Here is a 288,358-nt window from a genome sequence, read left to right as displayed (position 1 = left end):
GTTTAAATAACTCATCTAGGAAATAACTGGACAGGAAGATTTTCATAAGGTAGCTTAAATTTCACCCAAGGGGCAGCTTGGGCACCTGCAACTCAGCTTGTGACCATACTGTGGGCGCAGGTCTCCTCCACTCCCAAAGAGGGGGGCAAAGAATGGCCCCACCGCCACCCACCACGGGTCTCTCTCTTCCCCAGCTAACATTTTTAGGAAGGAAGAGCTCCCAAGTTCTAGTCTTTGCTTGAAAATACTCAAGTAAGTTTCTTGCCCACTGGTTTCTCCCATAAATATAAAACAAGGGGGGAAAAAAGGAAAACAGGCAAAATATTACAGAAGGGATACAATAATGATGCCAGCCCACCTTTCTAGGGAAACGCTTCAGGTGACCATCTGTGAGGAGAGTACCGTCGTTACCCCACGGAGCCTGTGGGAAGGAACCTGCCAAAAGTTGCCCCACTTAGGCTGTATCCAAGTTGGAATTTCAATGCAGACACTGGGAGCCAGAGCCCAAAGGTTTGCCCACCCATCTCCAACTCCCTTCCAGCATAAGGAAGGCACACGCACCTGGGGAATTTTGCTGACACTGTCTCACAGGAATGCCCGGAATTCTGGAGCAAAGTAAGCTATGGACTGTCTGCATTTGGCACTGCAGATCCTTGTCTTCCAGGGTCAAGTGAGGAGCTGGTATACAGCAGATGCTCAATGCATGCAGGAATTAAGGAACGATCTAAGATACTCTAGGTTTTTGATGGGAAATAAAGAGAATGAACCCTGAAATTAGAACGAGACCAAATTCCCTGATTCATTCCCCAGCTGCTCATGCACACAGGCCATGGGGTATGATGGCTGCACGGATGGATCCCAGACGACTTGGCCTTGCCAGGCTCTGTGTGGATTCACCACTGGCTATGCCCAGGGACTTCCCAACAAGAGTTGTATGATGTTGCTGGTGATGCTGGCAAACAGAGCCAGACCACCTGTGACCATATCCTGATTCCACTGCCTACTATCTGTGCCTACTATTGGCTACATCACTTGACCTCTTTATGCCCCAGTTTCCTCATCTATAAAATGGGGATAATAGTAATACCCACCTCAAAGGGTTTGTGAGGATTAAATGAGTTAACACATATAGAGCACTTAGAGCAGTGCTGGTGGTTTAAGTGTTAGCTATTGTCACCTTCCTTCTTCCTCTAAGGATCCCAGTGCTCTTTTTTTACTCTGTTTCTCTGCCACGTACTGCCTCAGAATCTTATCTTGAGAGCTAGATGCCCAAGTACAGGACCATCTCTTTTCCATGTCCCTTCAAGGCCTGTGTCAAGGACACAGGGCAGGTTTAAATTGAGGAGCAACTGCCTTTTGATCAGCATCCTGGGGGTGGGGGGAGATCCCTGGAAGGTTCTGGGAAGAGAGGGAGACAAATGACAAAGTGGTGGGCTCACGAAAGGGGCCCTTGACAAATGACTGGAAGGACTGGGTGGACAGATGGGGAAGAGCAAAGGCCCCTGTCCTTTTATTGGAGAACTCCTTGTGGCTCCCTGAACAAGACAGTGGCTCCCCAGGGGCTGGGCTGAGGGTTGGTCTCCCTGGTTCTCTCTGTTGGGATGAGTAATATGGACCAGGGCAGAGGGTCTATATCAATCTAGCCCAGCAGAAAAATGAATGAAAATTGAATTCCCCAAGGAGAATCGGGGAGCTGTTATCCAGACAGAGATAAATCAAAGGATGCCACGGAGAAGGGGGAGAGCAGGTTTCCAATAGCAGGGGAATAATTAAGGAAACAGTTTCAAAATGCAAATGATGAAAGAGGGTTTGAGAGGCTGGAGGACAAGGAGGAGGTGACTGGCGATGGGGTGATGGGGAGCCGGGGTGGTGAGCGGAGAAAGGGGTGAGGTTCAGAACTCCTGGCCTCAGAGGGTGAAGTCGCCTACTCCGGGAAGCTCCTAAAATGGAAGGGTTAGAAGACACAGGAGTCTGTGTGCAGAGTGGAAAGAGCGCCAGAGCCGGAGTCAAAGGCTGGATTTCATCTCCAGTTGGCTCTGCAACTTATTAGCAGTGTGACCTTAGGCAAACCACTTAACCTCTCCGTTTCCTGATAATCATACCCAAACCCAGCACGATTATGAAGATCAAATGAGATAAAATATGTAGAGGAAGTTTGTAAATTGTAAAGTGCTAGACAAATGCAAGCTATAATCATTTTCCTAAATTGGGTTTCTGAAGACCGTTCCCTCAGAACCGGATCCGCTGACGTGTTGGGGTTGGTTCCTGGACACTCTTATTGACTGACTGCCCTGACAGAACTTAGACCTGGGCAAAGCCACATCACCGATGGCCCATCCTCTGGTGCCCACCCTTCAACTGAGTTGTAGCCTAAAGCCACAGGTCTGAGGTCTGCTCTAAGGACTATTGCTCCTGGGGGATCACCAGCTAGCCCTGGGGGGCCTTCACTGAGAACACCCCTGCTGAGTCAGCTCAGAGTTTAGGTCCACACATATCCTCCAGGAAGTCTTCCTGTGGGATTCAGTGACTCCCCGCATTCTCTGGGGGGGAGAGACGACCTTAGCCCCTGTTAGCCTCAGCTTTTTCATCCTCCAAATAGGTATAACAATACCATTTATTGAATTGGAATGAGGAATAGATGGAATTATGCAGGTAGAAGCACTTACCTGAGCGCCTGGCACAGTTTCAAACTGTCAATAAATGTTAGTTGTTATTATTACCACTGTGTGCTGTTATATTGTTGTTATTGCTATCAGCAGCAGTAGGCACTAAAAATTCTATTCAAGGAAAGCTTTTCATTGGGGTTTCATCATTTACAGATGGGAAAGCTGAGGCCCCAGGAAGGAAGTGAAATGCCTTGTCAGATGTATGGTGTTAATGGAAGATGTTGAAAATGGGACCCAGCTCATATTTCTAGAAAAATCTCAAAGGTGGAAAGGGCATATATTGGCTGAGCTGCCTTGTTTGTATGAGCGGGGAGGCTTTGGGGTGCAGGGGAGCGGCTGCCCACAAGTTGAAGAACTGAGAACCAGCTGGACCTCCCAGGGCTCTTCTGCCGCTGGATAAAGGTGAGAATGGCATCTGCTGAATCAGCACTGGGCCAGGAGAGTCCCCACCACAGTAATGCTGTCCCTCAGCCAGTGACAGGCTAGTGACATGCAATGAAAAGAGGGCAGGACCTGGGCAGGCTCATACCAGGGCAGCAGAGCTGCAGAAAGCATTTTATTTCATTTTATTTTATTTTATTTGCATGTTTAAAACATAATTTTTAATTATAAAAGTGCCACATATGCTATCTCTATAAATATAAATTTATATAAATATTTTAAATATAACACAATCAGTATAAATATAATATAAATGTAATTTATTTTATAATAATTATAATTATAGATATCATACGTAAAACAAATATATATTTATATATTATTAAATTATATGTAAATATTATATTAAATATATGATATATTAAATATAATATAAATATTTAACATAAATATAATATAAATATTTTATCCTTTACTAATATTACTGAAAAAATATAAACACTTTACAGAAAATCTGGAAAAGAGAAAAAAGAAAAAACTTCCATAATACATCTCCCTAACACACTTTTCTCCCACTATATTATTGAACAACATTTTGACATATTTCCTTCCAGTGTTTTCTCAATGCTTTAGAAAATAATTTTCTTAGCTTTTTCTGCTTTATAAAATAATTGAGGAAACTTAGAAAAACTAAAAAAATACAAATATCCACTGTACAGATAAGCACTTTTATATTTTAACATAGACTTTCTATCTATGCTGCTAAAAAAAATCCCCTGAACTTCATATTGCTTCATATTTACTTTTTTTCTAATAAATCTCACTTTTCTACATTGTTAAATATTTTCTGTTGTATTTTCCAACAACAGTATAACATTCCATTTTATTTACTCTATTTAATAATCCCCTATTGTTGGATATATAGTTTATTCTCTTTTCAAAATATTATAAACATCCTTGTAATTAACTCTTTACAAACATTCTTGATTACTTTCTGTGGCTAAATTTCTATATGGATTGGGTCAAATCCATCACATTTTTAGGCTATAAAATATATTGCCAAAGTGCCCTCAGAAGACATTGGTGCTCAGTGCGCCCCCACCAGAAAACTGTTTTCTAATTTCCCCACCCTCTAGCCAACGATGTGTATTATCACCACTTTTATCTCTGACTAACATTTTGGAAGACTTCTAATAGTGCATCATTCTTTTTAAACATTTAGTATGTCACAAGCATTCCCATGTTGCTAGATTTCATAATTAGTTTCAATAATTGTATAACATATTACCAAGCAAATTTAATCTACTTCACTAAACCATTTTTTCTTTTGTTGGATAGCAGAGGTTTTTTTTTTTTTTCCTCCAAACCATAATGTTGTAATAAGCGTATTCATGTATGAAACCTTCCGCTTCACATTTTAGATTATTTCCATGGAGTAAACACTCACAAGTGGAATTCTATGAGCAACAGCGTGTGAAAAAAACTAGGGGGGTTGATGCTACTGCCGAATTGCTTTCCTAACGGATTTAAGAGTTTATTAGCACCCAGCAGTATTTGTGAGAATACCAGCTTCGAAGCACTTTCACCAGCACCCAAATTCTAGGATTCCTCCCACCCCAGCTGGTCGTTTAACACACAAAACTGAAGAATGTACTATGATATTTTGATTTGCATGTCTTTGATGGCTAACGAGGCTGGCATTTTCTCGTGTTTACTAGTTACATGTTGGTAAAAAAAATTTTTTTCGTAAGCACTTAAAATGTCACCGGTTTTTTTGCTTTTTTCTTGCACATTGACTCCAGTGTGCAAGAGGAGTCACCTCGCAGGTCAACAGGGCAAGAGATGATGCCAACCCAGTACCAGGACACATGAAAGTCACTGAGACTTCACTGAAGACAAATTCTAAGCGCAGATGGCCATGCCCTCCTCCCCCACCTTCTTGTTCGTCCCTCACCAACCCTGGGGTCCCTTGTTTAGGGACAACGCCCGGAGAAAAAGCAGGGGACGCTCTGAAGGTTTGGAGAGGGCACCCGGTCCCTTTTCCCACCCTAGCCGGACTTGACTAGGCTGAGAGGGCACATCTGTCTACACCTCTGGAACGAAATTCAGGATGGGAGTGTCGCGAGGGTGGGATCCGTAGGGCCTCGGAGTCCCGTGGCAAGGGAGGTGGGCTTCCCACGCATGCAGCCAAGTGGCGTCGAGCATGTGGTGAAGCACCAGAGAACCTCAGCGGCCACCTGCCCCAGTGGTGGGCCTTCTGTTTTACTTCCACCAGGAACGTGCGTTGAGAATTTTAAGTGTGCTTGTACGCCTTGTAAAAACGACAAGCCACACATGCTCCCTCGCTGGTTAGCCCGGGTGTCCGTGTGCGCGTCGCCGCCCTGCACGCACGAGGTCGAGAATTGTTCAAATCGCCCGCGGTTGCAGCCGGCGAGACAGAGCGGTCTCTGGGGACCGAGAACAGGACCCAGCTGAGCCGGCGTGGCCAGAGCGACGCCCGAAGCCAGGCAGCCAGAAAGGTGCGGGGACCCGACGGGGCCGAGAAGGAGAGCGGACTCCCCGCGGCAGGCCGCGGTGAGCGGGGGCGCGCATCGGAGGTCCGCGCCCGGCCACCTCCGCGCACAGCCCCCGGCCGCCTTCCCCCGCCCGCCGCTGCCCGCTGCGTGACTCGAGCCTTCCTGGCCAAGTACGGGCTGTCCCTGGCCCAACCTCAGCCAGACGCGGGGGAGAGAGAGCAAGGGCTGGGAAGCGCCGGCGGGAAAGGAATTGGCCAGAGGAAAAGAGGAGGAGGAGGAGGATAGAGTCCCGGGCGGAGAGAAACCCCGGACCGATGGCGCGCGAGCGGAAGACTGCGTGCGGCCCGGGCCTTCGGAGGGTCTGCCCCGCCTTTCCCCATCCTTTAGTCCGAATGGAGGGGCAGTGGGGACACAAGCCTCAGGCCGGGTCCGGTTCCCCGCAAGATCCGCGGAAACCCACAAGCCCTGGGCGCAGCCGTCCAGGACCACCTGCTGCCGCGGCCGAACCCGCCGCAGTATTTATACCCAGGGAGCGAGCCCGCACTGCCAGGCGCGGGGGGGGGGGGGGGGGGGGGGGGAGAAGGGCCCGCGAGGCTCCGCCCCGTTCTATGCGGCCCCGCCCCCTGCCCTGCCCTCCACACTCGGGGCGCCGGGACCCCCACTCCGGCCCGGGTCCGCGGCCCGCTGCCGGGTGTGGGGATTGGCTGAAGGGCGGGCCTCCCTGCGGAAAGCGACGTCACGGCCGTTCCTGCAGTGTGAATGAATCAAAATGCCTGGGTGACCGCGGCCTCCCGGGCGGCCGGCACGCGAAGGGTGGAGGGGGAGGGGGAGAGCAGCGGGCGGGGGAAGGAGGAGGGGAAAAAAGCCAGAGCTGCAGCAACAGCGTCTCCTCAACCCGGGATGTGCACCTACCCCGGAGAGCGAGATCAAAGGGATTTGAAACAGACTGAGGACTGGCGGGGGGAGGGGGCCAGCCAGCCTGTGGAATCCTCCCGGAGAGGCGGAGGGTCTGGCTTCCACCGTGACTTCGGCGGCCTGGTTGGGTTTTGTATTATTATTTTCAAATTTCTGAATCCAGCTTAAGCGAGAGAGATCTCCGTAGACTGCGACTCCCTGGCTCTCGCTCCAAGATGATGCAGAGCGCAGCTGTCCCCGCGGAGGGGGCTGTCAAGGGGCTCCCGGAGATGCTTGGTGTGCCGATGCAACGTAAGACACCCCCCTTTCTCGCGGATTTAATTTGATAACAAGACAGCCAGCAGGCTTGGCCGGTACGGGGCGGGTTGGACGCTGCGTGTAGCCTGGACTGGAGGGGCCGGGCGGGGCGAGGGGCCGCCGGCCCCGGTGCAGAGGCGGTCACAGGGCAGGGGCACTGGCCAGAGTGCGTTTAAAGGGCCTGGCTCTTGGCTTTTGGGGCCGAAAGTGAAAGCCCCCCGATAGTGCTCGAGGTCAGCCGTGGGTACCGAATCTCGCATCTCCAGCCCATTGCTTTTCTAGGAGCGCTGGGAGAGTGCTGTTTGGGGACTCCATGGGAAGGAGCTGAAGGCCAGGCCTGAGGGCTGGGGTGGTCTCTGTAAATCATCCTCCTTCCCGGGGTGACGGTCAAAGCTCGAAGTACCGCCTGTACAACTTCACCCCAGCTGGCGGGAAGTTGGAGAGCGCGTCCCCCGCCCCCGGGGCTGGCGGCGCAGAAGCCCAGGCCACACGCTCTGTCCCCGCGCGCTGGGCGTGCGCGCCTGGTGCGTCCTCAGCCGCTGCTGCCGGCGGCGCCTGCAGCCTGCGCCGCCGGGGATTGCCTGCTCCCAGTGAAGTCGACTCGCCATGTTCCAGCTAGCCGAGGAATGCAGGGGAGGGAGAAGCACCGGGACGAAGTTGTGAACTCGTCTTTGCGCACAGCCTTTGAGCACACGAGGACACAATCTCAGGATGGCTTAGACTCGGAAGGGGAGAGACTAGGTGTTTGGGCGCTTTGCTCGCCCACCCACTTTCTTTCCCGCGCCCGAAACTAGCAAGACGGAGGGAGCTCGGGGCGTGTTTATCCCCAGGTCTCTCTGTGTGTGTTTGGGTTTGCGCGCTCAGGCATTTTCCCGGAGGGAAGCTATCTATGTCCCTCACTCCCAAACGGAGTCTTCGATGGAGAATATATGCAGAGGTCGGAGCAGTTCCCGGGGCATCGCGCGCGCACGCGGGCTCCTAGCGAGTCCTGCTCTGCAGGCTGGAGGGCTCTGCGTAACACCCCTGGGCACCGTGGAGAGGGAAAGGTTCCTTCACTCCGTTTGCCAAGGGGCTTTGCTTCCGCCCGCGATTTCTTTAGTGGAGCGGTAGCTACGTTCTCGAGGTTTATTTTAAGTAAAGAAAATAATGGTGTCTACCTACGAACTAGGGCGCACGGCTGCGCCCTCCTGCGCCCTAGCTCTCCACCGCAGGGATTCTGCTTGGACCATATCTCAAAGGGCAGGGTGGCGAGCGTACGTCCTGGGCTTCCCTGGGAAGTTTTTGAGAAGGAACTAGAAGGGGATAGCTTCGCCCAAACCGATTTAGGTTGTTTTTTGGCTATATCCTGCAGTTATCCATTGTCTTTTCCTGTCAACTGTTGGCAAACAGTTCCACGTCGGCACCGCGTCTTGGGAAGTTTACTGCTGACCTAGATGTATCTGTAGAAGGCATTGGGGGTTCGCTGCTGCCCTTGCTGCCCCCACCCCACCACGCGCAAGGAGTGGGTTCTCAGCCCCTGCACAAACAGAACCACAGAAGCTGGCAAAGGAGCTCCAAGTCCTTAAGCCGATTGTAGCTCTGCCTGAGTGAGGGGAGTGTGTGAGTGGGCAGAAGGCGTGTGTGTGACTCATGTCCTTGTTACCTGGTAAGTCTGTGCTTTAATAGTTGTGGTCCTTAGGTGGACTGTCAGGACCGCAAAGAAGGAAGGGTGGGGGGAGACTGCTCTGACAGTCTTTTTCCAGGATGCTTCGCGCACACTCTTAGATTGTCTCACTTTTTGTTTCTCTTACTCAGAGACAACTTTGATTTCCACCTCAAAAACTCAATTTCCTAAAATGCCTAGAGCTTGCTTTCAGAGCTACAGTTCACCAGGGCTCGAGTTGGGGTTCCAACCATAGAAAACTCTGTGAGGCAGAACAGGACTCTGGTCCCCTGCGCCCAGCAGAGGCAATGCCCAACCAGGAGAGGTTGGTCTGCCCTTCCTTTTGTCTTGTCCTGGTTCTGTGGTCTGGGTTGCAGGGGGCAATGGTCAAAAATGAGGGGCCCAATCCAGGAAGATTTAGGAGTCCAGCTTTTTTTTTTTTTTCCTTTGGGGATGTGCATGGAACATACCCGCTTCCAGCAGATGCGGCTTCTGGCCATTAAGCTGTTGGTGCTGGGAACTGGGCATAGGTGGGGCGTGGTCCCCTCACACACATAGACACCGCCATTCTCTTTTATGGGGCAGGAGGCCCACTGGCCTAAGAACTCCGGGTGGGGTGGGGGTTGGGGGCATGCCCTTGGGCCTCAGGGGAGAAGGGTCATCCCAGGTCTGTGAGTGTTTAAACCTTGGGGGAGAGGAGAGAACAGAAAGGCTCTCCCGCAAGGGTTCTTCCAACCCCACAACTGGAAGGTTTGGGTTGTCCCCCCACCCCCAGCTGGACATACACAGACACATATTCATTTCTTCACTCTGAGCCACCACAGATGGAGCACTTCAGAGCACAGATGTGGGGATCCCCCATCCTGGGTCCTTCTGGTACCCTGGCCTCATAGGGGCGTGTTAGGGATTTGAATCCAGTTTGCTTCACCTGCAGTCGGAATATTCTTTTGGGCTTGGCTGAGTTACACTCCCTTATGGAAAACATTACCAAGTAGTGTAAGAAATTCTCTCTTGGCCTTCTTGCTTGCTCTTTGCCCAACCCCCCCACCCCCCACCCCCCCCATCCTGGGCGGACTTGTTAGTGTGGTTGACCCCCTCCTGCTTCCCTGAGCTGGGGTTACAGGGCTGGTAAGAGCATCGCCAATTTGACAGCTACGGGCAGCCCAATGGGGCCCACACCAGGCTCAGACTTTTCGAGAGGTGCTTGAGGATCTTCATCTGATTGAGGGGCATCAGCGTGGGGCAAGAAAGCTCGGGAAGAATGGAGCGAGAGGAGTCAGGGAGTGATCCTGGAGCGACCTGGGGTAGAGAAGTGGAGCCCCACCACCTTAAATCTTCCCCGGGTTGCCGTGCATCCCGGCTTCTGCCTCTGGGGTCAGTGTTTTCTAAGGAACTCAATCCCCCCTCTCCTTACTCTGGGTGGCAGCTGGGCTGTTAGTAGGAGGCTGCACCCTCGAGGTCACATCCAGCACGGCCCAGGTCACATCCAGCATTGTCCGGAGGGCCCTTTTGAAAAATTTGAGTGTTCTCCCCCCCTCCCCCAGCCAGGTGGATAGGTTCAGAAAGGGACCCTGTTCTAAGCTAGTGGATCCCAGCTACTTGGCCCACACTTAGGGTCGCGGGTCTCTCAGGAATTCTGGGCACAAACTGCTAATGCCAAGGTCTTCCCCCTCCCTCCGGGCTGTAGAACGCCAAGGTCTGAATTCTCACAGCTCCCGACCCAGGGCGTGGGTGGGGGGGCAGCATTGGATGCGGTGACCGCCTCCCGGTCTTCCTCCGAACCTGTCTGCTCCCTGAAATCATCGGTTTCCACACGCATCCGGGCCCTGCTGGCCCCTCTTGCACGCCAAGACGCCGCGGAACAGTAAGGGACGTACAGGGAGGTGGCGTTTTATCCACCCCTTGCCTTCGGTTTGGGCCTGTTTCCCACACAGTCTCCCAGGGCACCGAGCGAAAGGACAACGGCCCCCGACGGCCCCCGGATTGCTGACTGGAGAGCTGGCCCACCCGGGCGGGAGGAAGGGGAAATCCTCCCGGTCCAGGCGCGGAGTGATAGATGGGTAACATGTCTGGGACATCTCCCGTCCCACCCTTGTCTCCTAAAATATCTACTTCTTGCAGCTCTTGCGAACCCTGAAGCTGTGCGAAAAGGGTATTTGATTTTGTATTTGGTAGGATCTGGGTGACGAACTTCTCTAGGACGCCCCACCACCCTTTCTTCCCTTCCAGGGCACGTGGGGGAAATCTTGCAGCACCGATCGAGTCAGAATCCCCGCCCCCGAACCTCTCTTCTTTGCAGTCCATTTCTTAAGGGAAGGAATGGACTCCTTTCCCCGGGGCCAGGAGTTCTTTCAAACTCTGGAGCAGCGATTCGAGCTTCTTTCCAGTCCTGCCTTCCCTGGTGGTGCCGGAAAGAAAAACAAGAAAAAAATTTATTATATGATATATATCTCCATGTATTATATATATGGAGAGACAGAGAGATATTGATTGATTCAGATTCCGATACAGAAATTCAGACAGCAGCCCCGGGCACCACAAATCTTCCCCGCCTCAGAAAAATATTGTCAGGCGTGAGCCAACTTTTAAAGGTCAGACGGGTGGCTGTCCCCGCCGGCAGATTCGGGCCTTTACGGGTTGGGGATTCAGATTCCCTAACCCCGGGGATCCCACCCCAGCCTCGGGCCAGAGCTTCGCACCGCCCAGAAGGGAATTTGGAGAAAGCCGGGTGACCACGGCGGCGCCTCGTTTTCGGAGGCGGGTGGCCGAGGACATCCGAGGGGCGAGCGGGCTCTGGCCTCCCGCGTTCCACCGTCTGGATCAGAGAGGACAGTGAAGGCGGAGGGGAGCCCTCCTTGGCAGCGCGCGACCCCAGTGCGCTCAGGGATCGGAATTAACGATTTCACCCGGACAAGGAGCGGGCAGCCGGGGCGGGTGAGGGGCGAAGGTCTGCAATGAGCGGTCCCCAGTGTCCGGGGAAGATGGGAAGTCGGGACTGAGAAGAGGCAGCAGGACCTAACTCGAGTTGTTTCCTCGCTTGGCCGCAGTGCGGGCTCGTGGAAAACCAGCGCCAGGCGGGGCTGGGCGGGAGCGGCGTCCTCGGGTCTGGGAGCGCGACCTGCGTGACCCCGGCGCGACCAGGGCAGAGCTCCTCCGCCCCGCGGGTAGGCGCAAGCCTGGGTGGCCCAGGAAACTGGCGATACATTCCTTCAACAGGCGTTTGCCGCGCACCTGCGGGTGCTGTGCGCTCACCCGACGCTTGCCCTGGATGTTGGAGGGCTTGCTAGTGGAAGCCAGTGCGGACAGGATGGCCTTTCTGGGGGAGCCGGCTTTGCGCGCGCCACGTCCCGCAGCCCGAGACAGAGGCCGTGGCTGCGAAGGGGGCAAGGGGCGGACGACCTCTGTCTCCACTGCGCGCCCCATTCGGCATTCCCGCGCCTTGGCCCTTTCACTATCCAACCTCGCCGGGTCCGTTTCCCGGTTGACTATCCTGAGCGGGCCGGAGCGAGCCGGGACTGGCCAAGCCCGCGACCCGGTTCCCGCTCCCCTTTGGAGCGGTGGCAGGACTGCCCGCGGGGAAAGGCGCGGTAGGCGGGAGCGTCGACTGCGTGCCCAGCCGAGGGACCCCCGAAACCTCTCTTTCTCCCCATACTCATTTCTCAGCAAGCATTTGGGAAGACAAAACTAAACTCCAACTCCAGCGGCTCAAGCCTTTCCAGGACTTTAATCCTTGGAAAGGATTTTTTTTTTTTTTTTTCCTATTTGGGGAGCGGCTCCTCCAGCACGGATCCTGGAGGCAGCCAGCGGGTCCGCGAGGTCCGGGCACCCAGAGCGCCGTGCCCGCCTTCGAGCCTCGGCTCCGGGCCCTGTTCCCAGCACTTAGCGGACCTCGACGAGCCCTCGAAACGTGGCGGGCTCAAGGGAGATGAGGCCTCTACCTGGGCAGCTGATGAAGTAAATTAAATTGGACCTGGAGGTGTAGTTGGTGCCACAGTGTGTCGGGAAAGGCGCAAGGGCGCCGGCCGCAGGCTACACCTGCCTTTCGGAGGAAGCCGCGGCGGGCGGGAGCCCAGCGCCGGGCGGGAGCCCAGCGCCGGCTTCAGTCTGGGGCCCTCAGAGGTTGGCTTCATCCAGGACGGGACTTTTTTTTTGTTTTTTTAGACGGCAGAGTGAATATCCTTTCAAGGGATCTGAAGGGTGAAACTAATCAGGAAGGAGAGGAATTATTAGCCAAGCCGGGACGGGATAAAACCGGGAACTACAGGAAGTTGAAGGAAGACCAAATGCTAGGTGTACCTTCCTGTAGACACGCCAGAAACAAAGCGGGGGGGTTAAGGCAAGAATGTTGTCTGAGTGCTCTGGGGATTAGACCAACGCGAGTCCTCAAGCCGGCTTGGAGACCGCCTACAGCCCTGAAAATACCACGGTCCGTTTTTTAAAAATCGAGTCCTCCTGGAGGTGAGGTGGGGGTCGAGGGAAGCAGGGAGCCGGCAAAACAATTTCTTTCCAGTGAGTAGACAAAACACGGCCCACGGGGGGCGTCTTCGGTTCTGAACACTGACCTGCTGACCCCCGCTGACCAGGTGTAGACAGCCTCAAGTCCTAATATTCCCATTGTCCTAACTTCCCATTTGCCTCGGATTTCATGCCCGTTCACTGTGTGCTACAGTCAATTAGTGAGTACTTAGCACCGCATTAGCAGGCAGAACCCAGAGGGACACCCTTGCTGAGGAGGCAGCTCTGGAGGAAGGGGAGGAGGGTTGCACCTGCAATTCTCCAGGGATGGAAAATTAGTTAACAGGGACTAACCTTTCCCTCCGTTTGTTAAAAAGACTGCTTTGAGCCTCTTGTTTTGGTCAGCAAGGATGGATATTTGGTGGATTTCTCTGGCTGGGAAACTAGTCTCCTCCAAATTGAAGAGTTGTGGTTGGGGAGGGTTGGTGGCCTTCGATGGAGGGTCCTTGTATCATTGCTTTCATTTAGGGAAATTTATCTATCAGGATTAGAGCCGAGAAGCTTCGGAATGCATAGAAACTCGGAGCCAGTTTAGCTGTTGACAGGGTGAAAGGAATAATACCACCTACTTGGGGAAGCAAGGTTGGAAGCGGACTGGACCAGCAGTTTGCGGTGGTAGAACCAGACACTGGGGTTGGAAATGGTGGGGGCGGGAGGGGGAAGGGTTCAAGTTTACTTTTGTAATGATTTTCTGCCTTTTTTCCCCTCTTAGAATGAGTGTTACCAAGGCCCACGGCACAGATGTGAGCAAACAAACAGGGTCTACTGCTTTTAGTAAAATCCCATCGTGGCTTACATGTCTGCCTTCATTCTCATTCTCTTTCTCTTCCTCCTTTCTTCCCTTCCCCAGTTCTTCCTTCCTTCTTTTGTGAGGTCTCTGGTACGCGCATGAATTCACAGCACAGGGGGTTTATTGGGGGTTGACTCTCTGACCGGCTGCAGGGTGGTGGGATCCCTTACCTTCTTTTTCGTAGTGTTTGGAGGCAGGGTAGTTTCTGGGTCCAGAGCCAAAGCCTCCTTGCAGCTGGGCTATTGTTGTTTGTGGTAGGGAAAAGTCACCTGAAACAGAGGCTGCTGTGAGATGAGATTTTACCTTTTTTCAGGTCCTAAGCTCTATAGGAGCCCTGATCAAAATGGAGCACAAATCAACCATTGTGAGGCACTACTGTTGGAAGTAGGTGGACAGGTTGGGTTTAATTGGCAAAATTAGAATTGATTCTCCCTTGGAAAATGTACTTCGGGTGAACTGTATGAACGGCGGATTGGAAAATCATCTTGGGAGGCAAATCTAAATCCTGTTGTTATTTTGGTGGATTTCTTTTCTCAGATTTCCTCCCCCTCCCCCCTGCCCTCCCTCCGACAGTCTGGGGCTAGCCACAGATGTTTTACTGTGGTATCTCACCCCCAAATGCCTTTAAAGTATAATTTACTTTAATTATAATGTTAGAGGGTTAAGGGATTGGTTCTGGGAATGGCTTAACAGAGACAAAACTTGCAGCCAAATTAATTGAAAGTTTCTTGTTATGAGGGAGAGATTGCCAAACATATGGAATACCGCTCCGGAATGAGACATCAGAAAAATACATTGTGGAGATTTAGCAATGACTAAATGTGAAGATGGAGTGGAAATAGAGATGTGCCTACAGCGTTTCCGTAGACTGCCAGTCATGGTTTAATGGGCTTTTTCTGTTTTATTTGCAATTACTGAGAATACCCAATATCCTACTGAAGAATATTATTTCTGTGTCAATATCTAATTTAGAACATAATCCCACACCTGCAGATACATATCTACATTATGTATTTTATTTACTACAGGACTGCTTCTATTAAAATGTGATCCACATTCAGCCTTAAAATGCTAACATCGAGATTGTCTCCAGGATACTTCTTGAATCTGATGTTTATATATTGAAGAGGTTACTGTTTTCTGAGCTGCCTGAGCAGAAAAAGAACAAAAGAGGTAGTTAAAGGGACCCCAAACCACCAAAGGAAACAAATAGGACCTGGGTGGGGGAAGGATTTTGAAGGAGTGGAGGGAAAAATTAGGTATGATCATTTCTGATATGAGAAGGCTTTTCTGACTTTTTTCTAGTTGTTAGTCATTTGTCCACACACACACACACACACACACACACACACATGGAAAAACTAGAAATGAGATGAACCATTTGAAGGTTGATGTATTTTTTAAGTATATAAGCAAATATAATTATAATACAGAATATGATTTACCTTAAATGCAATACCAGGTTTTTTTTTTAATTAAGGTTTTCTCAGGATTGTTGTGGCTCTAAGTTCACTGCCATCACAAAATACTACAATGTCCAATGCACCTTTGCTTCTTAAGTTTTGAAGAATTAATATTGGAATTTTATGCTTCAGTTGTGTGGTTTATGAGATAATTCTTACTAAGTTATGAAGAAATGTATAAAATATTCGGGAAATTTATGTTATGGTCTCTTTAACATGCATGGGTTCAGAATAGGGGAAAATATGAAAAAAAAAAAAGGAAGCTATAAATTGTTCAGTAAAAACAAATTGTCCTTAATAGGAGGATGGGAAATAAAGAGCCAGGACAGTGGGGGGGGGGGGCGGGGGAGGGGAGCCCAGACACACAGAGTCATGATTTGTCATATAAAACTGCATCCTGGACCTCCTGTTCGTGGATTGCATAGATGAATTAATCCTCGGTTCCTTCCACCACAATTGTCAGGTGATTTAAAAGGGGAGTTGGGACCAGAAAACAGGATTCTCCTGTCAGTGGTGGTGGTGGCAACTTTGAATTGAAAAGCTTTATTTTTGAAATGTGTGTCCAGTACTAGAACTTTTAATTAATTTAATTTTAACTCTACCACTGTTAGAATTCTTAGAGTTGGAGATTCCAGAAGCTGGCCTTGAGTTTTGGCAGGCATGGTCCCATGCCTGGTATGTCCTGTGGTCATATGTCGATACACTTTAGAATTAGTCACTCCCAGACTCAATCAATAAGCCCCCACAGAGCGGACTTTCTCTAACCTGCCTTTTTAAAACCATCTTCCTTCTTACTCTGGGAACCTTAGATAATGGGCAGCAATGCTTACCATTCATTGACTGTTGTTTTCTCCCCCTTATATGTGGGGAAGGAATGGAGAATTCTAAGAAAAACAGCATTTTTGCACAGTATTTCACTTGTATGTGTGTTTTCTTTAAGTCCCATTTGGCTTCTTTTTTTCAGTTTTAAGTCAGTAAAGAAACTTAACAAATATAAACAAAATCATGTATTTTTGGAAACATATATCGGCCAAATGTTATTTAAGATGAGCTCAAAACCACTCACTTCTGGAGTTTGGAGCAAAAGGGTTTGGAGCGAAAGCCACTGGCTTTTGTGTTAGAAGCCTTGGTCTTCAGTCAGCTCCAGAACCTGTCCCAGACGAAAAGAAGCCTCTAGCCCCAGCTTTGTGTCCCCACAGTTTTTGTCCCCAGCTGTGTCCCTTTAGGGAAGCTCTTTCAAGTGTAGATGCTCACTTTTACTGGGTTTCTGGGAAGAGTAAATGCGCAAGCAGATCTGCAAGTACTTGACAAAGTTCAGAGCTGGGGCAGTCTTAAAGACCAGGATGTTCCCAACTGGCAGATGGTGCTGCCCTCACTGGCTGGAGTGCTCCTGGGTGTCCCAAGAAGGGCCGAGCCTACTGGGAGTGTCCCGGGATCTGCGGACCGGGAGCCCCAGAAGCGTCTCCCACAGACGCTGGCCCCCTATCCTGAAAGAAGCCGGGGACACCTTGGCATGAGCATGAGGGTGTTAAGTCAGATTGTGAAACAAAAAGAGGGACTCTGTCCAAAGGGCAGTCAAAAAGTCTCGTGGGACTCCAAGGTGGAACATCAAAGTCCAAATTTTAAGAAATATTAATCTGATCTGGGGGCATGGTTAAATGAACAACATTATTCCTAATAGCACACAATAAATTAGTTTTAAAATATTAAGATATTCATCAGCATTATGGTTCCAATAGAACTATCTGAAATTCCAATTCATTTTCCCGGAAAGATGCACTTTCTTCAATACATTTTAGAAGTTATTGTCAAGTGTGGTTTTCTAGCCTTAGTCTCTTTGGTGGAAAAAATGGTTTTCCTCGCCTTGTTGTTCTTTCGTGATGAGAGATAGAAAACACCATTTTTCAAAGAATTAAAATCGATCAAACAAACACACGCAAACCGTCTCCAAAATGTTTCAGGGTGGCCCCTGGTTCCTTGAGAGCAGTTTCTTGGAAATGAAGAAACGTGAGTGGGGAATAAAAATGCACAATACTTTTTATATGTCATGGGGAGGGGGAGTTGTAGGGGGGCAATTTGGTCCACCACAGACCACATCAGGCCTTTAGACTGACCTCCCCTACTTCCCAGTTTTCTAAAACTTCACTAATGGAGGAATTTGGGGATTTAAAATGGAACCTATCTTCGGATGGGCCACTCTGAAAAATAAGCCCGTCATGCCCATGCCACAGGACTTTAGGTGATTTGCGGGCTGGGCATCATGTTATGGGTTTTATAAGCTGCCTTCATGAAGAAGTAGATTAAGGTTATGGGCAAATAAAAGGTTTTTAGCCATTTCTTATCAAATAAGAAATAGTCACTTTTCCATTGGGCATTTAGATATCTCCAAGAAAAACACTCGAATCCTCAGTTGTTAATTTGAACTCAATCCACTCTTACCTGCATACATTACAGCAGAAGTGGAGTGAGCTCAGCTGGTTGGGGGTCCTAGCCTCCCTGTTCTCACCATTGACATATGGGGAGGGCACCAAGGTCTGGCAAATTTGCCCTCGTTTTATGGAGAAGAGAGTCTGCCAGATTTCTTTATGCCAAATAGACTTAACCTTGTAATATTGCATTATCTGCTATTTATACTCTGAGATTATGTTGATTAGAAAGGGGTATACATCTTCCAGATGCTTTAGAACTAAGGGGATGGAGGAGAGTTTTGAGTGTTTTGTGTGTGGGGAGGGTATTGATGGAGGGGGAGATTATATTGAGAAATAATGAAACATGAAATAATTTTAATGTACTTTAAGTATATAAATTCATCTTGTTGGCAACTGGCCATGGGAGAATGGAAAAGGGAGCTGCCATTGAGCTTGGACAATGGTATTATGGGGCCAGGTGTTTTATACTCATTCTCTGATGTGATCACACAGCAACCCTGAGAGACTGTGTTATCATCTCTGTTTTCCAGGTCAGGAAACTGGGGCTCAAAGACTGTAAACAGTTTGTCCAAGATCATATATATGGTAGACTCCGATCTGAACCCAGGTCTAGCAGACTGTGATCTGGGATTTATTATAAACAGTTTGGCAGACCCAAAGATTTGAAGATCTAAACTCCAAGCAGAACTGAAAACTTTCAAATTCTCCCAAGAGTTTTCTAAAAGAATAGTTGAACAAAACGTTTCCACTTCGCCCTAGCTTCCTGTATCACTCAATGCCCGCTTTCCTCACGGCCTCGAGGTTGGACAGCTCCCTTATTCAGAGATGGCTTCCTTTCCATAGACAGAGCTTGACTTCGGAAGAATTGGCTTTTTTCCAGAACGGCGATGCCTCAGCCTGTGTGTGAGGAAGCGTGTGTGTGCAGGTTTATGTGTATGTGTGACTCTGTGTAAGTACTGTGGTGTATGTGTGCTTGTGTACCCGCGAGTGTGTATGTTAAAAGTGTGTGTCTAAGTATATGCAACGATGTGTATGTCTGTGCGTCTATGTGAATGTGGTATGTGTGAGTGCCTTTGTGTATGTCTCAGGGTGTATCTTTGTTCATTTGTGGTTGTGTGTGTTTCTCTATGTGTGTTAGGACGCATATGTGTGTTTGTGTCATGTGTGTCTGTGCGTATACTGTTAAGTAGGTGCGAATATGTGTGTATATCTGACTATGTGCATATGTGTTTATGTGAGTGTGGGTGCAGGTGTCTGCATGGCGAGCAAGTGTGTCAAGGCAAGCCTGCTTGTCTATACAGCTGCTCTGCCTGTGTTTAGGTCTGTGCTTTGAGCCATGTCACTCTGTAGGACTGAGAGAAGATTCTGGGCCTCGCCGGTGGGGAGTGTATTGTACTGTGTGATCCAGCATCTCCCCGGATTCCTTGGCTGTTCCACGGGCTTTGCTGTCCTTTCGTGACCAAGCTTCCTCTCCGCAGAGTCCCAGCAGAGAGCATCACCAAAGAACACTTGTGTGTGGATAAGATAAAAATTTTCATTTAAAATGAGATGACTCTTCATAATCAGGAACTGAGTTTATAGATTAAATTTTGTCTTAGTGACTCCAAGGGCCTGCTTAAATACCACTTTTGAAGGTGGAATTTTGTGATGTCAAACACTGCATAAAAAGTACGTCGAATTTACTGGGGATTTGGAAATCTTCTGGCTCCTTGGAAATTTTGGTTACAACTTAATTTCTGGTACGAGACCTACATAATCTCTGTCCTGTTCAGGCTCTCTGAATTTAAAAATAATAATTTATTGTAGGTTTTTAAAAAGGCTCGTGTTGTTGCTCCTGGAAAAATTTCTAGATAGCTTACATTTCACACTAATCAAAATAATTACATGGAGTGCTGTCACCTGAAGTGTGGGATCTGAGTTCACAAGTCTCCGCCCCCTCACAGGCAGGGATGAATCTGAACTTGACAGATGCCATCAACAAGCTGGCACCTTGCAGCTGGGTGGAGGGGATCAGCAGGACAGGGGCTCCTACTTCCCACCCTCGGGGCATTCGGTGTCCGTCCCATACAACACATGCATCCTCTGTCCAAAGGATCTAAATCTATGTCTCAAACATTTCCATCTGCCCAATTGTTAAGAAGCAACAGAGGCCGGCGGCTCATCTACTCCCTTGTCACTGGACACAGAGCAGCTTTGAGACTACCTCTCTGCCTCCATTTCCCCTCCATAAAATGACAGGGTAGAGCCAGCCAGGTGAGGCATGTCCAGATCCCTCCCGCTCTCAGGTTGGGTTTAGCCAACCTTAAGCATAGGCTCCTGGTTCAAATCCCCGTTACCCCATTGTGGGACTTGGGGCACTTTGCTTCACCTCTCCAAGGCTCAGTTTTGTCATCTGTGAAATGGGGTAACAACACCTTCCTCACCAATTTGTACAGATTATTGACGTAATATACACCCAGGACCTGGCAGAGTTCACAACAGGCTCTTGATGTCTGGTTTTACCATTACTGGTATATTATGGATCTCTTAAATCATTTCTAGGTTACTTTTGTTTTTAAAAATGCCACTCCCCTCTCAAAATCTACATTGGAATACAGCGTGAGACGTTTTTTTTTTTTTGTTTTTTTTTTAATTTTTTTTTTCAACGTTTATTTATTTTTGGGACAGAGAGAGACAGAGCATGAACAGGGGAGGGGCAGAGAGAGAGGGAGACACAGAATTGGAAACAGGCTCCAGGCTCCGAGCCGTCAGCCCAGAGCCCGACGCGGGGCTCGAACTCACGGACCGCGAGATCGTGACCTGGCTGAAGTCGGACGCTTAACCGACTGCGCCACCCAGGCGCCCCAGCGTGAGACGTTTTTTTGGTTTGTGTTTTTGTTTTGTTTTTTAACTTAAAAATCACCTTGGTTTGGCCCTCACATTTTTGCCAAACTCGAGGACCCCAGTTTGGCCCCAAGGCCGCTGAGAACCCCCAGTTTGGGCAGCACAGATGGACTCAGCAGGGAGCATCCCTGCAAGCCAGAGGCTGAGATGGCTTGTCTGTCTGCTTTTAGTGTTGTTCCTAAACGTGATGTTGTCTCCGTTTCCAAGCCTCTAAAACTCCCCTGCCCGCCCTTCCCTGCATACATTAGCCTTAATGTATTCTCTCTTGAATACTCATCATATTAAGGCTCCCGGTAGATACCTAGCTCGAAATAAATTTTATGAGCACACATCCTCGCCCTCATCCCCATGCATTTGCGGCCGGCAGGAGAAATACAGCCGTATCTTTCCTGGAGGCAAGGCCAGACAACAATTAGGTGGGAATCGACGCCCTCTGGCCGCGGAGCCGGGCGGGGTGCGGGAGGGAGCCGGCGGGCGCACTCCCCGCGCCCAGAGGACGGTTCTCCGTCCGGGTTCTCCTAGGGTTCATTCGCGGGCACCGGCGGGGTACCCGGCCCTCGGACTCAGCCGTTCGCTCACACAAAGATGCCCCTAGCGGGCCGTGTCCCCGCGTCCCCGATGGCCCCGGGCGGCGGTGCTCAGCGGGCAGACGGTTGCACACGGTCTGGGACCTGGGACGGGCTGGTGGGCACGGGTTCCTGCCGATCTGCGAGCCACTTCCGTGCGCGAGGGCCTCGGTCTTCTCTCCCCTCGCGTGCAAAATGGTGCCAGAGCAGTGCTCCTCCACACACAACGCCGTCCTCCAGCCCCTGGCTTGGCGGCTGCAGCGGCTCCGAACGCCAACGCGCGGGCAGGAGAAACCGCGCCCGCGCGCTGCGTGAGCGCCTTTGCACGAGTCGTCCCCCCTCCCCCACCCCTCGCAGGCTGGCCTTGTCACACGGCGGGAGCCCCTGGTCATGCACCCCTCGCTCCTCAGTCTCCTCTCTGCTTATCCAGATGTCTCCACTGCTAAGGCCCCCGGCTCCTGGACTTCTTCCTGTTGCTCCAGGGACGCCAGTCCTGATGGTCCCGGAGAGAGGCAGGGGTGTCCTTGTAGTGGGAGGAGCACCTCCCTGTCTTGTGGACGCAATCTGAGCCTCCACAGGAGCGTGGGGACATCTGTGCAGCGATTCTCCATCAATGAGATCAAGCGCATGAACGTGGGTCCCTAACTTTCCTTCCCCTCAGCCACAGCAGCACCACACACAACACACACTTACTGCAATTATCTCCTAGTAACAGCAAACCTTTATTGAGCACCAACTGGATACTGGCCCTGTCCTACAGTATTGATTCACTTACTCTTCATAACAATCCTCCCAGGGACTTCTGTCATCATCACCCCCATCCCTCCTTGTTACAGATGAGAGAACCGGGCAGAGAGAGGCCAAGTAATTTGTGGAAGGTTAAAAAGCAGAGCCAGGGTTCAAACTCAGGCAGGCTGGCTCCAGAATCCATGGTCCCACCCTGGGTCCTACCCATCCCCCCTTATTTGATGGAGATTCCTGTTGCTGTCCTGTGTGCTTAGTACCTTGCTGGGGACATCAGAACTGTTTGGTAAGTAACTTGGTAGCTGGTTGGTTGAACGTTTTCTTTGTCAAAGAGGAAAACTTCAGAGATAGAAAAAAATGCCATATGCCCTGGGACAGGTAGCAAATGTCCAGACCCATGCATCTGTGTCTCATTGTGGTTCCTGTAGTTTCCGTGGGGCATTTTGGTGTGAGAATGGGGTCAAAGGGCAAGGCATCTAGTGGGTCTGACTTTCAGGCAAATGTTGGTAGCTGCTGAGGCCAGAAAGGGGAACAGACTGGGTTTGGGGGTTACTGTGCCCAACACTGACATTTGTGTCTCTGACACGGTGATGTCATTTAGTGAATGTCCCCATAGCCTGTCTACAGGTTTGAGACACAAATGATTTAGAACTTGAGAGAGCTTTCTTTCTACATAGATGTGTTCAAACTTTGTCCCCTGTGCTTTGAGGCCAGTTCCCTTACATTAATACTTTTAAATTATATCACACCGACAAAGATGATATGAATCAAGAATGTAGGATTCCGGAGAGATTTGGTTTGTTGATATTTTGGAGTGCACGGGAGAAGCAGGTGAACTGTTTCGAAGTGAGCTTCTTAGAGAGGATTTGATCCAATATTTATGTAGTGATACATATCTGTGGAGCTACTCGTGTGTACCAGGCACTGTGCTAGGCGGCTGGGATACATAGCTGCAAAAGAAACATTATTCTGGCCCCGGGAGGATCTCCCCTCCTAATAGGAAACACTGGGTGCATTGGATTTCAGTTCCCACGTGCCTCGTTGACCAGTGACCTTTGTGCAGTGCACAGCCTGCACAATTATACGTGGCAGCCCTAAGGGTCTGGGTTCTGTCTTTTCCCTCCAGTGGGACATGAATCATGAAGAACAGGAAGGCATCCACACAGGGTCTGGTCCGGTTAGCCGTGCTGTGTGGAAGGCTCACTCTGCCTTTCTCTCCTCTCCCCACAGAGATCCCTCAGTGTGCCGGCTGCAATCAGCATATCCTGGACAAGTTCATCCTGAAGGTCCTGGACAGACACTGGCACAGCTCTTGCCTCAAGTGTGCAGACTGCCAGATGCAGCTGGCAGACAGGTGCTTCTCCAGGGCCGGGAGCGTCTACTGCAAGGAAGACTTCTTCAAGTAAGCCAGAACCCAGGGTGCAGCCTCCCTCCCATGCCCTGGTCTGTATCTGCCTCTCCCCGCTGGGGGTGGGGGAGACAGCTGGCAGAGGGCTGGAGCCAAACTTCTGCAGGGGGGCCGACAAAGGATTCCGGCGAATCCTGAAGGGAATGCTCCTTCTTGGTGTTGGTTTCTTGGGCCACGTGGCTCTATCATTCCTGCCACTTTCAGGGTGGCTGCTTTGAGTTTTGCACCTCGAATCTAGAGGAGTCTTCGTGGCTGCTTCAGGGCCCCAGAGGCTTGGAAGAGTTGCTCCTGGTCGGGGTCAAGCCAGGCTCTGTTAGTGTCATCGCTTTCAATGAAAACATGAAGAGGCAGTTTGATGTGACAGTTAAGAGCCCAGACCCTTGACTGGGTTTGAATCTCTTATTAGCTGTGTGCTCTGGGGCAACTTACCTAACTTCTCTCTGCCTCTGGTTGCTTATCTATAAAATGCGGCTGCTAATCATAGTTCCTACCTCACTGCATTGTTATTAGCTTTGAATGGATCAATATATGTAAAGTCCGTAGGACAGTACCTGACACCTGAGTGTTAGCTTTTAAGACTGTCCTCAATTCCTTCTGGGGTTGGATCCATCAGAAAAAGTCCTGCTGGTCATGGAGAGGGGACCTTCTAGAATTTATCTTCTGTGGCATTTCGTCTGGGGCTTCTCTCCCGGAACCCGTTTCCCGGGGCACTCAGGCTGGTGCCTCAGCTCACCTGGACCAGCTGGTGACAGCAAGACCAACAACAAGAGAAGGGATGTGTCCATCGGTGACGCGGAGCCCAGGGTGGGTGGCCCACGGGGGTGCGCTGAGGGGGACGGGGCTTCTGGGGAGGCTCGCCAAAGCCTGGAAACACTTGGCACAAATGAGCCAGCCTCAGAGGGGCAGCATGCCTCCTTCAGAGGTCATGTATTCTGCACAAAGGGAGGGGACATGGGGACAAATGCCAGTCCTGGATCCAGGACATGTTTCTCCCAAATCCTGCCAAGGTTGAACTTCAGAGAACAGGTGATTTGAATTTCTGAGGATTCTCAAATTTCATTAGCCCAATACGAGTTGAAAAGCACATTAAAGGTGATCTTGGTTTCCACTGGGGCTTCCTCCAAGGCTCGTGCTCAGAAGGCAACACTCATTGTCGCCGTCACACTTGGGTCAAAAATGCACCGCTCTCTCCCTTGGTGTGCATGTGAGCATGCGCACTCACACGTGCCTGTGTGTTCATGCCTGTGCCCGTATGCTGCCTGAGGGCAGGGGCAGTAGGCGCGCAGGCACATCCAACAGATTCCTGATGGCTCCGACTCAGGGCCGGGCCTCTGGCTCTCCCTCTAGGTCTTTTCCGTGCTCTCCGTCCTCCCAGTCTTCCTTTTGCTCTCTCATCTCTGAACCTTGCCTTGCTTCCTTCATTCTGGCATTTACACAGTTCTGCTCTCTCCTCCTACATCCTTCCCCGTGGGCAACCAGAGTCATTCGTTATTCATTTTTCAGTGACATCCGGGCCAAGCCCCACGGCAGCTCTTGTAGGCCCCGCACGGAGTGAATCTCATCACGTGTGTGTTCGTGTGCGTGAACGTTGTGTGCCTGTGTGCACCTGTGAAGGTGAATGTGTGAGCAAGGAGGGGCAAGAGGACACAGTAGGCGGGGCCTGGCCTTGGGGTCAGGTCAGCTGTCCCTGCTTCCAAGTTCTGTGCACCATCTTCCTGGTTGTCCATGTACCTTTGGGAAGCCTCAGTGAGCTACCGGGGCATGGCCTTTTTTTAAAAATGTTTATTTAACTTTGAGAGAGACAGTGTGAGGGGAGGAGGGGCAGAGAGAGAGGGAGACACAGAATCCGAAGCAGGCTCTAAGCTGTCAGCACAGAGCCTGACGCGGGGCTCGAACTCACAAACCGCGAGTTCATGACCTGAGCCGAAGTCCGACGCTTAACCGACTGAGCCACCCAGGCGCCCCAGGGGCATGGCCTTCTTGCCCAGGGTAGGTGCTGAGATGTCCCCGAGTTAGACCACTGGCTGGGGTGCAGGCAAAACCCATTAGGATCATGTCACAGGACTCTGTCACCAGAGAAGCTCCTTTGAGCTCCTGTCTGGGGTTTGGAACTTGACCTTGACTGGCTGGCTCTGAGTGTTTGGGAAAGGGAAGTGGTCGCAGCTCAGGTGTAGGTTCGGGCTTGGGAGAAGTAGTGATAAGGAAAGATGGTCCCTTCAGAAGGGACCTGGGGTGCAGGCTGGGGGAGGAGTAGCATAGGCCTATGAGTCATAAGCCCAAGACCAGAAATAACAATGACAATTACTTGCTCAGGCCAGGGCACTGACCTCTTGCCTCTGTGGCCTCCCCATGCCATGACCCTCATTTGGATCCTTCCAGGGCATTGTTCAGCAATAACCTCATAACTCACCTCCCACTTCCTTGAGGCTACATGTCCCCCCACCACACCGGCATCCAACTTCACCACTGACCCCGGCCCCCAGCTCCTTCAGCAAGGCCCCCTCTGCCTACAGAACATTCCAGATGCATTGTGCTATCAGAGCCTTCCACCTTGCCTCTCTTCTAGTCCTACCTCATTGCTTTCTTGGGTTCCCAATGCCCCCCAGCAGGGTGCCCCCTTTCCCAGGCAGGCCTTGACCCTGGCTATTGTATCCTCCAGGGATGATGTCTGTCCTCTGAAGGTCTCCCCCATTCTTCCATGGCCGTGAGTCCAGCTCTTCAGCGGATGGGCATCCTGAGTTGCCTTGTTTTTGCTCACTCCTCCTGCGCCTGTTTGATCTTTCTTGTTGGCATGAGGAAAGACTTATTAGGTATTATTTTTCTGTCCCTGGCATATGCACCTGGCCTTGTCTACAGACCATCACTGGGTTTGATCACATAGTGAATTTACAGCATGCTTGGTGACCAGTTTCTTCTGTCCCTCACATGACGTCCTGTGAATCCTGGAGGCCCAGGCTGCCTGGGAAATGCAGAGGCCCATGATTCAGTCCCAGTTACTTTCTTGGTTCCATAGGACTGCCCTGCTTCATAAAATGACCCACCCTCAGGGCTGGATCCTCTTGCGAAGTAGGGGAACAGGCCACAGATTCAGTGCTGAATCCAGGTCGTTAATTCTGAGATGAAGTGCTGTGTGGAGAGAAATTTATTTTTGTTTTTAAGTTTTATTTATTCGGGGTGCCTGGGTGGCTCAGTCAGTTAAGCATCCAACTTCGGCTCAGGTCGTGATCTCACAGTTGGTGAGTTCAGGCCCCGCGTCGGGCTCTGTGCTGACAGCTTGGAGTCTGGAGCCTGCTTTGGATTCTGTGTCTCCCTCTCGCTCTTCCCCCTCCCCTGCTGACACAATGTCTCTCTCTTTCTCAAAAATAAATAAACATTAAAAAAATTTTTTTTAAGTTTTATTTATTTATTTTGAGAAAGAGAGCGCACGTGAGTGGGGGAGGTGTAGAGAGAGAGAGGGAGAGCAAGAGAATCCCAAGCAGGCTCCATGCTGTCAGTGCAGAGCCCCACACAGGGCTCAATCCTACCAACTGTGAGATCATGACCTGGGCTGAAATCAAGAGTCAGATGCTTAACCAACTGAGCCACCCAGGCCCCCTGTGCGGAGAGAAGTTAAAAGCTGAGGTGATTCTCCCCGCTGATAATGGAGATTGAAGATTGGGCCACTCTGAAGCTGCCCAGGGAAGACACTTGGATTCACGGGCAGTCAGGCCCCACACGGCTCTTGGGGACTGTGGCTGTTCGGTGCAGGAAGACACAGCCGCAGGTGCAATTTGGTATAGCAAGTCACAGTGCGAGGCGAGGACACTGAGGGAGTCAGTCCTCCAGGGTCAGACTGGCTTCACCCCTCTCCCACCCCCCCTGCCGGGGTCTTGGGATCCACTGCCAACTTGGGGCTCAGGCTGTAACCTGGCTGCAGAGCCCGTGGTCCCCTCCTCATTATGGTTCATTAAACATCACCAGGCACCTGCTTTCAGATGGCGCACAGGATACCTGTGAGCAGAGAGAGAATACGAGGCAGGGCGGGAGGGGCAGAGCAGTTCCCGGAGCCCCAAGCCCCTTCCTGTCCCACAGGAGGCTGCCAGAGTCACTTCCGGCAGCCTGGTGAGAGGGAAGGTCGGCGCCATGAGCTTGAATTCACCTGTCAGACCTCAGGATGCTCTCAGCTGCGGGATTTGGAAGAGGCCTGGTGGGAGCCAGGGAGACTCTCTGCTCTACGCTCCTTGAAGAAAAAGAAAAAGGACAGAAAAATCACTGCCCTTTTCAGATACCTGCCCCATAGCCCTGCTCAGAGGGGCACTGACCTCACTGATCAGCATTGTGGTTCTAATTTTCAGGATCAATATTTTAAATCTCTTTGCCCATAACAAGGGAAGGGCCACTGCTTTGCGTAACTCCAAGGGGTATCCTTTATCCTGCGTGAAGGTTTCGAATCAAGACTGTCATGTGAAGAGTACCCTGCCGCAGGCATGTGATACCTCAGAAGTGGGGTGAGGTCAGCCTTCCATCAGCCTTCAGCCCACGAGCTGTGATAATACTGGTGGCTGACAGCAGAGGGCGATGTTGATGTGTGTACAGACCAAGAAAGAAGTATTGTTGGAAGGTTGTACTCTGTGGTTGTTGCATTTTTCTCTTGGAGCTGTTGAATTCTGTCTTGCTCTGTAACATTGGCTGATCTTTGCTGTTGTTTGTTGTTTTTGCCTCCTGGGTCCTTGGCTGCCTTTCTCCACAGGAAATAAAAGTCTGAGACCGAGAGGAGAGCCACGGAGTTGACTAAACGCAGTGGTTCCGAGGCTATTGCAAATGAATCACAAGCTGAGGAGCCAACGGCTCTTTCTGTTGTATTTGCTAAGCAAGTCCTTTCTGGACTGCGTGTCCCGTACGTCCCGGGTCCCCATCTCCTTGCAAAGAGACCAGGGCCTGGGGAGGGCAGGAGTCTGGGAGTAGAGCTTCTGGGTCCCCTCCTCATCACTGACTGGGTCCTGGGAGGGGCTTGGCAGCTCTCTTACTCTGAAGTGCAGTGAATAGCACAGGTTCTCTGCTCCAGGAACTGGGTGCCCTTGGGCAGGTTCCTTAACATCTCTGAACTCCACTGTCCTCTTCAGAAAAAAATGGGAATGTTAATGGTGCATGCTTTAGAAGACCTGGCACACAGGAGCATTTCATAAAGGGGAGTTATTTTATGAACAGAGGGGTTTAGTGAACCCAGACGGTGCTCGGTTGGATTCCTGTCCTGTCTCGTGCTAGCTGTTTGTCAGAAAACAAGTGACCGGGCCTTTCTGAACCTCACTGCCTTACTGTTGGAAGGCGCTCATTGTGGAGCGCAGAGTCGTGAGATGGGAAGGAAATAGCATGGAAACCATGTCTAGCAGGATGCTGGCTGCTTTACCAGTGTCTCTGGGTTTCTGGCCCGGACGTGTGGCCACTTGACCTGCCGTCCTGGAGGGCCAGGCTGTCAGAGCCCTCCCTCGGGGCTAGGCCTGGGCTGGCTTCTCCTGTCCTCCCTCCTCCCCGCCCCCAGCCCTCAGCTTTGAGACCTTCCTGTTGAGGTGACATTTAACGTCCTGCGGTGATGAGGGTAGCCTGGCAGAGCTCGGAGGGCACACTGCATTGTGCTGGGAATAAACCACAGGCTGAAGATGCCGTGGGGATTTACATGAAGATTTGGGAAACAAACCAGCAATTACGACAGTGTGAAAACAAACAGGGCTAGGGAATCAAAGAGAGAGCAGCACAGCTTTCGAGAACATTCCAGGCTTGTGTCCCTGACCACCGGGGCTTTGTGCTCATACCCGCAGCAGGGAGCCTGGGGGAAGAGTTGGAGGCATTCTGAGAGTGACTGCCACTCCAGGGGGTTCCTGTCTAAACTTCTTGTGTCTCTGGGGGTGTCTGTCTGTCCCCGAGGCCTTCACCTGCCTGGCGGGCAGAGATGGTCACTTGTGGGGACCCAGTGGGATAGAAGGCCGCTTCACGACTTGTCAGTGGGGAGCTGTGTGGGCCGCTGCCCCGCTTGGCCAGGCGCTTCGGTTCCTCGCAGTGCCCCCTCCCCCAGCCAGTCAATCTCCAGGCAGGCTGCCGGCCAAGGGCAGGTAAGCAGCGTCCTTGGGAGCCCGGGAGATGCTGATTTATCCCTGCAGTTCAGAACAGCCTGTTTCAGCTCCAGCATGCCCTGCGTTTGGCCGGGACGCAGGGTGGTTTTGCTGGCTCCAGCCTGGTCTTCACTAGTGACCTTGGCCCAATCACTCTGGTGACCAGGGCCCCCGCCCCTAGGCAGGGCAGATGCCCGCAGGAAATACAGGCAAAGTCCCGCTCAGCCTCTCTGCGAGGTGGACTTCACAGAGTGGCCCGCTTTGGGTTTGAATGCAGACTCTATGTGACCTGGGGGCATTTGATCTCTGAGCCTCACCATCCCGCCTCGAAAGAGGGATGGGAACACACATCTCCACTTTTCTGGATTACCCTGAGGATGAAGTAAGATTTAGGAAGTGCTTTGTAGTCGTCATTAGGGGTTATTCTTATTGAAGTCATGATGGTGAATGTGTATGGAAGGAGGAGAAAGAAAGAGAGAAGGAGGTTCGTAGGGGCCGAGGCTACAAAAGGCTGCAGACAAGACAGGGGTTCCGGGGTGGGACTTGTGTCCACCTGCCTGTGTCCAGTGGCAGGTCAGGTGATTGGAACAACGGTCTGCCTGGTGGTGTGGGGGCAGGTGAGAGCTACCACAAGCCCTCCCCAGGGGACGCCATCCTTCCCCATGTGGTCCAGAGCTCTGTGGGTGTGACTGCAGCCTTCAGCCTTTTCTTCCCAGAGTGGGGTTCCCGGCTCGGGCCGGGGGAGACCAGCCTGTGTGCTTGTGTGGCCATCTCCAGTCAGCTTTTACTTTGTAGCCCCAGGAAGAGGCCACTTCAGTTCTGGGGTTGATTGCTGGTCCAGTCTGGGTCCAGGTCCTTGTGAGCCAGTGTTATTTCTGGTAACTACACACCTGCTAGCCTCCCCCCTCCACGAGCATGGCCATGTGCATGCATTCACACACACACACACACACACACACACACACATATTCTAGCAAAATGTGCTTAAGGAACCCACAGGGGGAGGGTCTCTTTGACGTGTGACTTTCCATAATTTCTGAATAGTTTATAGTCTAATTCCCTCGCTAAGCAAATTAAACCTTTTAAGGTAACGATCAGATGGTCCAGATAGTGTCTGTGCATGTGGACATTTGTAAGATTCAAACACACTGGTGGGACCAGGCCCACAGTCATTTGCGAAGGCCTGTAATCAAGGCAGAAGCAATTACTTAGCGGAGCAGCTCCCCCTGGGACCCGAGGCCGTATATCAGGCGGTGATGAGTCCGCGGATTGTCTCCCCGCCCCAGAGGCCCCGGTTCAGCTGCGCCTGCCCAGCCTGGGGCGAAGGCCTCCTGACATCTGTGGGGCCTGCAGCCCAGAGACTTTTCGGCCTTGGGGAATCTGTTTGGAGCCAAGTGGTTGCAAATCAACCTGGGAGTGAGATGGCATCTGAGCTGTGGAAACGGGTCCCCAAGCAGAGAGGGGTCTGGGTTCCTCGGGGGTGGGACGTGTGGAGGAGCCTCTTCATCCCAGGAAAACACACCAGCCAGTGGTGGGGGGGGGTGGCCCCCATCTCCTCCTTGGTGAAGGTTCAACCACCTGCCCTCTCCTTCATCTCCACCCCAGGCATTCGGTCACGGGCTCCCAGCTTTTTCTATTCCCACCGCCTCTGCCCCCTCTCAGCCCCTGTCAGCTCCCCTCTGTGCAGCTGGAAGCTTCTTCCTGCCAGGCCTCCCCAAATGCCCTGCCCAGCACTTGGCCGCTGTGATCCGGCTCCACCTCATTTCCTGCTGGTTCTCTGGCCCAGGTCACGCAGGAGGGTCCCACGAGAGCCAGTGTCTGGCTTGTGGCTCTGACTCTGTGGCCCTGGGAGCCCCACTTGAGGAGAAGCCACAGGCGAATGAGAGCTGGGCTCTGTGGCCCGAGCGACGTGTCAGCGCGGCAGGTCAGTCTGGTGTGAGGAGTCAGATGGGACCTCCGTCCCTGAATGTCCCTGCCACACCACCACTGAGAATGGGTCCTTAGGTCTTGGGGGACTCAAGAATCAACAAGCAACCTGCAGATGCCACAGGGGTGCTAAGACATCTGTGACACAGGGCTTCTGTGGTCTGCATGGGGGCCTTGCTAACTGTGGACGCTGGGCCCGGGGTCAGGAGTCGGGGTGGCTCTTCCAGTTGTAAGCAGACATCCCAGGTGGTTCCTCTGCACAGGGCAACTTGGTGACAGCTGCGTGAACACCTGGGCAGAGAGGAATTAGCCTGGAGTGAGCAGAGTAGGTGCCAGGAGGTAGGAGTGGGAAGGAGGGGGAGTGTAGTTGAGCCGGAAACAGCTCCCAGCCTGTCCCCATCCGGGAATGGAAATACCTACCTGGGAGGGCCATTGTGCAGTTTAAGTGAGGTAGCTCACATGAAATTGCCTGCGTACTATGTGCTTGATGCGTGTTTGCCGAAACTAAGGGAGGTGGGCTGGACTCTTGCAGAAGAGGGTCGGATCCGGATCCGATGTCCCATTACCTCTTGGGAAGCAAATCTATCCCCAGCTGGGAATGGGGGGAGGGTGGAGCATGACTGAGGGAAAGGGGGATTTGGGCTCCCTAGCCCCTTCTCTGCCACTAACTGAGCTGTGTGATCTTGGACAAGTTACTACCCCTCTCTGGGCCCCAGTTTTGTTCTGTGTTAAATGAGGGGGTTGGACTGGGTCACTGGTTCTAAAACTTTTCAATAGCATCCACCTCAGGATAATATTGAATGTTTATCAAGAAGAAAAGCATATTTAAAAAAAAAAAACAGCACCTGGGTGGCTCTGTCAGTTAAGTGTCCAGCCTTGGCTCAGGTCACGATCTTGAGGTTTGTGAGTTCAAGCCCTGCATCCGGCTTCACGCTGACAGCATGGGACCTGCTTGGGATTTTTTCTCTCTCCCTCTCTCTCTGCTCTCCCCCACTGTCTCTCTCAAAATAAATACACCTAAAAAATAAAGAAAGAACCCTCCCCAGCAAAAGGCAGGGTGCTGTGGGGGCAGTTCCAATGGGTCTGGGAGCGTGTGTCGTGGGGGGCTGTGTTTCTACTCCTGAAGCTTCTGATATTACCTGGTGTCAGGCCTTCTCCAAATATGGCCCCTGTCTATGTCTGGAGAAGGCTGGCCGTTCTGGGGCAGAACTTTATGCGCCCGTGACATGGCTGGGGTGGTGATATATGTTGGAAATACTGGTACATACAGTAACAGTAAATATCAGCAACTTACCTGTCAAGTGTGGTGATAGATAAAAGAAATACGTGTAGGGAAGTGTCAGCCGGGAAAAAAATATACAGCCCGCAGTAAATCACCACCAAGCAATTAAAGCATAAAATTAAGTTATGCAGTATTTTGTTTCCTCAGGACAGTGCACTGTGCCGCGTCAGCCCCCACACGCAGTCGCTGGCGTGGGCCTGGGCTCACACCCCCCAGCTGCCTCCTGATGGCCGAGTAACGAAGAACATCGGGTTCAAATCCCAGCTCCACTGTTTCCGGCTGTGTGGTCTCTCGCACGTCATCGACCCTCTCTGAACTTATTTCCTCATGCGCAAATGGGGGACGAGAATTAATGCGTACCACAGGCATAGGCGGTCCTTGTTTATTCACCAGCTCTTCACAGAACACGTGTCCTGGTCCGGTACTGCTGGAGGTACTGGACTTGGCGGTGAACAAATCAGATACGGTGCCTGCTGGGCATGGAGAGATCGGGTAGACAAACAAGAACGGTGAGGTGCATCCAGGGGAGATGCGGAAGGAAGTGCTGGATGGAGCATGGGGGTGGTCAAGGAATGCCCCTGGAGAAGGTGACGTTTGCGGGGTAACCTGCAGGAAATGCAGACGTGAGCCATGTAGGTAACTGGGGAAAGAGCACCCCGAGCTGAGGAAGCCCGAGGAGCCAGTGTGGCCGGGCGAGTGAGCAGGCAGAGTGGTAGGAGAGGAGGCTAGGTGGTCTTGGAAGGTCTCGGAGGCCAGTAAAGGGACATCAGCTTTTACCCTGAGCCAGGGGGGAGCCACCGGAAGGTGTGGAGCAGGGGAGTGAGGTGGGATCACTGTGGCCATTGTGGGGGGAAGGGCTGAAGCCAGGAGAGCCGTTAGTGGTGGGCAAGGCGTGATGGGGCCCTGAACTAGGGAGGCAGAGGTACAGATGGTCAGAAGTGGTCCAATTCTTGACCGAATTTTGGGTAGAACCGACAGGGTTTGCTGACATATTGGGTGGACGTGTGCAAGGCTTTCAGCCTTAGTCACTGGAAGAATGAAATCACCATTCTCTGACGTGGGCGGGGCGGGAGTGGTGCAGATTCTGGGGAGGATCAGGAGTTTGGTGTCAGACATCCAAGCAGAGAGGCTGAAGAGACAGTGGGATATACCAGTCTGAGCTAGGCGAGAGGTCTGGGTGAGAGGTGGAAGTGAAGTCCCCAGCGAGTGGGGTAGATGGAGGAGAGGCTGCTGGGGGGTGGGGGGTGGGGGAGAAGGGACAGAGCCAGGAGAGCTGGTCCTGTAGCCAAGTGAGCACAATGTTCTAAGGAGGAGGGAGAGAGCCAATGCCATCGAAAAGTCAGGGGAGACAAGACCTGATCACTGGGCCAGCAACGCTGGGGTCATGGGTGACCTTGGCAAGTGCAGTTTGGGTTGATTGGTGGGTGACACCTGACTGGAGTGTGTATCAGTCAGGGTTCTCCAGAGAATGGAACCAGCAGGCTGTGTGTGTGTGTGTGTGTGTGTGTGTGTGGTGTGTGTGTGTGTGTGTGTGTGTGTGTGTGTGTAATATAAAGAGATTTATTATAAGGATTGGCTCATGTGGTTTTGGAGTCAGAGAAGCCCTGAGATCTGCAGTCAGCAAGCTGGAGGCCCAGGAGGGCTGATAGTGTGTAAATTCTGGTCCAGAAACCAGCAGCATTGAGGTCTAAGAAGAGCTGATTTTTTAGTTCAAGTTTAAAGGCAGGAAAAAGCCAATGTGACCTCTCAAGGAAGTCAGGCAGGAGGAATTTCCTCTCGCTCTTGGGATAGTCAGCCTTTCTGTTCTATTCAAGCCTTCAGCTGATTGGATGAGGCCCAGCCACAATGGGGAGGGCAATCTGCTTTACTCAACCTACTGATTCATATGTTAATCTCATCCCCAAACACCCTCAAAGACACACTCAGAATAATGTTTGACCAAATATCTGGGCACCCCATGGCCCAGTCAAGTTGACACATAAAATTAACTAACCATCAGAGTGGATTCAAGAAAAGAGTGGTGGGGCGGGGGAGGTGGTGCCTGGGTGGCTTAGTTGGTTAAGCTTCTGGCTCTGGGTTTCAGCTCAGGTCATGGTCTCGCGATTCATGGGTTTGAGCCCCCGGTGGGTCTCCACCGCTGGAGCCTGTCTGGGATTCTCTCTCCCTGCTCCCCTGCTTACATTGTCTCTCTCAAGATAGATAAATAAGCTAAAAAAAAAAAAGACAGAAGAGTGGGAACAGGGACATTAGAGACCTTGCATGTAGACCCTTCTTTTGGGGAATTTTGCTCTACAGGGAGTAGAGAAGTTGGGTGGTAGATGGAGGGAGATGCGGGGCCAAGAGAGGGTTTTTGAAGTGGCAGAAATAATAGCCTGCTGGGTAGGATCTAGTTGAGAGGGGAAATTAATCACGTGGGGGCAAAAGGAACAGTTGCTGGAGGAATGATCTTATTAGGCAGGAAGAAAGGGACTCCGTGCCTAAGTGGGCAGCTGGCCTTGAACAGGGGCACAGGTGGTTCTGGGGTAGGAAGCAGAGGGAAGGCAGGACAAATGGGTGGCCGGACAGGACAGCTGAGTGCCCCTTTTCCCTGGGAAATGGGAAGCCACTGGCTGAGGGGTTGGGGGCGGGGAGCTGGAGAGAGGAGGTGTTTGGGAGCACAGGAGAGTGAATGCACTAGGGAGTATACCTCCCTGTGGCTCCCGGGCCCTGTTGAGACACGGGTCACAGATTTGAACTGAGCCTCATCGGTGAGGTGCTGTGTCTACTCCCTGTCTGGTGGAGAAGGCAGAGGGTGGCGAGCGGGGTGGTGAGTTGAGGCTGTGTGCAAGGGAGGGGTTAGTAAGCAGAGGCCTTGCTGGGTGAGGAGGAAGCCGGGCCAGGAGGGGAGCGAGGACCCGTGCACAGCACAGTGGGAGCACTAGCTGGACCCTGCGTCAGCAGAGCTGTGGGGCTTGGTGCCTTGGGGAGGGAACTAGAAGGTCCAGAAGACGGCGTGATGGCTGGAAAGTACCGCTGGAGGCACCGCAGTTCCTGCCAACAGAAGGTCTGAGTGGACTAGGGGATGAGTGGCTGAGGAAGGGTAGTGGCCATGACCTTCAGAGGAAGAGGTCAGAGAATTGAGGGAGCAGGGGCAGGAAGGACTGTTGCGTGGATATCGAAGTCACCAAGCATTATGGCAGGAAGGACAGGACCAAATTCACGGCGGGGGGGGCTGCGGGGGTGGAGGAGGTGAGGGGGAGGTGCTGGGATGACCGCCATGAGGTAGCAGGGAGCGGTCTGTGGATTAAGCACAGGTGTGCACACACAGGGGTGCACGGTAGGGGCTTAGTACTTGGGAACTGCTTTCGTTAGTAGCATTTCAGTGTCCAGCGTAGGGAACCTGGGATCATAGGACAGAACTTAAAATCAGAATGTGCCAGAACATTCAAGGTATAGGATTTACATGCACCAGTTTCTAGAAGGTGTGCAGGGCCTGCCTGTTGCCCACTTTCTGCAGGATCCAGACACCCTCAGGATAGTCCCCCCCCCCCCCCCGACCAGGCTTGTCGACAGCAGCAGGGGTGGACAAGTAAATGGGCAGATGGGAGCTCAGGCTGAGCACTGGACCCAAGGGTGAGACTGAGGACACGGGCCTGGCCCCTGTTGGCTGACATCTGGTGCATTTCCTTAGCCAGTGGCCTAGGCCCCTGAGGCCTGCCCTCGGAGGGGGCAGAAGTGTGGAAGGTGCAGGCAGGGTCAGTCGCTGTGTTGGGGGTCACCCCGGGGGTGAAGGGTCCCAGAGCAGCCCCTGCATTGCAGGTCTGGGGGCCGCATACTCTGGGGCTCAGAGCAGCTCAGAGCTCCTCTCCCCAAGTTCCCTTCTGGGGTAGGGACAGCACGGCTGGCTTCCCAGTGGAGGTTTGCTGTGATGCCTGCCATGTGCCAGCAGAGCTCTCAGAAGCCCGAGTTCAAGCCCGATTCTCTCTCTCGTTGCCTTTGTGAGCCGCGGCCGGCACCTCACCATCTGAGCCTCAGTTTCTCATCTGTCAGCAGGTATCGTAATACCTGCCTCTACGTTGGACACGCAGATGACATCTGTCGAATGCGCATGATGATGGCACAAAGCGGGATGCAAAGTTGTATTTTCGTCCACTGCAGCCTCACTGCAACCCGGGTTTGAGTCCTTTCTCGGAAAAGCTTTTGACAGGAGTTCTTGTGTTCTGTGTCCTTCCCCGATGGTTCAGACACACTTTTGTTTTTTTGTTTTTGTTGTTTTGTTTTACTTTTTTTGTTTAAGTTAATTTATTTGAGAGAGAGAGAGAATACGAGCAGGGGAGGGGCAGAGAGAGAGAGAGAGAAAGAGAGAATCCCAAGCAGGCTCCACACTGCCAGCATGGAACCTGATGCAGGGCTCAAACTCACGAACCTTGAGATCGTGGCCTGAGGTGAAACCAAGAGTCAGTCGCTTAATCTACTGAGCCACCCAGTTGCCCCCAAACACACTTTTTAAGGAGTTCATGTGTTTATTCCTTTGCTCGTTCAGTGGGTCTTTGTTGCCTGTCTACTACAAGCTGGGCAGGGATAAGAGAATTTCCAGTGATGTTGGTCTGAGTAGGAAAGGAACTTGGGCCATTAGTAAGTCCTTCCTCGCATTTTCTTTGTCATTTGGATCACCTGTAGCTGCTTTCCCTGGGGAGACCGGGTGTCCCTGGAGGCCTGGCCAGAGAGATGGTCCTTCTGGTGAGCAGGGCACGGCAGGTTGCAGCAAGAAGGCAGGGCCCTGCACATAGGAGGTGCTTGGGGACAGGAGGAAGGGGGTACTGCCTGGGAAATCTCTCAGAAGCCTTTTCTTGGGGCACCTGGGTGGCTCAGTCGCTTAAGCGTCTGACTTCAGCTCAGGTCGTGATCTCATGGTTCGCGGGTTCGAGCCCCGCATCAGGCTCTGTGCTGACAGCTCAGAGCCTGGAGCCTGCTTTGGATTCTGTGTCTCCCTCTCTCTCTGCCCCTCCCTGGCTCACACTGTGTCTCTCTCTCTCTCAAAAATAAGTAAAACATTAAAAAAAAAGAAAAGAAAAAAGGAAGCCTCTTCCTTGGCTGGCATCCAGCTCCCCCCCCACTCCAGTGTCCTTCAAATGTGGTCAGGTTGGTTAGACATTGCCTGTCTCAGCAGCCAAGCTCACAGTTTTACCTTATTTTGGACCAGGGGATTTAAACTATGGCCGTCTCGTTATTGCCTGTCACGGAAGGAGTCATCCAGTTTATCCAGGCACGGCTGTCTCCTCTGTGACCCCGGCTGGTCTAAGCTCTGGGAGCTCGGGGACAGTGTCCTCACTACCCTCCCTCTCCAACAAGGCAGCACCTTTTTCTGGGGCCACGGGCTCTGACCAGCAGGTGGCGGGGGTGCCCCTTGGCGCTCTGGGAGCCCTGCAGGTTAAGGGGGTGCCCAGAGTCCCCTCATCAAGGATCCTGCTGGCTGTGCTCCAGGGGAGGAAGGTAATAAGGAGCAACTTCCACTTACCATCGGTATAAATCCCACAATCAGGAAAATTGCTTCAATTGCTAAAAAACGCTGGTGGGAAAGTCCATTTATTTTTCATTTTTCTTGTGCACTTGCCACCCTTATGCATGAATCACTGTCGGTATGTAGATTAAATTTATACCCCCGTTATCTTTCATGTCTCTGGGGCTCTGGTTACTGAAAGCCACGGTCTGCTTCTTAGTGGTGAGAGAGATGTGGTCCTCTCCCAGGGCACTGCCACTGGGGGTCTTCACTGTGTTCTGGAGCCTCCCCTTAGCGCTCCTCGCCTCATCAAGATCAGACTTGGTGTCTGGAGAACTCTCTGGAGCTGCTGTGGCTCCAGCATCAGCAGCAAAGGATTTGGACACTGGACTCTTAGTGTTTTATGTGGGAGGGCTTCCAGGGAGTGTGAATTGGCCGGGACAAGATACACAAACTGCAGGCATTTTGAAAACACACTCTAGTAACACATATACACACACACACACAAGCACACGCACACGCACGTTGTCCCTCCAACACACACACACACACACACACACGCACACGCACACAAGCACGTACTCACACAGGATACAACCGGGTGCCTGCCTACCTGCCCCTTTAACACAAATGACCTGGTTAGACAGCAGTCGTTGAAGAAGCCTGGTTTCGCAGGTGTTCTGGGAGGTGTAGAACTTTCTAGACGCGACAGTATACTTTGTTCTCCATCCTCAGATTTAGCATCTCCGTGTACATCCTCTAAAAGCATGGGTCTCTATTTGCTGATTTATTCATTCAACAAATGTTAACTCTCCTTTCCTGGATCCTGTGCCCCTTTGAGAATCTGATGAAACCCCTCATGATGCACAAATCTGAATGACTCCGGGGTGGTTTGCAGAGCCCGTCCTGAGCCTCGGGCTAAGAACCTCTGCTCTGGAGGTCTGCTCCTGAGCCACCCGCAGGCCCCCCTCCACCTCCTCCTCGCCACACCAAGAGACTTTCCAGGAGTTCAGGGGTCTGGGGTCCTTCCAAGCCAGATGCCCCAGCCCCTCACACCCCAACACCCTTCTCAGACCTCATCTCAGAAAAGCAGTCCCCTGGGCCACACTTCTAGACTTAGAGACCCCCCCACTTCTCTCTCTGTGACACTGTTCCCGGGAGGGGAGCTTCTGAAGCCGCAGCTGGCCACGCCTGCTCCAGGCCCCTGCAGCCCCCCAGCAGGTATCATTACTGCATAAGAGACCCATCATTCTGCATTAATCTGGGATTCATCATGATAGCCATGACCATAATTAATTTATTTGGTATTAATGTGGATGAAATATGTACTGTCCTTTCAGGGGAAATCAGGCTGCCTATAAGCATTAGTTAAAAGGACCATTAAAATCAAACCTTCCCCAGATCCATTAGGCGAAGTCTTTCATCCTGAAGAAGATAAAGTTCTGCTGTGTGAAATGTCATGAATAATTAGGTTGATTGCTGTTTTAAACTCTGCCCCTGCCTCTCCAACCCCTCCCGCCTCCCTCCTGAAGGAGGGAAGACTCACCTGTAGTGGAGCACCCCCTTCATCACCCATGTCTACACTGGCCCCAGATTCCCCTCTGGCCTCCATGATCACCGGCGAGGCTCCATGTCTGTGGGCAGCGTGGGAAGGAGGCTTAAATGACCCCACTGGACGATATTTTCAATGTGTCTGCTTCTCCTGCCCTCCCGCCCTTGGCCCAGGGTGGCGACAGGCGCCTTCCTCTCGCCTCAGTGCTGGTCCAGAAAGGTGTAGACCAGGGAGAGGGCCACAGCAGCACTGTGCAAACAGAGGTCTGTAGACTCCTTGTCCTGAACGGCATAGGGGTGTGAACATGCAGATTCCTGGGACCACCTCAGACCGGCGCATTTCAGGGGCTGTACATGGGTAGGGGATGGCGGTTGGCATGGAGAGCTTTGGCGTGTGCCAGACAGAGGGGAGAGGCAGGACAGAGAAGCCTTCGGGAGATCGCTGCTCCTGCTGCCAAAGTCAAGTTTCTCCAGAACTCCAGCACGGACGCTGGCACGTGCTGTCTCCTGGCTCCTCTTGCGGGAGCATAAAGAGGTGCTAGCTGGATGCTTTTTGCACACCAGCCCGTGGACACACACAGTGGCCCCGTGGCGCTGGTCCTCTAGGCCTCACCATACAGTCAAAGACCAGGATGTGGAGGGTGAAACAGCCTGCTCAGAGGGGACCCAGAGGGCTATTAACCGGGCATGCGGGAGCCCCTGGCTTGTCAGCCCGGAAGAGGCACGGGAGACTGGCTCTGATCCGGCCTCTTCATTTTGTGGGGAAAGAGCCCGGGGCACAGAGCCATGAGGCTAGCCAGAGACAGAGGGGACCGGATGGTAAGCACCGGGTGGCCCAGGCTTTGACGCCCATGGACACCGCACAGCGGTGGGCAGGAGAGGGGCTGATATGATAGGAAGTGGGGGGCAGCCAGACACCCCCCCCCAAACACACACACTGAGCTCCAGTCCCTTCCTGCTGCCTTGACAGGCGCTTCGGCACAAAATGCACGGCCTGCCAGCAGGGCATCCCCCCGACCCAGGTGGTGCGCAAGGCGCAGGACTTCGTCTACCACCTGCACTGCTTCGCCTGCATCATCTGCAACCGGCAGCTGGCCACGGGGGACGAGTTCTACCTCATGGAGGACGGGCGGCTGGTGTGCAAGGAGGACTACGAGACAGCCAAGCAGAACGGTGAGCTTCCCCCCACCCCTGCCCCGCCCCGACCTCTGCCCCGGGGCCGCCCGCTGCCCGCTCCTCCCCGGTCCTGGCGGCCAATCCCTTGGAGGAGCCCTGCTCGCTGGCGCCCTGCCTCCTCGGAGAAGCATCCCCAGATCTCTGCAGGACGGTTCATTCTCCTTTTGCACCCTTTTGCACCCGCTGGCTTCACCGATCGGGTTCCGGTCAGCGAGAGCGTGCTGTCCCCTCCACTGCTTGGTGGGCTTAAGAACAGCCAGGGGCCTCGTGCTTTTCGTGTCGGTGGCTCCTTGCCTGGGGTGGGCCTGGGAGGGGGCGCTGTCTCCCAGTGGACACTGGGGTTGCTCATCTGCCTCGGGTATTGGGGTTCACGTGTTCCTCCGCACTCCCACGCCTCCAAGGCCTCACTGAGTGAGAGCACTAGTGTTGGCCCAAGTCAGCTTCTATTTCAGTCAACTGTCTTGTTTCCCCTGTCAGACCTCAGGCTTGTTGAGGGCAGGGTCTCCCCCTTCCTTGCGTCTCCCGAAGTCCCTGATGCAGGATCAAGCGCTCGGCGAGTCTGCGCCTTGGGAGGCTCCAATCTGCCATATAACTTCCCGTCCACCTCCCCTTCCCCCAGCCCCCTCAGGGCCATCGTCCAGGGTCTTCGGCAGAGACCCCTGCAAGGCTGAGGCTGATGTCAGGCCCCACCCAGCACGTGGTCGCCACACCTGGAAAACCTGCCCTCACGTGGTCAGCGAAGGCAGCGGCTGCTCTGGGCCTGGACAGCTCTGAACCCCCAGAAAGGCCAAGCCTGACTCCCTGTCTCCTGTAGCCCCACCTCAGGCTCCTCACTCACAGCTGGGCCCCCAGGTGGTGTGTGCCCTTTGCCCTGGCTCCAGATCTGGCATTTGGCCAAACGCAGCCTGGGGGATCTCAGATGCACAAAATTCACAAAACATCAAGGCCATTTGCCTTTGACTAGAATCTTTATCAACTCAGGGTGTGACTGCAGAAAGCAGCTCTGGACAGCTCTGGGCTTGATGAAAACAAAAACCCAAAAAACAAAAAGCAAAGCAACAACAAATTTCATGCATCTCCTTCTAGATCTTTCCTGGCACGTGTGTTATATAGATCTGATCCATACATGGAGAAACTGATTTTTCTGCCCAGTAACCACGGTTTCAAGTGAGGGTTTTGTGGTGGTGAGGAGGCAGAGGTACAGAGGCCCTTTTGGTGAGGCAGCCAGCTTTGGTGGGCGGCGGGCAGGAAGGCACCGCAGGGGTGCCGGAGTCAGGGGCGTCCTCTCTCTTCTCCTAGAGCTTTGGAATCGATTCTGATGTCATAGAAGATTAGGGCATCTTGTCGGGGATAAACCATCAAGGCAGATGGATTCAGAGATCCCAGCTGCCTTTGGACCTCTGATGCCCTTCCCCAGAGACACTAAGAATTGCATGAGCTCCCTCCAGGCGGGAGGCTGCTTCTCCTCATCAGAGGCCTTGTTTAGACCCTGAGCATCCACGGCCTGGCATCCACCGCTGCTGGGGATGGTTCCAGAGGAGGGGGAGACTTAGCTGGGGAGGCAAGAATGACAGTCAGGTGCACACTTTTCATCAAGGATCATTTGTGCCATAGCAGACCTCTGGAGGACTCTGGATTTGGCATCAGAGGCTGGTGGGCATTGCTGCTCAGTCACTAACGTGGGGGTCCCCTGGCCAGTCGTGTAACTGGTTGAGTCTTGTCTTCTCAGCTCAGTAGGGTCAGTAGGAGACGGGGAACAGCACCTGCCACATGGAGCTGTTTCCTGAGGGTTAAATAGGATGAGGCTTGTGGAACGGGATGCTGAAGGAGGGTGAGACCAGCGAGGAAGACGAACAAGCAGGGAGGTGAGATCTGCTGTAGGTTTTCAAGTAGCAGAAGGTTACACAGCATTCCTGATGTGTTCCTCCTGCCTCTGGCTGTTGGTGGGCAGGGCCCAGCCCATCCTGTGAAATCTGAGTGATCCTTAGTGCAGCAGGGGACCTTTATCTGCTTTGGGATATTTGGCTTTTTTTTTTTTTTTTATGTTTTAATTCTTCCTTGCTAATCTAAACCCTCTTTCAGGCTTATAGTTCCCTTCCTGGTGCTACACAAAGGACCTAATATCAGCTATTTGTACCTTAGTGTGAATGATTTTGTTCATTTGTTACATCTCCCTGGATATTTGCATTTTCAATATAATGAGGTTGCATTTTATGCCGGGGACAAGTGCTAGGAGACCCTGCATAATTCAAAACTAACATATTTTAAGACTAATTTTCCCATAGGAATTAATGTAAAAAGTAGGAGGGGGGGATGTATTCTGGAAGCACATAAATCCATAACCGGTGAAGTGTATCTTTGCCTTAATGCTACTTTTTATTTTCTCAGCACTATCTCTAATACCTTGCAGAATGCTCTCTCCTAAATTAACAGCCTAGGATATCATGGTCTCGCTTGGCCTTCCTCATAGCGTTTTATCACATTTAACTTCCGTACCAAAGTTATTGATTTTTGGGTACATTTTTCAGCATGAGCACTGCCACCACTACTTAATGAATACTTGGATGACATTGTTATAGGATATAAAAAAGATTTTAAATTATAATAACAGTGAATGTTAAAATAACAGCATAATAGTTCCCATAATCGCAAGAAGGAAGTCCTATGGACGTAGACAGCAGTTCTGAACAGAGGGGCCACCGGCCCAGGATGACGGGTATATCCCAGTGCACCACCAGCCCAGGATGACGGGTATATCCCAGTGGCACTGCCATCTAGCCATGGTGACAACAATTTCTAAATCACGAGGCCAGCTTATTTAAAAATTAGGCAATTCTTGATGAATTAAAATTTTCTGATGGTTTTATGATTTCAAATTTTATATCTAAAGCCTATGCAGGTATTTTTAAAGTGCACTATTTCATACTGGCATCAAACGCTGGCATGCTGTTATCTCTGTAAATATGGGCAGAAGGGATTGATTCCTTATAACAACTCTCTTATAATAGAGAGTTTTGGAGGCTTTCCTCAGTTTCTCCCACGATGGCTCTAAAAGCCTTTCTCTTTGGATCCAGGGCTTCAAGGGAGGGATGGGGTGGCAGGGGGTTGCGGACGATAATAGCTCTGCTAGAGGAGAAAACAGCCCAAGGAGAAGAGAGGACAAGGGACTTCGTCCTCCCTCTGCTGTGTGCATGACTGCAGTGTGGACTCGGGATGTACAACACGCTGCCCAACTTAGGGCAGACGGCATTGCCCCAGGCTTCAGAGTGGGGAGGTAACTCGCCCACATCACTCACTCAACTCAACAAGAAGGTTGAGCCCAAGTCTTTGGGCTGCAAGAAAACCTTTTCAGAACTGTCGTGAGCACTGAATGCACACAGTTCTCAGATCACACTAGGCACATAGTAAGTGCTTAGCAAACATTGGCTTATTGTTGTTCCTAAGAGAGGGTTTTCTTGAATGGGAAAGAAGGAAGAGAGAAACAGGGTGGGAATGTAGTAGAGACATCTTATAGGACACACAGGGGAGGAAGCACAGAAAACCCAGAGAGCCAGGGACACGGTGGCTGACCTACTCTTTGCTGACTCGGGGATGCCATGCAGAGAGGATGGGTGTAAGTCTAGTGCCGGGAGAGGAGATGAGCCGTCTGCACTTGGCTGTGTGCTGCTGACTGCACCCGGGTGCCTCTGTGCCTGACTGAACAAACCAGCCTCTGACAGTATTCTTCTCAGAATCCACTGAAGGCTGATCCGCAAGTATGTTGTCCTGAGCACTCTTTAGACCGGTGGTTTTCTAAAAATTTTGGCTGTGACCCAGAGTAAGGAACTCATTTTACCTTTCAGCTCACCACACCTATTCAAACAGTGAGCACTAAGCAAGTCCCGGAAGCGATGCTTGCCCTCATCTGTCCCGTCTCATCCCATCCGTCCTACTTCCTCAAAAGGTTCTCGGTTGACATTACAACCCGCTCACGCGTTCTGACCCATAATTGATGAACACCGCTTAGAGGTCACCCCCGCTGAGCCCAGGGAGGCCACCGGGAAGGGGCCTGCGGGCAGGAGGGGCAGGGGCATCTGGGGCGTCCCAGAACGCACTTCACCCACCCTGGCTCATTCGCCTTCACAGCCCAGCTACCGATCCACAGGGACGTCCAATCAGAGTGTTTGCCAGGACAGGGAAGCGCATGGAATTGCACACCTTGGGTCTGGTGGGAGCCCCGGGGGACTGAGAAGGGTGGGGAGCTGAGGGAGGGACTGTTGTCCTCATGTTCCTGTGAGTCGGGAGGGCCCGTGGTGAGGAGAGGGCTCCGTGGGGGTGGGGACCGTGCCACTCTGTCGTTCACCGTTCTGGCCCGCGGCTCTGCCCACGGCGGGCAGGGCTGCTTGAGGAGAGGAGGAAGGGGGACGAGCCCCAGCCGCTTCGGGCAGGCAGAGCCCTGTAAGGAGTGGTCTTCACCGCAGATGACTCTGAGGCCGGAGCGAAGCGGCCCCGGACCACCATCACAGCCAAGCAGCTGGAGACGTTAAAGAACGCCTACAAGAACTCCCCCAAGCCTGCCCGGCACGTGAGGGAGCAGCTGTCCTCGGAGACCGGCCTGGACATGAGGGTCGTACAGGTGAGACGCCCTGGCCTCCTCTGCTTTCTCGGGGCCCCAGGCCTGCGCCCTCCTGCTGGGCCTGGGACAGGGCCCCGGTGTCCTGTGCCCTCTACACGCTACAGGGGCGAGGCTCAGGGTGCGCCCGGGTTGCTGGGCTTCGGGCCGTGACCCTGGGAAGCTTGTGGAAACAGGGACAGAGTCCTGAGGCCCAGGCAGAGGGAGTCGTGGACACATCACCCTCCTGGCCCTGAACTCCACGGAGGCTTCAGGGCCTGGCTCCAGCTGCCTGTCTTGGGGACCCTGGGGGCTCTGGGTTTGTGGCGGACACCCCCCGAGTGTGTCCCTTCTGCTTGTGCGGCAGGTTTGGTTTCAGAACAGAAGGGCCAAGGAGAAGCGCCTGAAGAAGGACGCGGGGCGGCATCGCTGGGGGCAGTTCTATAAGAGCGTCAAGAGGAGCCGGGGAGGCAGCAAGCAGGAGAAGGAGAGTTCTGCCGAGGACTGTGGGGTTAGTGACAGTGAGCTGAGCTTCCGAGGTGAGCAGGGCTGGAGGGGCGAGGCCGAGGCCTTAGGAAAGGCCCCTGGGAAACAGTAATTCCTGATGCTCAGGAGGGATCTTTCTTGAGGCCTTGACGGCTGCCTCCAGCACATAGGCTCTTCCCTGCGACTCGCAGCAAAGGAGGGGGGCGGTGGTGGGGATGGGGAGGCCGCGTCAGTGGGACAAGGAGTAGGGAACAAGAGAGCTCTGCTGCTGAAATGTGGAAGCCGGGTTCCCTAGGCCCGTGGGCCCCAAGGCCTCCCCTCCTTTCCTGCTGACTGGGGCTCTCTCTCACCAGCCCGGGGGAAGCCGTAAACAGACTGCTGTGTCTCAGCCCTGCATTTCCCTCCTCTGCAGGGGCACGGGCCTCCCTCCCGGGATCCCCTAGAGTGACCCCTCTCTCCTTTCCTGGTGGTGGTTGGGGAGGACATGCTCTATAGGCCCCACGCCCTGGGAAGTCAATACTGTGAGTGCCTGTGAGAAGGGGGCAGGCCTCGCTTCTGAAATCCCTTCCCCCACTGCTCACTTCATCCTGTCCCCTGCACATAAGCTTCGCAGCATGCGCTACATTCAGATTTGTGCATCAGCAAAATTGCAAATTCCTGCATGTTTCGGATCCGGAGGTTGTTTGCAAAAAGCCGTAACTGTTCTCATGTACTGAGTCCTCAGCTGTGGAAGGTCTTCTGTCGTGGGTGGATAGAAAGAGTAGGGAGCTGGGGGTCGGAAGTCTGGTTGCTGATTGTGGCTCTCTCAAGCCGATTCACTTTTCTTGAGCCTCAGTTTCCCCCTCTGTAAATGGGGATGAACTGCGTCCTTGCCCACCTCACAGTGGTGTTGTGGGGTTCAGTGAACACAGCTGACCGTGCATGTGTCTGGGGGAAGCTCAGCACAGTTTTATAGTCGGAGACATGACTGTCCCCACAGCGAGCCTGTGGCCCCCACAGAGGGCCCTGCCGTATCGGATGACAGGTATGGGCAAAAGGCCAAGTAATGGCTGTTTTCCAGTGGAGCTGAGCCTTCGTCTCTCTGCTTCCTTTTAAAGGGCATGAGTTCTCCTCGCCCCTTCGCATTTTCAGGTTGGAGCAGGGGGCAGGCCTAGGGCAGGCCCTCAGAAGGAATGCGTGTTGAAGTCCAGTCTGGGGAGGCTTGATGGGAATTGGTGCACAGGCCTGGGGTGGGAACAGAAGAGGAGGTTGGGGGGCAGAGGACAGAACAAGCTGCCTACCAGGGCGCGATGCCCCGAAAGGACTGTGGCTCACTCTAGAGGCCTGCCCTGTGGGGCCCTGGGAAGGGCTCAAGGGCCTATGCTCACCCTCCAGTCCTGTTGGTGGGGTTAGGAAAGCCATTTAATCTCATCTGAGCTGCAAAATCAACGTCTGGAGCAGGCAGGATTGTTAAGTCTTGCTTTGTAGCTCTTTTCTGTTGGGTGCAGCTGGGTCCCCAGGTTGACAGGTCAGGGGTCTCTTTGGGTAATTATAGAACTCTTCATTTCTTAAGACTAAAAGTGCTCGCCTCTGTTGGAGACGTGAATTCTTCTAGGTAGCACAGATTCCATTAGAAACCCTTAATGAAATTCATCAAAAAACAAGAAGGACCATTTGCCTTCCTCACGTCAACACTTTGTCCCCAGTGAAGAGCTTATTCGATAGAGAAACCAAGTCCTTTGCCGTTGAACCTCTTTTCCAGGTGGAACAGAGATGGATTTTCGTACACATGCCTAAGAGTGGTCCTCAGCTATCCTTACCACATGGGCCTGCTTCTTTCCCAACCAACCAAACCAACCCTTTTCTCAGCTTGAAAGCTTTCATATTAAATCCTGTCAGCACGTAGTTTCCATTGGTAAGGTTGATAACATATGACCCACAAACCTCAGGCATTCCTATTCTTTGCTGTAGCCATCTTAGTACATGAGCACCATGGGACCAACAAACTCCCCAAACATTTGTCCAGTCTTCTGGGATCTGCATTTAGTCTCTGCAGGTGTTTCTTATTTTCCCCCCTGATGCGGGTCAGTCTGTGGGTGACACGTTGGTGTCTGACTCATGCACGGCAGCGAGGCAGCTGCCGTCCTTGGGCTTCTTTCTTGGTCATGTGTATTCCTAGGTTGTGAAGAACAGGGACCACTGGAGTCCTGGCGGCTGACAATAAATCTCCGTTCTTTTGTCCACAGAGGATCAAATTCTCTCAGAACTTGGCCACACCAATAGGATTTATGGCAACGTGGGGGACGTTACAGGCGGACAGTTAATGAATGGGAGCTTCTCCATGGACGGGACAGGACAATCCTATCAGGACTTGAGGGATGGGAGCCCCTATGGAATCCCCCAGTCTCCATCCTCCATATCGTCCCTGCCATCCCACGCTCCTTTGCTCAATGGGCTGGATTACACGGTGGACAGTAATTTGGGCGTCATTGCGCACGCAGGGCAGGGAGTAAGCCAGACGCTGAGAGCCATGGCTGGGGGACCCACCTCTGACATCTCCACAGGAAGCAGTGTAGGCTACCCCGACTTTCCAACTAGCCCAGCCTCTTGGCTCGATGAAATGGATCATCCTCCTTTTTAAACATCTCTCCTCCCCACCTTACCCGTCCTGGCTTGAGAGAATATCTTCAAGGATCGAAAGAGACTTGCCTTTTAAGGATCAAAAGTGCACCAATGTGAATTTCCATTATTTTCAATGGAAGTCCTCCGCTGATCCCTAGGCGGTCGAGAGACCACACTAGGGCACTGTTATCCTGGGGAAGTGGTGGGAACACTGCCTCCTCTCAGAACACGGCACAGGGGCGCACAGCCTAGAGCGCTAGGGTGCTGCTTGGTGGCTTCCTCCCCTGCCCCCTGCCCTGCTTACAGGCTTTGGCTGCTCAGTGCTTGGGAGCACGAGGTGACTGTCAGGCCACCTTGGCCTTTGGGAACTCTGCTCCGACTGGTGTGTCTCGTGAGATGTTTCCCGAACCACTGCTCTCACCAGAACTGAGATTCCTGAGGCAGAGGCATCACGGCCCTTGAGTATAATAAAAGTGATTTCTGGACCACCCTATTGAACTCTAATTTTGAAAATAAAAAGTCACTTATTAAAGGTCAGTGAAAACTTTGATGGCCACCGTTTGATATTGAATACATGTCCCCTTCTTCTTCTTCTTCTTTTTTTTGCTGTGAGAAATGTGACTTCTTCCCTGCCCAGAAGTCCAAGGCGGACAACACTTCTCAGTTTTGGTTTTAAAGAAACCCCATCCCTGTCACTGAATCCCTGATGGCAAGAAGTGGTTTTCCTTGCAGGTGACTCAGGCCGGAGCTGAGTGGCCCTGGACCATCACAGTGACTGCCCGACGAGTCCCCTCGGTGCACAGTGTGCCTTTTTAATTTGCTCGTTATCATTTATTCCACAAGACAGGCTGAGGGGCACAAAGTGATCAAAGCTAAAATGCGGAGAGAACAGAACGACAATCAGTGAGAGCGTGCGGTCCGCTTAGCCGGGTCAGCTGGCCGCCTCCCAGCGCTCCCCATCCTGTAGGCTGAAATGACACGGAGTCCGTTTGCGGGAGTCGCTGTAGATGAGGTTGCAAGCCCATCCCAGCTGCAGCCAACCCTTCCCAGCCCTTTAAAAAGGAGAGATTTCGCCACCGTGGTAGCCAGCTCGGTTGGATGGTTTTGGTATCTTGCAAGAACTAGTAATGCCTTTCGGCCTCTCTTGGTTGGGAGGGATCACTAGGGAGCAGCCCTAAGATCGTCCAGAGGGTTCCAAGTGGTCCTCGGGCCGCCGGTTTCTGGGCTGCTGGTGCTCCAGGCCTGTGCTCAGAGAGGCAGAGCTCTCCAGCCGGTGGCTGTGTGGACTCTCAGCCTGCAGGTTTGTTCTAGCCCATCACCCAGAGGGCGAGGCCGACCCCTGCTTCAGCTGCACCCCTGCGGCAGCCCGCACTTCTGTGGGAAGTGCCTGGTGTTACGCACCTCACCTCCACCTCTGTCCATCAGGAAGTTGTCCATGTGCACGCTGGAATTTAGCTAGGCAGGATTTCTCCCAGTACCCTTGGGAAATGCTGGTTTGCTTCTTCCGGCTTCCGGCCTCCATTTTCTTTATCAAGATCAGAGAGCAGGAGAGGGTGACATGGCATTGCCTTTCTTCCACTGAAGGGATGGGGCCAGAGATCCGAAGGGCCCCTCCTCCTGTGGACAGTTCTTCACCTTTTGAGGACCACAGGGTTTAGGCACGTGGTAGGCGGGCTAATGGTAGACAAAAGCCACTTCCTCTTTGGCTGCTGCATCTATTGTAAATTCCTTTCCAGGAACGAAACTGAGGTCCGTCCAGCTTCTTTAAAATACATAGTCAGTAAATTCCTGGGATCAGCCTTCATGCCACGTTTTCTCTGCTCCATTTGGATTTTGTACCCTTATTTTGTGGGGTGCTGCAATTGCTGTGAGTTTTGCTTGGAGGCTCTACAAATGTAGACGTCCGGAGGCTCCAGGTGTAGGGATGCTGGTGTATTACGCCTAGCCAATTCCGCTGCTGGGAATCCCCGAGTAGTGTGAGCCCTGGCAGTGGGGGCAGGGGCACACATGCAAGCTGATAAGCCACGTGAAGGAAAGGAAGACACAACTGTCTCTTTGGAGGACGGCTGCTTAAACACACGATTCTTAGCCGGCTGCTCACCATACAGAGGAGACGGTGCTGGGCGACGAACCAGTGACACACCGTCCCACCCAGACCACTATCTCGGCTGGACTGTTTGGCCTAGTATCTCACACGATCTCAGAGGCACTTCGTATTTTTGGTGAGCACAGTGCAGGGAGGGCGGACTCTCTAGAGACATGCCCCCCTCTGTATGACATTGGGCTTTTAAGATCACCTGAAGTTGACCCATTTTTGTTTTTGTACGTGAGTTCATCATGCTCACTCCTGATCTGCTGGTGGAAGAATGGACGCTGTCCTCATTCCTACTAATAACAGAAGTCTCCTGCAGCCCTCAGTGAGCAGTGCAGCCGGTGGTAGTAGCCTCCTTGGTTTTGGTGGGTTGGCTGGCTTGAAGAACCCTTGAGGGAGCACTCCCAGAAAGCCAGGAGAGCTTGAATGAAGTGCCCTAGAGCCACCTCCCCAGATAGCAGTGAACATTAGTGCCTCATTTAGAAGTACAGCCACAATAACAGGCCTCGGCTTTTAAGTGTATCTCCTTGCAAGTGATGTTAGCATACGGATGGGCCGGTGCCATCAGTGAGCCGCAGCAGGCGAACACTATTCCTTGGCTCTTCTGTGGCTCAGAGAGGGAGAAGAATAGAACATCACCCTGAGATTCTCTGAAGGGCACTCCTCCATTGCTCCTGAGGGCGATAGTTTAATATTATAGTAATAGTCCATTACTGAGGTATAAGGTGCTACATGGGGGTTGTTTCCTCCTGGCTAAAATGATAGGAATTTTTAAAGTGAAACGAGAACTTCTAAAGGCATTTAGGATATTCGGATCTGTCTTTGGCTCTAAGAGAGCAACTAACTAGCAACCATTATCTGCGGCGCTTGGCTGATAGACCCCAGGGGTAGGCGGCTTCTGAATCCAGGAGCAAATTAAAGACACAAAGAAAAACAAACCAACAAACCCTCCCCCCCAAGTTTCCAGGGGTAACTGGTATGAGCAAAAATGGGACCTGAGAAGCTATGGAAGAATCTACATTTGCTGAGAAGTAAGAGAAGCATAGAGGAAACACCAAATCCAAGGGTGAAGCTGGCCCTCTGGGTAAATCACGTCGCTGGGAAGCCTGGGTCCTTTCAGGGACTTGCTGGGCGACTCAGGCAAACTCGGCTCAGTCTTCGAGTTTTCTCTTTCTTGCCCCGTCTGGTAGTTACGGATATAATGTAAAATGAAAACTACATACTGGTTAACTAACATGATTCCTGCAGCCTAGCGCAGTAAAACATCAGGGGAAGAGAACAACATTAAGACATAAGAAAAGCATTCGAGAGTGTCTCTAAAACTTTGTGTTTTTTGTTTTGTTTTGTTTTGTTTTTGTTTCCTTGCCAGAGTAAAACATGAAACCTAGTAAGATAACTGGGGCCATCAGATCTTCATAGTTAAGTTCCCATTGCAAAAAGTCTAAGAAATCTGTGGAACAAAAGACACTAATGCCTCTGAAGCTCAAGCTGGTTGTTTTGAAACGACTGCCTCCTCGCAGGAGGGGCTTGAAGGCTTCAGCTCCGCGAAAGGGCCCCATGACAGCGTGCTGTCTGGCACCCTCGCTCCCATGTAACCCCTCCCACGCACCACTACTGACAACTCGGTTATAACCACGGAAATAATGACCATACCTCCTTAGCCAGCAGGGTCTGGAAGGACCGAGGTGGCTCATTTTGAAACATTGCACTTTAAAAATTGGAAACCGTGAGATGAAGAAAAATTCAATTAAGCGGAAATGAGTTTTGTTTTATTGCCTGCTGCTGAAGGGCTCTGGGCACGCTGAAGCTGAATAAAAAGCACATCACTGGCTCTCTCTTTCTTGGATTGGTCCATTGGCCCTTTTCGCAGTAGTTGCTCCCACTGCTCTACCATGGTGACTGGAGCCAAAAAGAGAGAGCGCAGCAAAGCCATCCCATTCACACACTGCTTGGTAGGACCACACGGAAAGCACAGTTTCATGCTGCTAGCTCCGGTGAGGGGACAGCTGCAGGTTTGGGAGGTGCGCCAAGCATTCCTTCCCTTAGGGAGGCAGAGCACAGGTGGACAGAGAAGGACACCCCCACTCTCGTCTGCTGCCCACCTAGAGACAAGAATCGTTTGTACTTCCCCGCTTGAGGACTGTGTTCAGCCAAACACGTGGCTTCAGGGCTGCGGGGGCCCAGAAAGCGGCTCTGGACTTGCGTTCAGACCTCCAAGCCCCAGATCCCCTAAGCTCTGGATTGTTGCCCTCACCCTTTGCAGTGTAAATTTTGTACAGTTAAAAAGAAATGAAGCCTCATTTCCTGGAAAAAAAAGAAAAAGAAAAAGACAAAAAAAAAAAAAAAAAGGACCCACCCATCCTTATTTATTGCCATGTGACTTTGGAACACAGAAGTTGGTGCGTTTGTCTGTCTATGCCTCCTGTGTGTTGGCATGAGATGTGTATGGTAACACTATGTCCAATAAATATGGAAGTTCTTTAGAAGCTGATGTGTCTTGCTTTTCATTTGGTTCTCCGGACATTTTTTCTCTTGATATAATTAGAACAAAAGGCTGAGCTGACGTGGGACCCTTTCACCACCAAAACGAAACCCAAAATACAACTCAGAATGAACTACTCACAGCCATGAATACCAGAAGTGCTCGATAAAGGTTTGATTACAGGAAGTGCTCTGGTTTTTCGAATAGCAGTTTTCTGGGGCCCAGTCTTCTGCTCCACGACTTAGGGATGGGCAGGGAAAACCCACTGACCACAGGATCTTAGTTAATGTTTGTCTTGTTGCATTTTATTTTATTTTTTTAATATTTATTTATTTTTGAGAGAGAGAGAGAGAGAGACAGAGACAGAGCATGAGCAGGGGAGGGGCAGAGAGAGAGGGAGACGCAGAATCCGAAGCGGGCTCCAGGCTCCCAGCTGTCAGCGCAGAGCCCGACGCGGGGCTCGAACTCACAAACCGTGAGATCGTGATCTGAGCTGAAGTCGGATGCTCAACCGACTGAGCAACCTAGGCACCCCTCAGTTTTATTGAATATTAATTTAAATAGCCACAGGTGCGGGGACGCCTGGGTGGCTCAGTCGGTTAGGCATCCGACGTCGGCTCAGATCACGATCTCGCAGTTTGTGAGTTCGAGCCCCGGGTCGGGCTCTGCGCTGACAGCTGGGAGCCTGGAGCCCGCTTCGGATTCTGCGTCTGCCTCTCTCTCTGCCCCTCCCCTGCTCGCACTGTGTCTCTCTCAGAAATAGACATTAAAAAACATTCAATAAAACTGAAAGTTTGGTTCCTCACACCAGCCGTATGTCAAGTGCTCGGTAGCTAGCTGAGGCTAGTAGCGACTATTTGGACCCACAGACACAGAACATCGCTCACTGCAGAGCCCTACCGGCCAGTGTTGCTAGAGTCTGCGAAGGGAGAATGGGCAGCGAAGACTCAGTCGTCACATCAGCTACTTGCTGTCCTGAGGCGCTCGGTGAAACATTTTAAGACGCCTTAGAGGGCGGTAAGTGCCGGCTTCTCTGGCAACATATTTTGTGTGTGGCCCTGCCCACAAGAACGACTCGCTTCGGTCCAAGGTAGGGGGCTGGGTTCCGGACTCCTGAGTTCTCCGTCTAATGCCGACCGACGCCAGGTTGCCGTGACTCTCCTTCAAGTCCTAGACATATGCTGTGCTCTATCGTCTGTCCAGTTACACGGGAAAGACACTACCTCCCGGGCAGACACCCAGCGAGATTCTAGGGGGACTTAAAGGTCTTTGGGGGCAAAACCCAAATCTCTGCTGTCAGGAGAGGGAATTATGGTCCTTTGCCAAATCATCTCCCGTGGTGAGTACTTTGTCAGGCTGAGAAATGTGCCCAGGCCGGGTGGAGACGAGAGCATCGCGCAGGAGGGGGGTGTTGGACAAGGAGTGCGGGAGATGCCGTTCCTGGGGGCCCAGCCCCTCGGATGGTTGCGAGGGGAATTCACACATGGCCACGAAGCGCTCTGCTGCTGATTCAGTGACTCCTCTGCGTATTCCTGAGGCACATGGTGCCCGAGAATTCTGCCAGTGTGTGCACTATACACCTTGTCTTTAGTCTTCCATTCTCAGACCCGTCCCCAGCCCATCCACATTGTCTTTGCTTTCGATCCACCATCATTCGTTCTGAGTGCATCAGGCTGACAATCAATGGATCTCCACTTTGAACTCTACGCACACAGCTTCCACCACAATGCCAGTCTAGTAACTTTTTGGGATTATAAAACGTGTTCTCAGCTCACAAAGGAAGAAGGGGATCTGGTGTGGGTTTTTTGGGGGTTTTTTGGTTTAGTCACTAGAAACCAGCTCCTGAGCGATGTGATTTTCTGACAGTGGCCTTTAAAAAAGACGACTGCTTGGGGCGCCTGGGTGGCGCAGTCGGTTGAGCGTCCGACTTCAGCCAGGTCATGATCTCGCGGTCCGTGAGTTCGAGCCCCGCGTCAGGCTCTGGGCTGATGGCTCAGAGCCTGGAGCCTGTTTCCGACTCTGTGTCTCCCTCTCTCTCTGCCCCTTCCCCGTTCATGCTCTGTCTCTCTCTGTCCCAAAAATAAATAAACGTTGAAAAAAAAATTTTAAAAAAGACGACTGCTTGAAGAATATAGGAAAGAAATCACTGGCCAGAAAGAGTGAAGTAAGACACAAACTCAGAACACATGAAGGCTCAACAGTCTGTGTTTTCACTGCTTTTCTTTCTTTCTCCTCAGGCCCAGGATTCCACTCAGCTGAAATCAGAAAAGGATAAGAGATCAAAGGCAAATCGGTGTGTTGTAAATTTTAACTGATTGACAAGCTAGAAGTAAAATCATGAAAGGGGATCCTCGGCATATCTGAATGTGTTTCCTTAGATTTGATATTTGACATCAAATATCAAAGAGTCTATCAGATGGTCTAAAATTGTTGCATCCCTTTGCCACACCTCCTTACAAGAATGCAATCTCAGTTTTACCATTTGGAATCCCTGGTGCCCTTCTTCACACTGTCCTCTGCCCGCTGTGCAGGGGTTGATGAGCCATGGAGTTTGGACTGGGTGCTTGCTTGGGTGTTCGCTGCCTTGGGGACATGGGCGGTGGCCACTGCTGCTGGGGAAACACTGTGAGTTAGGAGGCAGCAAAAAGTCCAGTGTTTATAAAGTGGGGCCAAGTTATTAGGAAAAGGAAAAATTTTTTATTATATTAAAGGGAGTAATAAAAATAGAAAAATAACCTATCCAAACTAGTAAACAAAAACTTTAGAGAACAAGGGTGTGGGCTTTTGCAAGTGGCACTCGTCCCTTTAGGACTTTTGTATTCGTTTTCTTCTCTCGTGTTTGTCCGAAGTGATTTTGGGATCTTCTTTTAGGACCCTTTCCTTAGGTGATTTTTCCTTTGTCCGTCTCCCCCGTTGAGTACAAACATTAGATTTTGGTGTGCTATTAACTGGTGTGTTATTTTGTAATTGAACGAACAAGTCACAGGACACCCCTGACAGGATCCATGCTTTTCCTTCTGATGAAGGGGGCTCCTAGGAGGAAAACGTTCCCACATGACTTACTTGTACTTCAGGCTGTTCAGCAGACCACTGAACTGGCCAGAATTTTCAAGACTGATGCAGGCTGGGCTGTCTCTAGATCTGGATAAAGTTTTTTATTTTTATTATTTTTTTAATGTTTATTTTTGAGAGAGAGAGACAGAGTGCAAGCAGGGGAAGGGCAAAGAGAGAGGGAGGCACAGAATCTAAAGCAGGCCCTAGGCTCTGAGCTGTTAGCACAGAGCCCAATGTGGGGCTCGAATGCACCAACCGGGAGATCATGACCTGAGCAGAAGTCAGACGCTTAACCAACTGAGCCACCCAGGTGTCCCTTGCTTTTGGTTTTAAAGGTTTGTCTTTCTCCCATTTGCTTGCCAACCCTTGACCAGGATCTCCGGTTGGTTGGGAGGGGTTTAGGGATTTTGGAAAGGTTGGGAATTACTTCCTGAAAGATAAAATACAGGCCCAAAAAAGTGGTCTTGGCACACGCTTAGAGCTGGAAATAAGCAGTGTTTTTAAAAGGTCGTTAAAATGGTAAATAAGTTTCAACAGATGGCTTCAGCATAGCAATGGAAAGCCCAGGCAAGGACTTCGGGGTTAAATTTCATATTGTAGTCACCTGGGACTAGCTTATGATTCCAGAAAAACAAACATCTATAAAGTTGACAGCTCCCTTCCCTCCTCTAAAGTGGAGCCCTTGAAGGCTGCCTGCCCGCTAGCCAGCTGATGGGTGGCTGCCTACAGATAGTGACCTAGGGAATTGAAAGTCACTTTTTCAACACCTGTCAATGGCAGGGCTTAAGCTCACCCAGGCTAAGGGATATGATAACCAAGAACCTATATTACTGATGGGCCAGGACTTTTATACTCAATATGTGTGCTGGCTTTATTATTTTTTTAGAATCATTTTAACATTTAATGCTTCTCAATTAAAGTGATTTCCTGGAGTGGATGCCAAGCTTCGTTTAGAATGCGCATTAACCACTTTCGGTATCGGTAGTTAAAGGCACTGAGGGATTTAAACAGCAATCCACAAGTCTGTTCAGTTAAGGTTTGGCGGAATAAAGCAGATTATAAACAATAATATATGTCTTTCTCTTCTTTTTTTGGAAGGGTTCCAAACTCACAAACGGAGCTAAAGTGCTATAAACATATCCAGGCCTAAGCTTTGGGCTCTCCAAATGTACTCCATGAAAGCCACGGGCACGGGAGGTGCCACTTTTTATCCTGTGTGTGCGTGTGCACGTACTTTAAAAGAGCATTTTATTACACAAAGTGTCCATCAACTGAACTTACCTTCTAAATATTAAAATGGAAACCAGGATTGCTATACAAGTGAGAGGAAAAATAAATCCTGGCTGCAGTGTGGATGATGAATTTGTTGCTGCTGCCTTGGGTGGCCCATGGACACGCACTGCTCTGTCTCTAATGTCCCCCCCCCCGCCCCCCCCCCCCCCCCCCCGTCCCTCATGTTCAGCCACTGCTTTCAGTAGTTCCAGGTTCAACAGGGCATTTCCCTCCCTTGCTCCCTCCCTACGAGAGACACCTACACTGAGTGCACTGGGTTCCACCATGAGGCAATGAATGTTACGGGGGGGGGGGGGGGCCGCCCCTAGGATGTTTACCATCTGGTTTTTAACCTCGGCGTTCCATTGCAAACTCATGTTCATTCTTTCTAAGGCCATGTATGAAGAATATATCAGCAAGGAAGATTCTGTCTTGAGTATAAACTAGCATGCACCTTATGAATATTCTGATCTAGTTTTTAGGGCCTGGAGGCTTCCTATTGCTGGAGGAAGGGATACGCTCTCAAAAGTGACTTCAGTACATGAATCCCCAAAGAAGACACAGTAAAAAAATGCAAAATAACGACATGTGTAACTGTGCCAAAGGAAGTGATATAACAAAACACAGAAAAGAAAGTTTTAAAGAATGTACATATAAAAGTAAAAATAGTAAATAAAAAACCACGCACTCCTAATAACTCTGGTGAACAAAACATTAAATTTCTGCTTTCCAGGGAGGACCATGACAAGCATATTTCAAGGATAAGTGAGTAAAGATGAGGATACAGAGCTTTCCCTGTTCAATCCTTAGTGTAATGCCAATTAATGCACATTTGAAAAACTGATCACACTCAGTGCATAATAAACATTAGGTGAGGAAGACAAGGAAGCTTTATTGTTCGGTTTGATAATCACTATACTTTCACCCAAAATCTCTCTGATGAAGAAATTGTGAAAGGTTGCTAAAATAATAAAGATGCTATGGTAAAGCCCCAATGATAATTTTTCAAATCACACGAGCACAACAGACTGCACTGAAGGCTTTTTATGTCATAAGGATAAAGTCCAATGTATACAGATAAAATCCACGAAGAGGCTTATTTAAAAAATAAGTTTTTTTGATGTTTATTTTTGAGACACAGAGCGCCAACAGGGGAGGTGCAGAGAGAGCTGGAGAAAGAATCCCAAGCAGGCTCCAGGCCATGAGCTGCCAGCACAGAGCCCGCGGGGCTCAAACTCACGAACTGAGATCATGACCTGAGCTGAAGTGGGACGCTTAACCTACTGAGCCACTCAGGTGCCACCCAGGCGCTCCAAGGCTCGATTATCAATGTACCTTTGAGTATGGTTGCTTTTGTTTCCACTGTGGCTTATCCTGATAATGAGGTGCAGGGAAAACTTTTTGACTCGGTGCCACAAGGCTTAATCACCCTGATTCTGAAAAAAAAAAAAAAAAAAAAAAAAAAAAAAAAAATCATGCATATGCAAGTGCTTTAAATATAATAAAGCCTATAAAAAGATGAGCATGCTTACTGTTTCTACTTATATGACCTTGGATAATTTCCCTAAAAGTTCTGAGTTTCAATTCCCTCGTTTGCCAGAGAAAATACCAATTATTTCTACTTCTGCAATTATTCTGAGGTTCAATTAAGATGCTTGTGTGCACAGTCTTGTACAAAAGGTGTAACTACTGTTCTGGCATTAAAGCTAAGATGTATTCATTTTAAGACATATTAGTCGGGGCGCCTGGGTGGCTCAATCAATTAAGGGTCTGACTTCAGCTCAGGTCATGATCTCGCAGTTCGTGGGTTTGAGCCCTGCATCGGGCTCTGTGCTGACAGCTCAGGACCTGGAGCCTGCCCCTCCCCTGCTTGCGCTGTCTCTCTCTCTCTCTCAAAAATAAATAAGCATTAAGAAAAATTTTTTAAAAAGGACACATTGGTTTATGTATCACTAACCAAAAAAAAAAAGTGTGTCTTAGAATGGATCAAATACAGTATTATAACTACTACTAAAACATTTAACTCCAAATACCTTAGGAATTGGGATTTGAAATTCATTCATAAATATTTAAATTTTTAAATGTTTATTTATTTTTGAGAGAGACAGAGCACACGTTGGGGAGGTGCAGAGAGAGAGGGAGACACAGAATCAGAAGCAGACTCCAGGCTCTGAGCTGTCAGCACAGAGCCCGCTGTGGGTCTCAAAACCCACAAACTGTGAGATCATGACCTGAGCTGAAGTCAGTCGCTTAACCGACTGAGCCACCCAGGTGCCCCTCACTCACAAATATTTAAACTCAATGTTACTAAATTGTGGCTCATATGTGGGTTACATACCTATTCTGTGATAAACATTTATTTGTGAGGGGGATTTCTAGGGGACTTGAAATTTGATGAAAGCTTTCATGTTTCAACTGTTAAATATTAAATAAACATTTGAAAGTCTTCATGTTCAAGTGAAGCATTCATTAGCCTAGGCACTAACCCCTTCTGCAACCCAAGCTCAGCTCTGCTATCATCCTGCACCTTGCTCATTAATCCTCAGAGATGCCGTACTGTACATGGGATAATAAGCCATAGCCAAGCAGTTAAACCTGGCAGGAAGCTAAGAAATACCTATTTAATAGAAAGGTTCACTTGATTATAGCCACCTTTTAGCTGGAAAATGCTGAAACATTAAAAAAAAAAGATATAATAGATACAATTCCAGATATTATACTTTGGTTGTTATCCGTCTACCTGACAAGCCTAAGAGAGAACAATGTGTGGCCAGTTGGCTGGATTCTTACATCTTTATTAGAGACATAGTTATAGTAGGTTTAAAATATTTAGTTTTTCATAAGTAATTTATGAATTTCTATCAGACTTTTAAAGTTACCTCACGCAATACCTTGAGATAACATCATGGGAGTAATTCTAAATATCCATGATAAGGGGAAAAGGGAGTGACAGTGGCCTGGAACAGTGTCTGTTATTCAGTGGGCTCTCAAAAAGTATCTGTGGATGGAATGAAGAAGAGCTTGAACACTTACATGAGTTTTGTGGTCTAATAAAAAGGACTGCGATTTTGTAGACTTGGTCCTAACTGTGGCTCTACTACTTGTGATCATGGGCAATTGAAGTAACCTGCTTGTATTTTCAATTCATTCTTGTATAAGTGGACTTAACAGACACCTGTACTACCCCACTTTAATAGGGTTATAATGGAGGGATGACAGATTAAACAATGCCCATGAAAACACCCTGAAAAGTCAAAAAAACTAAATGCATATGAAAAGATAGCACTAGTCATACAGAATTGAACACGTGGGCTCATTTCTGCCCTGCAGCAGAATCAGAGGCCAAATAGGTCAGAGTCCAACTTTCTGGCCAATGTCTCTTTAAAAAAAGCTTCCCCCCAGTGTGGTGATCAGTGAGAAAACTGCAGTCTATGTATGTTGTTAAAATCTTGGTCAGTGGTTTAAAAAAAATGGCACAAGAACAGACACTCAGATCAATGGAACAGAATAGAGAACCCAGAAATGGACCCAGAAATGTATGGCCACCTAATCTTTGACAAAGCAAGAAAGAATATCCAATGGAATAAAGACAGTCTCTTCAGCAAGTGGTGCTGGGAAAACTGGACAGCGACATGCAAAAGAATGAACCTGGACCACTTTCTTACACCATACACAAAAATAAACTCAAAATGGATGAAAGACCTAAATGTAAGACAGGAAGCCATCAAAATCCTCGAGGAGAAAGCAGGCAAAAACCTCTTTGATCTTGGCCGCAGCAACTTCTTACTCAACACATCTCTGGAGGCAAGGGAAATAAAAGCAAAAATGAACTATTGGGACCTCATCAAAATAAAAAGCTTCTGCACAGTGAAGGAAACAATCAGCAAAACTAAAAGGCAACCGACAGAATGGGAGAAGATATTTGCAAGTGACATATCAGATAAAGGCTTAGTATCCAAAATCTATAAAGAACTTATCAAACTCAACACCCAAAAACCAAATAACCCAGTGAAGAAATGGACAAAAGACATGAATAGACACTTCTCCAAAGAAGATGTCCAGATGGCCAACCGACACATGAAAATGTGCTCAACATCATTCATCATCAGGGAAATACAAATCAAAACCACAATGAGATACCACCTTACACCTGTCAGAATGGCTAACATTAACAACTCGGGCAACAACAGATGTTGGCGAGGATGCAGAGAAAGAGGATCTCTTTTGCATTGTTGGTGGAAATGCAAGCTGGTGCAGCCACTCTGGAAAACAGTATGGAGGTTCCTCAAAAAACTAAAATAGAACTACTCTACAACCCAGCAATTGCACTACTAGGCATTTATCCAAGGGATACAGGTGTGTTGTTTCGAAGGGACACATGCACCCCCATGTTTAGAGCAGCACTATCAGCAATAGCCAAAGTATGGAAAAAGCCCAAATGTCCATCGATGGATGAATGGATAAAGAAGATGTGGCATACACACACACACACACACACACACACACACACACAGTATTACTCGGCAATCAAAAAGAATGAAATCTTGCCATTTGCAACTATGTGGATGGAACTGGAGGGTATTATGCTAAGTGAAATTAGTCAGAGAAAGACAAAAATCATATGACTTCACTCATATGAGGACTTTAAGAGACAAAACAGATGAACGTAAGGGAAGGGAAACAAAAATAATATAAAAACAGGGAGGGGAACAAAAGAGACTCATAAATATGGAAAACAAACTGAGGGTTACTGGAGGGGTTGTGGGAGGGGGGAATGGGCTAAATGGGTAAGGGGCACTAAGGCATCTACTCCTGAAGTCATTGTTGCACTATATGCTAATTTGGATGTAAATTTTAAAAAATAAAAAATAAAATAAAATAAAAAAAGCACTTCTCCCAATCTTTCAAATAGGCAGGGTAACATCCCATGTCACTTGGTAGGAGCACTTAAAACTATGAAAATAGGGTCAGTCAACAAAAGATTTCTCATTCTTGAAACACAAGGGGTCAGAAAAATGGTTCTCAATGGGATCCACAGAGCCCTGGGGAGTCCACGGATGGGCTGCAGGAGATCTGTGAACTCTTCAAAATTCCATGCACAACACCGTATACCTGGGGAAGAAGTTTATAGTTTTTCAAAGTAATCTGGAACTCCTCAAGAGTTAAAAACACTGATTTAGTAGATGCAAGCAAGTGTTCTGAAGATAATAATGATTCAGAGATTTTTCTTTGCCTCCTCTTTAATGATTATTTACATGATCCTCTTTTTAGTCCTCATTTTTCACTAGTCTGTATCAAAACCACCGTGAAGGCAATCAGGGTCTCTTAGATTAGCTGGTGCACAGCAAAGTAAACGACAGTCATGAATATTAAATAAAGAAAAGAGTCACTAGTGTTGTTCTGATCACAGTATCGTCAGGAAAGGAAAAAGAAAAAGCCACCAATTTCCTTTTGCAGTTTTTTAGGGATAGAGAATGGGGCTAGGTATGTTTTTATGTGTAGACAAACATCTACAGAGGTGGCCTGAAGATAAGAAAAATAAATGTGAAACTGAGATGAGGTAAGAGTAGAAAGGCAATCTATAAACAGTCTAGAAAATTCAAGTGGTAAGGTAGCAAAAAAGTAACTACTCGTAACTCAGAAAAATGCCTTTAGTTAGCCACCGCTTTATGACTACTCCAACTAAATTCCTTTTTAGGAGAACACAGAAGAGACTCAATTTTTAAAATACTCATGTACACTAAAAATAACAAACCAGAGAGTTTGAACCAAGGATGAAGTAAATGGAATTCCAAACCCAGTAAATGTCTTCCCCCCACTCCACCCTCCCAAAAAGCAACAATTATTTTGAAATACTTCTGTCATGACCAGAAATGAACCCTCAGAAAAAGGTTTTCTATGATACTTTAAAATACTAATTGGCTTGAACATCACTAATCTGTCCAGGAAGAAAAAATTTCTGCATAGCAGAACCAAAGTTATGCTAAGTTAAATTATATCTTAGTTTTATCCCGCTGAACTATACGAAAAGATGGTTCGCCATGTATCTGGGGAAGTTAGCTGGCTCTCTGCTCCAGTAAGTTCGTGTTCTTTGCTTGGTGGGAACTACTGCAGCTCTTGCCAATGGAACTCAGGATCTGGCTGAAGTGTGATGCGCTACCTAATAATCCGATAGTTTAAAGGGAAGGAAAACAAACCAAGATCCAGTTTTCTCTGACATTTCTGGATGTAATCTTCCCCTTAAGGCATAGGGAGAAGATCCACAGATTGTTACGACAGTAAGGTTTTCGAAAATTCAGATACCAGTGATAAAAGAGAGATTTTGGAAACTGACTTTAGAATGCACTTGTGGGGTGCCTGGGAGGCTCAGTCGGTTAAGTGTCTGACTCTTGGTTTTGGCTCAGGTCATGATCTCACTGTTCGTGAGTTCGACCCCCACATCAGGCTCTGCTCTGATAGTGCGGGGCCTGGTTGGGTTTCTCTCTCTGCCCCTCCTTTGCTTGCTCTCTCTCAAAATAAACAAATAAACTTAAAAAAAAATTTAGAATGCACTTGCAAATGTAGAGTTGGTGACTGTTTTTAGTGGCAGCTTTGAATATAAATTTGAAACCTTGATTCACTTAGCATGACACTCTCCAGTTCCATCCACGTTGCTACAAAGGGCCAGATTTCATTCTTTCTCATTGCCACATAGTATTCCATTGTGTATATAAACCACAATTTCTTTATCCATTCATCAGTTGATGGACATTTAGGCTCTTTCCATAATTTGGCTTTGTTGAGAGTGCTGCTATCAACATTGGGGTACAATTGCCCCTATGCATCAGTACTCCTGTACCCCTTGGGTAAGTTCCTAGCAGTGCTATTGCTGGGTCATAGGTAGATCTATTTTTAATTTTTTGAGGAACCTCCACACTGTTTTCCAGAGCAGCTGCACCAGTTTGCATTCCCACCAACAGAGCAAGAGAGTTCCCGTTTCTCCACATCCTTGCCAGCATCTATACCCTCCTGATTTGTTCATTTTGGCCACTCTGACTGGCATGAGGTGGTATCTGAGTGTGGTTTTGATTTGTATTTCCCTGATGAGGAGCGACATTGAGCATCTTTTCATGTGCCTGTTGGCCATCTGGATGTCTTCTTTAGAGAAGTGTCTATTTATGTTTTCTGCCCATTGATGGGGGGTGGGAGGGAGGGGAGAGTGGGTGACGGGTATTGAGGAGGGCACCTGTTGGGATGAGCACTGGGTGTGGTATGGAAACCAATTTGACACTAAATTTCATATTAAAAAAAAAAGAGAACATACAACAGCATCAAAAAAAACAAAATAAAACAAAGAAACCTTGAAAAATAAAATTAATAAAAAGTTATATTCTTTGCTTAAAAACAATCTATATAATTTTAGACGTTGCAAAACAGGTTATGAAAAACTTGACTCAGAAATTTTAAGGTCAGATTACAAAAGAGAAATGAAAAAAGGAGCTCCTTGATAGCTTTTTGCTTAGATAATGACCCTGTAAATCTGAAATGAATAAATATTTTGATTTGCTAATGTCCTAAAAATGCAAAAGTACTATTAATGAAAGCTGCATGCAACATCTTGGTCACTTTTACTGTAACTAATGAATAATGTTTGTTAAAACACAATTAATGTGGAACATGAGAGAATTTAGCTTATAGCGGGTTGCAAATGTGGTTGGGATTATGGGAAAAGAACAGATAATGAATAGAAAGCTCCACTAGAATTACAGTAATGTTTTCACTGTGTACTAACGTGCATATCACTTCCACAGATAATTAAGAAATCAATTAAAGAATGAACAGTCTTGGTGAATGGTTTTGGTTTACATCTCAGAAAATAAGAAATGAGCTTAGAAAAATCACAAAATAAACAGCATTAATATGCCTCATTTCTGCTCTGAAGGGGCTTGTTCCAGAAGGACAGGTTAGCCTGAGCTAATGAAAATCGTGTCCACTGTTGAGGGCTCTGCTAAGCAAGTTTATTACTTTTTTTAATAGAGACACGTTGGAAAAATTATCTTTTAAATAGTCATCTCTGCATCTCAAATCATTTCTTACTTCATTTCTCTTCCTAGGACAACTACCTACTTTCTTTATATAACGAGAAATGTCAAGGAATTCCCCAGATGGAGTTCTTGAGGCTTGAAGGGGAAAACATAGGGAGCCAGTTTCAAAAGCGGCATACTTGTCGCTCCCTTAAAGAAAAGCTGTGGTGTATTTGTCTATGTTTTTAATTAGAAAATAAAAGCTCTCTTGGTATCCAGAAGTAACTATACTCACAGCTAAGCATTGGGGCATTAGGGGCTATTTCACATTAGACTCAAACAGCCTCACAGTTCAGGCCTGAGCTCATTTCCAGAGACTACTGCCAGTATGTGACTGGAACATTAGAGCCAATTAAAAGGGCCCTGGGGAAATCCCGCCCCGTTTTGTGGAGGTGAGTTTAAGGAATCCTGAACGAACCAGTGAATTCTCCCGAATCTGCGCTTCAATCCTGAAGTGAGGTCACTGAATCTTATTCTAAAATGCCCAAGGTTTTCAGGTTTTCAGTAAATCTGGTTGTTTCTCGGACTTCTAGGCCCCTATGTGACAAAATTCTACCTTTTCTCTTTTGCTTGCTTTTTAACACCCCTCTGTCTTTGTCTTCTCAATTCTGTCTGCCAAAAATAGACACTTTAGCTACCAATATTCAGGCCAGCTGTGCAAAATGCCACAAGATCACTTGACCTCTACTGTATTGGGATTTCATGCAACTTTCCCTGTCAGGGTAGCTCTGTCGGTCATATTTTGCTTCTGTATGTTTTTTTAAAAGAGCAGCCATGTTTAATACTGTGAAATACGAGGCGTCCCCTCCTTGCCCCACCCTCTAGAACAGTGATAAATTTCAGCGCGCGCTCAGCAGAATTGGATTGTATTATGCGCAGGACACATGTTCATCACCACAACTGTACTTGCTGGAACGGATGCAAGGAGAATGAATTGCTGAGACTTCAAAATCCCAGTTCCTCAGAACTGATTTTATTAGCCAATGTATACCAAAGATGGGTGCTAAAAGAAGTATTATTTTTGCAGGTGTCCTTCATCACTGGAGCTCTATGATGTTACGGACTGTGGTCTTCCAGCCTTTTGATTATACCTTGCCGGTCGTGTGCTGCTGCAACACCAAAGAGATAGCCTTGCAACCTGTCACCTCCTCCGGCAGGCAGCCGTCCTGGTCTGGGAGAGCGGGGTCAGCGCCAGACTGCAGCAGCAGCTCCACAATGTCTAAAAACTCGCAGGCAGCAGCTGCCAGGAAAATTGGCAAATATGAAAACAAGGTTACTATGAGACCAAGAGAAACGACTATACTCCAGCAGGAAAGGCAAGTGCCGAGCAACGAGGGATCCCAAACAGCAAGAAACGTCACAGTGTGACGACAACTGTGCCATTAGTGTGGATTTTTCCAGGGTTAGGAAAAGCAAATTCACATTTTTGGTTGCCCAGGAGCAAACAGACACATTTTTAAAACTGTGAGATTTTCAGACTCTATTCTTAAGGATGGGACAAAGAGAAAGAATAAAAACAGTGTTTGAGTATTTGTTTTACTTTGATCAGAATAATGACAGGTGTGCAGGCTATGTCAAAAGGCTAAAAATATTGTGAAAGAAAATATTTTGTTTTGTCTTTGAAGAGGGGGTTAAATGAGTAACTTTAAACTTTGTAAAACAACAACAACAAAAAAGCTAGCCTATGAATCACACCATCCATCTATAGAACTTTTATTTATTTAGAAAAATAATAAATGTCCCCAATCACACTAGGCATAGAAAGGGGACAAGGACCTCTCGATATGGAGACTTATTATGAAGATGGTACGGTATCGCCCCCAGGAAGGACAAACAGACCAAAGGGCTAGAATGGAGAGCCATCTATTCTTCTGCACATATACGGAAACTTGATTTATGATGACGCTGGCATCGCAGATCAGCAAGGAAACAAAGATCCATTAATTCAGAGGCACTGAAACAACTGGGCTAAAGGCAAAACCAGGTATTTCATACAAGATGAAACAGAAACGGCAATAAACATATGAAAAGATGAACAACCACATTAGCCATCAGGGAAATGAAAATTAAAACCAGAAGATACCAATTCATACCCACTAGATAGGTGAAAATTAAAAACAGACCATACCAAGCACTGAGGAAGCCTGGAACAAGGGCAGCTCCCCTCCGGATGGGCCCTGGTAGGGTCACTTTGGACGACAGTTTGGCATTACGTGTTAAACCTGCACACACACAGGCCCTGCAGCCCAGCAATCCCGCTCTTATTCCCATCCTCCATGGACACTCGTGCATGGGTCTCCAGGAGACGTGCAAGAACGTGTGTAGCTGCACTATTCGTAATAGACCCCAATGTAAGCAACGCAAATGCCCATTAAAAATAACGTGAAAATAGAATACTGTTTACTTCTACAATAAAATCCCACACCACATTGAAAACTAATGAACTATGGTTTTCCACCCGAGTTTATTTCCAGGACATAATGTTGAGGGAAAGAAGCAAGTCAGAAGAATATATACAGTATGATTACACTTAAACAAAATTTTAAAAATAGACCAAACTAAACACCATTGTTCAGAGAGACAATTATGTAGTGAAACTATATGGGAAACTGTTAATATAACATTTGGGATAGTGTTAATCTTGGGGAAGGACCTGCCCATGGAGGGAAGGTCACATGGTTGGATAGGCACACACAGGAGGTTTCGAAGATACTGGCAATGTTCCATTTCTTAAGCTAGGTGGTGGGCTCATTTTTTTAAAGTTACATTTAAAATTCTTCATATACCTTTTATATACTCTTTCACAGTGTGATGTAACATAACAGCAACAACAAATCAAGAAAGAAAAACAGGGAAAGAAAGAAGGGTAGGAAGCTTGATTCAATGGTCATTTTATTGAGTACATGCTATAACAATCCTATCAGTTAAGATTCTTGCTCTGAAGAATTTGTTTAACACCTGGGAGGCTAATATGTAAACTGGACACTCTTAACACAGAATAACTATTGTGGAGTGCGCGTGCACACACACACAGAAACCTGCAAAAGAGTTGGGGTGCGGGTGGAGAAGTTGAGGGATCAGGGAAAACACGAGTAGTTCATATGTAAACTGAGCTCTGAAGGACAGAGTAAAATTCCAGGTAAGTGGAGACAGAAAGGCATTGCAGGGGGAGAAAACGCCACTAACAGAGGCAGGAGAGCACAGGGAGTGCCCAGAGAACTGTCTGTGGGTTCTGGGACACAATATACACACAGTCAAAAGCAGAGAGGCTGGACTTGAGTCAAAGTATGCAGGGCCTTGAAAGCTGTACTAAGCCATGCTGACAAAAGTGTGGTTTTGAATGCTATACTAAAGTTTGCATTTATAAAGAAGGGAGTGGCGTAATTTGGCCGCTGTGCTAGAATGATAATTCTACAATGAGTGACTTGGACAGCCTAGAAATTTGTGACAGGTAGACCAATTAGGAAACTATGGTAGTTCTTTCAGGAGGCTTGAAATCAGCCAGTGTCAGCATGAATATAAAGAAGGGACTGGGCGGGGAGCCTGGGTGGCTCAGTTGGTTAAGCATGATCAGGTCATTATCTTACAGCTCATGAGTTCGAGCCTCACATTGGGCTCTGTGCTGACAGCTCAGAGCCTGGAGCCTGCTTCAGATTCTGTGTCTCTCCCCTCTCTCTGCACCCCCCCCCCGCCCCGCTCACGCTCTCTCTCTCTCTCTCTCTCTTTCAAAAAATAAACATTAAAAAAAAAATTAAAGAAGGGACTGGGGGCGCCTGGGTGGCTCAGTTGGTTAAGCGGCTGACTTTGGCTCAGGTCATGATCTGACTGTTCCTGAGTTTGAGTTCCGAGTCAGGCTCTGTGCTGACAGCTCAGAGCCTGGAGCCTGCTTCGGATTCTGTGTCTCCTTCTGTCTCTGCCCCTTCCCTGCTTGCACTTTCTCTCTCTCTCAAAGATAAATAAACATAAAAACATTTTTTTTCTTAAAGAAGGGATTGAATAAGCCACTGAAATTCATGTGGATAGGACATAGCAAAGTACAGGATGGGCTTTAAGAAAATGTTTATGAACACTAAATTTGATAATTAATAAAGCTGATAAAATGTTATATTTATAGACAAACACGTGTTTGTATTTTGTGATTTTCCTGTTGTTTTTTGGAAGAACAGTATTTTATCTTAGGTTTCAAATATTTTTATAGGTTTTTGAAAAGCTTACAGACCCACTGCTTGTGATCATAATGTTTACTATTGAATAAAATGGCCGGAGTATTTCTGCACTTGATATGAAACCCAAGCACATAAAGAAAATTACTGGTAAATCTGAATACATAGAAACCTAAAATTGACAAATTTGAACACATAAAAATTTAAAACAGCTATACCACACACACAAAATATGATATATAAAGGTAAACCATAAATTGGGAAACATATTCACATATATAACACATACAAGAGCTAATATCTTTGATATCTAAAAAGTGTTAACAAATCAATCCAAAAGGATAATGGGCAAAAGAATTGTAAGAACCAAAGATGATAACTTACGTTTTCAGTCTGGGAGACCACAGAGATGTTGGTGACATTATCTCTAAAATAAGGAACCATAATAAGGAAGAGCAGGAGTTTTTGGAGGGGAAGAGAAGAAGAAAATGATGGAAGGGGAGAAATAATCTTGGTTTGAGGCATGATATTAGGAATACTGGTATTACTAATACTGGTAGAGGTACTAGAAAATGTCTATAAAACTCATAGAAGATAAGACAGGAGAAAAACCAAGATGACCTTGGGTATGACAATGATTTTTTAGCTATGACACCAAAGGCACAATCCATGAAAGAAAGAACTGATAAGCTGGGACTCATTAAAATAAAAAAAACTTCTGCTCTGCGAAAGACTATGGTAAGGGAATGAGAAGGCAAACACAAACTGGGAGAATATATTTGCAAAAGACACATCTGATAAAGGACTACTACCCAAAATATACAAACAACTCTTAAAGCTCAACAACAGGAAAACAAGCATTGGATTAAAAATGGGGTCAAAGACCTTAACGGAGGCCTCATCACAGAAGATCTACAGATGGCAAATACGCTTTTGGAAAGCGTATTCCCACATCATGTCATCAGGGAAATGCAAATTAAAAGAACATACCAGTACACACCTATCAGAATGGCCAAAATGTGGGACACTGGCAACAGCAAGTGCTAGTGAGGATGTGGAGCAACAGGAACTCACTCATTGCTGGTGGGAATGCGAAACGGTACAGCCATTTGGAAGGCAGTGTGGTGGTTTCTTACAAAACGAAACATACCCTTACCATATGACCCAGCAGCCATGCTCCTTGGTATCCACTCAAAAACCTACGTCCACTCAAAAATCTGCACATGAATGTCTGCAGCAGCTTTAATCCTAATTGCCAAAACTTGGAAGCAACCAAGAGGTCCTTCAATAGGTGATGGATAAATAAGCTATGATACATCCAGACAGTGTAATATTACTCAGCACTAAAACGAAATGAGATATCAAGCTATCAAAGGACATAGAGAAACCTTAAATACATATTACTAAGTGAAAGAAGCCAATCTGAAAGGGTTACCTACTGTACGATTTCAACTATATGAACATTCTGGAAAAGGCAAAACTACAGAAATAGTAAAAAGATCAGTGGTTAGAGAGGGATAAACAGGCAGAGCACAGTGGATTTTTAGGGCAGTGAAAATACTCTGTATGATATCATAATGATCGATACATGTCATTTTACATTTGTCTATAGAATACACAATGAGAATGAACCGTAATGTAAACTTTGGACCTTGGGTGATTATGATAATAATTTTAATAATTATGAGAATAATTTTAGGTATGTAGGTTCATCAACTATAACAAATGTACCACTCTGATCGGAGATGTTGATAACGACAGAGTGTGAAATAATAGAAAAGATACATATTGGTCTCTGTCCCCAGTTCCTGACATAGAGCTCCTAAAACCTCTGGACTTTCCTAAGTGATAAGAGCACTAGAGGCATCTTTTGTTCTAATACTTGGTCTCTGACCCTGGTTCTTGACACAGAGCTCCTAAATCACTTGGAATTTCCTGGATAATAGGAATATCTTTTGTTTTAATGAGGTGACTCTTGGTGAGCTTCTGGATTGCTTCAGAAAGAGGGCTGGTCACCAAAGAGACCAAGCCATGATTAGAAGCTTGTAATTTTCATGGGGCCACTGGGTGGCTCAGTCGGTTAAGTGTCCGACTTTGGCTCAGGTCACGATCTCATGGTTCGTGAGTTTGAGCCCCGTGTTGGGCTCTGTGCTGACAGCTCAGAGCCTGGAGCCTGGAGCCTGCTTGGGATTCTGTGTCTCCCTCTGTCTCTGCCTACCTCCTCCCCTCCCCCCGCCCCCGGGAGGCAAAAATAAATAAACATTTAAAAAGTTATAAAAAAAAAAAAAAGCAGCTTGTAATTTTCAGCCCCAACCTCCTTCCTCTGGGAAGGGGAGAGAGGCTGGAGATTGAGTTAATGATCAATCATGCCTATGTAATGAAGCCTCCATAAAAATCCTCCAAGTATGGGGTTCAGAGAACTTCTGGGCTGCTGAACACCTGGAAATATGTAACAGGTGGTACTGGTAAGGGCATGGAAACTCTGTTCCCCTTCCCCCATATCTGGTCCAGTGTATCTTTTCCATCTCCATGTTCATCTGTACCCTTTATCATATCCTTTTATATTAAACCAGTAAACCTAAGTGTTTCCTTGAGTTCTGGGAGCCACTCTAGCAAATTATCAAACCCAAGAAGGGGTCATGAAACCACAATTTATAGATGGTTGGTCAGAAGTGCAGGTGACAACTTGGGACTTGTGACTGGCATCTGAAGGCAGAGGTGTAGTCTTGTGGGACTGAAGGGAAGGTAGATAGTGTCTGAATTGAATTAAGTGGAAGAACATTCAGCTGGTATCACAGAGAATTGCTTGTTGTGAGGAAAAACTCACAACACACAGTGACCAGCAGTGAAGTGTGGTAGTAGTGTGAGAGTAAAGGAGAAACACACAGGGAGCATGTTTGTTCTTTAGAACAAGGTTCTTTAGAGGCAGACTATACATGGGGTAAGAGGTATATGGAAAATCTCTGTACCTTCCCCTCAATTTTGCTGTGAACCTACAACTGCTCTTTATTGATCACCCAAGCAAGCATTTGTAATTGGGTCTATTTCTGGGTTATCTACCAAGTTTTGCTGATTTATACACCTATCTCTTCATCAATACCACATTGTCTTAATGTCTGTAACTTTATAGTAAGTCCTGAAGTAAGGGTGTGTCCTCCATCCGGGTCCTTTGCTTTTCCATATAACTTTTAGAATCAGCTTGTAAATTTTTTCAGAAAGCCCTGCTGGAATTTTGATTGGGAGTACATATAAATCAATTTGAGGAGACTGGAGAGCTTAACAACATCAAGTCTTTTGATCAATGAACAACAGTATCTCTATCCATTTATTTTGATTTACCCTTAAGAATTTAATTTTGAGGCTACTATAAATCGTATTTTTAACAATTTTGACTTCCAGTTGGTTCATTGCAAGTATAAAGGAAAACAACTGATATCTGTATACTGACCTTGTGTTTTTAACTTTCAGTCTCCAACTGTTCATTACCAGTGTATAGGAATTTTTTTTGGTAAACTTTCTATCCTGCAAACTTGCTGAACTCAATTTATTTTCTTTTATTATTTGTTTGTCTTAGTTAGAAAAATTATTTCTGCTCCTTTCATACACTTTATTGTGCAGGAAATGGTCTTGCAGACACATCTGAAATAACATACTGTCACACACTTTATTTATTTATTTATTTATTTATTTATTTACTTACTTACTTACTTTAATATATGAAATTTACTGTCAAATTGGTTTCCATACAACACCCAGTGCTCATCCCAAAAGATGCCCTCTTCAATGCCCATCACCTACCCTCCCCTCCCTCCCACCCCCCATCAACCCTCAGTTTGTTCTCAGTTTTTAAGAGTCTCTTATGCTTTGGCTCTCTCCCACTCTAACCTATTTTTTTTTCCCTTCCCCTCTCCCATGGGTTTCTGTTAAGTTTCTCAGGATCCACATAAGAGTGAAAACATATGGTATTTGTCTTTCTCTGTATGGTTTATTTCACTTAGCATCACACTCTCCAGTTCCATCCACGTTGCTACAAAGGGCCATATTTCGTTCTTTCTCATTGCCATGTAGTACTCCATTGTGTATATAAACCACAATTTCTTTACCCATTCATCAGTTGATGGACATTTAGGATCTTTCCATAATTTGGCTATTGTTGAGAGTGCTGCTATCAACATTGGGGTACAATTGCCCCTATGCATCAGTACTCCTGTACCCCTTGGGTAAGTTCCTAGCAGTGCTACTGCTGGGTCATAGGGTAGGTCTATTTTTAATATTTTGAGGAACCTCCACACTGTTTTCCAGAGCACACACTCTATTTAAAGGTAAAGCACCACAGGTAAAGCTGATCATCTGTCCAGAGTTCCCAGCTTATGGTATCTCATTTCCTGATTTTACATTAATTTTGAGTCACAAATATCCTCTCCAAAAATGTTAAGGGAGCTGTAAAAAATTATCACTTTATTCAGTATTAAAGTTGTAGAAATGGAGAATATTTTCTTTAAGAAATGAAAAACTAAGAGGAAAATGCTACTTAACATCGTTTGTACGTTGGCATAGGCCAGCAGGAAAAAATACTGTGATAAGCTTGTCTCTTTGATACCAAGAAGACATTCTAGTTCAAGCTTTAACATGCTTCCTATGTTTTCACTAGATGCTTCTTTTCTGCTGCTTCATTCTTTTCCGTAGTTCACATCAGAGAATTGGTACAGCCTTTAAAACTTCATTAACAGGAACAAATCCAATATCTACAGATTTCGTCTCATAAGGCATTTTAACCATCAGATAGCCCGGCAGTTTCATTCTCACGAATACTCTACCCATGAAAAAACTCAATAGGATACAGACAAATCCAATGAATAGAAGAAGAAATCTACTGAGTTTTGGAATGTTTGGTGCATTCGACTGGTCCGGGATTGTGAAACCTAAACCTCCCATTCACTGTAAACAGGAAGCTGGATGCGAGTCCTTCCATAATATATTGTACATTTACTGTGTAGGCCAAGAAAGCTACTGGTCTCTGATGTCCATGTTCACTGGTCATAGAACCAACACTTGGAGGTTCAACAATAACATCATAAATTATTCCTCTGGTAATGGGGAAGTAAGACACCACCACCAGAGCATACACCCTCATGGCCGATGGCATATATACCCAGGGCAGCTTCTTCAGCTTCAGGTTGGGGCATTCGAGCACTAAGAACAGGACCCAGCACAAAGTCTCCGTTTTGGTAATGGCAGGGGAGCCTCTAGACCTCCTGAACTCGATTTATTAATTCTATTTTTTTTAAAATAGATTCTTTGGGGTTTTCTACGTAGGTGGTCATGGCACCTGTGAATAAAGGATGTTTTATTGCTTCCTTTCAAACCCATCTACTTTTTACTTCTTTCCTTTGGTTAATGCACTGACTAGAACTTCTAGTATGATGTTGAATCAAAGGGGAGGGTGGACATATTTGCTTGCTCTGGATCAGAAGGAAAGCCTTTTGCCTTTCACCATTAAGAATCATGTTAGCTATCAATTACTTCAGGTTGAGAAAATTCCCTTCTGTTCTTATTTTGCTGCATTTTTTTTTAATCATGAAGGGAGGTTGAATTTTGTCAACTGTTTTTTTCTTTTTTTTACATATATGGAAACAATCATATGTTTTGCTTTGGTTTTGATCTGTTGATATGGTGAAATACAATGATTTTCCATTGCTGAACCAACCTTGCATTCCTAGGATAAAGGCATTTGAGTATGATTTATTATCCTTTTTATATATTGTATATACAATATAACATTATATTCATGGGAGATATTGGCCTGCAGTTTTCTTTTCCTCTAGAGTCTTTTTCTGGTTTTGGTATTAGGGTAATGTCAGCCTAATAGAATGAGCTGGACAGTATTCCTTCTCTTACTTTCTGAAAGAGTTGATGTGTAGAATTAGTTTTACTTCTTCCTTAAACATTTAGTATAATTCACCAGTGAAGCAACTGGGGCCTGGAAATTTTGTTGTGGAAAAGTTCTTAGCTACAAATTCAATGTCCTTAATAAATAGATATAGGGCTATCTAGGTTATTAATTTCTTTTTTGACTTTGTGTCTTTTAAGAAATGTGTCCATTTCCTCCAAGTTATCTAATTTATTGCTATAAAGTTGCTCATAATGTCCCCTTATTTGCTTCATAATATCTGCATGGTTTGTGACGTCTCCTTTTTGTTCCTGAAAATAGTAATTTATTTATTTTTTATTGCTCTAGCTAGAGGCCAACCAGGTTTATTAACCATCTCAAAGATTTTCAATGATTTCATGGATTTTTGGTTTTCTATTTCCACAATTTCTACTCTGATTTAAAAAAAAATTTAATGTTTATTTATTTTTGAGAGAGACAGAGGCAGAATGCGAGTGGCTTAGGGGCAGAGAGAGAGGGAGACACAGAATCCAAAGCAGGCTCCAGGCTCTGAGCTGTCAGCACAGAGCCCGACACGGGGCTCAAACTCATGAGCTGTGAAATCACGACCTGAGCTGAAGTTGAACACTCAACTGGCTGAGCCACCCAGGCGCCCCTACTCTGATCTTTATTATTTTATGCCCATGCTTGTCTTGGGCTTAACTTGCTCTTCTTTCTCTAACTTTTGAAAGGTAGAATCTTGGGTCATTGAGAGCTTTCTTCTTTTCTAATAAAAGCACTTAATTCCCCTCTAAGCACTACTGTAGCTGCATCCAAAAATTCTGATAGAGTGTTTTTCTTTTCATTCAGTTCAAAATATTTTGTAATTTCCCTTGGAATTTCTTCTTTGACCTATGAGTTATTTAGAAGTGTGTTGAAGTTTTGCACAATTGTGTGTGTGGGAGATTTCCAGATATGTGTTTGTAAATGACTTCTAATTTAATTCTGTGTTGGTCTCAGGGAAGACTTTAAAATATTTGTTGAAGTTTGTTTTATGGCCTAAATATGGTTTATCTTGATAAGTGTTCCAAGTGTACTTGAAATGATGTATTCTGTTTATTAGGTGGAGTGTTCTATAGATGTTCTAGAGAGATCTACAGATGTTAATTAAGTCAAGTTGGTTGTTACTGTTGTTCAATTCTTTCACATGCTTGCTAAATTTTTATCTACTTGCTCTGTCAATTACTAATTTATAGTTTAACAATGAGTTGTTTTTTCCTTGCTACTCTATGTCTCAGTTTTGACTGCAGAACATATGTAGAAGGACACTATTTACATCCAGAAATAGCTATGCCTCTTCTACTGTCATACAGTTAATATGGGTGTTGAGTCAATCTGGCCAGCAGCTGAACTGGGTTTGGGTTTTGTTGCTGCTACAGATAACTTCAATGCATCACACACTTTAAAATTCCTCCACCTGTGGGCTGCAGTTACCTTGTTTCTTGAGTGTCCTCGGGTGCCAGTATTCTTACCCCCCGCAGCCTTCAGCAGTCTCTGCACGTCTACTACAGAGGGAGTTTCTCTCTGCACTCTTGCTCCTTCTCCATCAATAAGATTGTGATTGCTTATTAGGGCAAGCCTCATGGCCTCTTTGTCCTTTTGGGCTGGTCTCAGTCTTAGGCAGGTCCTCAGAGGTGGCAATTTCTCAGTGTTCCTGCATCCCTGCCCCCCAGATGTCAACCAAACTCTACCTTGTATGAGGGAAAACATATCTGGAGAGGGAGAGAGCTTCATGCCCTGCCCTCAGTGGCGAGATATGTCTGCTTGGTGTCAGTGTAGGGTTCCCTGTCCTTCCCGAGTGGCAGACAGATTTTGCTTTTACTCCTCCTTCAAAAGCAGTGGATATCTGCCTGAGCCTGGGGAAAAGAGAAGAGGACAGAAAAGTTTTCTGCTCTTCCTGAGGGTCTTAAGCATTTTGCTTTGTATGAAATAAGAATCCAGGGAAATGGCAGGGTTTCATGCCTGTGTGTCACTGGGAAGGGCTCTCTCTGTTCTCAGTTCCTCTTATGGTTCTCCCAGTTTATGGCAAAGAGCATGTGAATGAGGATTCCTCTTGGGTCTGAGGCTCCCTGTTACTCTAGAATGTCAGACTAACTCACTTTAAGAATCTGTCGATTTTAGCTGTTTTCTTACCAGTGTTTATGGTGGCTGCTTCCTCCTTAGGTGCTCCACTGAAGGCGAAACAGTTTGTGTGTCTTGTGGGGGACTGTCATCCTTTGGAATCCAGTTTACTTTGCTGCCATGCAACCTCTGCTATCTGATGGGCTCAAGAAATTAACAATCTTTGTAGATTATCTATCCTTTTCTTCTTGTTAGGATGGGAGCATTGTTCTCTTACAGTTTTCTATATCTTAAGTGGAAATAGAACTCTACAGGAGTTTGGTTTTAAATGATTTGGTAGTGATATTTCTTCTTTTGCTCTTTATTGTTACTCAGATAGTTTCTCTGGCTCCTTGACTCTTTCCTCTGCTGGTGGGCGTTTCCAGCTCCGGCCCCCCTGCTATGTGCTGTTCGATGGCATAGAACCAACAGCCAAAACCAGGTTGTGATGAGTTATATCCTTGGGACAGCTTCACTCGGGCACCAATCTCTACATAATAACACAGGCTCAGAGGTGGTGCTAAGTGAATAGAGATGGAGAGGAGAATTTATTCTGAGCTAAAATCAGACCATTTGAGAACCCTATCTCTGTCTTCAGTGGTGTGGGATTTCTTAGAAAGCTACCAGGATTATAAATGTTAAATTAACATTTGATGGATGAATGAATAATACATAGAGAGTAGGAGAAAAGGGAGAAAAAGGCAAGAACTGCCTAGTCCAGTCCTGGGACAGGTATTAATGGGCTGAGATTGTATTTTGTTATGGTATGCCACAGACAGGGAGGAAGGCGGAGACAGAATATCCCACCATGCCCAGGATTCAACAGAAAGTATGTAGGAATACAATATCCCTTCAAGAATTTAAAGTGATGTCCCTCAAATAATATACAAATAATATAATGAAGATTTTAGTTTCACATTTGCGAATGGTTTTACCATGAATCACTGTACACCAGGTTGGATTCCAATGGAAGGCAGTCTCTTATAACATATAACAAAGTTAAAGACACACTGCCTAGTATCAAGTAGTTGTGAGAAGAGATATTTATCCGGTATAGAACTAGCTACATGACATTTATATTTTGAGAAATAATCATTTAACCTTTTTGCCGCAGCTATCAGTCTCAACTTATTGTACGAAACACTTAGTTAGGTTTTAAAATTGGAACTTTTAAAGCAGGATCAGAGGAATAAATTTCCTAGTGTATAAATCTGTAATACAGGATAATAACTACCACAATCTGTCAGATTACACTTGGCACAAATCTAACCCAATACTTAAGGCTCCTAAGCATGAAGATCAAGGCTAAGTAGATGTGTACTATGGCTGAAGACACTAAGCTGGCCATCTCAGACAAAGGAGCATTAATTTCATACATGGCATATAATGAAACGACTTTCCCAACAGTGAGATAGGATATAACATATGAGTACTAACCCAGGAATAGAGCTTAAATTTTTAAGTTCCACATCTAAAGGACCACAGCCAACCAGCTGAGAAAAGGCTAAGCAGGCTACATAATAATCCCCTAACCTAACAAATATGAGTGAAATTTTAGCCCAAGTCTAACTGTAAAGTGAGGTTTAAATCAGGAAGTTCAGGAGGAACCTGGCTGGCTCAGTAGGTAGAGCACGCGACTCTTGATCTTGGGGGTCATGAGTTCAAGTTCCACACTGGGTGTAGAGCCTACTTAAAAAAAAAAAAAGGAAACAAAAAAGAGTAAATTAGGAATTTCAGGGTTGCAGAATAGTCTTTCAGAGTGAGGGATATGGTGTCCATAAGGAAAATGAGTTAATTATTAACAAATGCCTGGGATTTATGCAAAGACAGACTGATATGAGCACAAGGAATCAGGAAGTTGTAATAGAAAAAAGGGAAGGGAAGAGGAAGACTGGTTTAAAAGACAAGAGGAAACCATACAGGTGAGCCTTATCCTTGTAGGAGGAAGACACACACTTCTTGGAGATGCACCGTTGATTTGGTAATCATCAATTACCTTTGTTTCGCACAGAGCCAACTGGCAAATATAGGTGCCCAACAATAGTTTAAAAAAATACGGTTTGTACCCCCACCTAGTTGGTGAGCTACTTGATTACGTCCTTTGTTATATTCTCTTCTCCATCTAGCACAGTGCTGGGAACTTGGTATTTGCTCAAAATTCATTAGTTAATTGATTCTCCGCCTTTGGCATCTTCAAGTAAAGAACAATTCACAAAGCAGAGTCATCTTTCAGAAATGTGTGAGCTTCCCATCCCCTCAAAATGGACAAAGGCAAAGAAGATGAGAGAGGGGAAGGGTGCTAACATTTTACCAAATTAATGAGGGGATATATTGGTGCCCACAATGTGCTGGGAAATACAAAAACAGTCATAAGCCTGTCTCAGAAAAGCTTGAGCAAGTCTACAGGGATTAGAACGGTTGCTGAATTTATGGTACCCTGGGAACCTCTATTTGTCAAGTGCCATAGAGGCAGCCCTGACACTGGCACAGGTGAAGATGAATTTTCATTCAGAGCAGTGAGCCTTCTGACTCCATTAATCCTCAGGGTTTTGATGATGAATTTCTTTCCTTTTTTATTTTATTTATTTTCACTCTAATGCCTCCTCCCACTGCCCTGTAACAGTGTGGAAGGAACAGAACAGATGGTGCTTTACGTGGAAGACCGAGGGCTCATGAGGATACAAAGCCTGCCCACTCTGAAATCACATGACTGCACGTGCAAGGAAAAGCCTTGATTTCCCCTGGGAGACACAGACGCAATGATGTTAGTATTCCCAGTGGAGGGAGAGGAGGGGAAGGCTAACAGGCCATTTACAAGGAAGACCACACTTACACTAATATACTCTTCAGCAAGAACCATGTTTAATCACAAAACAACAGGAGGACCGGTATGTGAAGATTAAAAAACACCAAAGTTAAACAGAGGCAAATATGGGTTTTAGAACGGTGCTTTGCAAAACCCATTTAAAATGAACTAGTGAGGACATACAGTAGTAGGATACTGGCCTCGAGTTAACCTGCCATTGGCTCTGACCCAGTTTTAATCGGAAGAAGCCAGGATTTACAACCTGCTTAAGGATGGAGTTTGACAACTGCTATAATCAGAAGAGCTGTCAACACAAGGACAGCTGTCAAGCCAAACTGTAATTCATAAAAAATAATAGCTAAGCCCCCAAGACATCCCTAACATTGTCTGCACTTACTGATTTAACTTACAGTTACGTACAGTTTTATGAAAGTTCCCCAAACAGGTTAAGGATCCTAAAATCAAATCAAATCAAATAAAAAAATAGCTATGGAGTACCTATTAAATAAAAAAGGTTAAATACTACTGACTAAATGGATAAAATATGTCCAGCAGATTCCCTAGCACACAGTGTTTAATAAACAGTAATTATTAATACATGTCCAACTCTGTTTTGATGACCTCAAAAAGTGGCAGAAGTCTAGTGACCTGGTAAAAAATCTTAATTAAAGATGAATCACTCCTATAAGTGATTATTAATTAAACTTAAAATATTAATTTCATGAAATATTCCTGAGTTGTCAGAATATTTTAGTTTTATATATTTGTAACGCCAAAACCTCTTAACTAATGACATTATCTTAGTGCTTAATTATCTTGATTATAATATACATGGTATTTGTTTTGTTTTTTATGCAATGAATAATATAACCTGAGAGAGAGAGAAATGGAGGTTGTTTTACTAGATCAATTTTCGGCAGGATTCCTAAATCAGAGATAATTTTTATTAATGTCTAAACTCTCAGTGAACAGAAAGAAGAATATAAAAGCACATGGATGGACACAGATATTGATAAAGTACAGCTCTGAAAAATAGCCTTGATGCACTGTCTTAGGTGACCAATGATAAAGAATTTTCATTTATTTTATTTCTGTAAAAGACTATCTTTCAGAAAATAATGTCTGCTTTAAAAGGATACCAGGACTGTAATTTTTTATGAAATTATGAAAACATGATTGGAATTGGAGTCAGAAGACCTGGACAAGTGTCTTGGCTCTGCTACTACACTTGAATTACCCTGTCAAGGTCACTTGACCCCTCTAGACTTCAGTTTGTCCATTTGCAAATGTATGAAAACAAGGCTTACCTCCAACATTTGTTGGAAAGGTCAAGAGATTACATATATGAAAACAGTACCACCACCACCTTATGTCTGTTTGGGTTTGGAGGGCTTTTTGTGTGTGAATATTTTGTTAGAGTATATATAAGTTAAATAGAGAAGAACACCAAAATCATCTATACAAATTTTCTTAAGATGATATCATCCATGTAACCAGCACATAGATCAAGAATCAGATCATTATTTGAATCTCAGGAACACTGCTGCCCTGTTAACCCCTTCTAAATACTACCTACCCATTTCTTCAAGGTAACCATTATCCTGTTTACTACTGCTGGAGATGAATTTTTCCTGTTTTTGACCTTTATACAAATGGATGCATACAGTATGTACTCTTTTGTATCTGGCAATTTGAACTTAACAGTATGTTTGTGAGATTCATCCAAGGTGTTGCATGTGGTTATAGTTCTTTTTTATTGCTGTATAGTATTCCATTGGATGACTACCTTACCTGATCAGGTCTCATAATTCCCGAATCTGAAGATTAGAGTGTTTTATCAATTATTGAAATTATCAGTAAATGTATCTTCAAGTATCGATTCTTACCTACTTTCTCCTTCTGGAACTCTTACTTAAAAATGCTAGACTTTATTATTTTACACTCAATGTCTCTTCCACATTTTCATTTATCTTCTGTGTTGCCATTTAGAACTATCTTTCAGTTCACCATTTTCTTTAAAAAAATTTTTTTAATGTTTATTTATTTTTGAGAGAGACAGAGACAGAGTGTGAGCAGGGGAGGGGCAGAGGGAGAGGGAGACACAGACTCTGAAGCAGGCTCCAGGCTCTGAGCTGTCAGCACAGAGCCTGATGCGGGGCTCGAACTCAGGAGCCATGAGATCATGACCTGAGCCGAAGTCGGAAGCTCAACCAACTGAGCCACACAGGCGCCCCTCAGTTCACCATTTTCTAAAAGGTCTATTTATTTTGAGAGAGAGAGAGAGAGTGAGAGTGAGACAGAGTGCACAAGCAGGGGAGGGGCGGCGGGTGGTGACAGGGGGAGAGAATTCCAAAGCAGGCTCTGCACTTATAGTGTGGAGCCAGATGCAGGACTCAAACCGTGAGAGTCAAACACTTAACCAACTGAGCCACCCAGGCACTTCTCAGTTCACCATTTTTTTAAACCTGTGCCAATTCTGCACTTTAAACTATCCACTATAAAATTTCTGTATTTTTTTATTTATTGAAGTTCATTTGGTTCTCTTTTGAATCTCCCTGTTCTTTTTTTGAATGTCTTATTCTTAGGTTTTTCATCCATTGATTTTATATAAACTTATTCTGATAATTTCTATCTAGTAGTTTTATTCAAGTTCTTCAAAGTCTAATCGTGAGGTTTATTATGTCTACTGACAATCACTTAAGTATATTTTGTAATTTTGGACTGTAAGCTCATTTTCAGCAGGGCTTCTTTGTATAGGAATTTTGTGCCATCCTGGTTGAGGATGTGTCCCTCAAGAGAAGTTTAGCATTTGCTTTTGCCAGATCCCTCATGGGTAACCTGTCTAGACACTTATTATGTTAATTTATTGACTTGAGGATTTCTGAAATAATCAGAGTATAAATTAAACCCAAACTCGCATGAGATGGGGACTTTTTTTTTTCCCCACCTAGATTTTGGTATCTGGCAAATAAGCTGCTTTGTCTTCCTTTCTTACAGGTAGGGCGACTTTTTCTAATGTAATTATTACTATTATTATTTTTTAACTGAGGGTATAGCCCTTTGAATGTCCTGGTTTATGTGCAGGTTTCAGTTCTAACTCCTCATTATTTCTCATTCAAGATGTATCATTTCCAGGGTTTGGTGGCATTGAAACCCAAACCTGAAGTTTTCCCAAATTAGATAGTGTTAGCTCACACACTTACCACTATGGTTACCACATCCTTGTATATTGGGTGAGAGTTGAAGACACCTAAAGTCTGGGGACATCCTTTAACCTCTAAAAGGATGTTTGGTATATTTTATCTAGCAACTAGTAAGTACTCAAAAATACGAACGAATGAAATATAATTAAAAAGGTAAGTGATATTCACAGTACTAATAGAGCCTATGATATTGTGATTTAAAATAATTTAAATTTAGAGGTGTCTGCGTGGCTCAGTTGGTTAAGCATCCAACTCTTTTTTTTTTGAAATTTTTAAAATGTTTGATTATTTTCAAAATTTTTTGTAATGTTTTTATTTTTATTTTTGAGACACACACACAGAGAGAGAGAGAGAGAGAAGAGAGAGAGAGAGCATGAGTCAGGGAAGGGCAGAGAGAGAAGGAGACACAGAATCTGAAGCAAGCTCTAGGCTCTGAGCTGTCAGCACAGAGCCCGATATGGGGTTTGAACTCACGAACCATGAGATCATGACCTTAGCCAAAGTCAGGCACTAAACCTACTGGGCCACCCAGGTGCCCCAAATGTTTATATGTTTGTTTATTTTTGTGAGAGAGAGAGAGAGAGAGAGAGAGAGAGAGAGTGAGCCGGGGAGGGGCAGAGAGATATGGAGACACAGAATCCAAAGCAGGCTCCAGGCTCTGAGCTGTCAGCACAGAGCCCGGCATGGGGCTTGAACTCACAAACCGTGAGACCATCACTTGAGCTGAAGGCAGACACTTAACCGACTGAGCCACCCAGGCACCCCAAGCAGCCAACTCTTGATTTCGGCTCAGGTCATGGTCTCACCATTCGTGAGTTTGAGCACAGCATCAGAATTCATGCTGTCAGCACCGAGTCTGCTTGAGATTCTCTTTCTCTCTCTCTACCCCTCCCCTGCTCATGCTCTCTCAAATATTTAAAAAATAAATATAAAATACATAAATAAAATAATTTAAATGTAATTTTCAAACAGGTAATATCTATCTATCTATCTATCTATCTATCTATCTATCTATCTCCAAATAGAGAAATTATTAAAGGGTTTATAGGAAGACCTTTTTATCCTATGCTAGTACTCTAGCCTCACAGTTCCTCTTCCCTTAGGCAACCAACACTGACTCTCTGTGTATCCTTCCAGCGATATCTTATGCAGTTATTAGCAAATATGTACAGATATATTCATGGTAGCACACGATATACACTATTCTGCATCTTAATCCTTCCACTTAATTAACAATGTATCTTAGAGATTTTTCCATATTAGTACATAAATAAAATATAGCAAAGGTCCAAAGACCTTTGGAAAATTCCAAACCTGTTGCTATGTAGAAATGCATTTTGCATATATCAAACTTAATTGGACACATTCCCACATCCACAGAGGCATTTACCTCTAATGGTTAACTAGGGGTGACAGAGTGACTCATCTACATTCTCAAGGGTACATTCAGTCTGCCTTAACTGTTTCTACAGTTTCTGGATGGAGAAATGAAAGGAAAGCACAACACATACCATAGAGAAGGCACTAAACATAACCAAATGAGTGGATGAGAGAAGAAACGTGGGAATGAAAGAACGGATTTAGCAGAGCATGTGGATGCCCTGGCAGGGGCTGTCTCTTTAAGCAGAGCAGTGAACTCCAGATCTAATGGCAAATATTCTGGCGTAAAAGAAGTTTGCTGTTTGAAGTCAGGCATCAGGAAAAAGGGGTAGCCGGGATTTTGCCCTGAAAGCCTCACAATCACTGAGAAGTTTTTTCTTTCCCCTTTCTGATGACCTGTGGCTGTTTGACCTATGCCTGGTTGTCCCAGATTGCGATCACAGCTGTGGACGCAGCTAAGAAAAGTTTTCTTCTGGGTGGAAAATTAGGGTTTAGAATAGCCAGCTCTTGGTGATGTTAGAGGATGTAAGCGACAGAATTATCAATGTGTCAGAGGAGTGAGTGAGGAGTGCTGTGGGAAGAGGCACAGGAGGGATTTGTTTTTCTCTCCTCTCCTAGGAAATCTAAAGATGTGGGTTTAAATTTCTAGCTCACTTAGGTAAGTTTATTAACTTCTTGCAGCTTTGGTTTCCTCATTTACAAAATGTGAAAATGTGTAAGTATGTTTTTAATGGTACCCCTTTCAAAGGCATTTGGTAACATAAAGTATATATGTCTGTATCTAAGTATATGTGTATATATGTAATTTCAATTAACACATATTTTAAGTATGGCATACAGAGGAATATAAAGGCTAATAAAACAAATTTTTGGCTATTACAAATAATGCTGCAATAAATGCTCTTAATCATGTCTCACTACAAACACGTTCAGGAGTATTGCTAGGGCATATAAACAGAAGTGGAACTGTTGGGCTGTAGGGGATGCGGACCCTCAGTTTCACTAGATCTCACCAAACTGATCTCCAGTGGTTGTGACAGGTGACACTCAGCAAGTATGCACGCTCTTGTTGTTCCACATCCCACTACAATACTTGTAGGTGTCTGCCTGGTGCCAATCTCACCAGTGTGAAAACATATCTACATGTTATAATCTGTACTCTCTGATTACAGTTCTTCAAAGGACTCTTCATGGTACGGCACCTCTTGAGAGCAATGGTAATGACAGCTTTTGTTCCAGACTATCTTATCGAGGATGTCTGCAGAGTGAACAGCCTAGGACAACAGAGGTGGTGTTTCCTTCCAGAGTAGAGGGTAGGTTTGCTTACTGTCCAGTGTAATGAAGAGAACTCGTTCTCTGGAGCCACAGCTGGGCAGACTTGCTTGCAGCTCACTTTGACAGACTAGAGTTCCTTAAGGTTAAGATTTAAGAGACGATACACTATGTGTGTAGTATCTGTCTGGGCTTCTCTGCGTTGCTCCTATGGGACTCAAAAGGCAATGACACAAACGTAAAGCTCATGCTGCTGGCTGTGCTGTGAATAATAGTCTGGTGTCTTTTGCCAGAATCCATGAAACTGTCGGGCTAACTTGTTAATTTGCAAGCAGAGTATAATCTCAGATTACTCCTAGTTCTTGACAGTTATGAGGGGGGTTTGAGCATCTTTTGCTGTTTATTTGATATCTGGCTCTTCCTATTTGTGCACTACCCATTTTTCAGGTTCTATTTTTCCATTTGATTGTCCTTCTTATTAGCTGAGTAGATGTTCTTTATATATTCTGAATAATGATCTTAGGCAGGTTATTTGCATTTTAAAGATACTCTCCCAGTCTTTGCCTTGCATTTTTACTTTGCTCATACTATCTTTTGTTTAACAGAAGTTTAAAATTTTAATGTACTATCATAGTTTAAATTATGATTTGTACTTTCGAGTGTTAAGAAACCATTCCTTACTCTATTCATCTAAAAGTTTATAATTTTGCTTTTCTCTATATATGTATTCAATTCACCTAAAATTGATTTATGTGTGTGGGGTGAGTTGTTTGGTTATTTGCTGTTGTATAACAAACCACTCAAAATGTCTGGTGGCTTAAATATGGCAATGCATTATTTTTAATGATTCTGTGGGTTGACCAGCTGGTTCTTTTGCTTCAAAGAACTGATTTTTAGTTTGTTGACTTTCTTTCTTTTCTTTCTTTTCTTTTTCTTTTTATGGGGAAGATAGTTCTTTTTTTCTTTTTCTTTTTTTCAAATTTTTATTTGAATACTAGTTAGTTAACATATAGTATAACATTGCTTTCAGGAGTAGAATTCAGTGATTCATCACTTAACATATAATACCCAGTGCTCATCATAACAAGTGCCCTCCTTAATGCCCATCACCCATTTAGCCCACCCCCACCCACCTCCCCTCCAGTAACCCTCAGTTTGTTCTCCATTGTTAAGAGTCTCTTATGGTTTGCTTCCCTCCCTCTCTTTTTTCTTTTTTTTTTTTCTCCCATATGTTCATCTGTTTTGTTTCTTATTCTCTATTTCATTTATTTCTACTTTAATCTCCATTATTCTTTCTGTTTTCTTTAGGCTTTGTTTGCTATTCTTTCTCTAGTATCTTAAGGTGGAAGATCAGGTTACTAATTTGAGATTTTTCTTCTTTCTTAACATAGGCATTTACAGCTATAAATTTCTCTGTGAGCACTGAGTTAGCTGCACTCCATAAATTTTGGCATGTGCTATCTTTATTTTCATTCATCTCAAAGTATTTTCTGATTTCTCTTTTGACTTCCTCCTCCTTGACCCACTGGTTATTTAGGAATCTGTTGTTTAGTTTCCTTATACTTGTGAGTTTTCAAGTCTTGATATCTAATTTCATTCCATTGTTCCATTAAGAACATACATTCCATTATTTCTATTCCTCTAAATTTACTGAGGTTGTTTCATGGCCTGCATATTGTCTATCCTGAAGAACACTCTAGGTGCACTTGACAAGAATATATATTCTGTTGTTGGATGGAGTGTTTCATAGATGTCTTTTGGATCTAGTTGGTTCATAGTGTTGTTCATGTCTTCCATTTCTTTGTTTACCTTTTGTCTAGTTGTTCTACCCATTACTGAAAGTAGGGTGCTGGAATCTCCAACTATTATTTTTGAATTGTCTGTTTTGAGTTTTTTCTTTAATGGTTGCTCTAGGGTTTACCACATACATTTTAAGTTCAGCTTTGGCTTTATACTTGGCTTAGTTCCAGTGATATGTAGAAACATTACTCCCATATACTTCTATTCCATTTTCCCTCTTTTGGTGGTAGTAATGTTTTACCTGTTTTATAAATTAATATTACAAATCTAACAATACATTATTATAGTTACTTTAACATCTGTAGTCATTTCCTTAGCCCATTATAACTTTGTTCTCATCCATCTCCCTTGTGCTGTTACTGGCAAATATATTATACTTCTATAGGCTGTGGGCTCAATAATACATTATATACATATTATTTAGACATCACTTGTTAAAATCAGTTAAGGAAAGAAAGGAGAAAAAATATGCATTTATATGGCCTTTTACAATTACATATATATTTATGAGTGCTCTCTGTTTTTTTCATGTGGATCTGAATTATCTTTTGGGTCATTTGCTTTCAGTCTGAATATTCTGCTTTAGTATTTCTTGTCAGGTGGGTCTGCTAGCAACAAATTCAGTTTTTGTTTATCTGGGAAAGGTTTTATTCCATCTTAATTTTTGAAAGACAGCTCTGCTAGATATAGATTATAGATACAGATTCCTTCTGTATTATATAGATATTCAAGGTCAGAACACAGTGGGATAACATATTCAGAGTGCTCAAAGAAAAACACTCAACCAGGACAAATTGTCCTACAAACCAGCCCAATCAAATCATGGCTTCTTTAAAGGTCAGTGTTTGATATTTGTTCTGACTCATGAAGGCTCCTCCCAGCTGTAGCATTCTCCCATTCTCTCTACTATTCTTGAGAGGACCCTTAGCCTTGAACTTCTCCAGGCTCTGTTGTAAATGAAGTCAGTTCCTTTGGGAAGAGATTAGGGGCTGTTTTATAGCTTTCTCTACCCCTCCACCCACCGCGGGCAAAATCTCTGAGCCAGACTCTGGAGCTAGGAATGTGGATAACAGCAAGCTTCTCTTGAGTGATCCCCTCCCTCCCTGGCTCTAGGAGTTGGTGCTGGTAGCAGTGAGGGGATACATGGCCTTGCGGTCCTGGTATGGAACCACCACCTCTCAAGTCAGGGCAAGGGTGATCAGGGCCTCAATATTCTCAGTGCACCACATCAAAGACCCCATTTCATGATGGGATCCTGGGCAGAATAAGGGAGTCCCTATCTCTTACCTGTGCTTGCCCAGGGCTTAGTTCTTTAAAATTTATTTCCTATCTTAAAAAAATTTTTTTTAAATGTTTATTTATTTTTCAGACCGCGCACGCGCAAGTGGGGAGGGGCAGAGGGAGAGGGAGACACAGAATTCGAAGCAGGCTCCAGGTTCTGAGCTGCCAGCACAGAGGTTGACTCAGGACTCCAACTCATGAACTGTGAGATTGTGACCTGAGCTGAAGTCAGACACTTAACCAACTGAGCCACCCAGGTGCCCTTACTTTCTAACTTTTTATGCTAATGTTTAAGAATGCAATTAGGAGCACCTGGGTGGCTCAGTTGGTTAAGCATCTGACTGATTTTGGCTGAGGTCACGATCTCATGGTTTGTGAGATGGAGCCCCACGTTGCGATTTTCTCTCTCTCAAAATAAATAAATAAACTTAAGAAAAAAAAGTCTAGTTCTATATTTAAAACAAAAAGAATGTAATTAAAAAAAATCTTATTTTGTATGCAGCATCTTTGCTAAAATGTACTGGTTTTATTTTTTTTATTTTTATTTTTTTTTAATTTTTATTTATTTATTTTTTTTTTCAACGTTTATTTATTTTTGGGACAGAGAGAGACAGAGCATGAACGGGGGAGGGGCAGAGAGAGAGGGAGACACAGAATCGGAAACAGGCTCCAGGCTCCGAGCCATCGGCCCAGAGCCCGACGCGGGGCTCGAACTCACGGACCATGAGATCGTGACCTGGCTGAAGTCGGACGCTTAACCGACTGCGCCACCCAGGCGCCCCTGGTTTTATTTTTTTAGGTTTATTTTTTACTTTGAAAGAGAGAGTGTGCATGCGAGTTGGGAAGTGTAGAGAGAGAGGGAGAGAGAAAATCCCAAGCAGGCCCTGCACTGCTGGCATGGAGCCCAATGTGGGGCTTGCACCCATGAACTGTGAGATCATGACCTGAGCCGAAATCAAGAGTTGGATGCCTGACTGACGAAGCTACCTAGGCACCCTGAAACTGTATGAGTTTTAATAATTTGACTATAGAGTCTCTTGAATTTCTATGTAACTACTTATATTGTTTGAGATTAATGATGACTTTGTTTCTTTTTATCCATCCCATATACTTTTTATTTCTTTTACATTTCTTTCTGTGTAATCTAGGGTTCCAATACAATATTAAAGAAAATTAGTTTTTTTGATTAAAAAAAATTTTTTTTTGCATTTATTCATTTTTGAGAGACAGAGCACAAGTGGGGGAGGGGCAGAGAGAGAGGGAGACACAGAATCCGAAGCAGGCTCCAGGCTCTGAGCTATCAGCACCCAGCCCGAGGTGGGGCTTGAACTCACAAACCATGAGCCGAAGTCGGACGCTCAACCAACTGTGCCACCCAGGTGCCCCAAGAAAATTAGTTTTGGTAGGCATCTTTTTCCTATTCCTGATTTTAAAGGAAATGCTTCAAATATTTCATCTTCAGTAATATTTGCACTAGGTTTATAATGTATAATTTAATCAGGCCATAGAAATTTCCTTGCATTTGTAGTTTATTAGGAATTTATCTCATGAACAATCATATTAGCTAACACTACTGAGTGCCTTCAAGGTGTCCAACTTTGTCCTAAGCACTTCACATAGATTAGCCTATTACATGTTCATAATATATCTTTCAGGTTATTATTATTCCTATTTCACCATGAGTAAACAAGTACATTGAAGTTAAATAATCTGTCCAAGTTCAGGAGTAGGACTAGAATTTGAACCCAGAAGTCCGGCTTAAGAGCCTGGGGTCTTAATTACTTTTCTCTATAAGTTTCTTTATATTGCATTCTGAGTACTGAATTTTCTCAATTGCTTTTTCTGCATCTGATTTGACCAAACGGTTTTTCAACTAATTTGTTAACGTGGCAAACTACATTGATAAATGTTTGAACTGTTAAATCTTCTTTGAATTCCTAAGATAAATTCAACTTTGTCACAGCTTTAAAAAATACACTGATGAATATAATTTGCTAATATTTCATTTAGGATTTTTACATATATGTTCAAAAGTGAGACTGACTCAAATTTTCCTTTTTTGCACTGGTTTTGGTACCCAAGTTAGGGGCATGCATTTGGTGATATTTCACCCTTCATTATCAGGTTGAAAAATATAGTTAGCATTAACAGCTAGCCCAATAGTTTAGACTCCTAGACTATTCAGTGAGGTTCCTGACATCCAAGCAAATGCTAATAAGCAGTGGACAGAAATGTCCAGGGGCATCTGAGCCATTTATTATTGAATGGTGGTCCAGGATGGCCAAAAGTGGCAAAAGAGCCTAATGTATTCTGTCCCCAAAAGTATGAAGGGGGTTGATCCTTAATCTAGTTTAAATATTGATGGCTGTGTTTTATTCAACCATATACACAGCCAAATAGAATAAAAGTAGGAATCCTTTTAGTAAGTGCTTTATTTACAAAATATCTTTTATCTCACTGAATTTACCCAGTACTCTTTAAGAGCCATATTATTTGCATCTTACAGATTAACCTCTATTTTATAGATTAGTTAGTTAAGTGAAGATTACTTGACTAAGGTAATCAGCAGGTGAAATTAGTTACAAATTCAAATCTGTTTTTCTTTACTTCAGTTACATCAAGAAAGTATATCTTTTAGGAGAGACTGTAGCTCCTAGAGTGACAATGATTAGTATCTCACTTGTCACTGAGAGTACTGAGAATGAAAGAATGAATTTTCAAAGGTGGACTGGAGGAGGCTCCCTTTCTGTTGACGGTATAGAAATGCTCTATTTACTATGAATGTTCCCACAGAATTTTAATATACCTCCAACTGTGGAGGTTATTAATCTGTTTCTAAACAAAAAATTACTGTGTCTCTGCTAGTGCTAGACACTTTCCTTTTAAATCTATTTTTATTTTAAAGTATAATTAACATACAGTGTTATATTAGTTTCAGATATATAATATAATGATTCAACAATACTATATATTTCTCAGTGTTCACCAAGATTAAGTACAGTCTTAATCTTCATCCCCTTCATTCATTTCACCCACCCACCCCCACCCACCTCCCCTCTGGCAACCACCAGTTTGTTCTCTGTATTTAAGAGTCTCTTTTTCCTTTGTTCATTTGTTTTGTTTCTTAAATTCTTTTTTTTTTTAATTTTTTTTAAACACTTATTTATTTTTGAGACAGAGAGAGACAGAGCATGAACATGGGAGGGGCAGAGAGAGAGGGAGACACAGAATCTGAAACAGGCTCCAGGCTCTGAGCTGTCAGCACAGAGCCAAACGCGGGGCTCGAACTCACGGACCATGAGATCATGACCTGAGCCGAAGTCGGCCGCTTAACCGACTGAGCCACCCAGGCGCCCCTGTTTCTTAAATTCTTAAACGAGTGAAATAATCTAGTATTTGTCTTTCTCTGACTGATTTATTTCACTTAGCATAATACCCTCTGGGTTCACCCATGTTGTTGCAAAGGGCAGGATCTCATTCTTTTTTTGTGGCTAATATTTCTGTGTGTGTGTGTGTGTGTGTGTGTGTGTGTGTGTACACATATATATACACATACACATCACATCTTCTTTATCCATTCATCTATAGTGGACACTTGGGTTGCTTCTGTATCTTGGCTATTGTAAATAATGCCGCAGTCTACATGGGGTGCATATTTTTTAGTTAGTGCTTTTGTTTTCTTTGGGTAAGTATATAGTAGTGGAATTACTGGATCACATGGTAATTCTAGTTTTAATCTTTTGAGGAACCTCCACATTGTTTTCCACACTGGCTGTACCAACTGTCCAGGCCTTTTTCCAAGCACTACAAAGGGCTGGACAAAGTTGAAATAAACAAATAAAGAAAACTTCCAAATATGGTTATTAATAAGTTAGAGACATCTTACCATAATGTAGAGCTGTTTGGCCTTCATTGTCCTGTAAAAGAAACAAATAACACATTTTAGAAGTCTAAGTTATTGCAGAAGTATGGAAGTACACAAGCTATAGCAAATATATCTGATATACCAAAGTTCTAAAGGTTTATCAAATACAGTTCTTCTTGCCTCACAGTAACTTTTGGCCAAGCTCTACCTGGGAGAATAGGAGAGTGTTGAATGGTAATTTGTGTACTGAAGTAGCTACAGCAGAGTCACAGGATAACCAGATTGCAGATATTAAACCAAAGGGAACCTCTTAGAATGTGGCAGTTTGATTACCCAATTAATGGCAAAAACCCTCTGATGCTGTGTATCATTGATCTCAGCTAGTATTATAATGTTTTTTTAAGTTTATCACCAGATATATCTGAGACATCTGTGATTTCTCAAAAGTTAGTAGCTTTTCAATCCCCTTTCAAATATTCATAAATTCTACATTCAAATATTAGGTTTCCTAACCAGAGCAAATACCATAAAGAAATGTGATTTCAGGGGTGCCTAGGTGGCTCAGTCAGTTAAGCGTCTGACTCTTGATTTCGGCTCAGGTTATGATCTCACAGTTTGTGAGATTGAAACCCATGCTGGGCTCGTGGAGCCTGCTTGGGATTCTCTCTCTCCAAATATATAAACTTGAAAAAATAAATAAATAAAAAGAAATGTGATTTCAAAGCACACAAAGTCCTAGAAGTTACTAAGTTTGGAGTTCCCATAGATAACTCCAATAGTTGATTTAATTTTTTTATTCTTTTAAAACCAAGATATTCTAACTATATATACTAATTTTAGCACGGGTAAGTGCTTTTTAGCAACACTGCCTTTTTTTTAACGTTTATTTTTGAGAGATAGTGCGTGCGTGCTTATGGGTGGGGAAGAGGCAGAGAGAGAGGGAGACAGAATCCCAAGCAGGCTCCATGCCATCAGTACAGAGCCCAATATGGGACTCGAACCCTGGAACCATGAGAGCATGACTTGAGCCAAAGTCAAGAGCCAGATGCTCAACTGACTGAGCCATCCAGGCACCCCAGCAATACTGCCTCTTATTAAGTTGAGAGTAGGTGATGATATTAATGAACAACAAATAAATCAGGATTAAGTACAAGTGAAAGCAGAATTTAGTAATTAATTTGATATTGACTTAGTAATATGCATGGCCCTATTGTGCCCTGATAATTAAGAATAAATGCTTAGGGGCACCTGGGTGGCTGAGTTGGTTATGTGTCTGCTCAGGTCATGATCTCACGGTTCGCTAGTTCAAGCCCTACATCATGCTGGAGAGGAGCCTGCTTAGGATTCTCTCTCTCCCTCACTCTCTGCCCCTCCCCTGCTTGCCTGCCTTCTTTCTCTCTCTCTCAAAAGTGAAAAAACACAATAAAATTAAAAAAAAAAAAGCTTAATTGTTGTGAATAACTGGGAGAGGGTGATATTATGACCTAATCAACTATTCTAGGGTACATCGTATCTACCTTTCCCACTTCTTAAAAGTTGAATGTGGGGATTGATTCCTAGAACTTTTTGGCTATGGTTCTATTTAATCCCCTAGGAAGGAAAGCAAAAAGCTGTCACAGGAAAGTTCTTTACTGGTTCAGATAAATAGTGAGAAAGTCACTCCTTAAGGGCTTTTTAACACCTAGAGAAGGTTTACAGGGGTGACTTCTGGTGGGGGTAGGGAGACAACTTTAAGGCAATATAGTTCAAAAACATTTTTTTCTTAAGTTTATTTTTGAGAGAGATAGAGAGTGCAGGGAAGTGGCAAAGAGAGAGGGAGACAAAGAATCCGAAGCAGGCTCCAGGCTCTGAGCTGTCAGCACAGAGCCTGACGTGGGGTTGAACCCACGAACTGTGAGATCATGACCTGAGCCGAAGTGGGACGCTTAACCAACTAAGCCCCCCCAGGTGCCCTGCAATATAGTTTAATTAAACAGTTTTCCTACCAGAGAATGGGAATTCTTTTGGATTTGGGAGTGAGGTGTGAGAAGTGAGTGGAGATATGAAAGAAGTAATTTTGAGGGCCCCTGGGAGTAGGGTAGACTTGGCTGAAGTGTAACAGTGGATGCTTATTGAGCAACATAAGGATAATAAATTCTAAGGGAATGATGGAAAGCAGCACTAAGAAGTCAGGGAGATAACAGAACATTTTTGCCTCCTTAAAAAAGTTTTTTAATTAAAGTATAGCTGACACAATTATATTAGTCGCATGTATACTACATAGTGATTCAACAACTATACACATTACAAAATGCCTACTTCTTTCTTGTCTTTTCCAATATAGCCCCTACCTTGCTCCCTGCTCCCCTTTGCCTTGCCCTGCTCTTGAGGTTAAGGACAGGTAAGGGAAGAGAGCGAAGGCAGCTACAGTTAACAGGTTCCAATCCATGTGATGCTGATGGGTGATCAGCATGACAATGGGAAGTTGTGCTCCAGTGTTCTGAATTGCCTGGCTACCACCAAAGGCATTTAGAAAGAACCGAACTGCCCATTACAGCTTTAGACTCACATCTACTTTGCCCGCTTCCAATGTTAATCAGTAAAAGAGTGTGTGTGTGTGTGTGTGTGTGTGTGTGTGTGTTTACGCATTCACACGCATGTATGTGATGAGTTTATACGTTCGTTTATTCATTTATGGTTTAAATGTCCAGTAATAGAAAAACAATTTCAGAAAGGGCTTAATCTATTATAATTTTGGACTTATGCATCCATCATGCAAGGTTATTATTTTCCACAATTATCTATCTTTAGAAAGTGTAGTTCTCTTGCTATTTGTGCATAACTTTCTTAATCACCCTATTCATATATACTAAAGGCTAGTTTCTTTTAATTTCTAATTGGTTATCTTCACTAGGGAGGTGGAAACCATTTCTTTTAATCACTTTTACCAATGAATACTAAATGTGTATCTTCAGCCCAATTTCCAGTTAATTAAAAATATTTATCGAGGGGTGCCTGGGTGGCGCAGTCGGTTAAGCGTCCGACTTCAGCCAGGTCACGATCTCACGGTCTGTGAGTTCGAGCCCCGCGTCAGGCTCTGGGCTGATGGCTCGGAGCCTGGAGCCTGTTTCCGATTCTGTGTCTCCCTCTCTCTCTGCCCCTCCCCCGTTCATGCTCTGTCTCTGTCTGTCCCAAAAATAAATAAAAACGTTGAAAAAAAATTAAAAAAAAAATATTTATCGAGCTCCTATTATGTCCCAGTCACTGTTCTAGGGACTAGAAACACGGAGATGAGCAAGACAGACAAGGTCCTTCATGTTATAAATCTTATATTCTACTGCCAGGAAAAGTAATAAGCAAGTAAGTATATTTAATAACAGGCAGAGATAAGTGCTCTGAAAAGATAAAGCAGAATAAGAATCTAGAGTGATGTGGGGTGCTGTTTTAGATAGGACAAAAAAAGGCTCTATGAAAAGGTATGTTTACACAAAGAACTGGGGAAGATGCGAGGGTAACCCAAGCTGAACAAACCATAGCACTCATCATCCTCCTGGTCTGAAAAGCTAAGCCAAACCTATCCTATTTTTTCTCTCAGGATTTTAAAATATGGAACTAGGGGATGGAAGTATGTGTATAGAGAAAGCAAAAGAAAATGGTGTAGTGAAATGAGACAGACACAAAAGGACAAATACTGTATTATTTCATTTACACGAAGTACTCAGAGTAGCCAAATTCAATGGGACAGAAAAACAGAATAGTGGACACCCCCTGGTGTGTCAGGGAAGGAAGGAATGAGGAGTTATTGTTTAATGGGTACAGAGTTTCAATCTGCGATGGTGAAAAAGTTCTGGAGGTGGATGGTGGTGGTGGCTGCACCACAGTGTGAATGTGCTTAATGCTACTGAACTGTACACTTAAAAATGGTTATAACAGTTAATTTTATGTTGTATTTTACCAAAATATAAATAAAAGAAAGTTTTAAAGAAGCAACAGCAGAAGGTGTGAACCCAAACTGCAAGTGGAGACATTCTTCACTTCTTGGAGAAAACTTCTTCAGTAGGAAAAAAGTGAGTAAGTGTTCACAGAGAGAAGTAGTGGTCAGAGATGGAGAGAAAATGAGTCTCTGAAATTCTGTTTCTTAGCTGTGTGTGTTTGGGCCCTTGGAGAATTACCTTGCTTTTTTTTTTTTTTTTTTTTTTTAAAGCTCTGCTCTGCATTCAGAGGGATGCTTATTGTATTTTTTGCTGCACTGCTGGGTGTTTTACAGTGGGAAACATTTCCAGATTTAGTCTGGAATCTGGGGGAAAAGGAAATCCCTTAACCTTTAAGACTCAGTTCACTTTCTTCAGGAAACCTCCCCAACTCCTCTTTTTCTACACTGGGCAGATCATACACACTTACCTGTCTCTTCCACTAAGACTGTAAACTTCTTGCAGACAAGTACTGTCTTTTACCCAGTGCCCATCACAGTATCTTGCATATAGTGTATGCTCAATAAATGTTCTTGAAATGGGGGAATGAATACATTAATCTTTCCTCATTGGTTTATTCTTTAATTTCTTGATGTACCTTTTTTCTTTTACCTGAATTAAAAACAAAAGTTCCCACATAATTCCTATAGTATGGAATATAATACCAGATAAAGTAATGTAATGAGGGACTAAACAATGATGAACAGGAGACTGAGTTTATAGTTAACTAAGGGCTAAATGATTTACTATATTCAGTATGACTTCCAGATTCCTTTTCTTCTATAGGGTCACACAACAAACTGGTCCCTCATGAATTTATACAGGTTATTTCTCTCCCCACATGTATTCTGCACTTATCCTTTCTTACTTTGTTTTAATCACGTCTCCATTTTATTAGTAATTATTTCTTTAAGAACTTAGTTTTCTTTTATCTCCAGACTGGGCACTCTATCAAATATAAGAAATATATTTAATTTTACCAAATGAAGTATTGATGAAAATATTAAAAATTTTGCTTAGAACTGATATATAGGAAACTTTATTTTATCCCTTTAACATTAAACCACTGATAACATTACTATTTCCTGTGCATAAAACTCTGTGGCCAAGTCCTCAGTTTTTCCCTACTACTAGAAGCATTTTATCAAACTGAATCAAGAGCCATATTTCTTTTTTTTTTAATATATGAAATTTATTGTCAAATTGGTTTCCATACAACACCCAGTGCTCATCCCAAAAGGTGCCCTCCTCAATACCCATCACCCACCCTCCCCTCCCTCCCACCCCCCATCAACCCTCAGTTTGTTCTCAGTTTTTAACAGTCTCTTATGCTTTGAAGAGCCATATTTCTAAGTCAAGATACACATATTTTATAGCTAACATCATATTCAATGGTGAAAAACTGAGAATTTTTCTTCTAAGATCAGGAATAAGACAAGGATGTCCACTCCCACCATGTTATTCAACTTAATACTAGAAGTCCTAGCTGTAGCAATGAGGCAATAAAAAGAAATAAAAGGCATCCAAATTGGTAAGGAAGAAGTGAAGCTGTCACTATTTGCAAATGACATAATACTATATATAGAAAACCCTAAAGACTCCACCAAAAACGATCAGAACTGATAAATGAATTCAGTAAAGTTGCAGGATATAAAATTAATATACACAAACCTGTTACATTTCTATACAATAGTAATAAAGTAACAGAAAGAGAAATTAAGAAAACAATCCCATTTATAATTGTACCAAAAAGAATAAAAATACCTAGTAATAAACTTAACCTTATGAGGTGAAAGACTTATACTGTGAAAACCATAAAACACTGATGCAAGAAATTGAAGACGACACGAACAAACAGAAAGATATTCCATGGTTCGTGGATTAAAAGAACCAATATTGTTAAAATGTCCATCCTACCCAAAGCAATCTACAGATTCAATGCAATCCTTACCAAAATACCGACAGCATTTTTCACAGAATGAGAACAAATCATCCTAAAATTTGTATGGAACCACAAAAGAGCCTCAAGAGCCAAGGTAATCTTGGGAAAGAAGAACAAAGCTGGAGGTATCACAATCCCAGATTTCAACATATACTGCAAAGCTGTAGGAATCAAAACAGTATGATACTGGCACAAAAACTGACACATAGATCAGCAGAACAGAATAGAGAGCCCAGACATAAACCAATGCTTATATGATCAATTAATCTACGACAAAGGAGACAAGAATATGCAATGGGGACAAGACGGTCTTTTTAAAAAAATTTTATTACATTTATTTATTTTTGAGAGACATAGTGAGACAAAGTGAGAGTGGGGGAGGGGAAGAGAGAGAGGGAGACACAGAATCTGAAACAGGCTCTAGGCTCTGAGCTGTCAGCACACAGCCTGACGCGGGGCTTGAACCCACAAACCGTGAGATTGTGACCGGAGCCAAAGTCAGACGCCTAACCAACTGAGCCACCCAGGAGCCCCGGAAAAAGACAGTCTTTAACAAATGGTGCTGGGAAAACTGGACAGCTACATGCAAAAGAATGTAACTGGACCACACAAAAATAAACTCAAAATGGGTTAAAGACCTAAGTGTGAGACCTGAAACCATAAAACTAGAAGAAAACAAGAAAACACAGGCAGTAATTTCTCTGACATCAGCCTTAGTGACATTTTTCTAGATTTGTCTCTTCAAGTAAGGGAAACAAGGGCAAAAATAAACTATTGGGACTACATCAAGATAAAAAGCTTCTGCACAGCAAAGGAAACCATCAACAAAAATCAAGTGGCAACCTACTGAATAGGAGAAAATATTGCAAATGATACATTCAATAAGGGGTTACTATCCAAAATATAAAGTTATGAAATGAGTTAAGACAGAAATAAAAGGCACAGCATGGGGAATATAGTCAATGACATCGTTGTAGCATTGTAGGTGACTGATAGATGGTAGCTATGCTTGTGGGGAGCACAGCGTAACATACAGAGAAGCTGAATCACTAGGTTGTATACCTGAAACTAATGTAACATTGTGCATCAATTATACTAAAAACAACAACAAAAACAAAGAAAAACAAACCTTTGTTGGAAAATAAGAGTGGTATTTTTTTTAAAAAAAGAACTTCTATAACTCTATCCCCCTCAAATAATCTGATTAAAATGGAACTTGATTAGACATTTTCCCAAAGACATTAAGATAGCCAACAGACACATGAAAAGATGCTCAACATCATTCATCATCAGGAAAATGCAAATCAAAACCATAAGAGATCATCTTACACCTGTCAGAATGGCTAGAATCAAAAAGACAAGAAATAACAAGTGTTGATAAGGATGTGGAGAAAAAGGAACCCTCATGCACTATTGGTGGGAATGTAAATTGGTGCAGCCACTGTGGAAACCAGTATAGAGCTTCCTCAAAAAATTAAAAATAGAAATACCATATGATCCAGTAATACCACTTTTGGGTATTTAGCCAAAGAAAATGAAAACACTAATTTGAAAAGATATATGCACCTTTATGTTTATTGCAACATTCACAGAAGCCAAGATAGGGAAGCAACTCATGTATCCACTGATAGATAATGAAGATGTGGTATATACATACATACATACATACATACATACATACATACATACATACCTTTCTCATCGCCACATAGTATTCCATTGTGTATATAAACCACAATTTCTTTATCCATTCATCAGTTGATGGACATTTAGGCTCTTTCCATAATTTGGCTATTGTTGAGAGTGCTGCTATAAACACTGGGGTACAAGTGCCCCTGTGCATCAGCACTCCTGTATCCCTTGGGTAAATTCCTACCAGTGCTACTGCTGGGTCATAGGGTAGATCTATTTTTAATTTTTTGAGAAACCTCCAAGCTGTTTTCCAGAGCAGCTGCACCAGTTTGCATTCCCACCAACAATGCAAGAGGGTTCCTGTTTCTCCACATCCTCTCCAGCATCTATAGTTTCCTGATTTGTTCATTTTGGCCACTCTGACTGGCGTGAGGTGATATCTGAGTGTGGTTTTGATTTGTATTTCCCTGATGAGGAGCAACGTTGAGCATCTTTTCATGTGCCTGTTGGCCATCTGGATGTCTTCTTTAGAGAAGTGTCTATTCATGTTTTCTGCCCATTTCTTCACTGGATTATTTGTTTTTCAGGTGTGGAGTTTGGTGATTTCTTTATAGATTTTGGATACTAGCTCTTTGTCTGATATGTCATTTGCAAATAAATATCTTTTCCCATTCCGTTGGCTGCCTTATAATTGACATCTTTAACCTCACCAGGTTACTAGGGAACTTAGACATTTTTACCTAAGGCCAGCTTTTCATACAGCAGGGGAAACTGTAGTAGACATTATCATATGGTATTAAACATATATCCAGAATGCCCATCAAGAAATTTAATTTGAAATACTTTTTGGATCTCAAAGGACTTTGCCAACTCTTAATTATGTCACTTTGATCATTAGAGCTTCTTTCAGGGCATGTGTTTTCTCTTCCTATTTTTATTTTCTTTTTGCCTAAATTCTTCGACTACCTAGGTGAACTGGGCTACGATATTGCATTTTACTATATCTGATTGTTTAAATCAGGACGGCCTGATAGAATAATACTAAATAATGCTAAAACAGTACTAATAACACTAAATAAGGTCTGTATGGAAGAAAAAATGCATGAGCATACTCAAGAAAATGGTGGCCTAGCAATTCCACTTCTGGAAATGTATCCCTTAAGAAACATGGTCCCATCCTCAAGTGTTCATGTTAATAAATGGCGTGTCATTTGGGTGTATTATTCATCTAGCTTCCCAAGCCAGGAATGGGAGTTCCACCCCTGACTTCTCTTTTCCTCATCCTCTAGATCTAATCAACCAGCAGCCCATTCTGGTTCTACTTCCAAAATAGACACCTTCATTTCTCTTCGTCCTCATTGCCTCCCCCTATTATGCACCATAATGTTAAAATCCTAACTCCCATTACCTCAGACTGTGACCTTATTTGGAAAAAGACAGGAGTTATGCATCTATAAAGCAAGGAATCCCAAGGGCTGCCAGCAAACACTAGAAGCTCGGAGAGGCATGGTGAGGTTCTCCCCTACTGGTTTCAGAAGAAAAATGGCCCTACTAACAATAAATACCTTTTTTTTTAAGCAACCTAGTATGTAGCACTTTGTTATGGCAGTTCTACAAACTAATACTCCATACCTCAGTACAACCCTTCATCACTGCTTACTTGGCCTGATGCAATGCCTTTACATATGTGTCCCCACCCCTCCCACTGCTGGCCCACTCCAGTGTATTCTTTACATAGCAGTGAGTGAACTCTTCAAAAGTTAAATTAGATCACATCACTACCTCGGTTTAATATCCTTCAACGGCTTTCCATCACTCTTAAGAATAAAGTACAAAAAGTACTCTTACCATAACTTAGGACAGCAGATCTTAAACTTTTTGGTCTGAAGGCCCTTGTATAGTAAGTCTTCAAAATTACTGAGGGCCTTAAAGAGCTTTTGTTTAGGTGGTTTATATCTATCAATATTTACCATATTAGAAACTAAAGTTGAGAAATTTAAAAATCATTACCTGTTATAATAAGTAACTTAATTTTTTAAATGCAAATACATTTTCCAAAAGAAAGGAAAACACTGAGAAGAGTGACATTATTTTACATTTTTGCAAATGTCTTTAATGCCTAAGTAAAAAATAACTGGATATTCATATCCTATTCAGCATTCAGTCTGTTGTGATACCATGTCATGTGGCCTCTGGAAAATGCCACTGCTTGCTCCTGAGTGAACGAGTGCAAAAAAGGGCAAACAGTGTCTTAATGTTGTTAGGAAAATAGTGCTGACTTTATGGACCCCTTGAAAAGACCAGAAGGACTTCCAGGGGTTCCCATTCCATACTTTGAGAACCACTGGACCTAGGAAACCCTGCCTAACTTTCTAATCTGATCTCCTAAAATGCTGTTCCTTCTGCTCTCCACATAGCTGGATCCTTCCTCATCCTTCAAGTCCCAGCCTTTCTCTCATCCATGTAGAGAAAGTCCTCCCTCACTGCTTGCCTCAGAGAGGTCACCTCCTGTTGCTTTTCTTCAGTTCAATCCCCTGGTTGTTTCTTTCATAACACTTTCTACAATTTATAGTTTAAAAATGTATTTCTCTGTCATCTTCATTTGATTATGAGCTCCATAAGGGTAGGTCCCTTGTCTTTTTTTTTTTTTTTTAACGTTTATTTATTTTTGAGACAGAGAGAGACAGAGCATGAACGGGGGAGGGTCAGAGAGAGAGGGAGACACAGAATCTGAAACAGAATCCAGGCTCTGAGCTGTCAGCACAGAGCCTGATGCGGGGCTTGAACTCACAGACCGTGAGATCATGACCTGAGCAGAAGTCAGACGCTCAACCGACTAAGCCACTCAGACAAGGGCGCCCCCTTGTCTGACTTTTTGACTGTTACACACCTAGTACCTAGCACAGTATCTGGCACACAGTAAACACTCAAACATTTCACTGAGTGAAAGAAAAAATGAATCATGGATTTGTACACATGTTTATATGCCAAGGATGCTAATGCTTACATTCATTCATTAACAGATACTTTCTGAGCACTTACTATGTGCCAGGCACTGTTCTCAGTGCAGGAAATAAAAACAGACAAAAATCTCCATCCTAGTTTTGGAGGAGAGGAACACAGAAAATAAACGAAGGAAGTAAAATACACAATATGTTAGATGATAATACATGATGTAGAGAAAAATAAAGCAGGAAGGGACAGGGAACACTGGAGGCAGGTACAATGGCTTTCAGCTTAAAATAACGTAGTCAACACACGCCTTACTAAAAAAATTACCGGGGGTGAAAAACTTGAAAATGATGAGGGAACAAGCTCTGTGACTCTCGGCGGTGGGTGGGGGGGGGAGGCAATAGAGGGAGTAAGATGAGCAAGGCTCTGAAATGGTCATGTACTGGCATGTTTCAGGAACTAAAAAGGGGCCAGTGTGTGACAGCAACAGAGTGAGCAAGTTAGAGCAGTAATAGGAAATGAGGTGTGAGAGGTAACAGAGGGCTACATGGCACAGGGTCTTGTAGGCTTTTATTCTGAATTTAGTAAGAGATCACTGGAGGGTTTTAAGCAGGAGTAACTTGACTTCATTTATGGGTTAAGAGGATCACCCTGACCACTAGGCTGAGAAGAGACTGAAGGGAAAGTGGAAAACCACCCAGGGAGCTTATTTTAACCATCTGTGTAAGAAATGAGAAGACTTGGGCCAAAGGGTTAGCAGAAGGCGAGGTGAGAAGTGATCAGATTCTGTTCATATTATGAAGGTAGAAGGGATAGGATTTGCTGATAGATTGGTTATTAGTGTAAGAAAAGAAAGAAGTTAAGGATTCCACCAAGAATTTGGCCTGAGAAGCAAGGATATAATTGCCATTAACTAAGATGAGAAGGACTGGAGCCAAGGAGGTTTTGGGAGTCTGGTTTTGGACAGGTTAAGTATGGGATGTCTATCAGACATCCAAGGAGAAATGTCAAGTTGGCAGTTAGAATATGGGTCTGAAGTTCAGGAGAGAGGTACAGAATAGAAATATAAATTTGAGATTTGTGAGCATATATTTAAAGCCCAGAGAATGGACGAGATCACCAAAGAATTGCGCAAAGAGAAAAGGTTGAGCTCTCAGGCATCCCAAGACAAGAGGATAGCAAAAGAGGCAACCAAAGGAACTGAGAAGGGACTACTGAAGAGGAAAGAACCCACGGAACTGAGAAAGCCAATAAATAAGGTAGTAAGAAAACCAGAGGAGTGTAATGTTCTGAAACATAAGAGAATAAAGTATTTCGAGAAGGAGTAATTATGCCAAATGCGGCTAAATAGTTCAGGTAAGGTAACAACTGAAAAGTGATCCCTAGAGTTGGCAAAGTGGAAGTTAGTGGTTTTCCTGATAAGAACTGGAAGAATAGTGGAAATGGACACCTCATTCAAGTGGGTCCAAGAACTAATGGGAAAGGAGGGATGAGAACACAAACAACTCTTCCACGGAATTTTGCCATAAAGAGGAGGAGTGAAATGGGGCAGTAGTTGGGACAGTTAAATGGGGCAGAGATAGCACCAATTCTTATAAAGAAGAGAAAGAAAACTGACCATGCATAAATGGATATGTGGACTAAGATCCCTGAGTAGGATGGGATGATATATAAGCAGAGGGGCTGGCTTCTGGAGCACAGGTAGTTCATACACACTCATAGGAGGGAAGGGGGTCTATAAGCACAGATGCAGGGAGGTGGGTAGATGTGATGGTAAGAACTTGTGGCAGTTTTTTTAAAATGACTCTTACTTCCTCAGTTAAGTGGGAAGAAAAGTCATTAGCAGAGAATGAAGCTGAAGAAGGAGGTGTCTGGATTTTGAGGAGAGAAGAGGAAGTATGAAAGCGTTATCTCACAGGGCAGGAGACTTCAGGAAGTAAGGAAAGGTAGTGTAAGTGCTGGGCAGCACTAAGGGCTGGCACTCAAATGGGCGGCACTTGAGATTAATGGTCACAACTCTGAAGTGAGCACAGTTGTGTAAACACGTGGCATGTTTAGCTGCGTAGGTGCAGACAAGGAAGGGTAGGAGAATTAAGCACCTATTTTCTGAAAGCCTATATATGAGGGCCACAATGATAAATAAACCGGCTGTGTCTTTGTGCTCATGGAGCTTATAATCTAGCTAACATACTGCAAAAGAGAACAACACAAGCATCTCACCAGTGGCATGGCTATAGTAGGATACACCTGCGTGACAGAATACCAGGCAGCCATCAGAAATTATGTTAAATTACATATCTATGGAAAAGAGAATATATATGTGATAAATAAATAAAATAGGTTATAAAACTATGTACACGATGATCCCCCCCCCCTTTTTTTAAATCTTTTAAATGTTTATTTATATTTGAGAGACAGATTGGGAGCAGGGGAGGGGAAGAGAGAGACACACACATAGAATCCAAAGCATGCTCAAGGCTCTCTCTGAGCTGTCAGCACAGAGCCCGATGCGGGGCTCGAACTCATGAGATGTGAGATCATGACTGGAGCCGAAGTCAGGCCCTTAACCGACTAAGCCACCCAGGTACCCCCATTTTTTTGTTTTTAAAATGTGTTACTTACCTACAGAAAAAAGATAAGGAAAACATCAAATGTGATAAGGGGTTACCTCAACGCTGAGATTAAAGATGACTAAAATCTTTTTCTTTATATCTATTATTTGTACTTTTACAAAATGTCTTAATATTATTGTTATTAATTTTTTAACAAGAAAAAGTTACTATTCCTTTGTATTTTCTCTGAATCTGAATACTATGTATATATTTACATTTATTTTTCAGTGATTCTAATTATTACTTAGGTCTTTCCAATAAAAACTGATCAAACCAATTAGAATCATGACTACTTGTAAATGGCTCTTCACAATTACAAGCATGATGGGGTTACCTCCCACACATTTCTCGTTTGCTATGTTCCTCAGATCACCATGTCTAATTTGGGGCTTTTGAGTTCACATGCTACGGGCTGAAGTGTTCTAGTGTTTAATGTAAAATGTTGAGAGTTTTGATCTTTCGACTTAGAGCATGTCCACCCAGAAATCAATTAGAGCAGGGACATGAACGTAAGAACCATGACTCTAATCACAGAACTGACTGGCAAGTTGGGAATAGAAAGATGGGAGGACAATCAGCTTGTCTTCTAATTCTATTACGTTTCCTGTCTTCCAAGAGTACTAGAGAAGGGAATAGGCTTTAAAAAGACATTAAGAATTTTCCTCAATTCTGAGTTGTTTGTATGTCTAAGTGCCTTGATATGTCTAAAGAATAGGTTTCTGGGTGAAACAAAGAAAGACGATTATTTTACATTACTCACTAATCATATTGCAGTCTTTAGGGACTCAAATGCAAATTCTTCTTTTATTCATCTTTTGTATGCCTAGCACATAATAAGCACTTAAGAAATGTTCAATCAATGAACTCAATGGTAATGGCTCATTAATATAAAGCTTGTTCAGTTTTTAATCATAGTTAATAATTATTTTAAATCAACTACTATATTATAATACTCTTACTATTATGATTATGATACTTTATACAAAACACATTATCTTGTATTTGCAAAATCTTAACCTCTGCTATTCCACTTTGTGTATTAAAGTGGAATTTGTATTAAAACAAGAATATGACTCTAGACATTTTCTCTTGGTAACTTCAAAACAGGATATAGGAAACCAAACCTTAGTCTTTATAAACATTCTGTTTTAAAATATATTACAAAGAATAAATGGAATTGAATGTCAAGAATGAGTAAGTGAAAGCTTTTACTCATCTGGTTTACAACTTATATCAGCTAATTTTTTAAAATTTAAGTTGATTAAATTTTTTAGTTGTTTCATTTCAAATGACCACACCAGAAAAGGGTTGTTTGTCATGATTATTTATGCCATCCCTTTCTGTTTTAGCTTAAAACAAATGTTCCAGGTTAATAAATACGGAGTTGTTATAAACAGCAGCAAAAACAATTCCAATAAATTAAAATTGGTTATACATTTAAAATCTTTGTAAGGGATTATACATTAGGGTAAAATAAAAATACTCAGTTGAATTAAAATAAACAAAATCACATAATAAAGTTAGAGTGTATAAAAATTCAGCCATGCTTAAAATTCAGACTACAAAAGTATAGAAATGTGCAACCCTCCACTATACCTCCACGTCCTGTTTCCAAATCAATAATAAAAATTCATAAGGAATATAAAGGAATGACAAAATAATACATGAAATTTAAATAAGAAAAAGAAGTAAGAAAAGGGAAAATGTGCCCATAATCCCATTAAGTGATTCTCTACCATTACCTTTGAAATGGAAAAGAATCGTGAAAGCTTCCCTCCATCTAGCCTGTTTCTCTGTTCTGACTCTTGAAGGGACTCAAAGCTATCACCCACCACTCTGAGACTGGACTCAAAGGCAGCCAGCCACTCTGCTTTAGAACTTCCACTAGAACCTTGAGCCTTCCCAATTCTTAACTAAAACTTTGTCTCTCTCATCCCCTCTTTAGCTTGTATTATTTGTGAATACGTGTTCTCCTGCTCTTTTGAAAGGACTATGGCATAATTTAACCTATGACACCCCAATTACTGTCATCCCTTGTAACTAGCACAAAGCTCTGCATAAAATTAAAGTTAAATAAGACTAAAGAAAAATAAATGACTTGTAAGAAAACCAGATCTAGTTACACCTCACTAATCCAAGGACTTGTTTAGTGTTCTCAAGTATCTGGAATAGGGCCCACAGTATGGAGGAAAAATGCCGATAAGGACCACATTAAACATGCTGTGGCCAGCTGGCTCACTGTATAGAAGGATCCTTCTACCTGGTTTGAGAAAGCAATGAAGGCCCAATTTGCCTATGAACTATGAGATGCAACGGAAGAAACCTGGAGAGAAAGAAGGAGAAGAGAAATGGTAAGAGGACTAGCAGAGACTAACGGTAATGAGGAGGAAGAATGAGGGCAGCAACAGCAGCAGCCAGCAGAAATGAGCAGCTGTGACAGAGGTGGCAAGTTGCAGGCACTGTAGACCACAGAGAATAGCTAGCCATACAGTGGGCTGGGCTGTGCACCAACCAGTCGATTTTAGCAATCGCAAGAGAGAAAGAGCTTTTTGGCCCTATGCTTCACACTCTCTATAAATACCCACGGTATAGTAACAACAATTTAAGAAGGAGGCAGTGAAGTATAGAATATATGTTAGAAAAAAATGTTTACAGAAGATCAGCTAAAAAATGAAAAGCAGAATTTAACTGTACTTCAGTTATTTGAAACCCATACTAATCTAAAATGTTTAACTTTCCAACAGGTGCTAGATAGTTACAAGTTTCTTAGACTAAGGGAAGAAAGAGGAACAAACACTGGCTGAATACCTATCGTATGCTGAAAGTTTTATAAACATTTCTTTTGATTTCTCACAACAACCCTATTACATAAGCATTCTTATTCCCATTTCCAGTAAAATAAGGCTCAGAGAGATTATATATAACTTGCCCAAGGTCTCAGACTCTTCTGACATCAAAATCCATGTTTTTTTCAAATATACCATGCTACTGAAAAGGAGAAAGGGGAAATCAACAAAAATAAATACAAGTAAGGAAAAGAGTGGTTAAATTTTTTTACTTTCGCAAGTTAAAGACAACAGGTAACTGAAGTTATAGTCTCACATACAGCACACCTTCGTCACATTCAGTGGTAAATAATCTTACTCCTCAGGATTATACACTCATCTTTACTTCTCCTCAGTTGATTGCTGTACTTTTTCAGGCATGCATATTTTGAGAAGCTGTTGGTTTATTTTAAAAGATTAACCTTCTAAGCTAGTCCAGCATATGTAAGGTATGTAAGATATCAGAGCCAAGCTGCTTTCTCTTCTGAAGGGAGTTCTGCTCACAGCATTACTGTTTCTATAATATTGTACAGTTAAAACTCAGTATACCTCAATCTGCTCTATTCTAAACCCCCTGTATGGTAAATAATCACACACAGAGCAAAGAAACCCAAGAAATGATTATTTCTGATCATACTTACTCATTCTTTACTTTCACAATGAAAATTTTCAGTCTGCTAGGTAAAAAAAAAAAAAAAAAACAGTTCCCCATCCACAGAGGGTGCTAGGAAATAGGCACTTTCATTTGTTGTTGCAAAGAGCGTAAGCCTAACACTCAGTAAATGTTCACTGCCTCTGGTTTAGCATCTCTAGAATCTATCTTAAAAAAACACTTCAAATATTTTAAAAGCTTTGGGGAAAAAAAGAGCTCATTCTAGTATTATCTAGAATAGCCAGAAACTGGGAACAATTTAATGCCCAACAGTATAGGACAAGGTAATAATACATGTGTTGAATGGATTATTATATAGCAATTTAAAATGATGGTCATAAGGTATTTATAACCTAGAAAATCATCACAATATTATTAAGTGTAAAATGGAAGAATCAAAAGTATTTTTACAGTGGGGCTCCTTGGTGGTTCAGTCGGTTAAACATCTGACCCTTGATCTGGGCTCAGATCATGATCTCAGGGTTTTTGGGTTCGAGCCCTGCATCAGGTTCTGTGCTGACAGTGCAAAGCCTGCTTGGGATTCTGTCTCTTCCTTTCTCTGCCCCTCACGTGCTCTCTTGTTCTCTGTCTCTCTCTCAAAATAAATAAATAAAGTTAAAAAAAAAGTTTTTACAGTAAGACCTCAACTATGTAAAACAAGCAAAGAAACAAGAAAATATGGCATACTGAAAACTTATTTTTAAAAATCTACATTGTAAATAGATATACATCTATGCAGTATTTTCCTTTGTTTTATTTTTCTATATATTCTATGAGCGGGTACTACCATTATGATGGAAAATTAAAACACCTTGAATTTTTCATAGTTACGTTATTTTACAATATAGAAAGTCTGGCCTATAGCAGCTCCCTGAAAACTAATAGTATTTGTTGGAAATTTAGAATTCTGATCTGAAGTTTTGGAAATCCATCCAAAGTTAAGATGTGGTAGGTATACTGGGTGAGAGAAACAGGTAGGTATACTGAATGAGAGAAACAAAATGTTGACAGGCTGGATCAGTTGAATCTAACAGGATGGAATTTAACAGATAAATGTAAGATTCTGTACAAAGGACCAAATAGTCATGAACTACAGTGTGGAGGAAATATCTTAGAGAGCATAAATTGAAGACATGGGTCTTTAGCAGGAATAAGTTCACTCAGTTTGATGCAGCTACTCAAAAAACAAATTATACTTTAGGAATGTATTAAGAGTTGGGATAATGTTAACATGAGGATAGTGATAGTCCCTGTGACAGGCAGAATTTTAGGATGATCTCTGATGATCCACGCCCTTGTATGCAAGCCCTTCCCCTTGAGCATCACTAGGACCTGTGAATATAAGGAATACTACTTCCATAATGGAGGGAAGAGATGGCATGGAAAGAGCTGTCCTTTACAGCCATGTTGGCCAGGTTGTAAACTGCCTATGGAGAGGGATGGCCTCCAGCTGAGGGAGGGCCTCAGTCCTACAACCACAAGTAACTAAATTCTGCCAATTATCTGAATTAGTCTGGAAGACAATACCAAGTTCCAGATGAAAACACAGCATGGCTGTTACTCTGAATGCAGCCTTGAGAGACCCTGAGAAGATCCAAATAAGCCATACCCCAACTCCTGAACTATAGAGCCCATGGGATAATAAACATGTATTGATTTAAGCTGCTGAATGTGTGGTAATAGGCTATGCAGCAATTAAAAAAAAAAATACGGTGCTATTCTCTGGGTTAGATGACTCCTACAGTGTTAGTAGTATTGAATCTGGGTGAAAAATGTTGTGAAAGGCATATACAAAGAGCTTAAAAAAGGTTTTAATTGGATGGTACAGTAATTTTGAATTATGTCATGTCAGACATGAAAGAGAAAATATCTGAAAACAGAGGAACTGAGTTTGCTTCTACATGGCTACACATTGTAGAACTTGGAAGAATGTGAGAACATTTCAGGGAGTCAGATACTTAATTTTCTAATAGAAAGATGTTTCCAAACATAAAACAGCTACTTTAATAGTCTTTGAATTCCTTATCCCTAGAAGTCTCAAGCTTAGAAAGATGACTGATTAGTAGGCTTAGTATAGAGAGAACCTAAGCATTTCTTGATGGTATGATTAGTAATCTTTAAAGACTCTTTCTTAAACACTTGCATCTTTAAATACTGTATGTGAATAAAGAAGTACTTTTATTTTTTTAATTTATTTATTTTGAGAGAGAGAGGGAGAGGGAGAGAGAGGGAGAGGGAGAGGGAGAGAGAGGGAGAGGGAGAGAGAGAGAGAGAGAGAGAGAGAGAGCGAGCTGGGGAGAGGCAGAGAGCAGGAGAGAGAGAATCCCAAGCAGGCTCTGACCTGTCAGTACAGAGCCCGACTCAGGGCTCAATTCCATGAACCATGAGATCATGACCTGAGCCAGGATCAAGAGTTGCATACTCAGCTGACTGAGCCACCCAGGTGCCTCAAGAGATACTTTCTATTAGAGCATGAAAATTTGCTGCCTGGTATACAATAAGCAGCCAGTACACATTTGTTGAATGAATAAATGCACAAATGAAAAATTAACGAAGGAAAGGGATGGAAATAGTAACATGGTAAGACTTACTTACCTTTCAATTTTGGTGTGTGTGGGGGGAGATAAATTAAAAATAAAACCTTGATGATAAGGAGCAGCTGTCTCTGGGAGAAAGAATGGTGTCTTTCTCTAGCAAATACAACCACACAGGGAAACTGAAGGAGCTCCAACTGTGGGCTAAAGATCGGGTTTCAGTCTTGGTACCACACTCCCATCCTCTTGGTCCCTAAGATGAACTGAAAAGACTACTGCAGGGCTCCAGGTTGAGTTGGGAGGCATGTTAAGGCAGGTAATGAAGGATCAGGATTGGGAAATGGGGGATGTAAGAATGAATAATCTAGAGGGGTGCCTGAGTGCCTCAGTTGGTTAAGTGTCTGATTCTTGACTTCAGCTCAGGTCATGATCTCACAGTTCATGAGATCAAGCCCCACGTCAAGCTCTGCACTGACAGCACAGAGCCTGCTTGTGATTCTCTCTCTCCTTCCCTCTCTGCCCCTATCCCACTCACGCCTGCTCATTCTCTGTAAGTAAATAAACTTAAAAAAAAAAAAGAATGATTTAGAGAAATATCAGAATTTGAAATCTTTTTTTTTTCTTAAATTTTTTTTTTCAACGTTTTTATTTATTTTTGGGACAGAGAGAGACAGAGCATGAACGGGGGAGGGGCAGAGAGAGAGGGAGACACAGAATCGGAAACAGGCTCCAGGCTCCGAGCCATCAGCCCAGAGCCTGACGCGGGGCTCGAACTCACGGACCGCGAGATCGTGACCTGGCTGAAGTCGGACGCTTAACCGACTGCGCCACCCAGGTGCCCCCAGAATTTGAAATCTTAAAGGAAGCATGATCCGAGATGTTTGTGTACAAATAAGTTAACACAGAGCACAAACGAATGTGTCTGGGGTTGCGAGGTTTCACGAAGTGAGACCAAGACTGGCAGGTTTCAAAGTGAGCACTGAAGTTCCTGAATAAAAACCACATGGGATAGAATCAAGACAGAAATTGTGACATATTTTTACCTCTTCCATTAATTAAAACCTTCAGTCCAAAAGCTATTAATTTCTAGATGTATTATTTCTGGATATACAAATATTGCTTATTTTTTGTCAGCTGTATAGTCCATAGCTTTCTAAACATTTACTTTCTACATTTGTTGCACTGCTTTTACTAAATGACAGACTTATTGAACAATGTATCAACAAATAAAATCCAAATAACCTTTCTTTTTGCTCTTATACTTTTTCTTTTCCCTTTTTTAGTTTTCAAGTTAATAGAACAAAATATATTAGGGATCAAGAATATACTTGAAAATTACCTTTATTCACTAAGAAAGCTGTTTTTTTTTTTAAATATCATTTGTAGGTGAAGAGGCAAAATATTTCCAGAGATTTTTATTTGCTTTAGGACGTTGCAAGAGCAAAGTCACTTCCAATTAACAAAATATTTTATACTTTTTATCTAATTTTAGTTAATTCACTTCTTATGTGAAGTCAGCTTTTAAAAATGGGTTTCATTCTTTAGTTAATGATGAGGCTTTTTTGGGTTCATACCCTCTCATTTATTAGCGGGCCTCTCTTTCATCTCATTTTCCCCTGAAATAAAACCACTTCCTATTCTTTTTAGCTCCTCTTTTCATCTCTCGCAAAGTTTTATTAATACAGATTCTCTTCAGCTTTTCCTCTGAATGTCACTGTAAAACTGATTTTTTTTTTGAAGTCAAGTCTTCAAGCTATCGTAAAAATCGTATCAAATATTTCTCTACTTGCATTCTCCTCACTCCCCATTCCTCTCCCCAGCAACTGAACAATTTTGGTATGACCCACCAGGCTATATGATAGTAACAGTGCAACTAAAGATGTTTCAACCCTCTCCAGTGGCGCCTCATTTCAATGTTTCCTTCCAGCACTCCTTAACCCAACCTGTTAAGGGACCCTAGTTCAAATTTTCCTTTTGGTATCTGCGAAATTTATTCATATCTTCTGTTGTTACTCAAATACAAATTCTTTATCAATTCATATCTGAATTAACACAATGGCATCTTCATGGTGGTCCTCCCTATTGTCTTTCTCCCTAATAACAGTACACTGTCACTAATCATTCTAAAAAAATCTACTGTGGCTCTTTTTTAAAACACACACACACACACACACACACACACTCTCTCTCTCTCTCTCTCTCTCTCTCTCTCTCTCACTCTCTCCCCACCCCCCAATCTCCCTACTTTATCCAATTATTCTTCATTACAAACACCTACCTAGATTAAGCTGTTTGTGCTATCTATCTCTGTCCCCATCTCCATGGCCATCAAATATCACCTGGCGTTTACAGTTCTTGACAGGCCACAATTCCCTCTTGAAGAAGTCTCTGTCTACTGTGGCTCTTACCAATCTCTCTACTTTATCCCCCATTACCTCTCTCTAAAGTACTTTCAGAGTATCTCTCATTACTGCACTTGATTTCAATCTGGCTTGTAAATGTTCTTGTTATTTAATGAGTTTTTTACTGGCTCAGTAGTAAGCAGCCTGAGGGCTGGGACTATGGTAGATACTTCTTTTGTGTCTTGTAGCATCTAGGCTATGGAGTAAGTATTTAACAAAAATATCTGAGTTAGACTTAATAATCTCAATGAAATGAACCACTACAGAAGAACAAATATGGAAAACAGTTCCATTTACATGAGGTATTTATAGCAGTCAAATTCCTATGAGACAGAGAGTAGAATGGTGGTTTGCTGGGGCTGGGAGGAAGACAGTATGGAGAGTTAATGTCTGATGGGTACAGAATTTCAGCTAGGGAAGACGAAAAAGTTCTGAAGACGGATGGTGGTGACAAAAGCACAACAATGTGAATATAGTTAATGCTACTCAACTGTTTACTTAAAAATGGCTTAAAATGGTTAATTTTGTGCTATGGGGATTTAAATAAATTTTTTTTCTGGTAATATTTAACCCACAAAGCCCAAAAAAATCCGATGATGTGTTTTTATTCCTTCCCCTCTATTTATTTTTTACTTTTTATTTTGAAGAGCCATTTTTATGAATTTAAACTTTCTCTCAAATTTGACTTAGTTCTGAAATGTCTAGACTAATACAAATGGTATGAAACTCTAGTGGCCTTGTCTTTTGCTACACAGGGAAATACTTCAAGATGCTTGAGAGTAAGCTGTGCTCTTAACTTTTAGTAACTGACTTTAGGTTTGTTTTATTCAACTACAGGCATACCTTGGAGACATGAAGGGTTCAGTTTCAGCCCACCGCAATAAAGCAAATATTGCAATAAGGCGAGTCAAATGAATTTTTAGTTTCCCAGTGCACATAAAAGTTATGCTTATACTGTAGTCTATTAAGTTGTGCAATTGCATGATGTCTACAAAAGAATGTAAATACTTTAAAAACGATTGCTAAAAAATGTTAACCATCAGCTGAGCTTTTAGTGAGCTGTAATCTTTTTGTTGGTGGAGGGTCTTAACTTGATGCTGATGGCTGCTGACCGATCAAGGTGGTGGTTGCTGAAGGCTGGGATGCCTGAGGCAATTTCTTAAAATAAGACAACGGTGAATGAAGTTTGCCACACTGACTGACTCTTCCTTTCATGAATGATTTCTCTGTAGCATGCAATGCTGTTTGATAGCATTTTACCCACAGAATTTCTTCCAAAACTGAAGTCAATCTTCTCTGACCCTGCCATTGCTTTATCAACTAAGTTCATGTAATATTGTAAATATTTGGTTGTCATTTCAACAGCCTTCACAATATCTTCATCAGAAGTAGATTCCATCTCAAGAAACCATGCTCTTTGCCCATTGATAAGAAGTAGCTTCTCATCCATGTAAGTTTTATCATGAGATTTGCAGCAATTCAGTCCCATCTTCAGGCTCCACTTCTAATTCTAGTTCTCGTCCTGTTTCCACCACATCTACAGTAACTTCCTCCACTGAACTCTTGAATCCCTCAAAGTCATCTATAAGGGTTGGAATCACTTCTTACAAACTCCAGTTAATATTGATATTTGGACCTCTTTCCATGAATTATGAATTTTCTCAATGGCATCTAGAATGAGGAATCTTTTCCAGAAGGTTTTCAACTTACTCTGTCCAGATCCATCAGAGGAATCACTATCTATGGCAGCTACAGCCTTATGAAACATATTTCTTAAATAACAAGACTTGAAAGTTGAAATTACTCCTTGATTCATGGGCTGCAGAATGGATGTTGTGTTATCAGGCATGACAACAACATTAATCTTGTTTGTCTCCATCAAGAGCTCTTGAGTGACCAGGTGCATTGTCAATGAGCAGTAATATTTTGAAAGGAATCTTTTTCTGAGCAGTAGGTCTCAACAGTGGGCTTAAAATATTCAGTAAACCATGTTGTAAATAGATGTGCTGTCATCCAGGCTTTGTTGTTCCATTTATAGAGCATAGGCACAGATTTAGCATAATTCTTAAGGGCCTTAGGACGTTTGGAATGGTAAATGAGCACTGGCTTCAATATAAAGCCACCAGCTGCATTAGATCCTAACAAGAGAGTCAGCCTACACTTTGAAGCTTTGAAGCCAGGCATTGTCTTCTTGTCTCTAATTCTGAAAGTCCTAGATGGCATCTTCTTCAACTACAAAGCTATTTTGTCTACTCTGAAAACCTGATTAGTGTAGCTACATTCACTCTCTTTGCTGGATCTTCGGGATCACTTGCTGCAGCTTCTATACTAGCAGCTGCTGCTCCACGTTGCACTTACATGTTATGGAGGCTTCTTTCCTTAAACCTCATTGAACCAACCTCTGCTAGCTTCAGACTTTACTTCTGCAGCTTCCTCACCTCTCTCAGCCTGCAGAGAATTGAAGAGAGTGAGGGCCTGCTCTAAATTGAGCTTTGGCTTAAGGGAAGGCTGCTCCTGGTCTGATCTCTCCAGACCACTCAAAACTTTCTCTGTATCGGCAGTGGGGCTGTTTTGATTTATCATTTGTGTGTTCAGCAGAGCAACACTTTTAATTTCCTTCAAGAACTTTTCCTTCACATTCACAACCTGGCTAACTGTTTGGCACAAGAGGCCTTACTTTTGGTCTATCTCAGCTTTCACCATGCTTTCCTCACTAAGCTTAACCATTTCTAGCTTTTGATTTAAAGTGTTGTTGACTGTTTGAGATGTGGGACTATTGCTTTCATTTGAACATTTAGGGACCATTGTAGGGTTATTAATTAGCTTACTTTCAATATTGTTGGGTCCCAGGAAATAGGGAGGCCCAAAGGGAGGGAGAGAGAGGAGGGAACAGCCAGTCAGTGGAGCAGTCAGAACACATGCAACATTTATTAAGTTCGCCGTTGTATATGGGCGTGGTTCATGGAATCCCCAGTTACAAGAGTAACATCAAAGATCATTGATCACAGATCACCATAATGAATATACTAATAATGAGGAGCCAAAATATGACACAGAGACACAAAGTGAGCAAATGCTGTTGGGAAACTGGCGCTGACAGACTCGCCTGATGCCACAAATCTTCGATCTGTATGAAATGCAGTATCTGCAAAGTGTGGTAAAACGAAGGGCGACAAAACGACGTTTGCCTGTACTGTGAAGCTATTCTACAATTCCATTAGATTTACTAGAGGCACTTTTGTGACTTTTTGGCTTTAAAGTGATCTGTGCCACTAGTTAGTGCTAGCAGCAAGGCCTTGGAAAAATGGCTTTAATTTTTAAAAATTCTATTCAATAAGCCATCGTATATTTGCATGTGTATTTGTTATTGTTTACTTATATTCGCAATTAACACAGGGCTTAATAAAAAATTTAGAAAGAAAAACATATTTTCATACCTTTTTTGTGTGGCAGAAACTATGCTAGGCCTTTTCACATATATAATTTAATCTCCACAGAAACCATCTTAAGTAGATTATTATACAAATTTTACAAAAGTGGAAATGAGACTCAGAGAGGTTCTGTAATTTGCCTAAGTCACATAGTATGTAAGTGGTACAATCCTAATTTGAACCTGCATCTTTCTGACCCCAAAAACCCACATGGGAACGTCCAATAGGCTATTAGAAAATACAGATCCAGAGTTTAGAAGAGAGGTCTGCACTAGAGATAAAGATTTGAAAACATCAGGCCAGAAGGAATACTGAAATCACAGATGTTAATGGGATAATCTAGAATCTAGAGAAAGGATACAGTGAGAGGTGGGGTGAGAGTGGAGCCCGTTGTTTAAAAAGAACAGACACAAGAAAAGGAGCCTGATAAGGAATGATCCAAAAAAAGTAGGGGAAGGGGGGCACCTGGGTGGCTCAGTTGGTTGAGCATCCGACTCTTGATTTTGGCTCAGGTCATGATCTCACAGTCTGCGGGTTCGGCCCTGCATTGGGCACCATGCTGGCAGCATGGAGCCTGCTTGGGATTCTCTCTCTCTTCCTTTCTCTCTGCCTCTCCCCTGCAGAGGGAGAGAGCTCCCCTGCTCTCTTCTCTCTCTCTCAAAATAAAATAAACAGTTCAAAAGTAGCCTGAAGCCAAAGGAAGAGAGTATCAAGGAAAGAGTATATATAGTATAGTATAAAAAGGTCTAGTAGGTAAGCCCAAGTATCACTTCCTCTGAGAAGCATGAGGCTGAGAAAAATGATTTTCTTTGCTATGACAGCTACATCCCTTCATGCACATTTCTTTTTCTTTCTTTCTTTCTTTCTTTTTTTTTTTTTAAAGTAGGCTTCACAGACAGTGCAGGCCCAATGCGGGGGCTTGAACTCATGACCCTCAGAGCAAGACCTGAACTGAGATCAAGACTCTTAAGATCAAGAGTCAGATACTTAACCAAGACTGAGCCACCCAGGCGCCCCCCTTCACATGCATTTCTATGACAGCAGTCATCCCATTGTGTCATTATGTGTGTCTGTTATTCCAGGCTGAGGTGCAGTCATACCATGGAAAGGGTTCAGTCATGTAACTACATACTGGGTCTAGATCAGAGCCTACTTACTATAGCAAATGCTTAAAAACTTACTGAATCAATGAGCCCAAGGTTACATAAACCTAGGAGGTAGTATTAAACAGGACAGAAAGTGGAGTCCCTGCCTTAGGTTCAGAAGAAAAGACTCTGGCTAACAGTCCAAATTCCTGGATGTGAGGCTCTGCTCTAGCTAACTTCTTAGCCTTCCTGAAAGTCACTTATCTGACAGAACCTTTTCTGCTTAGCTGGATTCCTGGTTCTGATCTTCATGGCCGGGATTGCCCTATTTTACCTGCAGTTTTAAATGCTAGACATTCCAAAGTAATACTTGATGCTGAATGGTTGGACAAGGGAGAAGATTCTCTAACAGGAAACAAGTCGTTATAAAATAATAGTATTAGTGGTAACTGTGACAGTAATTACTTTCATTGGCCTTACTAATTCTACCAGAATGCTACTGTCCTTTTTTCCACATATGCATATACACTTATATGTAATACATATTTCATAATGGAACCCAGATTTATTGAACTCTAATGATTTTTACTATGAATAATACTATGTATAGTTCTATTTTAAATTATTTATATTGAGGCGCCTGGGTGGCTCACTCAGTTAAGACTCCAACTTCGGCTCAGGTCATGATCTCACAGTTTGTGAGTTCAAGCCCTGCATCGGGCTCTGTGCTGACAGCTCAGAGCCTGGAGGCTGCTTTGGATTCTGTGTCTCCCTCTTTCTCTGCCCTTCCCCCACTACACTCTTTCTCTCTTTCTCTCTCTCACAAATAAACATTAAATTAAAAAATTATTTATATTTAACTGTACAGTACCTATTGTGTCTTAGAGCTTCTAAGTTTTTTCCTTATAGAAGTTGGATTGATCCTCACCCTCTATACACACACCTTTCTCTGTTTTACTAAACTTTAAAGTCAAAGTTACTTTAAACTTCACTGTATTTGAGGCCAGATAATCAGTATTTTTCTAAAAATGTGAATATTCTATGTGCTAGAAAAATCCTAATGATTAAGCAAAGACTTCTTCAATGGAGCACAGCATTTAAAACTGTGTGAAACAGCGTCCTGGGAATTAGAGGCTTACCTCATTTTACGCAAAAGATTTATTTCTGAAAAGTCAGGAGCACTTCAAAACAGATTTTAAATGCAACAGGGAATTAAGGCACTTGTTGATAAATCCCTTTGAGCAGTATCTTTTTACACTTGATCGTAGCCAAAAGGCTGGGAGGTGACAGTAGTATTTTTTTTTTTTTTCAACGTTTATTTATTTTTGGGACAGAGAGAGACAGAGCATGAACGGGGGAGGGGCAGAGAGAGAGGGAGACACAGAATCGGAAACAGGCTCCAGGCTCTGAGCCATCAGCCCAGAGCCCGACGCGGGGCTCGAACTCACGGACCGCGAGATCGTGACCTGGCTGAAGTCGGACGCTTAACCGACTGCGCCACCCAGGCGCCCCAGTAGTATCTTTTTATAGGGTAACTAAGTATCCTTGTCAGTTTGGTAAGGCAAAATGGTGCAGTACTATAATTCTCAACCTTTAAATATTCATATCCCCTTCAGATAAACATAAAGATTGCATGCCCTTTAAACATTTTTATAAAAAACTTTTCACACATATACACAAATAGAAAAAATGCACTTCCATGTACCCATCGTTCAGGTTCAACAACTACAATGATTCTGCTGTTTGATTCACAAATTTATTCCTTTTTTCTTACTGAAATAATTTAAAGGAATTCCAGATATTATGCCATTACCCCTACATATCTCAATAAGAAACTCTAAAAAACGTGGGAATGTACTTCTATAATCACCACAGCAAAGTTTCCTCATTGTTTTAAAACTGCATTTTTACAGTCGATCTGTAGGAATGGGATTCAAACAAGATCACGTGTTACATTTGATTGTTAGATCTCTCGAGTAATTTTCCACCTAGAGCCGATCTCATCTTTTTAAGAGACACTGACTTGTAACAGAGTTAGTTGTTCAGCAGAATATCCCACAGTTTAGATTTGCCAATTTCCTTTCTCTTGATGTCATTCACATCATTATCACATGTATTTTTTAATTAGGTTTTATTAGAATTGGGTTCAACATTTTTTGGTAAGAATGCTTCCTAAGTAGCACTCTGTGCTTCTTCCTGAAAAGGCATCTTGAAAAGCAGATGGTCTTCGAGAGGACTGGAATGGATGTGTGACAAGGGAAGGGTGGACATTACAGGTGTGAAAACAGGAGCAAAGGCACAGGTGGCAACAGGTACGTTAAGTGATGTGTTCAAGAGAAGAAACTACACCCGCTAGAGGCAGGTTTCAATACTGTCACAGCACTGTGTACACACACCATATACACAGGTCCCATGGCACTCGGCCCTGCTGAATCAGCATTTCTAAGGATGTAGGCTCAGATATCTTTATTTTCTCAAAGTTCCTCAGGAAATTCGGATGCTTTGCCAGGCCTGAAATCCACTGGCCTGGAGGACAGTGCGCATGTAAGGAGCTTGTTCTTAGTATGTCAAGCTTGTTCCTGTTTCAGGGATTTCGGGCATGACTTACAGCCAATTCTTTCCACTGAAGTCTCAGTTTAACTACTCCCTCCTCAGTAAGGTCCTACTTGATTACTCCGTTCAAAGTCCCCAACCTGCTTTATTTCTTAGCACCTGTCTGATATTGTTTTGCTTGTTTGTTTCTGGTATGTTTCTCTCACTATAATGTAAGTTCCCAAAGAGTGAGGACCTTGTCTGTCTTGTTTACTGTGGTAATTCCAGTGGTTAGGAGGGGCTTGGGCATATAAAAGATGCACGCTAAATATTCACAGAATGGATGGATAAATTTGGCAGAACTAGGGATTTTTTTTTGTTTGGAACACTCATGTAATATAGATGGGAAACAATAAAACTATCTTTTAAAGCTTGTCTTCACTGAGATTGGGAGAGTAAATACCTTCTTTGAGAATTTCTCTATGACAGTTTGGATATTTTGCTTTATGATAGGCTCAGTCACCTTGCTGTTTAAATGGAAAAATTTGGGACAGCATTTCATAGAAGATAACTACAACTCTGAACATCTATCTAATCAGTTCAATAATAATTTCCAAATGTACTTAATGGACTATTAAATCAGTAATTAGAAATCAAATTTTGCTACGCTGCAAAAGATGTCAAAATTATGTATGCTCAGACTAAGATATTTTAAAATTAAAATTTTATTTAATTAGCATCCCTCAGAGACATATTTTAAAATTAGAACTTTATTTAATTAGTATTCCCATAATCTATATTAACATTTATTTGTACCTTGCTGACTTATAAAAACTATAGGCAGGGGAGGGTAAATATACAGAAATAGCTCATGGAGGTTAACAGAATTCAAAGACATAAACCAACCAAAAAAAAAAACAAAAAAAAACACCAAAAACCAACCAAACAAAAACAAACAAAAAAAGGAGGCCCAGCAGAAAAAATGATTTAGGGTTTAAGGAGTAGCAAAAAAATATGAATAAAGTGAAAAAAACTTTTATGTAAGTTATTTTGTGGGGTGTTTGAAAACATTCCTTCCTTTCACCCACACTTTTGTGAGTTAAAGTTAATGGATTTCTATTGCATTCCTGTTGTCACTATTGCCAAATGCTTTCCTATGGATGAGGCAGATACCTGGTTATTTAAGGAGCAGGATAAATGGGCCAAGACAGCTTTCCCTATCCCCAATTCACCAGGGAACATTTGAGAATTCCACCTGACATGAGGACAGCACTGTGCTCTTAAACAATCTGCAGTTTGATCCGATTGTTCCCCAGTGGGGGAGGTAGGCCACAGCTCACTCAAGAGTCATTGATTGGATTAACAGCCTAATTCCCAACAGATGAATAGAATACTGATGTCTTGTCAGCCCAGATCACAAAAGGAAAACACAATCTGCTTCTACAGCTCAGAGATTTAACCCTCTATTTGCCCTGAAGCTACAATCTGTTTTTAGTTTTGTAATTTCTTCAGAACTATTTGCCTATAAACATTATCAAACGGTGGTTTTATCACCAACCACATACTTTCATCCTCTTTTAGGGTAGTTTTAGAAAATATTTAAAAACACGGAAAGATTTTTACCTCCGTTTCACTGCCCACATTAGTACTGCTACCTGAATTCTTTCTTGGGTTTCCTAAGGAAATGATAAATAAACTGCTTTCTTTGGGGACTTCATAAAATAGGACACAGCGTATGGGAAAAAAAGTAACGAAATCCAAACATTCAAAGATAAAACTATTTTGAGCTATTCTCCTGGAACAAGCAACTGATTTTATTTAGGGGAATGAATGATTGCATTAAGAGGAATAGATGTTAGCTTTTTCGTTTATTCTCCTACTCAAACTACCTCCCAGCCCTACTGTAATTTAATAATTTTTGTGTATGGCTCTACAATAAAGAATCAAGTAAAAAATCTTATTTCTGATACAGGTTTATTGAAAATAAGAACAAATGTCTCCACTCAAGTCACCTATTAGAACTGTATAACAGTCAGTTGAGAACAAAAACAATGATGGTAGTGGCTATCTGTTTACTGTACTAAGCAATTTACAGGTGTTCTCTTATTTAATTCACCCAACAACCTTAGGAAGAATCTCATTTCACAACTGAAGAAACTGAAGCTTAGTTAGGTTAAGTAACTTTGAGGTCACATGATTTGTTAGTGGCAGAGCCAGAACTTAAATGAAGTCTCTGGCTCCAAAGCTTATTGCTCTTCAACACTACTGGGACTTTATGGGTTTGTCCGTATTTATACAGAGGCTTTTCAGTATTCTGAGGTGTTATACTTAAGATTCAGCAATCTCTTAGAATATGTTATTATTCTTTTCGTAAAACATCTATATGTGTACAAATGTCCTCTATTGGCTTTTCTTTTTCTTTAGAACATTTTTTTCAAGGATTTCATGATAGCCACCTAAAATTAGCCACGTCAAAACAGAAATCTTTTTTGCCCATGACTCTGGAATAATATTCAACTTCTATCCTTTTTATCTTTCATATTGTCTTCATCAAGTAAGGTTGACTGAATTCTCCTCTGCACTGTATCTCTGATTCTTTCTTTTTCCACAGTAATGGATCCTATCCAGGTCCTAATCTCCTAACTCACTAATTCCTACAAGAGTCTCCCTAATAATTTACCTGGTCTCCCAGATAATTTATCCCACTTGCAAGCATTGTCCTAAGCATGCTATTCTTCTATTTAAAACTTTGAAGCATATTCTAATTGTCTTCAAGTCAGATAAGAATTTCTAACTAAGGATTTCTCTAGCTCTGAACAGAATATGGCATGTTGTCGTGGCTTTAAAAATTAACATTGTATATGTAGGAAGTTTAGATCAGCGCAAATATGAGAACATATTATGTAATGAATATCGATTATTTATATTATTAGTACTATAATATTACATTAAATTATAATCTAATTCTTTATGGTAATACATATTTCCATAATAGCCATTATGTTAAAGGCTACTTTTAAAAAATAAAAAGTACAGGGAAGAGAATATATTTTTTGGAAAGAGAGCAGGAAAAGGCTCATTTAATACCAATTAAAAATACAGCCACACAATATGATGGTGTAAAAGATCTTTATACTACCTAACGTCTCACAGAGCTTTCTTAATTCAGACAGGTTTTTCTTTCAAGAAAACAAAAATTTACACTTGTATATTATTTACAGAACACTGCTATATCGACCAACTTATTTGAAACTAATATCATGAAGTAAGTAGGACAGATAATACATTTTATAAATAAGGAAGTTAAAGTTCAACAGGGTTAAATGACTTGCCCAAAGTAGTATGGTAAGTCAAACAGCGGAATTAGGAATTAAATTTATGTCCTCTACACAAATGGAATAAATTAAGAAATGGCAAGCTTTGGAATTTTAGTGTTTAATTCCCACTTTTAGATCACAAGTAACAGTTATCACTGAAGGTGAATAATAAAACATTAGCTACTAATATTTTGGCCAACCAAGATCCCTCCTCCATCTCTAAATACGTTGTCAATGTTCACTCAGTTAATCATGAAGAAATACAACTGAGAAAGGACAGTCTCAATAACTAAAAATAACTTTATACTAAAATAAAACAATCTATCATAAGTGTTAGAAGGTGCAAATAGCATGAACACATTCTGAATCAAGGGAGGTACTATTAGAAGTTTCATAGAAGCTGGGAGACCTTCAGGAGGATGATCCCTAAAGAATTCCTCTCCCCAGTATCTGGAGGAAGGGGCAATAAGAGTGTATGAGGAAGCAGAACTGCTTCTCTGCATGTCAAACACACATGAGCACTTCCATGGTGGCCAGAGACATGATGCTGTACTGCCACGGGGAATAGCTCATAAGCTCCTGTGATTTTTGTTCCTTCACACTGTGTGAATCTTGAGTTCAGAGGAAATTTCTGTAGCCCTCAGTAACAAAAGCTAGGGAGGCAGAAGTTTTTGCCCTGGATGCCCTGGTTAGGTATAATGTTGGCCGACAATGCCGGAAACCATGGCAGGCCCGTCTACTAACCCATCTTTCAAAAATAATATCCTGAAAGGCCTCCTGTTTTTAATAATACACACAGGCTTTCATATTTTACACATCTAGAGCTTTAGATTCCTATCATGTAATACAAAACATTTTAGTAGATATTCTGAAATAAGCCATAGTTCTTTCAAAAAACAGTCATGTTAATATCAAGCAGAAACCAAAAACCAACTAAAAAAACAAAAACAAAATCCAAACAACTCCCAATTTTGATAACAAGAAAAGTCATATCAATGGTGTATCCTTTGTGGTAACAGAGATAAACTTGTCTGACTGTGGAAACCAGGTTAAAGACAAGGGCTTGGACAGTTGTGCCCTGAAACAAGCAGACTGCAGGTCTTATAAATACATACAGAAATAATTAAAATATAAGGGGTTTAGAGAGATTAATCTCCTTTAAATAATCTCAGCCACAAAGCCTGTAAAGACACTGCTGGCACCAGGCCCATGTGAGACCAGCTGTCGGATATCAGAGCGGCAGAGAGATTAACTGCTACCACTTCTGCACTGACCTCCTCTACGCAGTCTTCTCTGGACTCCATCGTCAAGTACTCCCTCTACCACTGGGAAAGGTTAGCAGAACAGGACCCGCTACAGTGTGGAGCATTATCACTTGACTTGATTACCTATCCTTAGCTGAGGGAAAAAACCAAATCAAAATAAGAAAGTTGGTCCTGGAAGGGAATCAAAAAATGTAGGGCTCAGAAGACTCTAGGGAAATGCAGGAGGTCTCTGGAAAAGTGCTGATTACCTGATTCCATTCATTTAACCCGTGGCAATTTCTAAGTCACCTTTAATTATTTTCAAGCTGAGTTTTAAGTAATGCAGATAGCACCCTTACTCCCAAAGGAAGCACAAAGCAACTGATAACTCTTTAAAAACAGTAACATTTATTTTGTGTCAAAGCTAGCCACAAATCCAACAAATATTTTTAAAATGTGATAGAGCCAATGAATAAAACAAGAACATTTATAATAAGTAGCATTATTTCAATCAGATAGATTTTTTTGCTCCCCCATCTGTATTATATGATATTTCCATGACTTTAAAAGGAAACCATTAAAAACCAAACAACTGCTCTGAAGATGACACGTAATCAATGTACGTAGAAGTCCTTTTAAAAATATAAGGTGTTATGCAAATGTAAGATATATAAATATATTATTTTATGAAAAGGATTTCAGATGGAATTTACTTGGACTGACAGAAGAAAACAGAATGGTGCAGACTGACTACAACACAGTCAGACATTATATGAACAGATACACATATTACTTTTTATCAGATGTATTCTTCCACTAGAATAAAATGAGACTGGCTGCTGGACCACCTTCTTTAAATAGGGTTTATCTGAGGTTCCTAAGCCTCTTTTATTCTAATTTTGCTTCTCTGATTTTTGGATGTCAACAAATCTCTGCAATAATTTCTTCTTGTCAAAAAGGTGATTTTTTTTGGTCTCCTAGTTATCTCACAGGTGATCTGAAGGACAAGTGAACTGACCGTATCTAACTCTGATTCTAAAGTACAAGTAGGCTATTGCATCAATTTTAAGTATTTCAAAGAAATGTCTGCTGATATGCTAGAATGAGATGTTCTGGATAACATAATTTATCATATTTCTTATAGAAATATTACCAATTTTCAAAGAACCAGAATATCAGATATAATTTACTTTTTTTTTTTAAATGAGTAGATAGGTGCTTTGGGTTTTTACACGGTTAAAAGGCAGAAGTTTTTTGTTAGAAAGAAATTTTTAAATATCAAGACACAATAAAAGACAGCTTCGTTCTACTATTAAAAAACTTACATTTTTAAATAAATGTCATTAAAAACTTATTTTCAGTTTCTGTTCTTTTACATAACACACAGGCGCCCACAATGTTCTCTTCTGCATGTCTCTAAAATGAAAGCTCTGTCTTTATGTTTCCCCCCCCAAAAGAATGGGTTTTAAAGACTGCAATGAGGAGGCCAAATGTCAAATACGTGCCTGTCCACCCAAGATTATACTGATATCCATCAACACACTTTTCACACATCAGAGTGCTCTCAGATGGTAATGACTTTCAGACCAGATGATTTGATTCAAGTTCTGAACCACTGATCCAGAGGTGTGCATCTCTTGTCACAAGTCTCCTAGGTTAGTGGTGCTCCAAGTATGGGCTCCAGGTCAGTAGTATTAGTTTCATGCAAATTTTAGGCTCCACACCAGACCTACTAAACCAGAAACTCTGTGGAGGGTTAGTGATTAACGATTCTAATGTTAGCCAACATTTGAGGGCCGCTGCCCTCAATGTGCTAGTATATATATATATTCTCTGTAAATGAGCACCATCTTTTGGACAAACAGAGGTTAAATATCAACCATAGTGAAATAATTACATGTATTAAAAAGTTTATTAAAATGTTATTTTAAATGATTTATCTTTTCCTTAATTTTTAAATTTAAACATACTTGACAGAATTTCTTTTCATCTTCCAGTGAAAGGCTGTCCATCAGAGGTACCATTATAGTCTGGTGCACTGTTTTTATAGTTCTATAACATAAACTGACATTTATTGGAGCTTCACATAAGATTTTTCCATCAACGGATGCGTTGGAAGAGCAATAACCAAGTATATGCTGTGGTGGGCAGATACCTACACATCAGGACACTTTTCAAAGCCATCAGGCAAAGGGGGTCAGTTGAATTTTTTTTTTTTTACTGCACAGGCTAATGCTTTAAGAGTGTCTTGATGGAATCAAGGAAATTGGATTGTCCCCCCATTTGCTGGGCTAAAACAAGCCTTTTTTATTTATCCCATTAGAGGAACACAAGAGAAACCTTTTAAATGTCACTAAAAATTTCCCTGCATTGCAAAACCTAGTCAAAAGGGTTTTAATTTTCTCTGAGAACTTTTAAGTAACGCAGTATGTCAAGGTTTAATAAATTGTAGTAGGTGGGCATAGTTTTTGTTACAGGCAACTTTTTTTTTTTTTTTTTTTTTTAAAAAAAGGTGCTTAGACATGCTTAGGCTTCTCTATATAGAGAGGTTGGGGCACCACCTCAAATAGCAGAGAGAACTCAACTTCAGCCCAAACAGCAAACAAATGAATCGTAATGGAATCTGTAAAATATCTGAAACAAATTAAGGACATTAAAAAAAAGCAAATACTTTGAAATGTATTGGAAATGATGGTAATCTTTTTACAAGTGATATTTTTATGTTGAGCTTCTTGAAAAATTTCTTCAAGAATATGGCCTTGAACAAAGGCAACTCCAAAGGACAGTGCAAAGATCAGGCATTCAACAATCTTCCAGTAGAAAGAGAGACTACACAGCAACGAGAGACACTGCAACCTGTAATGGGTTAAAACCCCACCTTTACATCTTTCAAAATACTACAGAAATATCAACTAATTAAAAAAAGTAGATATATATGTTGTGTTGATTGTATATATCTCAATAAACATAGTAATAAAGTAGTCTATACTTAGCTTCTATGATCACATATTTTGGTGTATTTTTGAATGGATCTAACCATTAAACACTGTGAGGGGTGTTCTGGTTATGTTCCCCTCTTCAATCAAATATTAAAAGTACTTACAAGCAGAAAACAAAATGTTACAGAGGGAATACCAGAACAGAGGACTCAAAAAAAAAAAAAAAATGACTACCTATAAATTTTTTTTTTTTTTCAACATTTATTTATTTTTTGGGACAGAGAGAGACAGAGCATGAACGGGGGAGGGGCAGAGAGAGAGGGAGACACAGAATCGGAAACAGGCTCCAGGCTCTGAGCCATCAGCCCAGAGCCCGACGCGGGGCTCGAACTCCCGGACCGCGAGATCGTGACCTGGCTGAAGTCGGACGCTTAACCGACTGCGCCACCCAGGCGCCCCAAAAATGACTACCTATAAATGAGTATAGCTCCTTTCCTGAATCATCACCTTAATAGAAATATTTTTAACCACATCTAAATGGTTAAATAGAGGACCTTACTCTAAAGAGAGAGAGGAAGAGAGAAGGTAAGAAACTAGCCAAAGACAAAATGCCTAGTACTTCAAAATGTAATAATTAGTAATTAAATTATGTCAACTACTCCTCTTTTATTACCTGCTTCTAAAAAATACTACCTGCCAGATGATGTGGGGCTCAACAACGCGATAGTTCAGTAAGGGAGTCCTGCAGGATGCTGGTGCCACTTTAACTGCTGCTGTTTTAAGTCTCCCCTGTGACCACAGCTGTTCCAGAGGGAGGCTTAGTGAAGTGCCAGCTGACAAAAGAAGAATGTCAAGCAGGCTGGGAAAAAGACAGGCTATACTCTTGTCATGTACAATCAGTTATCCCTATATGTTCAATTAATACACTTTAATTATTAATGTCTCATTTTATGGAAACTTCAGCTTTATTACTTAAATTCCTAACAAGTTAATGCATTTCAGTATTAGTCATTCTCTCTTTTACACGTAGAGGAAGGTAGTTTTCCTTTTTTAGCTGTTAGTACTAACAACTCAGGAGCTCTCGATGAAATTGTAAGTTGATAGGCCTGGAAAGTTGAGTTGATGAAAGTCTTCCAAATCTGTTAACACTGATAAAACACCAATTATAAAAAGACTAATAAGCAACCAAAGGGAAAAGAAACTGATCAGAGGGTAATGAAATATATTCAGAGTCTATACTGAATTTTTCATCATCAAAAGGCCTTACTATTGGCTTAATTTTACTACTGCTTTCACAGGAGAACCTATGCTAATCCCAAAACCTGACATTCAAGTGAACAGAAATACTGAGAAAACTTAGCGTTCTCTTTGCTGGAATGTAGAGATTCTTATTCTGGATTTTCAGATTCATAGGATATCTGTGAAAGGGCTTCAGCAAGTGTATGAACCTATTAAAATTGTTTGCAAAAACTGTACATGTGTTCCCTTTCTCTCTGGTGTCCACAACTTTCCTAAAACTCTTCCTAAGAAGGTTAAAGAGCACTGTTGTGGGGTAGTAGTACAGATTAAACATGAATTGGTAATTGCTGAAACTGGGTGATGAGTACATGGAAATTCGTTATGCCAGCTTCTCTAATTTTGCATGTGGTTGAAGTCTTTATAATTAAAAGATTATTTTTTTAAACCGCCATTTTCAAAATGGAATTTCATCTATCAATCTAAGTGAACTGCTAATGTAAGTGATAATTCTATCTTGAAGGTAAGGGAATCGGACTCATAGAAAACATACATGTAAAAAAACATAAGTATGGAAATCTTTCATGACAAAACTTTCAATGATGCAAGTTACTACTTTTACTATTCCTTATTCTCTTTCTCAAATATACCAAAATTTGATACAAAATCAGGAAAACAGAAGAGAGAAAAGGTAACTGGCAAAGCAAAGACCACAAAGACAAAGAAGGTGGAGGTTTGATGCTTGAAGGGGAGGGGGAAAACTGAAAGGAATAAAGTGGTGGGTCTAATCAAATCACTGTAAAAAGCTGCAGCTCTCAGAGTTAACCTTGCCAATCAGAGTAAGCAGGAGCAGGAGCATGTTTGTGCACATTAAACTTTGCGTGTGTCCTTGAACCTATGGTGCACTTCCTCCTCTCAAGCAGCCTGGGAAGGCTTCATAATGCTTACAAGAGAACCTTGAATTCCATTAGAAAGCTCCACAGGAAGGAGAAACCCTCAAGTGGCAGCTTGAACCACATAGACAGCTCATACCCTTTACCGATATTAGAAGTGAGCTCATGGGATTAAGTCTGCAAGTCCTGGAAAATTAAAAAGTATGAACACACTGATAAATGCCATTACACCAACAAGAATACAAGATACCTTTAAATCTTCTCGCCTTTCCTTTCCTTTTTTTTTTTTTTTTTTTTTTTTTTTTTTAAGAAATGGCAAGTACTTAAAGCAATGATACAATAAAGACTGGTTACTAAGTCTACAATTTAACTAAAATCTGGCTAACTGGCTAAAATCTGACTAATAGTTTAACAATATTTACATGTGTATATTGCTTTGCTATAAAATCACTCACTCATTTGAGGGCCTAGCATATTTTAGCACAAACTACACTTTTAAATAAAAGGAAGTAGGAAGGTAGGTACCTTGTCTTTCATGTCATATCTATTAAGTGATTATAGTTCTACTCTGTTCTGTACTAGTAAGAAGATACATTATATCATGTACAGTTTTAGTATTACATGTAGGCAGACTTAGATTCAATATGAATGAGAAATTTCCAATTAGAGCTTTCGAAAATTGAATAGTCTACTATGTGAAATAAACAGAAATGTTCTAACAGAGGCCACCTGGCTTACCCTTTTGGAAATTTAGTAGAGAGAATTCCTGCATTAGGTGAGAAGTTGAACCAGATGTTTTTTAAAAATGTTTATTTATTTAGAGGGAGAGAGTGAGTGTGTGCACACCCCCACAAGTGGGAGGGGCAGAGAGAGACAGGGAGAGTGAGAATCCCAAGCAACTCTGTATTGTCAGCATGAAGCCCAATGTGGGGCTTGAACTCAAGGAACCTGTGAGATCATGACCTGAGCTGAAATCAAGAGTCAGAAGCTTAACTTACTAAGCCACCCAGAAGCCCCGAACCAGATGATTTTTAAATTCTCTTTTACCTTTATGATTTCACAATTGGTGAAACTGTGTGCCTGGATGGCTCAGTCGGTTAAGTGTCCGACTTTGGCTCAGGTGATGATCTCACAGTGTCTGAGAACCTGAGCCTGAGCCTGCTTTGAATCCTCTGTACCCCTTCTCTGTCCCTTCCCCACCCTGTGCACGGGTGTCCTCTCCTACTTTCAAAACTAAATAAACATTAAAAAAAAAAGATTTCACAATTAGGCTTTGAATTCAGGGTCACACAGTCAATGGCAGAATAGAAACTAGAATGTAGGTAACTTGATTCCAAACTTAAGGTCTTTTCTAAACACAAGGTTATAAACCCCTCAAATGTCTTCAGGCAGTTAATACAGGACTGAGGTTAACTGGGTCAGGGAAGCAACAGTGGGGGGATGAGGAACTGGAGAGCTCAAGCCTGTCAACAGAGGGCAGTGCTACTCAGCTCTTGCTGATTGCTGCCATATGGGAATGTGCCCAGGACTGTCTTATTTTTAGATTTTCAAGAGAATCCTAAACCCTGTGCTTTTATGTACAAACTGTGGGTAAACTATAGGTGCTAAACAAAAACTGATCTTTGGGCTGCATATGACCCGTGCCAGTGTGTGACCATGAGATTTTCCTCAAAAACCCCACATCCAAATTACTGATTTTTAAAAATCCTTCTCTCGATTCTTCAGATTTGTCAACAGTCTTCGTGAAATACAGAAATCTAAAATTTATGCTTTATATCAATTATACAGTCTGCTATGTATATAACAGTAATTTGCTCTGGCTATCATAGATTATATTCCTGTTACAGCATTAAATTGGTTTTTCCAAGATCAACACTACAGTACAATCTCAGTGTTCACCTATGGTCCATAATACATGTCAAATTTTCTACAGATGGTATTTGTGTATAACCAATCTTTCTACGTGTATATGTGGATATGGCCCATAAATATTCTTTTTTTTTAAGTTCTCTTTATTTAAGTAATCTCTATGCTCAGGGTGGGGCTTGAACTCACAACTTCAAGATCATGAGTCACATGCTCTTCTGACTGAGCCAGTCAGGCGCCCTGTCCCAAAAATATCTAAAAACACTTATTTTATAGACAAATCACTTCTTTGAAGAGACATTTTTTCCCTTGAATTATCTTATTCCCATCTTTCAGGCATTATTTAACCAGTCTATGAGAATATCATCAAAAAAAGCAAGCTTGACCATTTCTAGACTTTATTCGGTCAACTCATTTGGGAGTCTTTTGTTACTTTGTGTGAATTCCTTCATATTTAATTTGTCTTCTTAAAATTTTTTTAAATTTTTATTTATTTTTGAGAGAATGAGAGAGAGACAGAGTGCGATAGTGGGGAGGGGGGCAGGCAGAGAGAGAGGGAGACACAGAATCTGAAGCAGGCTCCAGGCTCTGGGCTGTCAGCACAGAACCCAATGTGGGGCTCAAACCCACGAGCCATGAGATCATGACCTGAGCCGAAGTCGGACACTTAACCGACTGAGCCACCTAGGCACCCCTAATTTGCCTTCTTAATGTGACATTTAGAAGAACATTTTAGACTTAGCAACACCAAGCACAGCCAAGTAAATTTTGTAACATACACACATTTAAGTAATACATCTCAGAAATCATCAATGAGCCACCATTCAACATTCAAACAAGTTAGTTCTTTAAAGCAGATGACTCATCCATTTCTTGAGTTCAATGAGGAAGAATTGCTTGACTTTTTAAAAAGTTACACAATTACAGAATTAACCCGGTTCTGAGGGCACAATAAACTTTAAAGTGTACAAAATGTTATGATTCAGCTGTAGGTAGCCAAGATGTTCAGAAATCTTTACAGTGAAGGTAGACTGCCTGGGGATAAAGGCCAATTCTTTTGTTTTCAAGTTTAGGATAGTATAAGACGTCAACAATTTGTGGTTCACAGCAATAGCAAGAGAGAATGTAGCCAGGGGACCATTAAGAAGGAGCAATTTACTATACCAGGTCATAACACTTTGACAGTGTCCTATAATTCAGTTAGATGTAAAAATAAGATGACACTGGGTGTTCTCTGAACTCAAAGTAATTTGAACTTGATTCACACTGTACTGTGAGTCAGTTGTTCATTCTCAGGTACAAACTTAGCAAAAGAAGTGACTATTCAATATAAAAATGACAGAAAAAAACTTATTAAAGAAAATTGTGAGCTGTGAGAAAAGGAATATAGATTAAAAGTCACACTGAAGGGGCATACCTGGTGAACAAAATAATGTCTACATATAAGAATTTCATTATAAATAAGGAAATAAATACTAAGGACATGAAGAACTTGTTACTATAATCCTCACAAAATGCATCAGATGGCTGTGGATTCTAAAAGCACAGAATCAGTGTGATAGAGAATGATGACAGCACGATGCAGGAAAATAGCATGGAATCTGCAGTTAAAATACTGAAGTGTGAACTCTGGTTATCTACTTACTAGCCTTGTGTCTTCAAGCAATTCACATAACCTCTTTGAGCTTTAGTTTTCTCAACTATGAAATGAGGATAGTGTAACACAGGACTCCTGTAGGATAAAATGAGCATACATTTTGTAGAATAGAAAATATGATAAAATATTTGACCTTTCAATACTGGTTTTATCATTTTTGCTCACCATTTTCAGACTTCTTTTGCAGTGACATCTGTCTTCCTCTGTTGAGCCAGAAAACTCTGCCTACATTTTTTGGAGATGTAAGAGTTTCTTTGCACAAGAGGATGAATACATTTGTTTTATTAGTCAACAAATATTTACAAAATGCCTCTAAAGCTCCCAAGATTTAAATAATACTAAAGGCTTGGGACACAGTGATGACTAGACTTGATCTCTACCTTCATACTCCATTATAAGGAACCTCTTTTTTATTTATTTTCATTTATTTATTTTGAGAGAGAGTGCGCATGCGAGCTGGGGAGGGGCAGAGAGAGGAAGAGAGAATCACAAGCAGGTTCTGCACTCTGTGCTGAGCCCAACAAAGGGTTCGATCTCACAACTGTGAGATCATGACCTGAGCCGAAATCAAGAGTCTGACACTTAACCAACTGAGCCACCCAGGTGCCCTTTTTTAAAACCAAATCATATTCAGCAGCATAACCTTAAAATAGGTAAAAATTGAGGTAGGGAGGGAAACTTCTAGGTACCTCTGTGGGAATTTACAAAACACTGAAAACCACTAAGCTGGTAGATAGGCCTCCCCCCAAATTTGTATGCACCCAGGGCAAGAGTACAAATGGAAATTTCTAGAACCCCTTTCTGTTGCAACTCCAGGCTCCATACGACTTCACAAAGGGCCTCACATACATGAGTAGAGACACCTCAGCTCCCATGTCCAAGCTCAATTCATCCCTCCACCTTCCAATCACTTGCCCCTTTCCCATCCTTCAGGCCTAGGGGCATACCAGCAGCAAGATCTGTCCTTGGGTTGGGTCCTGGGAGTGAACTGGGCCATTTCAATTGGTCTCCATAAAAGCCAACTGCATTTCTGGTAGAAGATGTGATTTAAAAGTACAAAGAGAATGTAAATTTTACATTTTGGGAAGGGATAAATAAGAGACATGATTATTGTACACCTCAGCTGTTTCTTCTTTCTACTCTAGTCATAAACTAATATATTCTACCACAGTTTTAAGAGATACATTTCTTTCAATCTATTCATGTTTTAAAAAGTATGTTAAAATTAAACACTGCAGTTGTAAAAAATAAAGAACTGCTTGAAAAAGAGAAGTAACAGCTACATGAAACACAACCAGTCAACTGCCAAGATATCTGTCAAGAGCATTAAGCCATTTCAACATGGGTACTGTAGTCTCATAATGCATACCCTTCATTTAAGAATACATCTAATTTGTCTTCAGAATGGTCTTTAGCATCTACTGCTCAAGAATGTCTACCTGATATATGTGTTACAGCATATTGGTTTAGGCCTGCCACACTCAGACAATACAGAATATGCATACTGACCAAATGTGTCAAGAAAAGTCGTGAAGTATTCCAATAACCTTGTTAAGATCAAGTTTTCCTATTCTAATTTCTTTTTCTTTCCATAAATTTCTCAAAGACATTGTTTCTTTGGGGCATTATTATTACTATCCTCAATCTTTACTCCATGTTTATTTCAAACACATATTAAATGATATGTCAAGTAATGTGTTAGGAGCTGGGAGTAGAAAAATATCAAAATTCTTACTCTCAAGGAGGCGAGTCTTATGAACGGAGATGATTATAATAAAGAATGACAAATCCTATCACAGGTGTAAACAAAGTGTATTATAGGAGTGCAAAAGAGGGGGTCTAAAAGGAGGTTGTGGTTGCAGGAAAAGGAGGGGCTAGGTCAGGGTCTTCCCAAAAGAAGTGATGTTTCAATGAAGAAACTATAGGCTTTGTGTACATGTGTGTGTGTACACTCGTGTGTGTGCGTGTTGTGTGTGTGTGTGCGTGCTTCAGACTGGGGGAGTACTCATCTACAAAGGAACAGTATTTTTATAATATTTACTGAATGTGTACTGTATGTCAAACATTAGGCAAGAGACTACTTGGAATATTAAAGAAACAGAAAACCTGATTCTTACACTGAAATACCTTACAATCCACTAGTGACACCAAAGCTGAACAATCAAGTAAATACAATTATGGCAAAAAACAGCAGTTAAATAAAATGACTGGAGAATATCCTATATATATAATGGAGTTTACTTGAGAACTGAGGTTCTTTAATCTTCCTTGGCTAAGGAATTTTTCCACCATGCTGTCTTGAACTTAATCAGGGTAGATAGTCTCTCACTACATTTGCCTTCCAAACGACCTATTAAAAAACTACAACTTTAGGGGCGCCTGGGTGGCTCAGTCGGTTAAGCGTCCGACTTCAGCTCAGGTCACGATCTCGCGGTCCGCAAGTTTGAGCCCCGCGTCGGGCTCTGGGCTGATGGCTCAGAGCCTGGAGCCTGCTTCTGATTCTGTGTCTCCCTCTCTCTCTGCCCCTCCCCCGTTCATGCTCTGTCTCTCTCTGTCTCAAAAATAAATAAAAAACATTAAAAAAATTAAAAAAAAAAAAAACTACAACTTTGTTTCCCAAATATGCAATCAGTGAGTAGTTGCTAATGGTTTATTATTCTGGTATGGACATGAACTTACAGAAAATATGTGAGTTCCAAAATGAATAAAGGGCAGAAACTGTAGAAACACACTGAAAAATGACCTCAGGTTGAACAGCCTTGTTTATTCTATTTAAAAATACATTCTCTGAAAGTCCATGATGTTTTCACTTTCGTTTGATAAACTAACTGAAAATTTACCAATCAGGATCATTTGTTAGTGGAAATCTTGGATTTGATTCTTGACGTTGGAGCTGTCTGACTTTGGATAATTATGTGGAAAAATTTCTTTTAATAAGAAAAAAAATGACCAAATACGTAGACATAGCTTGCACAGTTATTTAAAAAATAGCAAGTGCTCAGTCCATAGGATTATATCTAAATTTGCATCCCTCCTTTAAATTTTTTTTTTTTTTCAACGTTTATTTATTTTTGGGACAGAGAGAGACAGAGCATGAACGGGGGAGGGGCAGAGAGAGAGGGAGACACAGAATCGGAAACAGGCTCCAGGCTCTGAGCCATCAGCCCAGAGCCTGACGCGGGGCTCGAACTCCCGGACCGCGAGATCGTGACCTGGCTGAAGTCGGACGCTTAACCGACTGCGCCACCCAGGCGCCCCGCATCCCTCCTTTAAACTTGGCACCATATCTAGGAAATCTAAACAGTTGTTAGTGATTCATCACAGCAATCCATTAGTTTTATCTGATTATTTTATCCTAACTCCTACTTAAGATACATAGCACCACAGAACTGGCAGGTGAATATAGGGTTTAGAATTACAAATCCAGTACTACATGGAATTACATGCAGACATTTTAAAAATTTGAGATTCTCATCTTCCCAATATCTGCCATCCCCAACTCATATTACTGAGTCATAATTTTTGGAGTTGAGGTTTATTTTTTTTTAAATTTTTTTAATGTTTTATTTGTTTTTGAGATAGAGAGAGACAGAGCATGAACAGGGGAGGGGCAGAGAAAGAGGGAGACACAGAATCGGAAGCAGGCTCCAGGCTCTGAGCTGTCAGCACAGAGCCCCACGCGGGGCTCGAACTCACGGACCGCGAGATCATGACCTGAGCCGAAGTCGGACGCTCAACCGACTGAGCCACCCAGGCGCCCCGAGGTTTATTTTTAAAAAGATCTATAGTTGTGGGACGCCTGGATAGCTCAGTCAGTTAAGCATCCAACTCCTGATTTCCACTCAGGTCATGATCTCACGGTTTGTGAGTTCCAGCCTAGTATCGGGTTGTGCGTTGGCACAGAGCCTGCTTGGGATTCTCTCCCCCTCTCTACCCATCCCCTGCTTGTGCTCTCTCTCTCAAAAATAAATGAACATTAAAAAAAAAAAAAAAGAAAAAAGAAGATCTATAGTTGATTCTAGTGATCCAGGTTTGGGAACTTCTGGAATATACAAAGTGAGCTCGACAACTTCATAAAGCAAGTAATACTGGATAAAATGGTATGGTCATAGAGGTGAGGCTTTAATAGTCAAGCATAAAAGCTGAGAACCAATTCATAGATAAGACACCACTAGATGTTCTTGGTCATAGAATCCTTTAGATATTGAAGTAGCATTTAGATAATGGTGTTTAAGGGAAGACTTAATGTACCAATATTATGGAGGATCAAAAAGTCACTTTAATAAGTTGCCACAGCAATATACTGATGAATGAATGATAATTCAGACCAGATGATTGTCAATGGAAATGAAACATATACTATGAAGCTCTCCATACCTTACAAGGCCAACAACTCGAGATCTCAAGATCTCAAGAGTTTACTTTCCCACAGTCAGATGGTAGTTGAGCCTGAGTGGCAATAATGTTATTAAACAATGAGTGGAATGCTGGATGTTTGTACTAACTAACTAATTATTATTATTATGGATAAACAATAATATAATGAATAAAAGAACAGCTAAGCTTTTGACAGCTGAGTAGAAATTAAAAGTATGAAAAGAATGGGACAGAAAGAAACCTGTCCTGGTAACACGTTAGCTTGATGGTTTTATTACACATGGTTCTTACTATTTTTTATTATGAAAATACTATTTTTGTTATGAAAATACTTGTAGATAGAGAAAAGCAGAGACCCATTACTCATATTTAATAACTGTGAACATTTTGCCATACTTTTTCTTTCTTTTCCTTTTTTGTTGAAGTAGGATAAAGAAATTATGGTTGACATGACATCTTGTCCCTAAATATATCAGTGTGCACCTAAAAACAAGGAAAATTCCTACACAACCAAAATACCATTATCACACTTCAAACGGTTAATACTAACTCCTTAGTTTTAATGAACATGGTCCTCTTAACGTTTATAGTTATATGTAAATCAAGACAACATGGGCTTGTTATGTTCCTTCCCCAAAGCAATCTATACATTCTTTTAAATTATTGATGGAAAAGGTAGCGACTTTGCAAATCCTCTGGATCTTACTGGCGATGTGATAGAAACTCCTAATTCAAAAAAACGTACCATTAATGAATGTTAATTTGATAATCACAAAAAGAATTCACTTGGGAGTTTCATACACAGTGCTTCAAGAAGACTTTCAAGAGTTCTTGAGAGTATTACTACTTTCCAAGAGTCATGGGTGTGACTGAACATCAGCAAGAACCATGGCATGATCAAGACTTTGCCCTTAACAGAACTAAGACCTCTGGCCACTGTCAGATAATCTGTCACTATAAGCTACTTGTATCCAAGCCAGATATTTATTGCTATTGATCTGCCTGGTCCTAGCAAAAGACTTTTGTTCTCCCAGACCGGGACTTTGACCTCAATTAAGTTATGAATTTCAATCCGATAGACTGCTCCACTTACCCTACTGCTCTCCTCGACTGGATTAATTAGAATTAGCTAGGCCGAGAGTCACCCCAAGCTCCTCATGGATCATATTATTTTAATAATAAATAAAAGAATAGCAGCAATGTACAAGAAGTATTTTGAAAGATTGCTCATCTAGGAACATCATTCAAAACCTGCCAATATCAATTTCTCTGATTTTGATTACCTCATTTACTTTTTATTTCTTTTCATTCATTGGAGTCTCCCCTTTTATTTCAGCTTTCTAAACATGTTCTTTGCATTCAAACATCAAAGTACTTGCCATTTTAGCACTTTGCTGCTATTTTAGGGTTTCATTAGAAAGTAACTCTTCAAAGCAATCATTTGCAAGAATATAACTCAAAAACATTTAATAATCTCAGAGCATCAAGAAAAAAACATTCCATCATCCAAGAAAAATACTAGTCTTTAGCTAAATGCACTTTCTCTACAGCTAGTTAATACATTAAAAGCAGACAAATCAGAATGTCACTGAGAAGGCAATATCCAAAGTTGCAAAGAATAAGAATGTGCAAATACATTTATTTTTAATCCATAACCCACTGGGACAGATTATATAATGGCCAATGAGAACTTTAAATCATGTTGATAACAATAATCAGTGGGATCAGTATTTGCTAAATATACTGTTCTAACTTTATGATTTACTCCATAAACATAAAAAATTTATTCTAAAATGTAAAGAATATTATATAAGAATGTTTACATTCTGGGCTATAGTATTTGGTATCTGATACTGAAATTGTAAGATTGTTAGAAAGGCTTTATAAGGGAATTATAGAATTTAGAAAGGATTTATAATTCCCTTTATAAGGGAATCCTAAAACTCTATATATTTTCAACTGATGTTTCTGACATAACAAAAACCCTTTTACTTCTTTGATTACTAAAATTTTGAGTTTTGATTAGCTTGAGGGAACATAAAGGAAAGATTTCATCAGAATGTCTAAGTCTAGTAGTAATTTCAATATTAAAAGCAATACAAAATTAAAGCACAAACTCTGCCCTTAAAATGCTGAGAATTACATGTATATTTGGAAGGTACATTCTACAAAAGGATATGTCATAAATTTACAAATCAGCAATTTATCAAGCCTTTAGTAACGGTAGTGTTCTTATCAAATAGTCTCCTGGGAAAGAAATATGCACACATGAAAGTGACTCCTGCAATGAAAAATGAAACAATTATATTTTAAATTTTTAAAATTACAACTATTGGATTTAATCTCCATTCCTCCTCTTCTCTCTCACTACCACATACACACTCATTTGGGTTCTGTAGATCATGTAAAACGCCATTCATTTTGAAGAAGAGCTTTCTATTTTCCCATGGAAAAATTCTAAGCTCAAGTACCAGTAAACATTTCTTCCTCAGCACCCAAAACATACCAGTAATCTAGTAAGAAAAACAAAACTGGTATGAGGACTGGACTCTTTACAATGTGGGAGAGAATCAAGGATTAAAGAAATAATTTGAAGGCTGAGGCTATTTTCATAATGAGCCACTCAGCAGGAAAAGATCAAATGACAAAATGTATTGTGCTTTGGCAAAGGGCGTCTGTTTTCACACCTGACTTTCATTAAGTTGCATATTCTTAAGTGGAATTAGAGCAATTCTCTAGCAAATCATACAGGTGATTTAACACATTAGCCCAGATTTTTCAAATGACCTCTTAATTAGGGTCACAAGGATAATGCGTGAGAGAAAACAGGAAAATTTAACATATTTACACCTTCCCCTACAGTGGAAATATTTGAAATGTAGACAATGACTTATCATATTAATAGTATGAGAACTATATATTATATATATATATTATATATATATATTTATATATATTTGTAAGTGGGTTTGTATTTGTATACAAATATATACAGTGTATTTGTATACAAATATATATATATATATATTTGTAAGTGGGTTTATAAATGTATGAAAGAATGTAAGAGTTTGAAAAAGTATTTTTTGATAAATTTACAAAAAATATACACACCTATGTCATTTACTAGTATTCTCTATTTGTGCTTAACCATCTAAACTTTCCAGTCTAATTTAAATATTCTAATACTGAATGTCAGGAATAGTGTTTACGTATAAAATAAAAGTAGTAAAAGGGAGAAGGAAGCCTTGTCCATTTCCTAGGGAGGACTTTTTAAAGGCAGACAAAAAAAAAAAAAGATCAATACATGTCTTCTAAAATTAGCAAATGAAATACTTAATGGTATTTAGATATTTGAATATTGAAAGAAAGGAAGGTAAGATAAATCTAAACTATAAACTCCTTCTCTTGGGAGAAAAATTACTGAAACACTGGAAGAATATCTTAAGTGACTATACAGCCTTGTTAAAAACAAGAAATTGCCTTGAAATATTGTTTTATCCAAGCAGTACGTGTACATTTTATATCCTATTCCACAATTATATATCTATGTTTGTTTACCTAGAAAATGACTTTTAGAGCTACTTCTAAGTTAAATTATTTGTATTCCCCAAATCCTCAAGACAAATGGGTACTCTGGAAAGATGCACCATATTCGTAAGGTTTCTCATATATTCTTACATATACCATGTACTCCACTGTTGCCAGGGACAGAGGCCCTCAGTTTGATAAACCATTTAAAAAAAACAATAAAAAACTTAAAAAAAATTGAATGGCATGGAAAAATGTTCATTTTATAATATTAAATGAAACAGAAGTACAGAAACCACATACATGGCTGGTTTCTGGTTCCAAGTAGGATGGAAGAAGATATAATAAAGTAACTTTCCTAATGTTAGCAACAATGAAAGAACAGGAAAATTGAAAAATTGTGTTTATGAAAGCAAAAAGGACTGAGTGAACTAAATCAGAGAGCTATTCAGAGAACAAGCTCTCAAAAATGAGAGAGAGAGAGAGAGAGAGAGAGAGAGAAAGAGAGAGAGAGAGAGAGAGAGACAGAGACAGAGAGACAGAGAGACAGAGAGAGAGAGAGAGAGAATAGGCTCTTTCCTGCTGCTTTCTTACCTGGGAGTATTTGCTGATTCTGTGTAAAGCCTGAGGAATGAGAGTGGCTCAAATAAAATGATGACACTGGGGAAAATAACATTTTGGAGGTTGTTAGGGGTTGGGTCAACAACTGAAAAATTTCAGAAGTCCCAAACACAAAGTACTATTTTCCCACTGGTTTAGTTTCTGAGTTCAGGGGCTATGTGGGAAGCCAGAGTTTCTAAAAGAGCACATAGGAATCTGTTGTTTTGGAGTATTTGAGGGAGATAGTCCCGGTTGAGGAACAGGGCCTGCCTCAAACAACAAATGTCAGCCCAAACACATTTACCAAAATTTGGAAGCAGTGTGGGATAGGAAGCTGGAGAACAAAGCTCAAAGCAGAAAGAATCAGACGGAGTCTTAATCAGTCTTTCAAGAAAGGGAGGCAGAGACCCTTAGGCTCCCAAGCAAAAGCCCTCAAGAGCCTCCCCCCAAGATATGTAAGAAAGCAGAGGTATAACTAGAGTTACAACCTAGCCCCAACATTGCTCAATTCTTCACTGGCCTGAAGTGATTAGCCCCTCAATCAATATATCTGACAGATGATAAGGGGTGCCCTTTCTTGGGGCAAATAACACTGACTTCAGTCTCTATTCTCTTTTATGCATAATGTGCAACATACCATTTTAAAATTATGGGATATAGCTCTTCCTCTTCCTTTCTTGAACAGTTCAGCTTTAAAACCATAGGTAAGGTTGAATGAAGTAGGTATCCATGTGAATGGAAGGGTAGAGAAAGGGGAGCTATCATGGTACAGAGCAAGGTATCAGAGCCTAACCAGGATAACAGGGTGTCCACCTGGAGTGGTAGCAGCCTAATGTGAGGTGTCAGGGCTCACACAGGATGAAGAAGACGTCTAGATAGAAAATGGTCTGGGGCGCCTGGGTGGCTCAGTAGGTTGAGCATCCGACTTCGGCTCAGGTCATGATCTCATAGCTCGTGAGTTTGAGCCCCGCATCGCGCTCTGTGTTGACAGCTCAGAGCCTGGAGCCTGCTTTGGATTCTGTGTCTCCCTCTCTATCTGCCCACTCACATTCTGTCTCTGTCTCTCTCAAAAATAAACATTACAAAAGAAAAAAGAAAAGAAAAGAAAAAAGAAAAGGAAAGGAAAGGAAAAGAAAAGAAAAGAAAAGAAAAGAAAAGAAAAGAAAAGAAAAGAAAAGAAAAGAAAAGAAAAATGGTCTGGTACAAAGTGTCAGAGTCTATGTAGAGTGAAGAAGACAGCCCTACAAAAGGTTGGCAAGGTACTGGATGCTGAAGCCTAAGCTGACTGAGGAAGGCACTCCCATGAGACAGCAGTCTGGCTCAGAGTGTCAGAGACCAAGAGGAATGAGGACAACATGCTCCAGGAGAGTGGTCTGAGCAAACTGTCAGAAGTTCAGGATGATGAGGGCATCCCTGCAGGAGGGGGGGTGGCAGCAGCAATGAGAGATTGATCAAATAGTAAATATGATAAGATAATGGAGCCAGATTTCTCACTGTCAGAGAAAGAGAGTTACACGTAGAAAAACTGAATGAATCCTGTTGTTTTGAAATGGAAGTAGAGATACTGGTGTGAACTTACGGTATACACACACAACATACAAAGAAAAATGAACACAGATATTAATGTGTATATGTATATGTGTATACACATATATGTCAGAGGATTTGGGAAGAGTGATAGCCCAACAGCAATGAGCACACCTACTCAGATCCTGGTTTTTAAACACCATTCTCTACTAAATTGAACCACAGCTTTCTGCTGTTTCCATGGCTGGGAAAGAGAAGAGTTCAAGATGAACTGGAACTTCTTGCTATGCAAGAAAATATGAAAATTCTCAAAGAATTACGGGAGTATGTCAAAAGGACACAGAAGCCAGACTGAAGTGGCTCCCATTGGCCAAATATGGAATAATTTGAGCATAAATGTAAATAATAATAAACAGTGTATTATAATATAAAATAGGGGGGCGCCTGGGTGGCGCAGTCGGTTAAGCGTCCGACTTCAGCCAGGTCACGATCTCACGCTCCGTGAGTTCGAGCCCCGCGTCAGGCTCTGGGCTGATGGCTCAGAGCCTGGAGCCTGTTTCCGATTCTGTGTCTCCCTCTCTCTCTGCCCCTCCCCCGTTCATGCTCTGTCTCTGTCTGTCCCAAAAATAAATAAACGTTGAAAAAAAAAATTAAAAAAAAAATAATATAAAATAGGGAACTATGAATCCAAACTGATATAAATAAAAGCATGAATAAATTGAAGTTTTGATGAGGACAAGATATTTATATATCTCCAAGTATCTTTCCCACAAAACAGTAATGAATCACAAAGGGACAAAAGTAATTTCACTGTGAAAATCTTGACAGACATCACTTAACTCCGTGATCAACATAAATATCAGTAATGGGGCAAATTGAAAGTATGAGCTATTGGATAGGTCCCAATAAGAATACAGTATCACTTCTACAACATCACTGCAACAGATGCATAATGTAAACATCATCAGGAGAAAACATGAGACAAACTCAAATTGAGAAACAGTCTAAAAAATTATTGGTCTGTAATCTTTAAAGATATCAAAGTCATAAAGGTCAAAGAGAAACTGTGTAACTGTTCCAGACTAAAGGAGATCTTTAGTTTCCTCCTTTAAGCCCTTTTAAACATGATAATCAGGGGCGCCTGGGTGGCGCAGTCGGTTAAGCGTCCGACTTCAGCCAGGTCACGATCTCGCGGTCCGTGAGTTCAAGCCCCGCGTCGGGCTCTGGGCTGATGGCTCAGAGCCTGGAGCCTGTTTCCGATTCTGTGTCTCCCTCTCTCTCTGCCCCTCCCCTGTTCATGCTCTGTCTCTCTCTGTCCCAAAAATAAATAAACGTTGAAAAAAAAAATTAAAAAAAAAATAAACATGATAATCAAATGCAATGCGGGATTCTAAACTGAATCCTTTTATTATAAAAGAAACTCTTGGGCCAACTGGCAAAACCTGAGTGATGTATAAAGATTAGATGACGGTAATATATTAGTGATAATATCCTCATTGTGATAGTTTATTTGTGGTTATATAATAGAATATCCTCATCTTTATACAGGTGATAGGGCATAATGTTGGCAAAATGCTCTTAAAGTTCAAGGTTTAAGATTCAAACACACTCTTATTGTTTGTATAAATTTGAGATTGTTTCACAATTTAAAAAAATTTAATTGAGACATGTGGACAAGTGGGAAATTGTGATCTATAAACAAAAGAAGAAGGAGCCAAAAGCAGCTGCCTCAAAGATGTCAGTTATTTAAATTAAGAGAAAAAAACTGAAATGATCATTACAAATACATGAAAGAAAATAGAGTAAAAGATGGAAATTTTCAACATAAAAAGGAATTAGGTAAAGTTATTCAAATGATCATTCTAGAACTGAAGAATTGTAACTAAGAACTCAATGTAGTCTTAACAGAAAAGATAAGATTACCAAAGACAAAGATGGGTCAACAAAAATTATCCTAACTGAAGCATTCAGAGAACTAAACAGCAACATAACATAGATGAACAAATAAAAACAAAAACAATAAAAGAGAATATATGACATTTAGAATACATGTCAAGTGGTCTCACATATGAGAAACTATAATTCCAGATGAGAGAAGAGAATGGAGAAGCAATATCTGAAGACATCACCATCACAGCAAAAAAATTTGTGAAATCAAGAGCTATGTCAGAAGGTTCAGTGGACCCCAGAGTTAAACACCACCACCACCACCACCACCACCAACTTAGCCACTCTTGGAAAATGATACATACTGTGAAAATCTTAAACGTTGTCTGAGCAAAAAGATATCACCTTCAGAGTAAGAACAATAAGATTTACAGCTAACTTCTAAAAAGAAAATATGAGAGCTAGAAGAAAATGGAATGGCAGCTCTAGAGAAAGAAATAGAGGGGTCAGACCTAAAATTCTCTATGAAGCAAAATTACCTTTTTAAACTATAAATGGAATAGACATACTCAGATAACTAAAGGTGAAATGACTCATAACTAGAAGTCAATATTATAGGAAATATTGAAGTTCTGCAGGCAAAAGGAAAATGATACCAGATGAAATCAGGAAAGTACAAGGAATGAAAAAACATCAAAAAGAAGGAATGAAAAAGCATCATTTATGTGAATAGAGATAAAGACTATTGAGTGTTTAATGCCAAAACAGTATCCTGTGAGGTATGTACTTAGAGAAGTAAAAATATATCACAGTTATAGCAACATAAGCAGGGGGAAAAAGTAAACAGAATCATATCATTTTAAGATGTTCACAGTATTCAGGTGAAGCAATTTTAGGTGTAATTTCTATTACGACCACTAAAAGAATGATTCTAAAAGGAATGGCAAATACCCATTAAAGAAGGCAAATGGAATAATAAAAAAAATACTTCACACAGAAAAAACTGGGGAAGGAAAAACAGAAACAGAAGGTGAAACAGAGAACAGAAAGATGACAAAATTAAGCAGATTAGCACCACAAATTACATTAAATATAAATTAAACCTCACCATTAAAAGACAAAGATCTGAATAAAAACTAAGACCTACCTACATGCTATTTATGAGAAACACAATTTTAGGTATAAAGACATACTGCTGATTGATTGAACTGTGTTCCCCTCAAATTCTTAAGTTGAAGCCCTAAGCCCTAATGTGACTCTATGTGGAGGCAGGGCCTTTAAGGGGGTAATTAAGGTTAAATGGGGTCAAATGAGGCCTTGATCCAACAGGACTGTTGTCCTGTTAGAAGAGGAGACACCAGAGACCTCTCTGTGAACACACAGAAGAAAGGCTATGTGAAGATATAGTGAGAAGGCAGGGTTTTGCAAGCCACTAAGAGCGATCTCACCAGAAACCAACCTTGCCAGCCCTCTGCTCTTAGACTTGAAGCCCCCAGAGCTGTGAGAAAATGCTTGCTGTTTAAGCCACTCAGTCTGTGGTATTTTGCCACGGCAGCCCAAGCAGACTAACACAGAAACGGGTAAAATTTAAAGGATAGAAAAAAATACATAAGGTAAACACTATCCAAAAAAAAAACTGATGTAACTATAAAACACTAAACAAAGTGTATACATATATATATATTAGCTTTTATATATAGATTTATACACATTAGATTTTATATATAGATTTATATATATATATATACATATATATATATTAGATCTGAAAATAGCCATTTCTCAATGATAAAAGGGTCAATTCAACAAGAAGGTAAAACAATTTTAAATTTGCATCTAATAACATAGTTTGAAGGTATATAAAAATGAACACACTTACAAAAATCATAATTGGAGATTTCAACACAATTCTCTTAGTAGCTGATAAACAAGTAGACAAAAAATCAGTAAGAATATAGAGCCCTTCACTATTAACCAACCTCACATAAACGATATTTGTGAAAGACTACACCAAAGTGCAAAATACAGTCTTTTCAAGTGAACATGCAACACTCTCCAAAATGTACCATATAAAGAGCCAAAAAGCAAGTGTTAATTTCAAAATACTGAAACACTCCAGAGTATGTTCTCTCATCATACTTGATTCAAAATAGAAATGAATACAGAAAAGGAACTATAAATTCCCCCAATGCTGGGCAACTAAACAACATACATCGGGATAACCCACAATTCAAAGAAAGAAATCACACTGGAAATTAAAAAAATATCTTGACTAGAGGATAATAAAAATATCTCAAAATCTGTAAAATGCATTTAAAGGAGTGCATAACGAGAGATTTCTACCTCTAAGCACACCTACTAGAAAAGAATAGCTGAAAATCAATATCTAAGCTTTTATTTCAAGAGGTTAGAAAAAAACACCACAGCAAATTAAATCTAAAAAAAAGGAGGAGGAAAGAACAAAGAACAAAAATCAATGACACAGACACAAAATGTAGGATGGGGACAATTAACAAAGCTAAAAGCTTGTTCTTTGAAAAGATTACTAAAGTTGACAAATGCTGACAAAAATAATCAGTAAAAAATATATTAGAAATATTAGACAAAAGAATACATCACTACACACACGGGAGACACTAAAGTGCAAGATGGTATTATGAAGAACTTTAGGTCAATTTTTTTATAACTTAAGATGAAATGGGCAAATTCTTTGAAAAACGCAATTATTAAAACTGATCAAAGAAAAAATAGAAAATATGATTAAAACTGATCAAAGAAAAAATAGAAAATATGAATAATCTTCTATCATTTAAAGAAACTGAACTTATAATTTAAAGGCTTCCAGGTTTAGATGGCCTCATTGGTGAATTCACCTAAACATTAATTCATCTATAGTGCTTATTATTATATGTGTCTGTACATTTTTTTTAATGGTTGATCTAGGTATCACTCTGTGTGTGTGTGTGTGTGTGTGCGTGTGTGTGTTTACTGTTTACTGGTATTGATAATTTGCCACTCTGATGAATCTGTAGAACTCTTACCTCCATTTAGCTCCCTCTACTTCCTCCCTTTATAAAATGATATTTATCCTGCTTAGTGTTTGCTGAGCTCCTGGATCTGTGACTTGGTGTCTATCATTAATTTTGGAAAACTATCAGCTATTCAAATATTTCTTCTGCTCCATTCTTTCTTCCCCTTCTGATATTTTTTTTTTTTTCAACGTTTATTTATTTTTGGGACAGAGAGAGACAGAGCATGAACGGGGGAGGGGCAGAGAGAGAGGGAGACACAGAATTGGAAACAGGCTCCAGGCTCTGAGCCATCAGCCCAGAGCCTGACGCGGGGCTCGAACTCCCGGACCGCGAGATCGTGACCTGGCTGAAGTCGGACGCTTAACCGACTGCGCCACCCAGGCGCCCCTTCCCCTTCTGATATTTTAATTACATGTACGTTACACTTTCTGAAATTGTCCAAGAGTTCTCAAAAATTCTGTTCTTTTTATCTTTCTCTGTTTTTTTCTCTTTGCATTTCAGTTTTAGAGTTCATACTGACATATCTTTCAAGTTCACTGACTCTTCTCTCACTTGTGTACTCTACTGAAGAAACTACCAAATGTATTCTACATTTCTGCTACAGTGTTTCTGATTTCGAGCATTTCCTTTTCATTCTTTCTTAACGTTTCCATCTTTCTGCTTACATGATCCATCATTCTTATATATATCTACTGTTTCCATTAGATTACTTAACATATTACTTAATCATACAAATTCCCTATCTGATAATCCCAAAATCTGTGTCATGAGTCTGGTTCTGATACTTGCTTTGTCAGACTATGATTTTTCTAACTGTTCACCATGCCCTGTAAGTTTTTATTGAGAGCTAGATGTGAGGTATCCAATAATAGAAACTATGGTAAACAGAAATTTAGTGTGATGTTTTATATTAATCTGGCTAATAGCTGGGCTGTGTTCAATGTTTACTGTAGCTATAGAAACCTGAGGCTTCAGTTTCCTGTTTTTGTCTCCCCTGTTGTCTTTGGGTTTCCCTAAGAGCTCCTACTTAAAAAGAGTCAGTGTCTTGGAGCTCTTTCAGCTACAATCTGCTCTTACTGTAATGAGAGCCACATGGCTGTGGTGGTAAGGTATAGGGAGCAGAGAAGCATTCTGTAACCTTATGATTAAATCTCAGTCTTTTAGTGTGCCTGGATCTTTACAGGTGTTTCTTAGTACCCACCCCCCAACCCCACCTCCTCTTAGGAAAATTAAAGGGGGCTGGAGTAGGATAACTGCTCTGGTAGACTTTTCCCTTGGAAGGTGGGCCTTTGTTATGAAAAATGCTCTTAGTATGTTTCAACATTGTTATTTCCCCTCTGTCCTGACAGAAACAAGAGAGATTTTTCCTCAGATCTTCACTGTGAGAACTTGAGGGTAGAAGTAGGTTCCTATAAGTAAAACTCATGATATAGTGTGGGGCACACCTAAGACTAGGCCCCTGGAGTTACTTCCTCTCAAGCTACTCCACACTGAGTCTCCAGCTATTGATCAATTACCACTTGTGTTCCTACGAGTTTATGGCTCCAGTGGCTTTGGCTCCAGGTGATCTCAGCTGTGATTATCTGTGTTTGCCAGTTTCTTCAGGTGTCAGGGTGGCAGTTTACTCTGAGAACTTAATTATCTGATAGGCTCAAGAAAAGTCATTTGCTTTTAAGTTTGTTCAACTATTTTCTTCAATTTTTTTTAATGTTTATTTATTTTTGAGAGAGAGAGAGAGAGAGAGAGAGAGAGAGAGAGAGTGAGTGAGTCGGGGAGGAACAGAGAGAGAGACACACACACAGAACCCAAACCAGGCTCTAGGCTCCGAGGTGTCAGCGCAGAGCCCAACGCAGGGCTAGAACTCATGAACAGTGAGATCATGACCTGAGTCTGACGCTTAACTGACTGAGCCACCCAGGTAACCCAGTATATATATGTTTTAAATCACCTTTGTTGATTTCTAATTTAATTGATCCACACTCAGAGAATATGCTGATATAAAATATTTTCGTTGATATCTGCTTTGTGGTACATTATGTCAACAGTTGTTTAAAATACTTCTAAAACATTGCATTCTCAAAAAAATTGAGAAAACAATCCCATTTAAATTGCATCAAAAAGAATAAAATAATTAGGAAGAGATTTAACCAAGAAGATGAAAAAGATCTGTATACTGAAAATTGTAACACTGGTAAAAGAAACTGAAAAAGACACATATAAATGGAAAGATATCCTGTGCTTTCTTATTAAAATGTTCATACTTCCCAAAACAATCAACAGACACAATGCAACTCCTACCAGAATTCTAATAGAATACTTCGCAGAAATAGAAGAGCCAACCCTAAAATTTGTATAGATCCATGAAAAATCCCAAATAGCCAAAGCAATCTTAAGAAAGAAGAACAAAGCTGGAGAGGCATCACACACTCTGATTTCAAACTTCATTACAAAACAGAATAGTACTGGCATAAAAACAGACACATAGACCAACAGCACAAAACAGAGAAGCCAGAAAAAAGCCACATATATGGTCAATTGATCGGAGGCAAAGGGGGCAAGAGTATACAATGGGAAAAGATAGTGTCTTCAATAAGTGGTATTAGGAAAACTAAACAGCCACATGCAAAAGAATAAAACTGGACCTCTATCTTACATCATACACAAAAATCAACTCAAAATGGATTAATGCCTGAAACCTTTACAAAACTGAAAGAAAACACAGGGAGTAAGCTCCTGTGTTTTCACATGACCTTGTCAATGTGTTCAACTATTTTTTTGTCTTTGTAAGGATCTATGTTCTTTAATTTTGGAGCCCCCACCCCCTTATAATGTATTGTCTTAAATATTTCCTGTGGATCAGTAGAATATTTATATAACATCAGATGATGTTAAAATTTTTGATTCAGTGGTCAAACATAATTTTTAAAAGTCCAGAGTAAAGGACCGTATATTATGTTTATCTCTATTTTCACCCATTCCATTGTTGTTTCTCTTTCTTCTTTATGTTCCAAGTTCCCTTCTATTATAATTTCCTTTCTATTTAAAGAAGTTCCATTTAGGGGAGCCTGGGTGGCTCAGTCAGGTGAGCGGCTGGCTTTGGCTCAGGTCATAATCTCACAGTTTATGAGTTCGAGCCCCACATCGGGCTCTGTGCTGACAGCTCAGAGCCTGGAGCCTGCTTCGGATTCTGTGTCTCCCTTGCTCTTTGCCCCTCCCCTCTCACACTCTGTCTCTCTCTCTAAAGTAAATAAACATTAACAAACTGTTTTAAAAATAAAGAACTTCCATTTAGCCATTCTTTTAGAGTAGATTGGTGGGTGACAAATACTCTGTATTTTTCTTCATTTGAGAATGTCTTTATTTCACCTTATTCTTGAAAGATATTTTCACTGGCTATAGAATTACAAGTTGACAGCTTTTCTTTCAGCACCTGAAAAATGTGGTGCCACTTCCTTCTGACCTCCGTGAAAAACCATTTCAATCATTGTTTCCCCATAAACATAATGCATTCTTTCCCACTAGCTGCTTTCAATGTTTTCTTCTCTTTAATTTTTGGAAGTTTGATTTTGATGTATTCTGGCAAAGAATTTTTCAGATTCATCTGTTTTGGGTTTGCTCAGCTTCTTGAATCTACAATGCTTCATCAAATTGGGAAGTTTTCAGCATGATTTCTTTCAATATTTTTCAGCTTCACACTGTTTTCTTCTCCTTTTGGAATTCAAATGACAAAAAAAGCTAAATCTTCTATAATTGTCACACAGGTCCTGGAAGCCCTGCTGATGATTTCTTTCCCATCTACCTTCTCTCAGTTTTTCAAATTAGATACTTTCTACCTATCTGACTTCAACTTCACTGATCCTTTTCTTTATCACCTCCATTATGGTGGTGAGACCAGTGAATTTTTATTTCAGTTATTATATCTTTGGTTCTATAATTTTTGTTTAGTTCTTTTTTATGTCTTCTATTCCTTTGCTTAGGAATAAATTTAACAAAAGAAATATAAGACTTGTACACTGAAAACTACAAAATACCACTGAAAGAAATTAAACAAGCCCTAAATAAATGAAAAGATATTTTATGGATAACAAGACTTAATGTTTTAAGATGTCACTACTCCCCAAACTGATCTACAGATTTAATGCAATCCCTATAAAAATCTTAGCTGCATTTTGTTTTGCAGAAATTAATAAGCTGATTCTAAAATTTATATGGAAATTCAAGGGACCCAGAATAGCAATAACAATCTTGAAAAAAAGAACAAAGTTGGAGATCTCCCACTTCTGTTTCAAAATATACTACAAAGCCACAGTAAAGAAAAATAGAAAATCACAATTTGAATTACACAAAGGCAATCCACACACACCAAACACCAAGGTGACTCAGATATTAGAATTATCTGACAAAGATTTGAAAATAGCTGTCATAAAATATTTTAATGAGCAGTTATCAGCATTCTTGCAATAAATGACAAAAACAGAAAATCTCAGTAAAGGAATAAATTTAACAAAAGAAGTGAGAGATAGTGTGGTACTGTCATAAGGGTAGACATATCAATCGATGGAAAAGAAAGAAGAATCTAGAAATCAACCCTCAAATTTATGGTCAAGTGATTTTTGATAAGGGTCCTACAACAATTCAATGGGGAGGAGGAATAGTCTTTTCAACGGAAAGACTGAAACAACTAGATATCCACATGTAAAAGAATAAGGTTGGACCTCTACCTCACATCGTACACAATTCAAAATTAATCAAAAACCTAAATGTAAGAGATAACATTATAAAACTCTTAGAAGAAAAAGGCTCAATCACTATGGTCTCTGATTAAACAACAGTTTCTTAGAAATGACATAAAAAACACAAGCAAAATAAAAACTAGATATACTGGGCTTCATTAAAATTAAAACTTTTTGTGCTTCAAAGAATACTACTAGGCCAGTAAAAAGACAGCCCCCTCAATGGAAGAACATATTTGCAAATCATATAAACGATAAGGGGCTTATATTCAGAATACATAATAGGTCTCACAACTCAACAGTAAAGAGACAACCAAATTTTTAAAATGGGGAAAGACACTGTTAATATCAATCTGTTCTAGTTGGCTGAGGTATAGAGAGCCCCTACAGAATTAGGTGAATCCACAAAACTACCCTGGTCCCTTTTCTTTGGGGGTTCCTCTTAATTAATGATGGCTAGGGAGATTAAAAGAAAACTGCCAAACAAAATAAAAGGTCCGATTCAGGCAGTCACCTCATTTATCCCACTACTAATATCATCACCTAAGCAAAGTCCCCAACTTCCTCCCTTGCACTCACACCCTTCAGACTCTGTTTTGACATATTTTCCCTTTGAGTCACCACTGTTGGTCCTTTCAAAGCTGCTTTCACCCAGATAAATACCTTGAGAGAGGAGAGGATGGCAACACGAGACACAAATGATGATCCGCCTCAAAAGGGCTGGCCTTGAGTCCATTCCCTTAACAGATTTTGCCTATAAAAAAACTTACTGAGCTTTCCATGGCTTTTTTCACCCAGTTAAAAAAAAAAAAAGTGGGCACAGGATCTGAATAGACATTTCCCCCAAAGAACATACAGAAGTGGCCAATAAGCACAGGAAACAATCCTCAACATCAGTAACAATCAGGACAATGAAAATCAAACCCACAATGAGATACACTAAAGTGGCTATCAAAATAAAAGACATAACAAGTGTTGACAAGGATGTAAAAAAACTGGAACTCTCGTACACTGCTAGTGGGAATGTAAAATGAGCAGTCGCTTTGAAAAACCATAAGCAGTCCTCAAAAGGTTAAACACAGAGTTACCATATGCTCCAGCATTTCTTCTCCTAAGTATATATCCAAGAGAAGTGAAGATATATGTATATGCCCACGTGAAGTGTTTATAGCCACTTTTTTCATAATAGCCAATATTCATTAAAACTGAAGAAAAAAAACCTAAATGTCCATCAAGAGGAAAACAGATAAATTGTGGTATATGCATGCACACAATAAAACATTATACAGCTATAAAAATAAAGGAACAAATGATATATGTAACAACATGAATGACTCTTGCAAATGTTATATTGAGTATAATAAAACTGATCCAAAAGAAAATATATGTTATAAATATTTGAATTTCCAGAAGAAGGAGAACTAATTGATGGCAATTGAAGTCAGAATAATAGTTCCCTCAGAGTGGGGGTGGGAGGATTGATACTGACATTAGTTGCTTAAGGAAACAAACCTACTGGGGTTTTGGCAATGTTCTACTTTGATATAGGTGGTAGTTGCACAGGTGTGTGTGTGTGTGTGTGAGTGTGGGTACAGGTGTGGTATTCAGTTGTGTCCTTAAGATTTTAATACTATATGTATCTCACTAAATGTATTTAGTATCTCCATTCTCTTAAATACTGCAGAAAAACTACTCTATGTACAATATTGTACCAAATACCTTCTTAAAAAACGTTTTTTTAAAGTACTCTCTACACCTAACATGGGGCTCAAACTCATGACTCTGAAATCAAGAGTCACATGCTCTACCACTGAGCCAGGCAGGCACCCGTGTACCAAACATCTTTAAAATATGTTACATACATGTAAGTAGAGAAAATAAAGATGAGAATAAAAATGTACTCAAATTTTACAGTGGAGAGGTTAAGAGCTTAAGCTTTGGAATCAGAATGACATGTTCAAATCTAAACTTTGTCACTTATTACTTCTAGGACTTCCCAACCTCCTGTTTCTTCACCAGTAAAATGCAGATAACAATATACCTACATTATAGGACTGATGTGATGACTAAAAGAGATAATACATACAAGATGTTTGATACATAGTATGCACTACAAAACTGTTTTATATCTTATCCCTCCCCCAACACACACATATAACAGGATTATAGTTTTATTTACTGCTTTATAATTTTCTCATGGCTATTTATTTATTTATTTATTTATTTATTTTTGTCTTTTTTCAGATATTGGAGAAACGTGAATTCAACTCCAGAGAGTTTGGAATTTATCCTATGGGTAGTGCAATTATCAGAGTTCTGATCAAGCCAGTGACATAATAAACAACAGTCTGGAGAAGTCTCTGCTGGAAGCAATATGCTTGGTGGACTTGGGGAAGAGGGGTACACTTGCCCAGGTGCCGCAGGACAGCTTGAGGTACAGAGGCCACTGTCACTACTTTAAGCTCCACAACACCCTGGTGAAATCTAGACTTGCAATTATTCCTCTGCTTTTTAAAAAAAAGTGCATTTTCTATTTATTTCATAAAACTATATACGGATATAGAATTCCTTTTTTTCAGATACATTCATTTATTCTTTTCTTCCGCAAGTATTCTTTTTTAAAACTGAGGTATAATTGACATGTAACATTACATTAGTCTCAGATATACAACATAATGATTCAATATTTGTATATACTGTGAAATGATCACCACAATAAGTTTATTTAACATCTCATGTTTTTGAAATCTTTTACAACACACAGTCACCAAGGCACTCACAGAGAGGGCATGGTGCTCTATGCCATCATGTAAAGCGTTAAGTTTAGGTCATTTATAAACCGCCAAGTCTTCAACATAGCACTCAAACAAACGCTTTCCTCCTGAACTGCATTAATACCCAGTACACAGTGTAAACACCTAACACCACAGATGCTCCCACTTCTCCCCCAACCTACTGAATTCCTTAATATTACTTTACAATAAATCTGAGAAAACCTGGTAATAAATCTTCAGCATTCAAATACTTCCAGTGTGCTTTGGGAATAGGTTTAATCTTTCTCCAGGGCTTGAAAGATCAAAATTATTCAAGAGGTCTGTGGGGTATATGCCTGTGTGTTTAACCCATATCCTAATCTCAAATGTGGTTAAGAACCTAACTTCCAGAGTTGAACTAAAAAATCAATACCAAGCAGTGGAAGAGACAAAACTGTGTCCATAATACTGCCAGGTAACAAATGAAATCTATAAAGGATCTTTCTTTGAAAATAAAATAAAATTAAAAGTTCCATCAGTCACAGAATGTAGAAACTGCAGTGCAATAAAAGTATATATGAGATATACTGACGGGTAAAAATGACAGAAAAACACAGAGTAGACTTTGACATATGTCTAATTACTACTCCGTTTCAGGCTAATGGTAAAAATTAGTCTTCAGATAGTTGATAACATCAGCCTGTCTCTGTTGGGTTAGTACCAAGATCTGTGGCCAAGCAAATACTTCTAATAAAATTGATTTTCCTTTTTGGCAACCAATAGGCCAGTCAATAATAATGTTGTTTAAGAAAGATTGAATCATGAGGGAGATGAACCTTTCCTTCCATTTATTATGTTTGTATTGTCTATATTTGAAAAGAGTTTTCAATAACGAAACCAAAGAAGAAATCACAAAGGGAAAGCTATTCTGAGAGCTAATCTCCAAAAGCCCTGTGACTTGGAAGCATCTAAGTAATCCAAACTAACAAAGCCAAAAGCATTCCCTTAACCGAAGCTAGATTGTGGGAATCAGGATTGTCAATAACAGAGGAAAATTGAGGCTAGGGGCAATATAAAGTAGTCATGTGAATACAAAGACGTCAAGGAAAACATTGGTTGCACATAGTCCTAACTGACTCATCCAAAAAACCTATGTGGACTTTTACTTTGCATTAAAGCTGGTGTTCTGTAAAGAGTATTCCATAAAGCCACATAAAGCAGTTTTTGAATTGTCTTATATTAACCAAACATAATACAAGACAAACAGATGAAAACCTCAGGCTATTCCTAACTTGGGAACATTTCCCTTCCAAACACCCCCTAACAATACAAACCAAGTAAAAGACATGAGCACACCAATACTTTATTGCTTTTGTTTTTTAACTTACTTAACTTAATGGTAGTGGATAAGGGAAGCAAAAGATGAAAAGATTATTTATTTATTTATTGAATATAATTTATTATCAAATGAAAAGATTTAAATGTTCATAAAGAAAAATAAGTAAAAATCATGGGAAAAATTCTCAGTAAGTAGTGAAGAAATTTATCCTACCAGATATTAAAACATATTTTGAAGCTATAACCATTAAAACATCATAACACAAGTATGTAAACAAAAAACAGAGCAATGGAATCGGAAACAGCCCAGGAATACACAGAGGAAGTGAGAATATGAAAAAAGAAAAAAGGTACTTCAAATCAGTAGAGGAAAGATTATTCAACAAACATTACTGAACAAGGTTAATCATCTACACAAAAATAAAGTTGATACCATCTGGACAAAAATAAAATGTGTATTACATACATGTGACAAATTAATTCTAGATGTATCAAGGAAACCATGAAATGATGAAGGTATGAGAAGGAAACATGGGGATATTTTTAATATTTATATCACAAAGTGCTCATTTTCCTTAACACATAAAAAGTTCCTATAAATTAAGAAGAAAACATCAATCCAGTGGGAAACTGAGCAAAAAATATGAACAGATGTTTCACAGAAAATGAAATACAAGTGGTTCTTGGTTAAAGGATATTAATCCATTAATTAATTCATTGGCCCATTTATATGGTACCAGCTAAATTATGATACATCTCTATAAAGGAATATTATGCACCCATTAAAAGGAATAAGGCATGGGATGCCTGGGTGGCTCAGTCAGTTAAGTGTATGACTCTTGATCTCATGTTTCGTGCATTGGAGCCCTGCGTTGGGCACCATACTGGCAGCGTGAAGCCTGCCTGGGATTCTTTCTCTCCCTCTCCCCCACTCATGCTCTCTCTCAACATAAATATACTATTTTATTTTATTTTATTTTATTTTATTTTATTTTATTTTATTTTAAGAGAGAGAGAGAGAGGGTACAAGTGAGCAAGGGGCAGAGACAGGGAGAGAGAAGCAGGGATCATCCAAAGCAGGGCTCACCCAAAGCAGGGCTCAAGCTCACCAGATGTGGGGCTCAAGCTCACCCGATGTGGGGCTTGAACTCATGAACTCTGAGATGGTAACCTGAGCCAAAGCCCAATGCTTATTAACCAACTGAGCCACCCAGGCACCCCAATAAATAAACATTTAAAGAAAAAAAAAAGAATAAGGCAACATTATCTATATACTGATATAGAACAATCTCCAAGATAAAGAAAGCAAGTTATAGAATAGCGTGTGTAGCTTGTATCACATTGCTGCTGTACATGCTTTTATATATATACAGCTGCTCGTCTGTGTTCTCTCACCTCAAAAATAAATAAAATTAAAAAAAATTAGTCTTTTGCATTTTTTGACTTTTTTAAAAAAAGTGTATTACTTAAAAATAAAGTTTATTTATTTATTTTGAGAGCGAGAGAGGGAGAGAGAGAGAGAGAGAGAGAGAGAGAAAGAGCATGAGTGAATGGGGAAGGGCAGAGAGAGAGGGAGAGAGAGAGAGAATCCCAAGCAGGATCTGCACTGGCAGCACAGAGCCTGACACGGGGCTCAATCCCATGAACCATGAGATCAAGACCTGAGCCCAAATCAAGAGTCAGATGCTCAACCAACAGAGCCACCCAGGTGCCCCAGGTATTTTTTTTTAATACATACTACCAACTAAAAGAAAAAAAATCAATGAAATGTGTATATTTCAAGGCAAGATTATGGCATAAGCTATGATCTGACCTATAACTCAAAGCTACGGAACTGGTCCAAGAACAATATACACATATCTAATGGGGAAAGAGGTATTTCTTCTGCTAAAAAAACAAGGATACCCAAAAAGCTCTGGCAAGTGCTCAGGTCCTTCCTGGTACTCATGTTCTATTTTTCCAACATTTTCTTTATAAACCAATATTCCTTTATTCAATAATTACTAAGCATCTACTGTATGTCAGATATTATTTGAGGCGCTAGTGATACAACCAAATTGTAGTACCTGTATATGATAGTGTTGAGAATACAGACATGTAATCAACCAGTTATAATACAAAGTGATTGCACTGTCATAACTTTTTGATGCGCTTAAGATCAGGGAGTTATAAGGGCGCCTGGGTGGCTCAGTTGGTTGAGCATTCGACTTCAGCTCAGGTCATGATCTCGCAGTTGTCAAGTTCGAGCCCCGCATCAGGCTCTGTGCTGCTGGAGCCTTCTTCGGATTCTGTGTTTCCCTGTCTCTCTGCCCTTCCCCTGCTCGCACACTCTCTCTCCCTCAAAATAAATAAACATTGGGGTGCCTGGGTGGCTCAGTCAGTTGAGTGTCCGACTTCAGCTCAGGTCATGATCTCGCGGTCTGTGAGTTCGAGCCCTGTGTCAAGCTCTGTGCTGACAGCTCAGAGTCTGGAGCCTGCTTTGGATTCTGTGTCTCCCTGTCTCTCTGCCCCTCCCCTGCTCATGCTCTGTCTCTCTCTGTCTCTCAAAAATAAATAAACATTAAAAAAAATTAAAATAAATAAATAAACATTAAAAAATTAAAAAAAAAAGAATCTGACTTTGGCTCAGGTCATGATCTCGCTGTTTCTAAGCTGAAGCCCCCATTGGGCTCTGCGCTGACAGCTCAGAGCCTGAAGCCTGTGTTTCCCTCTATCTCTGTGTTTCCCTCTATCTCTCTGTGTTTCCCTCTATCTCTCTGCCCATCCCCAGCTTGTGCTGTCTCTGTCTCTGTCTCAAAAATAAATAAACATTAAAAAAAATTTTTTTTTAAAAAAAGGAGCTATAAACTATTGGGAATCTCTAACTGGTTAGAGTGAAGGAAGACTTCCTGGAGGAAGTAATGTGTAAGCTGAGGCCTAGGAAGGAGAATGAAGAAGAAAGAAAACAGCATATAAAAAGACCAGGAGATGAGCAGTATATCAAGTTCTTCAAAGAAGTGGAGCTTGGCATACCAGGGAGGGTTATAAGCAAGCAGCATGCTGAGAAACAGTGGAGATGTAAGATCATGAAGGGCTTTACAGAGTATATTGAATTTAGATTTTATCTTAAAAACAAAAGTAAACAAGAAAATATCTGCAAATTAGCATTTTAGAAAGACTATCCAGAGGAAAAGTTGAAAATATACTGAAGGATATCAAGATTAGAAGGAGAAATAGAGTTCAGAGCTGCTGAAATAATTTAAGAAGCCTGAACTAGTGTACAGGAAGTGTTGAAATAGAGCAGTGGGTAGGTTTGGAGATAGAAGGTAGAACCTAAAGGACTTGAATGGGTGTGAAAATTGAGAGAAGAATCAAGGATGATTCCTAGAAAACTGGTTGGATGATGGTGCCAATTATGGTGAGGGGTAGCGGCAGTTGTTGAGAGACAGTAGGGTTCAGTGTAAGATGATGTGACTTGGAAGTGTCTGAAGGATAGCTAAGAAGAGTTCTATGTTTTTGGATCTACTGACTAAGATCTGAGTTGGTGATAAAGATTTCTTCTATTCTCTATGAAATGAGAGGTAATCTGAGAATGAAAAGGACCATAAGACTTTTCAGGCAAAATTAAAGATGCGTATCATGATTTATGATAATATCAGGGTTGTATACTTTTTTTTTTCTTCCTAGCTTTGCCCAGAGACTAGGTGCATACGTGCAAAAGGCAGGTAACTGGATTAATCAGAATTAGGCTTTTTCCAGGTGGCTGTAACAGTGGAAATAGAGGGAATGGAGATGAGGCTGAGGATAATAGCATGAGAATGGGAGAAGATGAAATGGGAGAAGGTGGATTAGCAGAGAAACTAAAGATATCTTCTAGGTGAAGTAAGAGATTTAGATGAAATGGAGAGTGTGGTCAGAACTAAAAATTTCAGATTTAATGAAAAGAGCCAGGATGAGTGCACGAGGCCTAGGGAGTTGGACCAAAATGGATATATATGGCAACAAATGTTACATAAAGAAAAGCATTTTATATCTAACACACTAAATTAAAAAGCAAACACCTAGAACAAAACAAGGATACCCACTTCTATCGACACAGTACTAGAAGGCCTGGTCAGATCAACTAAGCAAGAAAAATAAAGGAATCCTGAGGTGCCTGGCTGACTCAGTCATTAGAGCGCAAGACTCCTGATTTTGGGGTCGTGAGTTTGAGCTCACGTTGGGTGTAGAGATTACTTAAAAAAAAAAGAAAAGAAAAGGAATGTCAACTGTAAAAGAAGAAGTAAAATGATCTCTATTCATAGACAACATGATCTTATATGTAAAAAACCCTAAAGATCCCACAAAAATCTGTAAGAACTAATAAATGAATTCAGCATTATTATAGGATACAAAACAAACATGCAAAAATCAATTGTGTTTCTGAACACTAACAATGAACAATCCAAAAAGGAAATTTAGAAAACAGTTTCATTTACAATAGCATCAAAAAAGAAAAAGAAATTTAGGAATAAACTTTACCAAGGAGGTGAAAGAAATATACACTGAAAGCCACAAAATGCTGCCTAAAGAAATTCGAGACACCAATAGATGGAAAAACATCTCACAGATTGGTAGACTTAACATTAAGATGTCAATACTCCCCAAAGTGATCTACAGATTCAACGTAATCCTTATGACAATCCCAATGACATTTTCTTGCAGAAAAAAAAAAAAAAATCATCCTATCAAGCAACCCAGAATAGCCAAACAGTCTTGAAAAGGAAAAACAAGGGGTACCTGGGTGGCTCAGTCAGTTAAGCATCCAACTCTTGATTTTGGCTCAGGTCATGGTCTCATGGTTCAGTTCATGGTATTAGGCTACGCACTGTTAGCACAGAGCCTGCTTGGGATTCTACCTCTCTTCCCGCCCCTCCCTTGCTCACACATGGGCATGTGTACCCTCTCTCAAAATAAATACACTTAAAAAAAAAAAAAAGAAAATACACTTAAAAAAAAAGTTGGAGGTCTCACACTTCCTGATTTCAAATTTTACTACAAAGCTACAGTAAATCAAACAAGTATGGTAATGGCATAAAGACAGAAATATAGACCAACAGAACAGAATAGAAAGCCCAAAACCTTACAGATATGATCAAATTACTTTTGACAAGGGTTCCAAGACTATTCAATGGGGAAAAGACATTTCAACAAATGGTGCTGAGAAAACGGACTATCCACATGCAAAAAAATGAAACTGGACCCCTATTTTATACCACATACAAAAACTAACTCAAAATGGGTCAAAGACCTAAACATATGGGCTGAAATTAAAAAACTCTTAAAGAAAACACAGGCAAAGAGCTTCAAAACATTGAATTTGGCAATGATTTCTTGGATATGATACCAAAAGCACAGGCAATAAAAGACAAAGGTGGCCTTCATCAAATTTAAAACTGTTGTCCATCAAAGGACCCTACCAATAGAGTGGAAGACAATTCACAGAATGGGAGAAAAGTATTTGCAAATCATTTATCTGACAAGGGACTGACATCCAGAATATATAAATAATTCTTACAGCTTAACAATAAAAACACAAACAACTCAATTTAAAAAATGGGCAAAGGACATAAACAAAGTGATATACAAATGGTCAATAATCACATGAAAAGATGTTCAACATCACCAGTCATTAGGGAAGTGCATATCAAAACCACAATGAGATACCACTTCTCACTCATTACGATGCCTATTATCAAAAATACAAAAAATAACAAGTGTTGGTAAAGATGTGAAGAAATCGGGACACTTATGCATGGCTGATACATAATGGTGCAGCCACTGTGTAAAATGGTATGGTGATTCCTCAAAATATTCAATAAAGAAGTACCTCATGACCCGGCAATTCCAATTCTGGGTATATACTCAAGACACACAAAGGTAAGGACTCAAATTTGCTACCTATGTTCATAGCATATTAATCACAATAGTCAAAAGAATAAAGAAACTCAATGTTATAGATGAATATTTGGATAAGCAAAATGTGGTATATATGTATAATGACATGTTATTTAGTTTTAAAAAGAAAGGAAGTTTTGACACATGCTACCAACATGCATGATCCTTGAAAATATTAAGTGAAATAAGTCAGTCACAAAAGGACACATATTATGTAATTCCACTTATATAAGGTACTTAAAATAGTCAAATTCATGAAGGTAGAAAGTAGAATGGTAGTTGCTAGGAGCTGGGGGTATGGGGAGTTAGCTATGAATTCAGAGTTTCAGTTGGGGAAGAAGAAAAGTTCTGGAGATGGATTATAGTTATGGTTGGACAATGTGGATGTACTTAATGCCACAGAACTGCACACTTAAAAATGGTTAAAATGGTAAATTTTATGTTATGCATATTTAAAACAATAAAAACAAATAAGAAAGAAAACAGGAGGACAAATCTTAATGACCTTATACTTGGCAATGGTTTCCTAAGTATGATACCAAAAGCACAACCAACAAAAAGAAAGAATAGAAAAAAAAAGAAAAAGAAAAAAAACCTGAAAACAAGATTCAAAACCTGTGCACCAAGTGAGACTATCAAAAAGTGAACAGATAACCCACAGAAAGGGAGAAGGTATCTGCAAATCATGTATCTGGCAGTGGTCTACTATCCAGAATATATAAAACACTCCTACATCTTAACAAAAAGACAAGCAACTCAATTTTAAAAATGGTGAAAGGTTTGAACAGACATTCCTCCAAAGGAAATACAGAAATTGTTAACAAGTATATGAAAAGATATCAACATCATTAGTTGTTAAGGAAATGCAAATCAAAATCAAGCACAATGAGATATCACTTCACTCCACTAGGATGGCTGTTAAAAAAAGAACATAACGAGTACTGGCAAAGCAGTGGAGAAATTAGAACCCCAATGCATTGCTGGTGGGAATGTAAAATGGTGCAATTTCTGTAGAGAACAGTTTGTAGAGGTTCCCCAAAAACATCAAATTACCATACAACTCTGAAATTCTACTCTTAGGTACAGAATCAAAAGAACTGAAAACAAGCGTTCAAACAAAAACACACGCATTAATTGTTCATATCAATTGTTCGTGCCAAAAAAAATGGAAATGATCCAACTTTTCATCAACTGATGATGAGATAAATAAAACGTGGTATTATCCATATGATGGTATAACATTTAGCCATAAAAAATGAAGTACTGTCACATGCTACATGGATAAACCTCGAAAACATTATGCTAAGTGAAAGAAGCCAGACACAAAGGCTACATATTTTATGATTCCATTTACATGAAATATCCAGAATAGGCAAATCCATTGAAACAGAAAGATTAGCTATTGGCAAGATCTGTGAAGAGGGGGAAATAGGGAGTGATTGTTTAATAAGTACAAAGTTTCCTTTTGGGGTGATGAAAATGTGAAACAAGAAAGTAGTGACGGTCACACAACACTGTTAAGTGTATGAACGCTAATAAATTGTACACTTTAAAGTGGTTAATATGGTGAATTTTATGTTGTGTGGGTTTTACCTCAATTTTTTAAAAAACTCCCTCATCATCACTCTTACCTGGCAGTTAATATCAGCTCTATATTGTAGCAAGACTGTGACTAGTTCTTTATGTCCTCGATCACACGCCCAATGGAGTAGAGTTCTGCCCTAAAAACACAAAAATTGAGATAAATGAATTTCTTAATCCAGTTATGAGGCCATGTAAAATACTTTTTTTTTTTGGTTGAGAATTGTATTTTTATTTATCTTACTTGAGTAATGTTACACACAATGTTACATTAGTTTCAGGTGTACACCATAGTGATTCAACTTCTCTATATGTTATGCTATGCTCACCACAAGCATAGCTACCATCTGTCACCATGCAATGTTATTACAAGATCACTGATTATACTCCCTATGCTGTGCCTTTAATTCCTGTGATTTACTGATTCCATAACTAAAAGTCTGTATCTCCCACTCCCCTTCACCCATTTTTCCTATAACCCCACCCCCTTCCTTCTGAGAGCCATCAGTTTGTTCTCTATATTTATAGGTCTGAGTCTGCTTTTTGTTTATTCATTTGTTTTTAGATTCCATGAGTGAAATCGTATGATATTTGTCTTTATTAGTCTGATCTATTTCACTTAGCATAATACCCTCTAGGTCCATCCATATTGTCTTGTCAAATGGCAAGATCTCATCCTTTTTTACAAGAGCTTAATTCCTGTGTGTGTGTGTGTGTGTGTGTGTGTGTGTGTACATACAGATATACCACACCTTCTTTATCCATTCATCTATCAATGGACACTTAGGATGCTTCCATATCTTCGCTATTGTACATAATTCTGCAATAAACATAGGGGTGCATATATCTTTTCAAAGTAGTGTTTTCATTTTCTTTGAGTAAATACCCAGTAGAGAAATGACTGGATAATACAGTATTTCTATTTTTAAGTTTCTGAGCCTCCATACTGTTTTTCACAGTAGCTGCATCAATTTATATTCCACCAACAACGCAGGAGGGTTCCTTTTCCTCCACATCCTCAACAGCACTTATTTTTTGTTTTTTTATTTTAGCCACTCTGTCAGGTGTAAGGTGATATCTCATTGCAGTTTTAATTTGATTTTCCCTGATGATTACTGATGTTGACCATCTTTTCATGTGTCTATTGGCCATCTATATGTCTTTGGGAAAATGTTTATTCAGGTCCTCTGTTCACTTTTTAATTGGGTTGTTTATTTTTTTTAGTGTTCAGGCATGTGAGTTCTTTATATATTTTGGATATTAACCCCTCATTGGATATATCACTTGGAAATATCTTTTCCCATTCAGTAGGTTGCCTTTTTGTTTTGCTTTGCTATGCATAGCTTTTTATTTTGCTATAGTCCCAATAGTTTATCTTTGCTTTTGTTTCCCTTGTCTTAGGAGACTTATCTAGAAAAATGTTGCTATGGTTGATGTCAGTGAAATTACTGCCTGTGTTCTCTTCTAGGATTTTTAAGATTTCAGGTCTTACATTTAGGTCTTTAATCAATTTTGAGCTTAATTTTGTGGATGGTGTAAGAAAATGGTATAGTTTCATTCTTTCATATGTAGCTGTCTACTCTTCTCAGCACCATTTACTGAAGAGACTATCTTTGCCCTATTGTATATTTTTGTCTTTATCATAGATTGACCATAAGAGCATGGGTTTATATTTGAGCTGTTTCATTGATCTATGTGTCTATTTTGTACCAATACCATACTGTTTTGAATACTACAGCTATGTAGTATATCTTGAAATCTAAAATTATGATACCTACAGCTTTTTCTTTCTCACAGTTGCTTTGGTTATTTGGGCTCTTGTGTGGTTCCATCCAAATTTTAGGATTATTTGTTCTCATTCTGTGAATAATATTGTTGGTATTTTGATAGGGATTGCACTGAATCTGTAGATTGCTTTGGGTTGTATGAACATTTTAACAATATTGATTCTTCCAATCCATGAGCAGAAGATAGCTTTCCATTTGTTTGTGTTGTCTTCAATTTCTTTCATTAATGTTTTATAGTTTTTAGAGTACAGGTCTTTTATCTCCTTAGTTAAGTTTATTCCTAGGTATTTTATTATTTTTGGTGTAATTGTAAATGAAATTATTTCTTAATTTCTCTGTTACTTTGTTATTAGTATACAGAAATGCTATTGATTTCTGGAGATTAATTTTATATCTTGTAACCTCACTGAATTCATTTATCAGTTCTAATGGTTTTTATGGTGGAAACTTTAGGGTTTTCTATGCAGAGTATCATCTCATCTGCAAATAGTGACAGTTTAACTTCTTCCTTACCAATATGGATGCCTTTTATTTCTTTTTCTTGTCTGATTACCATGGCTAGGATTTCTAGTACTATGTTGAATAAAGTGGTGAGAGTGGATATCCTTGTCTTGTTCCTGATCTTAGAGGAAAACTCTGTTTTTCACCACTGAGTATCATGTTAGCTGTCAGTTTTTCATACATGCTTTTTCTTATGTTGAGGTATTTTCTCCCTAAACCCACTTTGCTGAGTTTCTGTCATGAACAGACGTTAAATTTTGTCAAATGCTTTTTCTGCATCTATTAAGATGATATGATTTCATCCTTCATTTTGTTGATGTGGTGTATCATGTTGATTAATTTATGAATCCTGAACCATCCTTGCATCCCCAAAATAAATCCCACTTGATCGTGGTGAATGATCCTTTTAATGTATTATGAATGTGGTTGCTAATATTTTGCTGAGGATTTTTGCACCTGTGTTCATCATGAAGATTGAACCATAGTTTTCTTTTTTGGTGGCATCTTTGTCTAATTTTGGTGTCAGGATAGCACTGGCCTCGTAGAATGTATTTTAAAATTTTCTTTCCCCTTCTATTTTTTGGAATAGTTTAAGGACAATAAGAATTAACTCTTTAAATGTTTGATAGAATTCGCCTATGGATCTATCTGGTCCTGCACTTTATTTTTTTCATAGTTTTTGATCACCAATTTACTAGAGTTTCAGATTTTCTATTTCTTCCTGATTTAATTTTGGAAGAGTGTATGTCTACAGGAATTTATCCACTTTCTCTAGGTTGGCCAATTTGTTGGCATATAATTTTTCATAGCAGTCTCTTAAAATCATTTGTATTTTTGTAGTGTCAATTGTCACTTCTCTTTTATTTCTCACTTTATTTATTTGGGTCTTTTTATTTATTAATTTTTCTTAAGGAGTCTGGATAAGTGTTTATCAATTTTATTTATCTTTTCAAAGAACCTCCTCCTGGTTTCATTGTGTTTTTCTTGTTTTCTTTTCTTTTTTTTTAGTCTTTAGGTCATCAGGTCATTTCTTTCTGCTCTGCTCTTTATTATTTCCTTTCTTCTATTCACTTTAGGCTTTGTTCTTCTTTTTCTAGTTCTTTTAGGTGTATGGTTAGATTGTTTATTTGAGCTTTTTCTTGTTTCTTGAGGCAGGCCTTTATTGCTATATATGTCCTTCTCAGAACTGCTTTTGCTGCATCCAAAAGATTTTGGACCTTTGTGTTTTCATTTTCATTTGTCTCCATGTATTTTTTTTTTCTTGACTTCGTTGACACTTTGGCTGTTTAGTATTATGTTGTTTAGACTCCACGTGTTTGTGTTTTTTCCAGTTTTTTTCTTGTAACTGATGTCTACTTTCATACTATTGTTGATGAGAAAAACGCATGGTGTGACTGCAATGTTCTTAAGTTAATTGAGACTTGTTTTGTGGCTTAACACAGGATCTGTTCTGGAGAATATCCCATGTGCACTTGAAAAAATGTACATTCTGTTGTTTTTGGATGGAATGTTCTGTATACATCTATTACAGCCATCTGGTATACTGCGTCATTCAAATATACTGCTTCTTTATTGATTTTCTGCCTAAAACTATCCATTGATGTAAGGGGGGTGTTAAATTTCCTACTATTACTGTATTACCATCAATTTCTCTCTTCATATCCATTAGCATTTGCTTTATGTATTTAGGTGCTCCAATGTTAGGTGCATAGATATTTACAATTCTTATATCTTCTTATTGGATTGATCCCTTTATCATTATGTAATGATGCTCTTCTATGTTCCATTAGTCTTTGTTTTAAAATCTATTTTGTCTGATAGAAGTATTGCTATCCTAGCTTGCTTTTTGCTTCCATTTGAATGGTAAATGTTTTCCCATCTTTTCACTTTCAGTCGTATGTATCTTTAGATCAGAGGTGAGTTTCTTATAGGCAGCATATAGATGGGTCTTTTTTTAATTTCTTTTAATGTTTGTTTATTTTTGAGAAAGAGAGAGACAGAGCACGAGCAGGGGAGGGGCAGAAAGAGAGACACACACACAGAATCCGAAGCAGGCTCTAGGTTCTGAGCTGTCAGCACAGAGCCTGACATGGGGCTTGAACTCACGAACCATGAGATTATGACCTGAGCTGAAGTCAGACGCTTCAAGGACTGAGCCACCCAGGCGCCCCAGACGGGCCTTGTTTTTTATCCACCTTGTCACCCTGTGTCTTTCAAATGGAGCATTTAGGCCATTAAAGTAATTATTGATAGGTATGTACTAAAAGATACAATGTCTTAAGAAAGACAAAGTAATATGTAAAACTGTAGGTTGATTATCCTAAGCATGCTTGATATAAAATGTTCTATGGAAAGAAGGTAGACTTTTCTAAATTAATTGGAACTCCTGAGTTGTACTCTGGAATCCATTATGCACTAGCCCAATGACTTACTTCAGCCTGATCCATTTCCTCACCTACGGAGTGAAGAAAACGATACTACTAAAACAGTAACACCAATAGTATTTGTTGAATGAATGAGCTATAAGATAATGCCTTATTAATTTTAAAGTAGTTTACACATGTAAAGAATAGTTTTCTTGAATTATTATGGTTACTTCTTCTGGTGAAAGAAACCTTGTGGATAAAATATGAATACTTAAATGTAGGTAGAAATCATAATCAGTATACCTAAATTTACCCAAATATATTCCTTAAAATGCAAGAAAATTTAATCAGTTTGAAACTAAGCATTGCTCATTAATATCCCAAATTTCGCTCTGAGATATCTTAAAAAACACTAACACAGTCTGCTAGTGCCTATCTTCAAATGTTGCACTTGCAAAACAGAATAGATGATAAACTGTTAGGAGACCAAGTACTAAATATGAAACACTAGTTTTAATCATTGTCTACCTAAGACTCACAGTCACTATCAACAAGTTAATTCTATTCTCCACGGTCAGAAAATCTTGATTTAGTTAATTAAAGAAGCTCACTTGGTCTAAAGAATAAAAAAACTCCTAGAAGCTAAGGGCTTTTCTGAAGAAATGAGTGATGCATAGTTTAACACTATTCTTTGAGGGTGGTAGTGATGTCATTTTTAAAGAATGGAATGTTTTTCTACATTAAGTAGAAATCTCTATGTCATTTTAGAAAAGATTTAAGAAGATGTAAGTTGGGACAAAGATGGTTTTAAAAGTAAAAACCACCTTTCAAGAAAGCTTTTCTAAACCCACTTTTTACTCTTTGTCTTTCAGACTCTGTTCAAGCACCTAGTAGTTCAACTAATTAAACCAGGTCTATTCTTGAAACAAACAAACAAAACAAAGCCAACTTCTTCCCTACAAATTATCCTTCTTTTTTTCTTTCATTTACTCAATTTGTTTATATTTACTTGTGAATATGTTTTCCTATAGGCTTATACAAAATCCAAAGACGCAGGAAAGAAGAAAATTTTTAAATGTGGGCAAATTAGTCACAATTTGTTATAGTAAGCTATTTTGTTCAGAGCCCAGTAAGAATTTTGTTTAATGAAGACAGTTCTAAAAACTAAGTAAAAAATGTATCGTTAAGTAAAGAGTCTCATATGTTAAAATTTCTGTAGCTCTTAATGTGTAGTGACCTGCTGTTATTAAGGCACGAATTCCAAAACCCTTAATATGGACAATCAGATATCCTGATAAGACTCGGGAAAAATACCAATGTATAAAGTATTCTATAGTTCTATTTAACTGTTTCATAGCTTTTACATTAAAAGAATCAGATAGAATTTCAAAGTCTCCATCTTCAACCTAATTTTAAGTGTACATTTTACGGCTATGAAGTTAAACTATTAATAAGAATTACTGCATAGTCAAAACGATGTGTGATATACTTACACAGAACACCTACCAAAACACCTAACAGTGAAGTAAGAAAACATAGTATTAATAAATCTAGTACTTTACCTCAAACTGTACAGATAATTTCTACTTCTTAACCAAGTTCCTGATTTCTCCGTAGGTTTAACCCAATAGGGTTATATCGACTAATGCTAAAATATAAATCTTTAGCTGTTGCAATGGGAAAGCAGACAAGCAACACATTTTACTGTTAATGGGAGATATATTTTAAATTTCCCATATGTGGTGCCAAAAATTTACTTTAAGAGAAACACCTATGACTGGACCTCAGTAGTGATTTTCACTTTAGATATATTTTCCAGAACGGTAGCACGAGTATAGCAATGTTTTAAGAGGATGATGTGCTCTCAGACATTTACACTATGCTTTTTAATACGTTTTTTGACCTGTGATGTAATTAATTTTTGTAACACATTATTTTAATGGTACACTAATTAACCTTGAATTAGAATGAATTCCCTGACAATGACTTTCTGTAGAAGTGCTGAAAATATCTTACATTAAGACCACCTAATGATTAATATCTTTATGCAGTATTAAGAAGCTCAAAACAAGAGCAAGATTAAACATACTTGTAAGTAAGCAAAGATAAATCAGGCTTTGGAATTTTTGCTTTCAAAATGTTCTATACTTAAAAGAACAAAGACCAGCACAACCAGGTGTCTGAATGCAATAACTCTTTACTTCAAATTATAAAGTTCCCTTAAACATGCTCTAATTTGAGATTATTAATTCAAGTAATAACATAAGCAGTAATTTGCAGAGATGCCAACCTCAAAACCATTCAGGACAAAATCACGAAGTAAACACCTGTGGTTTCTTTTCTTTCTCTTTGTTAACCACAAACACATCTGGACCAACACAATGCAATTATTAAATTATTTTAGATACAGGATTTACATCTTTCCTCCAAAAGAAAAACCATGAATTAGGAGCACATTAAAGCTGTAGTTGCTTACAGACTATCCAAATTCATAAAGTAGTTTGTGCATTTTTTATATAATTGCTTTATCTTCTATAAATGATAAAATCTCCTACACATTTTCAAATTAAATATATTTTTACTGCTACCACAAAAGGTGACAATCTTTGTTTCTAGTTTTAACAACTCTCTTAAAAAATATCTTACAAGTATTTAGGAGATTAGAGGGAAAGCCATTATTAAAAGGAATCTGTGGCCATAAGAAGACTTACAAGCACTATTTGGAGAGCTCTGGATAAATTCTGGAATTCAAATACAGTTAACACACAGGGGGTAAAAAAGAAAAGAGTTCTCATCTGTTAACCACGGGTGCAGATACTGTCCTACCTCAGACAGATGAATGACTTAAGTGCTTGGAAAGTGCAGGGTGGCAGCTAACCTATTAAGTGGTATTACTTTCATACCTTCTCGAAAATACAGAGCAGGTCTTAATATTTTAAATGCTTCTTTGATATCCTTAGTTACTTGCCCTTATAAACTGTAGAATTTTTTTTTTTTATAAACTGTAGAATTTTTTAAAACTAGATTTTCTCCTGATGTACAAATTAAACAAAAAGAGAATGCATTATAAAATGCATTCTTGATGTTCTTATAGTATTTTGTGAACAGACACAAAACATACACCATACAAAAACAAAAACCTGGCAAAATGGGTATGTTTACATTTCTAAGAGTTGTCACTTGCCATTCTGTGCAAATGAAATATGGTAAACAAATCGACTTGAATTTCTCTCTGCAAAAGAACTGTATTTAAATTGACAATTGTAGTAGAGGCTGACGTCAGCTACCAATAACCTTCCATGTCTCTATCTCCTCTATCCTATCCTTATCTTCCACCTTTTGCTGCTGCTGTAGCAGCTGGCTACAGTGACAATCCTCACCTGCAAGCACCAGAAACCACACAATGTCACAATCCCTCTCAATAATGAATCGACAATGTTGTTTCAAAAGCTTAAATACAGGGGCTCCTGGGCAGCTCAGTCGGTTAAGTGTCCGACTTCGGCTCAGGTCATGATCTCACGGTTTGTGAGTTCGGGCCCGGTGTCGGGCTCTGTGCTGACAGCTTGGAGCCTGTAGCCTGCTTCGAATTCTGTGTCTCCCTCTCTCTCTGCCCCTCCCCTGCTCATACTCTGTCTCTCAAAAATAAATAAATGTTAAAAAAAAATTAAAAAACAAAAAACAAAAAACTGAAATACAGGATTAGGACTGGGAGGCAGTTTAAGGTCTCCAAATGTACCTAGCATGGAAGCCAGCGGCTCCCTGTAGGATAATTTATTTACCAGCATTAAGAAGAACACCACACACCAATATGTGTGATACATATTTAAAATGGGCAACTGCTTGATCTCTTTCACTGGCTAAGATCTAAGGTAAAGAGAAATGGTGTTGCTGAGTTATCAGGGAATTGAGAAGGATTTAAAAAAAAATCTTTTCACAAGGAGTTACTAAGCCATGCTGGTAGCAACTTAAGAGTGAAGAAATAAGTAAAGGAGATATTACTTTATCCTGTATAAAATAAGTAATAATAGCAATAATAAGTTGCCATGAAAACAGCCCATGTGCCCATCACAAGACAATAGATTAAGTAATAATATATTATTTTGAGGGAATATTATTTGGCAATATAAAAAAAAAGAACTGATTTACACAACAAAATGGGTGAATCTCAAAAACATTACACTAAATGGAAGAAAACTTACACAAAAAGTATTATGATTCCATTTATATAAAGTTCTAGAACACATAAAATCAATCTATGGTAGAAAAAGTGTTAGAACAGTGGTTACCTTTCTGGAATTAGAAGAACAAACCAGCTGGGAAGGGGCATGAGGGAAATTTCTGGGGGTGATAGTAATGTTCTAGATCTTGACAGGAGCTTCAGTAACATAGGTATATGCATTTATCAAAATTAATCGAATGTGCAGTTAAGACTTGTGCATTTCACTGTTTGTAAATGCGATCTTAAAAATCAAACTAATACTGAATTGTAGTTAATATGATGCTGAAGCATTTAGATGGAAGCAAAATACTCTGAAATGCATCAAATGAGATAGATCGATTGATGGATAGAAAGGTGGATAGATACTTATAAAGCAAGCATAGTAAAATATTAGTGGTAGAATCTAGGTGGTAGGTATATAGATGTTCACTGTAAAACCCTTTCAACTTTGTTGTACATTTAAAACTTTTCATAATAAAGTGCTGGGAAAAAATGAAACAAAAATTTGTTACACCCACATTCACAGCAACATTATACATAACAGCCAAAATATGAAAGCAACTCAAGTGTCCAAGGACAGATATTTGGATAAACAAAATGTGGTATATACATACAATGCAATACTATATAAATACATATAAAAGGAAGGAAATTCTGACACACGCGAGAACATGGATGCACCTGAAGACGTTATGCTAAGTGAAACGAGCCAGTCATAAAGGACAAATATTTGTGATCCCATTTACATGAGATATCTATTTTTATTTTATTTATTTTATTTTTTTTTTCAACGTTTATTTATTTTTGGGACAGAGAGAGACAGAGCATGAACGGGGGAGGGGCAGAGAGAGAGGGAGACACAGAATCGGAAACAGGCTCCAGGCTCTGAGCCATCAGCCCAGAGCCCGACGCGGGGCTCGAACTCACAGACTGCGAGACCGTGACCTGGCTGAAGTCAGACGCTTAACCGACTGCGCCACCCAGGCGCCCCATACATGAGATATCTAAAGTAGTCAAATTCACAGAGATACAAAGTAGAATGGTGGTTGCCAGGGGGTGGAGATCAGGGAAGGATGGGGAGTTAGTGTTTAACCCAGAGTTTCAGGTGGAGAAGATGAAAAAGTTCTGGAGGTGGATGGTGGTGGTAGTTGCACAACAATGTGAACGTATTTAGTGCCACAGAACTGCACACTTAAAAATGGTTAAGATGGTAAATTTTATGTTATGTATGTGTTACCACAATAAAAATAAATAAAAAGTAAGTTGCCAAAAAGAGCATAAGATTTAAACTACTTTTACTATTTTTCTGATTTTGTATTAATTCTGAGTTTCTGATGTAAAGTTAGGCTACATTTTGAAATGGTGCTGCTGCATTAATGCAAATGAAACTAATATGACAGTTTAGAATGCACTTCTCAATTATTAGTGTGAATGAACAAATTCCTTCAAATACTATTTAAATCAAATAAATATACAACCGAAATAACATATACTCAAGTGTAGAGAGTTATTTAAAAAAATACATTTTGTTCCTTTCTCAAATCCTAAATAAAACCATAAATTTAGCCTCAGTGTATGGACTCTGCTTCTTAAACCTTTTGTTAGGTTTATGTTCTCAATTTTACCAGGTTTTTCAGCAGTTTCTAAGGCAAAAGCATGTAAATTATATTGTGATATGAGCCACAAATTCAAAACAAAGCAAGAAGGGAAAGGAGTGAAGAGAAAGGTAACTTCCTTCAAAGCATTTGAAAGAATCAATAAACATGGAAAATGGTACAGAAAAGTTAACTACAAAACTTTTTTGTTATGGGAAACACAATGTCCTAATTACTGTATCAGCTGGAAACACCACACAATTTTCTCATATTAGAAATACATGTCTTACCAAACCACAAGAGACTCTTAAATACAGAGAACAAACTGAGGGTGGACGGGGGTGTGGGGAGAGGGAAAATGGGTGATGGGCATTGAGGAGGGTACTTGTTGGGATGAGCACTGGGTATTGTATGTAAGCCAATCTGACAATAAATTATATTAAAAACAAAGAAATACATGCTTTACTATATTAGTAATTACAACTTGAATAAATTATACACACACACACACACCAGGAACTATACTTATTCATAATAAATTAACTTCATTATAAAATATGATTATTTTAAATACATTTTATATATAGGTTCACGTGCCATGATAGTTATAGATCCAAATATACATACATATATATTTCCAGCAGTATATGACTGTTTATTTCAATACGTGGAAATGCAAGCAAGTCATTTATGACTATAAATTAAATTTCTATGACTTTGACTTATCATTTTATGACTATAATTAAATTTCTTTATGAGCTTATAGCAAATTTTAAGTGCAATAAATGTAATTTTTAGTCATCTAAGGGCAAGAATGAAATTGGGCTGAACTTGCTGGATGAACATTTTAAATAAAGTCATATACCACCCCAAAGAATCCTAGGCAATCAGTAATGAAATCTCTCAAGCTCAAATATCAAATAGATAGACACAAAGAACTGGATGTCCTTTCAAAACTGTAATTGTCACCCAACTTATTATAGCAGGGAAATGCCTTTTTTTTTTAAATAAAGGGGTTAAAAGTATTTTGCTAGCAATTTAATTCTGACATTGCATACTTTTAGCTCATCATCAAGGCTTAACAAGTTGTTTTATTTGCTAGAGCTTTAAAAGTCATGAAGCAATACCATTTATTTTATTTAGGATGTTAAGTTTGATTCTAATTTTAAGCTCTCATTTCCCTCATGTTCTTAAATTAATTCATACCAATCCCTGATTAATAATAAAAGTCTTGCCATCAGTATTCAAGGCCCAGCCTGAGATGTCATGGCTGAGAGGGCAGAAATCTGCTTGGAGCAATGAGAGAACCCAACTGAATTCTTGGCGTCTCAGTCTATGAATGTGTAAGCACTTCATCTGTTCATGGAAACACAATGTTCTGGCAGGCTGGGGGTGAAGGTAGCTGCATGGGTAACAAACTGGAAGACCTGGGAAGCCATACTACACCAGAGTAACTGAATGACAGAAGCAATACATTTTATCAGTTCCTTTTATCTTAAAAAAAATTGTGTTAGTGGAAGCTATTTGTGTTCTAGACATTTTATTCCTACGACTGCTGTCCAATGATCTTTGCAAAGCTCATGTGTAGATTTGCCTTTTAGGACTATTTGATAAAAGAAATTGTTGCAAATCAGAGCATAACACTAGCAGGGTCAACTGGAAATTGTACGTCCTTCTTAAATCCAGTGGCAAAAAGAACACTCTCAGACCCCCATTTCCACTTAGCAATTATATGTATTTGACAACTCTGATTTAGTTCCTGTCTGTAAAATGAGGATAGCATCTACTTACAGGATTGTTGGGAAGATAAGTGAAAATACTCTGTGAACTAAAACACACACCATATAAAGTTTATTATTTGAAAGATGGAAAGTTCTCATAGGGAACATCTAGTACATGCACAATACATTCCAGGGAAAAAGTGACCTTGAAAAGTTAAGTGGACTTTGAGTTTCCAGTTCCAAATATAAGGAGGCTGAAAGTTGCCACTCCATCCTAACAACAAGCAAAATGCTGAACAGATTGAAAAATCAACTATTCTTGGATCGATAAGAGAGGGGAGGACACAGGGCAAATCACTGCCCCCAAGACTAAAGAGACAGACAGGTGACTCGACTTTGTAGAGCAGAGCTTCACAAGTGAAAACCACCCAAGGAACCAGTGCCAGGCAGAAAAACCGGACTATAATGACAAATTGCTAAAGGCTCAGTGCGGACAACTCTTGAGAGTTAAAAACTCCAGGGGGATCTACTCATGGTGGGGAAGGTAGAAATCTTTGTGAGATTTACCTCCGGGAGCTTGGCCAGGTTCCCAAAGTAACTTTCAAAGAAAACTCCCCTCCCACTTCTGGAGGGGGAAATGAATGCTTCTAAAATATGCCAGAGCACTCCGTTCTTAACAAGGCCTGCCTTCAGGGAAAACTAGTTAACTAGTGTCTAACTTGCTGGGGTATTATCAGAGCCAACTGACCTGGAGTAAGAGAAATACTCAAATCTAGCCCACTCTAGCCATCCTATTCCACCTAAGCAGGGAGGAAAAAAAGAAACACTTGTTGGGATTCACAGTCCAGACGCACGGACTCATTAAAGACTGAGACCTAATCATAGGACAACAGAGCCCTTCCCCTCCCCCACGCCTTGCCACCACATTACTAAAGGACTATTTTAAAAAGTTCCCTTTACCTGGTATATGATGTATAGCTATCAGTAAAAATTACAAAGCATACCAAAGGGCAAAAAACACAATTCAAAGACAGCAATTAGTGGAACCAAACATGGCAAAGATACTGGAATTATCAGGCTAAGAATTTAAAACTATGATTAATATGCTAAAAACTCTAACAGATAAAATGGACAGCGTGCAAGAACAGATGGACAATGTAAGCCAGGAGATAGAAATCCTAAAGAAGAACAAAAAGAAATGCTAGAGATTAAAAAAAAATAGTAACAGAAATAAAGAATGCCTTTGATGGGCTTACTAGTGGCCTGAATACAGCTAAGGAAAGAATCTCTGAGCTAGAAGATATATCCAACAGAATCCTAAAAAACTGAAAAGCAAAGAGAACAAAGACTGAAAAAAAAAACAGAATAGAATATCCAAGTACTGTGTAAAAACTACAAGAGGTGTGACGTATACATAATGGGGACACCAGAAGGAGAAGAAACAAAAGGCACAGAAGAAGAATATAAAACAATGACGATTTCCTGCAAATGAATGCTGCACACCAAGCCACAGATCCAGGAAGGTCAGGGGCGCACGGGTGGCTCAGTCAGTTAAGCATCTGACTTCGGCTCAGGTCATGATCTCATGGTTCACAGGTTCAAGCCCTGTGTCAGGTTAGGCAATGATGGTGAGGAGGCTGTTTGGGCTTCTCACTCTCTGCCCCTCCCCTGCTCTCACTTTCTCTCTCTCATGATAAATAAAAATAAACGAAAATATGTATATATATTACATGTGTATATACATGTAATATATATATATATACATGTATATACACATGTAATATATATATACATGTATATATACATGTTATATATATATATATATATATGTCAAAAAACCTACACCTAGACACATTATTTTCAAATCATAAAAAGTCAAAGACAAAGAAAAATACTAAAAGAAGTCAGAGGAAAAAAATCCTTACTTATAAATGAACAAAGATAAGAATTACATCTGATTCCTCCTCAGAAACCATGCAGACAATAAGAGAGTGGAGTGAAATATTTTAAGTGTTTTGAAAAAAAAGCTCCACCAACCTAGAATTATGTATCCTGAGAAATTCTCCTTCAAAAATGAAGGCAAACAAAAATTGAGGGAATTTGTTGTCAGCAGACTTTGGAAAAATGTTAAAAGAAGTTCTTTAGAGAGAAGGAAAATAATAACTTGGATCTACATAAAGAAAACGAGAAGAGAGAAGAAGCAATAAGTGAAGGCAAAATAAAAACTTTTGTTTTCTTATTTTTCATTGATCTAACAGATAACAGTTTGTTATGTGTGTCCAGTATTGTTTAAGTACTTTATACACATTAACATAATCCTCAAAACAACGCTAACACAGGTACCATCACAATCCCCATTTTACACATTAGGAAACTGAGACACAGAATAAACGTGACAAAAGTCACATAGCTAGGAAATGATAGTGCCAAGACTTGAACCCATGTAGTCTAGCTCACCACAATTATACTGCTTCTAATTATTCACTGAATCATTCATTAGTTCATCAAATATTTATTGAGCATATTGAGTGGAATATGCCAAAAACTCTGATAAAACATTTTCAACAAGGAAGATGTCAAAATATTTATCTTTCTCAAGAAGCTACTGAAAGAAATGCGCCATCAAAACTGTGAACCAAATAAAAAAGGAAGCTACTGAAGGAGACACTTCATCCAAACAAGGAAGTAAACAATAAAAGATAAAGACCCAGGATCCAGAAAACAGAAGAATCCAGGAGAGAAGGGAAGAGAATTCCCAGGACAGTGGTAAAGCATCATTCCAGGATGACATCTATGCAACAGGCCTAGAGAGCAACCAATGGAGATTAAAGAAGAAAGGAGAGTTCCAGAAGGGCTACCACTAAAACAATATGGGATTGATTACCTGATGTGTTTGCACATCTGCAGAGAAGACCTCTTTTGGGCAATTTGAGGAAAGAATTAATGATAGAAACACAGAAGATATAACACAAAAAACAAAAAAGAAGCAACTATTAGCCTTACGAAAAACAGAATGCTGTGCCATGGTATATAGACTGCATTATTCATAATTTATAATTATTCATTTCCTTCCCACCATTGCACCATAATCAGAATAGGCTTTCTACCATACAGACTTGGAGTTTGGCCTCATGACTTGCTTTGGCTGAAGGAATGTGAGTAGATGTGACACATGCTACTCCCACGCGGAAGTTTTAAATGTATGCGTGGGGTCTGATTCTGTCTGCCTTTAGTTCTGCCCCAGATAGTGTTTATCCACTAAGACTGGATCTCAGTATGAGAATGAGAAGACAGCTGAATTAAGATGAACTGAACCCAAATAAGGCTAGCAAACCCAGCTGAGCCTGGACTGATCCCAAACTCTTTTGAAATATGAGCAAGAAATAAATGTAGTTATTAGCCACTGAAATCTGGCTAACAGCAAAAGCTGACTAGTACATACAGTACCACCTATGGCTCAGCAATGAACATAATTTACATAGTAATAACAACATAATTACTTTATAGCTATATTACAATTATAAAATAATATTTTAACATTGATTCTATAGAGATGCAATCAGAAAGCTGAAACTAAAAGTTGTGATATAGTTGGTTAGGAGGGTGGGGAGAGAAGGAGTGGGGAATATGAGTAAAACAGCTAAATCCTAATAAAACATAGAGGAAAATCAATAATGTCAAGAGATATAAGTATATTATTTAGAATTATGCAGGTAAGTTGCAAAAGAAACAACTAAAAGAATTGAAAGTTTTTGCCTCAAGGGAGCTAGAATCAATGTGAGAAGGGTGCAAGCAAAGGAATACGTTTTTTTGTTATAAGACTTATAGTACTAATTTTCTTTGAACTACCTGCATGTATTAATTTTATAAAAATCTTTTTTTTTTAATATATGAAATTTATTGTCAAATTGGTTTCCATACAACACCCAGTGCTCATCCCAAAAGGTGCCCTCCTCAATACCCATCACCCACCCTCCCCTCCCTCCCACCCCCCATCAACCCTCAGTTTGTTCTCAGTTTTTAACAGTCTCTTATGCTTTGGCTCTCTCCCACTCTAACCTCTTTTTTTTTTTTTTTTCCTTGCCCTCCCCCATGGGTTCCTGTTAAGTTTCTCAGGATCCACATAAGAGTGAAACCATATGGTATCTGTCTTTCTCTGTATGGCTTATTTCACTTAGCATCACACTCTCCAGTTCCATCCACGTTGCTACAAAAGGCCATATTTCATTTTTTCTCATTGCCACGTAGTATTCCATTGTGTATATAAACCACAATTTCTTTATCCATTCATCAGTTGATGGACATTTAGGCTCTTTCCATAATTTGGCTACTGTTGAGAGTGCTGCTATGAACATTGGGGTACAAGTGCCCCTATGCTGATTTTATAAAAATCTTAACTCACAAGTACAAAAATAAAAAACAATAAAATCAAGGAAAGCAGTCACACCTGATATAGTGGGACAAAAATGTAGTCTAATCCAGAAAGGCAAAAAAACCCATCCTAGTGGGAATCAAAAGACCTGGTTTTAGGGGCACCTGGGTGCCTCAGTTGGTTAAGTGTCTGACTCTTAATTTCGGCTCAGGTCATGATCTTACAGTTGGTAGGATTGAGCCCCATGTCGGGCTCTGCGCGGACAGTACAGAGCCTGCTTGGGATTCTCTCTCCCCCTCTCTCTCTGCCCCTCCCCTGCTCACACACGTGTGGACATGCAGGCCCTCTCTCTCAAAAATAGACATAAAAAAAACAAAGCCTAAAAAAAAACCGACCTGGTTTTATTATTTCACAATCTACTTTTCTCCACCCACATCTCTCTTAGCTGTTTGTTTCATTACTTAGGGGAGAACACAACTGTTACTGGTCCCCCTTTACTGCAGAATTATAGTCTTATATTTTCAGTTCCAGATGTCATTGACAATATGTATTACAGGAAAGATATCGCCTGAAAATGAGGTAAAAATAAGGCCTAACCTGTATAAAGAGCTCTCAATTAATACATACATTGATTATTTATCTACTCCTCACATTATCTATGATCACTGCAAGAAGCACCTCCTAACAATCACCACCTTTCGGTCATTTCAATCATTTTACACTGCATTATCAAAGAGCAAGTAAAATGATTAAAACTGAATTAGTAAATTTTATTCCCTATTTTAACAACTGTAACTCAGGGACAGTTTAAGCTCTGTATGTCAACAGTTTTATTCACAAACCAAATAAATTAAAAAGTAATATATTTTACAAAATAATTTAGTACAGACTCCCTTTAAGTAGCGGGCTCACATTTAAATGAATGGATTTACCAAAATTCTGACACACAGTATTCTAGAAATATATTTACTGAGCAAAGGACAATATACTTGGTCAAAATGCAATGACAGTGGGGCGTCTGTGTGGCTCAGTTGGTTAAGCATCTGACTTCAGCTCAGGTCATGATCTCACGGTTTGCGAGTTCGAGCCCCACGCTAGTCTCTGTGCTGACAGCTCAGAGCCTGGAGCTGCTTCAGATTCTGTGTCTCCCTATTTCTCTGCTTCCAAATAAATAAACATTAAAAAAAAATCTTTAGGGGTGCCCGGGTGGCTCCATTGTTTAAGTGTCCGACTTCAGCTCAGGTCATGATCTCACAGTCCATGAGTTTGAGCCCTGCGTTGGGCTCTGTGCGGACAGCTCAGAGCCTGGCGCCTGCTTCGGATTCTATGTCTCCCTCTCTCTCTGACCCTCCCCCATTCATGCTCTGTCTCTCTCTGTCTCAAAAATAAACAAACATTAGTGCTCACTTCGGCAGCACATATACTAAAAATAAACAAACATTAAATTAAAAAAAAAGTCTTTTAAATCTTTAAATAAAAAAAGTACAATGATAGAAGTTGTGATGATAGAAGATGTGAAAACTATTTAAAAATATTTTTATATAATCTATAGATTTCACTTATTAAGTTAACAGTCTCTCCCTTTATTGTGAAGAAACAAGTTACTTGACTGCACCAAGCTTCAGCTAGTAACTTATACAACATCAACAGAAAGATGATGGACACATACATAGAAAGCATCTTAACTGAGTGACACTATCTCACATAAATATTCTGATACAATCTTACACTGTATTTTGAGTTGTAGTTCATAAGCCATTTCGAAAAAAAACACTGGGGCAGAACAGCAGGGATAAAAAAAAAATTAACAAGGCATGTTTTCCATACCTCTTCATCTTTCATATTCACATCCATATTTTTCGATTTGATGACTTTGGTTATATGGTCAATGTTGTTTTCCCTGCAGTAATCAAATATGTTTTTGTCTTCTTCCCTAATTAGAGTAAAAATAAAAAGTGTTTTACTAGGTAATTCATAAAAGTTACATATTTTTAACATAACTTGTTTACTGCTGACAAACATCAATGGAATTTCTGTTTTCATGAAGAATTTTACATGAACAATAATGGATTTTCCATAAGACATAATATATCCCATCTCTAAAGTTGTTAGCAACTATAATTACAGGGAAAAGTTTCATCTGCTTTAACAAGTTACACTAATACAATGATATGACACTTTAGTACATTTTTCTCAGCGCTCTTCCTCTCCCCAGTTCCTTTTTACATACTGACAGGCACAAATTTCCTGACTCAGAATTTTCAGTAGTAGCACTGCAGTAACAAGGTTACTATTGTCTATACAGAGGTTTTAAAAAATCAGGACACAGCTTATTACTTTTCTTACAGGATAACAGAATAAGCTGATTGCTGCTACTCAAGTTCATGCAAACACACACTCACACACACACACTAATGTAATTTTCTTAAAGGAAAGACAAAAAGCAATTTTCCTAAGGAAAAGATAATTAAAACATCACAAAATTCACAATCTTTTATGAGATATTAGAAACAAAGACTAGGAACAAAAACTGGGAAGCATACTATGTACAAGTGCTCTTCTAAGTATACTGATCGACTAAATTCATTCACTCTTATCCAACAACTTCACACAAAAAAGAAACAGGTAAGGAGAAACTATATGACCTGCCAAATGGCATCACATTTATTGAAGGTAGAACAAGAGCTAGAACTCACTCAGATCAGCTGATTTTGTATATGGTATGTTTTTCTATTGTATTGAGCTACATCTAGACTAGCCAGCTAGTCTATTCTACAACCTAATGTAGAAGTTAACATGAGAGCTAGGAGTTCTCTGAAACAGTATACAGAATTGTGTAAATGTGTGTGCATTTTTCTGAGCGTGCTGTGTGTATGTGGGGGTAAGGGATAGCATCAATGAGAGTCTCAAAAAATCAGTAATTCTCAAAAGGACCAGTAATTTGGAATATTATCCATGAAACTGTTCTATATGTGGACTACACATTCTGGACAGGCATAAAAGAATGCAAGATGAATTTCAAAAATTATACTAATATGTTTTACAACCTGCAGGGCCATAGCTTCTATTCATCACTAATGCAAGCACTTGGCCATAGGAGTCTTCCTATCTTAAAAGCCAATTTAAATACCTTATACCCTATAAAAAGTTATTTCCACTCAGAGGTAATTAACTTAAAACACACTACTTTAGCATTAACCATCTAAGCTTTCCTTATGCAAGTGATGTATTTAACTGGGCACCTACTACATGCAAAGGCACTGGGCAAGATTCCGTTTAGTAACAGATGAACAAGAAACTTTACATTCAATACAGTTAGGATGATAAAATCCATATACAATTAACGTAAAATAAAAATGGATCTTTAAAAAGGCTTATACGAGTACACAGGGGAAACAGCCTGCTTTAAGCTGGAGAAAAAGAGGTAGATTTCCAGGAAGAAAAAGAACGTATGGTCTCTCAAAAATGTCCATTTTACAGAAGAGAAAACGCTTTTCCAGATCACTTTTTCTGAAAGAAAATAGCTAAGTCTGAGGCCAAAACCCCAGAAAGGAGAAGTATGATTTTTAAAATTAAGGCTGCATATAATACCACTTCAGCTATATTTATCACACACAAACAAACCACTGTTTCTATGAAAAAGCATATTAAGAATTCTGACTTGGGAATAAGAGGGACCTGTTTTCCTCCAATCCAATAAGACAGAGCACTCTAATTCAAGAGGCAGCAACTTTATGAGAGAAAGGACTGTATCATTTGAAGTCATAACAAAAAATACACTATTCCCTAGTTGTTTTGAACTTGGAAATAATGGAAAGTTAGTGGTGAGGAACAGAAAGGAAAGTAAGGAAGATCCCTGGGATGTAAGTTACCCATACCCAGTAACGCATAAGGGTTATTCATAGATGAGAGGATTTTCTGAATCTATGAGGTCTCTCTTCCTGAATCCCAAATGTGTATGTATACTTAGGCCATAAGCAGTAAAAGAGTAAATATAGTACAAACTTATTTAAAATTTTATTTTACTCATTTTACATTTTCAATATTTACTATATGTAGCACTTACATAAATTATTTTGTTTTGATATGTGAATGTTTTGGAGGGCAGGAACATTTTTTTTTTATCTGAATACCAGTTTATCATCTGTTATCACCACAAAGTATGTCGGGCACATAAAGGACTTAAAAAATACTTATGGGTAGAATACACAATGCAAATTAAATATGAAAAAGAAATTTAGTAAAATCACCACAAATGTATTACAAAGTTAAGTGACTAAGATAAAAAAGAAAATTGACACTCTTGGGCTTAGTTGCTAATACAGTTCTCCCTGCTCCAAGTTTTGACTCTCTTCCATGCCAGCAACCAAGCTGTCTTTATACAATGTCACCACCTAGTGTCCCAAATGAAGAAACATCTGGAGCAACAACTTTCCACATCTCTTTTCTTGTCAGCAAGATTACGTACAGTTTACAAATCAAATTCTCTTTTCCCCTCTACATTTCCCTGTTAATAAAGTATTCCATGGGCAATCTTTTCCTCTATAAACACACTTACTTTAAATAAAACGTGCAAATGAACTCAGCCATTACCAAATACAGTAGAGCCTAAATAAATGTTAGTTCTCTTCCACATCTTCTCACTTTATCTTCCTTTCTCTCATAATTCTTGGCCAGCTATCTTCCTCTCTTTGCTGAATATGAGTGATAACATGACCATATCCATTCTCTATGGATAAGCATGAGTTATGGCCAAGATGCTACCCTCAAAGATATCCCAATACCCCTAGCAAAAGACAGAATGTCTCTCTCTACTCCACATTTTTGGAAATTGACAGAATACACAATTGTGTATCTGAAGGGAAGAAAAGTCACTGGTTTTCTCTGAAATTCTTTTGAAATATGAGAACACACCCTTATGGAAAGAGGAATGGTGTTTAAGTATGGTTGTCTTTCATCAATTATAGGAAGAACAGATCTTTGCACACTCATAAAAATATTATCTGTACCACTTTCTACAAAGATTGCATTTTCCTACCAAAAGAATATTTCAGGGGTGCCTGAGTGGCTCAGTCAGTTAAGTGTCCGACTCTTGATTTCGGCTCAGGTCATGATCTCACAGCTTGTGAGATTGAGCCTCCCAATGGGTTCTGCACTGACAGCATGGAGCCTGCTTGGGATTCCCTCCCTCCCTTCCTCCTTCCTCCTTCCTCCTTCCTCCTTCCTCCTCCTCCCCCCTCCTCCTCCTTCTTCTTTTCTCTCTCTCTCTCCCCCCCTCCCCCACTCTCGCACATGCTCTCTCTCAAAAATAAACAAACAAAGAATACTTCAAACAGGTCTCATAACAGGCCACCTAAAGTCCATTAGCTACTATTTCACCTATTCTATAGAATTAAAAAAACACATTTATGGGACTAGCTCAGATATCTATTTCCTAGATACATTCAATAAATATTCAATTCAATTTATATATTAAGCAACTCACAATCAGATAAAAATAGGCAATGAAAAATTATTTAAAGAAGGAAAACACAGAGTAAGCCAGTACCCACACAAATATAAATAAACAAATGTCACTAATCCTCAAACTAAGGAATGTGGACCTGTATGCTCTGTGGAGGCACATAAAGACCTTTACAGGAATATGCAGGTAATTGGGACGCTGGGGTGGCTCAGCTGGTTGAGTGTCCAACTCTTGATTTTGGCTCAGATCATGATCCCAGGATCATGGGACCAAGCCCCATGTTGGGCTCTGAGCTGAGCATGGAGCCTGCTTGAGATTCTCTCTCTCTCCCCACCCCACCCCCCCGTCCCTCTCCCCTTCACACTCTCTCACTAAAATAAAATAAAAAAATTTAAACAATAAAATAAATAAAGGGATATGCAGGTATGAAAATTTTAAGCTAAAAAAGAAAAGAAAAATTTTAAGTGAATCAATTTACAGCTCAAACTTGGAAAAAATGCATTTTTTTTTTCCTTAACTGATCTACCTGAAGAAACTACTGTGGTAAATATTTTATCACCATTCTCCTTCTCAAAATTCCCTCTGCTCTGATCACACCCCTCCTAGTTTATATAAGAAAGGCATATACCTCTCTCCTTAGTATGGTATACTTGTAAGAAGTATAACCAAAAGACTTTGCTAAGACTTAGCAATGACTATTAATTAAGCCTGTTACTCTTTTGCTTAGAAATACTCTGTTTAACTAATATACTGGAAAAGGTTTAGGGGAAAAAATCAGACGTAGGTTGTATTAGCCCAAGATAGAAAACCTTCCTTGGTACTAAATAAAGGGACAATTCTGGTGAAAAATTGGCGTTGGGAAACATTCTATAGCTAAGGTTAGAGAATGGAAGGGCTGAAATAAACAAAGCTAAAAACAGACGATGCTGATCTCTGTCTCATTTTAATAAAAAGTAATATTTTGTGTTAAAACTATTTTTAAAAGCTTCACCCACCTCATTAAGACCTATTTTCGATTAAAGTTTACTTATGTTTAATAATTTTTTAATAATATTTATGATGTATGTTGATCAGCTGTGTAGGAATAATTACAATGATGGGGCACCTGGGTGGCTCAGTCGGTTAAGCATCTGACTTCAGCTCAGGTCATGATCTCACAGTTTGTGAGTTCGAGCCCCATGTTGGGCTCTCTGCTGTCAGCACAGAGCCCCCTTTGAATCCTCTGTCCCCTCTCTCTCTGCCTCTCTCCTGCTCTCATGCACATGCTCTCTCAAAAATAAAACAAAACATTAAAAACAAAAAAAGGAAGAATTAAAGTGATAACTCAAATGGGAAAAGATTTAATGCACAGTTCTGGGTCAAAGAAAATTACATTTTTAAAAAGTCCAACTTATATACATATTTTTGTTACAGAGAATTATGATAGTGCAATAAGATTACATAAAAATGTATTACTTTAAAATACAATTGTGTGGGAGAAGTAGAATTAAAGGAGAAAAAGGAATGACATAAAATTTCTGTTAAAGACCCTATTCATGTATTTTTAAATCAAGATCAGAATTTTAATTAAACTTTTTATTTTGAGACAATTGAAGATTCACATGCAATATAAGAAATAATACAGAGAGATCTTGCGTACCATTTCCCAGCTCCTCTCAATGGTAGCATGCTCATGTACTTTAAAAAACGGATTATAGGGGCACCTGGGTGGCTCAGTCAGTTGAGTATCAACTCTTCATTTCAGCTCAGGTCATGATCTTGCAGTTGTGAGACATAGTCCTGGGACAGGCTCCACAATGGGCGGTGCAGCCTGCTTAGGATTCTTTCTTTCCCTCTCCCTCTGCCCCTCCACCACTCTTGCTCTCTCTCTCAAAAAAACAAAGCAAAACTTTTTAAAAATGGATTATCATTATAGTATTTAGATTCACCTAAAAGAGTGATCTATTTACTTTAAAATTTCATTATTTGCACAGGGTGCTTACATGGTTCAGTTGGTTAAGTGTCTGATTCTTGGTTTCAGCTCAGGTCATGATCTTATGGTTGTGAGATAGATAGAGCTCTGTGTCAGGTTCTGCACTGAGTGTGGAGCCTGCTTAAGATTCTCTCTCTCCCTTCCCCTTGCCCCTCCTCCACTCACAAGCTTGCACTCTCTTTCAAAATAAAATCTCTTCTTATAAAATCCATTATTTACAAAACACCAGAAATTGTGCCCTTTGTAATACACTTAAACTTTTAAATAAGAATTTTAGATGTTATCATAAAATTCTAAAGGAGAACATAGTCTTCCAAAATTCTCTTAGGGACTACAATAGCAAAAAGTTGTTTTGAGTGTCAAATTAGCCCAATATTCTATAAAGTAGAGGCCTGAAATAAGGAGTGGGCTAATCCACTAAGGATGATCAAATAAAGCACTACAGAAGAGTTGACGTTACAGCCTATCTCTCTGGAAGATGAACTGACCAGCCAGCCAGCTGGGTTACTGAAGAACAGAAAGAATATTCCAAAGAACAGAAAGAAAAGGAAAAGCATCAACAACAAAAAGCGCTCAAGAGTGTTGAGAGATAAATTAGATACCAGATATAGACCCAAAGAGCTACTGGAGTCAGACACTAACCTTAGCATATCTAAAACAAACCAACCAACCTGAAAAGGCAACTATCCTCAGTAGGAGGTATGGTTAGCAATAAACCATAGGAGGGGAAAAGTGAAGCCAATTTTGAACTCGGACCAAAAGAAACAATTAATTTGAGGGGGAAAAAAATCCTGAGTTATTTCTCTGCTGGGAGACAGTTTGTTCAAGAGGCTTCATTAGAACCTTGGTTAAAGCAACTCTTAAAATGGTTCACCTATTTACATATTCACAAATGGTCGCCTATTAATCTGTCTGTCTGGGTTCCTGAATACTTAGAGGGTACCCAGGGTATCTAAACACTTGGATCACTACAAAGACACAGCCTTTGGTAAATAAATAAGCCTTTTTTAGTTTACACCTCAGTTTCAGATGAATTTTATTATACTACTCTGTCTCTGAGAGTCTGCTCACCTACGCGTCTTTTTTTTAGATCTTTGAGATTGAAGAATGGACATAAATTCACTAAAAACACACTGTGAAGTTCCTTAGGAGCCAGTCTTTCTAGGATGAAAGCCTGCTCCCTGTCTTACAAAATTTAGTAGTGCTGTTGCTGAATACTACCTTCTTTGTAGGAATTTAAGTTCTTAATTCACTTGACAAGTATATGGCCAGAAGTTCTCAATTTGAAAGGTAAAGACTTGCTATTCTGTCCAAATATAACTTTAGTAAATAATTACGTCATCTTACTGATCTCACTGACTAAATTATCAACATTCTATTATTGTAGGCTAAATACAAAGCCCAGAGTCTAATGCTAATTCTTTTTTATATAACCTTTGTATTTTATATGTAAATGTACAACCTTTATTTCATATATATCTAAACATAACCTTTGATATGACTAAACTATCAATACTTTAGAAACTGAGATAAAATATCTACATAGAAATTAAGATACTCTGTATTCTTAAAAAAAGAATGTTTTAATTTACAAATATAAAAAAATTAATACAAGCATATCTTAACTTTGTTTATAGTTGCTTCTCTCTTGAAAGAAAAAATCTGTTCTTACTCAAAGGTTTTTAGCAAAGCTGGTGAAAGACTTATCTGGGAGAAGAAAATTGGTAAAGTCAGCTCCTATCTCAAGAATTAAATAGTAGTCAGAGCTGTCATATTTAACACATCAAAAATCCCACTTTTAATTAATATCTAATTAAAATTTTGGATGTTAATTTCATCGTAAAACACTGTTTTCGAGTATCAATCTTACAAAGACCATAAATGAGAGTCTATACTATGGTCCTCCAGATAAAATCTTGTAAATAGTACATCCTCTCTGAAATACCTTGGTCATATGCCCTAGAGGAGGCAAACAATGCTGGAGCAATAACTAAGCTCAAGAAACCTAGCATTCAGATCAAGACACTTACAAAAGTGGGGTTTTTGTTGTTTGCAGTGTTGTTCTTAAAATAATTTCTGAAATCCTAGATGGCAAAAAGACACTGAGAAACTCTTTGTTAAAGCTGCCATATTTCATTGATTCTAAAACACAAATAATGGGGTGCCTGGGTGGCTTGGTCATTTGAGCATCCAACTCTTGATTTTAGCTCAGGTCATGATCTTGGGGTTGTGGGATCAAGCCCCACATTGGGTTCCATGCTGGGCATGGAGCCTGCCTGGGATCTTCTCCCTCCCTCCCTCTGTCCCTCTCCCCTGCTTGCAAGATCTCTCAAAAAAAAAACAAAAACAAAAAACACAAATTTTTTCATATTTTAACATTTCTGATGAATCTTATTATCTGTAGACTCTTACAATTAATTAGTGGCATTTTTTCTTAATGGTATTTAAACCAGTGGTGTTTTAGAGTCAATAAAATAGGTAGGTTCAAAATACACAGTGCCAAAAGGACAGGTGAATGATGAAAGAACTTATAGATACTGAATCACAATCCTCCCACTCAGACTGCTACTGTATCTGCAATTACTTTCACACAGTTATAGTACATAACCAGTTAGTTTTCCCCCTTCCTGTTATGTGGTAATGACAATATCTTCTTCACCAAATAATAAATATTTTCGACAGGGTTATATTATAGCATACTTATTGGTAGGTCTAGAAAATTCTTAAAAAGCCTTAAATAAAAAGTTCTATCTGTTATCTTATTTAAGTTGTTAATATGCTGTTAATGTATTTTCCTCACATTTTTTCAAGGAAGCAATGACAAAGGAAAGATCAATGTCCCAGGTACTTCTTGAAGATAACCTCTTATTCTGGAAAAGTTATCTAGCCATGATTTATAGACACTAGTTACTAAAAATGCATTTCTACCTCTTAAAAACCTACTTAACTCTAAAATAGTTGATTAAAATTTCTGATACTTCAAATGTCCATATGCAAAAATTTATTTTAATTCTGATCAAATCCTGGAAAACCAGTGGCCACATCAGAAACATCTATAGAATCCTTGGCTAACAGGCTCTATAGAGCTGAGTTACATTCTCAAACATTACAGTAAGTCTAAAATCAATAACGTCAATGAATCCAAAAGAAACATCATCAGTATAATGATGATATAATTTTACTGGTAAAGCACATCTTAAAAAACAAACAGAAAAGGGCTTTAAAAGTTTAAATTGAAGATATTCACTCTGTTCGTATAATAACAACTATCAAAATTAATTTCACTAATTGCAGAACACAAGGATTCCTCAACCATCTCAGAGGCAGTATACTGTAGCAACAGCAGAGTGCAAACCACGTGACCTTGGTCAAGTAACCTAACTTTTCTGAGTCTAAGTTTCTTCATCTGTAAAATAGGGATATCAATACCTACAGCTTAAAGGATCATTCTGAAGATTAACTGAAATAATATATATAACACATGTAGTATAGTAACTAGCACATAATTAGTGGTCCATAAATGTTAGCTGATATTATTACCTTAAGGTTTTAACACATGTTGTACACTGGGGTCATTTCTCATATACCTTTATATAACACTATCAATCAATTCATCTAACAAATTTTAATTAGACCTCCAAGGAAATAAAAATACGCCAATGTACGTGGAGTAGAGTCAGTATGGGGGTGGGGGGGGGGGGGAAACTGGCATCAGATGAGATGATGAAGGGCCCTGTAAGACATGTTAAAGAATATTAGACTTTATCCTAAGCGCTATAAGAAACCATTAAAAGGGCTTCAAGTAGGAGAGTGACACAATGATATGAGTTATAAATCTGGGGAGGAGGCAGGAAAGGAAAAAGGAATCTAGTTCTCAAACCATTCTGCAGTGTCCTGGCCAAGAGACGATGACTGTTTAGTGACAGTATTGCAAAAGGCAGGATGGTGGCGATAATGAAAACTAGGTGGATCTGAATTATTTTGAACAGGAGGAAACAGAATTTTTGATATAGTAAGGGATAAAGGAGACAGTAGACCAGTGTGACATAAGAGACCTAGAAATGACATATTTTACATAAAATACTGGTAAAATACTTACCTAATACATATATAAAATTTTATATTGGGTAAAATTTATAAATAAAATCATATAATATAACAATGTCCTTTTCACACAGAATTCCAACTTTAATAAACACCATTTATTACTGTATACAATGCAATCAGCAAAGTTCTTATAAATCAAAAGGCAATGTAATGAACCAAAATTGCTTGCTTTCAGTATTGACAGAATAGGTGACAATAATTAAATGATAATTAAGAAGATGACTATTTCACAATGCTAACATCTCTAACATTTTAAAATATCTTTATGTCTCTAAAGCATTTAAATAGCAGAAAACATTTATTTATATTATGTGTAATACATATACTACTTTTTATTATAATGGATACAATAAACCCGTAACTATATGCATCTTTATAGTGCATACACACACACACTAAACTTTGTAAACAAGTCTAAGTGTCTACCATTTCACAAGTACTATATAAGGATATGGATAAGATTAGAGGAGCAGAGAGAAAAGAGACAACAAAGTGAGGAAAAGGAAGAGGGGGAAGAATAAAGAAAAAAGAAAAGGAGAGAGGAGAAGATGATGGTTTTAGTTGAGGAATGACCTCTTGTTCAGAAAGGGCTGTTGATCTACAAACAGGTGGATCTGCCTAGATGCTTGGTTGGCATCAGGACACTGAGCACACAGGAGCTAAATTAAGCACGTAAGAAAAGGGTGAATATGAGAGCCAGGAGACTCTTACAACAGTTACTGTTTATGGCAAGACCTGCTTGTCTCAAGGGACCCATTTTCACATAATCTATAATTATCTCTTCGCTTTAATCGCCTTGTCATTCCTAAGGCTCTCCTGGGCACTGGAAGAGGAAAAGCTCATTAACTAAACCTTTTCTCCTCTCTCCAGCCACCCATGGCTTTTAATTGCTTGGTGTGTTATTATCTAGGAGTGCAACTGGGATCATTTTCATAAGAAAGGAGGGTAGAGAGGAGGAAGGGAGCCATGAGTCCCTGAGGTATGCACCACAGAAAAACCTTTGCTTTCTCAATTATTTATGCCAGCTGAGGTTTTACAGGCTGAATAAATCCATAACTCAAGTTCATTCTGAGCAGTCAGATTCTCAAGGGGGAGTTGCCCACTTGCCTATACACACTTGTGTAGTCCTCAAAGAATAACCAGAATGTAACAAGACATATGTCATCCAATTTATCACCTATCACCAAAGTGTTAACACAATGTTGATCATGGGCAACACAGTGAAACAGGGAAGGTTTTCACTACTACCAGCCAAACAGATGTAAGGAAGCAGGATAATCTTTTTGGTGCTAAGGACAGTGGTGTCAATGGGACAGCAGTATCCCAGAAAGACTTAGCCAACTGAAAGCAAAAAAATCCAAATATTCAAATTTTAAAGTACAAATATGTAACACATTCTCTTAAAGCTTTGGAGTCTTACATAGATTTGTTCAAACAGATTGCTATCTAACAATGTGAAGCTGAATACATAACTGAATGGAGTTTTATACCATCTGATTTTATAAATCACTTAAAAATAAAACAATGTATGTTGTAGCTTTTTCTCCAATCACACCTCTTTCAGGAAAATTTTAGAGTACAATTTATGTGTAAGTGATAGGCCTCTATACGACTATCATTCCAGTTCATATTTTCATCACAAATACAAAATTAAAGTATAATCACTTTTATTGTGAATTATATTTATATTATTCCACTTTATATTCAGAACTAAAGAGCAGCCAATAAAAAGATAATTCTTAAATATTTTCAAAATCCATTACTGTTTAAAATTTTTAACTTTCTAAGTCAATGATGAAAGCATCTCTTTAAAATTCTACAGGCTTTTGTGTCTGACCACAGCAGTGACCTCTGGTATTTTCTGCCAAAACAGTTCATTTGTCTCACAGAACAACTAATCAATTCCAGAGCCCATCAATCATTTTGGTTGTATACTGGTCTGGTCTTGCTTAGAGAAGGTCCAGATGGCTGCCTGTCTAAGTGGGATTAATAAAATTCTGATAGATTACATAGCATCAAAGTACAAAATATAACAAGGAGGACCAAATCTTATTGCAGGGTAGAATGGACACTGTACATGCTTCATTTATTGTATTTTTAATTCCTGCCCTAATTTCTCAGTTTATGTGCCATCTTCTAGATAAAACCTTCTAAGTATACAAGTCACCAAAAGTGATTTCTTATTAAGTGAGTCAGTATATGTAGTGCAGAAGCATTTGACTCTTTGCAAAGCCCTATGCTTATTAATCAGAGCTTTTTATGCCCATCTGCAGTATAAATGAAACACAACTGATCTCAAGTCTAGAGCAACTGTCTTTGAGTTAAAAGATTTGTTACTCTCCTGTTTCTATAGTTCTAATACAGATTCTTTTTTTTTTTTTCAACGTTTATTTATTTTTGTGACAGAGAGAGACAGAGCATGAACGGGGGAGGGGCAGAGAGAGAGGGAGACATAGAATCGGAAACAGGCTCCAGGCTCTGAGCCATCAGCCCAGAGCCTGACGTGGGGCTCGAACTCCCGGACCGCGAGATCGTGACCTGGCTGAAGTCGGACGCTTAACCGACTGCGCCACCCAGGCGCCCCTCTAATACAGATTCTAATAGCACTGGCTCTTTCTTCCTTGTTTTCCATTTTCTCTTGCAAAAGCAAACAACCTGTACCTAATTCTATAACCAGGCTGACATGTGATTTTTAGTTCATAACCTGAGCCCTGTGCTGTCGGTTCCTGTTGTGGGGTTGTGCTGAGTATAACAATGTTAATAAAAGTTAAAAGTTACATAGTAACTCATTTTGTGCCAGGTACTATTCTAGGATGCCTATGTATACATATTCAAATAATTCACATAAGTGTCATATGAGAAAGGTAATACAGTTACCCCTATTTTGTAGATAAAGTAACTTGTCCAAGGTCACAGAACTACTGAGGGAATCAACATTTGAATGCTGGCAGTCTGGCCTCATAATTTTTGGTATTTAATTAGCCTCACACTGTATCTTCTCCATTATACTACAGAACAATTAACCAGCTTCATAGTGAAAAATTGGTGTCGGGGCTCTAGAATATTAACACAGAGATCTGTATCTATGACATGATATTGTCACTTTCTGTGACAGAGTGGAAATAAGGGTCAGAACCACAACAGGCAAGGAGCAAGCTCAGAATTGGCCCCAGTGGCCCTTGGCTCAAGAACATTTACAATAAAATGAAAATGGGCCTTTAACTTATCACCTACAATACACATTAGTCAGGAAAACTGCCACAAAAATGGAGCCCAAGCCTTATTACGTGAGTTTATTAGATACTGATTTTCCTGATCTTTAAAAATGGGGGAAAAAATTAGAGGTTTATATACTAAAGTATCTAAAACAGACCTTCAAAATACTTTTTTAGTGGCTTTTAAAAAAATGGTTCTACAAAAGAAAACTTTTCCTTTCACCTAAGTTTGCCATTTGACATTTCTAAAACTCTAAAACCTGTCACTTTCACTTCAGTTGAGTGTGATTCTGCCAAGAAACTGCAATTAGCAATTAGTTAAAGCACAACTTCCTCTTGGAAAAATAAAATACCAGATATGTCACCTAAGCACAAGCAAAATTTGATTACACAAACTCCAACAAACAGCCTGGTTTTCATTGCTGCAACTGCATTTTATACTTCAGAAACAACAGGGACCACCTCTACTCCGTTACTGAAATAATCAACATTTCAGTTTAGAATGATTTTTATCATGATCTTGTTTGTTATAGTAGAATTCTGTTCAATTGTAAAATGACTTGATTACAAGAAAATGACTAAGTGTTGTGATTCCACTGTTAGTAGTGACAAAATTAACATCTGAAACAGTTAAAAGGCTTTCAGTGGTTCACATTCATGTTTCCTACTGTTTCATATCTTAATCATACGTTCCAAAATACACACCAAGAGAATGAAAATTTAGATGACTTAAAAAAATAAGGCCAAGACTAATCAGTTTTGTCCCTAGCAGAGGTTCATATTTCACCGGATTAAGGAGTAATATTTATTAAACATACTATAGATGCCAAAAATACTAAGAACATACTATTCAAAAGTGAAGATGGGAAGCACAAATATCCACAATGTTTGTCTGACAGATTCATAATAAATGTGTGAGGAGATGAATTCAAATCTGTACTTTATGAAAATAAGCTGTGTTATTTTGTTATTGTTTCTCATGGTCAAAATCCTAAATATTGATTTAAATCTAAGAGTGACTTCTTAGGAACTGGGTGGAGGATAAGCAGGTAGGTTAACTCTTCCAGGATAGTTTAATTCTGTCTTAGAAATACACCAATTATCCAGATATTTACTTTCACTTCCAGTGGAGTAATGTTTAACTGTAATCAGCCATGTCACTGGACATTCCAAAAGAAACTGTACTCAGAATGTTTTTTGGAAAAGTACTAGGCTTTGGGAGCCCTTAAGGAAATTGGCACACAAAATAAAGATCACTATTGTTTATAGACAACTGATATTGTTAGAAAGTTAAGTATAATGATTTTTTTAAAAAAAGTCAAGACATAATCTTAATTTAATCTAACTAGGAAAGGAAATAGCTTACACATTTTTAAAAACTGCCTAGGAAAATAAGTGAGTATGGGTATTATCACAAGAAAACCAAACCAGCACTCTTTGCTTTATGATATGAACACTAGGTTAACTCTATGTGAGCAACAATCACTGAATTATCAGCTCCCTGAAGGAAGAGCCATGGATACCTCCTGAGTTCTGGGTACTTTTACTAGATAACCTACTAAGTTTTGGGAACTTCCTCAGACACTCAAAACACAGAAATGGATAAAATATGATCCTTGGCCTCCAAAAACTAAAAATTCAGCAGAAAGGATACAAGGTTTTATTATTATTATTTTTTTAATGTTTATTTATTGTTGAGAGAGAGATACAGAGCGTGAGCAGGGGAGGGGCAGAGAGAGAGAGAGGGAGACACAGAATCTGAAGCAGGCTCCAGGCTCTGAGCCACCAGCACAGAGCCTGATGCGGGCCTGAATTCATGAGCCACAAGATCATGACCTGAGCCGAAGTCTGACACTTCATCAACTGAGCCATCCAGGCACTCCAGGATGTAGGCTTTTTAAAACTTCTATTTAATGTGTTATAACGTGATAAATGCTATAACAAGTGTGAATAAAGGACTTACAGGAAAACAGAAGGAATGACTAACCTGTCCTCTTAATATATAGAAAAATGACTCTAAAGGTTTTACTGATTTGATTTAAACACTTAATAAATTTTGATTGGTAGGATTAAAGTTCTAAGATGCCAATTTTAGAAGACTCTAAAGACAGAATATACAAATTAAGTAAACCACTATATAAGGGCTGAGGGGAAGGGGGGGTTTAACTCTGAAAAAGTTTTTAAACTATGCTTCCTCAAAACTGTATGAGCTCCTCAGAGTTCTCAGGGTCCCAAAAAGGGATCAGAGTGGCAAATGTATTCCAAATCAGCCTTAAAAAGTATCTTTTTCCCCTCCAATTCTCATCAGCCTTCCCCTATCCCACCCCAAATAAACATTTAATCTATAACAATGATATGATTACTCTGCAAACAGATTCAAGATAGGACCTTTAGTACCAAATGACTGGTCAGGAATGGGAAACTATGAGCTTTTAAAGTTTTTGATTCATAGTGGAAGCAATAACTTTCCTCCTAGAATGCTTCCCCGGAGTCCTATCATTACATCTTCATGTGGGAGATAATGTCAGCAAACTCTTCTGTAAGAGTGCAGCATACATATTTGGTACAATTTACTCTTTATTCAATAAAGATAGATATTTCCCTTCAATAAATTTAGGTGAACCCAATTTTCCACTTAAAAATTACTGCTCATTCGGGGCACCTGGGTGGCTCAGTCAGTTAAGCGTCCGACTTCGGCTCGGGTCATGATCTCGCGGTTTGTGAGTTTGAGCCCCGCTTCAGGATCTGTGCTGACAGCTCAGAGCCTGGAGCCTGCTTCGGATTCTGTGTGTGTCTCTCTCTCTGCCCCTCCCCTGCTCACGCTCTGTCTCTCTCTGTCTCAAAAATAAATAAAACATTTTTTAAAAATTTAAAAAAATTACTGCTCATTCATTTCATGTGAATAAGTAAGAAAAATAAAGTTCAGGTAACTCAAAAAGTGTAACAGCATTAGAGATTCTTATTTAAATTTGTTTGTAAGGTAAAAATCTTAGTAGAATGTGCCACATGACTTTAAAGCAGGACAAAATCCCTTTCCTGATTTTCACATGGTACTGAAAGAAAAAGATTAATCAAGACATTTTATACATAAAATTTAAGATCCTAGTTAAATAATATGAGATGATCACGAAGAATTTCTTTAACTGTAGTTAAACAACCCTACATAACATAAAATTTACCTTCTTAACCATTTCTAAGTATACAGTTCAGTAGTGTTAAGTATTATTCACACTGTTGTGCAACCGGTCCCCAGAACTTTTTCATCTTGGAAAACTGAAGCTCCTTACCCATTAAATAACAACTCCCCATTTCCTACTGCCTCCAGCTCCTGACAACCACCATTCTACTTTTTGTTTCTACAAATCTGACTACTCTTGATACTTCCATATAGAGGAACCATATTGTATTTATTTTTTTGTGAATGGCTTATTTCACTTAGCATAATGTCCTCAAGCTTCATCCATGTTCTATAGTATGTGTCAGAATTTCCTGCCTTTTTGAGGCTGAATAATATTCTATTATATGTATAGACCACATTTTGTTTATCCATTCAACTGCCCATGAGCATCCGGGTAGCTCCCACCTCTTGGCTGCTATGAATAGTGCTGCTGTCAACGTGGGTGTGTAAACATGGGTCTTCTGAGATCCTGTTTTCAATTCTTTTAGATATAAAATCAAAAGTAGAATTGTTGGATCATATAGTAATTCTCTGTTTAACTTTCTGAGGACTCTCCACAATATTCTCCTTGGTGTACCGTTTTATACTCAAGAAGATTTCTAATCTTTAAAAGAAATGGTAATTTAACAATGACAACAAAAATTAAAAACCTTTGTTTTCTAAAAAAGGACATAAATATTTTTAGAAATTGTACAAGCTTTATGAGACTGAATCACTACCCTCCCTTTACATACTTGAGTTCAGATTACAGCCAAAACTAAGAAAAAAGAAAAGAAAGATAATGGCATTTTTATCAGTATTGTAAATAAACATGAACACAAATACACACGCACACATACACACACACGAAGAAATGATGATATTTTGAGGAAAACAACATCAAACAACAAAAATCCACAGCTTTAGACTGTGTGAGACACAAACTTGCCCCTACAACTACTTACATGGTGGAAAAGGTTACTATCTGGCAATGATTCAGACACTTATTGATCTCAAAGATAAAACACCTAAAAAAATTCTTTCCTGCTATTTATTATCCTCCTAGAGATACCACCAAAATCGGTTTCATTTCACATTAAGAAAAGTTCTTCACAATAGAAGCTTTCAGGATTAAAAAAAATACACACAAACAATATACTATGCACACACATAAATACACCTATATATGTATGTATGTATCCCTATTACCCAATACCAGAAGAAAAATTACCTGATGATTTCTTCATGATACAGAGAACTAACAACGGGGCCACCAAAACCGGTATTTGCTTCTTTTCCTTTCTTCTCAGGTAACTGTATGGGGACAGGGGGTAGGGAGGAAGGAAGGTGGAAAAAGATACATGGATTAAGGCAGTGTGTATTTAAAATAGTTCCAAAATAATACTTTGCTAAGGAATACTAAGATTTGAGGTCCACAATTTCTCTGAGGCCCCAGTAACAATTTCAAGATGGTATCCAAAAGGCAAAACGATTCTCAAGTCATCAGAGTAATGGAATGAGTACCCACTAGCAAACCAAGGTCATTCCACTACTGAGCTCTGGAGCCACCTGAAGCCCACCATTCCCTTAGCTGATTAGAAGATGCTATGTTCACTGTGGAGAATATTGATGCTCAATGTAGAAAAATGAAATGAAATATGACCTATAAATACCAGATATGAACGTGATCAAGAAAATCATACCTAGATTATTAACAAAATTACAATTTCCAAATAAGAAAAAAACTAAACCATACTAAAACTTCAAACTCAAACACAAAGAAAAAATATTTCTTTGGTGGCAAAAAGAAAGGAGAGAAGGTGGAGGAGAAAGGAAAGGAAATTATGACCTAAGATAAATGAAAAAAAGAAGGCAAATTGTTATGGAACACTTTCCAAAATTAAGTAGTCAATAGGCCCTGACCCTCAATATTTTAAAAAAGCACAAAATTAAGATTAATTTAGAAATAACATTCTTCTAAAACATATAATATGGAAGCAGTAAACTCAGATGTTATTGTCTAAAAGGTTCAAATTGCAATCTCTGCAAAAGCCCACATCTCCTGCAATAATGACAGTTTTTAGGGCCAGGACACCCTGCCAAAATCAAAATTCTAAACATAAATGTCTTAGAATCGAAACTAATACTTTTAGGGGAGCCAGGGTGGCTCAGTCAGTTAAGCGTCCAACTCTTGATTTTGGCTCAAGTCAGGGTCCCAGGGTCATGGGGTTGAGAACTGCATCAGGCTCTGCACTGAGCGTGGAGCCTGCTTGGGATTCTCTCTCTTGCTCTCTAAAATAAAAAAAAAAAAAAAAAAACAGGGGTGCCTGGGTGGTTCAGTTAGTTAAGCATCCAACTGTGGATTTCAGCTCAGGTCATGATCTCACAGTTTGTGGGTTCAAGCCCCATGTTGGATTCTGCGCTGACAATGCAGAGTCTGCTTGGGATTCTCTCTCTCTCTCTGCTCCTCCCCTGATCATGTGCTCACTCTCTGTCTCTCAAGAATAAACTTTAAAATAATAAAAAAAAGAAACTAATACTGTTATTGTTTAATTTAATTAACTAGTTTCACTTCAGAAAAATATAGGTAATCCCCATATACCTGGTTCCCCACCCCTCCCCCTGTTCTTTAAAGAGGTTTTGTTTTATTGTTGTCACTTTCTGTGGTTACTTTTGGTTTGTGAACCACTGGGTAAAGGAAAAAGGTCTTGGAGACAGCATATTCTATTAGTTCCTGAGATCACTGGGAAAACCAGTTTTGAGAAAGGGTGGAAATTTTTGAGATGAATCGATGCAGTTACCAATTTATGACAGAAACAAAGCTACAATATCATAAATAATTCCTGTCACAATTTAATGACAAGGTATACTAGTTGATGCTGGCAAGTAGAAGCACCAAGTAATGCCAGATCCCTCTCTTCTCTGAAGACCATTCTTAGAGAATAAATGCTGCCAAAGAATTTCCAGAATAGAGAATGTTTTCTTTATACTAAAAAAGCACATACCATAGGGAGAACCTATTTTATTCAACGCAATTATGTTCTAAATACATACTCCATTAGTACAATAAAGTTGAACACAGATGGTGTCCAAGAGATGCTTGCTAAATGAGTGACAAGACTGAAAACAAGGAAAGGGTGCGTCACGCAGCTTCCTGACAAAGAACAGACTCCAAGAACATACAGAGGGGAAAATCTACGTGTACCACATTAACAAAATGAAGGATAAAAATCATATGATCATCTCAATAGATGGCTAAATTCCAAAAGACTGATAACACCAAATGCTGGTAAAAATGTAAAGCCACCAGGAACTCTCATTCATTGCTGGAGGAAATGCAAATGGAACAGCCACTTTGGAAGAGGGTTTTGGCAGTTCTTCTAAAACTGAATATAATCTTACTATATGATCCAGTAATTCTGCTTCTAGGTACTGACCCCCCCTCGCCCCTGCAAATTGAAAATTTATATCCACAAAACATCAATGTTTAAAGCAGTTTTTTTTAATAACTGGCAAAACCTAGAAACAACTAAGATGTCCTTCAACAGATGAACAGAGAACCTAACTGTGGTATATCTATACAATACAATATTATTCTGTGATAGAAAGAAATGAGCTGCTCTAGATTAACCAAGAAAAAAGAGTAAACAACTAAATCAGAAACTAAAAGGAGACTTTACCACTATACCACAGAAATGAAAGAGAATTTTAAGAGACTACTATAAACAATGATATGCCAACATGTTGGAGTAATGTAGAAGAAATACATAAATTCTAGATATATAGAACCTACCATGATACAATTATGTATAAAAAATCTGAAGAAACCTATAACCATTAAGGAGATTGGTTCAGAAATTTAAAATCTCCCAAAAAAGAAAAAGCCCAGGACCAGAACATTTCACTAAAGAATTTTACCAAACATTTAAAGAATTAAAACCTAATCCTTCTCAACTCTTCCAAAAACCTGAAGAGAGGCAACATACCTAACCTCATTTCATGAGGTCAGCGTTACCCTAATGCCAAAGCCAGACAAAGAAACTAGAAGAAAACTACAGAACATATCTGAGGAATACTGATGAAAAACCCTCAACTAAATACTAGCAAACTGAATACATTAAAAGGATTACATATCATGACCAAGTGGGACTTTTCCTGTGAACGTAAGGACAGTATGGTTAACACATGAAAAACATCACAAAATGAAGGAAAGCTACATGACCATCTCAATTGGTACAGAAAAAAGTATTGACAAAATTCAACACCCTTTCATAAAAAAAAAAAAAAAAACACTCAATAAACCCAAAATAGAAGGAAATTATTTCAACATACTAAAGGCCAAATATGAAAAGCAACAGCTAACTGCACACTCAATAGTGAGAAACTTAAAGTTTTTCCTCAAAGATCAGGAACAAAGGAAGGATGCCCACTCTTAACACTTCTTTTCAACACGTATTGGAAATCCTAACCAGAGCAATTAGGCAAGGAAAATAAAGAGGTCATTCAAATTGGAAAAGAAGAAATAAATATTTCCATTCACAGATGACATGATCTTATATGCAGAAAATCCTAAAGATCCCTCCCACATACACACATATAGACCACAGAAACTGAAAGAATAAACAAATCTAGCAAATTGCAGGATAATACTAACACACTGAAATTATGTAATGTCTGAGAGAGTGAGAAAATAAGTTTTCTAATATTAAAAATGATCAGTGCTATGGAAAAAAAATTAATGTGGGGGAAGAGAACTAATTTTAAATAAGGTCAGGAGGGCCTCACTGAGAAGGTCATATGAGTAAAGACATAAAAGAGGGTAGAGGTGAGCCTTGCAAATATCTAGGGAATATTGTTCCAGGTACCGGAAACAGCCAGTGCACAGGCCTTAGTGTGAGGGTATGCTTAGAATGTTACAGAATTTATGTATTCGTGTTCTTTGCTGAAGGCTGATTAGTATATTTTAGGGGGCAAGACAGAAGCAAGAACACAAGGTTATTCACAAGACATCATAGTTCTGTTGGTGTCATTCACTGAACCTCTTAATGTGAATAGGCAATTTAGAAAAACACCTGTGATCTGCTTGGCAATTATTTGCTGTGAAAACACATACTAATAATTAAGAATTATATGGTATTTTGGAAAGGGATGAGCACAGTTTTTTTTTTTTATTTAATAGCCTTTATTTTTTAGAGTTTCAGGTTTACAGAAAATCGAGTGGAAAGTACAGAAAGTTCCCATATTCTTCCCTCTCCCAAATTTTCCACTGTTATTAACATCTTACATTAATGTAGTACATGTAATTAATTACAGTCCATAGTTTATGGGGTGCCTGGGTGGCCAGTCGGATAAGCATCTAGACAGTAGAGTCCAGAGATGTTGCTAGACATCTTACAATGTACAGGGCAGCCCTCTACAACAAAAACTTATTCAGCCCTAAATGTCAATGGTGCAAAGGCTGAAAACTCCGGTTTATAAGTTTTCATCAAATGTTTAACATTTCAGCTATCATTAATATTTTGGGTTTTTTTTTTCTCCTATCTTTTCCTCTCTCTTGCTTTTCACTTCCTTCTGGGACTATATACATGCTACACTGCTTGATATTTTCCATAGTTCACTGGGGCTCTGTTCATTTTTTAGTCAGTCCTTTCTATGTTGTGTGCTTCATTTTATTAGGTTCACTTGCTACATCTTCAAGTACTGATCTTTTCTTATGCAATGTATAATTTGCTGTTAATCTTATGCAGTATATTTTCATTTTAGAAATTATTTTTGTCATCTCTAGAAATTCCATTTGGGTCTCTTTGTATCTCCTATTTCTCTTACCCATTATGTTTGTATGTCTTCCTCAACTTTCTTGGTTTATAAAATATATTTTATAATTTTCTCATCTCTATCTTTCTGCATCTGCTTTATTGACAGGTTTTCCTCCAGGTTAGGAGTCATATTTTTCCTGCCATCTTTGCATGTCTGAAAGACTTTTACTTTTTTTTGTAAAACAGACATTGTGAATTTTTAATCATTTGCTTGATGTTGTTTGTGTTCTTTTAATTATGTTAGACTTTGTTTTGGTATGAATTCGTTATGTGGAATCAATTTGATCCTTTCAAGGCTCACTTTTAAAGTTCTGTTAAGGCAGAGGCAGAGCAGCCTTTAATCCAAGCTTAATTTAGCTTCAACTACTAAACAGAAATCCTTCTGATGCCTCTAAAACATTATGTCCCATATACTAAATTTTCTGTTCCACTCTGACTAGTATGAAATGAAATGTGTCAGCTCCAGGAATTATTTGGCTTACTGCTTTCTTGTATTTCTTTCCTCAGCTTGTTAGTTTCCTCTCTCACACACAGATTAGTATTCAGCCAAAGGACCCCTCTGTACATCTTTAAAACTCTCTTTTCTATGCAAGAACATCCTCTCCAGTTTCAGCCCTGCATTTTCCAGCTCAAAGTAGTAAGAGAGTCAAGATTCTTTTGGACCCTCCTCCCTGGACTACAGCTTGGAAATTGTTTCCTGGCCATAAGCTGAGGCAACTGTAGGGCTCATTTTGTTTGTTTCTCTTTCTTTCCTAGTTTTATACTAGTTTAGTACAATGTCTGAAAATCACTATCTTTCATCTATTGTGCCTGGTTTTCTTCCAGTTTAAGACAAAAGGGTAAATCTTGTCACCATTACTCCACAATGCCCAGAAGTCCCACACACATTAATTTAAAATCTAACATAATATTCCATGCATAATTTACTTATCCATTATCTGACAATTTTTAGGTTATTTTCACTTTTTCACACATAAGCGAAGATATGATAAATGTCTTTGTATATAAAGCATAGTTTAGTTTTAATTAAAAATCTTTAGGAAAAAAAGACTCATCTGATTATAGTATATACTTCTTCTTCCTGGGATTAATTTCTTCTTTCTGAAGCGTTGTGCATGTTAGAATGCTGGTGTCAACTTTTTGGTGGAGGAGGGAAAAGGCTGTATTTTAAGCAGAATAATATTTTAAAAAAGTCTGCCATTATCAGATTGAATTCAGAATAAAGCTGCCAAAGATGCATTAGTTTTACTCTCCATCTATTTCATCTACAAGAAGGGGTAAACTTTGGCTACCTTATCCTTCTATTTCCCTCCAATGAGATGTTTCTCATAGAGGCTTAAGAAGTTATTCCATTTCTCTCTACTCAAAATCCATTAAGTTATTTTATGTTACATCAGCAGTTAAAGAAAGAGACTCCAACTGGCAGCCAATAGGATAAAATTTGCCAATTCTTATATTGCCTCAGACTATATTATTTGAGACACTGAAATGCTCCTTCACTCAAAGGGGAAAGGATAAGTTGTTGGCTGAATCTTTATCACTTGATTCAGATTCCACCTTAGTTGCAGAGTCCAGATTTAAAACCTTGTGAAGCATTCTTTTCCAACTGAAAAATAACTATTCCAAAGATTATCAGGCTAATATATGCAAGGAGGGGGGTTTCTTGCTTCCATGTGCTACCGTGTTTGGCTTTTCTTTTATTGGTTTGTTTGCCTTACTGTTTGTAGGTCTAGCTGTAGAAATTTGGATAAATTAACCTCTCTGTCCAAGTTTCCTCATTTGCAAAATAGGAATATTAGTACCCATCTCATATGGGTGTTTTAAGGTATAAATACGTATGTAAAACAGAACAGTGGCCCAGCACAAAGAGGACACTATATAAGCGTTAGCTAATAATAATGATCACTAGCCAAAATACAGCCATCTCTTCAAAGCAAAAGTGTCTCAGTAATACAGATACAAGACGTTCTGATGTGGGGACTTATATTATTGAACCATGAGTCTTCCTCTAATACCCTTAAACTTCTGAATCTCCTGATAAAACCACCAATCCCAAAATCAAATAAACAAATAAAAAACTTAACATAGTAACTCTATCATTAAGAAAAAGGAATAGAACTTAAGGAGTGTCTTCCATGTGCTTTGCACTTTATATATATTATCCAATTCCAACTTCAAAACAATTCTAGAAAGTTGGCATTTTATTGTATTCACTTAATCTAAGACATCAATTATAAAGAGTACCATTATTTTCTAGAATGCTAAGAAAAAAGCCCACAAATATACCAATTTTACGACACAGAATTTTTAAATGTCAAGAACTTAATAACTGTCTGCTTTATATTTGATGAAATGTACCTACACTTTACAGATTAGAAGCTGAAAATAGGAGAAATGAAGTACTCAGTGCCACATAGTAAGTGGCAAAATCAAGATTCAAACAAGATCTTCTGATATCCAAAGCTTCTGCTCTTTCATTTAACTATGTCACCTCTCCAGGCTACTTTAGAAGCCATTATTATATACTGATAATATTCTGAATTAAATTCTGTTCACTTTCTTAACTTTGGTTTTAAAAATTAAACACATAATTTGAAAGGAAACTTTAAAATTAAACATATATCAACTTTTTGGAGCTGATTTATTATAAATTATGAACTTAATCAATTACATGACCAATACTATAGTTCTAAGTCCTTAAAAAGAATATTTTTCTAATAATCCCTTACCAATATTCATTGTAGTTTTTTTTCCCCTGAAACATGAGTATTTATTTATTTCCAAATGTAAAAGTAAGAATAGTGGGGTGGCTGGGTGGCTCAGTCAGTTGAACTCTAACTCTTGGTTTTGCTTCACGTCATGATCGCCAGTGTCCTCCACACTGGGCCCTGCACTAGCAGCACAGAGCCTGCTTGAGATTCTCTCTCTCAACCTCTCTGCCCCTCCCCGACTCCTGCTGTCTCTCAACGTAATAAAACTTCATAAAAAGTTATAATATTAACCTCATCTCAGCTATTGTCTGTCATGAGTGTTAAAAAAAATTACCATGAGAATATTGTTGGCTGCTATAATTTATAACAGTAATACTTCTAAAATTTCACAAGAAAGATAAATTGCATAAATCTATGTTTTTTTAAAAAAATTTTTAAATGTTTTTATTATTTATTTTTGAGGAGAGAGAGGCAGAGCATGAACAGGGAGGGGCAGAGAGAGAGACACACACAGAATCTGAAGCAGCTCCAGGCTCTGGCTGTCAGCACAGAGCCCGACGTGGGCTCGACTCATGAACCTGCAAGATCATGACCTGAGCAGAAGTCAGACGCTTAACCGACCTAAGCCACCCAGGTGCCCCAAATCTATGTGTTTTTAACCTTAGTTTCTCTTAAAATTACAAACAGTATATTTTAAAAAATTCAACTCCTAAAACCTTAACGACAATGGATATTTTTTTTTTTTTTAATTTTTTTTTTTCAACGTTTATTTATTTTTGGGACAGAGAGAGACAGAGCATGAACGGGGGAGGGCAAGAGAGAGAGGGAGACACAGAATCGGAAACAGGCTCCAGGCTCTGAGCATCAGCACCAGAGCCCGACGCGGGGCTCGAACTCACGGACCGCGAGATCGTGACCTGGCTGAAGTCGGACGCTTAACCGACTGCGCCACCCAGGCGCCCCGACAATGGATATTTAATAATATCAATGTCGATTATCTAGAAATGCTTAAATTACAATTGGAAAATAATTTTTAGATCAAAGAAAAAAAAGGAGAATATGTGCAAGTATTTTATCCAAACCTCCAAATTTCAGTAGTGTCCACTATTTTTTGTGTATATACTATAACACTAACTCAAAAATGTAGATTTTTGAAAATATAAAAAAAAACTGATGAGGTGCCTGGATGGCTCAGTCAGTTAAATGTCTGATTTCAATTCAGGTCATGATCTCACGGTTCGTGAGTTTGAGTCCCACCCACATCCAGCTCCACACTGATAATGTGGAGCCTGCCTGGGATTCTTTCCCTCTCTCTCCCTCTCCCTCTCTCGCTGCCCCTCCCCCACTCATATTTTTCTCTTGCTCCCTATCAAAAAATAACTTAAAAATATATTAAAAACTGAAAAACACACTTTTAACCAAATACTTTAACCTGTATCACCAAAATATATGATAATTTCTCCAGATAATTAATATGGTTAATAGAACTCTTATAGAACCCTTATAATCACCAAATAAATTTTATCACTGTACAACGAAACGAAAAACAGTAAGTTGCTCTTTTACACTCTATAATGAAATTTAAGAATAAATACATTAATTTTGTCTTCTAAATTTCCCGGCTATTGTCAACTGTCTTGGTTCTAGGCTACTGTAAAACAAAGGTATAAAGATGATCAATTGTACACATGCCCAGCTTCCACTGTATAATATGTAACACACTTATCTTTATGCAGTATTTTTACTTAATGCTAGCTTAAAATGTCTCTCGTGCAAAATTAAACTCATTATGAGTTTCTAGAAAAGAAACAATGGTTAATATTTAAATGTTCTTTGGAAAATTATTCTGAATATTTGTATCTATTCAGAAAATATAAATCTTCTTAGATTTAAGCACCAAAGAAAATCATAAAAGATCAACATTCAAATACTTAAAACACCATTCTGTAAGAATATGGTAAAAATAAGAAGTAGCTATGTTTTAAACAAACAACTTATATCTCTATAATATTATAAGCAATATAACTGAACAACCTCATATATAAGAAAAACATTAGGAGCCAATGGATAAACAGACCATGGTTATAAGCAGGCAATAATTAAATACCTGAAGTTACACAGAGGTTTAGGGTTTTACTCACATATATACACATAAATATCAATAATGTTACCAATACCTGGGAAAACATTTAACATGTCTCATTATTTTAAAAAGGCAACTTAGGGGCGCCTGGGTGGCGCAGTCGGTTGAGCGTCCGACTTCAGCCAGGTCACGATCTCGCGGTCCGTGAGTTCGAGCCCCGCGTCGGGCTCTGGGCTGATGGCTCGGAGCCTGGAGCCTGTTTCCGACTCTGTGTCTCCCTCTCTCTCTGCCCCTTCCCCGTTCATGCTCTGTCTCTCTCTGTCCCAAAAATAAACGTTGAAAAAAAAATTAAAAAAAATAAAATAAAATAAAAAGGCAACTTAAAGCCTCTAGATCCATCCATGTTGTTGTAAATGGCAACACTTCATTCTTTTTAATGGCTGAGTAATATTCCATTGTGTGTGTGTGCACACACACATATGTATACATGCTAGATCTTCTTTATCCATTCACCTATGGATGGACACTAGGGTTGCTTCCATACCTTGGCTGTTATAAATGCTGCTGCAATAAACGCAGCAGTACATAGATCTTTTTGAATTAGTGTTTTTGCTGAAATAAGTCAGAGAAAGACAAATACCATATAATTTCACTCATATGTGGAATATAAGAAATAAAGAAGAGACAAACAAAAAACCAGACTCTTAAATATAGAGAATGAACTGGTGGTTGCCAGAGGGGAAGTAGGTGGTGGTGGGGGGGGGAAGGGGATGGGTGAAATAAGTAAAGGGAACTAAGAGTACACTTGTGATGAGCACTGAGTAATGTATAGAATTGCAGACATGGCACCTGGGTGGCTCCTTGGTTAAGAATCCGACTTCAGCTTGGTTTATGATCTCACAGACTGTGAGTTTGAGCCCTGCGTTGGGCTCTGTGCTGACAGCTCAGAGCCTGGAGCCTGCTTCAGATTCTGTGTCACCCTCTCTCTGCCCCTCCCCAGCTCACACTCTGTCTCTGTCTCTCTCAAAAATAAATAAACATTAAAAAAACTTTTTAAAGAACTGTTGAATCCACATTATACACCTGAAATGAATGACTGTATGCTAATTACACTTGAATTTAAATAAAAAACAAATGTTAAAATACTTAAAACTGCAAATTAAATCAATGAGCGAGAAACTTAATTCCATTAGGATAACAAATTATCCAATTTGGCAAAACTGTAGTGAAACAGGTACTCACAAATAGTCCTAATGACCTTGTAAGATGGTATTACTTTTTTTTAATATATGAAATTATTGTCAATTGGTTTCCATACAACACCCAGTGCTCATCTCAAAGATGCCCTCTTCAATGCCCATCACCTCCCCTCCCCTCCCTCCCACCCCCATCAACCCTCGGTTTGGTTCTCAGTTTTAAGAGTCTCTTATGCTTTGGCTCTCTCCCACTCTAACCTCTTTTTTTTTTTTTCTTCCCCTCCCCCATGGGTTTCTGTTAAGTTTCTCAGGATCCACAAGAGTGAAAACATATGGTATCTGTCTTTCTCTGTATGACTTATTTCACTTAGCATCACACTCTCCAGTTCCATTCCACATTGCTACAAAGGGCCAGATTTCATTCTTTCTCATTGCCACGTAGTACTCCATTGTGTATATAACCACAATTTCTTTATCCATTCATAAAGACATGGACATTTAGGCTCTTTCCATAATTTGGCTATTGTTGAGGTGCTGCTATAACATTGGGGTACAAGTGCCCCTATGCATCATACTCCTGTATCCCTTGGGTAAATTCCTAGCAGTGCTACTGCTGGGCCATAGGGTAGGTCTATTTTTAATTTTTTGAGGAACCTCCACACTGTTTTCCAGAGTGCTGTACCAGTTTGCATTCCCAAGAGGGTTCCCATTTCTCCACATCCTCTCCAGCATCTAGTCTCCTGATTTGTTCATTTTGGCCACTCTGACTGGCGTGAGGTGATATCTGAGTGTGGTTTTGATTTGCATTTCCCTGATGAGGAGCGATGTTGAGCATCTTTTCATGTGCCCTGTTGGCCATCTGAATGACTTCTTTAGGGAAGTGTCTATTCATGTTTTCTGCCCATTTCTTCACTGGATTAATTTTTTTTTCGGGTGTGGAGTTTGGTGAGCTCTTTATAGATCTTGGTACTAGCCCTTGGTCCGATATGTCATTCCCATTCCGTTGGTTGCCTTTTAGTTTTGTTGGTTGTTTCCTTTGCTGTGCAGAAGCTTTTTATCTCATAAGGTCCCAGTAGTTCATTTTTTGCTTTTAATTCCCTTGCTTTGGGGATGTGTCAAGGAAGGAAACTGCTGCGGCTGAGGTCAGAGAGGTCTTTTCCTGTTTCTCCTCTAGGGTTTTGATGGGTTTCCTGTCTCACATTTCAGGTCCTTTATCCTTTTGAGTTTATTTTTGTGAATGTGTGAGAAAGTGGTCTAGTTTCAACCTCTGCATGTTGCTGTCCAGTTCTCCCGCACCATTTGTTAAAGAGACTGTCTTTTTTCCATTGGATATTCTTTCCTGCTTTGTCAAAGATTAGTTGGCCATACTTTTGTGGGTCTAGTTCTGGGGTTTCTATTCTATTCCATTGGTCTATGTGTCTGTTTTTTGTGCCAATACCATGCTGTCTTGATGATTACAGCTCTGTAGTAGAGGCTAAGGTCTGGGATTGTGATGCCTCCTGCTTTGGTCTTCTTCAAAATTACTTTGGCTATTCGGGGCCTTTTGTGGTTCCATATGAATTTAGGATTGCTTATTCTAGCTTCGAGAAGAATGCTGGTGCCATTTTGATTGGGATTGCATTGAATGTGTAGATAGCTTTGGGTAGTATTGACATTTTAACAATATTTATTTTCCAACCCATGAGCACGGAATGTTTTTCCATTTCTTTATATCTTCTTCAATTTCCTTCATAAGCTTTCTATAGTTTGCAGCATACAGATCTTGTACATCTTTGGTTAGATTTATTCCTAGGTATTTATGCTTCTTGGTGCAATTGTGAATGGGATCAGTTTCTTTGTCTTTCTGTTGCTTCATTATTAGTGTATAAGAATGCAACTGATTTCTGTACATTGATTTTGTATCCTGCAACTTTGCTAAATTCATGTATCAGTTCTAGCAGACTTTTGGTGGAGTCTATTGGATTTTCCACGTATAGTATCATGTCATCTGCAAAAGTGAAAGCTTGACTTCATCTATGCCAATTTTGATGCCTTTGATTTCCTTTTGTTGTCTGATTGCTGATGCTAGAACTTCCAACACTGTTAAACAACAGCTGTGAGAGTGACATCCCTGTTGTGTTCCTGATCTCAGGGGGAAAGCTCTCAGTTTTTCCCCATTGAGGATGATGTTTAGCTGTGGGCTTTCATAAATGGCTTTTATGATGTTTAAGTATGTTCCTTCTATCCCGACTTTCTCGAGGGTTTTTATTAAGAAAGGTTGCTGAATTTTGTCAAATGCTTTTCTGCATCAATTGACAGGATCATATGGTTATCTGTTATTTTATTAATGTGATGTATCACGTTGATTGATTTGCGAATGTTGAACCAGCCCTGCATTCCAAGAACGAATCCCACTTCATCATGGTGAATAATTCTTTTCATAAGCTGTTGAATTCGATTTGCTAGTATCTTATTGAGAATTTTTGCATCCTATTCATCAGAGATTTGGCCTGTAGTTCTCTTTTTTTTACTGGGTCTCTGTCTGGTTAGGAATCAAAGTAATACTGGCTTCATAGGATGAGTCTGGAAGTTTTCCTTCCCTTTCTATTTCTTGGAATAGCTGAGAAGGATAGTATTATCTCTGCTTTAAATGTTGGTAGAACTCCCCTGGGAAGGCCATCTGGTCCTGGACTCTTATTTTTGGGAGATTTTGATAACTGATTCAATTTCTTCGCTGGTTATGGGTCTGTTCAAGCTTTCTATTTCCTCCTGTTTGAGTTTTGGAAGTGTGGGTATTTAGAAATTTGTCCATTTCTTCCGGGTTGTCCAGTTTGTTGGCATATAGTTTTTCATAGTATTCCCTGATAATTGCTTGTATTTCTTAGGGATTGGTTGTAATAATTCCATTTTCATTCATGATTTTATCTATTTGGGTCATCTCCTTTTTCTTTTTGAGAAGCCTGGCTAGAGGTTTGTCAATTTTGTTTATTTTTTCAAAAAACCAACTCTTGGTTTCGTTGATCTGCTCTACAGTTTTTTTAGATTCTATATTGTTTATTTCTGCTCTGATCTTTATTATTTCTCTTCTTCTGCTGGGTTTGGGGTGTCTTTGCTACTCTGCTTCTATTTCCTTTAGGTGTGCTGTAGTTTTTGTATTTGGGATTTTTCTTGTTTCTTGAGATAGGCCTGGATTGCAATGTATTTTCTTCTCAGGACTGCCTTTGCTACATCCCAAAGCGTTTGGATTGTTGTATTTTCATTTTCGTTTGTTTCCATATATTTTTAAAATTTCTTCTCTAATTGCCTGGTTGACCCATTCATTCTTTGGTAGGGTGTTCTTTAACCCCCATGCTTTTGGAGGTTTTCCAGACTTTTTCTTGTGGTTGATTTCAAGCTTCATAGCATTGTGGTCTGAAAGTATGCATGGTATGATCTCAATTCTTGTATACTTATGAAGAGCTGTTTTGTGACCCAGTAAGTGATCTATCTTGGAGAATGTTCCATGTGCACTCGAAAAGAAAGTATATTCTGTTGCTTTGGGATGCAGAGTTCTAAATATATCCGTCAAGTCCATCTGATCCAATGTATCATTCAGGGCCCTTGTTTCTTTATTGACCATGTTTCTAGATGATCTATCCATTGTTGTAAGTGGGATATTAAAGTCCCCTGCAATTACCACATTCTTATCAATAAGGTTGCTTATGTTTGTAACTGTTTTATATATTGGGGGCTCCTGTATTCAGCACATAGACATTTATAATTGTTAGTTCTTCTTGATGGATAGACCCTGTAATTATTATATAATGCCCTTCTTTATCTCTTGTTACAGCCGTTAATTTAAAGTCTAGTTTGTCTCATGTAAGTATGGCTACTCCAGCTTTCTTTTGACTTCCAGTGGCATGATAAATAGTTCTCCATCCCCTCACTTTCAATCTGAAAGTGTCCTCAGGTCTAAAATGAGTCTCTTGTAGACAGCAAATAGATGGGTCTTGTTTTTTTATCCATTTTGATACCCTATGTCTTTTGGTTGGCACATTTAGTCCATTTACATTCAGTGTTATTATAGAAAGATATGGGTTTAGAGTCATTGTGATGTCCATAGGTTTCATGCTTGTAGCGATGTCTCTGGTACTTGTCTCACAGGATCCCCCTTAGGATCTCTTGTAGGGCTGGTTTAGTGGTGACGAATTCCTTCAGTTTTTGTTTGTTTGGGAAGACCTTTATCTCTCCTTCTATTCTGAATGACAAACTTGCTGGATAGAGGATTCTCAGTGTGTATTTTTTCTGTTTGTCACATTGAAGATTTCCTGCCATTCCTTTCTGGCCTGCCAAGTTTCATTAGAGATCCGTCACTAGTTTTATCGGTCCCCTTTATATGTTAGAGCACGTTTATCCCTAGCTGCTTTCAGAATTTTCTCTTATCCTTGTATTTTGCTAGTTTCACTATGATACGTCATGCAGAAGATCGATTCAGTTACGTCTGAAGGAGTTCTCTGTGCCTCTTGGATTTCAATGCCTTTTTCCTTCCCCAGATCAGGGAAGTTCTCAGCTATGACTTCTTCAAGTACACCTTCAGCACCTTTCCCTCTCTCTTCCTCCTCTGGAATACCAGTTACGCGTAGATTATTTCTCTTTAGTGCATCACTTAGTTCTCTAATTTCCCCTTCATACTCCTGGATTTTTTAATCTTTTTCTCAGCTTCTTCTTTTTCCATAATTTTATCTTCTAGTTCACCTATTCTCTCCTCTGCCTCTTCAATCCGAGCCATGGTCGTCTCCATTTCTTTTGCAGTTCATTTATAGCATTTTTAGCTCCTCCTGGCTGTTCCTTAGTCCCTTGATCTCTGTAGCAATAGATTCTCTGCTGTCCTTTATACTGTTTCAAGCCCAGTGATTAAGTTTTATGACTATTATTCTAAATTCATTTTCTGTTATAGTGTTTAAATCGTTTTTGATCAGTTTGTTAGCTGTTGTTATTTCCTGGAGGTTTTTTTTGAGGGGAATTCGTCCATTTCGTTATTTTGGATAGATCCTGGAGTGGTGCGGAACTGCAGGGCACTTCCCCTGTGCTGTCTTGAATAGCTTGCGCTGGTGGGCGGGGCCGCAGTCACACTGGTGTGTACCTTCTCTTCCCCTCTCTAAGGGGCGGGATTCACTGTGGGGTGGTGTGGCCTGTCTGGGCTACTTGCACACTGCCAGGCTTGTTGTGCTGGGGATCTGGCATATTAGCTGGGGTGGATCGGCAAGGTGCACATGGGCAGGAGGAGCAGGCTCAGCTCGCTTTTCCTTCGGAGATCCACTTCGGGAGGGGCCCTGCGGCACCAGGAGGGAGTCAGACCCGCCGAGGGATGGATCCGCAGAAGCACAGCGTTGGGTGTTTGTGCAGTGCAAGCAAGCTCCCTGGCAGGAACTGGTTCCCTTTGGGATTTGGTTGGGTGATGGGCGAGGGAGATGGCGCTGGCGAGTGCCTTTGTTCCCCGCCAAGCTACGCTCTGTTGTCCGGGGCTCAACAACTCTCCCTCCCATTGTCCTCCAGCCCTCCCGTTCTCCGAGCAGATCTGTTAACTTATAACATTCCAGATGTTAAGTCCAGCTGGCTGTCAGAACACACTCCATCGGGCCCCTCCGTTTTGCAAGCCAGACTCTGGGGCTCTGCTTTGCCGGCGGGCTGCCCCTCCTGCCAGTCCGTGTAGCGCGCACCCGCCTCTCCGCCCTTCCTACCCTCTTTCCGTGGACCTCTTGCCTACGCTTGGCTCTGGAGAATCCGTTCTGCTAGTCTTCTGGCGATTTTCTGGGTTATTTAGGCAGGTGTGGGTGGAATCTAAGTGATCCGCAGGACACGGTGAGCCCAGCATCCTCCTACAACTGCCATCTTCCCAGAAGCCTCTAAGATGGTATTACTCTTTGGAAAGCAATACTGCAATCTTACCAAGACCCATAAAAATATTAGCATACCTTTATTATTTTCACCAATATACAGCTTGTGGATTATAAGAAAAAAAATACAATTCTGAATTATAATAACTTTTTAGGATTTGTAGGATTCAATCACAATCCTTTCTGTTACTCATCTTTACATGAAATAAATGTTCTTGAATTTTTAAGACTGAAATGTGGATCAGGATAGATCTTGGGGTTTACACCTTTTTCTGTTGTTTTCATAAAGTACTTAAAAATCTGACTTCGGGGATACTTTCAAGATTGCTTGGCCCTGATCCCCTCTCCATTTTTATCTGTTTTTTTCCTATTGTCTTGACTGTCAATGTCTTGTTTGGTTGTGATCAAATTTCCAGCAGATTCCTTGTAGTATAAGGTTTTATAATGGAAGAGGAATTTGGTTAATTTTGGAAGCTCCAGAGCCCAGACAGCTCTAAAAAATCCTTTGTACTCAGACATGAAGTGTGCAAAATCCTCTAAACTAGCTGTTGGCAATTTTAGGACCATGCCATTCTCAGGTCAGACTCCCTACTGCTTCATCCTATGGAGATCCCAATGCTACACCAATCTTGATGGTTTGTCCCAATTTTATCTGACAGATATTGCTTAAGAGTTTCTGGTTAAGTTATCCTGGTTATTCCATTAAGGAAACATTTAGGAATATTCAAAAATATTTGGATGTTATGCCAGAGCCACGGCTATAGCCATCTTCCTAGAATTCCAATAATCACACATGATTTTTGATGGAATAAGTGAATGGGAATATACAAATAAAAATTAGTAGTGCTAGACTAGGTGTATTTCTTTCTTTTTAAGTTTAAACTAGGTGTATTTCCATTCCATTCTCTTTTCCATTGCTTTTGCCATTCAACCAACCATCTTAATAGGATGGATGGATGATTTCACGAAAGAGAGGTACAAAGATTGATCAGGCAAGACCAGATTATTTATTTATTTATTATTTTTTTTTTAATTTTTTTTTCAACATTTATTTATTTTTGGGACAGAGAGAGAGACAGAGCATGAACGGGGGAGGGGCAGAGAGAGGGAGACACAGAATCGGAAACAGGCTCCAGGCTCCGAGCCATCAGCCCAGAGCCTGACGCGGGGCTCGAACTCACGGACCGCGAGATCGTGACCTGGCTGAAGTCGGACGCTTAACCGACTGCGCCACCCAGGCGCCCCATTATTTACTTATTTTTTTAAGTAAACTCTACCCCCAATGTGAGACTGGAAGTCACAACCCTGAGATTACTGACTGACCCACCCAGGTCCCCCAAGGCAAGACAAGTTTAGTGAACATGTGTTATTTGTGGCTTACCAAAGTCCTTAAAATACTATTTCAACATGTTAATAACTTTCCATATTGTGGATCTCAACTTTCCAAAGCACAATCCTCTTAACCTCATTTCCCAAGACTACCTTGCAGCAACTATAGGCAGGCCTCTGACCTACATTTCATCAGTCACATGCACAAACAAGCCAGATGGATATAAAATGGAGCAACATGTCACTGACCTACAGCATTTTTTGATTCACAGCTCAAAATCTGGTTGGTATGATCCCATTAACAGAAGTATTATGTTTTGATATGAGCAGATTTCAAATAATTAAATCAAACTTATATTAATTCATATTTTAAGTACACAGAATATTAATTAATGTCATCAGGAAATCCACAAGTACAAATCAATGTTACTTACCTTATGTATGGATGGATAGCACTCATGAAGTACAGTATCTATTGTTTTATGATCATTACTTTTAAAATATATATTCATGAACTCATCAGATATGCCAACTTAGGCACTGAAAACATTTAACAAATATGCAAACATTAAAACTATTTGAGTTCAGTGTTTGGTATAGGCTTTTATAAATATCTTTTATCAGATTAAGAAAGTTCCCTTCTATTATTAGCAGCTATTAATTTTTATCATGAATAGGTATTAAATTTTGTTCAATCTTTTTTCCCTCTGTCAAAATGATCATTGATTTTTTCTTTTTTCTCCTAATAGGACAAATTACACTGCTTTTTAAAAGTTAAACCACTCTTACATTCCTAGAATTAATCTACTTCATTATGATGTTATTCTTTTTATTTGTTGCTGGATTTGATTTGTTAATACTGTATTTAAAATTTTTTTTCACCTATGTTAATGTGAGCAATTGATTTGTATTATCCTTTTTGGTATTGTTCTTGCCAAGCCTAAGTGTCAAGTTTATTCTGGTCTTTAAAAAATGAAATGAGGGGTGCCTGGGTGGTTCAGTCAGTTAAGCACCCTCTTGACTTCAGCTCAGCTCATGATCTCATGTTCGTGGCGCAAAGCCCTGCATTGGGCTCTGCACTGGCAACATAGCACAGAGCCGCTTGGGATTGTCTCTCTCTGCCCCTCCCCTGCTCTCTCTCTCTCTCTCAAAATAGGTAAACTTTTTTTTTTAATGAAATGAGAAGTGTTCCACCTCTTCCTGTTTCCCAAATGAGTTTGTGTAAGATTGGCATTATTTCTTCCTTAAACATTGAAAGAATCTACCAGTAAAGCTATCTGGGCCAGAGGTTTTTTTTGCAGTAAGGTCTAAAGAGTCAACTCCTTTAACAATATTTGTTCTTCCAATCCATGAGCATAGAATGTTTTTTTCCATTTCTTAATAGATATGGAACTATTCAGTTGTTCCATTTCTTATTCAGTCAGCTTTGCTAAGTTATTGATTTGGGGTTTTTGAAAATCTGTCCATTTTTTCCAGATAATCAATTTAGTTGTTCATAAGATCTACTTATTAATTTTTTGAGATATTTGGTGGTGTCCCTTCTGCATTCCTGACATTGGCCATTTGTCTTTTTTCTCTTCTTTCTTGATCATTCTTGCTAGGGTTTTATCAATCTCTTCAAGAACCAACTCTTGGCTTTGCAGAGTTTTCTCCAGTACACATCTGTTTTCTATTTTATTGGCTTTTCCACTTACCTTTCTATTTTTTTTAATTTTTTTTTTTTGTTCTTTTTGTAGCTTCTTGAAATGCAAACTTAAAAACATTATGTCCTCTGGGAATTATAATTCATTCACGAAGAAACCTATTGAGGATAAAGACCCAGAAATATTCTTAACTTTTAGTGGATTCTCTGGCTTCCCACTTGAAAAAAAAGAGAAATATGTTCTTGTTTTATCAAAGAACAAACTGATGGATGGAAACAAAAGGCTCAAAACAAAAATCTCCTTGGCCAATATAAGGCCCTTCCTCTTATTTAGGTATAAGAGAGGCAAACTGCAATACACGGGGCACAGAAAGAGATAAAGAAGCATTCCCCAGAGTATATTTAGATCCTCTACAGTAATCAAAAGAATCTTAAGTAACTATCTGGTCCTACTATACTGAAGAATAACTTCAAAGAGGAATGAATAGTAATCTTTTCTTCCAGTTATCTGAGTAGTTCGCTTTCTTACCAATTTAAAGTCCTTATTCAAATATTGCCTTTCTCAACACAGCCTACCCTCACCACCCTATTTAGAACTATAATCCAATACCTCCTGTATGTTACACATCTTGTCTTCTTGTCTTCCTGTGGTAGAATTTAAGGTCCACAAGGGCAAGGTTTTTTTGCCTAATTGTTATTGTTATTGTTGTCTATTATTGTTCACTGATGTACCCTAGTAACTTAGAACAGTGCCTGGTACACAGAAGGCACTTAATAGATATTTTTTGAATATATGAATAATGGATAAGAAATAAGGCACAGTTTCAAATAGGTAGGTTTTCATGACAGTGAATTTAAGTTCTATACTAATTTTAGAATGAAACATATTGTGTTGAAATCCTACTCTACCACTTATTAGCTATGTAACTTTAGGATAAATTATTAACTTCCCTAACTTTGAGGATTTTTCTTCCAGAAAATGCAAATAGTGTTTTCTTTGTAGGATTGTGGTGAGAGTGAAATAAAATAATGCATGTAAAGCACTTAGAATAGCACACAGCACATAGTAAGAGCTCAGTAAATACAGCTAATTATTATTTTTATTATTACTGTCTTAACCAAAAGGCATGTATAAATGGATCAATATCAATCTCCAGTTAAATTTCTACTGGAAGTTAAGTCTTTGACCCTATCCCTATATACCATCTTCATCAATAGTTGACTCAAGGTATGAAAAAGCATGCTAATCAAATTTCCTGATGACAGGGTCAATGAAAAAGCTCGTAAAGATAACACACTCATGATCCCAAAAAAAATCTTTTAAATTTTTTTTAATGTTTTATTTTTGAGAGAGAGAGGCAGAGCGTGAGCAGGGGAGTAGCAGAGAGAAAGGAGACACAGAATCCAAAGTAGGCTCCAGGCTCCAAGCTGTCAGCACAGATCCTATGTGGGACTGGAACTCACACAAACCGCGAGATCATGACCTGAGCGAAAGTCGGACACTTACCCAACTGAGCCACCCAAGCGCCCTCCAAAAAAATCTTAATGTTGGAAAAATATAATGAATCAGATGAATGTAATTTAATATGAGGACACATAAAGTACTAAACATAGTTCATGACAGACATTGCATAAAAGATTTATTAAAACAAAAAAAGACTTGGGATTTTAGTTCTCTGAAGTTAAGAAAAACTAACATTTTAATGTGGCTGCCAAAATGTGAAAGTAATTTTAAATGACATCACAGAAGTACAGAACTCAAATGAAAGAAAAGTTCTATTCTCTAGTGGTCATACTGGGTCTTAAAGAGTCCTGTTCACAATTCCAAAAGCCATACTGTAGAGATACTAAGAAACTGAAACTTCTTCACACAAGAATTGGGATGGTGAAAGGGCTTGATATATCAGGAGTGGAGACAATTCAGAAATTAGGGATACCTAGCCTAAGAAGAGGAAATGTCAAAGTTGTCTTAAAACAATGAAGGACTATTCTGTAGATGAGACTGGACTTGGGCATGGAAGCTAAATACGGATATATGTGAAAAGAACAATAAAATAAGACAGTAAAGTAGATTTTGGCCTAATATGGAAAGAAGCTTCTAATAACCGGAGTTAAAAACTGGGGCGCCTGGGTGGCTAGGTCGGTTAAGTGGCCGACTTCGGCTCAGGTCATGATCTCGCGGTTTGTGAGTTCGAGCCCCGCATCGGGCTCTATGTTGACAGCTCAGAGCCTGGAGCCTGTTTCAGATTCTGTGTCTCCCTCTCTCTGACCCTCCCCTGTTCATGTTCTGTCTCTCCCTGTCTCAAAATAAATAAATGTTAAAAAAAATTTTTTTAACTGGGCTGACTTATTAATTTATTAATTATTAATTAATTATTAATTATTAGTTCTATATCAATTACTTATTATATTGTCATAACTATATATTACTAATATATCTTGTATCTTAATCTCCTCTATCCCTTATTATCCTCTCCTTCTATTAATTCTTCTTCTGATCTAATTATTCTCCTTATTATTATTATTACTACTTATTAAATTGTATCTTTCATGAGTCTTCTAACAGAAGCTAAAAGCCGTATGTTGGAATAGACTCGAGATGTCTAGACAACCACTAAACAGAATTCTAACTACAAGATTACAGTCCTACAAGAAGGGAAACATGATTTTTAAAAAAAGACATAAATGGTCAATGATGCCTAACATCATTACACACCAGGGAAATGTAAATCAAACCATAATAAGATACAATTTCATACCCACTAGAATGGCTACAATCAAAAAGTGAAAAAATAACAAGTGTTGGCAAGAATGTAGAGAAACCAAACCCTCATACACTGTTGACAGGAATGAAGGATGCTGTAGCCACTTTGGAAAAAAGTCTGGCAATTCCTCAAACTGTTAAACATACAGTTACTATTTGACCCAGCAAATCCACTCCTAGGCATATACCCAGGAGAAATGAAGACATATATCCCCATAAAACCTTGCACAGCACTTTTTTTTAACAGCATTATTCTTTTTTTTTAATTTACATCCAAGTTAGCATATAGTTTAACAGCATTATTCTTAATGGCCAAAAGGTGGAACAACCCAAATGTTCATCAATGGATGAATGGATACAAAAAATTTGGAATCTCCATACAATAGAATATTATTTGGCAATAAGAACGGGGAGACTGAAACTGACAGCTAATACGTAGTTTTAAAACCTCAAAAAGAAACCCCATACTCTTTAGCTATCAGTCTCCTCATTTCCCCCAGTCCTAAGCAAACACTAATCTGTTTCTCTATAGATTTGCCTATTCTGGACATCTCAAATAGATGGAATCATAATATATGTGGTCTTTTGTGAATGGCTTCTTTCATTTAGGACAGTTTAGCATGGAACAACACGGATTCTTCCAAGTTGTAGCATGTATCAGTACTGCATTCTTTTTTACAGTCAAATAATATTCTGTTGTATGCATGTATCACATTTTGTGCATCCTTTCACCCAATGATGGACATTTGTGTTTTTAGATGTTCATACCTGATTGTGGTAAAAGTTATACAACTTTGTAACCATACTAAAAACCTTCAAATGAGTGAACGTACAGTGTATGAATTACGGTGTCTCAAAAAAAAAAAAAAAAAAAAAAGAGCACCCAAAAGAGCATAAAGTATTGAGATAGTAGGTGAAGGGATAAATAATCTGCATCCTCACTAGCCTATAAGCTCATCACATTAATTATCACAATGATTAGTAATATAAAACCCTGAAAAGTAAGGAAAATGATAAAATGTGTTCAATAAACGATGTTTAAAGAAGCTAGGAAACTCATAATCACATAGAAAGAATTTTCACCTAAAAATAAAAAAGCTTAGCTATTTAAGAATATATTGGTTAGCTGAAAAATTCACTCATGTAGAACAGTTCATTCGACAGGTCTGGAATCAAGGAATCATCTCCAATCATGAACCACTACATTATGATCTTGTCTTATTGCTACAATGTCACAAAACCGAATTAATTCTAGATTATGTAGGGATTTAGTTAGTATGTATACTGTTAAAAAAAAATTAACACCAGCTTAGAATTACATTCCCGAACTGTGGTCAACATGGTACTAATCCATAAAGGAAATGTATTTATAATTAATTCTTCAGAAATATAATTACACCCAATGAAACTTCAAATCTTTTTTCTTTTTCTCTTATTACTGTCAGACTTCTTCCGGTCATCTTCTAAAAAATAAAAAAAAAAAAAAAGCAAGGTAATTTATAGTTTTAAAATTTCAAAGTAGATAGGTTTATAAGCAAAACCTTCAAAAAGTTTCGGGAAACTCTGTCTCATTTTCTAACTATGTATCAAGGCATGGCACGACCCTGCCCCCAGGGGAGACCGCCCCCAGGGGAAGAAACGTGGGCAGACAGTAATTGTATTTGACAGCAGCAATTACATGCAAGGCTGGAGATTAGAAGACCATTAACGGTGTTGCAGCAACTGCTCTGGTATTTTCTGTTACTATTGAGGGTCAGCTCAAAGAAAATTCATGGCAAACTCTCCTTGGATACAGTTGGTTCAGGAATTCCACCCAAAGAAGCACATGAGGAGTATGAATACACTGGATACAGGCACAGCAGACACGCAGAACATTCCTTTGATAAGAGACTGATAAACCATGAAATAGGAACAACATGCAATTCTAGAAGATATTTCTAACCTATACCTTTCAATTACTATGAAGAATGCCGGAGAAATTCACACAATGAATCTGATTAAATGTTGATCTTTTGCACAGTCCACATAAATTCTTTCATAACATCATACCGTAACAAAAGCTTACTCAGTATTTGGAATTACATTGAACCGAGAGCCTAGGAAACCTGGGGACTCTGGAAACACCAGAAAGACAGCAGGGACAGCAAACTATCTGAAAAGCAGGAAGATGGTAGACTAAACACATATCCTTGGCTCCCTCTCCCTCCATATAAAATGCTGGAGGGACTCAACAACTAAACAAGCCTAGAAGAAATTATGGTATGCCTAAAGGAATAGGGTACAGGGGCAAAGGCTGGGAACAAATTTCCTTGGGAGTAAAACCTGAACTTTCAGGGGCCCAACCATCTGATGAAAATAGATTATCTTAGTAAGCAGAGAGGGGTCACCACATGCTATCTATGGTCCTAAGCATTCTGGGTAGGCTGGAACTGTCCTCAATCTCTTCGTTCAAGAAGGATCTGCATTCACCTGCAGAGTCCTAATAGAAGAAAGGTCTCAATTACTCCATTTCACTTTGTCTCAGTGAGAGATCAGAGGTTGCTAGCTCACTGGCCTACCAGACTTGAAAAAAAATTACATCTCTCTTTGCCTGTCAGTCTGTCACTGCTTCAAAGACCTCAATAATCAGACCAGCATTAAGGAAACTTACAATCAGTAGTCAGAAAAAAAATTACCATCATTTAAGAAGAGAAAGAGGCTAAGATAAATCAGAACAAGTGGCTTTTTTTTGAGGGAGGCAAAATTAACTGAATAAAGAGAACTTTCATACAATAAAATGTTATATACACACATACATGAACACTAAATGTATTATTCCATAAAAGTCTACTGTAACATTAACTTTTTATCAATGTTGATAACATACATCCTGGTTTATTTTGTTAAAGTTTATTTATTTATTTTGAGAGACGCGAGAGAGTGCACACACGCACACGGTCGTGGGACAGGCAGAGAGAGTGAGAGAGAGAGAATCCAGCAGGCCTCCATGCGTCAGTGCAGAGCATGATGCAGGGCTCGATCCCAAGAACTGTGAGATCATGACCTGAGTCGAAGTCAGAGTCAGACACTCAACCACTGAGCCACCTGGGGTCCCCCATCCTATTTTTAAATATCTCTTCTACAGCATGGCTCAAATAAGCCCTTCAATGAATTAGCATGTTTTCAGCCAACTGGAGATTTTCAAAAAGACACATGAAAACATATATTATTGTTAGAGATCACATTCGAAAAGCATATATGCCATCTTATGAGGCATAATTTAGGTTAATAAATATCCCTTTTTTCAGTTCAACTCAATTCAACACAGTAAGTACTTTTTAAGCAATCACTCTTTTAAAAACAAACCTTATCACTTGAAGGTATGTTAATTGAAGTACCTTCAATCAAGACACTTAGGGTTACCAGGGATTTAGGAAGTAAGATCAAATATTAAATTGTACACTATAACAATAAATTTAACCCGATTTACAGAAAGGGAAAATTAATGTGACCTAGAGGTTCACGGAGTAAATAGGAATTAATCAGAGCTACAAACAACAAAACAAAAATACGGGGGCATCTGGGTGGTTCAGTTGGTTAATGGGGCCGACTCTGGATTTCAACTCAGGTTATGATCTCACGGTTCATGAGTCTGAGAACCACATCAGCACGGGTCTCTCCCTCTTGCCCCTCCCTCGCTTGTACGCACTCTCTCTCAAAATAAACATTAAAAAAAAAAGTACAGAAGGCATTTCAGAAAACAGCATGAGTAAGAAAAGCATACTAGATGAACTGTATTTGAGGGACAATGAGAAAGCATGTAAGATGGAGTCAAATTTACAGTATGTCAAGTTAGAGGTAAGTCCTGGATTCACAATGTTGGGGAAAGAGATACAGGCTACAGAGGACTTGAATGTTAAGAATTAACTTAGATTTGAGTTAATGGTTCCTCAGTACTTTAGCACAAAACAAGTTTTGGTCATCTTCCTGTTAACCTTCATTATAAAGAGGAAAATACATTCCAGTATAAAACTGTTCCTCTCCATATGTAATCTAATCACACCTAGACATATCAAATTTTAAAACATTTAGTTTCAAATGTTCTAATAGAAGTAATAATTTTTTTAGAATCCCAGTAGTACAGATCTCTAAAAGTAATTGATATTACAAACTCTACAATTATTTGTAGTATTAATATACAGAAAGTGACAACCTCATCAGATAATTTGGTAGTATAACAGAGAACTAAAATATTCCACTTATTCAGAGAAATCTCTAAATATTTCAGTAATTTGGCTCAAGTTCACCTTAAGCATTTCTAATTTTGAAACCATGGTCAATAATTTAACTTATTTGTACTTTCTCCATTATAACTATAATTTATTCTATTTCCTAACATTTTGCCCTAATTATATCCCTACAGTTTGTTAAGGGTATCCTTGGATGTGAAGAAACAGCAGCTCATAAAGCCAAAGACTAAAATATTCAATCCTAGTTAGCTAAGGAGACTCAACGCGAACAACTAGGACTCACAGCTGATGAACAGTTTAGCACCAATATCCTAAAGATGACGGCAAATGAGAAGCTTGGTCTTTGTGACCATTCCATTCCCAATATAAAGGTCTGTGCAATAGGGACTAGGATCTCACTAATAGCTGTCAGCACATTAAAAAGGTGTTCTCATTCATTTTAGTTTAAACTATAACATACACAGTAAGAAGGCTTTGGCACTCCATCTGATAACGTATGTGCAATGCTAAGATCCTCAAGTTCCATGGGGAAAAAGGAAAAATTTAAGTCAATTTGTTATTTAATTCATGAATTGCTCATCTTCAGAATTCTATTAAATGAGGGATGCTTGTACAAGGGAAGTGTGTTATACTCTAGTTGTATTTATAGAACACTCAAATTTTATAAAGGAAAACATCAAACACATTATCGCACGAAAACATTTAAACACAGTAAACTGCATGTGCTTACTCAAGATGCTATTTTGGGGGTAAAGGTTTTAATTTAGCAGGCTCTGATTCAAAAGTAAAATGAAGCCATTTAGCATGTTATTTATTCTAATTATATTCAATTTTTAAAGTAACAAACCAACAACATAAAATTGAAATGTAAATATAGCATATTCAAGAGGGATTTCCTGGGACTATTTATGACCATATTTCTATAAAAATATTTACTACACATGTGATTTGGAAGCAGTTCCTCACAATGGTGTGGTAACCACCACAGCAATTAATAAATTTGGAATCATTATTTTCAAGATACCCATAATACTTTGTGATTTAAAAGAAACTTTCATAGACAATGTAGTTAAATGTAAATAATAAGCATTATATAGTGCAAGATAGTAATTTTTTTATTTAAAAATTTTTAACGTTTATTTATTTTTGAGACAGAGACAGAGCATGAACGGGGGAGGGTCAGAGAGAGGGAGACACAGAATCTGAAACAGGCTCCAGGCTCTGAGCTGTCAGCACAGAGCCTGACACAGGGCTCGAACTCACGGACCATGAGATCATGACCTGAGCCAAAGTCGGCCACTTAACTGACTGAGCCACCCAGGTGCCCCACAAGATAGTATTTTTAAACTACATTGGCCAAAATATCACAATGCCAGAAGCAAACTCATTAGGTTATTCTTAAGTTATTATTAATGGAAAGCTTAATCTGAGTCAATTTTGTCACTTCCAAAACTATCAGAAGGAAAGATACTTCTAGGCTATAGCAAATATGTCTACAATCCTGAAAAAGGAAAAAAAAACCCAAACCACTAATCTGAAAGAATTGTGTCTAGTATAGTCAAATTCAACACATAAGTTAAAACTGGTAACCAAAAATGCCAAGCACTACAGAATATCTTCACCTAAGTGGGCTTTCCTTTTTCCTGAATTTGCCAATGATTATTCCTTCGGACTAGAGAGATACTTGTTCCTTCTAACATTTCTCTGGCTAATAATAGCTCTAGTACAATCTAGTGAATAAAGTTCTATCTCACAAAAGAGCTGAGGCAATAAACTACATTGGATACCAAAGGTTTAGGAAAGAGAATCCTTCAGATGCTGGTAAAACAAACATTACACAGTTGAAATTGCAAGTTTAAAGAAGAGAACACCCTTGACAGAATTGTTATTTTTATATCTTGGATAAGTAAAGTAAAATCAATGGGATGAAACTAAACATTTTAAGTATGCTATGATTATTTAAGAATGCTTTTTATTTACACTGTTACTATGAGAGTATATATTAGAATGTTATTCACATATCACATTCAGAATTCAAAAAAAAAATTTTAGTTTTAAGGATGTTAGACATACATATTGCTCTGTAATTTTCCTATAGCAATTAAACCAAATTTAAGTACCGCAGATATATGCACACTATTCTAAACTATCTCCTCATTCTTTCAAATCAATCATAGAACCTAGTTCTTTCCGTGTCTGAATTTTTCTAGATCAATATCTAAACTGTTATCAATTAAAGTAAATCATTACATTAATAATTTTCAGGTAAGAATACAACGTCTGCCAAGAAGCATCTAAATATTCTTGAATTCATGAATAAATTCTAACATTTTAAAGCAAAATAATATTTTCTTTTAAAGAACAGTCTCTCCTGACTCAGACAGAACTTGCGCTGATCCTAAAATAACAATCTAGGGGCGCCGAGTGCTCAGCTAGTTGAGCATCCAACTCTTGATTTCAGCTCAGGTTATGATGCTAAGGTCGTGGGATCAAGCCCCACATTGGGCTCTGCACTAAACATGAAGCCTGCTTAAGATTCTCTCTCCCTCTGTCCCTCTCTCCCGCTCACACACACTCTAAAATTAAAAATATAATAATAATAAATTAAGAAGACAAACTTCTCTCCCTTTTCTGAATACACCAAACCAACTCTCTTATGCTTCTACTCCTTTGCGCCTTCTGCCTCTACCCAAAATGCAGCTCCATCCTCTTCTTCCTCTAATAAAACTGCTCACACCCATGAGACCCAGGTTATCTCCATGGCTTTCCAATGGTCAACAAGCATATAGTCATTGTTATGATTCTACAGCCCTGTGCTCATAATGCTGTTAGCATTCTTCACACTCTGCCACAATGATCATTTAAGTATTTTTTTCTCTTTTACTAGATTTGGATTTGAAAAAATGGATTATGCCTTATTTATTTTTGTATCCCCAAATCTAGCACTAAGGCTAGGCATATTGACTGAGTAAAAAATAAGTAAAAAGCAAACAAATGATTACTAAATCTTTGTAATTCAGTAGCTATAGCACAGTACTACAATACAACTTACAGAAATTTAATATTTTGTATGCTACCCCAAAATCCACTGAATTAGATAATTTCGTGATTTAGAAGAATATTTAGAAAAAATAAACTATTAACATAATGAATAAAAAGTAAATAATAAAGCAAAACATTGATTAATACACATTCTAAGCCATGTCTTCACATTTAAACCATTTCAAACATTCTGAAGTTGAGGCATCATTATATTTCATATAGTAACAAATCACCAATGCACATCAAACTAAGTTTCCTAATATCCTTTTATCTAAGTCTAGTCATAGAGGATAGTTCTACCTAACTATTTGGATTAATATAGACAGTGTTGTAAATTTTGTAAATCAACATTTTTTAGGTTCATTAGGCTTTTGGCAGTCACTGACAATCTATAAAGTGATTCTGGAGGCTGGTGGTTTGACTCTTAAGGTTCATTCACAACAGTCTAAAGCTTCCCCAGCACTTGCTGGTTTCCTGACTTGTTAAGGAAATTAATATGTATTATTGGATATATTAACTTAAAGTACTTTGTTTCTATTATAAAACAATTATGATAAATCTTGGTTGAAATTTACCTTCAATTAGTAGTTTGCCTATGCACAAAAATAATAGACTATGAATGCCAAAAGCTTAAGAAATACTTTAATTTTTTTAAAGGTTTATTTACTTTTGAGAGAAAAAGAGAGAAGGAAAGAGTGAGAGAGAGAGAGAGAGAGAGGCGTGGGGGGGGGGCAGAGAGAGGGAGACACAGAATCTGAAGCAGGCTCCAGGCTCTGAGCCGTCAGCATAGAGCCCAACGTGGGGCTCAAACTCACAAACAGCAAGATCATGACCTGAGCTGAAGTGGGATGCTTAACTGACTGAGCCACCCAGGTGCCCCAAGAAATACTTTTCAATTGGCCCAGAAAATTTGCTGTTTCTAAAGTGATTTACTTGTATTTTCTTATAGTTACAATAAAGATTATCTAGCTTTAACTACGTACAAGTGAAAGTTGAAAAACCTATACAGAGAACACCAGTGAGAACTTAGAACAAAAATCAGCATAAAGGAGTTAACACTTTCAAATACCAAGAAACTTGCCATGCATTTTATAGGAATTCTTTACTCCAGACCCTATCTAATTATTTGTGGTCTTAAGCTATTCATTTATAAGTTGGTTAAAGTAACCAGTAAACACTCCTTTGGGGCATATCATTTGTAATAGTGATTTATTAGTCTGCTGCCTCCCAGTATTGGTCTGACCCTGAGTTTATAACTAGGCTGCATAATGTGGAAACAGAATGGTGGTTCACCATCTCACTTTATGAAATGGTATGGACATATAAAATGAAATAGTTTAATTAAATGAATTGAGAATGCTGGTTTCACATATATAGCTTTAAAACATTATATTTAGCAACATCATATATGTATTCAAAAAGCTTGGTCTCCCATCCAAGTACTAACCAGGCCCGACCCTGCTTAGCTTCTGAGATCAGACAAGATCGGGCGCGTTCAGGGTGGTATGGCCGTAGACAAAGCTTGGTAGCTACAATTCTACAAATAACCTAGGAAACAGATATCATACTTCCCTGTATAAACATATTATTTCTCATTTATTCATAATTCAACGTACAGTTACTTCGAATTGGGAGTACAAGGTGACCTAAACAGATAAATGTTTTCATTTACCTCTTGGATCTTAAAGTTTAGAGAATGGAAGAGACAAGTACTAAGACTCATTTATAATGTAAGTAACCTATATAAAGGGAAAAGTATAATTTATATAGATTTTAAAATAATATTTCATTCTTTTTCCTCCAAATCTGTAAGGAATAATATTCTTATATATTGCTTTCAGGCTTTACTCTGAAGCCCTCCACTTTGGTTGTAGTCACAGATTTCCCCAGAGGAAATTCTGAAATACACCTAGTAATGTGGTGCAATGTTCACGAGTGGTACTCAATATGCACTGTGAGTACTAAATAATTATTAACCACTAATGAAAATTCACAAGTGACTAAAAACATGAGATTGTATTTCTTCCTAGACAATAATGCCTTGCTTAATGAAATCTAAGACATTAATCAAGACCTGAAACTATAAAACTTGGCTACTGATTTCTAGGAAATCATTCTAAAGAAATAATTAGGTAATGTATAAAATATAAGTAGAAAAACATTTAATGCAGCATTACCTGCAAGAGGAAAGAAGAAGGAAGGAGGAGAAAAAAAAACCACTGAACAGCCAACATAGAATATTGGCTAAATTAATTGGGGATTTATCCACACAACAGAATACTAGGCAGTCATTAGAAATTTATACACACAGGCACGATAAGGAAGATACTATGATAACTGCAAGTAAAGTAGATTTTTAAAAATCATCTGAGAGGGGTGCCTGGGTGGCTCAGTCGGTTGGGCGTCAGACTCATTGATTTCCCTAGGTCAGGTCATGATTCATGGTTCCTGAAATCAGCCCCTAGTCGGGCTCTGAGCTGACAGCATGGTTCTGCTTGGAAGTCTCTCTCTCCCTTGCTTTCTGCCCCTCTGCTGCTTGCACATAGCTCTGCCTGCACACGTTCTCTCTCAAAATAAATAAACATTTTAAAAAAATCATCTGAGTGGTATGATGCATTTGGGAAAAAATTAAATTTTTAAAATTCTAACTACATATGTATACAAATGTTCACATAAAAATTTCAAAAAAAACACCAAAACATTAACAATAGTTATCTTTAAAACAATTCTTACTTTTATCCAAAAAGTGTTGTCTCCAAGTTTCTACAAAATTTTTTACAATCAGAAAAAAAAACTGATTTCCACTTTGATTAAAAAAAAAAAAACTGAGGGCACCTGGATGGCTCAGTCAGTTAAGCGTCTACTCTTGATTTCAGCTCAGGTCATGATCTCATGGTTTGTGGGATCCAGCCCCACGTCAGGCTCTGAGCTGACAGGGTGGGGCCTGCTTGGGATTCTCTCTCTCCCTCTCTCTCTCTTTCAAAAAATAAACAACGTTAAAAATATCTGTTCCTACCCCCAAATACCAATAAAACCTGGCTATCTATGTCAAGTAGTTTGTAAGCAACCTTGCAATCAGATCATATTTGAGGTTGTGATAACTAGGTGCTATCAGACTGAATTAGATAGAAACAATATAGTTAAAAGTCACACGCTGGAGTTAGGCAAAACGGATTTGGCCTAACCACAGTTAAATCTATATAATGTCAAGTAATGTTTTTGGTTTTGTGGGGTATTTTTTTTTAAGTTTTCTACACCTTGGATTCCTCATCTGTAAAACAGAAGTACTATTGCACCTACTTCATAAGAGTTGTTGTAACCATAGTAAGATAATATCTACAAAGCATTCAGATAATCCCCAGTTTATATTAAGCATACACACACACACCCTACATAATAAAGTTTTAAAAGTTAGTTTCTGCATGATCCCCAAAACACTAAAATTGGATGGACTAAGACTCTGATAGATTTCTCTCTCCTAAACATTTTTAATAACTTTCCCAGTTGTCTAAATGATTTAAGTAGCAAATTCTTCTTCCAATGTTTTATTACATGTTCAATGTGGCGGGGGGGGGGGGGGAGAATCAGTTTTACATACGTACATAAAGGGAAAAGTAAAAATCCTTCTCCCCACTTTCTTCCCCAGTCTGACATCATTTCTTTCAATGTTACGCCTGTGTCTGATTCATTGGGTGGCTTAATTTTCCCAAATGGGATCAAACTGAACATACTGACCTGCACGTTATCTCATATAATATATCATGGACAACTTTCAATATCATTCTTTTTATTGCTGGATAGCATTCCATTGTATATCATTATTTAAACACTTCCCTGCTAAAGACCATTTATATTGTTTCCAACTTTTCAGTAAGGTAAACAATGCTGCAATGTACATCCACAAACTATATCTTCTAGAAACCGCAAATATTTTTTTAAGTTGATTTACTTATTTTGAGAGGGAGCAAGAGCAAGGAAGGGGCAGAGAGAGGGGGAAAGAAAGAATCCCCCAGCAGGCTCCACACTGTCAGTGTAGAGCCTGATGCAGGGCTTGAACTTACAAACCATAAGATCGGACTCTAGCTGAGGTCAGATGCTTAACCAACTGAGCCACGCAGGTGCCCCGAAACTGCAAATATTTTTATGAAATTGAGTCTTGGACGTGGATTGTTAGCTTCTTGACCTATTATTCCCTAAAGAACAGAATCTGGGGCAAATCTTCCAAACTAAGGAATTCTTAGGGAGGTAAAATCTTAGGGATATGAAGAATAAGAAGGAAAAGGAAGTGAGACAGGTAAGGAAGATAAAGCAAATAAAGAGATGATATTGTTATTGAGCTGGCTTCACTGACCTAGGTAACAGAGGATGTCTTCTTGTCAGGCTAAATGGACATACTGTCTCAGAACAGGCAAAAAAAGAAAGGAAGAAAGGAAAAGCTATATAACTGTCAGTTCCGTCCCCATTTCCTGTCTCTACCCGTTCAAACTTTGCCCCCTGAAACTTCTTGGCTTCAAATAGCTGCTGGGCAATAGCTTCTACCGCACATACCCTACCTGATCACCTGAACCTGGAAGAAGCAGAAAGAATCAAAGCCTCTTTGAGTCTGGTTGGGTAGGAAATCCTGCTGAAGGTGGTCCTCATACCAAAAGAAGCTAAGTGGGCAGGCAAGTGGTTTTAGGAGGCAAAGAAATCATCTCCTAGAAGACTGCTGCCAATTTACACTCACTAAAGTGCATGCCTGTGCTGACTGCCCCATGCCCTGCCAAAGGGGCTTCTAATTCAATCTATCAGAAGTAGCACACCAATGTTTTATCTTACATTTCTCGACTATTAGTGAGATCAAGCATCTTTCACTATTTCTTCTGGGAATGGCTTATTCCTTTAAATTCCAGGTGCCATTTCTCACCATTCTATTTCAAGACTATAATTAAACTACAGGATTTTGTCACTCTCAGTGCTACCCTATTCCCTAAAATTACTCTGGGTTACTATAAATCAGATACTTAAGACCAGCAGCTAGCTTAAATATGGTAACATAAATATCTTCACTGGCTATTCTGTCCATAGCTGTAACAGAAGAGGACAAGGCAAAAACACAACTTCCTATCCCCAGTTTCCATAATCACATTTTGTACCATTTAGGGAAACTTGGATATATAAAAAAAAGTTTGCATTTCCATCCAGTTTCCATATGTCCTTGAGCTCTGGCCTGAATGCTTAAGTTATCAGTCAGAACAATGACTCCAGCTTGCCATCATCATGTTCTAAACCAATCAAACTCATTGCCAGTGTCTAGTTCAAATTTCCTTTTATCACTGTAGGTTTGATCATAAGATAAGCATCCCCAACATAGAAGTTTTTTCCATACAACACAGGTACAAAGAAATTCAGACCCTAATTTGCGATAACATCTCTTTTTCCTCTCATCACCATTTTCCCTTTCAAAAATTATCCTGATTGTGTTTTTTTTTTTTTCTTAATTCTGCATTGTACCCAAGGGTCAATCCATTACCCCACTCTCTCCCTTTTCATCTCTGCCATACTCTAAAAATTGAAAGACCAACAAACATGTGAAGCTTTGACTATAAAGCTGAAAGTTAGTAATATTTTTGCTCTCAGTTAGGAACTGTGCCTGGAATACCTGGAGAAGATCTTACTTCTCATGCACTGTGATGTGAATAAACAGCACTGCCTCTAGAAGAGGAGTACTCTATAGTGAGAATGAAAACAATGTTGTTTTCAGACGGTGTTTCAAATCCAAGCCTTTTTAAAAAATTATAGTTGACATATAATGTTATATTAGTTTCAGGTGTACAACATAGTGTTTTAATAATCCTATACATTACTCAATGCTCACCATAAGTATAGTCCCCATCGGTCACCATACTTTATTATGATATTACTGACTATATTCCCTATGCTGTACTTTATATTTCTAGGACTTATTTATTATATAACTGCAAATTTATACCTCTTAATCATTACCCCTTCACCTATTTCAGCCATCTCCCACCCTCCCTCTGGCAACCACCAATTTGTTCTCTGTATGAGTTTGTTTCTGTTTTGTTTGTTCATTTTGTTTTTTAGATTCCACATATAAATAAAATCATATGGTACTTGTCCTTCTTTAATTTATTTCACTTAACACCATACCCTCTAGATCCATCCATGTTGTCACAGATGGGAAGACCTCATTCTTTTTCATGGCTGAGTAGTATTTTATTGTTTATGTATACACATACATACACACACACACACAGACACACACACACCCCACACCCTCCTTATCGATTAATCTATTGTTTCTCTTCAGATCACAAACATCTTTTGTCTTTTTCTTTAAAATGAAGATATTTATTTTCAACTTGGTTAATAAACTCTAATTCACACAGCTGACAGATTGGATATATACAGAGAAAAACTATATTTTCCAACTCTGCATAAAAAGGACAGGACTTAGACTTAACTAAATCAGTCCTATACTATTCAAGGTTTGCAGTCACAAAAAGGAAAGAAATGAATTAACTTTTCCCTCAAATAATTCCGCTGTAATTTCAACTTGGTCATTTATTCAACATAGTCTACCATGTGCTACATTTTCACTCACAAACCTCAGCAACAGTAACACCCATTTTATTTTTAGTACCATATTAATATAATTCTTGCATCTGTTAAAACTACAGTTGGTATAAATAATTTATATTTGTATTACATTCTAGAGTTTACAAACATATACATATATAATCTCAATGAATTATAATCTTCCTTCACACCTTTAAAATGACAATATACTACAAAGCGGCATAAGTAAATCATATCAATGTTATGATATCAAATATCATATTAAAATAAGATTTTAACAATAAAGACCAATACAAGTATAAAGAAATTAACATGCCATTCCCTTTTTAGTTGCTCCAAGACAATTCCACATTAGCACGGTTGGTTCATTTTCCCAATTTAAGCTTTTAAAAAATACACACTAAATTTCCCTATATTGTATTTCAATCAATTGCCTAAGCTGAGACTACAATGTCATAAATAAAGTACCTGATCATAAATTTCTCAAAAGACATAAAATCAAAGACACCCAACACCTACAAATTAAATGCAAACACAAACAATGAAAAAGAGTTATATAATTTTCAAGCTGATCAGTTAGTTAACCAGTCTATTCTGAACCGACTAAGTCTTCGTCTTTTCTGTACTGATATTAAGATTATAACCATGCACCAAAATCATCTTGGTCTAGTCTTTTCATTTTATGTTTTCTTATAAATTATGGAGCTATGGGAAAAAAGTCAATCACCTTTCAGATGTCTGACTGCAAAAGCACTTCTTAGAATAGCAATGATATGAATTATTTAAATACAGGACTCTCCATGAAATGAAGGCTATCTGTAAAACAGCATACACTTAAACTAGGGAATATATTACAATATTTCAAATACCTAGAAGATCTCAAGCCCCCTATGATTCTATATTTGCACAGCTGATGAAGAACTCCAATATACAGAAATTAAAAAAGCAAAACAAAAAAAGGCCTAAAAAAAGCAGGAACATAGCTTTTACTTTTTCACACAAATACTACATCCGTAACATCTTATCATATCCAGGCATTAAGAGGCCATTTTATTTGTGTTCACTGTAAAATATATTTGTACGAATATATAAAGTTAAGTTGAACTGATTTTTTAAAATGTTATTTTGAGAGAGAGATGTGCATGTGCACATGTGCACAAACGGGGGAGGGGCAGAGAGAGGGAGAGAGAGAATCCCAAGCAGGCTCCGTACTGTCAGTGCAGAACCCAATGGAGGGCTCAATCTCTCAAACCATGAGCTGAAATAGAACTGGATGCTCAACTGACTGAGTCTCTCAGGAGCCCCAAGTTGACATGATTTTTATGTACATGATTGAAGTGACATTTAAAACCAAATGCCGGGGTGCCTGGGTGGCGCAGTCGGTTAAGCGTCCGACTTCAGCCAGGTCACGATCTCGCGGTCCGTGAGTTCGAGCCCCGCGTCAGGCTCTGGGCTGATGGCTCAGAGCCTGGAGCCTGTTTCCAATTCTGTGTCTCCCTCTCTCTCTGCCCCTCCCCCGTTCATGCTCTGTCTCTCTCTGTCCCAAAAATAAATAAACGTTGAAAAAAATAAAAAAATTAAAAAAAAATAAAACCAAATGCCATTGTGTGGAGATGGATAAAAATGTTTTAACTATTCAATTTTTTATTCAACCCATTTCTTAAAAGTGTTATCTGAATAGAAGTACATTCTAAGTTTTCCCATATTTCAGAGCTTTTTGCATTAACTTATAGAAATAACATAAACAGAAATTTGCAATTTAAGAATTATTGTCCTGTTCATTTTGCAACTGGTATTTTCTTATTCCAACATGATACAAGTAATTAAAAGTTAATCTGTCATCTTGTAAGGAAGGAGGTAATTGACACTTCATTCTTTTCCAACAAGCATAAGGTAATAAAAAGGCTACAGATTTTATCTAAGCATAAGAACGATCAAAGAAAAAATAAGTGTGGTTGGTATAACAAGTTGTTGAATATACATGGTTTTCAGCCTCAGCAGAGGTTTATATCAATGTGTTTCATCAAAAACCTCTTTCACACATGCATGTATACACATGCACACACATCTGTACATACAGAAAATGTTTACATCTCTAAGTACTAAAGTTGTGCACTTAATTATATATGATGTGCTGAAATTTTAGCAATTTATATAGAAATAGGACAAGGCCTGATCTGAGGGGTTCCAACTAATGTCAAACTCATCCTTTAAGCTAACATATGCTCTGCTGGGGTTATCTGGGTACAAAATATGTTAACTCTTCCATTACTTCATTACTCAGGGTTGGTTCATCTGGGTAGATGACACCTGGCAAAAAGCCAGAGTAGGAAATGCTCACACCTTACTGATAGACCAAGACTGTCTCAGTATCAGAAGGTGACAGCATCAAGTACAGACTCAGCTGAAGCACCCCACCAGGCATCCCTGGAAACTCTGGATAAAGCCAAAAGAGGTTACTTGTTGGACTAATGGACTAATGGGAAATATCCCCATTTAAATTCCCCTGGGACATACTACAAAGTGAGTGTGTAGGTGTGTAGGGGTGTGTGTGTGTGTGTGTGTGTGTGTGTGTAAAATTGGTAATTGTAAAAATCATAAAATCTTCTATTTTTTAAGTCATACCTATGACACAATTGAATTGGATGACTTCATGATTTTACACTGATCAACAGAAATGCTAGAGGAAGAAGGTTAAAATAAGTAATCTTGAGTTTGCCGAGAAAATCACATTCCAAAGTAGATCATTTCTTTCAAAATTTCAGAAGATGACAAATAATTAATCATTATTATTATAAGATTTCAGCGGGATTACACCATTAGTTTACACTGAGTAATGCAGCCTGAAAAGGCTCAATAAATCACCCCTAGTTTTACAACACAAATAGATCTAAAAAGAAAACAAAGACTATAGCACTTGGAAATACAGACACCTAGTACAGTACTAGAGTAACTGATCCAGAATAATTCCATAGAATAAAGCATATACAAGAGAAACGCTCTGTGACTAGAAAAATTAACTCATAGAAAGGACACAAAGATTAAAGTAGTGATAAAAAGGATTTAGCCAGCTATTGTACAAATATCAGACTTTGAAACATTCAAAATCTTTCAACATGTAAAACTTGTGCACATGATCCAAATTTGGGGGGATGGGAAGGGAAATCAACTTTAAAATTTATCCATCTAGGTTACCAGAGGGGATGTGTAAAGTAGGTGAAGGGGATTAAGAGTACACATATCTTGATGAGCAAAGAGTAATATATGGAGCTGCTGAATCACTACACTGTACACCTGAAGCTAATAAAACACTGTATGTTAACTGCACTGGAATTAAAATTAAATTGAAAAACATTATCCATCTAGGTTTATAAAATTTTGATATCCAAAACAATGTTCAGAATTTTAAAAACATTAAATAGGGGACAATTACAAGCATTTTTTTTAAGTAAGCAATACAAATAGGATTATTTGGGATGCAATGTTAACACTATATGTAAACACAACTTTGCTATTTTTTAGGTTTTAATATATCTCATTTCTTAGTAATACCCTCAAACTGCTCTGCTACAATTACTGATATTGAATGCTAAATGACAGCAAGTAATATGAAGGAAATTTAAAAGACATGTATACATACACACAAGAAACTAACAAACCATCACCACCAAAGTAGAAGTTCTAGATTCACTTGATCAAAATATTTCTTATAATCTTATACCTGTTTTAAGAGATTAATACCTACATTGATATCAGTTTATACATACATATACAGTTGTTCTTACTTACAAGGTTAAAACTCTGAAATTATAATATTCAGTCCATATTAAGATTTCTCCTCAGAGGCACCTGGGTGGCTCAGTAGGTTAAGCGTCTGACTTCGGCTCAGGTCATGATCTCATAGCTTGTGAGTTTGAGCCCTGCATCGGGCTCTGTGCTGACAGCTCAAAGCCTGGAGCCTGCTTTGGATTCTGTGTCTCCCTCTCTCTCTGCCCCTCTCCCACTTGCACTCTGTCTCTGTCTCAAAAAGAAATAAACATTTAAAAAAATTTTTTTAAAAAAGATTTCTCCTCACTGTAAATCTACATTTTTTTTTTAATGTTTACTTCTTTTTGAGAGAGAGACAGAACATGAATGGGGAGGGTCAGAGAGAGAGGAAGAAACAGAATCTGAAACAGGCTCCAGGCTCTGAGCTGTCAGCACAGAGCCCTACGCAAGGCTCAAACTCACAAACCGTGAAATCATGACCTAAGCCAAAGTTGGATGTTTAACTGACTAAGCCACCCAGGAGCCCCTCTCCTCACTGTAAATCTAACATTAAATACTTCTAAATATTTTCAAACACTGTGAATTCTTACCTAAAACATTATAAAGACTTCAATTTCAGAACAAAGAGGACACTTTTCAGTTATTTTACAATTTCCGATTTATTAATGATTCTGTCAATATTCACTTATATCCAGTGTAAATACAAGGAGTAACACTATGTTGTCAAGAAAGAATTAAAGCTATAAAGCCATACTGAAACAAATCTGTTGTATATTTCTCTTTTAAAAGTTATAAAATATGAAGTTATTAGACTGGCTTAAAATACAGGAGAAATCTATAACAATTATACATTAAGTTTGCAATATACAATTTTGCTGACTTTTGTATCATTATGTTTTTAAAATAAATGGGGAACAAAAATTATCTTCCTTCACTGGGTTTCAAATCCAAATTAACAGATTTTTCAAGCCCTAAATTTAAAAAAGCCCTGTGTCAAAACTACTGTATGATGGGAAAATGCTATGGTAAAACCTAAGTATATGTTAACAAGAGCAGGTGGGACACATCTCATTAAAAACAAAACAAAACAAAAAACACAAAAAAACTTCTCTAAATATATTTTCCTTTACTTAATTTAAAATTATAGACTACTAAGAATTCCACTAAATTTTTTCAAATATATGAAATATTTAACCTAATGAGAAATTGAAAAACTGGAAGATGACAACATTTATTTATTATGTCCATGTACTTCAAGAAGAAATATCAAAGCAAATACACATTATATAGCAGTATCTGGTTCCAGTGCAATCCATTCCCACCAATATCAATGAAAACATTAGAAGTTTATCCCAAGGTAATTTTGCATGAGATCTATGATGAAAAACTACAGTGCTATTTAAAGACAGAATGTTAGTCCTAAAACCATTCATGTATTTTAAGTTATGTCACTAAATTATTTTTTTAACAAAGAATCAACGTGTCACTCAATTCTGCATACACACACATACAGGCATATGCACACCACTTCTTCCTTTCTTCAATTGGCAAATATAATAGGAGAGGACAAGTAAATGCAAGAAGGAATGTGAAAATACCCAATGAATACATCAGATGATTATCCTATTTGTCAATTCTCCCCTGAAACTAACCAAAACATTATACATTTTTTAACCACAAATGGGGACCACTAGATTAAAATGGCAAATGCAAACACACACATACACGCATGCACACAAGTATTACGAATTCTACAGCTCCATATTGTACCACCCTCTATAAAATCAGTAGGGTAGACCATTTTATGTTTTTACTAATACACCATGCTTCTCTGTATCAGAAATTACCTGTACACGGAAGCTAATCAATTTGACCCTAAGTATATTCAATATTTGTTTCTAATAACAAAACATATTATAATAGAGTTCTACTCTTAGAACAAATGGTTTTCCAGTAGAAAAAATAATCTATAATCTGGAAACTAGATAAAATGCATTTTCAATTACTAATTCCTAACTAATACACTTAAGTTGTTTTTTAATTAAAATAAATCTGAAGGGCACCTGGGTGGCTCAGTCGGTTGGGCATCCAACTCTTCTTGATTTCGGCCCAAGTCGTGATCTCACAAACATGAGACTGAGCCCCGCATTGGGCTCTACACTGCACGTGGAGCCTGCCTGAGATTCTCTTTCTTTCTCTCTCTCCCTCTCCCCTTCTTCTCCCCAGCTTGCACTCTCTCTCTAAAATAAAAAAATAAAATAAATCTGAAATAATAACCCACTCCAAAAAAAACTATTTCTAGACTATTTCTTCTGCCTAAGTCTTTAATATCATAATTGAATTATGTCTAGTCAAATGTGTAATTGCTTTACTCACAAATAAATATATCCTATTCTATTGCACAAAGAAAAGTCTTAAGAATTCTTCTGTAAAAGAAAATTTTAATTACACAAGATACTAATTTTCTAATAAATTTAATTACCAAATGAAATTTATATCGTTTATTTTCCTTATATGAATTAAATAGGAAAATAAAATCCTTTTCTCATCTACTATTCCAAGGCTACATTTTTGAATGTAAAAATAAAAGATGTTCTTTATTGAAACTATATCCTTATTTTTCATCGAAACATTACATTTTGATATATTAAATAGAGATAAAAATTGTTTAAATTTCTAACCCTACAGTTACTATAATGTGTGTCTATAAGGGAAACAAAAACACAAAATAAGCACAAAATAAGTCTATTAACATTCACAGGAAATCACAGTAACTTTAAACTGTGAAACACTGCCCTCTACAGTCCACTGAATTAAAAGACAATTCAATTTATCTAAATCACCATTCAATCCAGCCAAGGAATTTTGGACATTCCTGCCTTGTTTTTGTAGCAAGATTCTTCTACACTACATAAAGCTCTTTTTAAAAATAAGTTTATCCTAGGGGCGCCTGGGTGGCTCAGTCGGTTAAGCGTCCCACTTCGGCGCAGGTCATGATCTCACAGTTCATGAGTTCGAGCCCTGCGTCGGGCTCTGTGCTGACAGCTCAGAGCCTGGAGCCTGCTTCACATTCTGTGTCTCCCTCTCTCTCTGCCCCTTCCCTGCTCATGCTGTGTCTGTCTCAAAAATAAATAACCATTAAAAAAAAATAGGTTTATCCTAGATAAATGCCTATTTCAAATATTCTTCAATTTTAAAGTTTCTCCTCTCTGGCTCACCCAAAACTACATGTGCAGTTAAATAGGCATTAACTTTCATGTTCCTGCATAAGGAATACACTACTTAAGCCAATTAAAATCTAACTCAATTAATCCATATACAACGTACCTGAGAAAACATGAACACAAGCCATATAAAAGAGGAATAAAGACACTGCATTCAGAATTCAATGTATACAACGTCTTAACTCAATTTCCTATTACCTTGGCACTATTATAATTGGGAAAGCTATATAAAGCAAAACAACCCTTCCCCCAGCATCACACATGACACAACTGCCAGATCATTTCAATTCAACATTTACTTATCCTCTTCTGTTTCAGATACTGTCCTGCTACAAGGAATATAAATATAATCTTAATTTTGGGTAAATTTGTAATATAATAGGAAAAGAAAGAAAAATTAAATTCAAAGTGCTAAGCACAAGGGTGCTTGGGTGGCTCAGTCGGTTAAGCATCTGACTCTGATTTCAGCTCAGGTCATGATCTCTCGGCTCCTGAGTCTGAGCCCTGCTGTGCTGATGGCGTGGAACCTGTTTGGGATTCCTGTGTAAATAGGACCTACACACCTCTGTAAACCGTAATCCCCACAACTGTGTATAAATTCCAACCCACTTCATTCTTTTATGTTAATGGCCTTGTCTCTGCAGGCATTTCTCTTTTTTTTTCTTTTTTGTAACCTTGGTCTAAAAAGCTGTAATCAGGATCATAGAAAAGGTCAGAGCTAAAAAATACATTTATAATCAACATAGATTATACTTAAAATGGCAAGAATGGTAGGGAGAAACATCAACATAAGCTGAATCCTTGGGCAAAACAGTATTTAATCATGCTTTATGAATATTTCTATCAAGTCAAAAATGGCCTTTACCACATTCACAACTTCATTCAAAATTCACTTTCCCTGTGTGTTCCCTTCAGCAACACTGTTAGTCCTTAACCATAAATGATGAGTTTTCTATTTATCTCCAGGTACTTTTTTTCAGGAGTTAAAATAACACCATGCATATCTCATGCTCTATAAATGCTGCTGAATTAAATAAAGCAATCCCCCTAATACTGAGTATAAGTTATGCCCTGGAACTTGAAGCAACAAGAGAGGAGCCAGAAAAGGGTTAGAAATACCTCCTGTGAGACAAATGTAAAAAGATTAGAGTTATTTGAGAAAGAAGAAATAATCTAAAAACTATTTACTAGATTCCTTCTATGGCATTGCCCAGTGGGCAGCATGGCCAGGATACATAGATGAACCCAGCATGGTCCTAGGCTTTCAGGAGCCTGTGGGCTAGACGTATTATCATCAAAAAAGGTTAGATAAGGCTCTTTCTAATGTGAGAGTTTTAACATATGAGAGACTGTAGCCTAAAGAATGATTCTCTAGCATAAGGCAGCCAATGTGCCTTTCATTAAGCACATTAAACTGAATTGGTACCCAATTCAATACCAGTAAGTAACAGTCAAAAACAGTTAAATCTGAATGATGAGAAAAAGATCAAAGATAAATTTTTGGCAAAAGTAAACATATCTGCCCAGTATTTTTTAATGTAAATTTTAAAAGTTATGACTACATTTATAGGTAAATATACTTACTTCTTTAGATTTATTTATTTTTGAGAGACAGAGAGAGAGAGAGAGAGAGTGAGAGTGAGCGCAAGCAGGAAAGGGACTGAGAGAGCGAGAGCGAGAGAATCCCAAGCAGGGTCCACACTGTCAGCATAGAGCCTGACGCAGGGCTCAAACCCATGAACCGTGAGATCATGGGTAAGTATATTTATACATATGAATTTATGTACTCTATTGATCAATTGATAGGTAGGACGATGCTATAAAAACCAGAGATGAATATAGCAAGTTTTACAAAAGGCTAGATGGCTACTGGACAGCTAGATAACCACTTATTTGGCTATCAGAACAAAAGAGAATGGAGTATCAGTTCTCTCATTTATGCTATTTATCTTCATGTACAATACACGAATATAATACAACAGACACTAGTCTAAAAGTCATCACACTAGTAAGGTAAAGAGAAATAAAGTTATTAACAAGATCCCAAGTAAACATAAAAGTTTTAAAAATCTAAGGAGTCAAAAAAAATAAATAAATAAAGAGCAAGAGACTAGATGGCGAGAACCAAGGTATTAACGATACCACTGAAACACACTGAAAGCCTTAGAAATTCCTAAGAGCTGGGGCGCCTGGGTGGCTCAGCTGGTTAAGTGTCCAACTTCAGCTCAGGTCATGATCTCGCCATTCCCGACTTCAAGCCCCGCTTAGGGCTCTGTGCTGACAGCTCAGAGCCTGGAGCCTGTTTCAGATTCTGTCTCTGTCTCTGTCTCTGTCTCTCTCTCTCTCTCTGCTCCTCCCCTGCCTGTGCTCTGTCCTCTCTCTCAAAAATAAATATTTAAAAAATTAAAAAAATAAAATAAAAAAATTCTTAAGAGTAAAATCTCATCTTATTCATAGTGAACTTTGCTCCCTCTGGTGGCCACAAGAGGTTTTACTAGAGTAGGCATGGAGGTAGAGAGCAAATACAACTGCAGGAACTGTCCAGATTAACCTCCAGCTATATGTCAAATCAATGTTCAACCTATGAAGACCATTTTTTTAAAAGAACGAATTTATAGTTTAGTCTTATAAAGGTATCCATGCATAATTACACAGTCACAAGTGGATAGATACTTCTGGAAAATATAACTGAAAGAGTATATGATGTGTGGGGCAATATAAAGTTTCATTTGATAGTCTTCTACATATTTGCATATGCCTATATTACTTTCAATAAAACATTACTTTTTGGACAATATAGAAAAACACCCGAACTTTCTCACAAATTTACAATTAATGAGTCTATTCCTCTTATTCAGAGTAAAAGCCATAATCCTTAGGGTAGACTATTTATTCCCTGTGCTCCACTCTACCTCTTCCTACTTCTCTGCCCACCTCCCCATCGCCATATATACCATTCAGTCCTTGCAGTTTCAAAAGCACACTAGGCATGATTCTGTCTAAGGTATTTGCACTGGCTGTCCCATCTATACAGAATGCTCTTCCCCAGACAGCTATATGGCTCACTCTTTCACCCCTTCAAATCTATGCTCAATGTCACCTTTTCAGTGAGCCTTCCTTGACCATCATATTTAAAATTGTAATCCCACCTCCTGTACATCCTCTCCCACTTTCTTTTCATAGCATTAATCACCTTCAAATACACTATAATATTTACTTATTTTATTACTTATACTTTATAAGCTCCTTAAGAGGAGGAGAGATTCTCCTTTGTTCATTGTTATATGCCCGGCACCTAGAGCCATAATTTGCACACAATATACAATTAATGAGAATTAATGGATAATATCAGTAATACCTTAACAAATATCCAAAATAGGACCAAAGGCCTCATTTTGTATTTAGTTCAACATGAAACAATAATCTCTTACAGATTAGGATAAAAATTTAATTATATATGCAAAATGCATGGTATTAATCTTTTGATAAATGAGATTTACAGAGAGAGCATTGTGTGTGGGGTGTGTATGTGTTTATTTTTGCCTAATACAGGACAAACAGATAACAAATAAGCTCAAATTAAAGCATTTTGCTATAGTGCTCAAAAGCCATCATATGGGACTAAAAAACAAAACAGTATTTATCACACTATGCACCTTGGAACAAGAATCTTTTCAAAGGAGCTATAAAAATATCAAATATTAGCTAGAAATTATGGAAAAACATTTAATTCTTTAATTTGGAAAATATACTCTTCTAGAACTATTAATATATTTATCAGGCTATAAAAACATATCTTTTTTATCCAGAGTGAGAAATGTATTAAAATTGTTATAGGACTTACAATTTGGTGTTCCTACTTTATGTCAATGATACCTGTTGAGAAGCAAGGTGGCCACTTCAGAACAGGATTATTGCATGGTTCAGAGCACTCACGTTAAAAAGAATCCTGATCTCCCAAGTGACTAAAGTCAATTAGGTGGCAGTAAGAAAAAGTGACCAGGATACAATTATTCTCCAAATTCACCAAGGTTTTTACAAAATGGTATTGAATATTTGTTAAAACATCAAATTATACACTTAAGATTTATACGTTTCACTGTATATAAATTTTACCTTAATAAACAAAAACGCCCTGTTAAAAAATAGTGAACTTCAGTTAATAAGCTTGTTTTTCACAGTACTATAGGTTAACAATTCTGAAACTACTTTCTGTGTAGACGAAGTTTGAACAAATAAGTAAATATAATGAGAATACTGGGAGCCAAGATTGTGTTGGAGAAAGGAGTTACAAATACGGGAAGAGGGAAGACTAAAATGTACCCAATGTAGTGTTGGGTTGGAATTAGAGGTATGAAAATAAATTTGTGGTTTTTAATATATAAGCACATAAATATATAAGTATAAATATAGGAGATATGAGAGAGGGTTAGGCAGGTGTGTGTGCATACATACACACATATGTCTGTATCTATAGTCTGGGTTAGGTACTATACAAATACATACATGAGTATTGTGTATATATTGAGTAGAGGCTAAGTATATACGATGTGTATGTGAATACTGTTTTATCTTTTCAAAGAACCAACTCCTGGTTTCATGTATCTGTTTGTTTGGTTTTTTAAGTTCTTACATCATTTACTTCTGCTCTCATCTTTATTATTCCCTTCCTTCTGCTGGTTTGGGGTTTTGTTTGTTGTTCTTTTTCCAGCTCCTTTAGGTGTAAGGTTAGGTTATTTGAGATTCTTCTTGCTTCTTGAGGTAGGCCTGTATTGCTATAAACTTCCCTCTTAGATCTGCTTTGGAGCATCCCACCCAAAGGTTTTGGACTGTTGTGTTTTGATTTTCATTTGTTTCCAATTTTTTTTTTTATTTCTCCTTTGATTTCTTGGTTGACCTATCCATTGTTCAGTGGCATGTTATTTAACCTCCACGCATTTGTGGTGTTTCTAGTTTTTTTTTTCTTTTGGTTGATTTCTAATTTCAGCATTGTGGTCAGAAAAGATGCATGGAATGACCTCAATCTTTCTGCGTTTTTTGAGACTTATTAGGTGGCCTAATAGGTGATCTATTCTGGAGAAGGTTCCATATGCACCTGAAAAGAAAGTGTGTTCTGTTTCAAGATGGAATGCTCTGCATATATCTGTTAAATCCATCTGGCCCAGGGTGTCATTCAATGCCACTTTTTCCTTGTTCATTTTCTGTTTGAATAATCTGTCCATTGATGTAAGTGAGATGTTAAAGTCCCATACGATTATTATATTACTATTGACTAGTTCCTTTATGTTTGTTATTAACTGTTTTATGTATTAGGGTGCTTCCATGTTGGGTTCATACATATTTATAATTGTTATATCTTCTTGTTAGATTGTCTCCTTTATTATTATATAGAGTTCTTCTTAGTCTTTTTTTTTACAGACTTTGTTTTAAAAGTTTATTTTGTGCAATATAAGTATTGCTATTCTGGCTTTCTTTTGATATCCATTTGCATGATAAATGTTTCTCCATCCCCTCACTTTCAATCTGCAGGTATTTGAAATAAGTCTCTTGTAGGCAGCATATAGATGTTTTTTTTTTTTTTAATCCACTCTGTCACCCTGTGTCCTGATTATAGCATTTCATCCTTTTACATTCAAAGTAATTATCAAGATATATGTATTTATTGCCATTTTGTTACTTGTTTTGTGGTTGTTTCTGAAGTTTTTCTCTGATCCTTTCTTCTCTTTCATGGTTTCCTGGTTTTCTTTAGTGATAGATCTTTTGTTTTTATCATTTGCATATATATTAGTGGTTTTTGATTTGTGGTTACCATTAGGTTTGTATATAATATCATCTGCACAGAGCAGTCTATATATTAAGTTGATAGTCATATAAGTCTGAACCCATTCTTTACTCTTCCTCACATTTTAGGTATATGATGTCATACTTTACACCTTTTTGTTATTTCCTTGACTGCTTTTATACAGAAATATTTATGTTTACTGCTTTTGTGTTTCTTACTTCCATACTGTCACTCTTGGTCTCTCCTTTCCACTCAAAGTCACCTTTAATATTTCTGGTTTATTGACTAAAAAAAGTTAGACTGTTAGACTAATGTGGTTTCCCTTGTATGTGTCTGTCTTGTCTCATTACTTAAATTTTTTTTTTTTAATCACTACATTTTGCCATTTTAGTTATAATGTGTCTTGGTGTGAATCTGCTTTTGTTGATTTTGTTGGAGTTTCTGTGTGGCTCCCGGATCTGGAGATCTGTTTCTTTCCTCAAATTAGGGAAGTTTTTGCCTATTATTTCTTCAAATAAATTTTCTACCCCCTTTTCTCTCTTCTTCTTCTGGAGTCCCTGTAATATGAATGTTATGTTTGAGGGAGTCACTGAGCTCCCAAAGTCTATTCTCATTCTCCCTAATTTTCTTTTCTCTCTTTTGTTTAGCTTGATTACTTTCCATTGCTCTGTCTTTGGGGTCATTAATTCATTCTTCTGCTTCTTCCAGCCTGCTCTTCATTCCATCAAGTGTATTTTTTTATTTCATTTATTCAAACCTTTATCTCTGCTATGTTATTCCTCATCTCTGTTAAGGGTCTCATTCATGTCTTCCACTCTTTTCTCAAGTCCAGTGAGTATCTTTATAATCATTATTTATTTTTTTTAATGAGAGAGAAAGAGAGTGAATAAGTTGGGGAGAGGAGCAGAGAGCAAGAGAAAGAATCTTCACCAGGCTCCACACTCAGCACAGAGCCCTATATAGAGCTTGATCCCACAACTATGGGATCATGACTTGAGCCAAAATGAAGAGTCACATTCAGCCAACAGCCACCCTGCCCCCCCGTGATCATTATTTTAAATTGCCTATCAGGCATGTTACTTCTATCTGTTTCACTGAGATCTTCAGCAGTGGCCTTGTCCTGTTCTTTCATCTGGGACAAATTCCTCTGTTGTCTCATTTTGCCAAAGTTTCTGTGACTCTCTCTCTGTGTTAGAAAAGCCAGCTACTTCTTGTGTTCTTGAGGGTAATGGCCTTATGAAGAAGACGTCCTATAGTGTCCTGCAGTGTAGTGTCCCCTGTTTCCCAGGACCTGGTGTTTCAGGGAGTGCCTCTAATGTGTGCTGTGTGTGCTCTGCTGTTGTGTCCTGGCTGCTTTTTCCTTCAGGACAGTTGTCTGCAGAGACTCTCTTTGCCTGTTGTGGGCAGTGTTTTGTCCCTGGCCTGAATGTGGTTAAGTTTTAAGTAGGTGTGCTCTGATCTGGTTGTGAAATGTGACCTGTCACCACTGCCTCCAGAACTGAGGTCCTGCAAAACTCCCAGAAGGGAGATGTGGTATGGACAACAGTCTGGGCTGGTCTTTTGGGGAAGGGTCCTGCCATCCTGGGACTGAGACAAGCCTGACTGGGAAGGGTGGTTCCAACGAAACATGGGGTGAAGGGCTTGGTGTAAGCAAGTTAAGTAGCAAGTGTTGGTGATGGGCTGGTTCCCACAGGCTCTGTTCTTATGCTGTGGGGCAGGTGAGGGCAATGGCATCTGCCAGTTCCTTTGTTCCTGGAGGGATTTCTCCATGAATTCTGCCTCTCTGGCATACACTCTGAGATGAGCTAATAACTTTCCCACTGTGCCAGAGGCGCTCTTCAGATCATTGCTTCCACACTATACATCCACAGGCTGTTTGTCCTGCTTTCTCTCCAAAAGCAGCCCCAATCCCTACAGGCTCTCCCAAGCCAAGCCCACCGACATTGAAAAGTCAAGGCTTTAAGCCCTGCTGGTTGCAAGAGTTCATGAAATCCAGCCCCTCTTAAAACCCTTCCAACCCAACTGCTATGGAGATTCGTTTTCCCCATGTGCTCCCCTGTGTGCTAGTCTGTTTCTCACTCTTCTCCGCAACCAAGGCTCCCTTCCCACTGCAGTGGCCACAACCCATTTCGCTTCCAAACCACGTCTCTGTACTTCCTACATTCTTGGATATGGACTCTTTTCTGCCTTTAGTTATGAAGTTTGTTCTGCCAGTCTTCGGGTCAATTTCTTAGGTATTTAGAATGACTTCATAGTTATCTAGCTGCATCAGTGGGAGAAGGTGAGCCTAGGGTTCTCCTACTCCCCTGCCATCTTACCAAACTCTGCCAATATGTTTTACATCTTAAATTTACATGATATTCTATGCCAATTATACCTCAAAAATCAGGGTGGGGGGACAATTAAGATGAGGTCTGAGGTGGACCCCAAATTCAATGACTGGTGTCTGTGTGAGAAAAAGGAAAGGGAAATTTGGATACAGACATGCAGGGAAGAAGGCCATGTGAAGACACAGACAGAGACTGGAGTTATGCTGACACAAGTTAAGGAATGCCTATGGCCACTGGAAGCTGGCAGAAGCAAAGAAGAATTCTTCCCTACAGCCTTCAAAGATAGCATGGCTCTGCTAACACTTGATTTTGGACCTCTAGCCTCCAGAACTGTGGCAGAATAAATGTCTGTTGTTTTCAACTACAAAGTACCAGTGTTTGGTACTTTGCTATGGCAATTCTAGGAAACTAATATAGCCTATAACATCATGTGCCAAAAAGTAAGAAACTGCTCAAAGAATGATGGACACATATCAAAAGGACACAGGAACCATCTTGAAGGAGCTCCCAGTAGCCAAATAACTAAGGATGAGTAATGGATTATAACTCACTGAATAAAACAGAAATCCCTAAGTATATACAGTACTGATATAAATACATGAAATGCTGGGAGAGGCAATCAGCACATTCTCTGTCAGTAGGCCAGGCTCTGACCACTCTCTACCTAGGCCATTTCTCAGGGTTGTGTGTGCAGCAAGCAACCCTCAGGGATGAGGTAATGTCTTCCCAACTCCTGACAAAGAGCAGGCTTGCTTCCACCTACTATAAAAGTGGTGAATCCCAAAAGTTCAGTGCTCCTTTGCTATAGCACAACCGACTGCATATGTAGGAATCCATCTAGGCTCACCTGCATCATCCCTGTGGGACTTGGGGGATGTGAGAAACCAATGCAAATCAAATGAATCTCATGCAGTTTGCCATGCCATGAATAATAAAGTCCTTTGGCTCAGACCCAGGAGTCTTGTACCTCTGCCAGCATCTAAGAAACAGTAACAGGCTAACTTATTAGTTTGCAAGTAGGGTACAATCCTAGATCTTTCATAGTTCTTGAAAATGAGTAAGTAAACAAATAGAGAAAAAGGGAAAGCCCACTTTTACAGCGGAATGCCAAATAATAAATGTAGAAGAAATGATGGAGTTGAAAAATCATTAATGGATGTTAAAACTAGTGGATGAAATCTGATTAGGAAAAGGACACATAGTCTCAAAGTATCTCCTCACAAATTACTAATTACAAAGAGAAAAATAGGAACGTTACAGTAGAGAAATCAGGCAGACACCATGTTAAGCAAGTGATCAAAGTTAACATAACCACTATTGGGACAAATAAACATCAAGTATCTCCTGGTATGATGCATTGAGGACACAATTCTGTGGTATTCCTCCTAAAAATGTATAATCTGAATCTAATTATGAGGAAAACAGCAGACAAAGCCAAACTGGGGACATTCTACAAAACAGCTGGCCTATATTCTTCAAACCTATCACAATGAAGAAAGAAAAAGAAAAGCTAAGTAACTGTTGCAGACTAAAAGAGACTAAAGAGACAACTAAATGCAGTGCATGATTGGATGCATGGACTGGATGATGGATCAGAATGTTTTAAAATAACTTTGAAGGAGGGGCACCTGGGTGGCTCAGTCGGTTGAGCATCCAGCTGTTGATCTGGGCTCAGGTCATAATCCCACAGCCATGGGATCAAGCCCTGCATCAGCCTCTGCACTGAGTGTGGAGCTTGCTTGGGATTCTCTCTTTCCCTCTCCCTGTGCCCTTCTCCCCACTTGCATGTCTGTGCATGTTCTCTCTCTCTCTCTCTCTTGCTCTCTCTCGCTCTAAAAATAAATAAAAACAATAAAATAACTATAAAGCAGATTTTTAAAATAAATGATAAATTTGAATATGGAGTATGGATTCAACAGTGATATTGAATTTAATGTTAAAATTCTTGATTTTGAGAAAAGAGAACTACTGCATCCTGTTGACCAGAATGAAAATTGGTACAGCCAAGACAGGAAACAGCATTGAGATTTCTCAAAAAATTAGAAATAGAACCCTCATACAATCTAGTAATTCCACTCTACATCTAGAAGAAATGAAATGAGAATCTTGAAGAGATATTGGCACTCCCATGTTTGCTGCAGCATAATTCACAACAGCCAAGATACAGAAACAACCCAAGTGTCTACCTATGGATGAATAGATACAGAAGATGGATAAAGAGCCTGGGTAGTTCAGTTGGTTAAGCACCTGACCCAATTTCAGTTCACATCATGATCTCACAGTTTGTGAGTTCAAGCCCCGCACTTTCAGTGCAGAGCCTGCTTTGGATCCTCTGTCCTCCTTTCTCGTGCACATGCTCGTTCTCTCTTTCTCTCTCTCCCCAAAATAAACAAAAATTTTTAAAAAGGCAAAAAAAAAGATGTGTTATATGTAAACAATGGAATATTATTCAGCCATGAGAAAGAAGGAAATACTGCCATTTGTGACAATATAGATGAACCTGGAAGATATTATGCCAAGTGAAATAAATCAAAGACAAATATTGTATGATCTCACTTATATGCAGAATCTGAGGAAATTAAAAAGTCAAACTCAAAGAAGCAGCGAGTAGAGTAGGTGGTTACTAATGGGCTGGTAGGGAATGGGAGATGGGGAGATGTTAGTCAAAGGGTATAAAGTTGCAGCTGTATAGGATGAATACATCTAAAGACCTAATATACAGGCATGATAGGGGTGCCTGACTGGCTCAGCGAGTAGAGCATGCAACTCTTGATCTTGGGGTCATTAGTTCAAGCCCCACATTGGATATGGAGCTTTAAAAAAATAAAATAAAATAAATAACATAAAGGCATGATGACTTCAATAAACAATATCGTACTGAATACTAGAAATATGCTAAGAGAGTAAATATCAGGTACTCTCATTACAAAAAAAAAAAAAAAACTATATGGGAAAGGATATATTGATTAGTTTGGCTGTAGTAACCATTTCACTATATGTATATCAAATCATGGTATGTACCTTAAGTATATACAGTTAGTGCATGTGTGGGTGTGTGTGGGTGTGTGTGGGTGTGTGTACAATGCCCCACAGGGACTCTGAGCCCAGGGATTTAAAAAAAAGGCAATTTCAAAAGAACTCATAACACCAAAAAAAGTCCCAATTTTTATAATTATGGTGTAGTTATAGAAGAGAAAGTCCTTGTTCTAAGAAATAATGAAGTATTTAGTGGTAAAGTCTAAAATGGTTCAGAAAAATTTTGAGTGTATACATGTAAATAGAATGCTAAAGCAAACATAAATAACTGGTGTATCTAAATAAAGATTGTCCAAAAGTTCTTTGTACTATTGCTGAAACTTTAAAAAAAATTTTATTGGGGCACCTGGGTGGCTCAGTCGGTTGAGCATCCAACTTCAGCTCAGGTCATGAGTTCATAGTTCATGGGTTTGAGCCCTGTATTGGGCTCTGTGCTGACATCTCAGAGCCTGGAGCCTGCTTCGGATTCTGTGTCTCCCTCTCTCTCTCTGCCTCTCCCCTGCTCATACTCTCTCTCACAAAAATAAATAAATATTTAAAAAATTGTTTTAATTATATCAAGTATACATTAGTTAATAATAACATACCATTATTAGTTAATATAGTGTTAATGTATTATATATTTGAAATCTGCTAAAGAGAATAAATACGAAGTGTTCTCAGCACACACACACAAATGGTAACTATGAGAGGTGATGAATACATTAATTAGTTTGTGATAATCATTTCACACTGTATACATATATCAAATATACCTTAAATATCTATAATTTTTATTTGTCAAAAAAATAATAATTTATACCAAAATAAAAACTCACCTTTCTTCCCTGGCAAAAAACCAAATAAGGCAAAAGAATTGCCTTGATTAGACATTCAACAGCACATTCTTGAGATAAGATGAAACATAACAGAAAACATAGTCAAGGGTTTACATTTTTTAATGTTTATTTGTTTTGAGAGCAAGCAGGAGATGGTCAGAGAGGAGAGAGAATCCCAAGCAGGCTCCACGCCACCAGCAAAGAGCTCAACACAGAGCCTGAACTCATGAACCATGAGATCATGACCTGAGCTGATACCAAGAGTTGGACACTTAACTGACTGAAACACCCAGGCGCCCCTCAAGGGTTTACATTTTAAAGCATTGCTCATTTCATACTTCATTTTATACTTCACTCCATGGAGCTTTGATTAAATCAGTAGCTGCTTTTATTTGAATTTTTCATGCATATACACATCCATAAGTTTACATGCAATATATACATTTTATATATATACACAAATATATATGTGTGTAAATACATTAAATATAAAATGTCAGCTACAGAACAGATAGCAGAGTGGTGAAGTGGGGGCTCTGGACTCCTACACATAAAAGTGCGTATCACAGCACCATCATTTTTTAGCTGGCTAATCTTGGATAAGATACTAAGTCACTGTGCCTGAATTTCCTCATTTTTATTTTATTCTATTTTTTAAAGTTTACTTATTTTGAGAGAGAGAGAAAGAGAGAGAAAGCACGTGTAAAGGGGAAAAAGAGAGGGAAACTGAGAATTCCAAGCAAGCTCAGTGCTGTCAGCACAGAGCCCCACACAGGGCTTGATCTCACCAACTGCGAGATCATGACCTGAGCTGAAATCAATAGTCAGATGCTTAACCAATTGAGCCACCCAGCTGCCCCCTTTTTTTTTAAGTTTATTTATTTAAGAGAGAGAGAGGGAAAGCGAGAGCAGGAGAAGGGTAGAGAGGGAGAGGGACACTTACACTGAGCCACCCAGACATCCCTAAATTTCCTCATTTTTAAAATGAAGACGATAATAGTTTCTAATCTAATTTTTAAGATTCTCGTGAAGATTTCAAAGGATGATACATATAAAGAGCTTAGCACATTCAGCAATGAGAGGCATTGTTATTTGTTTGCAGAAACTAGTATCAAAAGAAAATGATTTCTTTAACCTAAAAGATAATGAATGAATACCAAATGTCTTGAGATTTCAGTTATGATCAACTTCATATCAGTCAAAAAGAAAGGGGAAAACAGCTGTGTCAAAGGGGACCAGCTCAGAGTGCTTAAATTAAAAACAAAAATGTAAACAGGGCACCTGGGTGGCTCAGTCGATTCAGCGTCCAGCTCTTGATTTCAGCTCTAGTCATGATCTCACAGTTCATGAGATCAAGCCCCACATCAGGTTCTGTGATGACAGCATGGCACCTACTTGGGACTCTCTCTCCCTCTCTCTCTCTGCCCCTCCCCCACCCATGTGCTCTCTCCTCCTCTCTCAAACATTAAAAAAATGTAAACAAAACATAAAATTCCTCTTTACAACTAGATTATGGATGTCAAAATATTTTTAGAACAATGTATTGAAGAATGATCTTTATTTGAAAGTACCTTTGATTCTGCTTGGTTTATTCAAGTTTATGTTCAATAGGTGAGATTTGGATATTTTTTCTTAAATGTTTATTTTTGAGAGAGAGAGAGCAGGAGAGGGGGAGAGAGAGAGGAGGACAGAGGATCTGAAGCGGCTCTGTGCCAACAGCAAAAGAGCCCAACGTGGGGCTCAAACCCCTGAACCATGAGATCATGACCTGAGCCGAAGTCACATGCTTAATTGACTGAGCTACCCAGGTGACCTGAGATTCAGATATTTTTACTTTTTTATTTTTTATAATTTTTTTTTAACGTTTATTTATTTTTGAGACAGAGAGAGACAGAGCATGAACGGGGGAGGGTCAGAGAGAGAGGGAGACACAGAATCTAAAGCAGGCCCTGGGCTCTGAGCTGTCAGCACAGAGCCCAACGCTGGGCTTGAACTCACAGACTGTGAGATCATGACCCGAGCTGAAGTCAGACGCTCAACCGACTGAGCCACCCAGGCGCCCCTCTTTTTTTTTTTTTTTTAATTTTTGAGATTCAGATATTTCTTTTTAATTTTTTTTTAACGTTTATTTATTTTTGAGACAGAGAGAGACAGAGCATGAACGGGGGAGGGGCACAAAGAGAGGGAGACACAGAATCGTAAGCAGGCTCCAGGCTCTGAGCCATCAGCCCAGAGCCTGACGCGGGGCTCGAACTCACGGACAGCGAGATCGTGACCTGATCTGAAGTTGGACGCCCAACCGACTGAGCCACCCAGGCGCCCCTCAGATATTTTTAAAAAGCATCCTTACTGCCTGTTTAAATTTCCATAAGGAAGAATTATCTAACCACATGGACTCTGTAACCATTTGTAAGAGTGAGAGTTAACGCAAGTTTATTTAGTAGTAATTAAGGTACTGAAGGTAAGAAATCATAATTTTTGTCATTTACCAGAAGTTATAAACTCAAGGGCACCTAGGTGGTTGAGTTGGTTAAGCATCTCTTTTTTTTTTATGAAATTTATTGTCAAATTGGTTTCCATACAACACCCAGTGCTCATCCCACAGGTGCCTCCTCAATGCCCATCACCCACTTTCCCCTCACCTTACCCCCCCCCATCAACCCTCAGTTTGTTTTCAGTATTTAAGAGTCTCTTTGGTTTCCCTCCTTCCCTCTCTGTAACTTTGTTTCCCCCTTCCCCTCCTCCCTGGTCTTCTGTTGAGTTTCTCAGAATCCATATATGAGTGAAAACATATGGTAGCTGTCTTTCTCTGCCTGACTTATTTCACTTAGCATAACACTCTCCAGTTCCATCCACGTTGCTACAAATGGCCAGATTTCATTCTTTCTCATTGCCAAGTAGTATTCCAATGTATATAAGCGTCTGACTCTTGATTTGGGCTCAGGTCATGATCTCATGGTCATGAGACCAAGCCCCACGTCAGGTTCTGCACTGAACATGAAGCCTGCTTGGGATTCTCTCTCTCTCTCCCTCTGCCCATCCTCTGCTTGTGCTTTCTCTCTCTCTCACAATAAATAAACATTAAAAAAAAAAAAGAAGTTCTAAACTCAAATGTCTACATGGGCCAGCCATCAGAAACAGTCAAGTAAAATCAATAGGGAAGAACTAAGACCAGTGACTGACAAGTACTCACCAAAATGCATTCAAACTCAAGGTTTTTTTTGCTTTTTATTTATGTATTTTTAAATGTTTACTTATTTTGAAAGAGAAAGCAAGCACAAGTGGGGGAGGGGCAGAGAAAGAAGGAGAGACAGGATCCCAAGCAAGCTCGGCACTGTTACAGCAGAGCCCGATGTGGGGTTTAAACCCACAAACTGTGAGATCCTGACCTAAGCTGAAACCAAGAGTCGCATGCTTAACCAACCGAGCCACCCAGGCACACCCTCCTTGTTTTGCTTTTTAAACATTGTGCCATATGTGTTCAGGCTGAGTTCAGCTCAGAGGGGCACTTATTTTGACCACTGAATTTCAGATATGAAGTCCTTAGGACCTCTATGATATGTATTTGTATGCAAACTTGGTTTTATAAAAGATATTAACAAAATGGAATATTTCCGAAAATGAATATTCACGCACATCAAAAACATCAGGAAATGTTTCAATGACTTCAAAAAGCCAGTCGTATCATTAAAGATACCCTAAGCTGGTTATCTCTCCCTGTCTATAGTCATAATTAAGGTAGATTTTTTTATGTCATAAGATATAATCTTTAAGACATTTTAAGATTCCATGACTGGGGCGCCTGGGTGGCTCAGTTGGTTAAGTATCCGACTTCGGCTCAGGTCATGATCTCATGGTTTGTGAGTTCGAGCCCTGCATCAAACTGCATGGACAGCTCAGAGCCTGGAGCCTGCTTCAGATTCTGTGTCATCCTCTCTCCCTGTCCCTCCCCCACTCACACTCTGTCTCTCAAAAATAAATAAACACTAAAAAAAAAAAAAATTTAAGCAGGATTCCATAATTAATAGAGCAAACTTCCTTCAAACTGGTAAAACATGTGTACCAATGAAATCAATTATTACCAAAAAAATCTGAAAATCACTGTATTCATTCATTACTGAAATGTTTTGTCTAAGTATTATTAATAAAAAGTAATAATTTGCGTTTTTTTAAGTTTATTTATTTTGGAGAAAGAGTATGAGCAGAGGAAGGGCAGAGAAAAAGAGAGAGACAGAATCCCAAGCAGGCCCCACACTGTCAGTGCAGAGCCTGATGCAGGCTTGAACTCACAAACCATGAGATCATGACCAGAACTGAAATCAAGAGTCAGGCACAACCCACTGAGCCACCCAGGAACCTCTCAATTTGAATTTTTTACATGATACCAAAGTAGTCTTTATTCCACTAAAACACCTGTCAACCATGTTTTTAAAATTTTTTTCAAATAAAATAGCATCCCCACTGTTATTAAGTTCTTTCTAGATGTTCTCCAATAAGTTACCAGGAAAAAAGCGTACGCTTAAGTGAACAACATCCAATACCCCCAAAGTCCAAAGTAATCTCTTTCCATGGGATTCCCTAGCACTCATATTACTACTGTTTTATACTATAATCATATTTTGTTATGTTTTATCTTCTATAATATAAACTATACAATGGCAGAAAGCATGTCTTACACACATTTTATCCCCATCAAAAAGCATTTTGTACATGTACAGAAAGTGTTCATAAAAAAAATCCAAGAGAAACCTACCATTTCTCAAGATAATGATTATCTCATGTTAAACTTTCAAATTCTGACATGAAAGGAGTTTTTACAAAATTGAAATTATGATTATACTTTTAAAAATTCTCTATAATTCAGAGGAGTTCTCAGAATCAGTAGCTGGTTATGTTAACATTCAAGCAACAGCATTTTGAGACAAGCAAATATTATAATAACTTTACAATCTTTTAAGAAAATAAAACTTTAAAAATGTTACTTAAGCCTACACTTGGTTTTAAACCTTTATTTGAGAGACGAAGATCATGTTTTTGGAAAGCATTATTTACAATCATCAAATCTTACCTGAGGATTCCAACCTGGATCTAATTTCTTAACTACTGCAATGTATTCCTGCATTGCTTGACTGGGGCTTGAATCACCAAGTGCTTTCCATGCTTCCCTACAGTAAAGAATATCCAAAATGACCTATCATTAACTATGGAAATAATGCAAACAGCACATTCCTTTTTAGTATTAAAAAATTGGCATACACATTTTAAGGATGTGGGATATAGATCTAATAAGCCATAGATGAGTAGGTCTCTTTTTGCATTTACCTTGGTCTATACCAATGCACACCTTATATCCCACCACCTAAGGAGTCTTTTTAAACATTTTTTCCTAATCACCCTCCCCCATGAAATTTTAGTAACACAGATACATTGTATAACAATTGAATTTTGGAAGACCACAAACCACTAGAATATCCAAGATTTTATAACTCCCCCAAACCCACCTTTCATCCCTATTGAAAATGTATGATCTACAGACCAATAAAAGTAGTTTCCACCTTTTGAATTAACTGTGCTTATAGCATTTCAGTAACATAGGAACTAATCAACACAAGAAACAATATTTCCTGGGAAAATACTTCAAACTTCTTATTTAAGCTGTGAGAAATACACCTTTCCCTTCTGCTGTTATCTCATCTGTAAGCTGCTAGTAGTGGGTCCTGAGACAGGGACTTCAAAAGTGAGGGGTGGTAAGGACAGAGCTAAGAATTCCAATGAGTAAGAAGGTAGGGACTACTTGCAATATAAATACCAAGAGTAATATTTTAATCCTGTGCCCCTTTCTGAGTCATCCTTTTCTTCTTTTTTCTTCAAGCTGCCAAGATAGGCTCTTTCTTGGTTTTGTCCTCCCAGTTCTGCTTCCAACCAGGAAGTAGATCCACTGATCCAGCATAAAACACAATTCAGTGCCACAGGTTTTTACCACCTTCCTGCTCCCATAACGAATGTAACATCTTTCTGAGGTTTTCCAAATTTATTTTTACTGACTCTCCTGAGTCGATAAATGAATACATCCTAACACTATCTCTAAATACATCAGCATATTTCAAAGTGAGGAAATTTAACATCAATACCGTTATATAAATATATAGACTACCTTCAGATTTCCCTCATTACCCAATAATGTCCTGTATAGATTTCTTCTCCCAGACCAGGAGCCAATCAAGATTCACACATAGCATTGATTTCATGTATCTTTAGCTTTTTCTGTCTTCCATGATATTGACATTTTTTAAGAGTCCAAACCAGTTGTTTTATAAAAGATCTATCAATTTGGATTTCTCTGATTGTTTCCTCACCTACAGTGTTCTTGCCAAAAATGATCAATCATGATTAGAATCAGGTTAAATGCTTTGGCAAGAGCAATATATAGGTGAGTGTCCTTTATCATGCATCACATCAGGGGGCACATAACATCACTTTGTCCCATCATCAATGATAAGATTAAAGACCTAGAAGCAATATCTCCCAGTTGTCTTCCTTGTAATTAAAAAGTAAATGGTGGGTCAGAATTGTGTAAATGCTGCTCCTCAGTAGTTTTTCATCTAACGGTTTCAGCATCCACTGATGATTCTTGCTTGAATTATTATGTGGTTGTAAAATCAAAACTTTTTAAAATTGCTAAAAACAATGAAAAAATAGGCAAGCATATAGGAAAAAATAATGCTGAAGTTATGAAATTTCTTAAGTTAAAACAAAAAAACTCACAATAAAAGTTTCATCAGCTATTCTCTACAACGGTAATAAAGTGTCAGAGAACTAGTTGTCATCATTAGCAAAGAAAGATGCTGCCAGAATGGAGATCAAAGCAATGCTTCCTTTACTGAGAATGTCCTACACCAAAAAAAGCTGAACTAAACAGGGGCTTAATGACATAACTGATTTACATTAAGTTCAAGCTTTGCATCTCTCTCTTTACAGCTGGGTAACAGTCCAGAGAGTCAACTTGTCAGGGACCACATTTTGAGGAGCACTGCTCTAAAATGTAAAGTTAGAATCCTTTTCTAGCACCCTTCTCTCTACAACCATATTTTTTTTTTCAACGTTTATTTATTTTTGGGACAGAGAGAGACAGAGCATGAACGGGGGAGGGGCAGAGAGAGAGGGAGACACAGAGTCGGAAACAGGCTCCAGGCTCTGAGCCATCAGCCCAGAGCCTGACGCGGGGCTCGAACTCATGGACCACGAGATCGTGACCTGGCTGAAGTCGGACGCTTAACCGACTGCGCCACCCAGGCGCCCCCATATTTTTTTTTTAAAACCTATCCTTTATACTGTTAATCCCAAGACTGACACTCCAAAGTCCTTCCTTCTGTAACTAAGGGTCCCTGTTGTACACGATTGCTCTTTTTTCACTTAGGTAAGAGTAAATAAGGCCTCATTTGATAAGAAGGAACCTCTGAATTATAAGTAAAAAAACTGGGGAGGGTATAATTTTTCTTATGGATTCAGGAAAGAAATGGACTCAGTATCTTCCCCCCCACTTTCTCCCCAACAGATTATTATAAGCAAGTCTTCACTGTGGTGTGGGTAGGGCAAGGAACAGAAGAGCAATAGAAATGAGAAGATAAAATTGGGGCAGGGGTGAGGGGTAAAAATGAGGATTTATCCTGTTCTCTGTTCCCATCCTCCTGTCCTTCTTCCAAAGATTCTTCCAGGGGACAGAAGTGGTGATCCATTAGGGGCTGTATGACAGGATAGGAAAATCTCAAGGAATAGCTCTTATGGTCACTGTCTAAGAAGCTATTCATATGTAAGAAGTGTATGTCTGTTGTGGACTAAGTATATACCAACATCGTGGTATGAGAATCCTTTAGGATACTTAGCTAAAAGCGGATTCTTTTAATCTCTCTCCCAATTGCCTGTTGTTAGTACAGTCTATAGCAGAGAGATTAACATAAAAATAATTCTTTAATCCGCTCACTACTTTCTAATTCTTAAACACCTAAACCATTTCCAACAACCTCATTAGATTCCAAGAATTTCTTACCATTTTTGCTTTCCTTCAAAATCAAAGAAGCTTGGTTTAGGAGTATTACAGTTTCCAACTTTGACCTAATTGAAGGGAGGGGGAAAAAAATCAAGAACTTATTTTTCAAAGAAATACCAGAGAAACTTTTTATTTTCAAATTTATTATGTATACTTAGTAACTATAGATTAGAAAATATCTATATAAAATAACAAAACTTAACATTCTTCACAAAAGCAAACAAAAAACAAACTTTAAATAAAGGCTGCTTTGGCTTACCACATAAAACAACTGTTGTCTAACACTGTGATACACAAAAAAACATGGGTAACAAACACTGGCATTCCTAAACTAGTAGACAAATTATATATGTAAGGCAAATTATAAATACAGATTATGTAATCCTTATTACCATTTATTCTATTGAAGAATTTTTAAACATGCAAAAAACAAGATTTATAGTACAATTTATCAGAATTCATAACATTGTTTATGCTGATTCTCATTACATTATTAGCATTTTCTCTCTCCCAAATTCCAGGATAAAGCACACTATTTGTAAAGTATCCCATTATGAAACTAATCAGTACAAATATAGATGCTGAAAGCCGTGCAAAAAATTTTCAAGGGTTTTTCAACAACAATATAAATTCTATCTACTCCACAATAATCTTTTCTTGTTTGTGGTCAATACTTATTTGTAAAACCTCAAATAACATTTGTAGTAAAACTATACAATAATTATTTTCATTGTGAATAAACAAATGAAATTCACACAAGTGTAGAATTCATTACACAGCCCCTGATTCCCACTGGCAGAAGTAATCTCTCTTTCTGATTAACTCTCACAGCATTTACTCCGTATACCTCTGAAAGCACTTTTCACTTTTACCTGGTATTAGAAAATTTTGTGTAAAGTCTCATCTTTCTGTCAGAACACAGCTGCTAGGAAACCATTCCTAACACATTCTTTGCACCTTATATAATGCCTAATCTAAGGTTGTTAAAAATGCTTGATGAACGTGGAATGAATGTGTCAGGCACATGTTCAACCAAATATCTATTTTTCCTAATGCTAAATACCACAACCCGACCCCATCTACTTCTCAGAGACCTACTCACTATCTACTATTACTCTTATACACTTGAATTTTGCTAAAATCAAACTGATGGTCTACTCGCTAACCAGGCGGATCTACTCACTGCTTTAGGGATTTTTATTCTGTTTTGCTCATGTTATTGCCCTCACATGAAATGCCTTCTCTTCCTTCAGCCTTTCAAAATGCTACACCTTTTAGTCCCACTCAAAAGTTCAGATGTAAGAACCCTTTCAGTCTACAATGATTTCATCCATCTCTGAATTCATAACAATAATCATCTCTATCATTTGTTTAGCAAACAATCACATGGCCCTCAGATGAATATTAAAATGTACCTTTACACAGGAGTAGATCTATTATAATGGGACCAAAAGGGGAAACAGTGAGAGAACAGGAACTGCATTTCTTGATCACCATAAAACAAAAGTTTCACACGTTATGTCAACTGGGCCATACAACTCATTTGCCTGTTAGGTTTGCCATTACAAACTCATTTTATAAATGAGTACAGAAAAACTGAGGAGGGGTGCTGGAGTTCACACGTTACATTAGCAAATCCTGAATTAGTAGTCAGGATTTGAATTTAGGACTGTTTGACTCCGAAGTCCAATATTCCTTTTCTATACCACTTTGCTTTACATACCACATAGAATCTAGGCTTCAGTTCTGGCATCTCTAAAATCACCCAAACTGATGGATTATTAGAAGCATAAGAGAAACTATGACACATCATAAAAACAGCTGCAGTTACTACCTTTGGTTTTTATCCAGACACCAGCCAGTGGCAGAAACAAATACAGTATCTATTCTCCATTTCTCCTACACGAAATCTTGGCCAGACACATGGTCATCCAGCTAAACATTACATGTGGTCACGCAACTTAAGCCCAGGTTCAAGGGACGAGATGTGTGTGAAAGTGATATAAATATCTTCCTTAATGGGGTGGCTGGGTGGCTCAGTTGGCTAAGCGACTGACTTTGGCTCAGGTCATGATCTCATGGTTTGTGAGTTCGAGCCCTACATTGGGCTCTCTGCTGTCAGCGCAGAGCCCACTTGGGATCCTCTTTGCCCTCTCTCTCTCAAAAATAAACAAACATAAAAAAAAGGAAAGAAAAGGGGGCTTGTCCTTCCCTTTCCCTGAGCCCTCCCTCACTAGAACATGCATGCGGTGATGGAGAGCCATCTCTGGCCAGGAAAAGAGGATCTAAGGGGAATAGTTATAAAACTTTTTGGTCTCATGATGCCTTTATTCTCTTAGAAAATGAGGACCCCAAGAAGCTTTATGTGAGTTGTCTCTATCAATATTTACCATATTAAAAATTAGAAGACTTCTTAAAATATGCATTAACTCATTTAAAAATAAACTCATTAAATTAATAACAAAATTTTATAAAACTATATGAAGCAAAAAAACTTTATTGAGAAAAGTGACATCGTTTTACATTTTGCACCTCTTTAACGTCTGCCTTAACAGAAGGCAGTTGTATTCTCTTATCTATTTCTGTATTCAATCTACTGCAATATGTTGCTTTGTTTGAAGTATATGAAGAAAATGCAGCTTCACACAGATTTGTTGTTAGAAATGAGAGAAGAATTTAGTAGCATTTTCAGATAACTGTGGATATCCTTCTTTGATTCCACACCAAAACTCAACAAGTGGCAGTTTCTTTAAGGTTAGATGCAATGTGGACTCTGAGGTCCTATCAATGAACTGTTCATACTGTTACAATAAAATCCATTGGTCTGACTTGCACTTCGTTCTTTTTTAAATTTTTTTAACGTTTATTTATTTTTGAGAGAGACAGAGCGTGAGCGAGGGAGGGGCAGAGAGAGAGGGAGACACAGAATCTGAAGCAGGCTCCAAGCTCTGAGCTGTCAGCACAGAGCCCGACATGGGGCTCAAACCCACAAACCACAAGATCATGACCTGAGCCAAAGTCGGAAATCCAACCGAGCCACACATGCGCCCTAACTTGCACTTTGAATGGATCTTTTACTCACAATTTGTAACATTTCATGCAATATTTGGAAAATATGGTTCACTGAGTTGTGCATTCCTTCCAAATGTTGACACAGTCCATTACACAAAAGCAAAAGTTTACAATCATTAAAATCACCATTAATCTCATCAAAAAGTTTTTAAGTATTAGGAAGCTGTTTGGTTTATATGGCAGATACAGATTTTCCAAACTACTAATTTTCACTTGAAGGTTTGAATGTTACCATTGGCAACAAATACTATCAGCTTTTTTCCTTAAAGTGACTGGCTCACTTTATTCACTTTGAAGAAACTATCTCCCAAATACTCAAATTTGAACAAGCATAGTTTATCTGTGACTTGTTCTATTAAGGAAAAATGATATTTCATGAAAAAACTGGATAGCTCAGCTTGCAACTCAAAAATTACACAAGTGTTTTTCCTCAAAAATAGCCGATATAATTTAGTGTGCAGAAGTGCCTTGGGTGTACCCTGCATTTCATCACACACAATACTAAAGATTCCTACTCAAGAATTAATATTAATAAAAATCAATGATTTTTACTGCTTTATCAAAGACATTTTTAAGTGAAATTGGATTTTTTTTTTTTTACTCTGAGTACTTAGTGGTAAAAATACCAGACTACTAGTATAGTTTGCTGCCACTGCCTTGATTCGTACTGATGCATCACCAGTTTCATCACATAGAAAAAAAGCAAACAGTGTGTTAGTATTATTACAAAAATACTTTTGACCTTACAGATCTCCTGAGAAAGTCTCAGGGATTCTCAGGGATCTCCAGACCATAATCTGAGAACTGCTGCCTTGAGGGATGACAGAACTACAGGACAGAAAAAGACCAAGCCCCTGGATGATCTCATGCAGCAGAGCCACCCTACCAGCTCTAGATCACCTACCTCCACACCATTATGTGCAATGAAAATAAAAGTTCAGCAGCTGACCCTGTATTCTGACACAGAAGCTTTTGTATTCCCAAATTCAAAGAACAGTTCTGGATCAGAAAAGACTGGAAAAACAAAACTACAGGATTTTAGGACTTGATGAGCAACAGTTTCCAAATGATTAAATAATGAATCATGAACTATAAAGCAGAGTTATAAAAGGTACCATTTTAAAAGAACATCTAAACTCTCTTCTCTCTGATATATATAATACATCCAGTGCCTTGAAAGAGAATACTTTAACAAAGGGTGCTAATAGCAAATGCCAGTGAATCATGTGACCAGGTTAAAGTAAGAGAACATGCTGAGTATCCTCACTGTGCTCATGCTGAAGGCTCCTATAAAATAAAGCCAAAAGGAGTTTGAAATTTTCATTGTCCTAGAGTTTTCACAGGTGTCAATTAGTTATCTTTTGCTGCTAATGCAGAGAATCAAAAAACTGTTAATTTGTGTGATCTTTTTGAAACTTCACTGAAAGATGATTTTGGAGCTACAGGCTTCTCTGAAACTAAAAGAGCTACTATGTTAGGTAAGTTTAGGGCTCTGCCCAAGAAAAGAAGATTCACAGCTCAGCTTATTTTTATCATCTTCCTGGGGACAACTTTACCTCATTCAGCCTACAAAATACAGTGCTATTCCAAAACAAAACATAATTGTTTCATGAGAAATTCTGATTCACGATGCAAAAATTATATTGGAATTTCAACTTTATTACTCTATCAAAGATGCTATTTTTAACACTATCTCAGGATTCTGTTAAAAGTAAAATATTTATAAGAGATTCATAAAAATTGTGTCCCAATGTCATGTCTAAGTAAACATAACCTTATTCTCTAATAATGAAAAATTTTATTTCCAGATACAAAGTATTTCTAAACACCTTAACATCAAACTCTTATAAGGGTGAGGGGCACACCTCTTTCAGTGTATCTGGATGGACTATACTTGAGACAGAATCGTTACCAGCTGACAGGTGACTGCAGTTCACTGGTAACTTAGAAATCAGATATTTAATAATTATGACTCTAATATCAGTAGATAAGGTTATGTCCTAGAAAGAAAAAGAATGTTCTCCAGCGAATTTATAGGAAAAGTCTTATACGGCCCAGAGAATTATTATTCAGATATGTTAAAGGTCCTAGGACAACGTTCAATAAACTCTTGTTAAATCATTGCACATCTCATTTTAACGTTATTTGGACAGGGTAAATAACCAAAGAAAAATTAGATATCCACAACTTCTGCAAGAAAGCAAATTCCAAGGCCAATTCAGGGGCAATTTTCATTCAACACTATTATATCATACATATCTACAGCTCTCTCAAACCACTTTAACTGATATTCATAACTGAAATTCATCAATCTTCAAAATTCATCAATGCTCTACTCAGCATATTCACTTGAAGAATACAGAGGGACCCTCAACTATTTTTTCTAAAAGGAAACAGGAGGAAATAGATACCAAGAAGCAAAAGACAGGGGAAAATTTTTTAGTAAAATAAAATGGACTATTACCCAGAACGTCATTGCTTCCAGTGTTCCAAAGAGATGGAGTCTTCCTAAAATGTTATTTAACTCTTGTTAGCAATTTTTCACATGTTTAAATCTAGATGCCTCATGTAACTTTTTAAGTCTCTTAGAGGCAAATACCATCATGGTTTTCTTCTTTGCACTCCCGGAAGGCATAACACCCAAGTGTTTTGCACATAAAAGATGCTGTGTATTGGTTGATTATAATAAAGCAATTAATTATTTTCACTTCTGGTACCTTTGATTCTTTGAATGATAAATTAAATATGTCTTACATGACATTATGATTATTATTTCCAGGTAAAGTTCAGAACCTTAGAGAGAGTCCAGGAGCTACAACCTAGTTCTAGTTCTGATTTTCTGTATGACCCTAGGCAAGTTATCTACTCTTTTTGGGCTTCCCTTTCCCGCAAAAGAAGGGGATTATTTCACCTGGTGTTTACTAGCTCTAAAATTTTTATAATTGTATCTAACAGAAGCATATTTAGCCAAAACATAAGTCTAATATATTTAGGACTTTAAAAATCACAATAATAAAAGTGGTAATACTTTATTTTGTATTGCATCACCCTTTTATGACAATTTCCTCGGATCTCACAATTTTTTTAACATCACTTCCATATGACCATATTACTTCCATTAACTACCTCCATATGACCCTTAGCAACAGTGAATGATCAATCTTATTTTCTCATCCTCATTTTCTAAAGTTGGTAAAAGCATAAGTACATGGTCACTGTGCAAGTCTGAGAAGTCGTAGAAACCTGACATTCAATGTCCAGTGAACCTTCATCCCTAGGATAAGCAGATCGGTCCTTTCCAAATTCAGAATGATGCTATTCCTTAATAGATGATTAAACACACACACACACTTAAACCTAGCCATTACTATTAGTTTTTGGAGGAAAGAGGTCTCCTATGGCTCTCCCGCACCCACCCCTTCCCTGGGACTTTACCTGCTTGTACCTGGCATACAGGTACAAGAGCTGTTCCCTGCTGGCCACTTGAACCAGGCCTTGGAGGTGCGCTGCAGCCTTCTCAAACAGCTCGGTCAGGCTCCCGGACGCCTCGGTCTCGGGGCTCTGGAGGGATTCTACATCACCGGAGTCGTCCCCCGAGCTCAGCTCGCCGCCGCTGTCGCCCGTGGTGGCCCCCGCGGGCAGGAATGGCGAGGCCATGAGTCCTTGCTCGGTCCGTCCCTCTGTGTCCGCTCGGTGCTCCTCAGACCGGGGGTAACGCCGGCTCGGGGGCCTGGCCCACCAGTCTCGGTCCCGAGCCCGACCTCGAGTCGGACCCGAGCCCACTTACTCTGCGCTGCCTCACGTAACTCTGCCTCGCTCTCACTTCGCTCCCGGGCGTGTGGGGCAGGCTCCGCTATTCTTGACGGCTCTGCCCGGCCCAGCGGGTCTCCCCCGGCTTCCTCAGGCTAACAGCGCGCTCTGGCTCGTCCCGGGTCCCTCCACCGGCGAGCGAGTCTGGGGGCTGCGCAGCTGGGGGATCGGGGAGGAAGGGCGGCAGGCGGCGAGGGCCGGGAGGCGTGCGCGCCGGGCGGGGCGGGGCGGCGTGCGCGCGAGGCGGGGCAGGACGGGCGGCGTACGCGCCTGAGCACGCGTCCGAGCACGCGCGCGGGGCTAGGCGCGGAGGCGGTCTCGGCGTTGGGCCCGCAAGGGCGGGCGCCCCTGCGTCGGGCGCCCTCCGCTAAGGGGAACTCGCGGGGGCGCGCTAGAGACACGGTGCTCGGAGAAACTGTCCTCGATCATCGGGATGTCTGTTAATCGTTTTGTTGAAATTCTAGTCACAAAGTCTGGAACCTGTTCCCGGAATAGGCCATCGGGAGTGGGGAAGGAGGCAGGCTATTTGGTAGTGTAGCGATGGGAGCGGAGTCGCGGAAACACGGAGCTGAGGACGAAGGTTCCGCTGTACCCGCCTCCAGGGGTGTGTGACCCGGGCGTCCCCAAACTGGCCTCCGATCCCTGCACAAACATCTGTTGCTTGAGAACTTAGCTCTAACTTGAATAATGAGTGAAAATTTGGGAGCTGGGGCCTTCACCGCCTAAATCGCGTGACTAATTGTTCGACCCACTCCTCTCTGTCTCGCTTTGCACGCCCGTGGGACGCCCCACTTCCCTGGGTGGTACTGGGACGCCCCATCTCCCTCCCCGCCATTAGCACTTGTCTTCTCTGACAGCCTTTGCCACTGTGCTTTGAAGACACTAAAGTGAAACCAAAAACTGGGACACAGTTCTGCCCTAAAGGAACTTACACAAAACCACACAAAAACTAACCTGATGATAACAATTAACTTTTACTTAGTAGTTATTATATCCCAAGTGTTGTAAAACAAAAACGAAAACATTGTTCATTTAGTACTCAAAACAATGTAATAAGCACCATCAGATTTGGTACAAAGAAAGTGTTCTAAGGAGCGGTTATTGGGATAGTTGGGTGGCTCAGTCCGTTGAGCGTCCCATTCTTGATTCCCACTCAGGTCACGATACAATGGTCGTGGGATCAAGTCCCTCCACCAGCTGCACAAGCTTGGAGCCTGCTTAAGGTCCCATTCTTCCTCTGCCCCTCTTCCCCGCTCACATGTGCTCTCTCTCTCTCTCTCTCTCTCTCTCTCAAAGAAAAAAAAAAAGTGGTTATCGACCATTTGGGGTTAGACTTTATGCAGGTAGACATGGGATAAAGACAGGTGAGAGAAGAAAGAAAAGACAGGAAGTTGTGAAGGCTTTGGTCAGGATTCAACAAATATTCTTTGAGTATCTAGAATGTGCCACTGTCAGTCTCTTGCTCTCAAGGAGCAAGGGATGGCTGAGAAAAAATTCTTACAATTAAACAATTTTACAATTAAAAAGTGATAATAATAATAACTCATTGAATCCCTTCTTGTTTAAGGTACTTAATCCTTACTACTAAAGGTAGGTACAGTTATTTCCACTCTGCACATAGGAAATCAGCAGAGTCATTGAATAACGTGCCTAAGGTGCACAACTAGTAAGTAGAGAATCAAGGAAAAAGTCAAGTTTCATCTTTTTCTGTATTCAACAGCAGTTTAAATAACATGGGACTAAAGCAGGCAAAACTCTTTTATGAATATAAGCAAATAGCAATTCTACTTTTACCCGGCAAGAATGCATACATGTGTCCACCAAAATACATGTACCGGAACATTCATGGCACCATTATTTCTATACTGCTCCAAACTGGAGACTCCCAAATGTCCACCAACAGTCGAATAAAACTGTAGTGTGCTTACGCAATGGAGTACTACTTAGCAGCAAAAATGAACTAATTACAGTAACATACAACACACGAATAAATCTCATAATGTAGAACCCAAGAAGGCTGACGCAAAAGAGCTCATATGCTTCCATTCATAAAAAGCTCAAAAGCAGGCAAAACTATTCTGTGGTGTTAAAAGTCAAAAGACTTTTAGTCTTGAACTGAACCCTGGTTACACAGGTGTGTTCGCTTTATCAAAGCTCACTTAAAATGTATACTTTTCTGTATGTACACTGTATTTGAATGAAAAGATAAAAAATAACATGTGAAAGGGGTGCCAGGGTGGCTCAGTCAGTTAAGCATCCGACTCTTAATTTCTGCTCAGGTTATGGTTTCATGGTTCATGAGTTCAAGCCTTGCATCAGGCTCTGTGCTGTCTACTCAGGATTCTCTCTCTCCCTCTCCCTCTGCCCCTATCTCTCACTCAAAATAAATAAATAAACTTAAAAAAAACTTTTTAAAATAACGTATGAAAAGGAAAAAACATGAAGAGTCCCTGACATTCAGAAGCTGGCCTGACACTCACAGTTAAGCCGTATTATTCTCCTATAGATATAAATAACCTCATGAAATATCAACCTTGGACAAGGTATCATTGTAAAAGCATGATAAAAATAAGACAAAACACTTCAGAAACTTGTCTAAATACAGACAAAAACAATATCACTCTGTCCCACAAAATACCAAACACCCTTTCTATTGGCCAAAATGAATGATTATTACTTCTTTACAAACTATAGCTTTATTCTCATGTTAGTCTTCTCTCCCTATAGATAAGATTTATTGAGATGCCCAATCATGGAATTGTCCTGGCTTTCTGATGGCATCCAATTGAGGACAAATCCCTGTTTCTTCAGACTCTACCTCAAGTCACCAACCAAAGCCCAAATTCTGTAATAGGTGTTTTCTGAACATCTTACTGAGACAGCCCATGGTTCCCCATGGTGTGTATTCTTCCTTGTTGCAACAAGAAATAAATACAACTGGGTTTACTATAGCTGACTTCCTGATTTCAGCCTCCAGCTGAAGGGCATTGACACTTGACAACATTTGATTTCTTGAGGGTTCTGTTAAAACTCCAAAACTATCAGGATCTGGCAACTTTGAGAAAATAAATCTTTTACAGTTGGTGTTCCCCTTCAAGCATTTCTTGGGAACTGTAGGGAAATGAATATGTTTTTCTTTTTTTTTTAAACATTTAAAAAAAATTTTTTTTAACGTTTATTTATTTTTGAGACAGAGAGAGACAGAGCATGAACAGGGGAGGAGCAGAGAGAGAGGGAGACACAGAATCTGAAACAGGCTCCAGGCTCTGAGCTGTCAGCACAGAGCCCGATGCGGGGCTCGAACTCACAGACCGTGAGATCATGACCTGAGCCGAAGTCAGACGCTTAACCGACCAAGCCACCCAGGCACCCCTGAATATGTTTTTCTGAATCTCAAGAAGAAATCAGCAGAGAAATTGGGAAGACAGAAAATATCATAATTAGAATAAAAACTTAATCAGTATTAAAGATTAACAACCAATTTGGAGAGGTCATTGATTCAAAGGGATCCACTGACAAGTTAAAAACAATAGCAGGGGGTTGCCTGGGTGGCTCAGTTGGTTAAGCATCCAATTTCAGCTCAGGTCATGATCTCATGGTTTGTGGGCCCAAGCCCCACATTGGGCTCTGTGCTGACAGCTCAAAGACTGGAGCCTGCTTCGGATTCTGTGTCTCCCTCTATCTCTGCCCCTCCCCCACTCATGCTCTGTCTCTGTCTCTCTCTCAAAAATACATAAAACATAAAAAAGTTTTTTGTTTTTGCTTTAAAAAAAAAAAGCCATAGCAGGAAATGCTAACACCTGGGGTCCAAAGTGACCCAGGGAAAGGAACAATCAGGCACAAAGTGGTCAAGAGCTAATCAGTCTTGCTGGTGGTGGCTGCCTTGGTGTACATGTGTTCATGGCCCCATCTGCTGCTAACAGTGAGTCATTTTGCAAATACAATAAATGTTAATAAGATTATGCACATGGTACGCTTTATACACATTTTATGAGTGATGTTCTGAGAAATAAGTTTTGGAAGACAAGTCCCTCCATAAACTGGCAAATTCTTTAAGTGATTCTAAGTAGCACTATTAATTTGCTAAGAGATCTGAATGTTATAAGAATGCCATCCAACAATGTTTGCTAGCATTTTTCAGTGTCTGCATTCACTGTAGGTTACAGTTCTTTATAAGTACTTTAATAGGAAGAAGCGCAAAGAGAAGATTATAATATACTGCAACATGACATCCTGAATGTACCTACAACCTGAATAAAAGTCATACCAATGACAAACTAAAGATAGGACAACCAAAGAAAACATTTTTGTTAAAAAAGTAACTGGATTTAGCACAATTCAGGTTTTGTGAAACATTGACCTTTTTTTTTTTTACATTATCATTAAAATATTCATTAATTCATCAAAACTGTTCATTCCTAATATGTTTCAGACACAGTAATAAAACCTAGGGATATCAAGATAAACAAGGTTATTATTCAGGTTATTCTACTCCAGCCACATAGGCCCCTTTCTGGCTCTTCTTCAAATCTAGAATTATCTAGAATACTCCCATTTTAGTGACTTTATGCTTGCTAGTTCCTCTTTCTGGAACACTCTATCCCCAGATTTCTATGTGGTTTGCCCTCACCTCTTTCAGGTCTTTTTGCTCAGTTGTTGCATTAGCCAAACTTTCCTTGGCTGCCTTATTAAAAATTGCAACTCCATCCTCCCAACACCCTATCCCACTTCTTTAGCACTTACTGCCACCCAGCTAACAATATGTTTTAGTCATTTGTTATATCATGTCTATATAAGTTCCAGGAAGGCAGGGATTTTTGTCTGATTTTATCACTGCTGTATTCCACAGAGCTGGCACATAGCTAAATCTTTATCGAATAGATAAATGAGTGAATTTATAAAAGACCTGGTCATTTTTCTTTAAGGACTTAGGAGAGTAAATGAATAAGGGCAATAATACATGACAAGTGATGTGGAAAGGGCATGCCAGACAGAAGTAACATGAGCAAATGCACAGGGGTATAAAAATAACAAGCAATATTGCTTGTTTTCACTTAGTAATAAGGAAGATCAATAAGCAAACAGCAGAAGTGTAATTAGCTGATTTTCTCTCACCAACATAAACTAAATATTGGAACATATGTTAACCTACTCCTAAGAAGAAAACCTTGCTTAACAAAGGCTGCATTATCTTTTTTCTAAGCTTATTTATTTATTTTGAGAGAGTGAGAGAGAGAACATAAGCAGAGGAGGGGCAGAGAGAGAGGGAGAGAGAGAATCCCAAGCAGACTCAGTACTGTCAGCACAGAGCCCTACTCAGGTCTCTCTCCCCCAAACCACAAGATTCTGACCTGAGCAGAAGTCAAGAGTTGGATGCTTAACCTACTGAGCCACCTATGCACCCCTAATCCAACTCTTAAGCACGTTAGTGGGACTCTAGTACATAGGCAGATAAGCAGATAGAGAGAGATATTAGACTATATTATCTGATTAGCATAATTTTGAAGTTCATTTGACCACCTTCAAATACAGGAATCACAACAGGAAAATCACTGCCCCGACCATGGAGTCCTTGTGAATTCTGTATGATGAGTAAAATTTAATGGAAACAAACAAACAAACGAAAACACATCCTCAAGTTCTCAGGAAGTTAGATATTTCCTACTAAAAATTAAAAAAAACTTTGATTAATTTTGAGACCCCTCCCCCCTAGTAGAGGCTGTTTGATGGTAATGGATGGGCTTAACTCAGTGTAAGTAACAGAGATTTCTGGGGGATGTGTTTGTGGGTTTAGAAACTGACTTAATGGTAGAACCTTGTGTAATGCTGCTTAGCATTACATGAATTCAAATACAAGGGCGAATCATCTGCCACAAAGCAAAATAGGATTAAATAATAAAAGCCTAGCATACTCTTAGGTATCAGTCCTGAAGAGATTCTACTGTGCTTGATAAAATGAACCACAGAGTAATATAGAGAATCAGTGGGCTCAAGTAAGTGGGTAGTGATGGCTCACTTCTGGCCCACATTTGAAACATTTTGGTTGTTGTTGTTGTTAATATATTAGCTAGTACATCAATGGTGCTGCATATTATATATTAGTATAATATGAAGGTGAAGTAGTGAAATAGTTTTACAATTTCATTGTTATTTTGACTTGCTGAAAATTAATCGACATTGAATTATTAAATGCAGACTATTAACCTTTCAGGTAATGTAATACAGTCCACAGGCCAGAGAGTCTGCTATCATTCTTGCAATCAAATAACTTAAATTTTAGTTGTAGAAACAAGATTAGGACTCATTAGAAAAATTATAAAATGAAATAAGACAGTAAAATTAAGTACTAAATCTCGTGGTGCACACTGAAACAAAATAATGATAGGATTTTTTTGCTGGATATTCTCCCCCATAAAAGTCCTTTGTTGAGCAGAGGAGGAAGGAGCCCTTTAAACATCGAGTGACTTGCATGAGGCCTGATATATTTAGGTGGATGACCAAGTGGATCTAACACACAGATCTCCTAAAATGTATGTATGTATGTATTTTTGCTGAAGTATAGTTGACACACAATGCTATAGTCTGGGCCTTTTATATCTACTAAAACACACGGTGCTCAGTATTCATTAAATCAAAAGGGAGCTATTAGTCAATTGGCAGAAATTAATGTGAACTATGTGTAGGTGCATTAAAAGTAAAGATCTTTAAGGAAAGAATCACTGAACTTGGAACTAAGAAACTAAACATTTTTGTATCCATCTCGTTAATCTGTTATCTTTTTCTGGGTACAGTTACTAGGTTGAAGAATAAAGGGTTAAGAAAACAAAAACATAACTAACACACTGCACCTCCATAAAATGTGGTTTCTTTATATGAAAAATGAGGCCTGTGGGTTTGACCCACTGACACTACTCTAGGTGGTTTAAGATTCCAGGTGGCTGCCATCTTGCGCGGCACCGGTGGAGTGAAGGTGTAATATAGATATTGACCACATGATGGCAACATAGAGCCAGGTTTGTTTTCTGCCGGTCAGAGGTTTGCTAGAGTATCTTTGTCTTCGTGTTTGGGAAAGACACCCACCTTGCCGAAGGAATGGAGCAATTTTTTATGTAATTATATCCTTATTTTGAACAGAAGCCAAATCCTAATGGTGTTTCTTCTTTAGACTTAGAACCCAAGAACTGAGATTGAAGAGGAAAACAGACTTTGTTAAGATGTGCTTGGTTAAAAATGTCCTAATGAGTACACTTATTATTCTGAATGTCACAGTAAGAAATAGAGGTTATACAGTGTAGAGTGAGATAAGCTTAGCTCTGAATCTATGTCATTACCCCCTCTTTATTGTTGTTGGTTGTTGTTTTTGTTGCTGGATTTTCTTTTCTTGAAAAAAAAAAAGTTCTTGCACCTCACCCTGTTCTTCCAAATATTTGGGGGCACTTTAAGTTTAAAATTGACATTCTAAAATGCACAATAGAAGATAGAATATTTAGTAGGTATATCTTGACATGTGTTTATTAAAGCTGAAAAGACTTAGCAAATAAAAATATACCAAAATGTGAATTTCATATGCTGCATTTTCTTTCAGTTTGCATTCATCAAAATTGTTCATCCCATTGTTGTTGATTTTATCCACATGGAAGAAATCATGACTTTGATGAATTTTGTGGCATTTAAAAATGCTTGCAAGAGTTCATCAGACATTAGTAATAAAAAACCAGGAATGGTTTTTATCATCAAGAAAATCTGGTCAGGCAGATATAATCACATTACCCAGTTTTGTTTATATTACCTTAAAAAGAGAAAATAACATTCAAGTAGTTTGCAATGTATCATTTTTTTCCAAAAACATCCTTATATTAAAAATTAAATTACCCGTTTATTTTTCTGATTGAAGCCTGATTGTAAGTTTTTAACTTCCATCTCTTGAAATGCCAAATGACCGTGTATACCTTTAAGCCATTGTTTTGACTGTAGAATTAAACCTCTATTCCTGATCCCCCAAATGGGTCAAGCAAATAGTAACATCTATTTATTAGAATGCATCAAGTATTGCTCAGAAATAACAGCACGATAAACCTTAGTAACAGAGATTCCGTCACACAATTCATGTATGCACATCCACGTCACTGGCTATTATAATTGGTCTGAATATTAATGTTCCTGCTTCTGATTTTTCTCACGATAGCAAGTTTTCTTTAATCAATTGTTTATTATTAACATTTTCAAATATACAGAAAAATTGAAAGAATAATAAAGAATCACCCAACTGTCTATCCCCTGAATTCAACAATTGTTAACATTTTTCCATATTTGCTTTATCTATCTACCTACCTATAATTTTCTGGTGAACCATTTGAAAATCAGTTACAGACATCACGGTACTTCAAAACCTAAGTATTATCGTATGTATCTTCTAAAAATAAGAAAATGCTATTATAAAAGCATAATGCCATTCTCATACTTAAGAAAATTAACAAATGACAACCAACATGTAGTCCTCTGTATTCAATTTTTCCTAGTTTTGCCAAAAAGGCTTTAAGTACACACATACATTCAAATCACTTAAAACTAAAATACATAGATATGTATGTATTATACATATATTAGCATATGAAAGCCAGAGCTCAGGTCCAAAAGGCTTTGTCAAAAAAAATCAAAGCACTTTATAGTGAAGGTGAATAATCAACAAGAATTTATTGACAACTGACCACATGCTAATTACCATTTCTGATTCTATGAGTGTACAGGTATATGGAATCATCAAAGGCATTGAGCCTGGGGCATCTGGGTGGCTCAGTCTGTTAAATATCTGACTCTTGATTCTGACTCGGGTCATGATCTCACAGTTCTCGAATTCGAGAACTGCACTGATAACAGAGCCTGCTTCTGATTCTTTCTCTCCCTGTCTCTCTGCCCCACCCCCCAGCTCACACGCGCATTCTCCCTTTCTCTCTCTCAAAATAAATAAATAAATACATACATAAATACATAAATAAATAAAATAAAACTTTTTTTAAAAAAAGGCATTGAACCGGGGCATCTGCTTGGCTCAATTGGTTGAGCATCCTACTTGGGCTCAGGTCATGATCTCGTGGTTCATTTCGTGAGTTCAAGCCCCACATCAGGCTCGCTGCTGTCAGCCAGCTTTGGATCCTCTGTCCCCTTCTCTCTCTCTGCCCCTCCCCTGCTTACACTCTATCTAAAAAGTAAATAAAATATTTGAAAAGGAAAAAAAAAAAGGCATTGAGCCTACATTTGTGCTTGGTAAAACCAAAAGCCTAACACATTAGCAAAAGTTCCTGAAATCTCTTTTTAATTGACATGTTTTGTAAATGATTCAAAGAATCTCAATTTCATATAAAATATCAAGAAGATGAAAGTCCACATGAAGTCCACATGTAATATTTTATCTTAAATATGTAATCTGTCCTTTGCTAGCTTCTGCACAGTAAAATAGCTTCCGTGTAATAGTCATCTTACATAGACCTTACTTTTCAGAAGGGCATGTTATCAATCATAAGTGAAGGTACTATTTGAATTATTTTGGTTACATTGAGTTGTCATGCTCTTTTGTTTTTAATAGTAAGGCCTGTTTCATTTTTGTGTTTCTGTGCATGGTGCAGGGTGTTTTTTATGAAAAGACATAAGACAGAGAAAGAAAGGATGAGAGAGAGAAGTCTTGAGTTGCACACAACCCCAAAAAGTGACTGGGGGACAGAACAGGGGCACCCAAAACAGGGGTGAACCATTATATAATTAAGAACGAAATGATGTACTGCAGACTGTTACTGCTACAGGAATTTAGAAAAGAGGAATGCTAATAAAGACATCAGGAAGTTCCAGAACTTCATGGAGATGGCAGCTGAGCCTTGAGGGATGGTCAGATTTGAATAGGAAAAAATGAGCAAGAAGGGCTTTGCAGATGAGTGAAACCATGTGAGAAAAGCCATCAGAGCACACTTGCAAGAGAGTGGTTTGGGGTAAAGGGAATTGATTAGAAGGCAGGGAGGGAAAAAGGAGTTATGGGTGAAGTGATAAAGCCATGGTAAAGCAAACCTCACAGTTCCCTAGGATAAAGGAATTGTCTATTCCTCCATTTGTACCCTGCTTTGTCCCAAAAGTAATCTTAGGTAGCTATGATAGTCATTGTAGAAGTGTAAGAGTAGAATTCTGGATTGGAAATGGGTGGTTAGATTGACTTAACTAAGGGAGTTAAGAATAGAAAAGAGAGAGATGGATGAATTTGACATTAAGTCAATGGCTACGTCCATCTATTAACATGATATTCTGTTGACTATGGTTTTCCATCTTTTTCCTTTGTCCCTTTGTTCATCATAATATTCTTGGAACTTCACTGCTGAGTATTGACTAGAATAAAATCACATTGAAATCATATCATATTGAAATATTTCATAGTTATCCAAAGCATTTATTACAACTGAGTAATTAAAATAAACGTATTCTAGTATCTTCCTACTAAAGCCTTACAATCTATCTGGAGCCCAACCTTGGTCTCCCTGACAGATCCACCCTGACAGGTACACACCCAAAAGTATTCCCTTTAGGGCGCACCATCCACCCATCTGAGAACTCTCCCCCATTAACACCAAAGGTGTTGACTAGTTGGTTAGTAGAAATGGACACGAAGAATTTGCTGCTGATTTCAATCAGAACAGGATAGGTTATGTGGCAGTAATAAAAAACCCTAAGCTTCAATGTCTTAATCCTATAAATCTGTGATTTTCACCCACACTCTGTTTCTCTGCTCATCAGTGTCATCAAGAGAGCCATCCTGAGAGGACTCACCTTGACACTTACTTCCACAACCTCTAAAGCAGCAAAATAGGAGAATGTAACAAACTGTGCACTGGTTCTGAAAGGTTTCAGTAAGGAATGACGTCACTTCTGTACCCATTTCATCAGCCAAAGTAAGTTACATGGTCATACCTAACTTGAAAGGGGGCAGAGAAATACAGTCCTACTATGTTCTTAGAAAGAGATGAATGCCAGACTATTTGTGAATATCTCAAATGACATTCACTATCTTACTGGTTGTTTTTTTCTTTTCTTTTCTTCTTCCCTACCTTTTGTGAAAATATACTATTAAATGAAAAAAAAAAAAAAACCCTGCCAGGTAAGGTCACTTGCTGAATGATAAGAGATGTGCTGTTGCCTCGTACATTATTCCTTTGAAAGTTCAGGGGCGCCTGGGTGGCTCAGTCGGTTGAGCGTCTGACTTCGGCTCAGGTCATGATCTCACGGTCCGTGAGTTCGAGCCCCACATTGGGCTCTGTGCTGACAGCTCAGAGCCTGGAGCCTGCTTGGGATTCTGTGTCTCCCTCTCTCTCTGCCCCTCCCCTGCTAATGCTCTGTCTCTCTGTCTCATTCTCAAAAAGCAATAAACATTAAAAAAAAAAAAAAAAGGAAGTTCATTCTATGTAGTATTTGATAGTATCATAATATAATTTCTGCAAATATTGCCCAATCCAGAGACCATCTGTAGTTTATGGAAAATATTAACTATAGTGAACATAATTGCACTGAGTCGCATGTCCACAGTACCTTCCTTTTTTTCCATGGAAACCAGGAGACGTTTTGCAATTTATCAACAAGTGTGCTGCCAGATTAGAATTGAAGGCTTGCGTCCAACTCATTGTGCTTGTCCAGGCATGGTCCAATTATTCCTAATGTATGGAAGAAATAGCTATGTATTTCCCACTGTGCCTTTTAAACTTCAACAGGTGGCTGAGCATTGGGCAGTGTGTTACATTGTCACCTTCCAGGAGGCGCAGTTGAAGATTTCCAGTTTTCAATATGGGAATGACAAGCATGCCTCGGCAGTTTGGAGGAATTAGTTATCTGATACCTTATAATACGTTAAGGCCATTGGCCTTGACACAGAAAGAGCTTTGCACATGCTTGCCACCTACCTGGGGTGTATTTACTTATTTTCTACTTTTAAAATGATTTCCTGTTTTGTTTTGCATTTTGCCACCTGCCCGTTTTTAATTTTTCTACCTTGGAATTCCTTTTAAACATTTTTACATGTTGATGAAAAAGGTCATAGGTGGAGATTAGTAAGATCACACTTTGAGTTGTGTTTCCAGAAGAGCAGAAGTTAGGTTTGTCTTGTTTGCCACCGAACCATCGTCTGGGATGGTTCCTCACACATGGGGCTCAATAAATACTATTGGATTAATAAACAAAGGAAAGACAGAGAGATAGAGAAGACATTATTGGCTTACCTGCATGGTAGCCCTCTTTCTTTTGACCAGTTGCAAAAATTGTAAGGTGCTGGACTGGAATGAGAGATGGAGAGAATTTCTCAGTATTAAACTAAGCTAATAAGTCCACAGTTTTACTCTCCAATTATTTTAGTTGCTAGATTGTTTTCATCTCCCATTACTCCCTAATCATAGTCAACTTCTCAGCCAAACTGAACCACTGACTTTTCTCCAAATGGTCATGCTCCTCGTTGAATTGTGTCCCTCCCCCAAAAGATACATTGAGATCCGAACCCCCAAAGCCTCAGAATGTGACCTTATTTGAACTTGGGGTGGTGGCAGATATCACTGGTTAAGATGAGTTAAGACTCCAGTATGACTGGTGTCCTTGAAGGATGGTCATGTGGACACAAAGACACACAAATAGCATATTGTGTGACAAGTAAGGAAGGCAGAAAACTTGAGTGATGGGGCTACAAGCCAAGGAATGCCTGGAAACCAGCAGAAGCTGAAAGAGGTGAGGAAGAATTCCCCTCTGCAGGTTTCAGAGGGAGCATGACCCTACTATCTTGATTTTGGACTTGTATCATCCAGAACTGAGGCAATAAATTTTTATTGTTTTAAGCCACCCAGTTTGTGGTACTTTGCTACAGCAGCCACAAGAAAATGAATATAATCCTCATTCACAGAGGCTTTGTTTCTTCCACCTGCTCTTCACCCACACTGTCCATCTTGAGACCCTCCTTAATATCTCTTCTTGAGTAAAATCTCTAAATCATCTCCGAAATATTAGATGGGCTGGCTCCCCTCACCTCCTGTAGCACCTGTGTCTATCATGGAGTAACCAGTGATGAGCAAGGAGAAAAGTCTGGAGACACTGCTCTGAAAGTATCCAGGTTAGAAGACATAAAATGAAGTAAATGAGTAAATTAAGGGGAAAGCAGATCGGTCACTGAGACCTGGAGGGAAAACAAGGGGGTAGGCCAAGAGTACAGAGAGCTTGTACACAAAATATTTTAAAAGGCAAAGTTAAAGTTCCAGAAGGGCTGCATTGCCGAGGCGAGCAGACACCATCCCGGGTTCCCTGGCAGAGAGGGGTCCTCCTCGCTAATGATACTATTCTGAGAAACTGCTTGCAGTTGAAATAAAGGCAGAGCCACATATGGCTCGGTTCAGAGAAGGTCTGAGAAGGAGCTTAGGGAGGGTTGTGCCGAAAAAATGAGGTCATGAGATAAAGATTTTGAGTTACAGATAAAAAGCAAACCCATTTTAAATGCACTTTTGATACAAAAAATAAAAAAGAAATAAGGCAAAAGAACACAGGCAGGACAGGAGGGAGGGAGGGGGGTCCTTCTGGGTATGCTTGTTATTTCTCTCATGGCCTTTTCGGTCAAGTCAATTAGATAATAAATTATGCATAACCATCGCTACTGGCATTAAAAAACACTTGCAGTGAGAAATGATGGATGTTCTGGTGACCCACGTAAATTTGCTCAGGGTCAGAACAATTGTTACAGCCTGTTGCTTAAATTTTTCTCCTGGTCCCTGCGGTCACCTCCTGGACCTGGCTACAGGAGGGAGTGACTGTTGGGTAGAATCAACACATATCTCTAGTGTAGTGCTTATCGCTTGACGTTTTAGTCATCTTTGTTGAAAAAGCAATAAGTAGCAATCAATTCATTGAGAATGCGTTAAAGAGACAAAACAGATACACACACCGGGACGGATGGGGAGAAACGAGAAGAGGCCATTTTATGGAGGGAAGGAGCTAGAAGCAAGCTGGGGGGCGAGCCATCAGGTGTGGGGTGGGAGTGGGGGTGAGCACGTGTGCTTCACCATCAGGCAGACTCTGAGTGCCAGCAAATTGGGCCTTCAGAACATTTGGGCAGGAGAAACATTTGACAGTTCAGAACAATCTTTTTTTTTTTTTTTTTTTGTATTTTTTTTTTAACGTTTATTTATTTTTGAGGCAGAGAGAGAGCATGAACGGGGGAGGGTCAGAGAGAGAGAGGGAGACACAGAATCCAAAACAGGCTCCAGGCTCTGAGCTGTCAGCACAGAGCCCGACGCAGGGCTCGAACTCACAGACCGTGAGATCATGACCTGAGCAGAAGTCGGATGCTTAACCGACTGAGCCACCCAGGTGCCCCTCAGAAAAGTCTTTTTAATAGCCATCATCTAATGTGTTGGCATTTATATTTATTTCCTGCTTTATAACTTTAACATTATGGTTTATATATTTTTTCCCTGCTTGGAGTGTTAAAGGTTTTAGTGAGGCTGTAGGTATCTGAGGCAGATGAAAACCTGGATTCTGTCCAGAGGAGTGAAGGGGTTGGAAGCCAGCACAATCAGTTCCAAAGGACAAAAGCTTGGGGACAGAACCAGACTGGGAGGAGGAAGCTGGTAGGAAGGGTGTGGTCACTGATAGGAAAGCTAGGAATAACAAACGAGTAGCAAAGTGAGCGAGTGAAGGATGGGTGGTCTGGAGAAATTCTGGAAACTTACGGCAGATGCTTGCAAATGGCAGTGAAGCCACTTGCGTGGGTGAACAGGTGTTATTTAAAGAGATAGGAAATGATGAATGGCGGCAGTTCAGCTATTGCCCTTGACAGGGCTGCTTACCGTCAAGAGGATGTCATGGGCAACGTGGGGAGGCTCAACAGTACCGTGGGAAGGAGTTAGAGCTTAAGAATAGCCTGCCCGAGGCAAAGGAAACCTGTGTGTGTTAAGGGGACTGCCGTGGAGGCTAGCCAGTGGGTAAGGGCTATGGCCTCTGGTGGCTGGGGCGATTATCTGAGGGGTCCCGAGAATTATGGGAGAGTCACTGCCGTGGTGAGCACAACATGACAGCAGTTGTGAGCCATCCTAGAAGGCCTTCCCCATTTGGAGCCAAACCATTTTTGTGCTATTCCTCATTTGCATCCTGTCTGTCCCTGAGGCTGGCGACCTGGGGAAACCTTCCTGTGGCACAGAGGAGAGGAAGGAGTGCCTGGAGTTACAACCGACACTCAGAGATGCTGGCTGTGCAAATTTAGCGGGTCCAGATGAACTAGAATGTGCTAGAGCCACTCCAGGTGAGTCAGCTTGACCTAACTTAATCAGTAAGTGATAGCAGAGGGCCCAAGAAAGACTTCATTCATATCAGCTCTCGGCTCTGGGTTGGTTAGTCCAATAACTAGAGGTGTTTCTCGATTTCTTCCAGGGACAGTTACGCATGTATTAGTGTAACCTGGACGTTATCAAGCCTGCTTCCCTTCTGAGGCTGCTCTTTCCTTTGATACTCACTGTGGAATTACTACGCTCCCTAATGAATCCACCACCTCTGGCTGTGAACTCCAGCTTCCTGCTCGGTCCTTGCTGCTTGCTTTCTACCTTCCCACTGGAGGTAGCCAAATGACCTGTCTCCTTTCGGTTGCTAAACACCACTAAAACAAAGCAGTTGCACATAACAGAGTTTTCTGAAGAGGCTGTGGCGGATGAGGGCAGACAGAGCTATTAGAGCCTGGGGCAGGAAATCATTTCAAATGCAACATTAGCCATCATTATTCCTAGAATTGCATTGGCCATTCCCTCCACAAGGAAATTCTCTCTGGGTCCCTCCTTGGCACTCTCAGGGTGCCCCAAAGCCAGGGTTTGCTTAAAAAAGAGATCACGAAATATGCCATCCTCCTGTTCCATCCCATATACAGATGGCACTACCATTTACTAAATGCCAGGGACTTCACCCACCGTTTACATGATCTCATTTAATACTCCCAACAACACTGCAGGAGACACATTTATTTTACAGATGAGGAAACGGAGGCTCAGAAACGGTAACCTGGCCAGGGACACATAGCTGAGATTTGAACACAGTTCCACGTACTCTAAGTCCATGCTCTACACTGAGGCATTTGCTGCCTCCTTGCATAGCCGGATTGTGCACATAGCCTTAGGTCGTCAGAATTCAAATCTATTACTCGCCCCTTAACTCAGCAAAGCTTTCTGTGGAGTCAGGTAAAAATTTCCCTGACATTTTTGTCCATGCAATTGAATCCTTTCCCCAACAGCTCTCTCCCAACAACAACACTCCTTCTCCTGAGATAATTTCACATCCACTTTGATCTCCTTTCCACTCCATTGTCCCCCCTCACTGCTCTTCTAGATAACTTTCTGCTGTCTCTACTCCTCTCCTCCCAATTTCTCTGCTTCATCAGCTCTTCTACAGAAAAGCCTCATTTAATACCAGGAACTTGGATCCATTTTCCCCACTTCCTTCTCGAAGCAGGTGAACCCAGCCCCATAGAAAAGGCAACAACAGGATCTTTAACTCTTACATGGAATCTCCCAGGTGTTTTCTTGGTGGCCCTAGGAGAGGACTCTTCCTAACCTGAAACTGTATCTTCTTCCTCTTA

At 40.1% G+C, this 288,358-nt stretch overlaps 3 protein-coding genes across 4 annotated transcripts; 1 reads left to right on the top strand and 2 right to left on the bottom strand.

Annotated features, from left to right (window-relative positions):
• Nucleotides 1–6,693: 6,693 nt before the first annotated feature.
• LHX4 (LIM homeobox 4) lies at nucleotides 6,694–48,412 on the top strand. The gene is made up of 6 exons (XM_030303128.1): nucleotides 6,694–6,769; nucleotides 23,038–23,209; nucleotides 40,510–40,712; nucleotides 45,176–45,330; nucleotides 45,674–45,845; nucleotides 48,018–48,412. Exons 1-6 carry the CDS (start codon nucleotides 6,694–6,696, stop codon nucleotides 48,410–48,412), a joined length of 1,173 nt encoding a protein of 390 aa, XP_030158988.1.
• A 17,895-nt stretch (nucleotides 48,413–66,307) lies between these two features.
• On the bottom strand, nucleotides 66,308–271,941 carry ACBD6 (acyl-CoA binding domain containing 6). Of its 2 annotated transcripts, XM_030302222.1 has the most exons (9): nucleotides 271,366–271,941; nucleotides 264,859–264,923; nucleotides 261,880–261,976; nucleotides 201,836–201,918; nucleotides 184,517–184,622; nucleotides 166,179–166,268; nucleotides 93,177–93,207; nucleotides 80,775–80,809; nucleotides 66,489–66,596 (listed from the first exon to the last, which is right to left on the bottom strand). In XM_030302222.1, exons 1-9 carry the CDS (start codon nucleotides 271,585–271,587, stop codon nucleotides 66,576–66,578), a joined length of 750 nt encoding a protein of 249 aa, XP_030158082.1. In that variant the 5' UTR covers nucleotides 271,588–271,941; the 3' UTR covers nucleotides 66,489–66,575. The 2 variants fall into 2 exon arrangements, with proteins under 2 accessions (XP_030158081.1, XP_030158082.1); XM_030302221.1 differs by lacking the exon at nucleotides 80,775–80,809 and having other exon boundaries at nucleotides 66,308–66,596; nucleotides 271,366–271,940.
• On the bottom strand, nucleotides 73,784–74,785 carry LOC115505497 (oligosaccharyltransferase complex subunit OSTC-like; the record flags this gene model as incomplete). The annotated part of the gene is given in 2 exon segments (XM_032591861.1): nucleotides 73,784–74,457; nucleotides 74,459–74,785. Coding segments are annotated over 2 exon segments (573 nt in total), but the record flags the coding sequence as incomplete, so codon positions are not given.
• Nucleotides 271,942–288,358: the final 16,417 nt, after the last annotated feature.

The sequence above is a fragment of the Lynx canadensis genome, chromosome F1, assembly GCF_007474595.2.
Source record: "Lynx canadensis isolate LIC74 chromosome F1, mLynCan4.pri.v2, whole genome shotgun sequence".
NCBI lineage: Eukaryota > Metazoa > Chordata > Mammalia > Carnivora > Felidae > Lynx > Lynx canadensis.
Note: the sequence above shows the minus strand (reverse complement) of the source record. Positions and strands in the feature narration are given on the sequence as shown.

What these genes read in the sequence shown, in the direction of transcription:
- LHX4 (XM_030303128.1), top strand. Translation starts at nt 6,694, where the DNA reads ATGATGCAGAGCGCAGCTGTCCCCGCGGAGGGGGCTGTCAAGGGGCTC. An exon ending in TGGACATGAGGGTCGTACAG is followed by an intron (nt 45,331 to 45,673) that starts GTGAGACGCCCT and finishes CTTGTGCGGCAG; the next exon opens with GTTTGGTTTCAGAACAGAAG. An exon ending in CAGTGAGCTGAGCTTCCGAG is followed by an intron (nt 45,846 to 48,017) that starts GTGAGCAGGGCT and finishes TTTTGTCCACAG; the next exon opens with AGGATCAAATTCTCTCAGAA.
- ACBD6 (XM_030302221.1), bottom strand. Translation starts at nt 271,587, where the DNA reads ATGGCCTCGCCATTCCTGCCCGCGGGGGCCACCACGGGCGACAGCGGC. An exon ending in ATCCAGGTTGGAATCCTCAG is followed by an intron (nt 201,919 to 261,879) that starts GTAAGATTTGAT and finishes GTCCCCATACAG; the next exon opens with TTACCTGAGAAGAAAGGAAA. An exon ending in CCAAACAGCTCTACATTATG is followed by an intron (nt 66,597 to 93,176) that starts GTAAGATGTCTC and finishes TTTTCCTGGCAG; the next exon opens with CTGCTGCCTGCGAGTTTTTA.